This window comes from Neovison vison, chromosome 2 (assembly GCF_020171115.1).
Source record: "Neovison vison isolate M4711 chromosome 2, ASM_NN_V1, whole genome shotgun sequence".
Classification (NCBI taxonomy): domain Eukaryota; kingdom Metazoa; phylum Chordata; class Mammalia; order Carnivora; family Mustelidae; genus Neogale; species Neogale vison.
The window spans coordinates 101,264,411-101,552,768 of NC_058092.1; the positions used below are offsets into that span (position 1 = coordinate 101,264,411).

Consider the following 288,358-nt stretch of genomic DNA (forward strand, 5'->3'; position numbering starts at 1 on the left):
TCCTCCCCCCGAAAAACCACATTAAATTGAGATCAGTTGTAATGAATGACTATTTGTGTTTTTTTCCTAGAGTTTTTTGTTCTCAGCTTTTGGACAAGTTGGAATGAAAATAGAAAGGCTCTGGGCTATTCCGTGGTATTGTCATAGTAAACCTTGATATAGAAAGTGCTTGGCAAGCAATTCTCCATCTTGGAGAGGCTTTATTTCAGAGTCCTCACATTCTTAAATTACCAACCTTGATATGGCATTTGTTTTCATTTCTGCACTTAATAGAGCATAACATCACATTCATTCTTTTCTCTCCTGGGGTGTTTGCTTTTTAGGTAGGTAGTGAATGTTTGCTTTTTAATTCAATTCAATAAACATTTATTGAGCACCTGCTATGTGCCAGGCTTCTGGGGGGATACCAAGATGAGCAACCTTCAGTTTCATATACAAGGCGCTTTTAGTCTCATGACAAATGAAGGAAGACACTTACATAAGCAAATACATGGCAGAATTTTGCTGATCTGGCTTTCCATGGGTTTCAGCCATTTGGTTTCGATGATTAAAATCCAATACATCTCACCAAAGGAAATTGGATTCAGAGTTTTCATTTTTATTACCATTCCTATGTTAGTTATCCTCCCTTCTGTCGGGATGAATTCCTCTCTCCCTTTGGAAAATGACTTGTTTTCTCTAGTTGCAAACATATCATGGCCTATTCACTAAATAGTTTATTTCGTCGGTAGGAACCCATCCTTTTAAGTAGCCTAATTGTTCGGTTTCTGCTGCTATTCCTAAGCGAGTAGCAGGCAACATCAGGCTGATGAAAGAACCGATAAATAAATAGAAACCCAGGCTTGGAGACTGAGAAAACCTGAGTTTTAAGTTCATCTCTTCTATAGCCCGTAGAAGAAATTCCTTTCTCCAAAGTCCTTTCCCAGGGTCCCAGCCCACACTGTCTAAATTCACACGGCAGGCTGAAAGAGTGGAGAACGAACGATGCCAGCCACATTCAGGCAAACCTGGGTGAGAATGTATCCTGAAGGACAGAGAGAGGTATGTATGTTCAAGGCCTTAATGAGAGGCAGCTGGAGCCGATTGATTGAGGATGGGGCTCTGAAGCCAGGCTGCTCAGCTGAGAATCTTGGCTCTTTCCTGATCAGCCATGTGACCTTGCGCAAGTAAGGTGACTTGGTTTCCTCATCTGTAAAATGAAGGTAATCATAGCGCCTGCTTTCCAAGCTTGTGGTGGGGAATAAAAGTGAGTTCGTATTTGCGTGCAGGTGGACCGGTGTCAGGTACATCTGGTGAAAGCCCGTCACATATGTGGAACCCAGCAGGACGGATGAAAGTGGAGCCCCCCAAGGTCATGGCGAGGGCAGAGTGAGGTGGAATGGAGTGAAATAAAAGAATGGGCACAATGAAGGGAAAACCATAAGGTGGAAAAGAATATGAGGAAACGCCTGGCTCAGAGTGAGGCTGTGACTCCATGGCAGAGGGGGGAGCGACAGAACTGAAGCCCAGTGATGTGGCTCTGTGTGGCCTGTGTGGCTCCCTCGACCTCTCTGCACCTTGGGACCCCTTCCCTGCAGAACAGACCAGAGGCGGTCAAGCACAGTGATTAAATTCCAGCATCACCGCTGACCAGTGACGTGACTCTGGGCAAGTCACTTAACCTCTCTGGGACTTAGTTTGAAAGTCTCCATGGGAATGTTGGTAGTTTCTACCTTATCGGTACTGTGGGGTCGGGGAGCGCGAGCACAACACACGAGGTCTCAGAAGACCAGTTTGCATATATGAACTTTTCCCAAACTTCCAAGGGACCCACCCCCATAACCATTAGGGGTTATTATGGCCTTCAAACTGACATGCTGTTTGTCATTTAGACAGTGACATGGCCTAAACATTTTCTTTCTCTCCTCATCCCACTGATCTTGGAAACTAATTGAGAATCTTGGTCAGTAGAGACATTTCAGATCTTCTCTCTCTCCTCTCTGTGGGCTGACTTCCTAGCGATTTCTCTCCCTCTGGATAGCTATAAAAGCAAGAAGTCCTGCCAGGACAGCTCTTATCAAAATATTTTAGCACTTCTGCATCTGGTCCTGGCCATAAAATAGAAGTGAAGAAACACTTATGTAAAGCTTTCAGAGCTGTGAAGGAAAAAGAGAGCTCTTATTTTATTGGCTCTGGTTCATCTATCTCCAGGACAGGAAGGAAAAAAATAACTTAAAGATTTAAACCAAAAAGGCATCCAGTGAAAGAAACTGAAAGATATGACATGAGCACCCAGCAACTAAGATAAACAAGAAAGGAAGAAAGAGCGAATGTTGTGGAGTCGACTATCTTTCCCCTGGGCTCTGTTCAGCTCCGGGTACCAAGTAAACGAAGAGCTGGGCCAGCGCTTTCCTTGTAATCCTTCCCGAGCCCTTGCCCGACGGCTGTGCTGGTGGCCTACATCCAGACCAGCGAAGCTCCAGTATCCCCAAACCTCTCCCGTTTCCTTCTCCAGCCCAATCTTTTCTGTCCCAGCCTTTCTTGTGACCCAATAGGAAGTGGGTAAGAAAGACAGCATTCATTTCCTGCAGACAGGGCATCTCCCAGGTCCTGGGCATGGGGCTAGGATCTGGGGTAGGAAGATGAGGAGGACCAAAGCTCTGCCCTCAAGGAGCTCTGTGAGTGATGGGTGAGAAACAACAGTGGGGATGTGCTGGGGGTGCAGGTGGGGGGCAGGGCAGTCACTCCCCCTGAGGGCGGTGAGCAAGACAAAAGCTTTATCTTGGCATTTCTTAGTTCAGTTGTGTCATTTAGTCCTCATGATCTCCCTTATGAGGGAGGCACTGTTGTTGCTGGCATGATTTTTTTTTTTTAATCACTTTATAGATTAGGATACAGAGGTCCAATGTAATTATGTAACTTACTCAATGCCACAAATCTAAATCTGTCTCGAAAGCCTCTGTTCTTTCTAGTAACCCTGTGCTGCTGGTATCAGATAGATGGAAAATGTCTGTGAGATTCAGAGGTCCGTAGGAAATCTTGAGTGTAACTGGGTCAACGCGTGGCAGAGAGGGAAGGTGACTGGGACAAGCAGGGAGGAGTGAGGAAGACAAAGACAGGGAACCGGTGGTATGTTGAAGGCTACGCTAACCCTCTCATATTCAGGAATTTTGCTCCCTGGTTATCAAGCTGCAGGTCACTCCATCTGCCGGGGAAGAATCTGTAGGACAGACATTGCCAAGTGTTACAAAGCAGCATCTCTCCCCTACCCCACGCCCCCTTCGAGAATCCAGTTTCCCAGCGCACCACCACTTGAGGGAAGGCAAGGGAGCGAGTGTGGGCGGTCATGGAAACATTTACAAAATAGTAAGTTTCTTCCTGGTCGGGGAGAGGGCGGATGTCTCCAGTTGCCCACATACCTCCATTTCTAGTGATGGGAAGAGATCTGCAGGGAGCCCTGGGCGTGTCAGAGTTAACCCAGGGTGTGTCTGTGTTATCTGAGTCGCCTTTTCCCTCTTCAACCTGCTGTCATTGTCAGAATTCTTTTTTTTTTCCCCTAAAGATTTTATTTATTTATTTGACAGAAAGAGATCACAAGCAGGCAGAGAGGCAGGCAGGGAGGGAGTTGGGGGTAGCAAGCCCCACACCAAGCAGAGAGCCTGACGTGGAGCCGGATCCAAGGACTCTGGGATCATGACCCAAGCCGAAGGCAGAGGCTTTAACCCACTGAGCCACCCAGGCGCCCCAATGGTCAGAATTCTTAGGGCAAGAGACCGAAAGTGGAGTCAAACGACCTTGAGGGGCACTGTAACCAGGAAGACCAGGAAGGAGTTGGCCCCAGATTCCCGAGAGTCAGAAAGAGCTGTCAGGTGCCTGCACGACATCTTTATTTCCCTTTTTGTCCATCAGCTTTCTTCGGGGTATTTGCCTTTTTGTTTCCAGTTGCAGAGGAGGTGGGAGCAAGGGAATCTAGAATGGGAAAGGGAGACATGCCAGAGCACGTCACGCTTGTGTCATCCCAGCGCAGTGACCTCAGAAGGAAGAGACCACTTCTCCCTCCCGGCAGCCAACTCTCCAGTTGCTGTTTTCTCTGCCAGAAATGCGCCTCCCCCAGATATTTCCATGCCTGACTGATAAGCTGAAATGCAGAATTTAATTATTAGAGATGATCAGTAAATCTTTACATCCACTAATGGGATAAAATATAAATTACACAGTCAGCACAATTGAGGGCTTACGAGCGACGAGGATAATACAAAACAGCAGCCAAGTTAATTGACCATTTCCATTTCTATTAATTGGAGAACTATATGGCAATCACTTAAATTCAAAAGAACTGTATTTTGTGGATAATACAGTAACCATTCCAGACACTTTCTTCAGTAAGGCGTTTTCATCCTGTTATCCGATTATTTTTTTTCTTCCTTCCTCTCTTTCTTTCCTTCTTTTCTATTTTGAAACGTTTTTTAACTTTACTTACTATATGTGTGATTTTTAATATTAAAAGCCCAAGCAGTATGCGATACCTCTAGGCTTCATTTTCTTGTCTATAAAATAAGGGTGTTGGGACACCAGTTGTAATACTTGATTCTATAGTACCGGGGCTCCAAGAGCTCATAAACATCTTTTCCCATTTCATGGAACCTGGTGTTGACATAGACTGTGATTACCATCCATGTCCTTGGAGGTCCAGTTCCTCTCAGACAGCCTTCAGGGCCTTCTTGATAAGCTTTACAACAAGCAAACATTATACATTGGAACTTATAAACTCAATTTATGTTTTATGATTGTCTCAACATGGTTTCACTTCCTGGAAAGAATGCCATAGAAGATTTTGTTGGGGGAAACATGGCTTTTCTGTTGAAACCATGACAACATTTCGAAAATTATTGAGCTACAACGGAGGCTTCCGTGTTGTGCTCAGCAGTCAGACTCAGATTATATACAAGCAGCGTTTCCATACTCATAAGTTCCAAGAAGGCTTGCTCTAACCTTGCTCATCGCTTTGAACAAATACCCTTGAAGAACCAGCACCCATTCCCTACATTATTTTTTGCTTTTGGAAAATCACTCAAATTATCTAACAGTCTCTTTGCACTTTTAAAACTGTCACATGAGGGAAGAAGTTCATGCTATATTATTAAATGAAAAAAGTAAGCTACAAAGAAGTGTGAATATTTCCTCCCTGTCTTATAAAAATATATAGTTGAATCTAGGTAGTCAGATGTTAGATATAGATGTTACTCTTTAAGATCTTATCAGGCACCATTAATATTCTGAACACTTTGTGTATATTACTCATGTTAGGCCCTCATTCACTCCCTGGGGTAGATAATATTATTATTTTTATCTTATAGATAAGAAAACCGACACACAGCCGTTGATTATATAGCTTACCTTGAGGTTATACAAATATGTAGAAAGAAATTTCTGGAAGTGTTTGTTCTAAAAGTTGTAAGACTATTGTGGGTGATGTTTGCTCTTTTGCCTGCATATCACTTCTAAAAATGAATATCTATGACTTACATAACAAAATGTAAAGGGAGTCTGTCAGAATTTTATGTTCATCTCTCCTGGTGATGCTCTCATTTGGAGTCTGAATGCTGGAGGTCTTGGGATCATACACTCTGCTCTATTTGGGAATGGGGCAATGATCTGTTAGGATTTGCAGATGGTTCTGAGCATAATATGGGATGGTAGTAATTTTAAATCGGTTGGTGGGAAGAAGTGGTTACAATAAAATGTCCTTTGAAAGAACCTTTGCCCTTATGGGCTATCTCCCTCTTAGTAAGGGTGGGTCTGCCAACTGCCCAACTTGAATAGGTTAATTCTGTTGGGGTCCAGAACTAGATAAGACAGGCTTGCAGGAATTTCATCTTCATCCACTCGGATCCATGAGAATTGGGGGATCTGGCACTTTTTTCTTGCACCAGTATTGTGTTGAACTGCTATTTTTGATTTGTGTTACTTATCTGCTTTAAGTCTCTGTGTTTCATTTCCCCAGTGAGATTGTAAACTCCTGGACATCTCTGATGGCCTGGGAAGTATGTCCTTGCATATTTCTTTATGCACAGCAAGTGTGTGCTGAAGGGTAATTGAATGGAATGGAATCCATCATATATGTAATGGTTTGGCAAAAACTGGAATTTATTTTCTGTTGTAGCCAATGGGCAGTGGGCTGTACCATGGGCACTATATTGATAATTTAATCCATCACTTTAAGGTAGTGTCCCATTCAAAATAGATCACTTGGATCTTTCTAAAAACAACAACAAAAAGCCATGTTTGGAGTGTCTTGGTTATGCCGGGTCACACTATGATGTTGCAAGGTATAGTTTTTTTGTATGGGACTTAAAGTACCAAGGTGAACCCCACTGATACATACTTAATAAATAAAGAACAAAAGGTCTTCTCCTCTTCCTTTCCTTTCCTCTTCCTCTTCTCTTTCCCCTTCTGAACAATGCAGTCCTAAAGCCTTTATATGACACAAAGCATTATTCAGATGGGTGGTCTGGTGTGGGGTGTCAGAGCCCGAGTAGGTCAAGAAGGACTCTATTCAGGGAAAGGGGCAGCCAGCACACGGAGAGTTGAATGAATAAATATGTTAAAAATAATGGCAGCCAGGTTTCTTACTGTTGTATAAGAGAATTAGAAATAAGGAATGGGAAGAATGAACCCTGTGGTATTGAATTGATATTAGAGGTGGCAGTATAAGTCAGAGATTAATAAATATACAGAGAGATGGAAATAAATGTAGACGTAAATTTGTTTATGTCTATCCAAGTCTACATACATGTACATATACTTGTGTGTGTATATACTTAGATACAAACATACTCCTCACTTAAAAAAATTTTCCAACTGTTTTATATTTTCAACTCAACATTTGTGTCATTGGGGTTTATTTCTGTGTACTCTGTGAGATGGGGTGCCATGTTTTTTTCTGACTGAATAGCCAGCCAATTTCACCAACCCTATTTATTAAATAATTCATCTTTCCCCATCAGACATGCTTCTATTTCCATATATTATGTTGGCTGGAAACATCTTAGGAAATCAACCTTGATCATCTCATTAACGAGTAAGCATTATTGACACATCTCCATTTCTTCCGCTCTGATATCTTTTGGGATGTCAATCGCTTTTTTTCTGGCAAAGCGTCCAAAAGACATCCTTAAGCTCAACATTTCTGAGACTAAACTGATCCTGTCTTCCTCATGTATTTTTTTTTTAAGATTATTTATTTATTTATTTGACAGTGAGAGGTCACAAGTAGGCAGAGAGGCAGGCAGAGACAGGAGGGGAAACAGGCTCCCTGCTGAGTAGAGAGCCTGAAGCAGGACTTGATCCCAGGACCCTGAGACACCATGACCTGAGCCGAAGGCAGAGGCTTTAACCCACTGATCCACCAAGCACCCTTCTTTTTTTTTATATAAAGATTTTATTTACTTATTTGAGAGAGATAGAGATAGAGATAGCGATGCAGAGCACGAGCAGAGAGGAGAGGGAAAAGCAGGCTCTGGCTGAATGGGGATCCAGATGCGGGGCTTGAGCCCAGGACCCTGGGATCATGACCCGAGCCGAAGGCAGACACCCAACCAACTGAGCCACCCAGGTGCCCCTTCCTCATGTATTCCTGACACCAGGAAACAGCATCACAATCAGCATAGTGGCCCAGCAGACTCTCAGCTGTGTAAGATCCTGACTCCCCTCGCACGATCATCTCTCCTTCTTTCCCTCTCCTCCGCAACTCCTTACTTTATACTGTCATGACTTTTCCCCTGAGCTGTTACAACAGTGTTTAAATGCCTCTCCCCTTCTAATTTGTTCTTCATACTGATTTCTGCATAATGAATACAGATAAGTAATACATAATATTAATAATAATCTGAGCCCGTCTCTACAATTCTGCAACTCAAAAACCTTCCAGTTTATGTGCTGTCTTAAACACCACTGCAGAACGTTCCAGATCGTGGTAATTTACCTTCCAGCTATTCTTTCTCCTACCAGACTTGTGCTCTTGTCGCTTATTCTAAGCTCTGGTCCAGAAATATGCCAAATAATTTCCAAATTTTTGTCTTTTTTGCCCAATCTGGAAAATCTATTCTAAGAAAATCTATTCTCTTTTAAGGTCCAGCTTGAACATAACCCTTTTCTATGGAGAGTTTTTACTTCTTCTGTTGGGATTTTCTACTTCCCAGTTGTCTTCAAAGCCCTTTGTGCTTGCATTAAACCACATGTTTCATTATACCTCATATGTAAGTGTCCTTAGTCCTTAGTTTTCAGATCTAGATTGTATGTCCTGGAGGCAGGACGATGTCTGCTTCCTCTGCCTTACGCCTCTAGTTAACTTGGCACCTTGCAAAATGCCGTAGATTTTTCCTTACTTCATTCATTCAATAGTGATTTACCAAGGGCCACCTGCACACTAGGCACTGTTCTAGCACTGGAGATCTTGTGATTCACAGGACAGATTTCTCACACTCATCCAGTTCGCTTTCCAGAAGGATTCTTATTTATCCTATCAAGACCCTATGGCATAGGAGCTATTCTCTCTTTTTAAATTATTCCTCAAGAATGGCCACGTATTTGGTAAGTGGCAGAACTAGAATTCAAACACAAATTTGCATGGCACCCCTTGTCCCTAGCATCCTGCCTCGCTAAGATAGTTGTGGAACTGAAAAGGAGAAGTTTGGTACCTCAAGAAGATTAAATAGGGTACCTCTCCAGATCCTGGCCAGAGAGAAAAAAATTATGGTTACTGTTGAATTAGGCATGGCCCCCTTTGCTATTCCTATACACTCAGGAAATAAGTGTAGAAACCTAGGGTTATGCCCAAGTTGGATCTTTATTCTAACTGAGGGTCCATGTTGCTTTATTACAGAAAATTAAACAGAAAGAAACTCATATTTATGGAGGTAGATATATCTACACACTTCACTTTAAAAAAAAAGATTTTTTAAATTAATTAATTTATTTAGAGATATTGTACTTGATAGTGTACTTGTATTTAGTGCAAGCGTACTCGAGCACATGCTTTTGGGGGTGGGGTGGGGCAAAGGGAGAGGGAGAAAGAATCTCAAGCAGATACCATGCTGAGCACAGAGCCTGATACAAGCTGGATCTCACCACCCTGAGATCATGACCTGAGCTGAAATCAAGAGTCAAATGCCCATATTTTACTTTAAAAAATCTTCACAAGAACACTGCAATTAGATACTGTTGTCTTCATTTTTATGAATGGAGAAACAGACCTGGGGAGCAGGGTTTAAACAAGTGTCCACAATCACACAGCTACTTCTGGTATTATTATTTTTTAAAAGATTTTATTTATTTATTTGACAGATAGAGATCACAAGTAGGCAGAGAGGCAGGCAGAGAGAGAAAAGAGGAAGCAGACTCCCTGCTGAGCAGAGAGCCCGATGTGGGGCTTGATCCCAGGACCCTGAGATCATGACCCGCGCCAAAGGCAGAGGCTTAACCCACTGAGCCACCCAGGCACCCCTGGTATTATGTTTTAAATTTAACTTTCATGAGTGTATATAGAGATTTTGTATGAATTGAATCATATTTAAAATGTATATGGAGAAGTTGCTTTTTATGGGGCTCCTTTAAAAGGTAGATTATTCAATAAATGGTAATTGGATTTACTGATTTGCCATTTGTGGAGAAAAAGGCAAATAAAACTGGATCCTTATCTCACTTCTTATACCAAAATAAGTTCCAGATGGATCAAAGATTTACATGTAAAACATGAAATCACAGACATCCTAGAACACATGGATGCATATTTTTATAATCCCAGAATGGGCAAGACTTTTTAAAATATAATGCAAAATCCAGAAGTTATAAAGGAAAAGATTGATAATTTTGAGTACACCCAAATTAGAGTTTCATATAACAGACTTTATTCCCTTAAGAAGAAGGCAAAAAGGGGGATCTGGATGGCTCATTTGGTTGAGCATCTGCCTGCCTTCAGCTCAGGTTGTGATCCCAGGCTCCTGGGTTCGATCCGTGAGATGGGTCCCATGCTCCGCTGGGGGCCTGCTTCTCCCTCTGCCTCTGCCTGCTGTTACCCTGCTTGTGCTCACACACTCTCTCTCTCTGTCAAATAAATAAATAAATAAAATCTTAAAAAAGGGAAGGAAGAAACAAAGAAAGAAAAGAAAGAAAGAAAGAAAGAAAGAAAAACAAGCAAGCAGGCAAAAGGTGCATCTCACCAAAGGACTGCATTAAGGTTTGGAGCCAAATCCCTGCTGGCAATACAGAACTGCATAGCCTGGCATGTCCTCTGTGTATCAGTCTTGCCTGACAACCTCAAGTGAGAGATGACAGCCAATCAACAACCAGGATTAGCTTCAGTAAACTGCATCCTGGACTATCTGCTTCTTCCCAATCTTTACTAAAGAGTAATTCACAGATTATCACCTGGGGACCTTAATGTAGGGAAACGTGAGGTCTGAGGCTTCAAAGACCGGTAGAATGGACACGAAAGTGCACCCTGTGACCTGTTTGACACAGGACTCAGCTGACGGCTTTGAGCCACCCAATCCCTAGAGCTCCCGGTCATTCCTTCGTAGAGGTGGGTCTCAGGCACAGAAGAGGGAAGAAAAGCCAACATGAGAAGGCAGGTGAAATCTATTTGATTTCTGGTGAAACTGGATTTTCTGTGCAAGGTACGGCTTTGCTATTTTTAAGAGATGTTTAGTTGAAGGGAAGCTGTGACTGAATTTATATGACTTCCCTTCGCAGAATTATGGAGTGTATCCATTTAGGAAACGTTAGGAACTGGGTTAGAAGTCTACAGGGGAATTTCTCTGTGTGTTACATTTATATTTGCAAAGTGTGTGTCCTCTGATAAGCTACTTTTTAAGCATGACAAAACTGAGCTCATTGGCAATGGCAACAGACTTTTTTTTAAATATGGCTGTGCTTTTTATTCTCCATAGTCATTTTGTTCTTTTTTTTTTTTTTAAATATTTATTTATTTATTTGAGAGAGAGAGAGAGAGAGAGAGAGAGCAGGGATGGGGCGGGGCAGAGAGAGAAAGTCTTAAGCAGACTCTGTACTGAGTGCGGAGCCTGACTCGGGACTCGATCTTACAACACTTAGATCATGACCTGAGTTGAAACCAGTCGGACTGCACCAACCAACTGCACCACCCAGGAGCCCATTTGGTCATTTGGTCATTTTCTACTGAGACGTTTTGAATCATGCTGTGGTTTACAGTAGGAAGACATGTATTCAGGAAGGTCGCTGACCCATCCTAGTCTAGGCATTCTGCTTTGTGAGGGAACCTCAGTGTGTGTGTGTGTGTGTGTGTGTGTGTGTTGAAAGAGCAGCACAATCAAAGAACTGTAACACTTTGGGGCCCAGACAGCTTTGTCATGGAACATTCTTAACTGAACACAACCCTGGGAAGATGGCTGAAGCAATCTTCTTCCTGCTTCCAGAAAGATCCCTGTCCTACCCTGACAATGACACATGATGAGATGAGGAGGAGACAATGAGGAAAAGGTGATCATTACACCTGGAACCTTGAAGAAGGCAAGGGAGAGAGAGACTCAAGCATGCACTATCAAGGTGGGCAGTTTCCAAGGGCCTGTTTCATTAGCAAGCCAGAGAGGAAGTGTGCAGACACTCACAGGAATTCATGGAAACGGTTAAAGAGTGGAATCCAGGAGAGATTGGACTAATGGCAAATCAGGCAGGAGAGGGGGTAATGGCAAGAAGAGTGTGCTCAGAGCCATTGCAATTTGGGTATAAATACATGAGGCCATGCTGGTCAGCAAAGTCTGAATACTGTTACCTTCCTGGCTTCCTTCCAGGATTTTCATGAGTCCCAATGCCGTACACATATGTACCAAGGACCTTGAAAAGTTTTAGTTCACTGGTATTTGGAAATGGCAATGATATTGTAGGAGGCTAACATGTGAATATAGGTGTGGCTTCTCATTTTGTTTGTGAATGCCAGTGAGCGGTGAGGAATCTGAAATTAAAAACACCAGTCAGGCTTCTTGAAGGACCCTGGAAAGGGATAAAGTACTTGGCAAGTTTTTCAGGAAGGAAGAGAAAGCCAATGCTGCCTTCCTAGAGCTTAATTATTTTGCATTCACTGGGGAGGTAAGTATCTGGAAAGTAGGTTTTCAGCCCTGTCCTCTCTACCTTGAATACTGAACTTCTGTAGAGACTGATCTAAGTCAAGACAGGCCACGAAAGTCAGATGGGACTAGAGCCTTGGGTAAAAGGTCACCCAGTGGGCTTAACCCTCAGCAGGCTGCCTGCTATAAATCCATAAGCTCCTGGTGGAAACAAACCAGGGTGGGGGTGGGGGTGGGGGTGGGGGTGGGGGGGAAGGTGGGGTCAGGGGCAAGAAGTGGAATGTTCCTCAAGGGTATTACCACAACACAAGAGGAACAAACATTTAAGCCCTGGCGAGGAAATTCACTTGGGACGGCAAACATGACAGGTGCCAGAAGTGAGGTAATAACATCAAACACAACCAGGACGATGGGTCCCATTTCCTGATTGCTTACTAGGTGTCATACGTTGTGCAAAGCACTTTACAAACATTACGAGAGATTGAAGGAGGTTAATGGAGAGCCTAGAGCCTCGACAATTGAGGTCTCACATCTATCTTCAGGCATGTGGTACTTTGGCAAGAGTGGCTAAGTGTTTGAGAACACTTGAGCAGGTATTTGGGGATTTTATCAACTAAAGTGCTCCACGGTGAAATTGCTAAATCACCAGGGAGCCAAACAAGAAAAAAAAAAAAAAAAAAAAAAAGCTTACTTATAAAATTGGAGGACCCTGTGAGGGAAAATGGTAGGGAAGAAGGAACAGATTGGGCTCACCTCCAACAAGCAATTATTGGGGCTGCCTAGATCAGAATATTTCCACCCAAACTGCCAGTTGAAGAGTAGGCTCCGACTTCCCTCCGGCTGCTGAGACTAGAGACAGGAAGCAAGGAGTCATCCAGATTAACTGGAACAGCTGCTGAACTGCCAGGAAGGCAGGGGCTTCATCTCAGACCCAGATCCAGAGAAGACCTATGGGTGGCCTCTTGCCAGTCACAAGGCTGCGCCGTCTTCCAAGAAAAAATGCAGGAAGCGGTGCCCAGGAAAGTACAAAGTGAACCGGCCCTTCGATGAGCTATCAGTGTGGGTAGCAAGGGTATATGCAAAAAGGCTGTGATCAAAAAAGGACATCAGTCTCAGGGGCGCCTTGGTGGCTCTGACAGTTAAAGTGTCCGACGCTTGGTTTCAGCTCAGGTCATGATCTGAGGGTCTCAGGGTCGTGGGATCAGGTCTGGTGTAGAGCCCCGCGTCAGCCTCTGCACTCAGCATGGAGTCTGCTTGACATTCTTTCCCCCTTCTTCTCCCTCCCTGTCTGCTCCTCTCCCCGCTGACGCTTTCTTTCTGTCTTTAAAAAAAAAAAAAAAGAAAGAAAAAGAAAAGAACACTAATCTCTAGTATTCCCAAGGTAAAGAATACCCCAGAGAGTCAGACATGGCCAAGCAGCCCTGGGCAGGAACTGGTCCCCGGGCAGGAACTGGCCCTGTCCCCACAACAGCAGTCACTAGGCAGGCAGGGATTTCAGGACATCAGGGGTGGAGGAGAAATGTACAGGAAGGATTTGGTGTTCAGGTGGTACAAAACAGTGGGTCGCAGTCATGACTTCTCAATCACTCCATGCCCTACACCCGATCCACTTCCTATGACAAGAATTGGAGAGATTATGCTTGTTGGCTTAGCCTCCCTAGATCCCTACTCACCTTGCAAGTGTGAGCACAAGGTTTGAGTTTTTCTGAAGAAAAGGAAGGGGTAGACGTGGGTGCCAGTGGGTGTGTGTCTGAGATGAGAAGGCAGAACCGGGGAGAAGCTGCTTGGGTAAGAACCTGCTCCAGTTAATCAAAGCGCTTGCCCCACGTTGTGGGCAGCTGGCTGGAACAGAGCAGACGTTCTCCCCTGCAGCCTGGCAGACTGAAGCTTCCGAGCTTGGGAAGGAGCCAAAGGGCCCTGCTCTAGATGATGTGCCGACTGGGACCCCAAGAGTAAACTGAGAAATCTTAGAGCATGCCACGCTGGGTGACAGGAGAAGTTGAGGAAATGTTTTTCCCTGAGACCCAATTTTCCCTTTCTGTGAATGGGTGTGAGGGGTCTTCAGGGAAAACAGCATGAGAGAGAGCTGCAGGACCCTTTTCCTTTTTGAGAGCGTTGGCAAAAATTGCATTCCTTGGGACTAATGAGACCACCTTGAATAATTCTTCATTAACACAGGCCCAAGTCTTAAAGTCCCATGGCCTATCTCTCTCTTCATGGCAGCGGGGTGGGGGCTGGGGGGAAAGGGTCAACAAAATTGGTGTAGACTTTAGCACTCTTAATAGATTAATTGATTCAGCCCACTATACGTAATACTTTCCCCAGACTGCCGGCTGGAACATCAGTGATTTTCAGCATCTATTTGAGGACAAGCTTATGAAAACCCTCTGACTAAAGGGAATTAAAAGACACTGTGAAATCATCTGTGTATAATTTTAGTCAGAGATATTGGGAAGTAGGTTGACTTGTGTGTAGGCCTAGACATTGTTAACAAACATGCTTTGAAAACTAACATATAGGGGCACCTGGGTGGCTCAGCCAGTTAAGCATCTGCCTTTGGCTTGGGTCATGATCTCAGCGTCTGGGGTTGAGCCCCATATGGGAGCCTGCTTCTTTCTTCCTCTGGCTGCTGCTCCCCCTGCCTGTGCTCTCTTTCTGTCTCTCTAAGTCAAAAAAATAAATAAATAAAATCTTTTTTTAAAAACCCCATATAAAACAGTAAGAAAATAAGAAAAGTTGATGGAGTTGTTCTAGGCTCCCAAACTTCGGTCATTCCCGGGCCAGCATTCTCAACATTTTTGCCATTTACTTAAACTTACTTCACGTAATGTTTTCCTTTAAACTGATGTGTACCTTAAACTTACCTAAGGGTTTTTACAGAAGAAACTTTATATTAGGACTATAAAAAGAAAACCAGGATCACTTGCCATAAATAGGAGGCAAAAATAAAAACAAGTCTTTATGTAATAAAAACCAAAGTAATGCTATAAAACTGTAGCTAGATTCAATTACACACCAAAGGCTCTCAGCTAAGGCCTGCTCTCTCTCTTTTCAAAAGGGACATTAGTGAGTGATGGACATATAAGGACCAAATGGAAACTCTTCCCTTGAAAGAATCAAGAAGACTGAGAGAGAATTGCAAAGGGAATGACTCTTCTGCTCTGTGACTCAGTGTTATTTCATGTTGGGGTCTGGGTAGCAGTGCTAATTGTCCCCAGGGCCACGTGAGCCCAGATCACAGTTCCCGTGCTGGACACTTTAGGAAACATCGTTCTTGACCCTCCCAAGATGATAGAAACCCTATCTGCCCCAAATGGAGTAGAAGTAAGATAGGGAATCAGAGGAAGAAGGTCGGAAAAAGGTCTACAGAGGGGATTATAAAAATGATGAAGGGGAAGCAAAGCCAAAAGGATGAACGTGGGCTTCAATGTCAGCAAAGACAACTAACGAAAGAAGCCAAGCTCTTTAAAGACTGAAAGTGGCTATGAGATGATAAAATGGCGTCCCATCCAGTCGCCATGAGCACGAGCAGAAATGCAGCAAGTTACCCAAATAAGCCTGTGTGCCAACTCCGTGGGCTGTGCCAGCTGCTCCTCATTGACCTCTGGTCTTGCGGGAAAGTGGAGGGGGTGTGGGAGCCACGGCCAACAGAGGCCTCTCATCCTTCATGGTTAGATCACCATCTGATTGAACGAGCCGGCTGGGGGAACAGAACCAACTGGCAAGTCAGGAATTTCAGATACTTGAAAACAAACATGTTCTTCATCCCGCCTCCCCATCCCCCAGAAAATAAAAGAGGGGAATTTGTCCAGCCAGAGTTTTACTTCTCAGAGAGCTGTTTTGCATGTGGAGTGTGAATTGCCCATCACTTAATTTGTTTTTTCTAGAAGGTAATAAAATATAATTTATAACTGGTAGGTTCAGTGGCCAGAGAGAGTGATAAAATTCGAAACCCAAAGCATTGATATTCAGTACCTTTTGCTTTTCCGCTGCATAATCTAGTTTAGAGCAAAGCAAAGATGGGTCACTTGGGGCTTCTATAGTTACCATTTATGCCTCAGAAAATAATTTCTAATGATTGGAGCAGGGTAAATAAATAGAAGAGCAATAAAGCTCAAGGTAACTCCAATGTTTAGATCACATCAGAAGCTACACATATGCTAACTAACATAACACTGTGTTTTGTTGCTTTAAAAAATTCTACCACCTGCATCGTAACAGTGACTCAACATAATAAACATAAACATGTAATAATATACTTAGTATATGCATAATGAGAAAATAGGTCAATATATAAAAAATATTCTGAATTCTCGAAGTCCCTTCCAAGTGTGGTCTGTTCTCACATTCATTGACAGAACGAAGCAGATGATAAGGCTCCCTAGATTTTCATGTAACATTTCAAAAAATAATAGTTTACATTTATATAGTGCATTGCGGTCTATAGCTTATTTTCCCACACGTAACTTATGCCCCCCTGGTCTTCACCATGTCCCTTCAAGACAGGTAGACTTTATGGAGGCGTTAACTGGCTCAACAGGATGAAATGACCTGCCCAAGCACGCAGAGCGGGTAAATGAAGTCGACATCCAAAATGGCGGTGAGTTGAAAGCCCGTATGGTATCAGGGGAGGTGAGACTGGCTGTCTCCTCAGAGACCTTATTGCACTAAGTTGTCAGGTTGCAAGATCTGTCCTTAGCTTGTCAAAGCCCCAGAATTTTGCCCTCAAAGTCAACGGAAGCCCCAGAACCAAACCTGTAAAGGACTGAAGTCTCCACCAGCAGGCTGGTAAATTTGTTGTGAGAAACATTACTGCTAGGTGAACCAGACAGAATGCAGTTGCTGGCGTACCAGCGTGCTCTCTTCTGGTGGGCAGGATAACATGGGGAGACAAACACAGTTGTGAGTTGAATGCTGGGCATGAAGGGAGGGGGGCCAATGGTGAGGACTGGGCAAGGAGGAAAATGACATGTATTGACACTTACAGTGGGCCTATTGGTATTATTAGCAATTCCATTATCACCAATATTTATTACCATCATCTGGCCTGTTCTAGAAGGAGGAAGTTTAGTTACAAAGGGATGAATTAATTCACCCAAAGTTGTGCAACTAGTATGAGAGATGGGTTTCCAATCCAGGTCTATCTACTTTCAAGGTTCTTAGACCTTCTCGGAGGGAGCATGGTAGCCATTATATGGGATGATGGGGATGTGGGAAAGTGGGGAGAGGAAAAAGAAGGTGAGGGGAGGAGAGGGGAGAAGGAGGAGAGGTAGGATGGAGCAAAGGAGGAGAAAGAGAAGGAGGGGATGGTGGAAGGAGGAAAGGGGAAGGGAAGACACAGAGGGGAAGGAAAGGGATGGCCAGGACACAGACTCTAATTAAGGAGGATCTCAACACTTTCAGGGGTACCTCATATAATTCAAGGTGAGAAATTTCCAGGGCAGGATTGAGGCTCTACTGCCCTGCTTGGTCTGTGTTACCCTGTGGAGTAGGGCTGTTCTTCTGGGGGAAGAGGTGGGAGGAGTGGGGCAGCGGAGAGAGCCAGGCATCCCAGCAGCTTCCCATGTGTGATTGAGCTAAATCTGCCACTTGGGGATTTGCAGACCAACTGATGACAAGCAGTGAAATCTAGCCTATATCACTCAGAAGTGCCTACTGACTGTATCACAGTGAGGATCCTGGCCTCTCTGTTTATTTTCTAAGTTCAACACATTATCACTTACCTTCTCCGAACCTCAGTTTCCTCATCTGTAAAATGCAACTGAAACTACTTTTCTACTTTCCTTATAATATCTCATATTTCTTTTTATTTGAATATTTATGAAATTTTATTTATTTTGGTGCAAGCAAAAATTTTCAAAATAATACATCCCTACATTTTAGAATTTTTGAAATCTTACCACATCGCCTTAAAACTAATTATTTGAATATAAATTTAGAGAAATTAATTTAACTATTTGCTCTTAAAATTGAAAGTTCAGATTTAATAACATTAAATATGGTTTTATCTTAAAATATATTTACTACTATGAAAAATTGTTTATACTTTTTCAAATATAAAGTTAAATAAAACAAAAACTCCAAAACTCAAAAATAGTAAGTAGGACTCAAATGATTTCTCTATGATTTTACTTTTTAAAAATATAAATATGTGGAGTATAAAGATTAGACGTGAATGTATCTGTTTGCTTTATCTCTCATATTTCTTTTTTTAATCAAGTATCATTAACATACAGTATTATAACAAATGTCTTTCTTCCATTTTTTTTGTTTTTACTTTCAAGTGTACAATATAATGATTCAACAGTTCTATACATTTTTCAGTGCTCATCAGGATGTTTGCTCTTAACCCCCTCTATCCATTTCACCACCCCCCCACCTCCCCTCTGACACTCACCAGTTTGTTCTCTGTATTTAGGAGCCTCTTTTGTTTGTTTGTTTGTTTGTTTGTTTGTTAAAGCAGGCTCCAACATGGAGCCCAACATAGGGTCTGAATTCACAACCCCCAGATCAGGACCTGAGCTGAGATGAAGAGTCGGTGGTTCAACTCACTGAGCCCCCCAGATACCCCCAGGAGTCTGTTTTTCATTTGTCTCTTTTCTTTTTGTTTCTTAAATTTCACATATGAATGAAATCATATGGTATTTTTCTTTCTTTGACTTATTGGTGCTTATCATAATACGCTTTAGGCCCATCCATTGGGCAAATTGTTGCAAATGGCACGATGTCATTCTTTTTTATGGCTGAATAAATATCCCATTGTTATATATATATATATTTTTTACTTATTATATTAATATATTATAATATATTATTATGCATAATAATATATTATTTTTATATATATACCACATCCTCTTTATCCATTCATTTATCAGTGGACACACAACCTACTTCCATATCTTGGCTAGAATAAATCATGCTGCAATAAACATAGGGGTGCACTTATCTTTTTGAATTAATGTTTTCATTTTCCTTGGGTAAATACCCAGGAGTGGAATTACTGGATCATATGGTAGTTCTATTTTTAATTTTTTGAGGAACATCCATACTGTTCTCCACAGTGGGTAAACCAATTTACATTCCCACCATGGACGAGTGTTCCTTTTTCTTTACATCCTCACCAACACTTGTTAGTTCTTGTGTCTCTGATTTTAGCCATCCTAGTAGATATGGGGTGATACCTCATTAAGGTTTTGATTTGCATTTCCCTGATGATTAGTGATGTTGAGTATCTTTTCATGTGCTTGTTGGCCGTCTGTATGTCTTCTTTGGAAAAATGTCTATTCAGTTCCTTTGCCCATTTTTTAATTGAATTACTTGGGGTCCTTTTTTTTTGTTTTTTTGTTTGTTTGTTTATTTGGTGTTCACTTACATAAGTTTTTTGTTTTTTTTTTTAATTTTTTAAAATAATAATATTTATTGAATGAGACAAAATTAGCATTATTTCTGGTACAATAATTTTCTTGCAGAAATAGCAGGGAGGGTTAACTGAAAAACTATTAAAACTAATGAGAATTCAGTGAACAGCTTGGAAATGCACATACCCATATATGATATGTCATATATGTCTGAATATGCATAAGTTTTTAAATCTATTTCAGATATTGGCCCCTTATTGGATATATCATTTGCAAATATCTTCTCCCATTCAGTAGGTCGTGTTTTTGTCTTGTTGATGGTCTCCTTTGCTGTGCAGAAGCTTTTTGTTTAATTTTGCTTTTGTTTCCCTTGCCATGGGAGACATAGCTAGAAAAATTTTGTTTTAGCTGAAGTCAAACAAATTACTGCCCATTTTTATGGTTTCAGATCTCACGTTTAAGTCCTTAATCCATCCTGAGTTTATTATTGTGTATGGTGTAAGAAAGTGGTTCAATAAGAAACACCATTTGTTGAAGAAACTGTCTTTTTCCCATTGCATATTCTTGCCTCCTTTGTTGAAGGTTAATTAACCACATAATTGTGAGTTCACTTCTGGGTTTTATATTCTCTTCCATTGATCTATGTGTCTGTTTTTGTGCCAGTAACATGCCATTTTGATTACCACAGCTTTGTGGTATATCTTGAAATCTGGAATTTTGAAATCTATGGCTTTGTTCTTCTTGATTTCAAGATTGCTTTGGCTATTTGGGTTCTTTTGTGGTTCTTTCAAAATATTAGGATTCTTTGTTCTAGCTCTGTGAAAAATGTTGTTGGTATTATGATAGGGATTACATTAAATCTGTGAGATTGCTTTGAGTAGTATGGGCATTTTAACAATATTGGTTCTCCCAATTCATGATTAGAGAATATCTTTACATGCTTGTGTCATCTTCAATTTCTTTCAGTGTGTTATAGTTTTTGGAGTATAGGTCTTTTATACCCTTGGTTTATTTGTAGGTATTTCATTATTTTTGAGGCAATTGTGCATAAAATTATTTTCTTAAATTCTCTTTCTGCTACTTCATTGTTAGTGTATAGAAATGCAGCAGATTTCTGTATGTTCATTTTGTATACTGTGGCTTTACTGACTTCATTTATCAATTCTAGTACTATTACTGGAGACTTTAGGGCTTTCTGCAGATAGCGTCATGTCATCTGCAAACAACGAAAGTTTTACTTCTTCCTGGCCACTTTGGATGACTCTTATTTCCTTTTCTTGTCTGATTACTATGTCTAGGACTTCCTGTAGTATGTTGAATAAAAGTAGTGAGAGTGGATATCCTAGTTTTGTTCCTGGTCTTAGAGGAGAAGCTCTCATTTTTTCACCATTAGGTATGATATCAGTTGTGGATTTTTCATATACAGCCTTTACAATGTTGAGGTATGTTCTCTCTAAAACTACGTTGTTGAAAGTTTTTATCATGAATCGTCGCTATACTTTGTCAAATACTCTTTCTGCATCTATTGAAAGGCTCATGTGGTTTTTAACATTTCTCTGTTAATGTGATGTATCAGTTGATTGATTTGTGAATATTGAACCGCTCTTGGACTCCATATCCGGAATAAATCCCATTCAATCACAGTGAATGATTTTCCTAATGTATTGTTGGATTTGATTTGCTAATAGTTTGTTAATGATTTTTGCATCTGTGTTCATCAGAGATATTGGCCTTTAGTTCTCTTTTTTCCTAGTTCTTTTTCTGGTTTGAATACCACATAGTTCTTAAGTGCTTACCAGGTGCTAGGACTATGCTTACTGTTATTTTTACAGGCACCATTGTTTGTAATACTTAATAATGATCATATGATTCATAAAATAAATTATGATTATGCTTGTTTCATAAATGATTAAAATGAGGCTTAGCAAGGCTAAGTATCTTGCCCAATGAGGTGCTTTTGTTATAGTTTTGTTATTGGGGTACTTCTGTTATAAAAAGCTGAAAGATTTAGCTTAAGAGTCTTTTAGCTCAAAGAGTAACTTAAAAAAAAGGATCCTAGCCCGTGGGAACACTGGACCCTCACGACAAGTAAATCATTTGTTTGATTTCATCTAGGTACCGCCTTTTCAGCTGGTGCAAAAAAATGTACATTGAAGTCTAGGTTGGTTCCTTTAGAGTATGGGTTTCCTAGCAGAGTCAGTGAGTTTATGTAGGTATTTGAATGATACTCTCTGAAGTGTTGCCCTCTCTAGAGGTGACCCGCTGGTGTGGAGTGGGTCTGCCAGACAAGGAGAGCTTCAGGACTTGGATTTAAAGCTCTAAGAAAACTTTCGGAAATTCTTTTTTTAAGTGTGACATAAATACCCTTTTACTAATGTATAAATTGATGAGCAGTCATAGGGGCCCGGATCCCTTCTCCTTTTGTAATTTTACAGCTTCCACATTATGTTTTAGAGGTTTAAATATATCATCTCTTCAGGACCCTGTAGATTTTAATTACCAAAGCAGCGACATCGGTTTTTACCAAAAGCAGAGTGACCTTATTTTATAGCTGAAACAAAGCCCAAAGCTGGGTCCCCACAGCAGGCAGTTAATAGGTCATTCCATAAAGATTTATATCTACTTTGTGGACAGAGAAGAATTACAAATAGGGGAAGTCAAACTATAGACTCACTTATCTTTAATCACTTTAGGCAAGTTAAGATTTACTTCAATTAGGGGCTGTCTTCTGGCTGAATGAGGTTTGTTTTTATGAAGACTCCAAAAAGCACTGCCATTAAACAATTTAGAGAATAGGAAATTCAGTAACTAATGTAACTACACCTGCAGGGGAAAGCAAACAACCACGTTTCCTTTTGTTTTAGGAGAAAGTAGCTTCGCTGTGAGACTAGGGAAACAAGCAGTGTTTCATAATTGCATTTATGCACCTGACGGAAGAAAATATTCCTCCAAAGTGAAAGCAAAAATCTCGGGCAGAAATAGCTGGGTGTTGGAGGTGGGTATGCGCGTAGGAGAGGGGGAGGGGCGCTCTTCCATTATCTCTTGGATTTAGCAGCAGCAACATCAACCTATCTTTCAGCCCACTTTGCTGTTGTGCAACTCTGAAGAGAGGGGAAAAAAAATCTGTTATTAAAATCCTCAATCTCTGCGTCCCTATTCCCACACTCCATACCCTCTTCCCTTAAAAAAAAAAAAAAAAATCTGTTGTCGGTGCCTTTGCTGTGATCCTTCCTTATGTGGGTTTCCTCTCTGGAATAACAGCTAAATCAGGAAAAGGTCTTGGGCCACAGCTCACTGCTTCTGCGACTACCTCGAGGCCAGCTGGGGACCGACAGTCTCAGCCACAGGCCAATTGCTACAGACGCAATTGCTTTGAAAAGCAGGTTCCCGTCACCGCTAACCTCATGCAGAAAAAATGAAAATGGGAAACGCAGTGATATTTTATTCAGTTTCCTCCTGCTCGTCCTAGGAAATAGAACCGAGGCAACCTATGATTGGAATGAAATGAGGTTTTTCTTAGCAAATAAACATTCCACATGCAGAATCAGTACACACCTTGGCTTACAGAGTGTTCTTAAAACATTAAATGGCCATTCTTGTCTTCCCATCAGGGAGGGTCTGGGGAAGGGTGGGGAGTGTAAATGGTTGATATTTAGAGAACTGGCCTTCTTATTCTTGTTTTTGAAAATAGCCTTCAAATTTGTAGAAGCTTTACAAATTTATAATTTTGTCAGGACAGACAGAAGTATCATTTAAGCGTGTTGTGGACGAGATAGAAGAAAATGGGGTTGTTCCAATGTTTTGAGAGCTCTTAATTAAGTTTCCTGGAATTTCTGCAAAATAAGGTTCATCTGCAGTGTGAAATCCAGAGCACCCTTCCTCTTAGGGAGGGAGATCAGGAGTGATTGGGCCTTTAAGTAGGGAAGACCCCATGCCCAAGTAGAATGAAGTGGCAGCTTAATACCAAATACAACCCACATCTTGTAGCCGGATGCAGTGAATACAGGTCCCTAATAGCCTGCCTTATTCCTGGCGCCCGCTCTCTCCCCCAGAGCTCATGCTGTCTGTTAATAGACTCTCGCATCTGCCTGAGTGGCTGACTCCACTCCGTGGGGGAGCTCGCTGGGGCCTGCATGCCTAAAGGAGTAGAGAGAGGAGTTACCCCATTGTAATCTTGCCACGAAATCACAGCACTCTCTTCCCTGCGGGAAGGGCAAGGGCCAGGATCCCTACAATTCAGATGCTGCGCGGACAGCAGTAAATATCACCCCGATTCATCAGACGAAGAGAGATGCTGCTTAGCTCAGGGACTAGAAGAGTTACGCCTCAGGAAACCAGAATGAGATGAGAAGTCAGGATGGGGCCAGACCTGCCAGGCCATGGGAGGGAAGGCTGGCGTCTCCGGCTGCAGGTCCGTGGCATCATGTGCTGGCTGTGAGCTCAGACAGCCTGGTTCCTGCTCACCCCTTGATCCTGGGCACTTTTCTAAACCTCTGCCATTTCAACGGCAGACTCGAGTTTCCTTATCTCCAAAGTGGAAATGACTGTGTTCTGACAATTACAAGAGATAACGTGTACGAATTGTCTGGCAGGCAGTAGGCGCTCAATAGGTGTTAGCTATTACTGTCATCAAAAGCAAAACAGATCCATGATATATGCAGGCCAAACCATCACGTTGTACACCTTAAAATTATACAGTGATATGTGTCAATTATATCTCAATAAAACTGGAGAAAATGGAATGGATAAACTTGAAAAATAAGAACACATTAGTATTATTCTTTTTTAAAAATCCAAATACAGATTTTTCAAATGTCATCTGAGATGGAACTGATGATTCTTTTGTTCCCGAGTCCAGGTCCCTGGGTGGGGTGGGCCAAGGAGAGAGGCCCATGTAGCTGGAATTTCTGACTTTTGCTTCAGCTCTGCAAATGTTTGATTTTTGTGTTGGGTTAATTTCTGTGTGGAGGACTGGTGTGGAGGTAGGCTGAGCTCTCAGCTGACCATTTTCTCTTTATGCTCTACCCGGTCTGTATAAGTTGTCTAATGAATATTAATGATTCCGTGTTAATAAATGTCTGCCTGAGAGAATTGCGGAGTGGTACCCTCTGACCTTTCATCCCGTCTCCCCTGTTTTCTGGGGGTTTGATAGTGACACTTATGGTTGTAGCATTTATTTTTATTGAATAAGGAAAGAGACAAAATTAGGAAAATGAAAGGCTTGGGTGCACTTGGATGTGGTTCTTTTTTATTTTTATTTTTTTTATTTTTTAAAATTTTATTTATTTATTTGACAGACAGAGATCACAGGCAGGCAGAAAGGCAGGCAGAGAGAGTGGAAGGGAATCAGGTTCCCCGCTGAGCAGAGAGCCCAATGCGGGGCTCTATCCCAGGACCCTGGGATCATGACCTGAGCCGAAGGCAGAGGCTTTAACCCACTGAGGGATGTGGTTCTTTTTTAAACAGTATTAACTATTAGCATCAGCTCTGCTCTGAGCACGGTGCCAGCTACTTTCCTTGGGCTCCATCCTTTAGTCGCTGCAAGAACCTTTGAGGAAGTAATGCTTGCGCTAAGGATCAGAGACGTCAAGTAGCCTGCCCCAAGTTGCATAGCTGCAAGTGGTCAAGTCCTGTTCCATCAATCGTGAGATCTCACTGTTCACTCCTTGCATGTTTGTGGAGTGCCTGTTCCATGTCCTCACAGCACCCAGTGCCAAGACATAATGGTCAGCCAGGAAGACTCAGTCCTGATCCTCACAGAGCTTCCAGCCTTGAGGAGAAAGGCTGACAAATAAAAAGGCCATTTCAAGTCCATATAGAAAAACACAGGGTGTGGGGCACCTGGGTGGCTCAGTCCCTTAAGCATCTGCCTTAGGCTCAGGGCGTGATCCTGGGGTCCTGGATCCAGCCCCGCCTAAGGCTCCTTGCTTGGTGGGGAGTCTGCTTCTCCCTCTGCCCCTCCCTCCTGCTTGTACAAACTCTCTCTCTCACTCTCAAATAAATAAATAAGTAAATAAAATCTTAGAAACAAAACCACAGTCTGTGGGTTGGCAAGGTCCTCTGCTAAGCTCTGGGGCTGAAAAGAGCAAGGCATATTGGGGGAGCTCTAAGGAATTTACTGAATGTTAAGGGTTATATAATAAATAAACGCACAGGCAAAGGTTTCTTGGGGAAAGGGCCCACTAGAGGTAGACTGAGTTTGAGTTGATTTGACAAATTATGTTGTCAGACTCTGGCGATTCCCAAGGCAGTAATAATAGGGCTCTCAGGATGATAATGTTTCTTTTCTCTATTAGAATTTTCCAAGAAAGGGTAGGACTCAAGGTTTCTCCAGGGTTGGTCCCTGTTCTTATGGCTCAATATAAGCTGAGGGGCAGCGCTGCCTTGGGTCACAGCACATAAAATTCACTAAAGAAATGATCAAAACAAAACAGAGCGTGTGTCTGTGGCTCAGTGCAAAGTCCTGACATCTCAGCCAGTTTCAGGGGTGGTGGGGAGTAGGCAAAACATCTTCCCTGAGTAAACCCCCTTGACCCTGTACACCTAACACTTTGTACCAGGCTGTGTTCTTGAGCCGCACAGGTACCGACTTACTGAGTCTTTGAAATGACCCCGTGAGGTAGGAACTATTACACTAAGGCTTCAGATGGGGTAACTGAGGCACAGAGCACTTAAATAAGGAAGATACCCAGGCTCATACAACGAGTAGGTAAATCTGGGGCGGCATGACCCTAGGGTCTGTGCTCTTACTCCCAGTCTTTACACCCTCCTCCCTCCAACTGTTGGAATTGTATTAGACTTGCCAAAAATTCATGAAATCATCTATGCAAATTATGGAAGACAAGCCATGGTTCCTTTCTTTGGCAGTACATGAATTGAAACCATTTATGGGCAATCTCATGGATGAATCTTAGCACTGCCCACACCCGCCCCCAGTGCTTTTGACTCATCACCTCTATACCTTCACCAAACAACCAAATGTCGTAAAGCTCGTTACCTTCAGTGGAGCCATGAGCAAAGACATCTTGCTGGAACCCTGTAGGTGTTTTTTTCTTTACCTAAGCCTGAACCATGGATCCTCCTCAGAGCTCCAGAAAGATTGAGCCTAAGGTAGATAGCCGGGATGCTGTAGCAGGCTTTTGTTCCCAGCTTAGCTCTTTAGGGTTCATTACATGATCACATCTTACCCCAGGAGACTTTAATTTAGTGGCCCAGGGAAGGGGCTGGGGCACACAGATTAAAAACAACATTTCATGGGTGATTATGATATACGGCTAGAACTGAGAACCACTGGAATGGGTCAGTCAAATGTGGGGCATTAATCTGGTTAACAGAGAAAGGTGGAGAATGTCTGACATCAGTGATGATGATGACAATAATAAATTAGATTAGTTGAATGAATGAATGAATGAATGAATGATGAACGATGATTCCACAAAGTCTTGAGATGTGCCTCTAGACTCTTTGGCTATTTCCTTAGAAATAATATAGTTCCTTGCCTTTGCAAGCCATGGTCTCTTCAAGACACCCATCTCTATTACAGAAAGTTACAACCCAGAACCTCTGTGTCCCTTACTCATAATCGACTTCATGTTCTATCTTCCCTCTAGATTGTATTCAGATTGCTCCCCAGTGTTCTTTTTTCTATATTTATGCAGTACTTAGTTTGATGGCTTACCTTGGGCTAAGAGGTAACTCCCTAGCCCTGTTTTCACCTAGATGAGGAATTTCTGCTTCTCCTGTTATATCAGCCTAAGGGAACCAATGGCCCCAGAGATGCTATAGCTTTCATGTTCCCCACTGCCTACAGAAATCACTGTTAGAGAAGTTAAGGCAGGAGAGAAGTTTAGTTTAGATGCAGAGAATGACTTTGTATGAAATACCAAAATAGACATTTGAGAAATCTTCATTTTCCCCTAAATCATAAAATAAGATAGTGTCTTGTGGGGACACTATGGGTATTTTGCTTAAAAAATGAGAGAAAACCTTTCCAAGTTCCTTGCTGTTATGTTATTATAATGATTAACATTACTGCTGTGGAAATGATACAATTACTTTTTTTTCCTGTTAGGTGTTGATTCTATCTTCAGATCTTGATGAATCTTTCTTTCTGTGCAGTGTGTAATTTTTGAGCATTATTCACATCTTGGTACATTAGTTCTTCCACTTCCCTCTCTTCCTTGGTCTATTCCCTCCCTCCCTCCCCTCCTTCCTTCCTTCCTTCCTTCCTTCCTTCCTTCCTTCCTTCCTTCCTTCCTTTCTTCCTTCCTTCTTCCTTCTTTCCTTCCATATATGTTTCTAGGAAGTACAAGGATTTGAAAAAAAGGATTACTACCAACATGAAAGCAAGAAAAAAAAAAAAACCTTCATCTTTAACATATCTGGCTCAGCTGGAAACACAAACTATAATTTTATTTCCATGTCCTAATTATTTCCGTGCTGTTTAAAACTAACAAGTAGTTATAACTTTGCAAAATATCAGAAAAGCATCATGCATCAGTTCTTTCAGCTTCCATGATAGGGAAGAAGACTCCTCCAGCAGCATGATAGCAGGACCTCTGAGTTTTTAGCATTTCTCCATGAAGGGGAGAGGTGTCCAAATAGCATAACGGTAACCAAATCATGCTGGAAGTTGAGTGGTATACCAGTTGCCCTTAAAGGAGAAGAGCCCACTTCACTGTTTTGCTTGCTCTGCCCCTGAATGCAGAGGTTTGCATTTGAAGAAGTAATATTGTCTGAAGTGAAATTATCCAATAATGGCTTGTAATAAAGAGCAGACTCCATGTGTGAAATTTAATGTAATTTTTGCCCTCAAATAAATAAAGTGTTCGCTTTAAAAATCAGACACAAGAAAAGGTTTTGTCTTTTCAAAACACATCCTTGCCATCGTTTAAGAGGCAATGCTAGAGTCACACAGCTCCTTATGGCTCTATTACAACCAGGCAGATTCCCTGTAGGACTCCAAAAGGTTTCTTGGCTGTTGGAGCAACCCTGTGGTGGATGACAGGCTCAGACTTAACTCTGTTTGTTAGGATGTTAGCCTGAAATCGCACAACCTGTTTGTAACTTTAAAATTAAATCTCATTTTCCTTTCACAATGGCTGTAAAGTAAATACAAAACCCTAAAATTCATAATTGGAAATCTGTAAGTCCTTTAAACCTTTTTCATGCTTGAAGCTACTAAATTGCCTTTGCAATAATAGCTCTTTAATTTTCAGCATTTATAAGGAACTTCAGTTTGATTGCATAATATATACACCCGTCCCAACTTCTGTCAATGCAAAAATCATTGCTCTCTGAAGGATAGACACACATTGTAAACTGAAACATTAGTTTAAGGTAATTAACGACAACGAGGGAAAGGAAAGGAGTTATGTGCCTTGAAACCTCTAACTCCGTGTAAATATTCACAGGTCAACATATCGGATTTACTTGTTTTAATACCTTCTGTACACTAAGGAAAGCCATGACTGCTTTACCACTTCAGTAGTTAGGCATATAGGTGTGTTTGAAAACTATTATGTATAGAAAAGTAAGAAAATCTTAAAATATAAATAAAAATATAAATAATCCTAAAGGACTATTATCATGTGGAAAATGATTATTTAGAATATATACACATTTTTCTGGCATTGTGAAAGTGTTGTTTTCCCCCCCAGATTATTGAAACATTCCCTAAGCACCAGCAGTTAAAAGCAGAATACTTTTTGATAGATGTTATTTAAAATTGATTTGTGTATTCCTTGTAGAATGAATCTAATCTAATTTTTTTTTTTTTTAAGTAATGTAAGGCTTGAATCCATGACCCTGAGATCAAGACCCAAGCTCGGATCAAGAGTTGGGTGCCCAACTGACTGAGCCACCCAGGCACCTCAAATATAATTTAACTTTTTAATGAACCATTTTGAGTGTCTACATTGATGGGCTGAATGTTAAGTGGTATAATCAGAAAGAAGGAAATACTATCTCCCCCCCTACCAAAAAACCTCTTCCTCTTTTTCAGTTTCATGCATCAAGTTTTCTAGGGCAGTTGTACAGACGCCATCTTTCATCTCTCTCCTGCCACCCAATCAACTATGCTATCTGAATGCTTCTTGTAATGCTTCCTCTTGTTCGTCACCAATAGCACTATGTAGTTCAGGCCATTAATATCTCTTGGCTAGATGGTAGAGAGAGTTTTCTAAAAGGTCTTCCTGCCTTTATGTAGTCTGACCACTCTGAAGTCCATTCTTGATTTTATAGCCAGAGCAATCCTTCTAAAAATGCACATCTGATCTAATCATTCCCCTGCTTAAAACCCTTTAATGGCTTCCTATTGCTCTCAAAATAAAACCCAACTCCTTAATGTGGTCTCCTAAGAGGCCCTTCATGATACGATCTCTATTACCTCTGTTTTTTGTCTGCTTGATGTAGCCGTGTCTGATAGATCGTTAAAATCTCCTACTCAGACACGGGGCTTGTCAACTTCTCTTTGTAATTCTGGTGGTTTTGCTTTCTGTAATTGAAAGCTAAGTTATTAGGCACATTCAACTTCTTGGTAGTGACCCTCTGTATTTCATTTGGCTTAAAAGACTTATTTGTCTGATATTAATAATGCTTCATCAGCTTTCTTTTTGATAGCATTTTGATAATTTATCTTTTTTAACCTTTTATGTCCAGTATTTCTGTGGTTAGGTTAGTGTGTCATTTGCTAGCATTACATACCTGAATGTTATTTTATTTAATTTTTAAAAAAGATTTTATTTATTTAGTTGACAGAGAGACAGAGAGAAAGCACAAGTAGGCAGAGCGGCAGGCAGAGGGAGAGGGAGAAGCAGGCTCCCCGCTGAGCAGGGAGCCCAACATGGGACTGGATCCCAGGACGCTGGGATCATGACCTGAGCCAAAGGCAGCTGCTTAACTGATTGAGCCACCCAGTGCCCCCTGAATGTTATTTTAAACCAACTTGATAATCTGTCTTTTGATAATTAATTTAAATCTGTTTAGTTACTGTACTTGCTGATATATTTATGCTTAATTTTACTATGCTGTGTGTGCCTTTTCTCCCCGCTCCTTCTCCTTCTATTCAATGATCAGCTTTCTATATTGAATTTCCTCAACCTTTGGCCAATCTTTTCTCTCTGCAGGTTTAGAAACTCTAGATCAGCTTTTTATTAGTATAAAATATCCTATAGACAAAGCATTCAAAGTCATTATTTCTATACATCTCCCAAGGGACTTAGCACACTTTAGTCATCCATTGTACATTTCCTTTCTTCTTGTCATTTTTTTTTAACACTAAAGTAGTTATTTTTAATTTTATCATCATATTTTATTAATTCCCTCCTTCACCAGTGTCTCGTATCCTGTGCTTTCCCTCCCGGCTTATTTTTCTTATTGGGAAAGGATGTTCTTCGTAGTTCTTTGGATGTAGGTCGGAGGGTGATAAATGCTATTAGTCTTTTAGGTTGGAAATGTCTTCATCTTGACCTCTCCCTTAAATGGAAATCAAATTCTTGCTTGATGGTGTTCCATTCAACTTTTAAGATATTCAACTGTCTTCTCGTTTCTATTGTTGCCTTTGAGAACTCTAGTTACAGTACCTTTGTGGATAACCAATGTTTTCCCTTTGGTAACTTGTAGATAACGAATGTTTCCCCTTGGTAACGTGAGAGATTTTATCATCATTCTTACAGCCCTGTAGTTTCTCTATAATGCCACAAAAGTGTGAGTTACTTTTATTTATTTTTAAAGATTTTTTTTTTTTTTTTTATTTGACAGAGAGAAATCACAAGTAGGCAGAGAGGCAGGCAGAGAGAGAGAGAGGGAAGCAGGCTCCCCGCTGAGCAGAGAGCCCGACGCGGGACTCGATCCCAGGACCCTGAGATCATGACCTGAGCCGAAGGCAGCGGCCCAACCCACTGAGCCACCCAGGCGCCCCCATACTTGATTGCTACACAAGGTGTTCTGATGTTTTGGTTAGAAAACCTTCAGTCATTTCTCATTTCTTTTAAGTAGAGTTTCTCCATGCTGCCCTTCAGTTTTTCCTTCTGGAACTCCTATTAGACATATGTTGGAGCCACTCCAAGAATTCCCATGAATCTAAACATTTTTGCTCCCATTTTATAATCTCTATTTATTTTTCTATACTGTGTTCTGGGTGAATTATTCAGTACCTCCCCTTAATTCATTACTTCTCTTCAACTTTGGCCAGCACCAGACTTAATGACATCTATTATTGATTTTCTCATTTTAATGACCATATTTTTGTTTTTAAGATTTCTATTAGTTCTTTTTCACATTCATCTATTATTTACTCAGCTTGTATTTGTTCCCTAATTTTTTGTCCATTTAAAAAGTCCCTAATTCCTTGTCATTTATCATCTTGAGAATGCAAAAATATTAATTTAAAAATCTCAGTCCGTTCCATAGAGTTAATTTTATCTGGCGTAAATCCATGTTCTGCGTGTTCATTCTGTTGATCATCTATCTCTCTTAGTATTAGATATCAATATGTGTTTGGAACTTGGTGGTCAGGCTCATTTTGAGTAGAAAGTTTTCACTTGCTATTTTCTGTTTTGTTTGAGTTTAGTGCTGGTTTTTCTGCGCGTTGTTGTTTTGTTTTGTTTTTCCCTCTCACGCACTCTGTGCTCACCCCTCCATGGTCAGTGATTTTCATCTCCACCTGCCTTGCAGAATCTCCATTCGAGAATCGGGTCTCATGTTGGCATTTTGAGGATTCGACCCCACAGTATATTGGAGATAATGCAGAAAACTGTCACTTGGCCAGCTGTTTGGCTTGGATGGCAGTAGTTTATTTTCAGCCTCCTTCCGGGAGCTCCTGATTTCAAGAACCAAGCCTGGTTCCTGACTTCCACCTTATCTGGAGTATCTTTAGTTCCTGTCACCTTGCAGGAGACACAAATCGGCTTTCAAACCTGAGACCTCAGCAGGCCTGTGGCTTCAGACTGCTTAAGGCTTTACCTTCCATTTCTGATCTATGAGAAGGCCGATTTGTTGCTGAGCCTGGTTGTGTCTTTTTTGTTTTCTCTTTCCATATGTTAATGGAAAGTATTACTAGTTAATCATTACGAGTTGTGTGGAGTAAAGGGAATGGAGCAAATCGTGACCTTACTGTGCCAACCACTTGAGCAGAAATCCTTCCATGTTTACCTCTCTGGTTTTATCTTTTACCATCCTTCCCTCTACCATCTTTGTTCTGGCCATAATTAATTACTCTAGAGGAGCAATAAATTGCATGCTCTTTCTCCCCATCCCATCCCTGAGTTTTGGATGAAATAAGACACAGAGGACAGTCAAGTGGAGATTTTTAAAAATGTCATCTTTAGTACAGATAAGCTAATAAAGAACAGGGTTCTGGATCTGTAACCCAGAAGGGCTTGCTGATTTTCTCTGCCAGCTCCTAATTCCTGCAGAATGTAGCCTCAGAACAGCCAACCACAGGGGACATTTGATCTGCAAAGCAGACTTGTTTACCCAAGATCATTGTCTGCACTGTTCTGGGGCAGAAAAGGAACAAGAGGATGAATCCTCACTAACTAACTAGGGCCTTTTAATAGATTAGCTCCATCCAGTTAAGAACTATGAGCCAATGGATGTAATGGTATTCACCAATCAAGAAACTCACCCTTGAGTGTGAAGGATAGTGGTGTAAGGAGATGGAACACCCTCCTACCCATGTCCTGGATAAATGGGGCCAGAGGAAAGGAGGTTCCCCTAACACACACCATGTTCTTTGTTATTCTTCCAAGTCTTTCTTTCACCTGCCAACACCTTCTCATCCCAATGCCTATAATAAAAACTGTAGTTAATATTTACTGAATCCCCAAAATGAGGAAGTACAACCTATGAGGTATGTACTTTTATTTTAATCTTGTGGATGAAGAAACTAAACATAAGGAAGGACTCCAATGTTTCCAAGTTTACACAGGTAAATGGCAGAGGCAGGATTAAGCCCAAGATTCTTAGTTCCGGATCCTATATACTTTTCATTATATGCAGCTGGCCCCCCCCCATATTTTATTCCCCATTAGATTATTTAGAACATGCCATAGCATCAGTAGAGAGTGGATGCTCAATAGTATTTAATGAATGAACAAAAAAAATCAATGAAACATATTCTAAGTCAGCTGCCTTGAGTAGATTAAAAACTACTTTAATATGAGTATTTATAAAGAATGCTTAGCTTCCTTTAGCATCGGGCTGCTTTTTTATAAAGGTGGATGTGAGCATCCATTGGAAGGTCTCTGTAGGGGGCTGCTAAGGTCTGCTGTCACTCATGTCCAGCCCTTTTAATTTTAGGTCTCCTCCTCCTCCAGTTGCTCAAGAAGACAGTTGTTCTCCCTTAATTCTATACTGGCCCAAACCTGTTGGCCACCCGAAGAGTGGTCCTTTACATTGGTAAGACTACTGATGCTTCTTTGCATACTACAGGCAGGCAGAGCACCTCCATGCAGACATGCTGTGTATCAGACAACACTCTTAACACTGAAACCTGCAGAAACTGATTCTGATGAAAAAAGAAATTTATAGGCTCGTGTAACGGAGAAGTTCAAAGGATGAACAATCCTTGGACATGGCTGGATTCAGAGCAGAAGTAATTTATATGAGCCCAATGAAGTTTAAGCTTCTGGGTTCCTCCTTGCTTGGCCCCGTCTCGGGCTCTGGGAGAGGCCCTAGCAATTTATGTAAGAACAGGTTTTTCTAAATTTTAGAAAATTTCGACTTTTCAGTTGGAGAGTATTGGGGGTTAGGGCCAGGCAGCTATTTTTTGGAAGAGCAAGCAGGGAAGGGTTCTAGATAAGTGGCAGGAAAAAGCAGCAAGGGGTTCCTGTGCATAATCTGCTCCCTAGGTTGGGGCACCCTCCATCTCTCCTCCTGGTTAATTAAAGGCTCAGTTTCAGGTGGCACTTGATTCAGGAACCTTCCCCTATACACTCTCAATCTCCTTCTCCTTACTCTGGTGCCCTTTCCGTGTTCCCAGGAAACCCCGGGGCTTTATTCTGACATTACCCCCCCCCCATTTGTAATTGTCTGTGTTCAGCTCTCTCTCCACACTAGACCATGAGCTGGTTGAAATAGGGATTCTGACTTTTTTCCAAATCTCTAGCACCTCGTAGGGTGTGTCACATACTAGTCTTTCAACAAACCTGTCTTTTATGGGCCAAAGAACCTCAAAGACTTTGGTTCAGTGAGACACCTAAAGCTTTTATGGCTTTGCTGATTTTCATGGAGCTAAGTTGAGAGTTTCATAACATTGAACTTCAGTTTATTCCTGCCCTCTGAGGAAGAAGGCTTCAAAGAATAATGTGAAAACAGAAAGAACAGGGCCAAAGCCTGATTCTCTATGCATTCAGTGGTCATGTCTGGTAATTTCTCCTCTAACATCTTTCTTGGATATTGGGGAACCAGTTGAAAATAAGAAGGAATAGATTATGTAAGTAAAACAAAAGATTTTTTGGCATATCAGGTGTATACCTTTTTTCTAGCTTATAACTTCAATTTTACCGTAAACAGAGGTAGATGATATGTTTGTGTGTGTGTGTAATAGATCTTAAAATTGTTTTGGTAATGGAAAAGTTAACATATGATTGAACACAAATAACCTTTACATTGTAATATATAAATGGATCTAAGTAATGGTCCTATAAATCCAAAATATGTAGAGGTAAATTTTGTTTTGTTAGTAATTTAGTAAGTCATATTTACTAAAATATCAATTAATGTATATGGATTTATAAACGAGAAATCAACATTTTATCTGCCACTTTGGAATCTTACTAGCATAACTACTATTATGATTAAATATAATCATATTGATTAAAGCATAACTACTCTTTAGAAATGAGATATTCTCTTTGCACTCTCTAGAATGAGATCCTTCCCTGTTTTATATATACTCTCTGCTTTCTGTTGATTGACCCCAGATGTGTTTTCACCTTGGTACAACTGAATCCACCTATACGAAATATGACCTCAACTTTCTCAGGAACCAGTTTCTTTAATATTATTTACTTATTTAATTAATAATAAAAGGAACACAAACAGAACACATGGGGAAAATCAAATGTAATACCAGCCTCTTAACAACAGCCATACTTCTTTTTTCAAATCTTCCCCATTAATCTTTTAAATGTATATTTTTATATACTTGTAATCATATATATGAATATACTTGCAACTTGCTTTAAAGAAACCCAACAAAACAATGCTGATTCTTTTACAACTTATTTGAAAGTGACCTAGTCTCTAGAAGAGACTATATGCACACACTACATGCTACTTTGTGATGCTTGTGTAAGATTATAATAAAATAACTGATAGCATCAATAGCTTTAGAATTGCATTTAGACTGCATTTAAACATCTACAATAATCCAAATTTAAATAATGAGGTTTTTACTCTTGTGAAGGAAAAATGAATTTTGCAGAAAGGGAAGAGCGAGAAAGAAGGATCACGTATAAGCCTTTTCCAGAAGCTATGAGGTTGAGCTTGCCAAAGTCACACTAGGTTGTGGCAGGTTTCCTATGATTGATCTCTCTGTGGTTAATGATTTGGTGTCAACTTAGATATTTACTTTTCAAGAATCACATAACTTGTTATGTCATTCACAGCTCAGTATTTATTTTCCCTCATCTTTTTATGGGAAATAATGACCTCACCAGCAGGAAACCCATGTTTCTTCTCCTTTGGCTTTTGGGGAGGCTCAGGATTAGAAACTTATTCATAAAATTGGCACATTTTATGAAGACACTTCTGGAAGGCAGGGCCTTTCTTATACACATCTTTCACAAGTGTCCAACACAAACCTCATTTTGGATTGAGCACACTTTACTGCCAGCATGAGGGTGTGAACTCGTGAGAGGGGGCCCTCCCTTAACATTTTTCTGTTTGATTTGGTGAAGCATGGTCAACGACAATGACTTCTTTTGTCATATGGTAGGTAGTTAGATATGCAGAGCTTCTGAAAATAGTGCATACTGGAATGTACTTTGAGTTGTGCCAGTGAGCATGAGGATTTTTTTTTTTTTTTTGCTTGATTTTTGAGCTAAGACTGTCTTTTTCTTCCCTGACATTTAAGAGCCTCCTCTCCAATCCCCAGCCATCAGTAAGGATGCATAGAGGGAGTAAGAATTTACCTTAATATTAGAATAAAACTCAATGTGAGAGTAAGTTGCAAGCGACAATACATAGATAGAACATTTTTTTCAGACTTAATCACAACATGGTTCTCAATATTATGGATGAAGGAATCGACTATTTAGATTGTTTTTAAGCCCACTTCAACAATATTGCTCTTCTGGGTTTTAGCACCTCCTTGATCATACTTATCTTTTTTTTACAAGAGTGGTGGTGGTGAGGAGTGGGATGACTGGAAAACGTATTGCGGTATTTGAATCACGAGAAGGCTGCTTTCATACAGGGTCATATGGGCTGGTGTCACCCATTCCTCAGGAAAGAAACCTAATGGAAAGGCCAGGTCGCCATTTTTTAACACAGAGCCTGGCACATGGTTGATGCTCTGTATTGATGATCGAGTCTCGGGTGCCCAGCAACGTGCCCGTGGGCTCCAGGGAAGAAGTCTGAGATCCCGCCGTTGGGCCCTAGGGGTCGACGGTCTATACCAGAAGCCAAGACTCCCACGGAGCCCATTAATTCCGCTAAGCCTTAACTGCGGCGAAACCTTCGCGACCCGAGCCCTCCCCCCGCTCCCCAAGGCTGGGTCAATGCCAGCAACTGGCGATGGCAAGGCGCCTGGCAGCGGCAAACTTGGCAGCCGGGAGCAGGGGGCGACCCGCGCCCACCCCGCGCCCAGACAGCGGCTGCAGGACGCTTCCGGGGGGCGCGCGGGGGGCGCGCGGGCGCCGGAGCCCGCAGCCGCGCGAGGCCGGAGCGCGGGCCGGGCGGGGCGGGGCCGGGAGCGTGCGCGCGCACCCCACACTCCGGCGCCCGGGGACGCCCAGTCGCGAGTCGGGGCGGTAGGCCGGCCCGCGCCATCCACCCCCGTTCCCCAGTCCCTTGCAGGCGTGTGTTCAACGGGCGTCGGCCTTCTGCTGTTTGCGCTCTCCGGGCCTAGGAGGCAGGGGCTGAGGACCGGGCCGCAGCCCCGCACCGCGTGGACGCGTCGCCTCTCCCGCACCCGCCGCCGCCAGAGCAAGCCGCTGCGAGCGACCGGAGGCGGCGCCGAGGAGGCCCGCACGGCGGCCCGCGGCCGGCGAGGACGCAGACGGAGCCGACCTCTGCCCGCCCGAGGCGCAGCCGCTCCTGCGCGCCCGGGGCCGCCGCCTCCCCAGCGCCGAGCGAGGAATGAGCAGGCGCCTGTCCCGGGCTCTCCGACTGAGGGGCCGCGGCTCGTCTTCTCCCCACGCTGCGGAGCCGCGGGGGCTCGGTCACCGCGGCCGGGCGCGGCGGGGTCACCGGCGGCCTCGTCCGGACAGCAGGCGCCGGGGTTAACTGCGACGGCGGCGGCGAGCGGGAGGAGGAGCCGGGCGGGGGTGGCCGCCGCGCCTCCCCTCCCCCCCGCACACGCCGGGGCTTCTCAGTGGCCGCCGGAGGAGGAAGTTCCGCTCCCCGCCAGACCCGTGCGCTAGCAACAGCGGCGGCGGCGGCTGCGAGGGCGCAGGCATTTGGGGCGCGAATGCCCTTCGCGCCGGCCGTCGAGGGGGCAGCGGCGGAGCTCTCCCCGGAGCCAGGAGCTGGGGGCGGCGTCGGGAGGCGCGGACGTGCGAGACCCCCTTCCCGCGACTTCGCCGGGCGCCGCCGCTTCGCTTTCTCGGCGAGGCGGGAGACCGCCCTCCTTCCCTGTTGGCAGACTTCCGAGGAGCCCCTTATTTTTCCACCACCGAGGTGAAGAGGTCCTGGAAGTGGAGCACCAGAGGTGGTTAAGTGAGCCTTCTGCAACTCCTCGGATCTGGGCAGGCTCCCTTTTGGGGGCGGGAGACCACCTTGGAGCATCTCGTTGGGGTGCAGGAATGGAAGACCCCACCTTGCATCGTTTCTGCAGTGTTGCTTGCCTCATCCACGCTTAGGAATGAAGAGGAGACTTGTGATAACCCGATGAGGTGCTGAAAACCAAATGGCAGAGAAAATATCACAGAACACAAACTAGTGATCGTGTGGGGGCCACACGTTTCTGAATGTAATTGGACGAGCGTGAAAGAGGTGCCCTATTAAAAAGCACAACAGTCCTTTAAGAGGAGCAAAATTGAGGTTTTTTTTTTTTTTTTTTTTGGCCAAGATTTTGGAGACTGTTCAATGTATTGTACATTTGATATAAGATGAGAACTTTATAATATATTCTGTCCAAGAGCGTAAACGATGACTACCCCGGCCCTGCTGCCCTTATCTGGACGAAGGATACCACCTCTGAACCTGGGGCCGCCTTCTTTCCCACATCACAGGGCTACCTTGAGACTTTCCGAGAAGTTTATCCTCCTCCTTATTCTAAGTGCCTTCATCACCCTGTGTTTTGGGGCATTTTTCTTCCTTCCAGACTCTTCAAAACACAAACGTTTTGATCTGGGTTTAGAAGATGTGTTAATTCCTCATGTAGATGCCAGCAAAGGGGCTAAAAACCCTGGAGTCTTCCTGATCCATGGACCTGATGAACATAGACACAGGTTTGTTTATATCAGAAGTTTTATTGTTAACATTTGGCAGAGCAAGGTGTGGTTTATTGCACCAAATGTATCTTACATTTTTCTTTTTTCAGTAAGGTGTAGTTTTCCCTAAGTCGTTAGAGTTACGGTTATTTCAAAATTGATAGAATTTGAACCATGGACTGGAAGGGCTCCTCGAGCCCAGTCTAAAGTGCAACTCCTTTGTTTTATGTAGGAGAAACATTTGTGCTCAGAGATGTTAGGTCTGATGTGAGCAGTTGGGAGGTAGGAAAATTTGATCTAAAGTAATGATCACATAAGCTGCTTTTTCATTTATTAGAATTTATTGCATTCAGTCTTAGTGCCACCCTGTGAAATAGACCCATTGAATCCTGACAGCTTCTATGAGTTTTTTCTCTCCCAAAGGGCTTTTATTCTCTAGCTCGTAGTTAAAGATTAGTAATGAATCTTAGATTTTTAGGAAGACCAACGATGGGCAGAATGTACCTGTCCTTTCTTAGCATACAAAAATACCTTGATTTCTGTTATTTTCAGGGGATCTGTTTTGGTGCTCCATATGGAAATCAGTTATGTTAAATATATCATTGAATCTTACAGGCATTTCACTTTGTAGATTTGGTTATGTTTTTAAATTTCTTTTTTTTTAAATATGTGGGTCGGAGTGTGTCAACTAACTTTTGCAATTTGATTGATGAAAGGGTTCACATTCTTTCAAATCACCAAATTTGAGGAGAGATTGGGTGAGTCTTGCTGAATTAGGATAAAATAGGAGCTCTAGTAACTATCTCTTTAAATCATTTATGCAATTTGTGTCAAAAGAAGAGTTTGGGAAAGTATTTTACTTTTCTCAAACCTACATTTTTTTTTTCCACCTGTTAAATCCCCTCCTTTTCCTGTTTCTTAAAATAATTTTTGAGTATGTGGAAAAAAACCCCATATACTTGAATTCTGTTTTTAGCTGATATTAGTTTTCACTTTTTAAATTAAGCACAAGGTGTTTGAAGAAGCTTAGGTTCAGGTGTGAGCCTAAGTTAAATACTTGGGGTAAGGTGGTGTTGTAATGACAGCTGGTTTTTCCTTTTTCTCAATCTTGTTAATTCATTATTTGCTTCCTTATTCTTTGACTTTTGGCTGGACTTTATGGAGTAGTTCTAAAATTGTTTCAAGCCATTATTTTGTAACTAAATTTGGACTTTTTGCCATCATTTTCAACTTCAGTACTCTTTCGCATCAGTTTCTTTTATTTTTGCCCTTTGCTCTTTGTGACTTTGAGAAAATTCTGATGTGATCTGTGAAATATGTTGCTGAAAAATTAACACTGCAAGTACTGTTTTCCTGGAGAACCTTATTTCCCATGATTTTTATACAAGCTATGATAAAGATTTGAAAATAAAGGGTGGTAATACTGGCTTCAGATTTCTTTGAGAGCCACACCTTATTTAACTATTATTACACTAATCTGTCACATTCTAAACAGTTTATATTTTAAGTGTGGTCTAAAGGTTAAAAAATATACAATATATAGCAACATTCTAGTTTAAAAACGTACATTAGAAGAATTCTCAGTTAAGTGTAGTTAAAATGTAAGATTTGGAAAAAATAAGATTTGAATGAGAATATAGGTATGTCCATCTTACTTACATTTTAAAAAAGCCTATTTAGATCTCTTAAACAAGAATTCTTAAATTGAATGCATATGCTTCATGTATTGTTACCCAAAACTATTGGGTTCCTGAGTTGGGAGCTTTGGCTGGTTTTGAGTTCTAATACTAAGGGATTGTGAGCCAGATCCTGAGTTTTAGAGTAAGAGCCTGGGTAGCAAATGATACATGTGAGAATTTATTTGAATCTACTTAGTTCCCGAATTTTAGAAAGCAAGGATTCAAATAGTGAGGGTCTAGGTGAAGAGGGATCCCTGTGTTACCTCTGTACATAATTTCTGTGGCTATATCAGTTTACTGTATTTGCTTGGTATGTTATGTGTTGTTGCTTATCATATCTGAAGGCACAGTCTGCAGCAATTTCTAATGTGGGCGATGAAATACATTTCAAAATAGAGATCATTCAGATAATAAGTTTAAAATATGAGACGTTAAACATCAAGCTAATGTAGGCACATTAACTCATTTAAAAATCATTCAAAAAGATAATATTTCAACAGAACTGGTTGGTGCTAGAATCATACCTATTTTGGGTGTGGTTCAAAAAAATCTTAATTTGAAAAATACAAATTCGTAATTTATTTTGTGTGTATGTAGAAGGGAGCAGGGTAGAGGGGTGAGGAACCTTTAATGGATACGTAATGGAAAATGAATCATGGCCATTATTTCTTATTCATAGTATTTAAGGGGTACTTGTTGAATTGACTTTTCTTCATTAATGTGTTAATTTAGTATTATAGTTAGGTGCTTAAGTTCTGGAGTCTTGACTGCATGGATTTATGGCCTAGTTTGTCACTCATTAGATGTATGATCTTAAAATTTTTAAACTCTGTGCCTAAGCTGCTTGCCCTGGATGACATTGGCATCAACTTGACAGATTGTTGTAGTGAATGAGATGGTACAGGCAAGTGCTCAGAATATTTCCTGGTGTTTAGTAAGTGCTCAGTAAAGATGAGCAGTTATTGCTATTGGTGATTGTAGTTTTAATGGAATTTCGAGGCTACTTTATGTATTGTACATGTTTCTGAAAAGTTAGGTACAAAGTAATATATATACATATATATTTTTAAAGATTTTATTTATTTATTTGACAGAGAGAGAGCACAAGTAGGCAGAGCAGCAGGCAGAGAGAGAGGGGGAAGCAGACTCCCTGCTGAGCAGAGAGCAGACGTAGGGCTCCATCCCAGGACCCTGAGATCATGACCTGAGCCGAAGGCAGAGGCTTTAAACCACTGAGCCACCCAGGTGCCCCCAGATGAGTATTTTAAAAGCATACCCGAACCTTGTTGTCTAAGGGAACATTTTATAACCAAAGTAGTTAGCAACAAATGTGTATTGCATGTCCACTGGGTGTCAGTCCCTGCTTTAATAGAGCTTCTCATCTAGGGGGATGATGGGCATTAAATACATACCTTTATTTTTGAAGAGTGATAAGTCTTATGAAAGTGTACTCAGTGCTGTCAGAACACATTATGGTGTGATTTATCCTGTGGATTGAGGTTGGGGGGAGGTGGTTGGCAGGCTGTGGGAGTAGGGAAGGCTTCATTGAGGAAGCAATGAATGAGTCAGAGATTTAGAACAAGTAGATTGCTGAGTGAAGTAGAGATGCGGGGAAAAAAAGTAGTCAAAGCCGAGGACACCCTGTGTGTGAGAACCCTAAGAAAAAAGCCTGGCATCATGGAGGAGCTGACAAATGTCCAGTATGGCTGGTGTAGATTCAGCAGTGTGGGGCTAGGCAAAGAGACTACACAAAAGGTCAGATTTGGCTTCCGTTGTTCAGAAAGTATGAGTTAGTTGCTAACCTTCAAATGTCAGGAGATTTCACGTGAAAGTCTGGACTTCTGATTTCTCTTGAAAATATCGAAGGACCTGGCAACACCCAAATCTGTATTTTCCAATGGCAGCCCTGAGCTAGATCTGGGCAGGAGCTGCTCCCTCTAGAGGGGCATGTGTTCTTCATTTTATGCCACTCCACTAAGCTGCGAGTTAAGGAAATCTAATGAATCAGCATTTCACCTGGTTGTTGTTGAGTTGGGAATCCCTAGGCATGATCCTGGAGAGTCCGTAGTCAAATATTTTGGTCTTTATCCTGAGTACTATGGAAAGTCAGTGAAGGTTTCACTAAAGCAAGGCAGTGACATAATCATTTTAAAAAAATTTAAATAAAAATTTAAATAATCACTATGGTTGCATTGTAAACATTGGATTGGAGAGGAGCAGGAGGATATGCGAAATTAGGAGAGTCTAGGTCACAGAAGAGACTGATTTAGATCACGGTGGTGATAATGGAGAAGGAGAGAAGTTAGTGGAGAAGAGGGGTTGATTGAAGAGATGTTAGTCAGTGTGTTGTTTCACAGAAATTGATAGTTCATTGAATATGGGGCTAAGGTAGGAGGAAGAGGGAGTCCAGGATAACTCCCAGTTTCTGGGTGACATGGCTATGGGTTACTAAGAAATACATACCCTATGGAATTAATACTTTATATAATTGACATTACATGAGTTTAAGATAAAGCATTTTAATGAGAAAACCTGTGTGTTCCCTTCAGTTAAATGGTTCACAAATAATTGGTAGTTTTCAAATGATAATAATGTAAAATGCATGGTTTGATGTTGATGACAGTCATTTTTAACATCTATGATCTCAAGGTAACCAAAACAGGTATTGGTCATAAAACACATGGATGTTGTTATAAATATACGCCGATATACATCAAAGTATCATGTTCATAATTTGTGTACACGTAATAGATCTATTCCACTGAAATTTTACTTACTAATTTCTTTCATTTTTAAAACTGACATTTGTTTTATATACTAGCATTATAAAAGTGGGCTTCATTTTTTTTGTGGTTTTTTTTTTTTTGATACTTAATTGAATTGCCAGTAAGTTTCATCTTCTAGTCAGGATTTTGTTGGTATAACTTGAATATTTGAAGATATGTTAACTTCTGGTAGTTTCCTCAAACAGAGAGAACAGGCTTTGGAGTTAGAAGGACCTAAAGTTGCGTCTTGGTTTTACTAAATAGCTGTGAGGCATTGTACTAGACATAATCACTCTAAACCTGTGCTGGCCAGTGTGTTTAGTCACTAATGACACTTCACTTTTGAACTTGAAATGTGTCTAGTCCAGATTGCATTAGTGAGAGTTTTTCAAGATTTTCAGGTCATGATTTGCATTTTTTGCTTGATCCAGTTTTGCTTTTTATTGCAGGAGTAGAAATTTTAAATCTCACTATCATTTTAATTTTAATATCCTTTCTTTTCTCATCCCTCTTCCATGCCTTTTCCCCCCCCTTATCCTGTTAGGGCATTCTGCTCCTGTTTGGGGAGGTCACATCATTTTATCCTCTTAAGTTGGCTGGGCTTCCATTGTAATGTATTTACCCTCTTTGGCCCTTGGTTGTTTTTCCCACTTCCCTTTACTCAGATATGAATAAAGAAATGTCTGTTTAACAGTCTCATATAGATGCCTTGATCGTATGGGTATATATGTATATAGACTTTGTTTGCTTTTATTGAGTGAAAACCGTTCGTTTCCATAGTTGGAGAACAAGTTGATCTTTACCTCTCAGTGTAATTTCCTCTACTCCGCTGTGATACTAGCATCTTTAGTCCTCTCAACTGTTTTGGTGCTAGAGTACATTTTTGTGTGATTGCTAAATTCAGTGTACAGTTGGCTGCATGGACAGCTACTGAGATTGTTGTCTTGTCCATTACCACTTCGAAAGCAGTTTTTCATTGTTTCCCATGCACTTCCCCCATCCTCCAGGAATTGCGCTCTCACTGAACCTGAGTAGTTAGATAATAAGGTAAGAATTGGGATGAAATGGTGGGGAAAGGCTCTGACTTTATGGAGGTCTCTGTCCCATTTTCCTATTGGGACAGACCCTTGTTCTCTGCGATCAGTTACAATTGGGGTAGAGGTAAGGCTTGGTTCTCTACAATCGTAAGTATAGTTATCAGTTAGTAAAGTATAGTTACCAGTTAGTAAAGATTTCTTCCAAATTCTGAAGTAATAGCTTTTTTTTTTTTTTTTAGGATTTTATTTATTTATTTGACAGACAGAGATCACAAGTAGGCAGAGAGGCAGGCAGAGAGAGAGAGGGAGGCAGGCTCCCCACCGAGCAGAGAGCCTGACTCGGGGCTCGATCCCAGGACCCGGGGATCATGACCTGAGCTGAAGGCAAAGGGGTTTAACCCACTGAGCTGCCCAGGTGCCCCATAGCTCTTATTTCTTTGATAGTCTGAGTTTTCATCATTTTCTGCTTCTTTTTAAAGTACTGATACTGATTTAGAAGAGTGCAAAATCATTGCACTGCTAACCAGATGACATTTGGTATATTCTTATTTAGAGTCAAATTTTGTTCCTAGACGAAGTGATGGTGACCTTGCTTTTATTGGTTCAGCATTATCAAATCACTATGTCAGTATATTTTTAATTCTTCTCAGAGATGAATAAAGTATTAGAATGGTATGGCTAAAATGCAGAATATCAAGGCATAAATTCTCATTTTCAGCTTGGTCAGTCAATGTTGGGAATTCCAGGAGATGGTGCTCCAAAAACTGAATATTAATATATTAAACAGCATTTATAGGATAAAGTTAAATGTTTTTAGGAAATCAAATTTGTTCAAGCATTAGTTTGTTTATTTGCTTTAAGAGCTATTGTAGCCTTTCCAAAATTTCTCTTGGGTTTTATAAGAAGTGTTCTAGGGCTATGAAATGTTTCTGTGATATTTTTGGATTTTCTTATTTTAAAGGCTCAAACGATCTAAGAATATTTCTTCTAAATTATTAACATTGTCTTATGTAGGTATGTAGTCTCTGTAACATGGAATTTGAAATTAGATTTTATTTTTTATCAGCATCATTTATTGTAATTCCATGCTTCAATTACTTTGAGTGATTTGCATTTAATCTTATTTCCTGATAGTGTTTTCTGATCTTCAGGGTTCTTGTTAATATTAATTTACCCATTACAGCTGAGATTGCCCGAATCCATTTATGGGTTTATTCCCTTACCTCCACTGTCTGTAGGTAGTGTTTTTTCCCTTGTACTTTATCTTTCTCATGTATGTCTGTGACTGTATATTTACAGTCTATTTGCTTACTTCTCTTTCTCTCCTAAAAGAGCATGGGCTCCTTGAGGGCAAATAACTGTCTTTAATTTATCTTTTATGTCCAATGCTTGAAGTACATTTGGCCCTTAATAAAAGTATATACCTGTTGAATAAATGATGTCCATGGCACGGTAGCCAATTCCCTGAGAGAAGGTATAAACAAAACATAAGAATTGAGAGGTAAGATGCAGAAGTAGGAGGAATGATATCTTACAGTGAGAAGCATAGTCTTTAATAAAGGCCCTTTATAAAAAACAATTTAAAAAAATTAGGGAAAAATTCCTGCTGGCCTTATCTACAACATACTTACTTCTATAAATATATCTAAGTTATTTTGCATGCCCCCACATTGAATTTCTCCTTTAGAAAAAAAGGAAGAAAACAATAGCCTGTGAAAAATGTTTTCACACATTTAACCTTTAGTCTTTATGTCACACCTGTAAGTTAGGTTTTACTAACATAATTTTTAAAAAATATAGCTATAAAATTAGATCATGCTGAAAGTTGGCACCTGAGAAACTAACATCTCCAGTAGTCCCCCCACATCGGCAGTTTCACTTTCCTGGTTCAGTTACCTGCGGTCAGCCAGTGATGCTCCTGCTGATGCGTGAGGTCAGTAGCAGCCTCCTGCTAGGTCGCAACACTTCCATTCATCTCATCATGTAGGCATTTTATCATCACGCAGCATCATCATAAGAAGGGGGAGTGCAGTACAACAAGGTATTTCGAGAGAGGGAGGGCAACCACATTTATGGATATTGTTATTCTAATTTATTATGAGATGTTGTTTATCTCTTACTATTTCTCATTTATATATTAAACTTTATCATAGGTATGTATAGGAAAAAATGGTGTGTGTATATAGGGTTTGTTATTGTCTGTGGACAGTAGGGGTCTTGGAACTTATACCCCACAGAGAAGGAGGACTTTTTTTGAAATCAGTAGTTCATGATAAACATTAGCTAACTGGGCAAATGTTTTGTTTGCTGTTGTTTGAAAATTATTTAAAAAATTAGAATATGGTTTGGGCTGACGCTACATATTGATTGGCCAGGACAGTCATTTGCTGTTCTTATTTTCCATAATTGTGCAAATTCTGTCGGAAAGGTTTATTTTGATTGGCATTGAACCTTTGCTGGAACTTTTTCTTGTTAGAACATGGCTGTAATGAAGAATGCACTGGAGATTTACATACAGATTGGTTTTAGGATTTATTTTAAGAAAAATCTCCTTCAAATGGGCATTTATTTCAATGGTCTATCTTGGAATTTTATGTAGTCCAGAAGGAAGACATCATTGTATATTTAAAAGAACCTTGGGCTCAGTGTTGAGAGATAGGGGCTCTAGTTTCAGCGTTGTCCTTACTTGCTGGAGTATATTTAGATAAGCTGTTTAACTTTCCTGTGCCTTATTTATGAAATGAGGGAATTGATTGAATCTTTAAAGATTCCTTCCAGCTCACACATATGAAATACTAATAATTTCATGAAGTAGGGAACTGAAAAATGTGCAGTAATTTACTTCAAGATATTATAAATACTGTGAAAACAAAATGTGTTCTAAATAGGAATTAGCAGTGTCATTTTTATATATAAAAATGAAGGTTAAAAACCATTCTATGTGTGGCTATAATTCACTTATATAATATTATGATTATGTAATGAAATCTGTACCAATTTAAAAAGTGTAAATGAATAAAATACTGTTATATATTCTTGATTCTCTTAAGTTTGAAAGTATAATTTATTGAACATTTTATGTGCTGGCCTGAATGAAGGTAATAGATATATTTACGAAAGTATTTCCAGGTGTCATTTTTGAGCCCAGTTAATAATTCCATCTCTTAATTTGCTGTCTAAGTCTTTAGTATAGATGCTGAGGGTAACAGGAGTCCCTGAGTAATTGAGGCCTCAGATCTGTGAAGGCTTTTACTACTCTTGATGCAAAATATTCTTTGATTTCCTAACCATAATATTGAGAGATGCCATTGAAAGTGTCTGTTCTCTTTTATTCTCCATATCTTTTTTTTGTTTTTCTAAGATTTTATTTATTTATTTGACAGAGACCACAGGTAGGCAGAGAGGCAGGCAGAGAGAGGAAGGAGAGCAGGCTCCCCGCCGAGCAGAGAGCCCGATGCGGGGCTCGATCCCAGGACCTCGGGATTATGACCTGAGCTGAAGGCAGAGGCTTTAACCCACTGAGTCACCCAGGTGGCCCTTATTCTCCATATTTTAACAAGAACTTTAGGGACGAGTTATATAATGAGTTAAACAAAAGGATATGAAGTAATCTGGAGACCACAAAGAACAATGTCTTTATTGTTTTTCCACTTTTGTCGATTTTTGACATTTACATATTTATAAAATCAACTTCTATCACTTATGCAGATCTCTTGGCCTCTTTGTGGTAATAATTACTATTAAAGAATATTGGTCCATTTGTTAATTCAGCAGGTGTTTTTGAATATTATGTGCTAAGCATTATACTAACTATTGGGGATTATAGAAGATTAATTTTGACTTGGACACTACTGAAAAATTTAAATCTTAGATTCAGATCTTAACATCATTCTTAAAGTATATATTATCATCTTTGGAGTCAGAGTCTATGGGTCTTAGACCTCACCTAGATGAGGCTTGGTGTATGTATTTAGGTCACTGGCATTTTTTTGAGAACGACAGGGTTTGTAAAGTTGAGTTTGTAAAGTTGACTCAAATTTTTTTTGCTAAATTGTCTGTAGAGTGGTTGTACCAATTTGCACTCCTACCTACATCTTCATAAACCATGATGGTGTTAGACTTTAAACATCTTTACTAATCTGATGTCAATTTTAGTTTTTATTTCTCTGTTTACTAGTGAGGTAGAACTTTCTTTTCTTTTTTTTTTTTTTAACATTAGTTGTTTGGATTTCCAAGTTTTTGAGTTGCTTGTTCACATTTTTTTGGTCAGTTTTTCTTTTGGGTTTTTCTTCTTTTTCTTTTCTTTTTTTCTTCTTCTTCTTCTTTTTTTTTTTTTTTAAGATTTTATTTATTTATTTGACAGAGATCACAAGTAGGCAGAGAGGCAGGCAGAGAGAGAGCTCCCTGCTGAGCAGAGAGCCCAATGTGGAGCTCCATCCCAGGACCCTGGGATCATGACCTGAGCTGAAGGCAGAGGCTTTAACCCACTGAGCCACCCAGGCACCCTCTTCTTTTTCTTATTTGTATGAATTATTTCTACATTCTGACTGAATTCTTTGTTATATGCATTACACATATATTCTTGAAATGGATGCCTTATTTTTAAACTTTGTTTATGGTTTCTTTAATGTTTGAGAGGTTTAAAATGTTAATGTAATAGAAATTGTTAATATTTTTCTTCACGGCGTTGCTTTTTGAATTTTGCTTGGGGGAATGCTTTAAACCCTGAAGTTATAGTGACCTATATTTTTAGTTCTGGCAGTTATAAGGTTTTGTTTTTCACATCTAGGGATTTAATCTACTACTTAGTTTTGATTTTTTTCTGTGATGAGGTAGGGATTGAGTTTATGTTTTTTTTGTACAGGTGTCCAGTTTTCCCTGTGCTTCTTATTGAAGAATCTGTCTTTTCCCATAGATTTGTAATGCTGTTTCTTCCATAAAACAATTTTTCATAGGTTTTTTTTTTCTGGGCTCTGTGTTCTTCTGTGTATTTATTTTGGATTAGCATGGTGTGCTATTTTAGTAAGTGTAATAACGAGTGTAGCTTTACATAACTCTTGATATCAGGTAATGCAATGGACTGAATGAGTGCTCGTGTCCTCCCAAAATTCACATGTTGAGATCTGATTTTCAGTGTGCTGGTATGAGGAGGGTAGAGCCTTTGGAAGGTAATTAGGTTATGAGTGTGAAACCTTCCTGAATGGGATTAGTGCCCTTGTAAAAACATGTGAGAGAGCTTGCTTGCATTCTTTCTCTAACATTCCACCATGTGAGGAGTCAGCAGTCTGCAACCTAGAAGAGGGTTCTCACCAGAACCTGACATACTGGCATCCTGATCATGGGTTTCCAGCCTCTGGAACTATGAGAAATACATTTTTGTTGTTTAAAAGCCATTCACTGTATGGTACTTTATTACAGCCACACAGAGACAGTTTGTTTATTCAAATTGTGCTTGCCCTTCTTGAATCTAAGCTCTTCCGTAAGTATTTATTTCTTCAATCAAGGTAAATTTTGCATGACGTAAAATCAGTCATCTTAAAGTGTACAATTTAGTGGCATTTTAATACATTTAATACATTCCTAGTGTTGTGCCTCTGTCTAATTCCAAAACATTTTCATACGCTAAAAGGAAACTCCATACCCATTAGGCAGTTACTTCCCCAGCCCCTGGCAAACTGTCTGCTTTCTGTCTCTAAGGATTTACCTGTTCTGGTAAATGTTATGACCCATGTGGTATGTTTTTAACATGAAGGGAATCATGCTATGTAAGACTTCTTGTGTCTGGCTTTCACTTGCCATAATGTTTATGAGACTAATCCACATTGTAGCATGTGTCAGTACTTCATTCCTTTTTTATGGCTGAGTTGTACTCCATTGTTTGTATAAACAATTTACAGTTTGTTTATGCATTCCTCTGGTGACAGACAGTTGGACTGTTTCCACCTTTTATTCTACCACTATTCACTATTCAGCTGTGAACATGTGTGTATTTATTTGAGTACCTGTTTTTAACTCTCTTGGGTATAAACCAAGGAGTGGAATTTCTGGGTCATATGGTAATTCTGTGTTTAACTTTTTGAGGAACTGCCAAACTCTTTTCCATGGCCGCCGAATCATTGTACATTCCCATTAGTAACTTCTGAAGGTTCCAGTTTCTCCACATCCATGTCAACATTTAAAAAAAATGATACCCATCCTAGTGTGTGTGAAGTGGTATCTCATTGTAGTTTTCATTTGGATTTCCCTCAGGACTACTGATACTGAATGTCTCATTATGTGCTTATTGGCCATTTTAGAGAAATGTCCACCCAAGTACTTTGTCCCTTTAAAAAAAATTGGATGGTTTGGCCTTTTGTTACTGAGTAATGTTAAGACATAATCTTCTCGATACTAGATCCTTATCAGATTGATGGCTTTTGAGTATTTTTGCCCTTCTTATAGATTATCTTTCACTTTTTTCTTTTTTTTATCTTCACTTTCTTGAGAGTGTTCTTTCCTGTAAATGGTTTTTAATTTTGATAAAACCCAATTTATTTTCTTTTTGTTGCTTATGCTTTTGGTGTTATTTATGAATTTATTACCAAGCCAAGATCATGAATATTTACTCTTGTTTTCTTAAGACTTTTATGATCTTAACTTTTATATTTAGGTTGTGGATCCATTTTGACTTTTGGTGTATGGTGTGAGAAAGGGGTCCAACTTTGTTATTTTGTGTGTGGCTCTTCATTTGTTCATGCACCATTTGTTGAAGAAACTTTTTTTCCCAAGTATTGACACCCTTTTTGAAAATCAGTTCTCTGTACTAGTATGCCTCTTTTTCTGTACACTCAGTTCTGTTCCTTTCGTCTATATATGTTTGTATGTTTGTCCTTATGCCGTTACCACACTTTTTTCTTTCTTTCTTTATTATTATTATTATTTTTTTTAAGGATTTTTAAAATTTATTTTACAGACAGAGATCCCAAGTAGGCAGAGAGACAGGCAGAGAGAGAGTAAGAAGCAGACTCCCCACTGAGCAGAGAGCCTGATGTGGGGCTCAATCCCAGGACCCTGAGATCATGATCTGAGCTGAACGCAGAGGCATTAACCCACTGAGCCATCCAGGCACCCCCTTTTTAAAAAAAAATTACATAGCTTATACCCATTTAGTTCCACATTATCATAAAAAGAAAATCATTACTTAATATACAAAAAATTGGACCTTCTGTTGGCATCAGTCATAGGTATAAAAGGACTTAAAAGCTTAATAGGACTTAAAGTATTCAAAAAATGTACATACATTTTAGAATGGGGATAAGGGAAAAAAAAGAGGAAGAGCAATCAGAAAATATCAAAGAGATGCAGACAGAGGGAGAGACATTATTTTAAGTAGGTATCTCATGAGTCTGAACCACTGGGTTGCACACACCTCACATGGAAGAGAATAGAATAGAACATAATCTCGAAAATGCATTCACAGATAGGAATTTATGACCTAGAATAGTACCACACTGTTTTGGTTACTGAACCTCTGTAGCAAGCTTTAGAAATTGAGAATGTGAGTGCTCCAAACATTATTCTTCTTCAGGATTGTTTTAACTATTTGGGACCACTTGCAATTCCTTATGTATTTGAGGATCAGCTTTTCAATTTCTGTGAAAACAGCTGTTGGAATTTTGATAGTGATTTTGTTGAATCTGTAGATTGTTTTGGGTAGTCTTATCTTTTTAACATTAAGTCTTCTAATCTGGCTATACTATTTTTCCATCATTTATGTCTTCCTCAGTTTCTCTCAGTAATATTTGTAGTTTTTAGTACACAAGTATTTCACCTTTTTAGTTAAATTTATCCCTAAGTATTTAATTCTTTTGTATGCTATTATGAGTGGAATTGTTTCCTTAATTTCCTTTTTTGGGTTTTTCATTTGTGATACGTAGAAACGTAACTGATTTTTATGTGTTGAGCTTGTGCTCTCAGTTTTACCAAGTTCATTTGTTGTCTCCAGTAATTTTGTGAATTCTTGGGGATTTTCTGTATATATAGGAACGTGTCATCTGTGATTAGAGATAGTTTTACTTCTGCCTATCCAATTTGGATGTTTTTTTTTTTCCTTGCCTAATTGCTTTGGCTAGAACTTTATAGTATAATATTGAATAGCAGTGGTGAAAGTGGGCATCTTTGCCTTATTCCTGATCTTAGGGGGAGAGGTTTTAGTCTTTCACCACTGAGTATGATGTTAGTTGTGAAGTTTTCATAAGTGCCCTTTGTCATGTTGAGGGAAGTTTCTTTGTATTCCTAGTTTGCTGTGTGTTTATCATGAAAGGGTGTTGGATTTTGTCAGATGCTTTTTCAGCATCATTTGAGATGATCATGTATTTTACTCCCTTTGTTCCATTAATGTGGTATATTATTTTTCATGATTTTCTTGTGTTGAACCATGTTTGCATTTCTGGGATAAAATCTGCCTGCTCATGGTATATATAGTCCTTTTAATATGCTGTTGGGATTAGTTTGCTAGCATTTTGTTGAGGATATTTGCATCTATATTTCTAAAGGGTACCTAGTGTTCTTGTGGTATCTTTGGCTTTGATATCAGGGTCATGCTGGCTTTATGGAATGAGTTAAGTGTTCTTGCCTCTTTTGGTTTTTTTTTTGGAAGAGTTTGAGGAAGATTGGTGTTAATTCTTTAAACATGGTAGAATTTACCTGTGAAACCATCTGGTCCTGGGCCTTTCTTTGTTGAGAGGTTTTGGTTCTTGATTTAAGATCTTTACCTGTTACAGGTCTATTTAGATTTTCTGTGTTTGCTCGAGTTACTTTTTGTAGTTAGTGTGTTTCTAGGAATGCGTCCAGTTCATCTAGGTTTTCTAATTCGGTTGTGTACACTTGTTTATAATACTGTCTTTAAATCTTTTTTTATTTCTGTAAGGTCGGCAATAATGTCTCCATTTTTATTTCTGATTTTATTTATTTACATTATCTCTGTTTTAGCCATTATTGGAAGTGGAGTATGGAAGTCTCCAGCTATTATTGTAAAATTGCCTGTTTCTTTCTTCAGTTCTGTAGGTGCTTGCTTCATATATTTTGGGGTTCTGTTGTTTGTTGTTTATAGTTACTACATGTATGTTTATAATTGCTACATCTTCTTGATGAATTGACATCAATAATTATTTTAGAATTAGGTTACCAAGATCCCATCCTCTTGCTTTCCAGTCTCCCTTTAGTACCGCTTATTGGTTGAACCTAGTAGGAAGCCAGTTGATAAAAGAGAGAGGTAATTTGCAGAGGCTAAGCCCTAGTATCATGAAGGAAAGTACAGAAGAGTAGATTTGAAAATTGAAGATTTGTGTTTACCCACTGGTGCTGTCTGGCTTCCATGTATGGACTTTTAAAAAATTTTGATTTTTGATTTTTTCAAAGAGTTTATTATTAGAGAGAGAGAGAGAGCGCATGAGTAGGGAGAGGGAGAAACAGGTTCCCCAGTGAGCAGGGAACCCAGTGCAGGGCTTGATCCCAGGACCCTGAGATCAGGGTCTGAGCTGAGGGCAGACAGTTTACTGACTGAGCTCCCAGGCGCCCCCTTAAGTGTGTGAACTGTAATTAGGGCCAGATGAGCAGTCAGTGGAGCATCTGTAAGGGGCCTCTTTTTTGTAGACTTGGAGTTGAATAGCCAGTAGTTCACCTGAGGCAGAATGGATCCCTTTTGGGATGGGCCTTTTCTCTGGAGAGCCTTGTAGTCTGATGGTTTTGAACTGGGCAGATGATCAGGACGACCTCTTCACAGAAGTGACTGAGGCAGGCCCTTTTAGCCTATGCTGGAAGTTATAGCAGTCGGCAACGCAGGATTGTGGATAGCTTTGCAGGAGAGCAGGCTATATAGGTTAGTGCTCTGCCGCCAAGTCCCAGGTCTCTTCCCAGATTCCTGAAAGTACTTTCTATATCCGTGGGTAATAGTAACTAGGAATTATGGGTTAGTTGACTGCCTTCTTAATCTCCAACTTGTTCTCATTTATGCCATATTCAGAATAACTTGGAGTTTTAAGCATTAGGTGGAACTCCTCTGTTTTCCAGTGGTGGTGGTTGGTCAGAATTTTTCATTCTGCATTGGTTGGAATTGCCTTAGCAACATTTGAGAGTGATTGAGTCAAAGGCATGAACTTAGGTCATAGTACCAGAATACCTCTTCTGTCTGCATTAAAAAACAAACAGAGAAACCAAGTGTAATGCATGTTTAAAAAGGTATTTATTGGAAGGATAATGGTTGGCTTTCAAGGCTAGAGAACTAGGTTTGGAAAACAGGCATTAGAGGAAGCTGAGTATGTAAGAGCCATGGTGAGAGTTAAGAAATAGTGTACCACGTCACTGCTGCTGGTCACTGAGCTCTGGTTATGGCTTTACTACCTTTTGACACTGGATCTGCTTCCTGAGTTATTTCCAAAATTGAGTCCTGTTTCTCTGTGTCACTTATTTCAGCTCTGTAGTCCCAGCCAGAGCATCTGATTGCCTAAGTGTGGGTCACAGCCTCTTGTCTTGTTAAATGATAGACAAACTATCTTGAACCTTTTGGCTTCTATGGGAAGAGAATGGATTCTGCTTTCAGTATAATGGTGGATTCCTCAACTTAGATAAGGGATTACATATTAACATAATAAGAAACATAAAGTAAATTGAAAAGAGCTGTAAGTTTTATTACACTGACTTGTATTGTAGTTGGGGATGAAATTTTTACTTGTGCTGTGCTATTTGGAAATGTAGATATAAACAGTCTTTCTAGACTCTACCCTTTCTGTACTTTCTGTGCAGTGGTTTAAAACAGGGGGCAGTATTTTTCCCTTAGAGGGTTGTTGGAAACATGGGGGCATTTTCTGCTTGTCACACTGATGGAAAGGATAGCATTATTGACATTTAGTGGATGGGGAACAGGAATCCTAACCACTGCAGTGCCCTGGTATCCTGCACAACAAAGAATTGAATTATCTTGCCCTAAATGCCCCTAATGCATTTGAGAAACACTGGATTATATGGATTAGTTTAATGAAGGGCTGCAAATTTTTACTGGCCTCTTTTACTTCACTGTCTGCACCCTCTAGTTTGAGTTTTATTTCTTACTTCCTTGCTTTGCTTCTTGGTACTTTTCTTTAGTTCAGGGATTTTATTCCTTTTCAAGCCAAAAAAATAAAAAATAAAATCTTCAATACCACGTATAAAGATGAATCAAAATGGATCAAAGACTTAATATAAGAGCTAAAATTATGAAATTCTGAGAAGACGACTTAGCGGAAAATCTTCATGATGTAGGATTTTGCAATGATTTCTTGGGTAGGACACCAAAAATAAAGGCAACAGAAGAAGGAAATAGGTAAGTTGGACTCATTAAAATTAAAAACTTTTGGGGGTGCCTGGCTGGCTCAGTTGGTGGAGCTGAGGGAAATCTTGGGGTTGTGAATTCAATCCTTACAATGGGTGTAGAGATTACTTAATGAAATCTTAAAAAATTAAAAACATTTGAGATATCATTAGGTCTTGGAGGTGAGGACAGGGTATGTCTGTATTTGTGGGCTGACACAGCAAAATGCTCAAGTGGATGGCTTAGATAACAAATCTATTTCTCACGGTTTTAGAAGCTAGAAGTCCAAGATCAAGGTCCAGCAGGGTTTGGTTTCAGGTGTAGACTCTTTCCCTGGCTTGCAGGTGGCTGCCTTCTTGCTGTGTCCTCACATGGCCTTTCTTTTGTGCTTAGGGTAAGGGTAGGGTAGGAAGGGTTGGTAGAGGAGAAAAGAGATTTCTCTCTCTCCTTATAAGGCCTCTAATCCCATCATGAGAGCCTTACCCTTATGCAGTCTAAACCCTCATTCCTTCCCAAAGTCTCCATCTCCAAATACTGTTATGTTCAGGGTTAGTTTCAATGTACAAGTTTTTAGTGTTACAAACATTCAGTCTATGTGAATTTTTAGGGACACATTCATTTCTAGGATGTAGTGTCTTTGGGAAAAACCAAATAAATTTAGACCACAGAAGCAAGTTGTCAGTTTGAAGAGGCTAGGTGGAGAAGGAGTATATGAGCCAAAAGAAGTAGAGAAGGAAGGTTCAAAAACTAAAAAAATGGAAAGGAGAGCTACCAGGAACGAAGAGAGGTGGCTACAGCACTTGTTTCTGAATCTTGTATTTTAGGTGTAGGCAGGGAGTATTTAGCAAAAATGCTTGTTGTGAAAATAGCAGCTTTGGGCCAGGAACTGCACTAGAATCTGAATGGATAATGTTTCACTCCACAGGAAAGTAATGAGTAATTTAACAAAACCTTTTAAAAAAGAACATTTAGAGTAAACTCTCTTTATGTTTTCACAGATGACCTATAGTGACCTATAGTTTTGTTTTGGACACATGATTTCTCTCTCTCTCTTTTTTTAAGTATGATTGATGCACAGTGTTACATTAGTTTCAGGTGTCCAACATAGTGATTATGTGCTGGCCATAAGTGGAGCTGCCATCTGTCACCATACAATGCTATTACAGTACTATTGACTGTATTTCTTGTGTTGTACCTTTCATCCCGGTGACTTACTCCTTCCATGACTGGAACCTGTACTTGCCACTCTGCTTCATTCTGTCTATTCCCCACCCTGCTCCTCTCTGGCAGTCACCAGTTCTCTGTATTTATGAGTCTGTTTCTGCTTCTTGTGTTTGTTCATTTGTTTTCTTTTTAGGTTACACATATGAGGGAAATCATATATTATTTGACTTTCTCTGTCCGACATATTTCACTGAGCATAATACCTGATAATCTAGGCCCATTCATGTTGTTGCAAATCGCAGGATCTCTCTTTTGTGTGTGTGTGTGTGGCTGATTAATATTCCATTGTATATTTATACTACATTTACACATTTATTTATTGATGGATACTTAGGTTGCTTTCATATCTTGGATTTGGAAATAATGTTGCAGTAAACATAGGGGCACGTATATGATTTGATGATTTCTTATAATCAGTCTATCATATTAGTGTTGTCTCCAGCTTCTCTCCATTTAATGGTTACTTTTTGATGATAACGATTTTTTGTGGAGAGGATCTTTATAATAGTCAGAAAACCATCAACTTTTATTCTTTATACTTTTTCAGCCAGTTAAAAGGACTACTTAAAATACTAAGTCACCTTCTAAGACGAAAGTACATTATGAAATAAAAAGTCTTATAAAATATTGAAGCTGAAAGAAAGAAGAGGCTGTGACTTACTATGTACATAATAGTTTCTTCTTTTTCTTTTGAGTTATATACCTGCTTTCGGTTTCTGATTCATTGCAGAATCAATGATTCTGCAATGATTTCGGTTTCTGATTCAATATGACCAGGCTTTGTCGAATTTAGAATCTTTATTCTGGGATAGAGATTTTACTATTTCTTTGTTATGTACTTTTAAATGATAAGAAAACACTTTGAATTTCTTGTAAGGTTTGTTTTGTAGTGGATTTTTGCATGTGTGATGTGGTTGTCTATGTGTCCACACTGTCTGTGCCTAGATTGTAATCAGTATAGCAAAACTTCGATGGAGAGGTTTGTAAATTGACAAAATGTGGGGTTTTTTGGCCTTCAGAATAAATCGTGAAAATTGGTTGGGTTAAAAACAAGATACATGAGAGAGAGATGGTAATCAGAATGATCACATGAAGGAAACAGACTTACACAGCACTATATTGTTGAGGGATGAAATCGTATGATCAACATAGATGACCAGCAGGAAACAACAGGGTCTGAGAAACATGGAGATTACGGTGGCTTTCAATGTGATCATTCATTCATTCATTTATTCGTCAAATATTTATTGAATAGTGTGTTTCAAAGAGTGGGAATATAACATAGAGTAAGATAATGCTGTAGACTTAAAAAGTTTGGCAAACTTAGAGAAAAATGATAAATATGAAAATAAGATTTATAAATAAAGGGCTATGGGAAGAGTGATGTTAGCATCATGGCTACAGAAGATGTCCCTCATTTTTGTCCTCCACCACCATCAGCATTTATCCATGAACAGAAGTGCCTTTGTGGGGGCTTTGCAGTTAGCACTATACACCCAAGGAACCAGGAGGAGTCTTTCCCACCCGTGCATCAGATAATAGGTAAAGAGACCTCTGTCCTGTCTGTGGACCCTCTCAACTGGCCTGTGACCTGGCTCTAGCCTTCCTCAGCTGCAGGCTAAAGCCCCTGGAGAACACTGAGACAGTCGCCCATGGACAAGAGAGGCTTGGTGGGCATCCAGGTTTCTAGAAGAGAAGTTCCAGCGCTCTGTGGGAGCAAAAAAATGGAGGAATTTGGACTTACTGGAGTGGGTAAAAGGAACAGCTTGGCCTTACCTGAATCAGCCCTCCTGCAAAGTAGCACAGCTTTGGACCAGAGCCCATCTCAGCCCAGGATTTTTCCACGGGGGAGAGGAGGAATGGGTAAGTGAACATCCAGCTTTCCCAGCCATGCTGGATGCTGCTCAAGAGGTGCATTTCTCTCTCGTCCCATCTAGAGTGCTAAATTGGGAGCTCCCTGGCTGAGATGTGACAGAGGACTGGGATAGTGGCAGATAGGACTCTTGGACGTTCAAGGGATGTAGATTCTCTTAACTGCCTCACGGACTCCCATCAAGAACTTCCCCCTGAGTTGCTGGAAAAGCCTTGCCTGTAGATTCCCTCAGCTGTCCCATGGGAGGCCCTTAACATCCCCTGTGCCTTATACTTCCTCCCACTGTGCAGCCAGGTCTTTGAGCTCCTGAAGGCAGCCTAAACCTGTGGCTCAGGGAGAGAGCACACACTTGTGCTGTAGCGCCACCATTGGAAAAACGAAAGAGGCAGTCAGTACTCCGCCTGGTGCATTGTAGGTTTGAGAAAAGGCATACAAAATGAGAATTCTGCCACAGATGGAAACAAGAAGTATGAAACAGGTATATCTATAGAAAGTCTGAGAAAGCCTCAGAATTTCCAACAGGGCTGATGAAAGATATATTTCTTCTCCCCAGAAGGCAGCTGGTACAGACTAGAAGAGGTGCTGATACTTAAGCTGCAAAGAGAGCAATGCAGAAACTCCCAAAGAACATGAAGAACCAGGGAAACACGACACCACCAAGTGATCACTATAGACTTCCAGTAACTAAACCCAAAGACATGGAGATCTATGAATAACCGATAAAAAATTCTTTAAAAAAGCTGTTTTAAGAAAAGTGAGTGAGCTATGAGAAAACAGAATGAAATTGGACAAAATCAATACATGAGCAAAATGAGAAATTTAACAAAGAGATAGAAATCATAAGGAAGAACCAAATCTGGAGCTTAAGACTTTAATGAAAGAAAGGAAGAATGTAGTAGAGAGAATCAGTATCAGAATGGACCAAGCAAAAGAATGATTCTTTTAGAAGACAGAAGCTTTGCAATTATACAGGTGAAATAGAATAAAGAAGAAAGATGAGAAAGTGAAGTAAACCTGTCTAATCTTTGGGATACTATCAGAAGAACCAATTTGCAAATTATTGGTGTTACAAAAGAAGAGAGGGAGGAGGGGCAGAATACCTATCCATCTCAAGTGTACATAGAACATTTTCCAGCATAGATCATATGGTAAGTCACAAAACAAGTCTTAATAAGTTTAAGAATATTGAAATCATACCAGGTATCTTTTTTCAATGACAGTGGTCTGAAACTAGAAATCAGTTACAGAACAAAAGCCGGAAAATTCATAAATATGTTGAAATTCAGCAACACTTGGTCAGTGGATTAAAGATGTCCAAAGGGAAATCCAAAAATACCTTGAAACATATGAAAATGGAAATACCACATACCAAAAACTTACGGGATGCTGCAAAAGCAGTTTTGAGAGGGACATTTATAGTGATAAGCCCCTACATATTAAGGGAAAAAAAGATTTTTAAATAAATAGTCTAACTTTACATTTCAAGGAACTAAAACAAACAAACAATACAGTGAAGCCTAAAGCTAGCAGGAGAAGAAATAAAAAAGATGAGAGCAAAAGGAACTGAAATGGAGACCAGAAAACCAATAGAAAGGATCAGCCAAACTAAGAGCTGTGTTTTTGGAAAGATAAAACGGACAAGTGTTCAGCTCTACTGCTAAGCACAAAAGAGAAGGCACAAATAAAATCAGAAATTAAAGAGGACACAACTGATACTGCAGATATACAAAGGATAAGAGAGTACTAAGAAATAAATGCCATCACACTGGATAATGGAGAAGAAATTGATATATCCTGGAAACATACAATCTATCAAATCTGAATCATGAAGAAAGAGGAAATTTGAATCAGTAATAATAAAACAAGGAAAAACCCAGAACCAGAGAGTTTCATGGGTGAACTCTACCAGACATTTAAGGAAAGATTAAGGTGAGCAGTTCTTCTCAAACTCTTCAGAATATTGAAGAGGAGGGAATACTCCCAGACTTATTTAATAAGAGGAGCATTATCCTGATTTCAAAGCCAGACAGGGGGCACTCCAAGTGAAGAAAACTGCAGGCCAATATCCCTGATGAAAAAAACTGCAGAAATCTCAATAAAGTATTAGCAAACCGAATTCAGTCTCACATTAAAAGTATCATACACCATGATCAGATGGGATTTGTTCCTGGATGCAGAGGTGGCCCCCACAATGCGAATCAATACATGCGATACACTGCATTAATAGAACGAAAGATAAGCCATATGATCATCTCAATAGATGCAGAAAAAGCACTTGACAAAATACAGCATCCTTTCATGATAAAAACTCGCAGTAAATTGGATATAGAAGGAACATGCCTCAGCATAATAAAAGCCATATATTATAGGCATACAGCTATCAATTCAACAGTGGAAGATTGAAAGCTTTTCCTCTAAGATCAGGAATAAGGCAAGACTCCTTACTCATCACTCCTATTCAACATAGTACTGGAAATTGTAGCCAGGGCAAGCAGGCAAACTAAATAAAAGGCATCCAGATTGGGAAGGAAGAAATACAATTGTCTTTTCAGATGATACCATCTTATGTATTAGAAAATCTCTAAAGACTCCACCATAAAAAAGTTAGAAATAATCAGCGAATTCAGGAAAATTGCAGGTTATAAAATAAACATGTAGAAATCAGTTATGTTTCTATACACAATCTGAAAAAGAAGTAAAACAGACCCATTCACAATAGCATCAAAAAGAATAAAATACTGAGGAATAAATTTAACCAAAGAGGTGAAAAATCTGTCAATGGAAACTACAGGACTTTGATAAAAGAGATTGGAGAGATAGGCCTGCTCATAGAGTGAAAGAATTAATATTGTTAAAATGTCTGTACCACCTTAAGCCATCTATAGAGTCAGTGCAATCCCTATCAGAATTCTACTGGCATTTTTTCACAGACTTAGAGAAAACAATTCTAAAATTCATATGGAACCACAAAAGACCCTGAATAGCCAAAGCAATCAAAAGAAAGAAGAAAGCTGGAGATAATCACACTTATTAACTTTAAACTATACTACAGAGCTATAGTAATCAATCAAAACAGTATGGTCCTGGCATAAAAATGGACACATAGACAAATGGAGCAGAATCAAGAGAAGTAAACCCTTACAATATTTTACAAGAGAGTCAAGAATATTCAGTGGGAAAGGATAGTCTCTTCAGTAACTGGTGCTGGGAAAACTTGATAACCACATATACCACTTATAAAAATGGACTTACACCACTCATAAAAATTAGGTCAAAGTGGACTGTAGACTTAAACATAAGACCTGAAACGATCAAACTTGTAGAAGAAAACAGGAAAAGATCCTTGACATTTTTGTCATTGACAGTGATTTTTTTGGGAAATGACTAAAAGCACAAGCAACAAAAGCAAACATTAATACCTGGATTATATCAAACTGAAAAGCTGGACAGCAAAAGAAACATTAATCCAAAATGAAAAGGTGACCTAAGAAATGGGCAAAAATACTTGGAAATTTTATTGCTGATAAAGGAATAGCCAAACTATATAAAGAACTCCTGCAACTCAGTAGCAGAAAAGCAAACAATGCAACTAAAAAATGGGCAGGGGAAAGGAATAGACTTTTTTTTCCCCAGAGAAGACCTATAAGTGGCCAAAAGATATGTGAAAAATGCTTAATATCACTAATTGTTAGGGAAATGCAAATCAAAAGCATAATGAAATATCACTTCAGGTGCTAGAGGTTTTTATCAAAAAGACAAGATAACAAGTGTTGGTGAGGATAGTGGGAAAAGGGATGCCTTGTACACTGTTGTTGGGAATACAAATTGGTATGACCACTATGGGAAACGTTATGGAGGTTCCTCAGAAAAGCAAAATCACCTACCATAAGAAGATCCAGCAGTTACACTTTTGGGTGTACATTGACAGGAAATGGAAACAGGATCGTAAGATATTGGCATTCCCTAAAAGAAAGAACAAGAACCATATGATACTCTTAATAGATGCTGAAAAAAGCATTTGACAAAGTACAGCATCCTTTCTTGATCAAAACTCTTCAAAAGAAGGGCCATCTATACCCCAATGTTTATAGCAGCAATGGCCACAGTCGCCAAACTATGGAAAGAACCAAGATGCCCTTCAACGGACGAATGGATAAGGAAGATGTGATCCTATACACTATGGAGTATTGTGCCTCCATCAGAAAGGACGAATACCCAACTTTTGTAGCAACATGGACGGGACTGGAATAAGTCAAGCAGAGAGAGTCAATTATCATATGGTCTCACTTATTTGTGGAGCATAACAAATAGCATGGAGGACAGGGGGTGTTAGAGAGGAGAATGGAGTTGGGAGAAATTGGAAGGGGAGGTGAACCATGAGAGATTATGGACTCCGAAAAACAATCTGAGGGGTTTGAAGTGGCGGCGGGGGTGGGAGGTTGGGGTACTGGGTGGTGGGTATTATGGAGGGCACGGATTGCATGGAGCACTGGGTGTGGTGAAAAAATAATGAATACTGTTTTTCTGAAAATAAATAAATTAATATAAAAATAATCAATTAAAAAACAATAAAATAAAACAAACAAACAAACAAAAAAAACTCTTCACAGGGGCGCCTGGGTGGCTCAGTGGGTTAAGCCGCTGCCTTTGGCTCAGGTCATGATCTCAGGGTCCTGGGATCGAGTCCCGCATCGGGCTCTCTGCTCAGCAGGGAGCCTGCTTCCCTCTCTCTCTCTGCCTGCCTCTTTGTCTACTTGTGATTTATCTCTGTCAAATAAATAAATAAAATCTTTAAAAAAAAACAAAATAAAACCTCTTCACAGTGTAGGGATAGAGGGTACATACCTCAGTATCACCAAAGCCATCTATGAAAAACCCACAGTGAATATCATTCTCAGTGGAGAAAAACTGAGAGCTTTTCCGCTAAGGTCAGGAACAAGGCAGGGATGTCCATTATCACCTATTCTAGTACTATTCAACATAGTGCTAGAAGTCCTAGTCTCAGCAATCAGACAACAAAAAGAAATTAAAGGCAACCAAAAGGGCAAAGAAGTCAAACTATTACACTTTGCAGATGATATGATACTATATGTGGGAAACCTAAAAGACTCCACTCCAAATCTGCTAGAACTTGTACAGGGATTCATTAAAGTGTAAGGATATAAAATCAATGCACAGAAGTCAGTTGCATTTCTTTACACCAACAACAAGACAAAAGAAAGAAAAATTAAGGAGTCAATCCCGTTTACAATTGCACCCCAAACCGTAAGATACCTAGGAATAAACCTAACCAAAGAGGCAAAGAATCTGTACTCAGAAAACTATAAAGTACTCATGAAAGAAATTGAGGAAGACACAAAGAAATGGAAAAATGTTTCGTGCTCATGGATTGGAAGAAATATTGTGAAAATGTCTATGCTACCTAAAGCAATCTACACATTTAATGCAATCGCTATCAAAATCCCATCCATTTTTTTCAAAGAAATGGATGGAACAAATAATCCTAAATTGTATATGGAACCAGAAAAGACCTCAGATAGCCAGAGGAATATTGAAAAAGAAAGCCAAAGTTGGTGGCATCACAATTCCAGACTTCAGGCTCTATTAAAAGCTGTCATCATCAAGGCAGTGTGGTACTGGCACAAAAACAGACACATAGATCAATGGAACAGAATAGAGAGCCCAGAAATAGACCTTCAACTCTATGGTCAACTAATCTTCAACAAAGCAGGAAAGAATATCCAAAGGAAAAAAGACAGCCTCTTCAACAAATGGTGTTGGGAAAATTGGAGAACCACATGCAGAAAAATGAAATTGGACCATTCCCTCACACCACACACGAAAATAGACTCAAAATGGATGAAGGACTTCAATGTGAGAAAGGAATCCATCAAAATCCTTGAGGAGAACACAGGCAGCAACCTCTTTGACCTCAGCTGCAGCAACTTCTTCCTAGGAACATTTCCAGAGGCAAGGGAAACAAGGGCAAAAATGAACTATTGGGACTTCATCAAGATCAAAAGCTTTTGCACAGCAAAGGAAACAGTTAACAAAACCAAAAGACAACTGACAGAATGGGAGAAGATATTTGCAAAGGGCATAGCAGATAAAGGGCTAGTATCCAAAATCTATAAAGAACTTATCAAACTCAACACCCAAAGAACAAATAATCCAATCAAGAAATGGGCAGAGGACATGAACAGATATTTCTTCAAAGAAGACATCCAGATAGCCAACAGACACATGAAAAAGTGCTCCACATCACTCAGCATAAAGGAAATACAAATCAAAACCACAATGAGATACCACCTCACACCAGTCAGAATGGCTAAAATTAACTAGTCAGGAAATGACAGGTATTGGTGAATATGTGGAGAGAGGGGACCCTCCTACACTGTTGGTGGGAATGCAAGCTGGTGCAGCCACTCTGGAAAACAGCATGGAGGTTCCTCAAAAAGTTGAAAATAGAATTGCCTTACGACCCAGCAATCGCACTACTGGGTATTTACCCTAAAGATACAAACGTAGTGATCTGAAGGGGCATGTGCACCCGAATGTTTATAGCAGCAATGTCCACTATAGCCAAACTATAGAAAGAACCTAGATGTCCATCAACAGATGAATGGATAAAGAAGATGTATATATATATATACAATGGAATACTGTGCAGCCATCAAAAGAAATGAAATCTTGCCATTTGCGACAACGTGGAAAGAACTAGAGGGTATTATGCTTAGCGAAATAAGTCAATCGAAGAAATACAGTTATCATATGATCTCCCTGATATTTGGAAGTTGAGAGGCAATGTGGGAGTTTTGGGGGGTAGGAAAAGAATAAATGAAACAAGATGGAATCAGGAGGGAGACAAACCATAAGAGACTCTTAATCTCACAAAACAAACTGAGGGTTGCCAGGTAGGGAGAGGGTGGTGGTGTTACGGACATTGGGGAAGATGTGTGCTATGGTGAGTGTTGTGAAGTGTGTAAACCTGGCGATTCACAGACCTGTACCGCTGGGGCTAATGATACATTATATGTTAATTAAAAAAAGTATATTAAAAACAAGATATTGGCATTCCCATGTTCACTGTAGTGTTACTCACCATAACCAAGATATGGTAGCAACGTAAGTGCTTGTCAGTTTGGGTATATGGGTGAAGAAGATATATGTATACACACAGTGGAATGTTATTATCCCATGTGAAAGGACATACTTTCATTCAAAGGACATACTGCCATATGCTTAGTGAGGTAAGTCAGAGAGAAAGCAAATATATCACTTATAAGTAGAATATAAAAAGTCCAAAATCATGGAAACAGAAACTTAAAATTGTGGTTGTTGGGGGCTGGAGTGGGGGAAATGGGGAGATGTTGGTTAAAGAGTACAAACTTAAAATTATAAGATGAACACATTCTGGGGATCTAATATATAGTATGGTGATTATATTTACCAGTATTACATACTTGAAAGTTGTTAAGAGAGTAGATTTTAAATGTTCTTATCACAAATAAGAAATGATAATGTATGACATGATGGAGATGTTAGCTGATGTTGGGTGGTTATCATTTTGCCATATATAGTTCTATCAAATCAGCATGTTAATACACTTGAAATTTATACAGTGTTCTGTGTCAGTTGTTGTGGGGAGTACAGAGAATGCTGGATATTGATAGTGGGATTTTTACAAGTGCATATGAGCTCATCAGGGCAGAACAGGGAATATTCCAGAGGAGGGGTAGTTAGCATGTGCATAGTCTGAAAGGTGCAAAATGATTAGAGTTAAAGAGTTATAGTTTCTCCAGTCCTGTCCGTGAATAAATGCAGTTTTACTTCCTTCTCTGTGAACTGGTTGCTTATTTTTTCTTGCCCTTTTGCACTGGCTGGAGTCTCTAATGCATTTTTGAATTAAAGTAGTGAGAGTGGGCATGCTTCCCTTGTTCCTTATCTTCAGGAGGAGGCATTCTGCCTTTCACCACTAACGATGATGTTAGCTGGGGCACCTGGGTGGCTCAGTGGGTTAAGCCTCTGCCTTCAGCTCAGGTCATGATCTCAAGGTCCTGGGATCGAGCCCCACATCGGGCTCTGCTCGGTAGGGAGCTTTCTTCCCCCACTCTCTCTGCCTGCCTCTCTGCCTACTTGTGATCTCTCTCTCTCTCTGTGTCAAATAAATAAGTAAAATCTTAAAAAAAAAGTTTATTTTTTTTTTTAAAAAAAGGATGATGTTAGCCGTAGGTTTTTCATAGATGCCCTTTATTGGATTAGGATGTTGCATTACATTCTTAGTTTGCTTGGGGTTTTATTTTTTAATCAGGAACAAGAATTGGATTTTGCCAAATTCTTATCTACTGAGATGATCATATAGTCATTTCTCAAAAGTCTGTTAATATGGTGACTTGCATCACTTGATTTTTGAATTTTAACTCCAGTTATTACTATTTTTTTAAATCATGGAAGTGCTTTTCTGTGTTCACGAGGAGTGGTTATTTATTATTTTTATCTGGTTTGGTATCAGAATAATACCCTCATGAAATGAGTAGAGAAGTATACCCTCTTCAGTTTCCTGAGTTTCTGAGGAACTGATACTGATTCTTCCCTGCTTGGTGGAGTTCACCAGTGAAATCATGTAAACTGTGGAGTTTTCTGGAAAGTTTTATGTATATATTCAGTTTCTTTAATAGATATTGGCTATTCAGGTAGTAGTCTAGGTCCTCTTGAGTCCACTGGAGTATTTTTTTTTTTAAGCAAGGAATGTAAATTACAGAGGTTTTGGTGTAACCTTGTGAAAAATAGTCCCTTACTATAATTTTAATATTTGTAGTATTATAGTTATGCTGCTGCTTCTGTTCCAGTTATTATAATTTGTGGCTTTCTTTTTCCCTCTTATCAGTGTTGTCAGAAATTTACTTGTTTTTAAAAATCTTAGAGTAAAACTCTTTTATTGGTTTTGCTCAATCTTCAGTTTTCTCTTCTATTTCTTTTCACTTTTGTTATTTCCTTTCATCTGCTAACTTTTTTTCTATTAAGTTTGAACCTGAGGTCCTTCATATGAGATCTTTCTAATTTGGATTGGTTATGCTAGAACTATTCCTGTAACCTTTCTTCTTTTCTTCATGCTGGCATTTAGTTCTGTGAATTTACTATAAGGATTCCTTGAGTTTCGCCTACAAATTTTGCTATTAGCATTTTCTTTTAGTTCAAGCCACTTTCTTTCTTTCTTTTTTTTTTTTGTTGTTGTTTAAATTAATCACATTTTAATGATTTCCATATTTTTTAAAAAATTTATTTATTTTCAGAAAAACATTACTCATTATTTTTTTTTCACCACACCCAGTGCTCCATGCAAGCCGTGCCCTCTATAATACCCACCACCTGGTACCCCAACCTCCCACCCCCCCCGCCACTTCAAACCCCTCAGATTGTTTTTCAGAGTCCATAGTCTCTCATGGTTCACCTCCCCTTCCAATTTACCCAAATTCCCTACTCCTGTCTAACGCCCCTTGTCCTCCATGCTATTTGTTATGCTCCACAAATAAGTGAAACCATATGATAATTGACCCTCTCTGCTTGACTTATTTCACTCAGCATAATCTCTTCCAGTCCCGTCCATGTTGCTACAAAAGTTGGGTATTCATCCTTTCTGATGGAGGCATAATACTCCATAGTGTATATGGACCACATCTTCCTTATCCATTTATCCGTTGAAGGGCATCTTGGTTCTTTCCATAGTTTGGCGACTGTGGCCATTGCTGCTATAAACATTGGGGTACAGATGGCCCTTCTTTTCACGACATCTGTGTCTTTGGGGTAAATACCCAGGAGTGCAATTGCAGGGTCATAGGGAAGCTCTATTTTTAATTTCTTGAGGAATCTCCACACTGTTCTCCAAAGAGGCTGCACCAATTTGCATTCCCACCAACAGTGTAAGAGGGTTCCCGTTTCTCCACATCCTCTCCAACACATGTTGTTTCCTGTTTTGTTAATTTTGGCCATTCTAACTGGTGTAAGGTGATATCTCAATGTGGTTTTAATTTGAATCTCCCTGAGGGCTAATGATGATGAACATTTTTTCATGTGTCTGATAGCCATTTGTATGTCTTGATTGGAGAAGTGTCTGTTCATATCTTCTGCCCATTTTTTGATGTGTTTGCCTGTTTCGTGTGTGTTGAGTTTGAGGAGTTCATTATAGATCCTGGATATCAACCTTTGGTCTGTACTGTCATTTGCAAATATCTTCTCCCATTCTGTGGCTTGCCTCTTTGTTTTGTTGACTGTTTCCTTTGCTGTGCAGAAGCTTTTGATTTTGATGAAGTCCCAAAAGTTTATTTTCGCTTTTGTTTTCTTTGCCTTTGGAGACGTATCTTGAAAGAAGTTGCTGTGGCTGATATCGAAGAGATTACTGCCTATGTTCTCCTCTAGGATTCTGATGGATTCCTGTCTCATGTTGAGGTCTTTTATCCATTTTGAGTTTATCTTTGTGTACGGTGTAAGAGAATGGTCGAGTTTCATTTTTCTACATATAGCTGTCCAGTTTTCCCAGCACCATTTATTGAAGAGACTGTCTTTTTTCCACTCTATATTTTTTCCTGTTTTGTCGAAGATTAATTGACCATAGAGTAGAGGGTCCATATCTGGTCTCTCTACTCTGTTCCACTGGCCTAGAGCAATCTATACTTTTAATGCCATTCCGATCAAAATTCCACCGGGCATTCTTCAAAGAGCTGGAGCAAATAATCCTAAAATTTGTATGGAATCAGAAGAGACCCCGAATCGCTAAGGAAATGTTGAAAAACAAAAATAAAGCTGGCGGCATCACGTTACCTGATTTCAAGCTTTATTACAAAGCTGTGATCACCAAGACAGCATGGTACTCAAGCCACTTTCTAATTTAATTTTTTAAAATATAGCTTTATTGAGATCGAATTCACACACCATACAACTCAGCCATTTGAGTATACATTCAGTAGTGTTTAATTTATACACACTTATATGCAGCCACCACTGTAGTCATCTAGTGTCACTTTTGATTTCATTTTGATCCTTAATTATTGAGAGATGTATTATTCAGCTTTCAAATATTTGGAGACTATCTGGATCCCTTCATGATATTGATGGCCACTTTAATCCTTGTATAGCAAAAAACATACTCTGTATGGTTTAAATCCTCTTCAATTTATTAAGGCTTGTTTTACAGCTCAGAAAATGGTCTGTGTTGGTGAATGTTCTGTTTGTATTTGAACAGAATGTGCGTTTTGCTGTTGTTGGGTAGTGTGTTTTTATAAATGTTATTTAGGTCAGGTTGGTTGAAGCTGTATTGTGTGTCTTTTATGTCCTTACTGATTTTCCTTCTTCTTTTATGAGTTATTGAGTGAATGGTGTTGGATTTGCCTAATATGCTGTGGATTTGTCTGTTTTTCCTTTTTTTTCTGTCAGTTTTGCTTCATATATTTTGAAACCCTCCGATGTGTGATGTTTACATTCTTTTATATTCTCTTGATGTATTGACCCTGTTACTATAATAAAACCCTCTTTATCCCTGCTCTGCAGACTGCTGTCTGATATCTGCATAACTGCTCCTGCTTTTTAATAAACATCTTTATGACGTTTACTTTCCATACCATAAAATTCACCCATATAAGTGGACAGTTAGGTGGGAGCCGGCTCCTCCTATAGGCTATGATTTTCTGAATGCATGTCGAAAGCCCTGGAGATCTTTTTTTTTTAAAGATTTTATTTATTTATTTGACAGACAGAGATCACAAGTAGGCAGAGAGGCAGGCAGAGAGAGAGGAGGAAGCAGGCTCCCTGCTGAGCAGAGAGCCCGATGCGGGACTCGATCCCAGGACCCTGAGATCATGACCTGAGCTGAAGGCAGTGGCTTAACCCACTGAGCCACTGAGGCGCCCCAGCCCTGGAGATCTTAATCTGCTTGCTTTGTTGGCTTTTTTTTTTTTTTTAAAAGATTTTATTTATTTATTTGACAGACAGAGGTCGTAAGCAGGCAGGGAGGCAGGCAGAGAGGTGGAAGCAGGCTCCCTGCTGAGCAGAGAGCCCTATGTAGGGCTCAATCCCAGGACCCTGAGATCATGACCTGAGCCAAAGACAGATGCTTAACCCACTGAGCCACCCAGGCACCCCTGCTTTGTTGGCTTTTTGAACACAGCGTGTGTAAAACCATACTTACTAATTTCTATCTCACTTTTTCCTTTACTCCAGGTCAACTTTTTCTCTAGTTTCTGTTAACGCTTACCCCTTTTTATCCAGTCAGTAGAGTGAAAAACCTGTCCTATAACTCCCTTTTCCCATTCATGTTTAATCACTTACTTAACTTTATTATTGGTCCTGCCTTTCTAAGGTCTCTGATATTTGGTCCCGCTTCTCCATATCTACTTTATTTATTTATTTTTTAAAGATTTTATTTATTTGACAGAGATCACAAGTAGGCAGAGAGGAAGGGAAGCATGCTCCTTGCTGAGCAGAGAGCCTGATGCGGGGCTCGATCCTAGGATCCTGGGATCATTACCTGAGCTGAAGGCAGCGGCTTTAACCCACTGAGCCACCCAGGCGCCCCTCCTTATCTACTTTAGATGGATTTTTATTAGGTCCTTATCATTTTTTGCTTGGGTGACCTCCTAACTCCCATTTCCTGTTTCATCTTCCTTCCTAACTCCCTTTCCCTCGCATTAGTCCTCCAGAGGCATTGTTTTTTTGTTTTTAAAATTTAAGTTAGGGAGGAGTCAAGATGGTGGAGAATTAGCAGGCTGAGACTACTTCAGCTAGCAGGAGATCAGCTAGATAGCTTATCTAAAGATTGCAAATACCTGCAAATCCATCGGCAGATCGAAGAAAGAAGTATAGCAATTCTAGAAACAGAAAAACAACCACTTTCTGAAAGGTAGGGCTGGTGGAGAAGTGAATCCAAATGACTGAAAGCTAGACCCCGGGGGGAGGGGCAGGCTCCCGGCAAGCGGCGGAGCAACGGAGCACAAAATCAGGACTTTTAAAAGTCTGTTCTGCTGAGGGTCATCGCTCCGGAGGCTAAACCGGGGTGAAGCCCACGTGGGGTCAGTGTGGCCTCAGGTCCCGCAGGGTCACAGAAGGATCGGGGGTGTCTGAGTGTCGCAGAGCTTGCGGGTATTAGAATGGGGAAGCTGGCTACAGAGACAGAGCCGACAGTGAGCTCACAGCTTGGGGGGTACCTTGAACCGGTCGCAGGCTTGGTGAGCTCGGAGCGCGGTGGGAGGTCAGGCAGACTGGAGTTACTGGGCGCTGTTCTCTGAGGGTGCACTGAGGAGTGGGGATCCGGGCTCTCGGCTCCTCTGGGCCAGAGACCAGGAGGCCGCCATTTGTATTCCCGTCCTCCGGAACTCTACGGAAAGCGCTCAGGGAACAAAAGCTCCTGAAAGCAAACCCGAGCGGAGTACTCAGCCCGGCCCCTGGTAAGGGCGGTGAAATTCTGCCTGGGGCAAAGACACTTGAGAATCACTACACCAGGCCCCTCCTCCAGAAGATCAACAAGAAATCCAGCCACTACCAAGTTCACCTACCAAGGAGTGCAGTTTTAATACCAAGGAGAGCAGCAGAATTCCAGAGGATGAGAAAGCAAAGCACGGAACTCATGGCTTTCTCCCTATGATTCTTTAGTCTTGCAGTTAATTTAATTTTTTTTTCCTTTTTCATTTTTTTTCTCTTCTTCTGCTAAAAATTTTTTTAACTTTTACCCTTTTCTTTTTTAATGTTTTTTAACTAGTTTATCTAATATATATGTATATTTCTTTTTTATATTTTTCTTTATTCGTTTTCTTTTTTTAATTCTTTTCTTTCTTTCCTTTTTTTTTTTTTTTTGTTTCTTCTTTCTTTCTTTCTGAACCTCTTTTTATCCCCTTTCTCCCCCCTCACGATTTGGGATCTCTTCTGATTTGGTTAAAGCATATTTTCCTGGGGTTGTTGCCACCCTTTTAGTATTTTACTTGCTCCTTCATATACTCTTATCTGGACAAAATGACAAGGCGGAAAAATTCACCACAAAAAAAAGAACCTAATCAATACAGACATTGATAATATGTCAGATCTAGAGTTCAGAATGATAATTCTCAAGGTTCTAGCCGGGCTCGAAAAAGGCATGGAAGATATTAGAGAAAGCCTCTCAGGAGATAGAAAAGCCCTTTCTGGAGAAATAAAAGAAATAAAATCTAACCAAGTTGAAATAAAAAAAGCTATTAATGAGGTACAATAAAAAATGGAGGCTCTCACTGCTTGGATAAATGAGGCAGAAGAAAGAATTAGCGATATAGAAGACCAAATGACAGAGAATAAAGAAGTTGAGCAAAAGAGGGACAAACAGCTACTGGACCACGAGGGGAGAATACGAGAGATAAGTGACACCATAAGACGAAACAACATTAGAATAATTGGGATTCCAGAAAAGGAAGAAAGAGAGAGGGGAGCAGAAGGTATACTGGAGAGAATTATCGGGGAGAATTTCCCCAATATGGCAAAGGGAACGAGCATCAAAGTCCAGGAAGTTCAGAGAACGCCCCTCAAAATCAATAAGAATAGGCCCACACCCCGTCACCTAATAATAAAATTTACAAGCCTTAGTGACAAAGAGAAAATCCTGAAAGCAGCCCGGGAAAAGAAGTCTGTAACATACAATGGTAAAAATATTAGATTGGCAGCAGACTTATCCACAGAGACCTGGCAGGCCAGAAAGATCTGGCATGATATATTCAGAGCACTAAATGAGAAAAATGTGCAGCCAAGAATACTATATCCAGCTAGGCTATCATTGAAAATAGAAGGAGAGATTAAAAGCTTCCAGGACAAACAAAAACTGAAAGAATTTGCAAACACCAAACCAGCTCTACAGGAAATATTGAAAGGGGTCCTCTAAGCAAAGCGAGAGCCTGTAAGTGGTAGATCAGAAAGGAACAGAGACAATATACAGTAACAGTCACCTTACAGGCAATACAGTGGCACTAAATTCATATCTCTCAATAGTTACCCTGAATGTTAATGGGCTCAATGCCCCAATCAAAAGACACAGGGTATCAGAATGGATAAAAAAACAAAACCATCTATATGTTGCCTACAAGAAACACATTTTAAGCCCGAAGACACCTCCAGATTTAAAGTGAGGGGGTGGAAAATGATTTACCATGCTAATGGACATCAGAAGATAGCAAGAGTGGCAATCCTTATATCAGATCAATTAGATTTTAAGCCAAAGACTATAATAAGAGATGAGGAAGGACACTATATCATACTCAAAGGGTCTGTCCAACAAGAAGATCTAACAATTTTACATGTCTATGCCCCCAACGTGGGAGCAGCCGACTATATAAACCAATTAATAACAAAATCAAAGAAACACATCAACAATAATACAATAATAGTAGGGGACTTTAACACTCCCCTCACTGAAATGGACAGATCATCCAAGCAAAAGATAAACAAGGAAATAAAGGCTGTAAATGACACACTGGACCAGATGGACATCACAGATCTATTCAGAACATTTCATCCCAAAGCAACAGAATACACATTCTTCTCTAGTGCACATGGAACATTCTCCAGAATAGATCACATCCTCGGTCCTAAATCAGGACTCAACCAGTATCAAAAGATTGGGATCATTCCCTGCATATTTTCAGACCACAATGCTCTGAAGCTAGAACTCAACCACAAGAGGAAGTTTGGAAAGAATCCAAATACATGGAGACTAAACAGCATTCTTCTAAAGAATGAATGGGTCAACCGGGAAATTAAAGAAGAATTGAAAAAAATCTTGGAAACAAATGATAATGAAAACACAACGGTTCAAAATCTGTGGGACACAACAAAGGCAGTCCTGAGAGGAAAATATATAGTGGTACAAGCCTTTCTCAAGAAACAAGAAAGGTCTCAGGTACACAACCTAACCCTACACCTAAAGGAGCTGGAGAAAGAACAAGAAAGAAACCCTAAACCCAGCAGGAGAAGAAAAATCATAAAGATCAGAGCAGAAATCAATGAAATAGAAAACAAAAAAACAATAGAACAAATCAACAAAACTAGGAGCTGGTTCTTTGAAAGAATTAATAAAATTGATAATCCCCTGGCCAGACTTATCAAGAAGAAAAGAGAAAGGATCCAAATAAATAAAATCATGAATGAAAGAGGAGAGATCACAACTAACACCAAAGAAAATACAAACAATTATAAGAACATACTATGAGCAACTCTACGCCAACAAATTTGACAATCTGGAAGAAATGGATGCATTCCTAGAAACATACAAACTACCACAACTGAACCAGGAAGAAACAGAAAGCCTGAACAGACCCATAACCAGTAAGGAGATTGAAACAGTCATTAAAAATCTCCAAACAAACAAAAGCTCAGGGGCAGACGGTTTCCCGGGGGAATTCTACCAAACATTTAAGGAAGAACTGATTCCTCTTCTCCTGAAACTGTTCCAAAAAATAGAAATGGAAGGAAAACTTCCAAACTCATTTTATGAGGCCAGCATCACCTTGATCCCAAAACCAGACAAGGATCCAATCAAAAAAGAGAGCTATAGACCAATATCCTTGATGAACACAGATGCGAAAATTCTCATCAAAATACTAGCCAATAGGATTCAAAAGTACATTATAAGGATTATTCACCACGACCAAGTGGGATTTATTCCATGGCTGTAAGGTTGGTTCAACATCCGCAAATCAATCAATGTGATACAACACATCAATAAAAGAAAGAACAAGAACCATATGATACTCTCAATAGATGCTGAAAAAGAATTTGACAAAGTGCATCATCCCTTCCTGATCAAAACTCTTCAAAGTGTAGGGATAGAGGGCACATACCTCAATATTATCAAAGCCATTTATGAAAAACCCACTGCAAATATCATTCTCAATGGAGAAAAACTGAAAGCTTTTCCACTAAGGCCAGGAACACGGCAGGGATGTCCATTATCACCACTGCTATTCAACATAGTACTAGAAGTCCTAGCCTCAGCAATCAGACAACAAAAGGAAATTAAAGGCATCCAAATTGGCAAAGAAGAAGTCAAACTATCACTCTTCGCAGATGATATGATACTATATGTGGAAAACCCAAAAGACTCCATTTTAAAACTGCTAGAACTTGTACAGAAATTCAGTAAAGTGTCAGGATATAAAATCAATGCACAGAAATCAGTTGCATTTCTCTACACCAACAACAAGACAGAAGAAAGAGAAATTAAGGAGTCAATCCCATTTACAATTGCACCCAAAACCATAAGATACCTAGGAATAAACCTAACCAAAGAGGCTAAGAATCTATACTCAGAAAACTATAAAGTACTCATGAAAGAAATTGAGGAAGACACAAAGAAATGGAAAAATGTTCCATGCTCCTGGATTGGAAGAATAAATATTGTGAAAATGTCTATGCTACCTGAAGCAATCTACACATTTAATGCAATTCCTATCAAAGTACCATCCATCTTTTTCAAAGAAATGGAACAAATAATCCTAAAATTTATATGGAACCAGAAAAGACCTGGAATAGCCAAAGGAATATTGAAAAAGAAAGCCAAAGTTGGTGGCATCACAATTCCGGACTTCAAGCTCTATTACAAAGCTGTCATCATCAAGACAGCATGGTACTGGCACAAAAACAGACACATAGATCAATGGAACAGAATAGAAAGCCCAGAAATAGACCCTCAACTCTATGGTCAACTAATCTTTGACAAAGCAGGAAAGAATGTCCAATGGAAAAAACACAGCCTCTTCAATAAATGGTATTGGGAAAATTGGACAGCCACATGCAGAAAAATGAAATTGGACCACTTCCTTACACCACACGAAAATAGACTCAAAATGGATGAAGGACCTCAATGTGAGAAAGGACTCCATCAAAATCCTTGAGGAGAACACAGGCAGCAACCTCTTCGACCTCAACTGCAGCAACGTCTTCCTAGGAACATCGCCAAAGGCAAGGGAAGCAAGGGCAAAAATGACCTATTGGGATTTTATCAAGATCAAAAGCTTTTGCACAGCAAAGGAAACAGTTAACAAAACCAAAAGACAACTGACAGAATGGGAGAAGATATTTGCAAGCGACATAGCAGATAAAGGGCTAGTGTCCAAAATCTATAAAGAATTTAGCAAACTCAACACCCAAAGAACAAATAATCCAATCAAGAAATGGGCAGAGGACATGAACAGACATTTCTGCAAAGAAGACATCCAGATGGCCAACAGACATATGAAAAAGTGCTCCATATCACTCGGCATCAGGGACATACAAATCAAAACCACAATGAGATATCACTTCACACTGGTCAGAATGGCTAAAATTAATGTCAGGAAATGACAGATGCTGGCGAGGATGCGGAGAAAGGGGAACCCTCCTACACTGTTGGTGGGAATGCAAGCTGGTGCAACCTCTCTGGAAAACAGCTTGGAGGTTCCTCAAAATGTTGAAAATAGAACTGCCCTATGACCCAGCAATAGCACTACTGGGTATTTACCCTAAAGATACAAACGTAGTGATCCGAAGGGGCACGTGCACCCGAATGTTTATAGCAGCAATGTCCACAATAGCCAAACTATGGAAAGGGCCTAGATGTCCATCAACAGATGAATGGATCAAGAAGATGTGGTATATATACTCAATGGAATACTATGCAGCCATCAAAAGAAATGAAATCTTGCCATTTGCGACAACGTGGATGGAACTAGAGCGTATCATGCTTAGCGAAATAAGTCAAGCGGAGAAAGACAACTATCATATGATCTCCCTGATATGAGGGAGTGGTGATGCAACATGGGGGCTTAAGGGGGTAGGAGAAGAATAAATGAAACAAGATGGGATTGGGAGGGAGACAAACCATAAGTGACTCTTGATCTCACAAAACAAACTGAGGGTTGCTGGGGGGAGGGAGGTTGGGAGAAGGGGGGTGGGGTTATGGACATGGGGGAGAGTATATGCTTTGGTGAGTGCTGTGAAGTGTGTAAACCTGGCGATTCACATACCTGTACCCCTGGGGATAAAAATATATGTTTATAAAAATAAAAAATTAAAAAATTAAAAAAAATTAAGTTAGAGGTATGCCATTTTCAAGTAGATGTCGTTCAGTGGCTTCCTTTTGTCATCAGGACGCAATGCAAACTCTATTCATGATTAAGATTTTGTCCTCTCCAGCTTCCTTGTTATGTCCAGTCTGTTTTTCTCTACTGTACCATACCACCTCCCACCACACACACTATCATTTAGTGGATACAGCAGGTTATTTGCTAACTGGGATGTTGGGTCACTTCTTCCATATCTTTACATACTATCCCTTCTATGCCTAGCATGCCCTTATTTTCTTGATCTGCCTGGCAAACTCATGTTTTTCATTTTAATTTGGATTTGGAGATCTTGCATTTCTTTCTTTTTTTTTTTTTTTTTACTCCCAATATTTATTTTTATTTATTTTAGAGAGGAACAGGGAGGGGCAGAGGGAGAAGGGAGAGAGAATCCAAGCAGAGTCACCTCTGAGCGCAGAGCCTAATGCGGGTCTCAGGCCCAATCCCTAGACCCAGAGATGGTGATCTGAACCAAAACCGAGTCAGGACTCTTAACCAACTGAGCCACCCAGGTACCCTGAGGATCATGCATTTCTAAGCTATTTTCCTATGTAAATCTTCTCAAGGCATACGTGTGCTTAGAGAGTACCTTTTCTGTGAATATCTTACTATTTCAGTCTAACCTACAGTCCCTGGTATACCACCTGTAGTTATTTACGTTTTTGTGATCCACTCATTTTATATTTACTTGGTTTGCATTTTTATTGGATTGTTAACTCCTGTGGGCAAATAATATTTTATTTTTCTTTGTATTCCCTACACCTAGCTAAGTGCCCCTCACATTTGGTAAACGTTTTTTATTATTGAGTTAAGCTGAAATTAATTCAGTGACTGATAACTAGTGATTTAATCTGAAATTACAATTAACTCAAACTAAAATTCCCTAAAATGTAGTCAGATTGATCTATAACAGTTCTCTGTTGTAAATTTTTTTTTTGATGACCATATGGATGACCTATATCTGCCAAATTTAAGATAGAGACAGTGAGTTGTGTTGATGGTTCATGAGCTGCATTATTAAAATGGGAACATGAAAGAACTTGGTATTATATAGGGTGCACATGATCAGAGTAAGTGGATGTGGTATGGAGATTTGAGGGTCATTGGATTTCTCAGGGAATTTTGTTTCACTTTGAATCTCTTTCAGTTTTTTTCAGGTGACTGACCAGTTGTACTGATGAACAGTTGGGCTTTCCTTTTAATGTGTTTTCTTAAGAATGGATTCACTCTTGTGGAATAGGGAACCTAAATGTGATAGAATTCATGCTTTTTGGTTGTTAACTACAAATCAGTACACCAGAAGGTACACGGTTTAGCTTAAAAGAGTAACATTCAGAAAGTTCTTTGTCATTTGTATGGTCGTGTGTTCTGTGCATGTAGAATGCATTCATTTGCTGTGAAGAATTATCCTACACCATATTTGTGAATAACCCTTGGAAAATAATTAGCATGGTTTTATCTCTTAGTTAGCTTGAGTTTTAGGAGTTCAACCTTTATGACCTTGAAGCAGTGGCATTTCTTTTTGGAAGGTCTTAAATTCTTCTAGGCACTTGTCACTAAGCCCTATAGGATATTCTTACTCTAGTATATTTTGTATCTCTTGCTGACTATCTTGTGGTTGTTTCCTAAAACCGTTCTTGGCCTATGATTGTGCACAAATAGCTATTTACATAATTACCTCACAGATTTTTGTTGTACTTTCTTGGATCCTGAAGTTTCTTTACAGTGTTTTTAAAATAAAGGATATTTGAAAGGTTAATATTTTATAATTAAGAACAAAGCCATCATGGGATACATGGGTGGCTCAGTTGGTTGGGTGGCTGCCGTGGCCCAGGTCATGATCTCAGGGTCCTGGAATTCAGGGTCCTGTGACTGAGCCCTGTATTAGGCTCCCTGCTTAATGGGCAATCTGCTTTTCCCTCTCTCTCTGCACCTCATCTTCCCCCTCCTCCCACTTGTGCTCTGTCTCTCTCTCAAATAAATAAAATCTTAAAATTTTTTTTTTTTAAAAGGCCATCATATAGGACCTATCATATAGGTCATATAAGGACCTATGATATAGGTCATTGTCATTTATCTTTTGGAATATAGCATTATGTTTTTGATTCATTCAGCATGTTTTTTAGTCAGCTCATAGGGTTATTAAAATTTGGAGATTAGTAAGAGTCACTGTGATAAAATTCCTCACTTTTAATGCTTTAGAAAAGTTATCTGACAAAGTCTTTAAGGGCTTTTATGCTTCTTAAATCTAAATTGGAAGACAGGGCCTGGAAGTTTTAGCGGTGAAATAATGGGTGTGAATGAAAGCTGATGTAAACAGTGGCTTTACTTTAAGAGAAAAGAATGTATCAGTGGAAGTTTGAATGCTTGGAGTCTAGAAAGGTGAGACCCAAAAAGGGTAGGAAGGAAAGGCAGTGATGTTTATTGGGTGTCTGCTTTCTGTTCATTTTCTTCCCTTCCTTGCTGCACTCTTATTTCTGATAATTTGTAGGTTCTTTGGGTTTCCTATGTATAAATCATATTATCTATGACAGAAGACTTTGAACTTTTTCTTAACATTTTCATCTTTTACTTTGCTGGCTAAGACATCTAGTACAATCAAATAAAGTTTGGATGGTGAGCTTTCTTACGTATTTTCCTCATTTTGAAGGGACTGCTTCTAAGGTTTTACTGTTTAGATTGCTATTTGCTCTAGGTTTTGGATTAGGTTGAAAAAGGTCTCTTTTTCTCCTTTGCTCTAAGGTTTTATTTTTTTAAAGATTTTATTTTTTAAATAATCTCCTCTGCCCAAGGTGGGATTTGAGTTACAACACTAAGAACAAGAGTTGCAGGCCTTACTGACTGAGCCAACCAGGCGCCCCTTGCTCTAAGGTTTTAAAATCAGGAATGGATGTTGAATTTTATCACTTTACTTTTCTGTTTCTACTGAGTGATTTACATAATTTTATTCTTTAATAATAGGTAAATTAATGGATGGAATTTTCTAATGTTAAGCTATTGTTTCTGGAGTAAGTTATGATTATAACTGATCATAATTAGTTATGATGAATTATTTTTCCATGTGTTATTATTGTTGTTAACTTTGCTGATATTTTTAAAACAAAAAAAAAATCTGTGTTTGTGAATGAACTTAGCCTGTGATTGTCCCTTTTCCATATTAATCATTCAGTTCTGTTTTGGACATGTCGAACTGGCAAAGAGTTGATGGCAATGTCTTAACATATTGTTAGAATTTGGATTTGGAGTACTTAGTAACCTGGGAAAGGTTGACTGTGTGTGTGTGTGTGTGTGTGTGTGTGTGTATATATGTATGTATATGTATGTATATATACACACACACAGTCAGCCTTCCCCAGGTTATATGTGCGTGTGTGTATACACACATATGTGGACATACATACATATATGTATGTATGTATACATGTGTGTATATATATAACATGGACAACGTGGACACTGACACACACGTACGTGTGTGTGTGTGTGTATATACTTATACACACAGACATATATATAACCTGGGAAAGGCTGACTATGTGTGTGTGTGTATACACATATACATACACACATGTATATATACATATACATATATATGTGTATATATACACATACACACATGTATATATAATAGTTGAGAAAATACAGTTGGTTGATGCTGACTAGGAAGAGTACATAGAGTACTCTTTAACAGAAGTGGAGATGGAATACGACATTTTTGGGGCCAACTGGTTGTGGTAAAACCAGTGATTAGTTTGTTGGAAAGGCAAGTGTGAGGAAGAGGTGGTTTCAAAGAATGGATAAACTTGGTTATCAGTTTTTAACTGTGATGGATAGAAGTGTGATGTGAGGTTAAGGAAAGCAGAAATGGCAAGTGTAGTGCTTTTGAAAAAGTATAGTGATAGAAGGAAGGGGGCACTGGTAAAGGTGGACACAGGCAGTTTTGAGGGAAGTTTTTATTGATTTAGTTTTAAGGATGGATGAGACTTCATGTTCCTTAGGTGAAGCATAGAGAGGGAGAGAGTATTTGTATATCCCCCTCAATGTTTGCCAAATAAGACTTCAATGTAATTTTATGTATCCTTATGTAATTGAGGATTTATTTGCCCTTCAGAATGTTTCCAAATATGACTTATTTTAGTACTCTAATTGGAGAGGGAAATTTATCACCTGGTTAGTTTCTTTCTGGCATATCAGCCCTCAGATACTAATGAAAGCCTCAGGGAAAGAGAACATTTAGGTTGGAGAGTGAGTAGTTCAGTTAATATTAGGTCATTTTACCAAGCATAAAAGTCACAAAACAACAGTGGCTTAAGCAAGATAAAAGCTTATTTGTGATCACACAAATTCTATAGGGCAGTTTCAGTAAGGGAGCCTGAGAAATAGATTTTATTTTTAGCAGGAGCATGTGTTTAGCTAAAAAGTGAGGTCTATAGGATGAAAGAAAAAGGGAGGAAAGATTGAGAAATTGTGTTTGTATCTACACAGTAAGAGACAAAGTCTTAAATACAATTCATCTCTTACATGAAAGGTGCTATTTGCATAAATGTTTAAGAAGTCAAAATGCATATGCTTGCGTCTAGGCTCTCTACTTACTAGTTCTATGACCCTGAACAAATTACTAAATTTTTCTCTTTGTGCCATAGTATTTTTCTAATAAGATGGAGAACAGTGCTTAATAGAGGGTACCTCATAAATTGGTGTGAGAATTAAATAAGATAATCTAAGTCATTGACTAAACCAGTCTTACATGATATAAGCCACAACAGCTGTTGTCATTTGCCTTTGCTTTTCAAGGACCAAGGGTACATGGAAGGACAAAACAAAAACAAAACGACAACAAATCCTTACATTATGTATAGGGTATCAAAAAGTGAGTTAAATATTACACATTAAGATGTAATTGGTAGAAAGCAATTTCAGATTTCATGAGAACCAGTATATGTAAGACTGGATTTTATTGGAAGCCTTGGAAGGTGTCCAGAGTTAGCCCAGCTTCAAAGTTTAAGTCCCATCTCTGCACAAGACAACATCACTTCTGACACCACCCGCAATTTCAGGATCTCCCACAACCACCCTCAGGTTTGGTAATTTGCTAGCAGTCATAGAGCTTAACTGAAAGCTGTTAAACTTACAGAAGGATTGTAGATTATAGGGAGAGGATAGAGTTTACAGTCAGCCAAAGGAGGAAGCACACTGGGTAAAGTCCAGGAAGATTCCAGATGTGGAGCTTCCACAAAGTGTGCCAGTATGTATTGCTAACCAGGTATTCAGAGTTTTTATTGAGGCTTTGTTAAATAGGTGCAATTAATTGGTTGCCCACATGATTGAACTCATTCTCAGTGAAACTGTTTTACCCAGAACCCTCACCCAAAGTCATAGAGTTGGTGTTTCTAGTGTGGCCTGCCCTAACTCTAGGACTCTCAGATGTGGCCAGCCCCACCCTAAGGTTGGGTATGGCCAGCTCACCATGAAGAAGAATGCTTTAGTTAGATATGAAAGATAACCTCCCAGAAGTTGAGGTATCACAAAGGCCAGACTTCTCTTTGGATGGGGCCAGATTGTTTACTGCACAGAAAGATATAAGGCACTGATGGAAAGGTAGCGGAAACATATACAGGTTCAACGTTGATAACTGTTGAAGATATCAAAGTTACAAAAAATCTTCAAAATACATAAGTAAAAGATGAACTAAGTGAAAATAAACATCCAAAAGAGTTGATTTAGCTGGTGTAATGGCAAATCTGGAAATTTGGCCACTAAAAATTTGAGGAACCCCTTGAAAGGAGACCAAAATGAAAATAAAAATTTGATATGTGTATGTAGAGAGAAGAGAACTATCAGAGAGATTAGGGTGTTTGATATAATTAATGGTTACATTTTATGAAGTGCTTCTACTTACCTTGGATACCAGTAGCCAAGTGGTGTAGTTGGGGTAGTATTAATCTGTGTTTACCCAGCGAGTACTGATCTTGTGGGTTTTTAATGATTTGTGTCAGACTGCAGAGTAAGTTGGGGCAGAGCTGGAAAGGAATTGTCTCCTGGCCTTTGGATTTAGTACTTTTACCTTAGGTGCTTTTTGTCCTCAACTATAAAATGACTCTTCTTGGCACCCAGTTAATGGGAGATTCAGCTCAGTTCCTTGGGACTCCGGAGTTCCTGATAAGGACTAGACTGGTCTTTCTTTGAACTCCAGGTGATGGTGGTTATTCCATGCTGACTGTATTCACTAAACTGCTCAACAAAAAATTATTTTGAGGGACAGATGCAAATTTACAGATCTTTAGGTTTTCAAAGTATTTCTGAATGAGACCACACAAGTATTGCAACAGTATAGGTTCTGCTGAACAACGTTTGGATGCCATAACAATAACAAAAGTGGGGTAAAGTGACTGGGGGCTTTCTTATGGAGTACTAAAATTTAGATGGTTCAGTTTTTTTAATTTTTAAAAATAACTGTGTAATTTGAAGATTGTTTACATATACATGTTTCTCTCAAATATACTTCTTTGCTTTTAGAGAAATCATTGGTATTAGTATTTAATTAGTAAAAATAGTAAATGAAAATGGGCTTCCCAGTACTCATGCTCATTATGCCTTTTATTTCTAAGGTGACCTTGAAGGCCCCAGCTGCTGTTACGGGCATATGGGCAAAGGAGTCAGGAATGGAAAAGAGAGGGCATAGTTCTCTGCTAGTTCTGCAGGAGGTGAGCCACATTTTAAGAGCATTTGGTGCCCTCTAAATCCTTGTAGGTTTGCCCATAAGTGTTATGTCATTCAGTGCAGGGATGCTGAAAAGTTGCAAGGTGTCCCTGGGTATTGGTCCCTGGTGTCTGAGGACACTGATGTTATCCCTGATCATTAAATGGCTGTGTGTGTGTGTGTGTGTGTGTGTGTGGTGAGGAAGAGGATAGGTGGTAAGGGAAGGAAGGAAACTTGTGTTGATAAGGACTTCTCTGTACTCTTAGACTCCTTTGTCATCTCATCCATTCCTCATAACAGTCTTGCAAGGTTGGTGGGGATACTCTTCACAGATGGGAAAAGGAGCTTCAGAGAGGTGATACACATCTAATGTCACACAGCGAAAAAGTGGCAAGTTCTACCAAAGCCTTAGTTGGTTGATAGCATAGTTTGAGAACATTCATCTGTGACAGTGTTTCATGGCATGCTAAAAGGGGTGTGCTAGAAGGGGGATTGTGACTAAAAAAGGTTGGGCAGTATTATGCTAGGCACCTTTATTGCAGAACTTCGCGGAGCCTTTAAAATACCCATGTGCATTGTGAAGCTTTGGAGAGGGACATCGAATGTATTGTGGCCCTTAGGGTGGGCTCGAGAAGGCGGCATGTAATCCCCAGCTGTTGGTGGAGGTTTGCTGGTGCATGAGGGTGCTTCTAACGTGATGCCCAGGTGAGCCATTGCAAACATGGTGGGGGCTTCCATGTGCCTTTCAGTGGTAACATGGTGCTTGGAGCTAGAAAGAGGAAGCATTGTTCCTGACGGAGTCTCTCCCACTCATCAGGACAGAAACTGCCTTTGAAAGAACCAGTCCTTCCTGTTTGATGGTACTCTTCTTTGGGACTTAGTCCCAGGCCTACTGCTTTCCTCACTCTGTGTGCATTGTTTGCTCACCGAGTGAGGGAGTTGGGAACATTCTCAGGTGGAAGTGACAGAACACCTAACTGGTTCAGCTTCACAGAGCCCGAAATCTGGAGACTGGCAGTTGAAGGCCCTGGTAGCAACCTAATGATATCAGCAGCACTTTACATCTTTCTTTTCTTTTCCTGAACCATGTTGTTCATTTATCCCTAAGACTTTTGTCTGCAAAATGGCTGTCACAGTTTTAGGCATCACAACCACAGCTGAAGACAGGAGTAGGTATTTTGATAGGTTTGGTCTTAGTAGCTAACAGGCCCTTTTCTCAAATGGTTCTGTCCATTTTTTAATTCCAAAAGGAAATTATTTCCTAGTAGTCCTCCTTTGCCTCTGTGGTTGGAATAGGGTTGTGTGATCTCCCCTAGCTGCAGGGGCATTTGAGAGAGACTTGGTTGACGTAGACGCATTATTTGTGGGCTGGGCACAGTGTTTCTCTGTTGGTAAGGAGAGGGGCGTGGTTTGGAAGGCAGACGATGCCCTTTTTTGCCCGCGTCTCCTGAACGGAGCAGCCCAGAATTGCTCATGAATTCACCACGGGCCAGCTTTGGCTTATCCTTGCTACAGTCTTCCCCCCCTCCACTCTGTCTGGAGGCCCCGTGGATTCTTTCTCCCTGCCTTCAGGTGCCTCTTGGTTTGCCCTGTCTCTGGTGTTCTCTCCTGTTTCCCTCATCAGCCCCTCTTTACTGCTAGCAATCCAGTTTTTTCTCTAAACATTTAACATTTTATTTTTAATATTAGGCTGTAAACTGGTAATTTTCTCTGGATGTTCTGTGATTTTTAAACACATATATGTATTCCCATAATCACAATAATTGGGTTACATAACAATGCTTTCATGCCCCAAAACTCTCTTATGTGTTATTCCTTTAAAGGTAATTCTCTCCCATCCATACTTCCTGGCAACCACTGACCTACTCACCATCCTTAAATTTTTGTCTTTTTGAGAATGTCATGTAAAAGGAATAAAGTGGAATGTAGTGTTTTGAGATGGGCTTCTTTCATTCACGGAGTAATACCTTTGAAATTCATTCAAGTGTGTATGAATAGTTTCTTTTTATTTTGAGTAGTATTCCATAGTGTGGCTAGACCACAGTATAAACAGTGGTTTGTTTATTTACTTGGTGAAGGATACCTCAGTGGTTTTCAGTTTTTGCCTATTATGGGTGAAGTCATTATAAACATTTCTGTATAGGATTTTCCCTCCAGTTTTTTTTAGAAATTGTGGTAGGATACACATAACACTTAATACTTTAGCTAATTTTAAGTGTACAGTGCGTTGGTATTAAATGCATTCGTATTGTTTTGTGACCATCTTCAGAACTCTTGATCTTGCAAAACTGAAGCTCTACCCCTTAAAACAGTGACTTCCCATTTCCCTTTCTCCCCCCATCCTATGGCAACCACCATTCTACTCCGTAGGATTTTGTTTATCCTAAATATCTCACATAAGTGGAGTCATATAGTACTTGTCCTTTTGTGATGGGCTTATGAATAGGTTTTTTATGAACATACACCTTCACTTTGCTGGGATAAATTTCCAGTGCAGTTGCTGAATTTTGTGGTAATTACATATTGAATTTCTTAAGAAACTGGCTGTTCCATTTTCTGTTTCCAACAGCAATGTCATAGGTCTGGCAGAGTTTGAATTGAATGTCTAGAGAGTTGACTCTGGTGACTACTGAGATATTTACCCTTAGAGCAGTCATCATTGGCTGATATCGAAAACAGTAACTACCACTCCTGTATTCATTCATGTGGATGGGGGTAGAAGTGGAGAGAAGATTAAGCGCTCACAAAAGTAGGCCAGGGTAGAAAACCCTGTAGGTGTCCACTGCGGTTGTGGTGTCCAAACCTGTGTGCATACCAGAATTCATCAGAGGAGCTCTTCGTAAAACACAGTCATGGGTTTCATAAAGACCTACTGAATTGGAATCTGTTCTCTCTTAATTCTCACAACACTTGGGAATTGTGTTAAGATCTGTAGGATTTTCAAAATATTAAAGTTTTAGAAGCATATCATGTACTAATAATAATAAATGAAAAGTTTCCCTAGATCTTCTCTTTTCCACTTATCACTTTCCTTGACCCTGTATTTATATTTTTGTCCCTTCCCCATACTTAGTTCTGTTTTTATTTTCTCTCCCCTGTCTTGTTTTTACTCTGTTTTTTTTTTTTCCCTCTTTCCCCCTCCCTTTTCTTTCTTCATGTCTTCTGATAAGTTACTGATTGTTCTTTGCTCTGTTCTCACTGCTCCTGCAATTGTAACTTTCTTTCTATGTTCCCTCTTCTTCCACCTTGTAAAGTGTTTGGTCTTCAGCATCCAGGGCTCATAACAAGTTATATTTATCCTATTTGGGCAGATATATCTGAGTCTCTTTCACAGATCATCCTTACCTTTTAATGGCTGGAGTAGGAAACTTCTAACAGGGTTTGGCTCAGGAAACTTTAAATTTTAGGTTCAAAGATTGACGTTCTTAAGGATCATTCTTACCAGACCTTTTTTAATTCTCTTATAGGGAAGAAGAGGAACGTTTGAGAAATAAAATTCGAGCAGATCACGAGAAGGCCTTGGAAGAAGCAAAAGAAAAATTAAAAAAGTCGAGAGAGGAAATTCGAGCAGAAATTCAGACAGAGAAAAATAAGGTAGTCCAAGAGATGAAGGCAAAAGAGAAGAAGCCACTGCCACCAGTCCCTATACCAAATCTAATAGGAATAAATGGTGGAGACCCAGAAGATAATGACATAAGAAAGAAAAGGGAAAAAATTAAAGAGGTAATAAAACAAGATTTATGATGTGGAGAGGGTATGGTATTTGACTAGATTTAAATGTATATGCCTTTGTATCATCTATGGTGTCATACTTTGTTCTTGTTTGTTTTGGGGTCATGCTCATAGTTCAGATTCCAAGTTGGCAATAATCTTTCTTAATAGGGATTATAAGATAATTATTGGGCACTTGAAATTTTGATATAATGTTGTTTGGATCATTATACCACTCTCTGTTGAGGGAGCTTTTGATATTCAACATTTTATAAATAATGTAGAATAGATCTGTAAATCATTTATCATTGAATAAGAAATTTCTGAAGTGTTTAGTTACAAGGGATTCTGCTAGATACTGTGCAAATCTCATAAACACGCCTCTGAAAAATTACCATTTTATCTGCCATCTTTTAAAGAATAGGTCATCAAACCCTTCTGCCCATACTGCAGATATCTTCCAAAGAGTCTCAAAAGATTAAAGAATGGGGACCGATTGACTTCAGGATTCTTTAAATGTTTAATCTCAGAAGTCTTTCAAATTGTTATTCTAGGAATTATTTGGAGATAAAGAGAATGCCATAGTGTGTGTGTGTGTGTGTGTGTGTGTAGGGAGGGGGCAGAATTTAGTGAATACTACAGTTAAGTTTTGTTAACTAGAACTCCTGCTGATTCTTGGTAAAGTACTGCCTGTGAAGAAACAGGTTTTGTCAGGTTGTAACAGCATCAGCAATATTTCAAAGGGATTATTTATCATAAAAGAAGATGGTTAAGTTTAGTTCAAATAGTTAAATATCTATTTGGAAATATTCGAGTAATGATTATGAAAGACTTAGCAGGTACTTAAAGCTTGGTCTTATGAATTATTATAAAACCTTGACCTTAATGGAATCAAACTAGAGCTGTACTCTGATGTTACCTCAGCTCTGGAGACTGTCTTAATGTGCTGGCTGCTATAGGCACTTTCTTTGGACTGTATTGAGAAACATTGATAGATTTTTTTTTTTTTTTTCCTGAGATGACTGACCTGCTATTTTTTAGATGTAATTAGAATTCATTGAAACACTTTCCTATGTACATAATAATTCAAATAACAGTGTGTGTTTAGGGGACTCCCAAGACCACCACAGCCTCAGTGATTTACTGGAAGTATTCCCAGAACTCAACAAAGCAGTTGTATTCATGGTTTGGGTTTATTGCAACAGTAGCATGCAGATTAAAATTAGTAGTAGGAAAGGCCCATATGAGAGAGTCCAGGAGATACCAGATGCAAGTTTCTAGCTGTCCCCTTTCAGTGGAGTGGTATGGGCAGTGTTTAACTGTCCCAGCAATGATGTATGGTAAGGAAGTATCGTCAACCAGGGAAGTCCACCTGAGCCTTGCTGTCCAGGGCTCTTATTTGAGGTTCATTATGTAGGCGTGACTGACCTTAGTTCTCTAACACCTCCAAGAGGTCAGGCTGATATCATGTAACCCAAGGCCCCCACCATAAATCACACTGTAAGCAGAAACTGTTCACATGGCCCAAGGCTACACTTAGTATATGTGCTGCTGAAGCGAGCACCCAAGGCTACACTTAAACGAAGATACTCTAAAAGGCAGGGTAATAAGATTTAGTGGTTATTTTCTAGGAGTCTGGCACAGGGCAAATCTTTCTTTGGGATGTACAGGGTTTGGACAGCCTAGACCTGGTGAGTTAACCCTTTAATATCCATATATCCAGTGTTCTTACAAGTCAACATGAAACATATTAAGACCTCCTATACAGGTAGGCTCCTGTTAAACATTATGGTCACTGGCTTAGCAGGCAGAGAAAGTTGAACCTTAAGCTTATAGGGGAAGAAACTAACAAGAGACAAGATGATGTGAACTGAAGAATACCTGAAAGTTTCAAGGATTAGAGACATTGGTTACTTCTGAAGGAAGAGGTATAAAATGACATTAGAAAGGGATTATTTGAACATTTTAAAAAGTGCTCATAACTCTTAGATCTCCAGTTCTCCAGCTTAGGCATCCTAGCTGCTGCCTTCCCTTCCCCAACAGAAGACTAGAGTATGCTATACCTTTTTGAGGGATAAATTAGAAGAGGTCTGGATTTGGGGAATACCAGTTATGGCTGAGGGAAAACACAAAAAAGGTGGTCAGGGTGGAAGGAATAAGTGAAAAGTGTTCTGAATATTGAGACCACTTTCTCCTGCTCAACTCTCTGAATTCTGGCAGCCAGGTTTTCATATTCAATAAGCAGAAGACGGGCAGACTTCTTTGGGGAGACTGGCCCAAGAGAAAAGATCTACGGTGTTCCTCAGTGAAAACCCCTGGGTTTCACCTGTGGTCCCTAAGATGAGGCTCAGCTCAAGTTTGGCTCATTCACTGACAGCATTTAATTATCTTATAAGTGCCTCCCTCTGATGTGAAGAACAAACCAAAGATCACCAGGCATTTCAGGAAAGTTTCTTACATTAGAAAACAAAACAGATGGAAGAATTCAGGAATTCAGAGAATATAGAAACAATATGGGGAGGACCAAAAAAGAAGAAAAAAATTGTCATTGGCATGACAAAAAAATGGAACTCATGAGAACAGGAGGTTATGAAAAGAAACATTTATAGAATATGAAGGAGCTCTTAGAAATTAAAAAATATAATTTTAAAATTCAGTAGAAGAGTTGGAAGATAAAATTGAGCCTATCTCTCAGTAGAACAAAGAAAGAGATTGAGGAAACAAGAAGGTAAGATTAGTCAGGAACATTTAACAAGTGATTAGATGAGGAAAATAGATGAGAAGAAGTCAATTTAAAAAAACTGGCTGAAACTAAAGAATGTGGGTCTTAGGGATTGAAAGGACCTACCAGACATGGAACAACAATGAGCAAAAAAATAGAAAAAAAAAAAAAAGATTCCTACTGAAATTTTAGAAAAATAAGCATTCAAAAACAGATCCTAAAAATTTACAGAGGAAAAAAAAAGATGGGATTGTATATAATGGCACCTCAGATTCCTTAACCATAATATTGGAAACTGGAAGAGAGTGGAACAGTAGCTTAGAAAATTATATATTCAGCCAAATTGTGAATCAAATCTGAGGGTAAATTTAGTCATTTTCTCAGATTGCTACTGAAAAATATGCTTCAGCACAAAAATAGGAAGAGAAGAGATTTTGGCAACAAGGGATCTGTCACTAGAGAGAGAAAGGAAGGGCATTCTCAGGATTCTGAATAAGGGACTCAGCAGGGTGACTGCTGTGCTTCAGGCTGAGAGAACAGAAGGTCAGAACAGGATGGATAGAGAGCTTCAGGAAGGATATATCAGAATAAAATGGAATGATAGTTTATCTGATGTGTTGGATTATATACTGAGACAGGTTTTGGAGCTCATCTATAATTTGGAAGTAAATTCAGAATTACTACATTAAAAACTTAAGTAAACAAACAAAGAAAACCCCAAGCCCTCAGATAACTAATTAAAAGCGGGGCAAACAAAAGTTGCATAAGGTAATATAATAATTACAAGAAAAACATGTTAATTATATTGGGAGGATGTGGGTCAGAGAAATAGAAGTGGGGAAGTATATGCTGAGGTAGTGGCATAAAAGAGCTAAATTATTGCTAACTGTAGGGGAATACGGTACATACCTAAACCTTTTTTAGAAATTAAGAACTAGCCCTATAGACTGTATTTCAAAATACAGTGATAAATGGAAAAAATTGGTGAAGGGCGCCTGGGTGGCTTAGCTGGTTAAACAGTTGCCTTTAGCTCAGGTCATGTCATGATCCCAGTCCCATGCTGGGCTCTCTGCTCAGGAGGGAGCCTGCTTCTCCCTCTCCCTCTGCCTGCTGCTTCCTCTGCCTGCTGCTGCTTCTGTGTGCGCTCTTTCTCTCTCTGCCAAATAGATAAAATTTTTAAAAAATTGAGCTTTTTGAGACATGATTTTGTAAAAAATAAAATGTACCTATTTTAAGAGTATTGCTTGTTGATGGGTTTTGACAGCTGTATATACCTGTATAACAACTATTATCAAGATATTTATAATCTCAGAACGTTTTTCTTGTGCCTCTCTCTGGTCAGTCCACCCGATTCCTTGGTCACAGGCAAACACTGATCTACTTTTAATTATTATAGGTTGTTTGTCTTTTATAGAGTTTGAGTCAAATGGAATCATAAAGTACGAAAGTATGTGATATTTTGTTTCTGGGCTCTTGCGTGGCATAATTTTTTTGAGATTAACCTATGTAGATTGCACATGAAGGTCATTTTTTCCTTAGTAGTATTCCATTATATGGGTATACCATAACTTGTTTTATTTACTCACCTGTTGAACATTTGTCAACAGTTGTTCCAGGTTTTGACTGTTATGGTTAAAGTTGCTGTGAACATTTGTGTACAAGTATTTGTATGGGCACATATTTTAGTTTTAATTTTAACCTTTTTGTCTGTGATCTGTTGCTGGTTAATTTTTTTGTTTATTGTCTGAAGTAAGGGCCGTGCTTCAGTTTTTGCCCATAGGGCATTCTAGTTGTTTCAGCATCATTTGTTGAAAAGATTTTCCTTTTCCTATTGAATTATGTTGGCACTTTTGTTCAAGATCCAATGATAAAATCAGTAGGTGTTGAGCCCCTTTCTGGACTCATACCTATTCCATAACCCTTAATGCCAGTAGGACCCTATATTGAATTCTGAAACTTATAGTAAGCTTTGATGTCAGGTTAAATCCTCCAACTTTGTTCTTTTTAAAAATTACTTTGGCATTTCTGGGTCCTTTGCCTTTCTAGAATTAGCTTCTTTATGAAAATAGAAGGTTGCTGGATTTTGATTGGGATTTTATTGAATCTGTAGATGTATTAGGAAGAATTATTAACAGTATCCAGTGTTACATGAACATGTTACATGTTTCCACTTATTTAGGTTTTCTTTGGTTTCTCAGCAGTGTTTTATAGTTCTCAGTTTATAATTCTTGTACATATTGTTACATTTGTTCTGAAATATTTCATGTTTTTGATGCTAATATAAATGGAGTTGCTTATTACTAGCATATAGAAATATATTTGATTTTAGCTTTCTGAACTTGTTTCCCTATTACTTTATTGAAGTCATTTATTCTTGTGGACTTTTCTTCTATAGGATTCTCCTTATACATAGTAATGTCCTCTGTGAGTAGAGGTGCTTTTCCATTTTCCTTTTTGATTTTTATGCTTTTTATTTCTTTTTCTTGTATTGTTACATTGGTTAGGACTTCCAGTACATTGTTGAAAATAAATGGTGAGAATGGACATACTTGATCTCAACGTTAGGGGTTAAGCATTTAGTCTTTTACCATTAAGTATGATGTTAGCTATAAGTTTTTGAATATCCCCTTTTTTTAGGTTGTAGACATTTCCTTGTAGGTTACTGAGAGTTTTTAAAATCATGAATGGGTGTTGAATCTTGTCAGGTGCTTTGTCTACTGGTATAAAAATGATTGTTTGATGTTTTTCCTTTTATATTATTCTGAATTACATTAATTGATGTTTGAATGTTAAATCAGTCTTCAATTTGTAGGTTCAACTGTTCTTGATCATTACGCAGTATCCTCTCTCTATTGCTGATTTTCGTTAAGGAATTTTGTGTTTTGTTTTGTTTTTTTAAAGATTTTATTTATTTATTTGCCAGGGAGAGAGAGAGAGAGAGAGAGAGAGCGAGAGCAGATGCAAGAACACACAAGCAGGGGAACAGCCTGCAGAGAGAAAAGCAGGCTGTCTGCTGAGCAAAGAGCCTGATGGGGGAGTTGATCACAGGACTCTAGGATCATGACCTGAGCTGAAGGGAGACCCTTCACCGATTGAGTCACTCAGGCATCCCTCATTAGGAAATTTTGAATCTGTGTTTTTGAGAGATACTGGTTTTCAGTTTCCTTGTAATGTCTTTGTCTGGTTTTGGTTTCTGAATAATGCAAGCTGCAAAAAACCAAGTTGAGGAATATTTTAATGAATAGTATACTGATAATTGAACAGATTTTTGATATACCACAGTCCACTGTTAAAAACTGTTATAAATTAAATACTCTGCTGTTGCATAGCTTGGAGCTCCTTGGGTTGTGAGAAGTGCAGTTCAAGCTAGTTGATAAAAAAAATTTATTAGCTTAGTGGCTCTAAATGAGGGCTTCAAGCTTGGCTTGACTAAGTTCACATCTTAGATGTCATTGTTAATAATATACATCTCTGTCCTTTTGTTTTTTAGTTTCTCCATGTTGGGTGAATGTTAGCCTCCATCAGCTCTACGATGATATATTATGTACACCTTGAGATTACAAATCGAGAGAGTCCCTTCCTTTATGCATAAAGGGACTTGATTGCTGCTACTTGAATCACACCTGGTCACTTTGTTTTAGGTCAGGGGTTGGCAAAATACAGCCTGCAGGCCAAGTTTTTTTTTTTTTTTCCTGTTGTGTAGACTGAGGTTAAGCATGGTTATGTGTGTTGTCACAGTGGTACAAATGGTAATAGAATAATATTCTAATGTAGGAGATACAGGATAATAGGTAAGACTGTAGTGATAGATGATCTAGATAGATGAAATAACAGTCTGTGAGTAATGTAAATTGCTTGGTTATAATTTTTCCTTTCTCAGATGATGAAACATGCCTGGGATAATTATAGGATATATGGATGGGGGCATAATGAACTCAGACCTATTGCACGGAAAGGACACTCCACTAATATATTTGGTAAGTTTACTTCTTTTAATTATACATCCACTACTATATCCATTTTCTGTCTCCATCTTTAAAATAGAATCTAACTTTTTAAGTACTTTATAAATCCCAAGTATTTCTATGTAACAATAATTTGAATTATAATAAGTACATAACATGTACTTTTTTTTTTTTGTAAGTTTCAGTGAAGATTTAGGGATAGTTACTTTGGAATATACAGATGATGTGGTAGATTTTATATATATATGTATAAATCTATAGATAGATCTATATATAGATAGATTTATACATATATGTGTGTATATATATACATATATATAGATATATAGAATCTATATATATATAGATAGATAGTATATATATATGCCATTCATTTATTTGAGTATTTTGCTGCTTTTTCTGCCATTTCTTTTTTTAGTATCAGGGAAGTTTGGTACCCATTTGTAATTTTTCTTCAACACAGTTCTGATACTCCTCATATTATAGAGGAGCAGGGGATGCAAAAGAAAGCAGCAGTCTTCATTGCTTTGTGGATGCCCCATTGTGAGATATTAGTGCAGGAAAAGACATTATATGTAATGGTTAATTAAAATTAGATCCTCTCTTCAAGTAATTATTTCCTTATATTAAATTCAGAGGTAAACTGTGAGTCCTTTTAAAGGATTGGAGTATAAATGTGTACTGAAAATAAAGGTTGGGTGTTAATTTTCTACTCATTTTCTTAAACCTTATTTCTCAGAAATCTACTATATTAAAAATTATCAAAGAGATATGGGTTCTAGATGATAAATTATTTAAAAAGATCAATGAAACCAAGCTTCTAGCAGGGCTGACAAAGAAAAAGAATAAACATGATTTACTACTATTAGGAATTAAAAGGGATTATCACTACAGCTGCCACCAAACAATAAACAGCTGCCTTTAGCTCAGGTTGTGTCATGATCCCAGGGTCCTGGGATCAAGTCCCATTATAGGGCTCCCTGCTCATTCCCTGGGGTTGTTGATGCCCTTTAGAATTTTATTCTCTTATTTATCTGTTCCTCTCTGGACAGATGACAAAATGGAAAAACTCACCTCAAAAAAAATGAGTAAGTGGCAGTGCTACTGACTGCCAGGGAGCTAATCAGCATGGATATAAGTAAGATCCTCCCCTGCTCGTGTTCCATCTCTCATTATATCTCTCTCAAATAAATAAAATCTTAAAAAAAGAAAAAAAAACTCCTTGATAGAGAACAATCTGAGGGTTGATGAAAGGAAGTGCATGGAGCTAGATGGATGATGGGTATTTAAGGACGGCACTTGTGATGAGCTGTGGGTGTTTATTTAGGTGATTAATCACTGGATTCTACTCATGAGACTAATATTGCACTGTATGTTAGCTAACCAAATTTTAAATAAAATTTTTAGAAAGAGGACAACACCTCAACATAATAATGAAACTTGCAAATCTCAGAGACAAAATCCTGAGCAGCTCGAGATAAGAGGTCCATACCTTACCAGGGTAGACACATTAGACTGGTAGCAGACCTGTCACAGAGATCAGGTAGGCCAGAAAGGACTGGCATGATATATTCAGGGTGCTAAATGAGAAAAAATATGCAACCAAGAATATTTAATAGGATGTCATTCAAAATACAATGAGTGATAAAAAGCTTCCAGGACAAACTAAAAGAATTTAAAGAAACTAAAAGAATTTGTGGTCACTAAACCAGCCCCAAAAGAAATATCAAAGGGGATCCTTTAAGCAAAGAGAGAGCCCAAAAGTAACATAGACCAGAAAGGAACAGACATAATCTACAGAAACAATGACTTTATAGGTAATACAGTGGCACTAGTTTACTCTGGATGTAAATGGGCTAAATGCTCCAATCAAAAGACACAGGGTATCTGATTGAATAAAAAAGGAAAACCATCGATACGCTATCTGCAAGAGACTCATTTTAGACCCAGAGACACCTCCAGATTGAAAGTGAGGGGGTGGAAAACCATTTATCATCCTAATCGACATCAAAAGAAAGCTGGGGTAGCAATCCATATATCAGACAAATTAGATTTTAAGCCAAAGACTAATAAAAGATGAGGAAGGACAGACACTATATCATAATTGAAGGATCTGTCCAACAAGAGGATATAACAGTTACAAATATTTATGCCCCAACATGGGAGCAGCCAATTATATAAGCCAATTAATAATAAAAGTAAACTCATTGATAGTAACAAAATAATAGTAGAGGACTTTAACACCTCCCTCACTGCAGTGGATAGATCATGTAAGCAGAAGATCAACAAGGAAATAAGGGCCTGTTTTATATATATTATATATAACAGTTATATCTATATAACAGATATGTTACACACTTAAATATAACAGATATATTCAGAGCATTCTGTCCCAAAGCAACAAAATACATATTCTTCTCGAGTGCTCATGGAACATGGTCCAGAATAGACAGAATTGTCCAGAATAAACTACCTGGGTCAACAAATCAGGTCTCAGCTGGTACTAAAAGATTGGGATCATTCCTTGCATATTTTCAGATCACTGTGCTTTGAAACTTGAACTCAGTCACGAGGAAATTTGGAAAGAACTCAAATACTTGGAGGCTAAAGAGCATCCTACTAAGGAATGAATGGGTCAACCAGGAAATAAAAGAAGAATTTAAAAATTCATGGAAACAAATGAAAATGTAAACACAAAAGTTCAGAATCTTTGGGATGCAGCAAAGGTGGTCCTAAGTGGGAAGTATATAGCACTACAAGTCTTTCTCAGGAAACAAGAAAGGTCTCAAATACACAAGCTAACCTTTCACCTAAAGGAGCTGGGGATGAGGAAGCCTAAACCCAGCAGGAGAAGATAATTACTAAGATTAGAACAGAAATCAATGAAATAGAAACCAAAAGAACAGTAGAACAGATCAACAAAACTAGGAGCTTGTTCTTTGAAAGAATTAGTAAGATTGATAAGTGCCTGGCTAGACTTATCAAAAAGAAAAGAGAAAGGACCCCAATTAATAAAATTATGAATGAGATGAGAGATCATAACCAACACTGAAGAAATACAATTATAAGAACATATTATGAACAAATATATGCCAGCAGATTAAGTAATCTGGAAGAAATGGATGCGTTCCTGGAGATGTATAAACTACCGAAACTGAAATAGGAAGAAATAGAAAACCTGAACAGGCCCACAACTAGCAAGGAAATTGAAGCAGTAATCAAAAAAAATCTAACAAACAAGAATCCAGGGTTGGATGGCTTCCCAGGGGAATTCTACCAAACATTTCATTAATAAATTCTTCTGAAGCTCTTTCAAAAACTAGAAATGGATGGAAATCATCCAAATTCATTTTCTGAGGCCAGCATTACTTTGATCTCATAAGAAGACAAAGATCCTACCAAAAAAGAGAATTATAGATCAATATCCCTGATGAACATGAATGCAAAAATTCTCACCAAGACACTACCCAGTAGGATCCAACAGTACATTAAAAGGATTACTCACCACGACCAAGTGGGATTTATTCCTGGGCTGCAAGGGTGGTTCAACATCTGCAAATCAATCACTGTGATACACTACATACATAAAAGAAAGGGCAGGAACCATATGATCTTCTCAATAGATGCAGAAAAAGCATTTGACAAAGTACAACATCTGTTCTTGGTGAAAACTTTTCACAGTGTAGAGATAGAGGGAACATAACAATATCATAAAAGCCATCTATGAAAAGTCCACAGTGAATATCATTCTCAATGGGGAAAAACTGAGAGCTTTTCCCTAAGGTTAGGAACACAGCAGGGATGTCCACTGTCACCTCTTTTGTTCAATAATAGTACTAGAGGTCCTAGCCTCTGCAGTCAGACAAGAAAAAGAAATAAAAGGCATCCAAATCAGCAACGAAGCCACAGTCTCACTCTTTGCAGATGGCTTGATACTCTTTTTTTTTTTGTGGAAAACCCAAAAGGCTCCACCCCAAAATTGCTAGAACTCACACAGGAATTCAGCAAATGACAGGATATAAAATCAATGCACAGAAATCCATTGCATTTCTATATGCCAACAATGAGAAGAAATGGAAATTAAGGAACTGATCCCATTTATAATTGCACCCAAAAGCATAAGGTACCTAGGAATAAACATAACCAAAGAGGCAAAGGATCTGTACTCAGAAAACTATAGAAATCTCATGAAAAAAATTGAGGAAGACACAGAGTGATAGAAAAACGTTCCATGCTTATGGATTTCAAGAACAAATATTGTTAAAATGTCTGTGCTATGCAAAACAATCTATACATTCAGTGCAATCCCTACCAAACTACCATTAACTTTTTTTCACAGAGTTGGAACAAATAATCCTAAAATTGTATGGAATCAAAAAAGACCCTGAAGACCGAATGACATACTGGACGAGATGGACTTAACAGATAGATCTATTGAATGTTGAAAAAGAAAACTGAAGCTCGTGGCATCACAGTGCTGGACTTCAAGCTCTATTACAAAACTGTAATCATCAAGACAGTATGGTACTGGTACAAAAACAGACACATAGATCAGTGGAACAATATAGAGTACCAAGAAAAAGACCCTCAGCTTTATGACCAACTAATCTTTGACAAAACAGGGTGGAATATCCAGTGGAAAAAAGAATCTCTTCAACAAATGATGGGAAAATTGGACACCCACATGCAGAAGAATGAAACTGGATCATTGTCTGACACCATACAAAAAGATAAACTCAAAGTGGAAGAAAGACCTAAATGTGAGACAGGAATCCGTCAAAATCCTAGCGTAGAACACAGGCAGCAACCTCTTTGATCTTGGCCACGGCAACCTCTTGCTAGAAACTTCTCCAAAGGCAGGGGAAACAAAAGCAAAAAATGAACTATTGGAACTTCATCAAGATCAAGCAAAGCAAAGAGTCAAGGATACTTAAAGGCAACCTGTGGAATGGGAGAAGATATTTGCAGATGACATATCAGATAAAGGACTAGTATCCAAAATCTATGAAGAACTTACCAGACTCAGCACTCAAAGAACAAATAATCCAATCAAGAAATGGTCAGAAGACTTCAAGAGACATTTCTCCAAAGAAGATATCCAAATCGCCAACAGACACATGAAAAAAGACTCAATATCACTTGGCATTAGAGAAATACAGGTCAAAAACCACAATGAGATACCGCCTCATGCCAGTCAGAATGGCTAAAATTAACAAGTCAAGAGATGGCAGATGTTGGTGAGGATGTGGAGAAAGGGGAACCCTGATACACTGTTGTTGTGAATGCAAGCTGGTGTAGCCACTCTGGAAAACAGTATGGTGGTTCCTCAAAAAGTTGAAAATAGAGCTACCCTATGACCTGGCCATCATACTACTGGGTATTTACCCCAAAGATACAAATGTAGTCATCTGAGGCACCTGCACCCCAGTGTTTATAGCAGCAGTGTCCACAATAGCCCAACTGTGGAAAGAGCCCAGATGTCCATCAACAGAATAGTACACAGCCATCAAAAAATGAAATCTTATCATTTGTAATGACATGAATGGAGCTAGAGGGTATTATGCTAGGTGAAATAAGTCAATCAGAGAAAGACAATTCTCCTATGATCTTCTGGAATTTAAGAAACAAAACAGGATCATAGAGGAAGAGAAGGAAAAATAAAAGAAGACAAGATCAGAGAGGGAGACAAACTGTAAGATACTCTTTCTTTTTAAAAGATACTATTTATTTATTTTACAGACAGAGCCACAGCGAGGGAGGGAACACAAGCAGGGGTTTCAGAGGTGCTCAGGTAATTCAGTGGCTAAAAAGATAGTTTGTCCAGTAAATTGTGCTGGATCAGGTGCATATTTGTATAGAAAATTAACAAAACTCGACTTTTCGTTGTACATAAAAATTAACTTGAAATGGATCATGGGTCTAAACCTGGGAGCAAATAATGTTTTAATGTTCCTACCAAAAAACATTTTGGTAGGAAGCTTTGGAGAAAATCTTTGTGACTTTGAGGTAAGAAAAGAGTTTTTAGGGCACCTGGGTGGCTCAGTCATTGGGCATCTGCCTCCGGCTCAGGTCATGATCCCAGGATCCTGGGATTGAGTTCTAAACTTCGGGCTCCCTGCTTGCTGGGAAGCCTGCTTCTCCCTCTCCCACTCTCCCTACTTGTGTTGCCTCTCTGCCTCTGCCCCTACTGTCTCTCTCTCTGTCAAATAAATAAATAAATAAATAAATAAATAAAAATCTTAAAAAAGTTTTTAGAATACAAAAAGCATAAACCTTTTATAAAAGGGGAAAAAATGGATAAATCGGACTTCATAAAAATTAACAATTACTGCTTTCCAAAAGATATTAAAGTGAAAAGTAGAGAATGTTTGTGGTATACACACATGAATATATTTAGAATATATGTGATTTATATACCGAAGATTTATGAATAGCCAATTAGCATGTCCATTGCCAGAGAAATTAAAATTCAACCCATAATGCGATATCATACATGCTTATTAGAATGTCTAAAATTAAAAATGGCAGCAATATTAAATGTTGACAAGGATGGTAGAGCAACCAGAACTTTCCTGCATTGTTGCTGGGTGTATAAAATGGTATACTCTGGAGAGCTGTTTGTCATTCTCTTGTAAGTTAAAAGTAACCTTACCATACAGCTCAGCAATTTCACTCTTAAATATTTCCATGATGCTCAAAAATGAGATCAGAGAGTAGTTTTATTTTTCTTACTGGGATTTTTACATCACTGCCATGCAGAATCTGTAAATTGAATTTACAATTTACAATTTAGATCTCTTCCTATGTTCTATAAAAAATTATGTAGGAGTTATTGTTCTTAAAATTAAAGTAGAATCTATTCTGTGGAACTTCCAGAGTCTACTTTTATGGTTGGTAGTTCTTTGAGAATTTCTCAATTTCTTCTGTTTTTTGGTCTTTTTTGTTATCTAGATTTTATGTTTCTATGTCAAAGTTTCTAAGTCAGAGTTTCTTTTCTATGTCAAAGTTTTCTTTCAAACTTAGAAAAGTTTGTTTTCTAAGTCAAAGTTCATTACATATAAAAATAAGTAATATTTTTATTTTATGTGATACTATATATAGTATTGAATATATGATATATATTCATAGAAAATCATCAGTTGCACTCATTTTTTCAAATTTATTGATATGGTATGACTAAAATGGGCTTTTTATAGTTTTCTTAGTTTCCTCTCCGTTGATGTAGTCATTTCTTATTTTGTGTTTTTGCATTTCCTGGGTACTTTTTAAACTTTGGTGAGTGGTAGATTAATTATGTAGTTCTTCTAATAGAACTGTCTCTTGAATTTATATTTTTGATAGTATCTTAAATTTGTAATTATTTTTTGCCTTTAAATTTTCTGATTCTTTGAACTTTTTGCTCAGGTTTATCATTCTTTTTTTCCCCCTTGGTAGAATGTTGTGAAATCAGTTATTTTCTTTTGTTCTCATTAAATAACATTTTTAAGTTATGAGTTTCTGAGAACTGCATTAGTTGAATACTGCATTCTCATAAAATTTTATTAATATTTTATAGATTCTTTAGTATTGTGTTTAACTTCTTTGACCCAAGGGCAGATTGACTGAGGATTTTTTTTATTTATTAGAGAGAGAGAGAGAGAGAGCATGAGCAGGGAGAGGGAGTGGTAGAAACAGACTCATGTGCTGAGAAGGGAACCCAATGTGGAGCTCAGTCCCAGGACCCTGGGATCATGACTTGAGCTGAAGGCACTCACTTAACCCACTGACCCACCCAGGTGTGTTGTCCCAAGGGTAGTTTTAGATCTTTTAACTTTTTCCATTTGAAATCTTGAGTTGTCTAGGTAAACAATCATAGGGATAGCCAGGAACATCAGTTTTGCTTTCCTCTTCTTTGGTCTGTTTGCCCATGGCATAAACCTTCTTGTGAAACTAATCGGAATTAGTACAGAGCAGGTGGGTCAGGCCTTTTTCCGTTACAGAGTTGTCTGCACCTTAGAGGAATATGCATTCCCAGGACTCCATAAATAACTAGAGAACTGAAGCATAACTACCTATAAAAATTGAAATAAGAACAGAAATAGGTACTCTTAAGGATTTAAAATAAGCATGATAAATATTTTGGATGGAATATATAAAAAGATACATATTTAAGTTATTATGGGAGCGAGAGGGATATATGGGTGATTAAAGGCTTGATAAAGTATTTATCATCTTAATAAAAAGCTGAGGAACAAAGAAAAGTAAAAGGAAAGTATGTCTTTAATAACCCAGAACAAATATTCTAGTTAATATCTAGGGAACTTAAGTGGGGAGAAGACCCAGGAGCTTATCAGAGTGTGATGGAGTGCTTGTCTTTGTAGTGGAAAGATAATACTTATTGATAAGTTGAAAAATTTATTAGAATCATGTGAAGAAGAAAATGTGATGTAAGTTAAAGACATTTTAAGAATGAATTTATATAGCTTTAAAGTGTCAGAAGAAAGCACTGTTTACTCAGTGGGAAAAGGGATGGAAGAGAAAAGAAAGAAAAGTAACTAAGCAGTGTCAAATGTGACTTGCTGATAAGGCAAAGCTGAGTTTAATGCTTTACTGTGGTACAGTAGATCACTACCTCACCAGAGCCTTAGTAGCCTGTCAGATAGAGAAGGACACAGTTGGGTTAAGATGGGCCTTTCAGTTGGGGGAGGGGTACTTGGTCATGGTTGGGTAAGGACCATAATATAACACTTTAGGACTGGTAAGCAGAGAATTTGGAGGTATTTAGTTCAGAGTTTTAATAGGTCTTTCAGGAAGTTCCTGGAATGAAAAGTAAAGTTAATTTACAACTTTTATCCTTCTGGGCCAGGATAACAGTAAACTCATGTTGATGAAGACAGTAATAAAGCCCTTTCAATATAGATGATAACAACTGTGGATAATTTTCATTCTCAGAAGGTGGAAATAATTGTGTTCCTGGGGCTGGGGACGACTCATCTGCTCCATGTTACTTACTCTTCTTCATGCTATTAGATTTGTTTTAGATTGTATTCAGGATTTTGTAATTCTTTTCATTAGTAAGATTGACCCGTTTTCTTGTCATGTGTTTAGAGTGTCTAGCTTTGCTATCAACTAGTTTTGTTGAATTAAATTTTTCCCTACCAAAATTGTTTCCTTTAACATCAGAATTCTCTTTCTTGAAGATGGGTGTAAATCTTATTATTTTGATTTTTTCTACTCATATTTTGTTTCATACTTACTTTCTTTTTCAGTATGGTTAACCTGCTTTTGATTGGTAAGGTTTTTATAGTTTGTTTTACTGTGATCATCTAGGCTTATTGCACTTTTACTATTATTTCTTAAGTATATTTTTTGCCCTTTTTATGTATTTATACCAGAATAGCACAGTTGTTCTACGACTTGGTTTGACATCTTGAACCACCCTCCCCATTTCTTGAATTAATTCCCCCTCCCTTTTTTTTGGACTTAGTTAAACAGATAGATATCTCATACTGTGATCAGGAAGAAAATGAAAGAATTACTATTTTAGTTTTCCTTTACCTTCCTTTTAGTTGTCAACATGTCATCTTTAGGAAAATATGTTGAACAGTGTTTATTATTGTTATTAAGGAAGAGTGAACCATGTTGGGGATTATTTTTGGTCCTTGTATTTCTACTTTGATTTTTTATATATTAAAAAGTTAAAACAGACCTTATATGAAGGGCGTGTTATTAATGAGTTTTCTTTCTACCCCAAATACAGGAAGTTCGCAAATGGGTGCTACCATAGTAGATGCTTTGGATACCCTTTATATCATGGGACTTCATGATGAGTTCCGAGATGGGCAAAAATGGATTGAAGACAACCTTGATTTCAGTGTGGTGAGTATACAATTGATGACTTCTTTGATTGATCTTGAAAAGACAGTGTCTAACTGTAGTAATTTTGAGCGTTACACTGCCAGTTTAAGGAAATCCTAAATTCCCTCTATTCTTTCGGAATTAGGATTGTCATTTTAACTTTTGCGTAAAATACATCCCTTTCTCACCATCTTCCTTTCACTCTTTTTTTTTTTTTTTTTTTTTGAGGCAGTGTGTTCAGTGTGTTAAGGCATACTTAAAGAAAAAAACACAGGGGGGTAGAAATACCAGGAAAACATGAACTAGTTTATAAATAATAAGTGTTTTATTATTTTTTAAAGATTCAGTTATCTGGTATAGCTTTGATGAACCTTCCCAACTAGGCCAGTGCCCCTTCTTCCAGCATTCTGGTGTAGTTGTTAAGTTGTGTGGCTAAAGTTTGAAGCCCAGCACAGCTACATTCTCACTGTGGGACTTGGGAAAGTTCTTTATTTTTTCTAAACCTGTCATAAAATTACTATCGCACTGCAGTATTGTAAGGATTATTTGACATAATGTGGTACACATTAAGTGCTTGTAAATGGTAAGAATTATTTTCATTATTACCAGTATTCACCCACAAGTTGTATGGGCTATTTTGTCATATTCATTATCATCTCTGATGATATCTGTGCTTGCTGTTCTTTCTTACTGTGGTCAGAAGTCGCTCTTTCCTTGTGTGTTTTTCTCTTTGGCAGACTGCATCACTCACGTTGTGATTTAAATCCATAATTATTTCTTCTCTCATGCTTTCCTGATGCTACCCACATGAAAATGGATTATTTATATTATTCTAGCGTTTTGGACATATATCATTTAGAATAATTTTTATTATCAGTTAGATTTAGGTTTTTCTGTGAGTGGCAGAAAATCTAATATAAAATAGCTTAAACAAGATACATGTTTATTTCCCTTTCGTGTAAACTAAGTGCAGAGATGAGCAGTTTAGGATTGGCTTGGGTAGCTCCTTGTTCCTCAAGGGTCTGGGATCCTTCGTCTTGTTGCTCTGCCAACTTCAGTGTATAGCTCCAGCCTCACGGTCCAAGATGGTTCCTTAATATAAGGCGGATAAACCTTCCAGTTTCAGAAAAGGGAAAGATACATGACTCTCCTATATTACTTTACAGGTATCGGTTACCCCAGTTTTGCTTGTGTACTGTTGAGTGGCTCAGAGTCATACAGCTCAGCCTTAGTGTAAAGGATGGCTGAGAAATAGTTGTTTTCTCCCCCACCCCCCCCGCCTTTGGCTATGTGGTCCTTATAGGATGTGCTTTGATTTTAAGAAATCCCTACTCTTATTGAAGATACAGTCCTATATTTCATTCTGAGTGTTTTAAAGCTTGGCTTTTGCATTTAGGACTTTAATCCATGTGAAATTGATTTAGGGTGAGATAGACAAGTATTAGTTGATCCTAGCCGTTTATTTCCCTGCTATTTGTACACGCCACATTAGTCATTTGCGCTCATTCTTTTCTGTTCACTTTTTTCCTTCATGCTTACATCAATACTAAATTGTCTTAACTACAATATTTTTATAGGAAGCTTGATATCCAATTTTGTTCTACTAGGAAATTATCTTAGCAGTTCACAACTCTTTGTTCCTGTAAGCTCTGGAGTACTGTTGACATTTTGATGAGGATCGCGTTCAATTTACAGATTAATTTGCAGAGAATTGGCGTCTGTAGAGTCTCAAATACTCCTGTCCATTAACATGTCAGCTTTATTAGGCCTAATAATCCATCCGCTGATATATCATTGTATCAGTTCACTCAATCAGGAACCAGAACTGTACGTGCCATTTATTTTAATTAGAGGATTTAATGTTTAGAATTGTTAACCAAATAACAGGGAACTGAAAAGGCAGAAAGAGAACATTGTGGTATTACAAGAGGGAGTAACTATAGTAAATATCTACCTCCCTGGGACTGTCAGAACAGTGGGAAGAAGTGGGGATTACAAAAATTTAGTAATTTGGAACTCTGCTGCTAGTATGTAGGAGCTCTTAAAAGGGCTTTTTTAGAGCTGGGACTCAGACCTCTGAGGAGAGGGTCCCTAGCTGGTGGGCCACAGTGAGGCTGATTTGGAGAATGTGTGTGTGTGGCAGGGGAATTGTAATGTGGAACCAACTGCCACTGCCAGGGCAAAGAACCATGCCTGGTTTGACACTGTCAGAAACCAGAAGTAAATTGGAAGGAATAAGTCCTTTCTCCTTCCTCCAGCCTTGTATTATCTTTGTAAAACCTCCTGTTGGCATGGCCCATAAGGGAGCCAGCTGGCTAATGAGACACACATTTGTAGAGTCCAGTTCCAGTTTACCAAGTAGACTATAGAAGGATAGATTTGAAAATCTGAGGAAAAAAGAGCTTAATAATCAGGACAATCATTTACCATCCCTTTACTTTTAGCCTTTCTGTGTCATATATTTTAGCTGTATATTTTGCATATAATATATTTCTGGATTTTGTTATTGTTATCCAGTTTTGGAGTCTTTTAACTGTCAAGTTTGGAATGTTTACATTTGTTGTGGTAACATATATTTGGAGCTGGGCCTTCCATCTTTGTTTTTCAACCTATGTTATTACAGTACTTTCATTGTTTTTATTTTCTGCTTCCTTTGTTTTATTTTTTTTATTTTTTATTTTTTTTAAAGATTTTATTTATTTATTTGACAGAGAGATCACAAGTAGGCAGAGAGGCAGGCAGAGAGAGAGAGGAGGAAGCAGGCTCCCCACTGAGCAGAGAGCCCGATGCGGGGCTCGATCCCAGGACTCTGAGATCATGACCTGAGCTGAAGGCAGAGGCTTTAACTCACTGAGCCACCCAGGTGCCCCTCTGCTTCCTTTATTTAGATGAAGTTATTTTGTGTCTTGTTTGCCCTCTTTTACATTGACTTTTATACTTGTCATTTTCATTCATTCTGGGGTTATCCTTAAAATTTTATATTTATACTGTTTAAGTTTAAAATTAATCAGTTTCTGAAGAACATAAGTCTCTTAGAATGCTTTAGTTTAGCTCATCTCCCTCTTGTCTTATGTGTAATTGTTGTCTAGCTGGTTCCACCTTGTATTTGAAACTTCCAGATTAATGAATGAATGGATGACTGAATGAAGGAATAAATAAGTAAATTTATTGAATGCCTCCTCTGGGAAAGGCACTGTTCTGGCTTTTGTGGATACAGTAATGAGCAAAACAGTCTTATTTCTCCTTGAGTTTTTACTCTAATTTTGGGAGGAAAACAGTAAATAAATCTTCAACTCATATATAGTTTAGGTGGTGATGAATGCTGTGGAGAACTGTAAAGAAGAGCAGGTAGGATTGGAGCAAGTGGTTGCCATTTTACATGGGGTGGCTAGTGAAGGACTCTCTGCTACGGTGACGTCTCTGAGAAGAGACCCAGTGGAAGCCATGTGGATATAAGGCTCTCTCATACTGGATATTATAGTTGAGTATAGGATTGGAGGTTGGTTATTTTCTCTTAAGCTTTGAAAGGTACAGTTCCACTGTCTTCCTTTTCCTGTTAGACTATTGGGTATCATGCTGTCAGTCTAATTTTTCACAAGTAATCTATCTTGTTTTCCCCTTGTTTTAATCTATCCCCCACCCCCCATCAGTTTTGGAAGATTCACCATCACTATTCCTTTGAATAATGCCTGTCTTCTGTTTTGTCCCTTCTCTCCCTCTAGAACTCTTATATTACCTCTCTTGTGAGGGACGTTCTGAATTTTACAAATAAAGAATTATGTGTAATTAAATGGTGGTAAGTGTTAATTGGGGAAATAATGCAGGTTAAGAGAGATTAGTGATGAGGACTGACTTCATTATTTTGTATGGTGTGTTTGGAAAAGCTTCCTATTCAGAGATCTGTAGGTTAAGGGTAAGACTGACATTCAGGAATGAGTTCAGTAATTCTAGAACAGCAAGTAGACCCATTTGGTGATAATAAAGTAAGTTGAGAGGACTCCTCTTGGTAGGAGATGATGTCAGGTAGTGGGGAATCTGATTACGTTGGATCTTACAGTTATTTTGTTCTGAGTGTAACCAGAAATCATTGTAAAAGTTTACACACAACAGTAACCTAACCTGACTTAAAATGTAAGAGGTTCACTCTGCCTACAGGGTGCTGCATAAATGGAGTGTAAGGAGGAGAGTAAGGCTGAAATCAGGGACACTGATTAGAGGGTTATTTAGGTGAGTGATAGAGGCCTGCTCTCTCTCCCTCTTCCGTGGCCTCTCTGTATTTAGTGAATGTCTGTTCTGTGCCCTGCAATATACTATATGTTGGGAATATATGAAGTGATATAAAGCATTTTGCTGTCGTGGATGGGGTGAGATGATAGATGTGTTACTAAAAAATTCCGGGAAGTAATCAGAGAGGGAGGTAAACCATGAAAAACTCTTTTAACTATAGGAAACAAACAGAGTTGCTGGAGGGGAGGCAGGTAGGGTGATGGGGTAACTGGGTGATGGGCAGAAGAAGGGCATGTGATGTGATGAGCACTGGGTGTTATACATAGCTGATAAAGTATTGAGCACTATCTGAAACTAGTGATGTACTATATGTTGGCTGGTTGAATTTAAATAAAAAAATTCCATTGTGAAAATTCTATATCAGATACACACTTTTGGGTTAGCAAATTATGTGTTCTGCCTGTGAATGTTAGAAAGACTTCTGGATAATATATATTTCCTTTTAAATTTTGTTAAAAAATTAGTTATGAGTGTTACCTTTATACTAGTCAGTTGTATATATCTTGTGGATTCTTTTGGTCATGTTCTTTGCCACTTCTACTTTTCTTTCCATGTATTAGAATTTTTCTCAGCATTATCTGTATCTTTATCTAAATACAAGCATATAAACTTTATATGCTAAGGTTATTAGTACTGCTATATTTGTGCCAAATTTCCCTTTTTTTTTTGTTTGCCTTTTAATTTTGTTCATTATTGTTTTTCCTTATAGGTATACTCATTTTGGGGAAATTCAAGTCTTTCATCATTTGTTGTCAGTATACTTGATTTAATGATTATAAAGTACCTGTTTTGTCAAGGAAATTTATATATGTTGTCTACATTTTCTTCTACTTTTTTATAGTAATTTTCTCTGCATTTCTTTCTTTTTTTTTTTTTTTAAAGATTTTATTTATTCATTTGACAGAGATCACAAGTAGGCAGAGAGGCAGGCAAAGAGAGAGAAGGGGAAGCAGGCTCCCTGCTGAGCAGAGAGCCCGATGTGGGGCTCGATCCCAGGACCCTGAGATCATGACCTGAGCCGAAGGCAGTGGCTTAACCCACTGAGCCACCCAGGCGCATTTATTTCTAAATTATTTGGACTTCATTTTGAGAGAAAGAGCTATCTGAAATGAGTATCCAAATTTATTTCTAACCTAAGAGTCCATTTTCTCAACATTATTAATTGAGTAATCTATCATCCTATCATTTTTGATCCCTCTTTAACATTTATTAAATTTTTATATACACGAGGAAAAATTTTTTAGATTCATGAGAAATATAAGTAAAAATGGGACGGTATGCTATAGTAACTAGAACAGAAGAAAAAGGACCCAACAGAGACACTTGCTGTTCCAGAATTCAAGAAGTGGAGGGTTTCATAAAGAGAAAATAGTCAAGAGCATCAAATATATTGACAATTTCACAATGATAGGTAATATACATAAAAATGATTTTAGTTAGTAGGAAACTGTGGTGGCATAATAGGAGTTTCAGTAACATTAATAAATGGTGAATGAGATTGCAATTGTATGAGAAATGAAGGTGTGGAAAATGGAGAAAAACATTCTCTGCAGGGTGTTTGTGAGAAATGTGGGAAGTATTGAAAATATTTGGAAAATTCGGAAGTTTTATGTATATGTGAATATTTTCAACATGTCTTCACAGAATTCAGAGGTGTCTGTGTTTGAAGTCAACATTCGATTTATTGGAGGCCTGCTTGCCGCTTATTACCTTTCAGGAGAAGAGGTGAGCCACTCAAGTGAAACACTTTGTTTGGGGGGGAAGGGGCTCTGAATGGACTTTAATAAAATGAAAGATTTCCTTAACAGCATATTGTTTTTCTTAATTTTTTAATAATTGAACTCTTATAAAGATTTGCTGAGAGAACTGGATGCTTCAGGTAGAACTGTCCTTGGGAATAATGATTTTTCCATTTTGAGAATTTTAATAAAACATAAATTCATCACAGATTCTATCTGTGTATACACCACTTCTCCTTTGCGGGAGCTGTCCTCCAGGATTTGGCCGCTGCAATTAATTACACAGTTGAAACAAGGTGGGGGGGCAATTAATAAAATCAGAATTAGGAATGAATCAGGAAGAATTAATATGGATCCTCCTAAGACCAAAAATTAATTATGAAAACTGCCTGTTTGGAAATCAGATGAGATTTTTTGCTATAAATTAAAAAAACAAAAAGAACACAGCAACAACTCTGAATTCTCCTTTCTGGAAGTCTTAGTGTATGTAATACAATTGATTGATTTGAGACTTGCTGTGATGGGGAAGTGGGTTTGGGAAATCCCTTTTTACTGCTTAGGTGGGTTTAAAGGATGGATTTGGAGAGTGGGAGAAAGAGAAACTAAAGGAAGAGGCTATAAGTAATTTCTGTTTGTTTCCTGAGGAATTTCTATATTTGACTGGTTTGTTGGTCTAAATGATTGTAAGAGCTCTTTGTAAATTTACGAAACTAATCTTTTGTTTTATGTGTTGTAAAGATGGATTTCTTTGTTGTTAGTATTTAGGAAATGTTTGCCTAATCAAGGTCACAAAAATGTTCTTTTATGTTTTCTTCTAAAATATTAAGGTTTACTTTTACTTTAAGTCTGTAATTCATTTTGAGTTGTATTCTGTATATGCTGTGAGGTATAGGGTAAGCTTGTTCTCTTTCCTTCTGGATATTAAAAAATTCTAACATTTGTTGAAAAGCCTCTCCTTTTCTCTGTTTAATTGACTGCACTTTTGTTGAAATCACTTGACCATATATGTGTTAGTCGACCTCTAACCTTGCTGTTTATGTCTGTCCTTTTGCCACACTGTGTGAGTGAACTATACTCTGTAAACAGAGTGAACTACACGCTCTGTTCATTATTGTGGCTTTATGGAAAGTCTTGAAATCAGGTTGTACAAGTCTTCTAACTTTGTTCCTTTTCAAAATTGTCTTGGCTATTCCATTTACTTTATTTTCTATTTTAGAATCAGTTTGTTGATCTCTAACAGAATATTCTACTGGGATTTTTATTGGGATTACCTTGGATCCATAGATGACTTTAGAGAAAATTGGTTTCTTAACAAATATGGACCCTTCCAAACCATGAACATGACATACCTACCCATTTACTTAGTTCTTTAATTTTCTCTCTTGGTGTTTCTAGTTTTAGCATATAGATATTTTACATATTTTGGTAGATTTATGCATATTTCATACTTTCTGGTCCTATTATAAGTTGTATTTTTTATTTCAATTTCTAATTGTTTATTGCTGGTATATATAAATACAGTTGATTTAAAAGAAAGTTTAAGTAAGACTTAAATTTTCAGCTGGCTTAGTACATCTTGTTTATCACTGAATAACTTCCTGATGCTATCATTTTAAAAAATATTATAAAATGTACATAACAAAGTTTTTCATTTACCATTACATTTCAGTGATATTAAGAGCAGCGTTCACATTATGCAATATACGGTTGATTTTTATATTGACCTGTACTCTGAGATTTTTCTAAATTCACTAATTCTAGTTGCTTTTATTTTTTAAAATTTTATTTATTTATTTGACACAGAGAGAGAAATCACAAGTAGGCACAGAGCCAGGCAGAGAGAGAGGGGGAACAGGCTCCCTGCTGAGGAGAGACTGATGCGAGGCTCGATCCCAGGACCCTGAGATCATGACCTGGGCCTAAGGCAGAGGCTTAACCCACTAGCCACCCAGGCGCCCCTCTAGTTGCTTTTAAATAGGTTTTAATAGATTCTTTGAGATTTTCTTTTGTAAATGATCATGTCATCAGTGAATAGTTTCATTTCTCTGTATGGAGAACAATTTTATTTATGTAGGTTTTTTGTTTTGTTTTTTTTTTTCGGTTAAAGGTTTTATTTGTTTGATAGAGAGGGACCGAGAGAGAGGGGAATACAAGCAGAGGGAGTGGGAGAGGGAGAAGCAGGATTCTCACTGAGCAGGGAGGCCCGATGCGGCTGGATCCCAGGAGTCTGGGATCATGACCTGAGCTGAAGGCAGATGCTTAACGAATGAGCCACCTTCTATGCCCCCTATGTGTAGTTATTTTATTACTTTGTCTTGCCTTACATCCTTATATGTTTCCTGATCTTATAGGAAAACATTTAGTCTTTCACTGTTACATGTAAGTGTTAGTCATAGGCTTTTTTGTTCTTTTTTTTTTTTTTCCTTTTAGACAGAACATGCCTGCACATGTGTGCACAGGATAGGTAGGAGTTGGGTGGTGAGGGAAAGGGAGAGAGAATCTTAAGGAGGCTCTATGCCAGCATGAGGCTGATGCAGGACTCAGTCTCATCACCCTAAGATCATGACCTGAGCTGAAATCAAGAGTCTGAAGCTAACCCACTGACCCACCGGGCTCCCTGTTAAGCCATAGGTTTTTTGTAGATGCCCTTTATCCTCTTGAAGAAGTCCCTTTCCATTCCTAGTTTGCTGAGATTTTTTTTATTTATTGTGGATGGATGTTGAATGTTGTCAGATGTTTTTGTTGTATTTAATAAGATTATATATGATGTTTTTTCTTTCTCTGTTGATTTGCAGATTATATTGGTTGATTTTTGAATGTCAAACCAACCTTGCATTTTCAGGAAGAAACCTGACTCCCACTTAATCATGGGGTATTATCCTTTTTATATTGCTGCTAGGATTGATTTGATAATACATTGTTGAGATTTTTTTTGCATTTATATTCATGTGGCATATAGGTCTATATGTAGTTTTTTTTTTTTTTTTTTTTTTTGGTAAAGATTGTATTTATTTATTTGATAGAGAGAGAGAAAGATCACAAGTAGGCAGAGAGGCAGGCATAGAGAGAGGAAGGGAAGCAGGCTCCCTGCTGAGCAGAGAGCCCAATGTGGGGCTGGATCCCAGGACCCTGGGATCATGACCTTAGCTGAAGGCAGAGGCTTTAACCCACTGAGCCACCCAGGTGCCCCAGGTCTATATGTAGTTTTAATATCTTCACCTGTGTTTTATAAGAGTAATGCTGACTTCATGAGTTGGAAGTGTTTCTTCTTCTTCTTTTTTTTTTTTTTTTCCTTTTACTAGAGAAGTTTTTGTATAATTGGTATTATTTCTTCTTTAATTGTTTGGTAGAATACCCTTCGAGGTCATGTGGTTGTGGAGCTTTTTGTTTCTGTTTTTTCAACTGAGTTTTAAAGCTGTTTAATTTCTTTGGTAGATATAGTACTTTTCAGTTTATGTTTTCTTGAGTGGATTTTGTAGTTTTTGTAGCTTGTGTATTTCTAGGGATTTGCCTGTTTTTTTCTAGGTTGTGTAAACTGTTGGCATAAAGGTTTTGTAATATTCCCTTATTGTTTTCATACATGTAGGATCGTTTGTAATGTGCCCTATTTCATTTTCTCTTTTTGTCAGTCTGGATATAGGTATATTGGTATTTTTTTTTTCCAGATAATTTGTTTTTGGTTTTATTGATTTCTTTCTATTTTTGTGCATTCAGTTTCATTTCTCCTTTTATACTTATTTACTTCCTTCCGTTTGTTTCTTTTTTTCTATTCTAGTTTCTTAGGTTTGGAGCTTAGATCATCAGTATGACACCTTTTAAAAAAGAATAGTGTTAGAAAGTTGCTTCTTGGCTCTTCTTTTGCTACATCCTATGAATTTTGGTATATTTTCATTTTCCTTTAGTTCAAAATATTTTTTTATTTTTTTTCTTTCTCTTTGATTCCTGAGTTATTTTGAAGTATATGTATTATATATATATATTTTTAAGTAGCCTTCACACCCAGTATGGGACTTGAACTCACAATCCTGAGATTAAGACCTGAGATGAAATCAGGAGTTGGATGTTTAACCAACTTGAGCCACCCAGGTATCCCAGAAATACATTTTTAAATTTTCAAATATTTCACAGATTTTTCTGTTATTTTTAGTTTTAAGTTTTTGGTAGGCAGTGATTAGAGAACAGTTCTACTGAACTATTGAGGTTTGTTTTATGATCTATTTTAAAAAGAATGTGTGCTTGAAAAGAGTGTGTATTCTGCTGTGGTTTTGTTAAAATATCAATTAAGTCAAAGTAGATAATAGTGTTTGCTCAGATCTTCTGTAATTTTACTAATTTTGTGTCTATTTGGTCTGTCAAATACTAGGTGAGGAGTCTGTATGTATTTTGGAGGCCTATTCTTAGATATGTGTACACTTAGGATTGTTAGGTCTTCTTGGCTGATCCTTTTATTGTTTTACAGTTTTTCTCTATCCTTGGTCACATTCTCTGTTCTTCTTCTTCTTCTTTTTATTTATTTTTTTTAATGAGTTTTTCTTTTAAATTTGAGAGAGAGAGAGACGGAGACAGAGTAAGCATGCATGCCTGCACAAGCGCACAAGAGGGGAGCGGCAGAGGGGGTGGGAGAAGCTGACTCCCCTCCCTGCTGAGCAGAGAGCTGGACACAGGGCTCAATCCCATGACCCTGAGATCATGACCTGAGCCAAAGGCAGATGCTTAACTGAAGTCAGACACTTAACCAACTGAGCCACCCAGGTGCCCTCACATTCTCTGTTCTTAAATCTAGTTTGTGTGATACTGCCATAATCACTCTGGCTTTCTTTTATGTAGTGTTTGCCTGGTTTATCTTTTAACCTATATGTTTTCATATTTAAAGTTGGATTTCCTGAAGAAAGCTTGATAATCTTTTTAATTTGTGTGTTTAGACCCTTTACATTCAGTAAAGCTACTGATAGAGTTGCTTTAAATCTATCTCTACTGATAGAGTTGCATTAAATCTGCCACATTGTCAGCTGTTTTCTATTTGTCCCATCTGTTCCTCATTCCTCTTTTTTTCCTGCCTAATTTTATATTATTTTTGTGATTGTTTTATCTCCATGACAGACTTATTATTTATTCTCAATATTTTTTTTTCCAGTGGTTGCTCTTTTTGTTTACTGTGTATCTTAATTCATCCTGGTTCTACCATGAGTCAGTATTATGCTGCTTTGCTTGTACTGTGAAAACTTTACAACTGTATATTCTTAATTCTTATCAGTCTTCTTTTGTGCTGTTTTTTGTTACTGTACATTTCTTACATTACAGGTCCATAGGGCATTGCTATTAGCTATTTTTGCTTTAGGTGGTCAGTTATTATTTAGAGCTATTCAAAATAAGAAAAAATACGCCTTTTTATCTTTCAGTCATTTTTGTTGGTCTTCATTTTTCTGTTGATTTAAGCCTCTGTCTGGTATGTATTCCTTTTGTGTGAAGAGCTCCCTTTAACTTTTTCTATACTGCAGGTCTCTTGGTTGTAGATTCTCTAAGTTCTGTTGGTCTGAAACTTCCTTCTTCAGTTTTGAAAGATAATTTCTTTGTATTTTTCCTTTTAATACTCTATTTTAATTTTTTAAAACATTATTTATTTGTCAGTTAGAGAGAGCGAGCGAGCGAGCACATAAGCAGGCAGAGTGGCAGGCAGAGGCAGAGAGAGAAGCAGGCTCCTTGCGAGGCAAGGAGCCGTCATGTGGGACTCGATCCCAGGACCCTGGGATCATGGCCTGAGTCAAAGGCAGCGGATTAACCGACTGAACCACCCAGACATCCCCCTTTTAACACTTTAAAGAGGTTACTGCATTAGCTTAAGGTTTGCATAGTTTGAGAAGTGTGCATTAATTCTTCGTTCCTCTATATGTAATGTGTCTTTCCCCGCTCCTTTGGCTGTCTTTAAGATAATTGGTTCATATTTTATTTCATGTGAGGAATCTCAGTGGTTTTGCTTTTTTGTGTTTGGAGGGGCAAGTAGGACTTAATTATCTTGCGTGAGGTTCTCTGAGCTTCTTAGGTGTATGGTTTGGTAGCTTTATATTTGAAAAGTTGTTACTATCTTTTAACATATTTTTTCTGCCTTTTCTTCTGGAATTCCAATCTCACATACATCAGATTGTTGGAAATTGTCTCTTAGCTCTTAAATTCACTATTCTTTTTTATACCACCCACACTTTTTATTCCTGGTGTTTCAATTTGGATAATTTTTATAGACCTGTCTTTGAGTTCACTGATTTATTTTTTTTGTTAGTTCCATTGAATCTACTTTTAATTAAGCCAGTTGAAGACTTTTTCTCTCTCAGTTTCTTTGATTTCTGAAAAATTATTTCTAGTATTCATTTGACTTTTTTTTTTAAACATTTTTTTTTTAAAAAAGATTTTATTTATTTATTTGACAGAAAGAGACCACAGTAAACAGAGAGGCAGGCAGAGAGAGAGAGAGGGAAGCAGGTTCCGTGCTGAGCAGAGAGCCCGATGCGGGACTCGATCCCAGGACCCTGAGATCATGACCTGAGCTGAAGGCAGCGGCTTAACCCACTGAGCCACCCAGGCTCCCCTTCATTTGACTTTTAATAATTCCTATTTCTTTGCTACAATTTTTCATTGTCTTCATGTTTTCCACTTTATCCACTAATGAGGTCTTTTACCATGTTAATCAAAATCATTTTAAATTCTCAGATTGTTTTAATCTCACCGAGCTTGGTTTGCCACTTGCTTTTTCTCTAGAAAGTGGTTTTTTGTTTTTGTTTTTTTCTTTTTGCTTAGGTATTTCATAATTTTTGACTGAATGCCAAATATCAAGTATAGGACAGTAAAGACTGAGGTTGATACTGCTTATGCCTGTGCTGTTAGTGTTGGTGGTTCAGTCAGTTTAGTCTGGAGTTGAACCAGGTTTGGTTTTTTACTATTGAGATTACCCGCAATGTACCACTAGTTTCAAATTCCTCTAACATCACCTTGTAATTAGAGTGCACCTGGCAGGCAAGGTTTTGTTGACATTCTGTCTCTTCCCTCCACTTCAGGCATTTCCTGTGTTCCTGTTCCTCAGGAAGGGTCTTTTCCCACTTTGCCTCCCCCCAGGCATGGACTGTTGTTACTCCATGCTTCTTAACCTTTATGTCCATACTCTTTTCTAATTTATCTCTAAATATCAGCAGCCATGAGTTCACACTAATAGCTCTGAGTTCAGCCCAACACCATAAGGTTTATTCTGGCTTTCTGCCTTTTCATATTTCTCTTTTGTGGCAGTGTGAAATCTGCTCACTACTATTCCTTCTACTCTATGAAACCACTTTCCTGCCCTCACCAGGGTGCAGCCTTGGTCAGTGCATCTTCCTCACATGGACCTCTCTGGGGTTTTAGTCCCCTTTGTCCGGCTGGCTTCACCTTCCTCGTGTTGGTCTTAGGCCCTCTCCAGACAGTCTTATGCCCTCTCTACGCATACTCTCTGGGCACAGACCCCTGACTTTCGGAGCTTCTGGATTGAAATATTAAATAGTGAAAGGAGGAAGGAAATAGAACTATTTTGATGTCTTCAGTTTCAGATTTATTTCTAGATTAGACATTACAAGTTGTCCTTGAGAAAGGAAAGCATTCTTTTTTTCCTACTTTCATGCCTGTCTGGCTATGTTGAGGAAGTACTAAATTTTTTGGGTGTAGTTGACAAACTTGATTAGTTTTCATACCAAAAGGCACATGATTCAGTTAATTATGAACAGCTTATGAAAGAGATGTGTGGCCTTGGCTGTTTCACATTAGACTCCCTATCTGAAGTTGGAAACAAAATGTTGAAATTTTGGTTTTTTGAAATTTTGAAATTACTGTCTTAGGAAAACATTAAAATGCTGAAAAAGTATATAATGTCACCAGTATTTCCATTTTTGCTGTTCTTATGCATCATACTTCAAGAATAAACATTTTGAAGTGGAGGGAAGCACATATGTCTCCTTTTCATAATGGTATTTGGCAAGCTATATATCTCTAAGTTTCTCTCACTTGAGAGTTGTAAGGATCAAGTTATGTAAAAGTGGCTAACACAGTACCTGACTCAACAGATACTACTTTACCTTTCTTCCTCTCTTGACTTTTTCCAATATGGTAAATACTCAGTGTTTCAAATGGGTGAATCCTTTATTTATTTATTTTCAAATTTAAATTCAATTAATTAACATATAATATATTACTTGTTTCAGGGGTACAGATGTGATTCCTCAGTCTCACATAAAACCCAATGCTCATTACAAGGCATACCTTCCCCGATGTCCATCACCCAGTACCCCATTCCTTCATCCTCTTCCCTCCAGCAACCCTCAGTTTGTTTCCTCTGATTAAGAATCTCTTATGGTTTGTCTCCCTCTCTGGTTTCATCATTTCATTTTCCTTTAACTTATTTAAAAATAGACATCATAAATTAATTTCTTAGAATTTAGTCTACTCAGGTAAGAAGTATAAAGAGAACATCTTTTACTTTTCTTTCTCATACAGTAGAATTTTGCTGACCTTTTTTACTTTTCTTTTTTATCATTTTATGTTGAAATATGTGATCCATATCTATTCTGGGAAGCCAATAATAAATCTCAGATCTGCTAAAAATAAATTAAACATGGAAAAATAATTTGAATATGACATTATTATAATAGAGGATATACAATAAATTTCTACATCTCAGCATAAGCCAGGAAATTAACTCTAATTTATAACTTGGCAGATTGCCTTTTTTATATTAAGGTAGTATGTAGATAGAATAAAGAACATTTTACATGCATTCTGTTTTCTGGTACAGGAAACCAGATGAGGGTTACATGCCATCCTAACAAAATGTTCCTCTCGCCTGTTGATTTATTAATATAATAAATGTGAAACTTTATCATTTTATTTGCTCAGAACAAGGCTATTTATATTAAATATTTACAAGTTAAAAATATCCTGATGATTTATTATGTTTACTTGATGTTAATCTCTAATATATGACATTTCTGTTACAGGATTGTCTAGTTTTTTAAATGGTTATCAAAGTGATAACCCTTCCTTAGTAAGATAATAACATAATTTGTGTGGATAACTGCATCTGAAATCTGTCAGATAAAATAGAGAAATGGTTATGTGGCATTTAATACATCTTTTACAGATAATAAAAAAAAGTAAAAGCAACAACAACAAAATCTTTCTTTACTAAACATAAATGTACTCTGTTGCTTGTAGTGTAAGATTGTTTCTGAATAAGTTCAGGTATATTTTCTAAGACAAATAGAATAGTCTTTTAGACCCAGATATTTCCTGGTTTAAATATCAGTTATTAATGCCCTTACTGCACTAATTTTCAGTTTATTTTTGGAAAACCTGATACTGCTCCAAAAATTGTGCTGTTTCCATTGACGGTTCGACCTCTTCATTCTCTAGAGGTGTGCTGGTAATTGGGCAGAAGAAGCTTTACTGCTTTACTGACTTCAGATAACATTTTTATTTATACACACACACACACCAATTTATATACATATTTGTTTATGATTTTATTAATTTGACAGAGAGACACAGCGTGAGAGGGAACACAAGCACAGGAAGTGGGCAGGGGAGATGCAGTCTCCCTGCTAAGCAGGGAGCCTGAAGGTGGGACTCTATCCCAGGACCCCAGAATCCTGACCTGAGCTGCAGGCAGACACTTAATGACTGAGCCACCCAGGTACCCCTCAGATAACATTTTTAAATGCACTCCAACATTTTCCTATTAAATGTGTGAGTTCATCGCTACATCTGTACACATTCTTACATGTTTAAAGTTATAACCAGTACCAGTCATAGTTGTTGTTTATAGTTATGATTGTTGGTTTTTCAGATCAGAAGACAGAGTTTGGAGCTAACACAGAAGCTAGAAATTAGAAGTGAAATCCAGTATAGGAGGGATCCACAGAGGAGAAGCTCAAAATTCTGCATACATGAAACTGTATTTAGACCACATTGTTTTATTTCCTGCATGTTTATAGACCTCTACCATAATTTTCTGCCTAAAATAGACCCTTCCACATTCTCTGTCTGATTAAGAACTTCAAGCCCCAGCTCAAAGGTTATTTTAAGCAACTCTGCTTAGGCTAATTTACATACAATAAAGTGCATTCACTTTAAATAGGATATAATTAAATGTGTAGTTTAAATTTTAACAAATGTGTGATAAGCTGTTGGAGGGGATACAAATGAGACAACCTTTTGGAAAATAATTTGGTGGTGTCAAGAAAACATTTAATATGTAAAATTCTCTTTGACCCGGTAACCTGCCTCTAGGGATGTATTATCTAAAAGTAACAACATGGATACTTAAGAAATATTTAGAAAGATATTTTTTTGCAATAGTGTTTTTAGTAGCCAATATTTGAGAAGACCTGAATATTCATCTAGAGTGGAATGTTTGTATAAATTAATTCATTTCTCACTTATACAACCGTGAACCTAAGTTTGATATATTTTATCTAGGAAAAATATGCTTGATATATTCAATGACAAAAGCAAATTATAGACCTATAGTTGTAGTGTGGAGGGTGTGTGTGCCTGCTTGCGTGCGTGTGTGTATATATTCTGTTCATCTAGTTAGTTAGCCATTGCAGTATTTGGGGCAAGAAAAATGGCAGCTTGGATGCAGATGATTGTAGAAATGAGAGATTAAAGGATTTCAGGAGATTTGGGAGGTAAATTCCAAAGGATTGGGTGATACTTTGTAAGGGGTTATGAGTCAGAAGGAGGACTTGGTTCCATCTCCAGTTTAAGGGTTTTGGTACTGATGGCAGGACAATATTAGAAATTGAGCACTTTAAGAACATTGAATTGGGAGTGGAAGATCATCAATTCATTATAAGTATTTTGAGTTTGAGGGGATTTTGCTATATTTATGTGGAAGTAGGTAGTAAACAGATGTAATGGAGCTGGTGCTTATTGGAGAAGTCTTGATGTGAAATATAAATGTGGGGGTCAGCTGCTGTGTACCTGATAGTTGAAAGCAAGCACATGTGAAGTTGCTCAGGGAGACAATTTAGGATAGGAAACTAGGAAGAGGTTGGAATCAAGCCTGGAGGAACACAGCATTGAAGGTCAGATATAAGGAGGATGAGTCAGTAAGGAGGTAGGGAGATTGTGGGGTTACTGAACACAAGGGAGGGAAATATTTTAAGAAGGAACTGGTCAGTAATTGTTATACCCGAGTTTTTGCGTCCGAGGGACCACCAAGGAGCCAACACCAATGCAGTCACACGAGGGTTTATTTGACAAGCTTAAACTTGGGCCCAAGTATACCTGACAGAGTGGAATAGAGACTTGGACCCCGAACCAGATTATAGTCAGAGTTTTTAAAGGCAGGATAGGGGTGGACTGGGCAGTAGGTGAGGACAAAGGGGGTGTTCAGAAGGACTGTCAGGGTAAAGAAGACTATAAGGATATTGGAGGCCTGGTTATCGTTAAGCCAAGGCCGTTCTTCCCTCTGATGAGGCACCAACATGGAGACAATTGGGAGTTTCCTGGTAGAATGTTACATTTCTTCTATCAAGCATCCTTGTTGGTGAGATTTAGGTTTAACTTTATTTCCATTTTCTTCCGCCTCAGCCTCCTTCAGTTTTATGGAGGGGAGGGTGATGGTAGGGCTTGAGGAACTGAGTTTCTTGTCTCTGGAAGTTGGGCTATTGATAAGATAGCTTCTTTTTTGTAAATCAGTAGGACATTTGTAAACCAAGGGAGACTCCTGTCTTGCAGGATTGTGATCTCTGCAAGTTAACCATTTGTTTTTCTTTTAGGGCAGCCAGGGGTGTCTGAGGAATGTCACACATATTACCGAGAGGAGCCGGTGGAGAAGGGGTGCAAGATGCCAGCTTTTGCTTTGTCCTCCTTTGCCAGCCTTCTGCTCCCTCATCATAATGATCTGTGCTCAAGTGTGTGACTAATCATTAGCAAGATGCAGTTCAATGAAATGAGGGATACAGAAGCCATGTTGGAATAGGATGAGGAATGAGTGGGAGGAGAGGAAATGGATACAATAAATTGGATAGTTTTGTGAAAATTGCAAAGATACTTATTATGTTAGTAGCAGGAAAAGACAGAATAAAAATCTACTTAGCAATTGTATGTTCTTAGAGTAAGAAGGATGGAAATATATCATAATATTATTTGGTTCAGAATATAGGAGCTGTGTATGATTTTAAAAATTTTCATTTTCCTTCTTTTTAAATATATAACAAAATATGGATGATTTTTTTTTTCCATCAGGATCCAGTTAAGAGACAAACCATACCAATATTTGAACAGAGAGAATTTAATATACAGATTATTAACTAGGCACAAAGTCACCTAGGTAAGTGCTAGATTAAAAAGAATATTCTGAAGTATCATGGAGGTGCCTCCTACAGGGAGCAACCAGGGTTGAGGGAACATGGGGATGAGTTTTTAGTGACTAAATGTTAGAAACTGTAAGAGGAAGGGCCAAGCAGTGCTGAAATTCAGACCTCTGATGAAAGTGTGCTGGCAGGTTGGTGCTCTTGCTGCTGTCTTTCCAATGAGGGCAAGGTCATGAAGCTGGTTCTGCTAGCATCAGAAAAAAGTGGATTGCTGCTACAGGAAGACAGAGCTGCTGCTGATCTGAAGGGTTAGGAAAGCAAAGCACCATAGTGCCTGTGTCCCTGCACACTTCTGCCAGGAATACCAGGGGTACAAGGCCTTGACTGCTCTTTACTTAGGTCTTTAGGGTTATACTTGCAGGGATGAATTAAGGTCCTCAAATGGGCTTGCTTTCACTTACTGTAAAAGAGATTCTCTAAGCTCAGTGTTCTTTTTCTGCAACACAACCCATCATGTGTACAGGAATCCACCACAGACTCTTCGAATCTTCTCTCCTGAGATTTAGGTGGGGGTGCAGGTGGGGCAAGTACAGGCAGTGTAGATTAACTCAAATCTTTGGCTAATACTTTGCCATGAATAAAAGAGTCCTCTGGTCTCTGACCCACTAGTCAGAGATACTTATGACTCTATGGGTATTCATGAATAAATCTTACATTTCATTATGAGTTTAGATACTGTTTGCAGGCTCATTTTGAGGCAGAGGTGTGTACGAATATGTTAACCTGCAGTTTTGTAGTAACCTTCCCTTGATCCCTAAACACCTGTTTAGCCTTTAAGGATGTTCATGGTGATGATGAAAATTCATCCAGAATGCAATGTAGAGAGTCAAAAAGAGAAATTAAGAAAAAGGGTTGAGAGATATAAAATAATGAGAGGTTTCAAAGAATGTTTAGAAGTGTTAGACAGGTTTAATGGAATAAAGGATAGAGAATCAATATTTGAAAAGATATCAAGAATAAGGAGGAAATATTAAGGCTTCTAAAGAGAAAGGGCTGATTGCTTACAGAAGGAGGACAGCTGACAGCAGAGTGTCCAGTAGCAGTAGACACCTGAAGATGCTGGAGTGATATCTTTAGATCGCTAAGATAAAATAACTGCCAACTCAGATTGTTATATTAATCAAACTATCATTCAGAAGGGGTGGATGTAAGATACAGGACAAAGAGATGTGCAATGAATTAGTCAAATACTTGAGGAATTTAATTGTTGACTACAAAAAGTAAGATTAAATAATGAGAGGTGTAGAAATGTCTTTGTTTACATTTGTGTCTATATCAAGATGTCAGTAATCTCTGTCTTTATCTAATTAGTGAAATTGTCAAGCAAGAACATGGACTCTGGAGCTAGACTGTCTAGGATTAAATTCAGGCTTACCATTGACTGGTTATGTGACCTTGGGCAAATTAACTTACTTGTGTTAAACCTCAGTTTCCTACTCTGTAAAATGGAAGTAATGGTATATGTCTCATTGGGTTGTTGTGAGACAGTTAACAACAACGGTTAATATATATGTGTGTCATTATCATCATTGTTATCATCCCAACCTTTCTGTAGAATATCTTAAAAGTCTTAAAACGTTTGCATGTTAATGTCAGGTATTTTGGGGATATGAAGTTGGTATGGAAGAGAAAGAAGATAGTTACTTGTTTATTACAAATCTCAGGCATTCAACAGGCAATGAACAGAGTATATATGTAAGAGCCCACATACACGCACATGCGCTGTTACTGAGAATCGGTAAGGAGAGGAATAGAGCGTGGAAGGGGATCAGGAGGTTTTAATTTCAAATAAGATGGTCAGCGGGTATGTGCAAGGTTTACATTTGTATAGGGACCTGAAGGAGGTAGGAGAGGGCCATGAGCATGGCTTCTCCTGAAGGAGAAGAGAGAGCCTTTTTCTAAGAGCATTTTGTTGAAAGGAGCAGCAGATGAAAAGCCACTGAAGCAAAGCGCAAAAGCATAACGGACATTGTTAGAAAACAACTAAAACAATTAGTAGGGCTAAGTAGTTGTTGGAAGGGAAAGAAAGGAGAGAGTGAGGCATAGAAGTCTTAGAGGTTCATCGCTTGTAAAGATTTATAGCCTCTTAAAGGACTTCTCCTCCGAGTGAGATGGGGAGTCATTTGGGCATTCTGAACTCTTCACTTCTACATTCTCTGCTAGGTTGAAAACAGGCTGTGGGAGTATTACATTAGTAATTTAATTCAATAAAGAAACCAAAAGCATCCATGTTTCTTTTTTAAAATAATTTAAATTCACTTAATTAACATAAACTGTATTACTGGTTTCAGAGATTGAGGTCAGTGATTTATTAGTCTAGTATAATATGCAGTGCTCATTACATCATATGCCCTCCTTAATGCCCATCACCCAGTTGCCCCATCCCCCCACTACCTTCCCCTCAAGCAACCCTCAGTTTGTTTCCTGTGATTAAGAATCTCTTATGGTTTGTCTCCCTCCCTTATTTTATCATGTTTTATTTTCCTCTCTTCCCTAATGATCCTCTGTTTTGTTTCTTAAATTCCACTAGAGTGAGATCATGTGATAATTGTCTTATCTCTGATTGACTTATTTGGCTTAGTATAATACTCATTCTATCCACATCACTGCAAATGGCAAGATTCCCCTTGTTGATGGCTGTGTAATATTCCATCCCCCCATCTTCTTTATCCATTCATCTGTTGATGAACATCTGGGCTCTTTTTCCATAGTTTGGTTATTGGATATTGCTGCTATAAACACTGGGGTGCAGGTACCCCATCAGATCACTGCATTTTTATCTTTGGGTAAATACCCAGTACTGCAATTGCTGGGTTGCAGGGTAGGTCTATTTTCAACTTCTTGAGGTACTTCTGTGCTGTTTTCCAGAGTGGCTGCTCCAGCCTGCATTCCCACCAACAGTGTAGGTGGGTTCCCCTTTCTCTGAATCCTCACCAACATCTGTCGTTTCCTGACTGGTTGATTTTAGCCATTCTAACTGGTATGAGGTGGTATCTCACTGTGGTTTTGATTGCATTTCCCTGATGTTGAGTGAAGTTGAGCATCTTTTCCTGTGTCTGTTGGTCATTTGGATATCTTTGGAGAAAGGTCTGTTCATGTCTTCTGCCCATTTCTTGATTGGATTATTCTTTGGGTGTTGAGTTTGATAAATTCTTCATAGATTTTGGATACTAGCCCTTTATCTGATATGTCATTTGCAAATACCTCCTCCTATTCTGTCAGTTGTCTTTTGGTTTTGTTGACTGTTACTTTGCTGGCACCCATGGATTCTAATATCACTTCCCTCCTCAAGAATCTACAGTGGTTCTCTGTGTTTTCGGTTATGTTACTTTAAGTTTCATCAGTTTTATTTTTAAAGCTCTTTGTAATTTTGCCACATTGTATCTGTTTAACCCTATTTCTTCTGATTCTTCCACACCTAGGAATAGTTCTTCCAGTATTAATTCTTCTAAACCTAGAACTAGTTTTAGTTTCATTGCCTACCATTATTTTCTGGTAAAAATAACTGGGAGATTTTACGTAATGTACACATTGAACATTTATATAATGTACACATAATTGAACACACAAATGTTTTTTCTATGAATAAGTGAAATGTTGTAGAGTCTTAATAAAATTGAGCCTCTTAAACATGAATAATTGAATTGCTCTCATTATCTTATCCATTAGGAATTACAGTAAAGTAGGCAGGATCTGTTTTACCTAGTGGTTTATTACAGGGTTCTGATAGTTAACTGAATCTTGGGGCAGGCCATGGACATGAAACACTTTTTTGTTATATACCTTAGAACCATACAGTCAGGAGAAATGCCCAAGCGTGCCCTACCTTGTATCTCATCCATTGCCTTTATTACCTGCATGGTCTCTATGAAGATGGGGTCCAGTCAAGAGAACTTCAGTTAGAGCCATCACAGGAGATCAGATACCTTAACCATGATGCTTGTAAGGCCACTGCCTCAGATCACTTACTTTCTCCTTCCAAATGCTGCATATTTAAGTATGCTCGGCAGAGGCTTTGCCATATGTTGAACTGTAGGTGGAGTGGACTCCGGGAAATGTTATGTAGTTTTCCATCCTCTGCAGTGTTTGAAGGTGTGCTTGAAAAGAGATTTGAATGAGTGTTGAGTTATCTACTGCATTTATAATAAAGGAAATGAAAATAAAAATGACACCAGAATCTTCTTTTTCAAGTACAGATCTTCCTTGATTTACAATAGGGTTACATCCTGATAAACCCATCGAAATTTGAAAATATTGTAAATTGAAAATGCACTTAATACACTTAATCTAGCAGTGTAGCTTAGCCTAGTCTACCTGAAATGTGATCAGAACACTTCCATTAGCCTACAGTTGTGCAAAATCATAACACAAAGCCTACTTAATAATAAAGTGCTGAATATCTGCTGTAGTTTATTGAATGCTATACTGAAAGTGAAAGGATGGCTGTCTGGTACAGAATGGTTGGAAGTATATTGGTTGTTTACTTTCGTGATTCCATGGCTGGCCGGGACCTGTGATTCACTGCCTATGCCCAGTATCATGAGGGAGTATCCACCACATTTCTCTAGCCTGGGAAAAGATAAAAATTTGTAGTTGGTTTCTACTGAATGCATATCACTTTCACACCATTGTAAAGCCGAAAAATTGTAAGGTGTCCATCATTTGGTTGGGCCATTGTAAATTGGGGACTTTATGAGATAGGTGGCAATTAAAATTGCTAACTTTTGTGTTAACAAGAACACAGGGAAATGGCTACTCATACTTCCAGGTAAGAATATAAATTAGTAAAACGCACGGAAGGCAAATTGGCACTAACTGTCGAAATTACAGATGAATACACCCATTGATACTTCATTTCCCATTTTGGAATTTATCTTATATAGTCACATAGTTTGGAGACATATATCTGTCACATAGGGGACTGACTAAATAAATTCCAGTATATCCATACAAGGAGAAATTCTGCAGCCACTAAAGAAAAGGTCGTTACTTTAGTGGACAGATTTGGAAAGATCTCCAAGGTACCATGAAGTGGAAGAAGCAAGTTCAGAATAGAGCATGTAGTAGTCCATGTTTGAGAAAGACAAAGACAAAAACTGTGTGTGTGCGCGCGTGCCCGTAACAGGATTTCTACTTCTGGGAGGGTCAGAAAATGAGGATTTAATGTGACAAGGCTAGGGGCCATGCACATTGTGGAACTGATTGAGCACAAAATATTTACTAGATATTTAAGAACCTGAAGCTGTTTGTGTTGTTGAAGGAACTGGGTGGTTGAGAAATAGGACTGGAAAAGAGACTTATTTTCTTACTTCGATACATTTTGAATTTTGCATGCCAAAAAATAATGTGTTTTAATGTGTTTTAAATATTGCTGTTGCCTCCAAAATATGTTTCTGAAAATAGGGTATGTAGGGCAATGATTTATCTAACATTGAAGAGTTTGTATATTTGTGAAGAAATTAAGACAAGTACACTATATAAGGAAATTGTTCTCGGTGATATAAATATTAGGGATTGAGGGTGTTGTGTATTATAACTGGTTACTATATGTGTTATCTGTTACTAATAGTGTAAAGAAGGTGAAAATTAGAAACTGTCTTTGGGAAATTTACTCCTAGAAGTGAAATGAGAATGCTTTCTACTTAGAAAATGTTTATATTTGTAAGTCATTTTACCATTTTGACTATCAGTTTTTATATGTAGAAAAGATATAATATAAAAATATGTGATTAATAAATCCATAATATTAATATTAGGTAAGACCTTAGTCCTTTTCATCTTCATGGTAAACATAAGCAGTACTGCTGTTCACTATATAATGCAACTTGACTTTTGTATTATATAAATGTTAATATAAAGAGAACAGTTTATATTTGCTTTTCTGAATTAATGAGATGAATATGAGAAAATTATTAAAACTTTAACCTTAAATTGTTACATTTTTCATTGAGACTTTTGTGCCAAAATAGGTATTCAAGGAAATGGTAAATTGTTGATGTATGAGAATATCTAATTAAAAGTTGTGCAAAGAGGTTTTGCATCATTTAAGAAACCTTGCAAAACATCTTAATGTCATATTTCTTTGTCAGCTTGCACATATTTCTAATACCTTCAACCCCCAATAATGTTGGGGTGCTTTGTTCAATGTAACCTCAGTGTAGAACTTTGATCCATTCCAGACCGTCAACTACTTACTTATTTGAAGGATCTAATATATTATCAAAAACATTTGACTGCAGTGAAGAGATGGGAGCTTAAGTATCTGATCAGTTTGGAATCAACTGGAGAAAAGATAGGCTTGAAGCATATAGGAGAACATATTCCTTATAATTGGATATTATGACCCAGTCTCAGTTTGGAGCCTCTATGTCAAAGGTCTCCAAAGTGATCTCTCTGGGTATTCCAAGAATATTAGAAATTTTACTATATATATTTTGGTGGTAGTACATGATTTTAAAAGTTTGGAAATCACTGATATTAAGGCAATTTATTGTTTTGGTACCCAGAATCACAGTAATTAGGACTGAGGGGTGAAGCATTTATTACTCTCCAAGTAAATTTGGAATGCGAACTGAAACCTTTTCTTTCTTTCTTCCTTTTTTTAAGATTTTATTTAACAGAGAGAGATTGAGATCACAAGTAGGCAGAGAGGCAGACAGAGAGGAGGAAGCAGGCTTCCTGCTGAGCGGAGAGCCCAGTGTGGCGCTCCATCCCAGAACCCTGGGATCATGACCTGAGCCAAAGGCAGAGGCTTTAACCCACTGAGCCACCCAGGCTACCTGAAACCTTTTCTTTTTAATAATGTGGACAAACCTTTACAGAAAATGTTGAGATGTAACATGTTTTTAGTATCTCAAGAACACTTATCCAAATTGGTTGCATCTTTTTGTTTTAATATTTGTACTAAGCTTAAATACCATTGTATGGATATTTCATAACCTGACGTTTTCTCTAAGACTTTTGCCATCTGAAAATACAGGTAATATTAACACCAAAACCATATCCTTCCCTTTCAGTAATTATAATTTCAGGATATTACACACTGGTAGTTTTCCTCAGTATCTAGTTTATAAACATCTTCTCTGATTGCTGTATCCTCCATGGTATGAAAGAGATGCCATTATTCCCCCTTGGACTTCTTCCCCAAGATCAGCAGATGATAATGGCTATAATTTATGAATGGGTGGCTCTAAATTTTTTTTATAAAAAATGTTTTTATGTTTTCATCTCAGATATTCAAGATTAAAGCAGTTCAACTGGCTGAGAAACTCCTTCCTGCCTTCAACACGCCTACTGGGATTCCTTGGGCAATGGTGAATCTGAAAAGGTAAATTTTTTATTCCTATTCTGAAAGAATTAGATTAACTTAATGTTAGAAATTTCTAACAATCTTCTAACAATCTTCTGCCACCATACTTTCTAAGACTTAAGTTGTTTTTCTCTCACTATATATGCAGAAATATATTTCTTTAAAGCATTCTTTTTTTTTTTTGAGTGCTTTACTTTTTCACAGTTCACTTGCCATAACTCTATTCCAGTTTCTCCAAGGCTATTTCTTTTCCTCACCTGTTTGTTTCTTTAATTTGCTTATTCATTTCCATTTTGTGCTATAATGGATTCAGAGTGCTTTCCCTCTCTAATTTTTTGTACACTATCTGTTGATCTTCTTCTAAGTCAAAATGGAACTCAAATATGCGTTAAAATCTGGGCTTCCTATTGCTGAATGATAAAGACAGAACTAACTCATGATGTTGACTAAAGGGTCCCTATTATTGTATTTGTACTATTGATGTTCAAAGTGAACTCAGCATTCTTTGCACTTTGTTTCATTCTGATAGAAAACACTGTTCACTTAAATGAAATTTAAGGTTAATTTTAGGTTAACTTTTTAAATCATGCAAAGGTATATAATTAATATTTAAAAAATTGAATAATGTCAACATATTTAACTTGCATTGAAATAATTTATGCTGACAGAAATTTTTGCCACTTTGGTTTTTCTCCAAATGAAATTTATTATTGCTCTTAATGTTAGAGCTTGGGAATTACATGAAAATTTGACTCTTGTTCTCCTTACCTGCAGGCCCTTTAGAATAAAAGTTAGGAGAATTTATTTTTCTGGAGTTGTGATTCTATGCCAGCCATATCTGAAAAACCAATCTATTTTAGTCACTTCTTTGTAATGGAGAGTTATAGAGTTTAGATTTCCACTGAGAAATTTTTTTCCACTGAAAAAAATACTGAGAAATTAGTATTTAATACTGAACATTAAATTTAACTTTACTCTTCTCCAGTTTCATGCACTATATATAATATAAATTACCTTCTTGCGAGGGGAATAAGTTGACTGGAGTTCCAGAGCAACCTGCACAAAAGGAAATGGCCAAATGATGTAAATGCACCTATTCTCATTCTTAGTTTTATGGCAGATTTTCTGATGTTTCCTTCAGCACCATTGCCAGAATCCTATAACTTTCTTACATAAGAAATTTAATTTAGGGGCATCTGGGTGGTTCAGTGGGTTAAAGCTTCTGCCTTCGGCTCAGGTCATGATCCCAGGGTCCTGGGATCGAGCCCGGCATCAGGCTCTCGGCTCAGCAGGGAGCCTGCTTCCCTTCCTCTCTCTCTGCCTGCCTCTCTGCCTACTTGCGATCTCTGTCTTTCAAATAAATAAATAAAATCTTTTAAAAAATTTTAATTTAAAATTTAATTCTGAGATGAAGAAAGGATGCAGGACTTCTTTTTGTCTCTGTGGAAGAAAAAAATCTAGCTTACATCACAAAACTTCAAACCCAGATTGAGATGAAAGTAGAAAGGTATTCAACAGTCATGTCTTGAACATTTTTATAAATTTAATTTTCATTTAGCTTCTTCATATGTATTCATACAAATACATATCTTATTTAGTTTCTAGATCATAAATGTAATTATTTACCTATTTTTTCAGAGTTTTTTTTTTTTCTTCTTTCTCTTTTGTTGAGGTCTGCCGGTGTCTTACACATAGACTTTTCTCTCCTCTCTTGCTGCCTGAAAGCCAACCCATGTTAACAACCAGGCATATTTATCTTCTATAATATGATACAGCATACAGAAACACAAGCATGTTCTGGTGCAGCTTTTTAAAATTTTGTATGGGTTTTTTGGATGGTTGTTTTTGTGCCTCTTATTTTTCTTAAGTTATTTCTCATTAGTGTTTCTTGGAAGTACTCTTCCAGATCATCTGATACAGATCTGAATCAGTCTTTGCAATGACTACGTAGTGAAACATACTGTAATACATTGGTTATAATGTTATACCGTAATTTATTCCATCATTTCCGTATCAGTGATGTTTGTTTGTTATTTTGCTACCATAAACTTTGTTACAACAGTATCCTATTAAATAGGTCCTTGTATAATGGGGATTTTTTCTCTGAAAGTGATTCTCAAGAATATGATTGCTGTATCAGAGACTGGGTGTGTCTTTTTATTCTCAGGTGTGGGATTGCTGGATCAAAGGGTATATGCATTTTATGTTTAGTAGTATTCCCAAAATGTTGTCCAAAAAGACTTTATTTCATCATATTTCTACCTATAATGTGTAAGATACCTAAATGTCTTTAGGTGTTTAAGTTCTTTTTAATTTTTGATAGATTGATAACTCTGAAGTGCTACTCATTGTTATCTTCATTTGTATTTTCTGGTTAGTGAATTTGAACATCCTTTTCATAAATATATTGGACATTTAAATGTACTTTTTTGCTTTATTTATAATTTTTTATTCATACGTTTTAAATTTTTATATATTCAAATAAATCTTTTTAAACTTTTGGGTTTATAATTTTTGTTAAGGTTGTCTCCATCTGTATTTTATAAGTCTTCTGGATTTCTGTTAAAGGTTTCTATAATATGCTTTTTTTAAAAAAATTTATTTTTTATTTATTTTCAGCATAACAGTATTCATTATTTTTGCACCACATCCAGTGTTCCATGCAATCCATGCCCTTTACAGAAAATTTCATCAAGTATGTAGATGTTTCATCAGTTGCCTTTGCCAGGTTCAGGATGTTCGGCTCTCTCCCTATTTCACTTAAATTTTTGTCATGAATGTGTGTTGAATGTTGCCACATACTCTTTTTCTTCATCTGTGAGATGATAACATTTTTCACCTTTGTTCTGTTAATGTGGTAAATTATCTGTGGATTTTCAAATGTTAAACCAACTTTGAATTCCTGGGATAATCCTTCGCCATAATGTATTATCCTCTTTATATTTAGCTGTATTTGGTATTAGAGTTATCTGCCTTCATAAAATGAAGTGGAAAATAATCTTCCTTTATTTTCTGAAAGCATTTGTGTTGTATTAGTGTTACTTTTTAAATGTTTGATAGATTTACCTAAGCAACTACCTGGGCTGAAAATTTGATTTGTGGGAAGGTTTTTAATAGCAAATTCAACTTTCATATATATACATATAATATATATATATGGGTATTCACATTTTGTATCAATTTTAGTTGATAGTATTCTTAAGGAATTTCTCCATTTCATGGAAGTTATAAAACTTCTCAGTGTGCAATTATACATATTACTTTCTTATGCCTCTCATTTTCTAGGCTTTGTAGTGATAATCCCTCTTTCATTCCTGATACTGGTAATTTGTTTTCTCTTTTTATCAATCTAGGTAGGCATTTATTAATTTTGTTAATCTTTTCAAAGAACTAATGTTTGTCTTTAACTGCATTTAGTAACGTTAACTCTGTTAGTTTTCTGTTTCATTATTTTTACTTTTTCCTTCCTTAGAGTTATTTAGCTCTTTTTAAAAAGCTTTTTTTTTTTTTTTTTAAAGATTTTATTATTTATTTGACAGAGAGAGATCACAAATAGGCAGAGAGGCAGGCAGAGAGAGAGAGAGAGGAGGAAGCAGGCTCCCTGCTGAGCAGAGAGCCCGATGCGGGACTCGATCCCAGGACCCTGAGATCATGACCTGAGCCGAAGGCAGCGGCTTAACCCACTGAGCCACCCAGGCGCCCTAAAAAGCTTTTTACATTGGAATTCTAGGTATTTGATTTTTATATTTTTCTTTTTTTTCCTAATAAGCTTTTTTTCTATAAGAATTTTACTTATTTGTTTATCTGTTGCTTTCTTTTCCTATAAGAATTTTAAACTGTAAATTTCCCTTTAATGACCGAGGTATTTTAATTTTTTTTTTTCATTATTACTCAGTTAAAAAATTTTATAATTTTCCTTAGGATATCTTCTATAAAAGTCACTTATTTCTAATGGTGTTGTTTAGTTTGCCAAATTTTAGAAACAGGAAGATAGCTTAGCTATCTTTTTTTTTAAAGATTTTATTTATATGAGAGAGAGTATGTATGCCTGTGTATAAGGGCAGGGGCAGAAGGAATGTGGAGAAGCATACTCCCTGCTGGGCAGGGAACCCAACATGGGGCTCATTCCCAGGACCCTGAGATCCTGACCTGAGCTTAAAGGCAGGTGCTTAACCAACTGAGCCACCCAGGCATTCCTTATATATCTTATTGTTTTGATTTCTAATTTAATTGTGATCATAAAGGATACTCTGTATAATTTAAATCAATTTAAACCTCTTGTGCTTGTTTATGACTCAGCTTGTGGTCTTTTTTGGCAAATACACTTGAATCTGTATTTTGCAGTTGGTGGGGTAATGTTTTATAAATATTAGGTTAAGCTAGTTGATGATGGTGTTTAGCTATCTGTCTTTCCTGATTTTTAATTACTTTAATTAACTTAATGAAGTTAATGATATACTTTTTTATTTCTGTCAGGTTTTTGCTTCCTGTATTTTGAGGCTTTACTTTTTGGTACTTACATATTTATGATACATCTTTCTGATGACTTCACCCTTTTATCATTATGATGTGCCCCTCTTCATCTCTGGTAATATTTTTACTTCGGAGTTTGTTTGATCGATGCTAATATAGCTGCTCCCCCATTCTTATGGTTACTGCTTTTTTGGTGTATCCTTTTAATTTTCAACCTAACTGTATCATAGTTTTAGTCCTTTTGGAGACAGCATGAGTTGGATTTTGCCAGTATGAAAATACTAGACCATTAACATGTAGTTATTGATGCAATCTGATTTAAATTCTCTGTTTACCCTTCCTTCATTTCTTCTGTCCTAATTTTTGAATTGGTAAATGTTTTAGAATTCTCTTTTGGTTTATTTATTAGTGTTCTTATTTAATACATTTTTGGAGTGGTTGCTATCGAAATCACACCGTACATAATTAATTTTCCATTTAACAGTTAATATTGTACTACTTATGTGCAGTTACTTTTTTTTTTTTTTTAAAGATTTTATTTATTTATTTGACAGAGAGAAATCACAAGTAGGCAGAGAGGCAGGCAGAGAGAGAGAGGGAAGCAGGCTCCCTGCTGAGCAGAGAGCCCGATGCGGGACTCGATCCCAGGACTCCGAGATCATGACCTGAGCCGAAGGCAGCGGCTTAACCCACTGAGCCACCCAGGCGCCCCGTGCAGTTACTTTTTAAATGCCTCTTTTTAAATGTGCAGTATTATTTCTGCTTTATCTGTCCATTTTTATCCTGTCTTCCATCCTTTATATGCCATAGTTGTGAAGTGAATTGCATTTAATACACTCTAAATCTCAAAATACATTGTTAAAATATTAAATAGATCTATTTACTTTATAGAATGGAGGGGATTAGCCAGTGCTCTTCATTTCTCTTTGTAGATCTGATCTTTAATCTGATACCACTTCATTTCAGCCTAAAGAACTTTAGTTAGCATTTCTTTGTAGTGTTCATCTCTAGGGGTGAATTCTCACTGTATTCTTTGAGAAGTTTTTACTTTGCATTTATTCTCAAAGAATTTTTTTTTTTTTTTTTTTTTTTAGTGAATGTTAAACTTGTGATTGGTGAATTTTTCTTTCTACACCTTAAAAACATTGTTTTTCTCTCATCTGTTTTCCATTGTTTCTGATAAGTCAGAATTTAAATGATTTTTGTCCTCTGTGTGTGTGTGTATACATACTGTCTTTTTTTCCCTTCTGAATACTTTTAAGGTTTTTTTTTTTCTTTATTCTTGGTTTTCAGTGTTTTGACTAAAATATGCCTCTTAGTGTTTCCTCTAAAAGGAAAGTTCCTTTTTGTTGTTGTTTCTTCTGTATCCTCCTTAGGCTTTGCTGATGAACATGTTGAATCTGAATGTTTGGGTCTTTCATTACATACATATAAGTGGTAAAATTTTGGCCACTAATTCTTCAAATGTTTTTTCCTGCCCTATTCTTTTTGTTTTGTTTTGTTTTGTTTTATTTTGTTTTTTTAAAGAGATTTTATTTATTTATTTGACAGAGAGAGATCCCAAGTAGGCAGAACTGCAGGCAGAGAGAGAGGAAGGGAAGCAGGCTCCCTGCTGAGCAGAGAGCCCAGTGCGGGACTCGATCCCAGGACCCTGAGATCATGATCTGAGCCGAAGGCAGTGGCTTAACCCACTGAACCACCCAGGCGCCCTCCTGCCCTATTCTTTATCTCCATCTCCTTCTGAATTTCATTTACTTGTATTTCAGAATTTGTATTTCTGTCTCAGAGGTACCTGAAGCCTTTGTTTATATTTTTCAGTCTTTTTTTTTTTCCTGTTTTCTTCAGACTGAGTAATTTCCATTAATCTATCTTCATGTTCACTGACTCTTATGTTGCTCTAATCTGCTCTTAAGCCCATCTAGCAGAATCTTTAGAATTTTGATCTGATGCTCTCTCATTCTGAGATAGAGATTTTGTCTTTTCATTCACTGTGAACACATTTTCTCTATTTCATGAAGTTGCATTAGAATATCTGACTTAAAGTCTTAGTATTCTAATACCTGGGTAATCTTGGAATTGGTCTTGGTTGGTTATCTTTTCACTTGAGGCTAGGTAACATTTTGATTAATCCTGGATATTCTGAAAGTTCTGTTGTGGAAATTCTGGATTCTGTTATAATTTTCACAGGGGTTGTGTGTGTTTGTGTGTATGTGTGTGTGTGTGAGAGAGAGAGAAAGAGAGAGATTGAGATTAAGTAATTGTTTTACTTCTTAGTTGGATTCAAACATCAAACAGTGTCTCAGTTCATTCATTTCTTTATCTTTAACTGGTTTGCTTTGAGTCTGTTTGCAAGCATTAATGATTCACTTGGCAACCAGAGACAAAGACTTCATATTACAGAACTAGAGGCTTCCTTTCTCTTGTTCTCTCTCTTCCCCAGGACTTTTTCTTCCTTCTTTTTTTAGTAGCTGTAATTACTCAAAAATTGGTGTCTGATTCTTTTTTTTTTTTAAAGATTTTATTTATTTATTTGACAGAGAGAAATCACAAGTAGACGGAGAGGCAGGCAGAGAGAGAGAGAGAGAGGGAAGCAGTCTCCCTGCTGAGCAGAGAGCCCGATTCGGGACTCAATCCCAGGACCCTGAGATCATGACCTGAGCCGAAGGCAGCGGCCCAACCCACTGAGCCACCCAGGCGCCCCTGGTATCTGATTCTTTAAGACACCAGTTTTCTTTCTTTTTTTTTTTTTTTAAAGATTTTATTTATTTATTTGAGAGAGAGAGACAGTGAGAGAGAGCACGAGCGAGGAGAAGGTCAGAGAGCGAAGCAGACTCCCCATGGAGCTGGGAGCCTGATGCGGGACTCGATCCCGGGACTCCAGGATCACGCCCTGAGCCGAAGGCAGTCGTCCAGCCAACTGAGCCACTCAGGTGTCCCAAGACACCAGTTTTCTATCAGATTTTCACTCTTCTGCCTATATGGGCTTTAGATTTTGGGATAAGAGCTATGAGAAAGTATGAAACTTAATCTCATGCTAGCCTGTTTTTGCTAGTTTCCACTGTCCTTGGAATCTGACCACTTTTGTTTATTATTCAGGGACTTTAGGCCATTGTCATTTTGTATTTTGTTCAGAGGTTATAACTTTTTTCTGCAGGAGAGACTAGTTCAGTCATTAGTAGATTTCAGGGGTCACAATGAGAGCAGAAATTAGAAAAATTTTGTTAGGTTTTATGCATAGATTCTTTGTTATTAAAAGTGCTGGAGGGGCATCTGGGTGGCTCAGTCAGTTAAGTGTCCAGCTGTTGATATCAGCTCAGGTCATGATCTAATGGTCCTGAGAGCAAACTCCATATGAGGCTCCATTCTCAGAGTGGAGTCTGGTTGAGATTCTCTCTCTCCCTCTGCCCCTCCCCCCTGCTTGTTCTTGCTTTCTCTCAAATAAAATCTTTTAAAAAAATGCTATAAAATGGTATTTATAAGTTTTTATTCTTTACTGCTAGAATATAGAATATAGCTGTTTTGTAAACTTATTCTGAATTCAGGGGCACCTGGGTGGCTCAGTGGGTTAAAGCCTCTGCCTTCGGCTCTGGTCGTGATCCTGGGTCCTGGGATCGAGCCCCACATTGGGCTCTCTGCTCAGCAGGGAGCCTGCTCCTGCCTCCACCCCCGTCTGCCTCTCTGCCTACTTGTGATCCCTGTTCATCAAATAAATTAATAAAATCTTAAACTTATTCTGAATTCAGCAATCTTGCTGAATTTGAATTCTCTCCTTAACATCAGTAATTTATCTGAGATTATTTTGTATTTTTTTCATATAAAATCATCTGATCTGTGAATAAGGATGGTTTCAGTTTTATCAATTCTGCCTCCCACCCCCTTATCGTACTGGCTAGAACTTAGCACAGTATTGAAAAGAAGTGGTAACCAAAGATACTCTTGTCTTAGTGGAAAGTGAGTTTTTAACCATTAAATATGATGTTACTTATAAGACATTTCTGTATGTCTAATGTTTTAAGAGGTCTGTTTTAAAATGTTATATTGTTGAACTTCTTTCCAAGCAATTTTTCTGTAGTTATTAAAATGTTTATAAGAATTTTGTTCCTAGATCTTTTTATTGCATGCATTTATGTTATTTGTTTTCCAGAAGCCATTATTGTATTCAAGGAATAAATACAGTTTGACCATGTTATACTATTCTTTTTATATATTGTTGGATTTTGTTTGCTGATTTTGGGGGGATCATAGTATCTTTTTTATACATGAGATTTGTATGAACTTTTTAATAACCTTGCTAGGTCTTTTTCAGCCTCTTTAAACCTTTAAACTTCTTTAAACCTTAAACCTTTAAACCTCTAGCTCGGTTGTTCTCCTTTAACAAAACATGTTGGATAGTGATTCTTCTTTTTCTCTCAAAGAGTTTGTAAAGGTTTTTGTTTGTTTTTTTTTTCTTTCCTTTCTCCCCCGAGATGCTTGATAGAAGCTTCTGGTAGTTACTTGGGTCTACAATTTCATTTTGAATAAGTATTTATACTTTTAATTTAATATCTTTTAGCACTTAAATAAGCTATGTTAGATAATTTGTTTACTGTTTAAGTAAGTTTTAATAATTTATGCATTTGTAGGGCTCTGTCCATCAGGCACAATAAAAATATCCTTGTGTCACTTGTTTACTCTCTGTTTTATCTGTTATGTGTCTTTTATACTGGTATCATATATTCAGTAAAGGATAGCATTTAAATTTTTAAATTTTTGCTGTACACTCCTAAGTAACATACTATAGAAATTTTGGGTGAATAACACATAGTTTTTAACTTCTTCTTCTTTTTTTTTTTTTAAGTAGGAAGCACAAAAAATTATTTAGCACCAGCTACATTTATAAACATGATCTTATTCTAACAATATCCGTATGAAATAGAATGAAGGAAATGTTATCTTTGTTTTATAGATAAGGAAATTGAACATCAAAAGGTCATACCTGGGTCTATCTCCTGACAATGGATCAGTCTGCTTCTGTCATTTACGTTTTTATTTATTAAATTCCAGTTAGTTAGCATGCAGTGTAATATTAGTTTCATGTGTACCATATACTGATTTCATAGAACATCATCTGATATTCATCACAACACATCCTTAATTCCTGTTGCCTATTTTAACCCATCCCCCTACTTACCTCCCCTCTGGTAACCATCAGTTTTGTTGTTTCTGTAGTTGAGAGTCTGTTTCTTGGTTTTCCTCTCTCTCTTTCCCCCCCACTTTGCTTGTTGGTTTTGTTTCTTAGATTCCACATATTAATAGAATCGCATCATATTTGGTTTTCTCTGACTTACTTTGCGAGCATAATGCTCTCTGGTTCCATCCATGTTGTGTGAATGGTAAGGTTTCATTCTTTTTTTAATAGCTGAGTAATATTCCATTGTGTGTGTGTGGCGGGGGGGCTGTTTCCATAATTTGACTATTGTAGATAATGCTGCTGTAGTAATTAGTAATTTTGATTTAGTAATTTGTAGTAATTAGTAATTTTGATTTAGTAATTTGAATTAGTAGTTTTGTGCTTTTTGGGTAAATACCCAGTAGTGCAGTTGCTAGATCATAAGATAGTTCTGTTTTTAACTTTTTGAGGAATTTCCATACTGTTTTCTAGAGTGGCTGCACCAGTTTGCATTCCCACCAATAGTGTGTGAGGGTTTCCCCTTTCTCTACATTCTCGTCTACACCTTTTGTTTCTTGTGGTGTTGATTTTAGCCATTCTGACAGGTGTGAGGTAACATCTCATTTTAGTTTTGATTTGCATTTCCCTGATGCTAAGTGATATCGAGCATCTTTTCATCTGTATGTCTTCTTTGGAAAAAGGTCTATTCATGTCTTCTGCCCATTTTTTAATAGGATTGCTCATTTTTTGGATGTCAGGTTTTAAAAGTTCTTTATATATTGGATGCTAAACCTTTATCACTAAACCTTTTCCCATTCCATAGGTTGCTTTTTATTTTTGTTGATTATTTCCTTTGCTGTGCAGAAGCTTTTTATCTTGGTGATGTGCCAATTGTTTAATTTTGCTTTTGTTTCCCTTGAGTTGGGAGATGTATCTAGAAAGAAGTTGTGTCAAAGAAGTTACTGCCTGTGCTCTCTTCTAGGATTTTTATGGTTTCAGGTCTCACATTTAAGTCTTTAACATGTTGAGCACAGATTGCATGGAGCACTGGGTGTTATACATAAACAATGAAATCAAAACTACATCAAAACTAATTAAAAATTAATGATGTACTGTATGGTGACTAACATAATAAATGAATTCAATTTTGTATATGGTATAAGAAAGTGGCCCTGTTTCTTTTTTCTGCATGAGCTGTCCAGTTTTCCCAACACCATTTATTGAAGAATCTTTTTTCCACTGGATATTCTTTTCTTCTTTGTGGAAGATTAATTGGCCATATAGTTGTGGGTACATTTCTGGGTTTTCTTTGCTGTTCTGTTGATGTGTGTGTCTGTTTTTATGCCAGTACCATACTGTTTTGATTACTACAGCTTTGTAATATAACTTGAAGTCTGGAATTGTGGTGCTTCCAGCTTTGCCTCTCTTTTTCATCATTGCTTAGGCTATTCAAGGTCTTTCGTGGTTTCATACAAATTTTAGGAGTGATTGTCCTAGCTTTGTGAAAAATGCTGTTGGATTTTGATAGGGATTGCATTGAATGTGTAGATTGCTTTGGGTAGTACAGACATTTTAACAGTATTTTTTCTTCCAGTCCATGAGGATGGAATGTTATTCCATTTCTTGGGTCATCTTCAATTTCTTTCATCAGTGTTTTATAGTTTTAAAAGTATAGGTCTTTGATCTTACTGATTAGGTTTATTCCTAGGTATCTTATTATTTTTGGTGCAATTATAAATGGGATTGATTCCTTAATTTCTCTTTCTGCTGCTTCATTATTAGTATTTAGAAATGCAACAGATTTCACTCACTTTCTACTTTCAGAGGACAAGCCAGGGCTGAATTGTGATATTCAGTGGAATGACACATGGCAGTTACCCAAATATTATGTTATAAAGTAGAAGGCATTAGTGTGCATCCAAAATTGATATGAGATCGTCAGAGAAAAGGAAGTTTCTGTTTATTTAGAAAGATCAGGGAGTTTTCATGGAGTTCTTTGAATTGAATTGCTATTATAAAGGAGTAAGATACTAAGAGGTGATACAGATGGGTAGGTCATTTTGAATGGAGGAAATAGTTTAACCAAAAAGAGATGTGGAGATGAGAAACTGTAGGGGGGAAGATTGAACTTTTAGAGGAAGAGCTGGTGATGAAATATGGGGAACCAGTATATATGAACCTCCAAATGCCTCAGCTAATCCTGTAAGTAAGAAGATTTATGAAAGGGCAGAAGTGCCATTTTGTAAAGAGGCTTAACCTTTAATTGGAAAGCTTGCCTTGGAGTTACAGAGATAAATCTTATTATCAGGAGATTGAAGGAAGATCTTGAGAGTGTATTTGAAATTCTTTGCTCTTCTCTGAAAAAGTAGCAAGACATCCATAGGGCATGAGTAAAGGCGGTTACTTTATTTCTGGGGCTTAACTTGTGGAACAGATTGGAAGCAATTTCTTGGGAGTTTTTTGCCCTCCTGAAGGCAACAACATTCAAAGGCAATGTTGCTTAACCCCTACATTAGATTGAATTGTCTTGCTGTGTATATCCGTCCCACAGAACCATGCTTGTTTTGTTCACCACCATATTCTTAACACTGAACGTGGTGACTGCTTTCAAATAACACCTATCCCAGACAGAAGTCTCATAAGCAATGGTATGATTCTTTTATTTTTATTTTTTATTTTTTACAATTTATTTATTTTCAGAAAAACATTATTCATTATTTTTTCACCACACCCAGTGCTCCATGCAAGCCGTGCCCTCTATAATACCCACCACCTGGTACCCCAACCTCCCACCCCCCCGCCACTTCAAACCCCTCAGACTGTTTTTCAGAGTCCATAGTCTCTCATGGTTCACCTCTTAATGAAGCTAAACCGAATATGCAGAATAAAAGCTGAGCCCAGCAGAAAACCATACATGGAAGACTCCATTAAAAAGAGAGCAGAAGGAACCACCCAGAGATGAAGTTTCCTGGCCAACAGTTTTAGTATCCTCCACATAACCCTCAAATCGCTATGTCTTGTTATCACCCAGGGTTCAGTAAAGAGTTTCTAAGAGGAATTGTCTACTGTGATTTTGGATAAATTCTTAGCTTGGATTGCTCTCTCATTATTGAGGAAGGAGTAAGTAGTTAAAAATTAGGACCATTAAAACACAAAGAAAGAATGAATAAGAAAAACACAAAAAACAGACTCTTAACTAGAGAACAAGCTGGTTATCAGAGGAGAGGTGGGTGGGCGGTGGGAGAATTAGGTGAGGGGGATTAAGAATACACTTATGATGATGGACAACTGAGTAATATGTAGAATTGTTGAATCACTATATTGTATACCCAAAACAAAGATAACACTGTACACTAACTGTACTGGAATTTTAAAACAAAAGATTGCATACCTTAAAATTTGCAGAGCTCTGTCAAAGAGGCAGAGAAAACAAGCATTTAACAAAACTTTTTACTTCAGGAAATATTTAAATTTAAAGCATATGCTTGCTTCTCTTGAAATTTTCAATCATGTTGAACTTAAAGCTATTATAAAAATACACCATGAATAAAATTTAAGGGAAATAACAAACTAGAACAATGTTAACAGTACTGGTATTGATAGCATATGCGTGTCATTCTTTATATATAAATAGCTTTTACTGACTTAAAATTATTTGTCAGTAAATTATTTAAAAAGCTACTAAATACATGAATGGGTAATTAAAAACCATAAAAAATCTTCAGCCACTTTAGTAATCAGAAACATTTATATTTGAATAAGACTGTATGTTTTTACCTAGAAATTGATAAAAAGAGAGTGGTTTTATTTAGGACTGACAAAGTGAAGAAATAAGAACTACACAGAGTTGTTGGAATTGGAAATTTGAGTAACTTGGAAAACAGCTTGGCCGTAGGTTTCAGAAACTTTGAAATATACCTGCCTTTTGACCTTGTAATTTTACTTCTAGAAATTTATCTTAATACAAAGTAATTGTAAGTGTTTACAGAGCATTAATTGTAAGGATGCTCATGGCAGTGAAGTTTATACTAATGAGTATAGAATGTAATTAAATTCAGAGGAGTGGCATGTTTATAGAGTGAAATGTGACACAGACATTTGAAATGATGTTCTGGGAAGTGAATTTTTGAAGAAAGATAATACTTGTGTGATCTGTTAGGTGAAAAAGTAGTATATACAAGAATGTGACCCTATTTTTGTTAAACCACTGTATCACTTCTAAGTAGGAATCAGAATTCACTTTCTTACTGTATCTTTTTTACTTCCTTCTCCTAAGACTACAAAAGCAACAGTAAAATAGATTCTTTCTTCCTTTTTCTCTCTCCCTTCCCACTTCCTCCCTCTCTCTCTCCCCTTTTATTCCCCCCACCCTTACTTTCTTGTCTCTTTATTTAGCTAGATATTTTAAGAAAAAGAACTACTTATATTGGGTAAATATACATGTATTGAAGTAGCATATACTCAGCTGTAAAGTAAACCTTCAGTTCCAAACCCCTTGTTCTTTAGGGAAGCCATTATTACAAATTAAGATCTTGAGTATCCTTCCAGACATGTTAAGTATTTATAGATGCATTCATACTCTTGCATACATGTATTGTTTTCTTATCATTTTCACTTATCAATAGGTCTTGAAAATTACTCCATATCAACTCTTAGGGTTATTTACCTCATTCTTTTTTTGTTTGTTTGTTTTTTTAATTTGACAGGGAGAGAGAGAGATCACAAGTAGGCAGAGAAGCAGGCGGTGGGAGGGGGGAAGCAGGCTCCCTGCTGAGCAGAGAACCCAATGCAGGCCTTGATCCCAGGACCCTGGGATCATGACCTGAGAGGAATGCAGAGGCTTAACCCACTGAGCCATCCAGGCGCCCTACTTCATTCTTTTTAAGAACTTTATAATAATGATTATGAAGGCACCATAGTTCATTTAAAATAGATCTGATATTAATGAACTGTTAGATTATTTCCCAATTTTTGCTATTAAAAAATGCTAGAAGAAAGGTCCTGCATATGTTGGGAATCGTGTGTGTGTGTACATATGTGTACATGTATATGTGTTGGTAGGTCTTTGGTAGAAATGCTGAGTCAAAGAATTACCTAACATTTTGCAAGTACTGTTTATTATTATTTATCAGGTATAAAATGAAACATTATTTTAATTTTCATTTCACTGGTTTTTGAGTGAAGTTGGGTGTATTTTATTCAGTGCAAAGCTTTTTTATATCCTTTCCTGTTTTCCAGTGGATATTAAAAAATGAATCCTTAAGATCTTTTTGTATATTAGCTGAATCAGTACTTTGTTATGTATGTTGCAAATACTTTTTGCTGTTGCTATTATTTATGGGAGATTTTCCTTCAAAGATTTATATATTTTCTAGTACAATAATGGTTTAATTTTTCTTTTATACCTTTGATCCGTTTGGCATTTATTGTGGTATAGGAAGAAAGATAAAAATCAAGCTTTATTTTTTTGAGATACTTAGGTAGTGCTCTGACATTACCTACTGAGTAACTTTTCAATGCCTACTGAAGTCATAATTTTATGATAAATATAATGAAATATAAAAAGTATTTCCAAATATATGGGACTATTTTTTAGACTTTCTTCTGTTGCATTAATTAGTATGTTTATTTTAACTCTGCATTGATTTAATTGCTTATAATTTCTTTATTGTGTGGTTGGACTGGTCCCTTTAGTATTCTGCTTCTCAGTTTCAGCTGTTCTCACATATTCATTTTCTTTATAAGAAATTTTGAATTATGTGTCTAGTTTATTTCTTCATATTTTATAGTTTAGTTGGGTTTGCATTAAATTTAGAAATTAATTTAGGGAACATCTTCATATGAAATCTTCCTTTCCTATAATTTATGTCTTTTCATTTATTTAAATTTTATTCTCTGTCAAGTGAGTAGAGGTATGCAGCTTCTTTTATATGGATTCTGAAGTTCATGTAAAAAGTTTTTAAGTTCACTTAAAAATGCTTAACCTTTTACATTTTTATTCATACTTTTTTGGGGGTGTAAGTACTAGAAGAAAACAGAGAGAATGGTTTTATTTATATCATCTAGGTACCAAAAGATGCCTGACGTGAAAAAAAGTGTGGAAGTTGTACATCTTTAATTAAACAAAAGAATTAGTGAAATGTTGAAGACATCACATTAAAATTAAAAGCAAGAAAGTATTTCACATTTTTCTGGAGGTTTTAACGAGTGTAACCAAATAAGAAAAAGAATAAAGTGGATATATGGATTGGAGACAAAATTATAATTAATAACAGATCATATGATTGCTTTCCTGGAAGAAAAAAAGTGATCAATTGAATAACAATCTGAATAATAAAGGAGTTGAATACATTGGCTAGTTAAAAATTAAAACACTTCTTTGAATACTAGGGATATTAGGTTGAAAGTACAGAAAGGTCTTGCCTTATTAGTAAAGAACTGAACTAACCACAGAGTAAAGTCAAATGTAGATCTGTCCTAGCAAAGCCTGAAAACAGCCTTTGCTAGAGCTAAGCTGTCCACACGTTATATAACTGTCAAAAGAAAACTGAAAATGCTTTAAATGAAGAAAATAAAATTCAGAGATTCAGGAAAATGTAACCTAAAATCAGGAGGAAAAAAATTATCAGTAGAAACATACACGAATAACCAGTGATGGAGATTGCAGTAAAGGATTTTAAAATAGCTATCATAAAAGTATTGCTCAGTATTTAAAGGGAAATATGAACATAATCAGAAGAGAGGTTTTATAAAGGAGTAAATGGAACTTCTAGTGCTGAGAAATACATGAAATAAAAAATTCACTTGATCAGCTTAACAGCACATTCTTCATTGCAGCAGACAAAATCCATGAACTTGAAGACATAGCAGTAGAAACCACCCAAACTGAAGCACAAAGAAAAATGGAAGGAGCAAAGCCCATGACCCATGGGACGATATTAAATGTTTAGCGTTCGTATAAGGGAATGGTTGGGGGTGGGGAGCAGGAGGAGTGGTAGACAAACTGTTTATAACGGGAATGGCCCCAGATTTTCCAAGCTGATGAACAGCCATAATCCCACAGATTTCAGACACTTGAAGAAACCCAAACAGGGTAAAATAAAGAAACATAATAAATGGTTAAAAATCAGTGAAAAAAAAATTCTTTAACACCAGAGGAAAAGACATTACATACAGGGAACAAGGATAGAAGTACCATTTGCTTCTTGTCTGAAGTGGTACAAGCCAGAAGACAATGGAATGCATCTTGAAAGTGCTGAAAGAGAAAAGTCGATCTAGAATTCTCTAATCACTAAAAATATTTTTAAAATCTGTGGGTGAAATTAAGACATTTTTAGACAAACAAAAGCTTAGAGAATTTATTGCTAGCAGGCCTCTATTACCAGAAATGTTATAGGAACTTTTAATGACATTACATAAAGAAATGTAAAGCAGGTAGAAGAGTAAATATATGAATATGTATCAAAGGCATATATTTTTTTTTTTGGTCTTAGAGTTTTCATTAAAAGATAATTGGCTGTTTAAAGCAAATGTGGTGAGTTTACATTGGAGGTCTGTAATATATGTAGAAGAGAAGTGTGCAGCCACACTAGCATCAAGGATGGTATGGGGATATGAAAGTATACTGAAGGGGCGTGTTACTTGAAGGTATACTGCGATATGTTAGTTGTACATACTCTAATCCGTAAAGTGGTCACACAGACAAAAATCAGTGGAAATACTAAAGAATACTCGATCCAAATGAAGGTGGGAAAGAGGACTAAAGAACTAATCAGAAAAAGTAGGTGGTAAAAAAAAAAATCAAGATACTAGACCTATGTAGTGGACAGCCATTTTGGAGAACAGTTTTTACAGTTAAAATAGAGTTATTACAGAACCCAGAAATTATATTTCCAAAGTATTCACATGCCCAAGAGAAATGAAGCCTATGTCTGAACAGGGGTTGTTCAGAACAGCCTTATTCATAATAGCACCAAACTGTAATCAGCCCTAGTGTTTATCTAACTAGGTGCATAACTAACTAGTTGCTGTATTCACACAATGGACCACCACTTTGTAATAAAAAGAACTGAGCTACTGAGATGGCAATATGCATGAATCCCAGGGATTAGGGTGCATGAAAGACTCAAATGCAAAAGAGTATATATTGTGTGATTATGTTCACATGAAATTCTAGAACATACAAAACTAGTAATAGAGAAAGATTGAGACTGGTTGGGGAAGTATGATTTGACTGCAAAAGTGCATGAGGACAGGTTTTGGAGAGATTGGCTTAATTCTTATATCAGTACATTCATTTCTCAAAACCCTTGAAACTGTGTGCTTGAATTGATGCATTTTTGTATTAAATTATACCTCAGTGTGTTTCTTTGAAAAGGAAAATAAACGAGATCCTAGGGTTGGCTGAGGGGCTATGTTTTTTTTTGTTTTTTGTTTTTTTTTAAAAAAACAACATCAACATGGACGGGACTGGAGGAGATTATGCTAATATTTTGACTGGGTATTTTCACAAATGCCATTCTCTTGCTTTCATTCAGAGTACATTCTACATAAAATTCCTGGGTTTTTTCCACTCAAATATAATGAGCATACATTGTTAGTTTCAGGTATAATGATTCAGCAGTTCTATATATTTCTTTTTGCTCATCAACCCATCTGCCCACCCACCTCTCCTCTGGCAGCTATCAGTTTGTTTATTTAAGAGTTTTTGTTTTTTGTCTTATCTTTTCTTTGTTCATTTGTTTTGTTTCCTAAATTCCACATATGAGTGAAATCATGTGGTGTTTGTTTTTCTCTGACTGACATAACTTCGCTTAGGATAATACATGCTAGCTCCATCTATGTTGTTGCAAATGGCAAGATTTCATTCTTTTTGATGGCTGAGTAATATTCCATTGTATGTATACACCACATCTTGTTTATACATTCATCTATCAACGGACAGTTGGGTTGCTTCCCTATATTAGCTATTTCAAATAATGCTGCAATAGGCATAGGAGATGCACATATCTTTTTGAATTAATGTTTCTATTTTTGGGGTGAATATCTGGTAGTAGAAATACCGGATCACAGGTTAGCTCTATTTTTAACTTTTTGAGGAGCCTTCATACTGTTTCCACAGTGGCTGCACCAGTTTGCATTCTCACCAGTGGTGCACAAGGGTTCCTCTTGTTTCACATCCTTGTCAAAACTTGTTATATCTTGTGTCTTTGGTTTTAGCCATTCTGACAGGTGTGAGGTGATACCTTATTGTGGTTTTGATTTTCATGATGATCAGTGATGCTGAGCATCTTTCATGTTGTTATCATTATATTTCCTTTGGAACAGTGTCTCTTCAGGTCCTCTGCTCATTTTTTTTAATTGAATTATTTGGAGTTCTTTTTTGGTGTGAAACTTCTATTTTTTTTAAAAAGTTGTTTTTTTGTTTTGTTTTGTTTTGTTTTTTTTTTAATATGAGAGAGTGAGAGAACATGAGTTTTGGGGGACAGGCAGAAGGAGAGGGAGAAGCAGGCTCCGCGCTGAGCAGAGAGCCCTGTGGGTCTCAGTCCTAGGACCCCGGGACTGTGACCTGGGCAGAAGGCAGACACTTAACTACTGAGCCCCCCAGGTGCCTCTCAAACTTCTATTTTTAATTTACTTCAGTATTTCTTCCAATTGAGTTGATGCAAAATCATAGATGGCCTCAATTTTTTCCCACTGAAGTATATATCTAATTAAAAATAGGAGCTCTGTCAAGAGTCTTCCTCTAAGTCAAGCTATTCCCATTTAAGAATTAAAATCGTTGGAAATTTTGTCATTTAGTTTATTTCCCCCTTTGCTTTTTCTGAGATAAACATCAGTGTCAGCCTTTTCGTGTGCTTTGTTTTTAATAACTGCAGTATACTGAAAACTTTATTTCTTGAATTCATCCATTAGAGATTTTCAAAAGACTTTGAGGAAAATAAAAACAATGTATAGATAACTCATTATAAAAAAAAAATACAGTGTAGGACACTTAGGTTGATTTGTCTTGTAAATCACCAGGAGTTTTTCAAACATTTCTAAAATCCACTTGCTGGTGGTCAGTCAAGAGAGATCATGGTTGTATATGTGTACATTTTAATATCTATACCTTTTATTTTTGATCAGTTAAAAATTACACCATTTGCATGGAATTATGATCTGGTTGTTTTTGTCACCTCATCACCTTTGTATAGTTGGAGCTGTTCTGTTCTCATCAGTATTACATCTTCTTCTAAGGGATTTTTTTTTATTTTTCAGAGTTGAAATGTAGACAGGTATCAAATTTAACATTTTAGATTGTTTCTGTGAGTTGTGTCTGAAGTACATGAAAAATCTTGTTTAGCATTTAGTGTTTTGAAAACTGTTTAAAGGTACTTTGAATGAAACTTTCCTTTGGGACCTTTGGACAGGAAGTTTTTATAGGGAAGGGTAAGCTGTTGGACTTCCTAGGGACTTCGTGTTTATACTTGACCACTCTGTAATCCATTCATCATGCCGATGCCTGGGTAATCTTTCTAAATAAGCTTTCGGGCGCCTGGGTGGCTCAGTGGGTTAAAGCCACTGCCTTCGGCTCAGGTCATGATCTCAGGGTCCTGGGATAGAGTCCCGCATCGGGCTCTCTGCTCCGCAGGGAGCCTGCTTCCTCCTCTCTCTCTCTCTCTCTCTCTCTCTCTCTCTCTCTGCCTACTTGTGATCTCTCTCTGTCAAATAAATAAATAAAATCTTTTAAAAAAATAAATAGTGACTCTTAATCTCACAAAACAAACAGAGGGTTGTTGGGGGGAGGGGAGTTGAGAGAAGGGGGGTGGGGTTATGGACATTGGGGAGGGTATGTGCTTTGGTGAGCACTGTGAAGTGTGTAAACCTGGCGATTCACAGACCTGTACCCCTGGGGATAAAAATGTATGTTTATAAAAAATAAAAAAAATAGTATGCTTTCTTCCTTAAATATGTTGTTACATTTCTTAAAATCCCCCGTGACTTTCCATCACATTTAGAATAAAAATGGTTTAAATTTAGCATGGCCTTAAAAAATTCTTGTGTAGTTTAGATTATACCTAGCTCTCTAACCTCATCCTCTGTCATTCACTTCCCCTTCCTGCTCTGTAGCCACACCGACCACCTTCCTTTTCCTCAGGGTCATTGCATTTGTTGTTTCCTCTACTGGAAATGCTCTTCTTCCAGAGCTATTCATCACTGGCTCCTTCTCTTAATGTAGATTTCAGTGCAAATTGTGTCATTTCAGAAGCAATTTCTCTGTTATACATAAAGAGCCTTGCTTTTAACTTCTGTCACTAGTGCTTAATGTTCTATTTCTCTAGTCAGTTTTCTTCATAACAATTATCACTATTTCAAATGGTTTTATTTAGTTTAGGAGTAGGAATGTTCTAGGTCAGGTTCACTACTGTATCTCCCAAAGCAAGATAGGCTCTTGATTTTTAATATTTATTTATTTATTTATTTATTTGACAGAGAGCGAGCGAGAGAGAGAGAGACAGAGAGAGAGAGATGACAAGTAGGCAGAGAGGCAGGCAGAGGGAGGGGGGAAGCAGGCTCCCCGCCGAGCAGAGAGCCCGATGCGGGCCTCAATCCCAGGACCCCGAGACCATGACCCGAGTCGAAGGCAGAGGCTTAACCTGCTGAGCCACCCAGGTGCCCCTAGGCTCTTAATATTTGGAAATGAATGACTGTATAGTTACTGTATCCATATTTCTTCCTTGATTCTGACTTCTAGCTACAAAAGAATCTGTGTGTGGTATTTGTCTTCCTATCATATTTTCAAAGACAGTGTAAAATTAGCACCAACCAATTAAAGAACTTTAAGCAAGGTAGCAGTATCTTAACATCTATTTTAATGTTTTCTCAAGACAAATAAATAATAATGGTGTATTGAATTGGCAGTATACAAGTGGATTTAAAATAAGAGAAAGACTTATATTTTTACTTCCTCCTAAAAGTAGGAAAGACCCTGAAGAATTGTTTAGAGCTCTCATAGGAATAACCCATGAACAATGCTACTTGAAAAATTAATCTAGACTTCCAGTTCCGACCATGGAATACCTTGTATCAGATCGATCCTCCCACCAAAACCAATCATAGAAGCTAGATAAAATGGTTCAGTGGTCTTGGAGAGCAACTAACTCAGATGGGACTTCCTAGGAGAACATTGTCTCCATATAAACATTGGCCTTTTCCCTGAGAGCATGTTCCAAATCATGATTCAGGCATAAAGGCCAAGCCTGAAGTGGTGGTTATTTGGGTCAGAGGGCACTATGGTCAGGTCTTAGAGTTGCCAGAGTGGCTGAGGCATGAGGGACAAAAATCTCAAGGCAGGAGGAAATTGCAGAGGAGAAAAGCCCGGTGGTTTATGTACAAATTTCCCTCAAGTTGTTGACTGTTTCTACAGTTTTACATGCATAGGGCAAGAGTCAAGGAAAAAAAAATTAACAGCCACATGGTACGGGGGAGGCAGAAGTTAGTGTTTAAGGCTGCAAAGGTGAAGGGCCCTTGGGAACACCTCAGGCTTCCAGCTGAGATCCCTAAAAGTAGCAGGTAAAATGGAAGTAGACTACCCTTAGCAAAGCCTGACACCTGAGTAGTCTGCCTGTACTCACCCTGTGTACTCGCGCTGTGTTTCAGAAGAAACTTAATTAATGCTCAAAGGGTCTATGCTTTTTCACTTATATTGTATAGCTTCCAATAAATTATGAGGCAGGCTGAAAAAGGCAGGAAAATACCCTAGAGATATATCTACACAAAAGAAATGTACATAAAATTATTCACTATGGAAGTTGTTATTAATAGCAGAATATTAGGAAAATGCGAAAGGACCACCAGCAGAGGATTGATAATTATGTTGGTTCATAATTTACTTAATTTTTTACACAGGTCCTATCAGCACGTGGGGCAGGACAGTTCTTTATTGTGTGACACTGTGCTGATCATTGTTGGACATGTTACATCTTTGGCCCTAGCACAATAAATACTAATTGCACCTTCAAGGTTTGATACAACTTGGAATGCTCTCACACACACATTTTCATATGCCCCTGGGGTGGGGCATTCCAGTTGAAAATCATTAATATCATGGAATTCTGTACCGCTGTAAAAAAGAAAATCATTTATGAACTGATACGGAAAGTCTGCTGCAGTGCATCTTAAAAGTAAAAGGCAGGATAACGAGCTGTATGTGTACTTTGCCGTATTCTGTTTAATAAAGGAAAAAATATTTGGATTGCTTATGTGTGCATAAAATTTCTGTAGTAATACATAAGAAACTAATGAAAGTGATTATCTGTGGGGCCTGGTGGGATGAGGAGAGATGAGATTTCTGGGGTAAAATTTATTTACTATATGTACTTTTCTATATTGTTTTGATATTTAAAACATTACCTATTCAAAAAATTTTTAAGTAATAAAATAAGCCATTAGCTAAAATAAGCTGTTGTGTTAAGTATAATTAAGAGAATGAAAGTTTATGTATTCATTAAAAAAATGTTTGGTCTTTTTCCTATTCTGTCTCCTTTCATTCAGTGGAGTAGGGCGAAACTGGGGCTGGGCGTCTGCGGGAAGCAGCATTCTTGCTGAATTTGGTACACTGCACATGGAGTTTGTCCACCTCAGCTACTTGACGGGGGACCCAGTTTACTACAAAAAGGTTGGTCTTCTTGCCTTCTTTTCTGTGTTTGTTATAAAAGAGTTTTTTAAGATTTGCCAAGAGACTTGATTAATGCTCAGAAAATTTTACCTTTCTAGAAATGTCTTTATCAGGACTTTGGCTCCCCGTTTTTTTCTTTTTAAATTATCTAAAGAAATGTCCTTTCTATTTAAAATATTTATTGTTGTCTGGGAATCGTTAATGGGTTTTCAAAAATTCCATTCTGTTCAGCATTGTGCTGCCGTGTTCCTAGCCCGCATGGTAAGACAAGAAAAACAAAACGAGCAAGAAGTTAAAGAATTGAATTGGATTGAAAAGGAAGAAAGGAAAGAGTAATTATGCATAGATTACATGATTATTTATATAAAATATTAAGATAATCTGTATTAAATTATTAGAAATAAGAACATATATGTGGTTCTGAATAAAAGACTAATGTAGATATGAAACATCAACAGCATTTCTCTGCACCAGCTACAACCAGCAAGAAAGTATCACTTTACAAAAACATGTGGTTGAAACAAGAGTTTATGTTTCCTACAAATAAACTTAACAAAAGATGAATGAAGTTCAAAACAATTAAATGACACTGAAAAGGACCTAAGTAAGCAGAGAGGTATGTTATGTTCATGTAGAGCTAAGGAATATCATAAAAATTTTAGTTTTATCCAGATAGATCTATGGCATCAATTCAATGGCAGTCAAAACTCCAGTGGCTTCTTTTATAAAAATGAAACTTAACAAGACTGTTGTAGACTTTATATAGAAGAGAAAAATTTCAAGGCACTCCTGAAGAAAAACATGTGGAGTAGGTTTGTATTACCCAGTTTCCAACACTCACAGTGAATTATTGTTGCATAAGACAGACAGACTGATGAACAGAATAGACATTCCGTAAGTAGATCTTATGTGCAACCATTATGACAAGGGTAGCATTGTGGATTCTAACAATTTTCAGAGCATTAAAGGCCTATATTTAAAAGACAAATGTAGTACAGTTTAAAATACATATACCCTATGGCCCAGCAGTTCTACTCTTTGATGTGTGCATTTATATTATATACATAGAAGCATTGTTTGTATTAGCATTTTATATAATAAAATTCAATACAGCAGTTAAATAAAGGAATCATAGTTACATTTATCAGTTAAAATAATATACTGGGTGCCTGGGTGCCTCAGTCAGTTGAGCGTCCGACTCTTGATTTCAGCCCACATCATGATCTCAGGAGATTGAGCCCTGAATTGGGCTCTGCACTGGACATGGGAGTCTGCTTAAGGTTATCTCTCTGTCTCTCTCTCTAGCCCTCCCCTGCACATCTCTCTCTCCTTCTTAAACAAAGGAAAAAAAAATAGGATACAACTTTTAAAAAAAATTCAACACAAGCAGAACTGAATAATATGCTTTGTTTAGGAATTCAGAAGTGACTTCAGTAGAGTTAAGACAATGGTGGACATAAAATTGAGGACTGTGAATATAGCCAAGACAAAGACAGTGATGTGTGAATGTATAAGCAGAGCAGCAAAGGTATTTGTAGTGTTGTATTTCTTTAAATGGGATGTGAGTAGAATCTATATATAGTCCTTTCTATGTATGAACTATTTCTTCCGTTGAGAAGAATTTTCAGGTAAAGACAGCAGTGGAGCCTGACCACAGAGTTTTTCCTTCCCTGATGAGATGAACAGTAACAACAAAAACAGTAAATAAAAACCAGCAAAAATTTATCAACAGCACTGAAAGGAGGAAAGGCTGTAGTCTCATGTCACTAGTATGTGACCGCCCCCCCCCCACCAAAAAAAAAGAAAGTAAAAAAATTTCTGGTATGGTACTTAAGTCAGTTTCTCACTGAATCCTTACTGGGCCCAGAAAGCAAGTCAACAAATTCTTGGTACTCCCCATTAATCTCACAGAGGAGATCAGTGCCGGGGTTTGTTGAGTACGCGACTGTTCACAGCTTGGGTTGGGGTGGGGGGGGTGCTTCTTACCTCTATCCTTCTTGAACACTAGTACTCCAAATCTCAAATTTTGTCCAGCGGGAGAGGAATACCTCTCTCTCCCCAGATAAACGTAGGAAGGAATTCAGGGACAGTTCAGTACAGCTGTGCCATATCAAATCAAAGTCTAGGTCAGAACCGACCCTGTTCATTGTGAGCAGGATGAAAAGGACACAAACAGTACTGCAACTTGGAGGTAACAAAAGCATGGTGATAAGTAGCATGTAAAAGAATCCCATTTCAAATTATATAAGTCACCATGAGTAATTTATACAATAATAGCAGTTGAACTCAGTAAAATTAGAGCTCAAAATAAATCATAAAATGATACAAACATATTGTGGAACTGAAGAAAGAAATTGAGACCTTAAACGTTGTGTTTCTGTAACGAATACATAAATGGAAAACGGCAAAAGTGACTATACGTGATTGAGAACCAATTTACTGACATGGAATAAAAGCAAGAGACAGTCATGGTGGAGACAAAGAAGAGCATAAAGAGTTTGAAAGGGCGATACATTTGCAAAGTGAAGATGATCTAGCACAGTATTTCTCAAGTGGAGTACCGGACACATAGGAATCCCCTGAAAGTGACGGAAGGAGAAACAGAACTGCAGACTCTATTTTTAACAAAATTAAGGGATACTTGGTCTATCACATCACAAAATAGCAAGAAGGGTTGGCACAAGCCAGCAAGCCATCAATGGCATAACCCATCAATAGCGAGGTTTGGGAAATAAGAGAGGTTATTTGTGGCTATAGATTTCAAAAGTAAAAAGAGAGTATAGTTCTCTGAAATCAGTGATATGTCTTGAGGTACAAAATCATAGTCCTCATGAGCAACATTGCGAGTAGGGTCGTGGACTGATGATGGTGCTTTTTTGGACCTCACTAAACTTGTGGTATGTTGAGAAGCTGGGATAAAAGAATTTTGAGGAAATTTTGGTGAGGGAAGAGAATAAGTGACAGATTTTCTTTTATGAGCAGTGCTGCATGGCTAGTGTCAGTTATCTGGGGAGACGCAAGGCATCTTGACTCTCGGGTTTTTATGTCAAAACTCTTGTGTGACTAGCTGGTTCAGGGAAAATAGTAGTGAGTAATTCATCAAAAAAGAACAAGCGTACAATTTATACAAAGATATCAGAAAAAAAGAGGGAAGGAACATGATATGTAAGTAATAACAAAAAAAAAATACCTCTCAGTTAAATCCTGACCAAACATCACCATGAGGGGGAAGATAATAGAGCCCTCCTCTCTGTAAATCAAGTATATGAGCAGAAATACAAGTGCTCAGAGACAGTAAGATGTGCTATCAGTAAAAAATTACAAGAAAAAGTTATCACCAAAAGTGAAGGCCAAATTGCAAGCAATACAAAGGAGGTGTTGAAAATATAGCGATGGACTTAGAAGACCAAATCAAGACAAGCTAGTAGAGGTATAGACATTAAGAAAGAGATGGATAGAAAGATTCTGAGAAGAAATGATAGATGTGGAAGAGGTATGGAGGATACAACGTGTAGATAATTTTTAGAAGACAAAACAGTGCAATTTTTTGTTTTTCTTAGCAGCGTCAGTTCAAACTGACTAACCTTGGTTCATGGAATTACTCAGATTGATACTGTTGTATATAGAGCTGGTCTCAGTCTTGAAAGAACAGGGGGGACACAGCATCCCTGAGCCCGTTCCTAAAACCACCTCATTTCAAAGTCCAGCCAAAGGAGAAATGACTGGGACATTGTTCGTCAAAGGATGCTTGCTGTGTTCCAGCCCCCAAAATAGTGAAGTAGATTATTTCCCCAAGACATGGATACCAAGTGGGTTATCTTTCAGATGTAAAGAGAACATTCTCAAATAAGAATACCAGGAATAGAATACATTTGTGCCTTTTTTGGTAAGCACTGACAAAATCCATCCAATCTATAGATGAATGAAGATAAAATCCTTGGAAAAGTTTCCATCTTTTTAGTATATTTTATGATTTTTTTCCCCTTTCTAATATTAAGGATATCTTTTAGGGATCAGAATATTGGGGATTTTAGGAATTCAGAGATAGCTATTGTGGAGTCAATATTTAGAGTTCAACAATTTAGTTGAAATTAGTCATTTTATGTCTCCATTTCTATGAAATTATTTCTGTTCTTATATTTAGATATGTACATAGTGAATATGTCTGGAATGACGTTTATCACTGATGTTTCTGATGGCTATTTCTGGATGGTAAAATGTTGGCATTTAAATTGGTTTTTCCCATACTTTTTTCTTCATGTTTTTAATTGTTGCTTGATCTTTAATTAATGGTTATTTTTAATCTTATAAAAATAATGAATCAGTTATAAAGTAGAAGCCTTTCCTGACCACACACAGAAAAAAGCAGGGGGGAGATGGTGTAGGTGCTGAGTGAGGAAAACCCACAAAGCTTAGGTTAATATAAAGCCTTGATGACATTTTATTAATTGCATTCTTTATTTGTGTTAAGGTAATGCACATTCGGAAACTACTTCAGAAGATGGATCGTCCAAATGGTCTTTATCCAAATTATTTGAACCCAAGAACAGGTCGCTGGGGTCAGTGTAAGTATTTCTTGTACAGCTGATGCTATGTTAAAAGATTATTCATCTGAAAACTTGCTTGATGTGGTGAAAAGTACACTACACGAAGGGCTAAAAACCCTCCGCATCAAACCCTGTGGTCTGCTAGTGCTGTTACCTTTGACAAATTTCTCATCTTTCTGTAGCTTCAGTTTTTCTACCTGTAAATGCAAACAGGAATAACCTGTGTCACAAGTGGTATTTTATTTCATGTATGTATAAGTACTTTGTTAAAATATAGTGCAGTCTTTGCAGAGGGTTGCCCCTATTTATAAAGCATATCTTCATGTAAATAAGAGCATGCTTGGGGTAGGTATTATTAAAGTAATCTGAAGAACAAATGAGAATCTTGAATGATTAAAAGGGAGGGCAGTTGCTCTTGGCAAGCTTTGTTCCGTCATTTTAACAGAGGATATCAGGGTCTTTTATTTATCAGGCTCTGTGCTGTTTTTGGATGAAAGTGGAGATCGGGAAAGACCATATAGAACTTGGGATTTCAGGGAGCTCACAGGCTAGAAGGGTAAGCAGATACAGTTAAATGTAGTTGGAATAAGATGTGGTAAATGTTGTGGTAGAGGCATGTGCCAGTTGTGATGTGAGACTGACAGAAGCGACTTTCCTCTGTGAGGAGCAAGTGTTTTGTTTGGGGAGAGGGTGATCTTCTTATTAGAGCTTTAGAATTGATCTTTAAAGGAATAGATTTTTAAACAATGAATATTTATTAAGAAATATGGAATGTAAAGAATTGAAATAAAATAGGGGTTTATGAGTACTATTCTCTTAAAAGAAAGGAGAACTGGAAGAAATACTAGAAGGTGTAACATGTTTCAGTTATTTATTCAGTTATAATGAAATAGTAAAAAAGTGGTAAAAATAACAGTCAGTTAATCTGTCAGTGAGAAATTCTGCTGATGTTTGCTACTAAGAGGAGAAAAACATTTATCATGGAATTAGGGGCTCCTCTCAAGGAAGTTGTCCTTTATTTTGTGAAGGAAAGCAGTTTGGGCAATATAGTCATGTCTTTCATGGACCTGGGAATAGATCTCAATCTTTGGCTCCTCTTAAATACTTTTTTGAAATTCTTTACATACAGCTTATTTTTTTCTCTTTATTTTGAGGAAAATCTAAGAGCTGTGCCTAACTGGGTGAAAATGATACTTGGAAAAAAACCAAAGCCTGAGGGCAGCATTTCTAAAATATAAAAATATACTTTTCTTATTCCAGATAAGGATGACTAGTTTGGATGTCTGCTTAGTAGTTTGGGTGAATTTTATTGTATACTTCACCCCCTAAAATTTTATTAAGATTTGGGAATATTCTAATAGGAAAAAATTATATTTGATCTTTATGTCATATGCCAGTGAATATACTATGAGGTAAAACTTAAAAAAAAAAAACTTTAAAAGTTTAACTGTAAAAAAAGGTATGAAAATACTTAAAAAGTGTTTTTTTTTAATAATCAGGAAAGCCCTCTCCATAAGAAAAAAATTATCTGTTTTTACTATATATAAACATTTACCTCTTAAATTTCATAACAAAGGCAAATAACTAGCTAAGGAAATACATTTGAATGTATTTGAAAAACAGAGTTTTCATATCCTCTTTCAAGAACTCTTATAAGATCATAAGAAAAAAGATTATCATCTCAGTAGAGCAATATACTGAGAAAAGTTGGTTCATGGAAAAAAACAGACATAAATGTAAGAAAGCATATGTTCATTTTTACCCCTGAAAGTGGTATTACTGAAGATAAACAGTACATGGAGGCAGTGGAATGTGGTACCACCCACTTTCTGTACAAACCGGTGCTATGCCACTGTAGTAGCATGTGCAAACACTGCCATCTTTGGTATCCTTTTGGTACCGTCTCCATAGACTGGTCATCGGAGATCTTGCCCCTCTCTTGTCCCACTTCACCACCACCCTAATCAAATCAGTGCAGCTTTTATTTGATTTATTTTATAGAGGTGTAGTTGACATACAGCACAATAGTATAATACAGTTGACCTTTGAACAATGTGGGGGGGGTGAGGCACTGACCACCTGCATAGTAGAAAATCTGCATATAACTTTTGACTCCCCACCCAAAAACTTAACTCTGAAGAGCCTACTGTTGACTGAAAACCTTACTCATAACATAAGCAGTTGATTAACACATATTTTGTGTTATTCTTATACCAAAAAAGTAACTAGACAATATATTAAGAAAATCATGAGGTGGGGCACCTGGGTGGCTCAGTGGGTTGAAGCCTCTGCCTTCGGCCCAGGTCATGATCTCAGGGTCCTGGGATCGAGCCCTGCATTGGGCTCTCTGCTCAGCAGGGAGTCTTCTTCCTCCTCTCTCTCTGCCTGCCTCTCTAAATAAATAAAATAAATTAAATAAAATCTTAAAAAAAAATCATGAGGAATAGAAAATACATTTATAGTATTAGACCTTGTTGAAAAAAAATCTGCGTGTGAGGGGACGATTCAGTTCAAACCCATGTTGTTCAAAGATCAACTGTATTAGTTTCAGGTTTAAAACATAATGATTCTCAATGCAGCTTTTAAACAGAAGACCCTACTCTTTATCTATTAAATTAGTAAGGGATTGGACACATCCCTGTATCTGGAGCTTCAAAGGGGGTGAAAATTTATATGCCATTTGAACCTGGGACTCATTTCTAGGTATTTACTCCAAAGGAATTTGCACACCTGTATGTATAAAAAGTTTATGTACTGTACCTTTGAAGTTTTTTATAACAGGAATACTTTGGAAACATTCTAAAGCAGCCTTGTCCAATAGAACTTTCTGTGATGAGGAAAATGTTCTGTATCTGTGCTGTCAGTACAAGCATCACTAACCACATATGGTGTTGAGCATTGGAAATGTTGTTGGTGCAGTTGTAGAACTTCATGTTAAATTTTATTTACTTTTAATTAATAACTGCTTGTGCCTAGTGCCTACTGCCTGGACACTGTACCTATGAAAGAGATTTGGTTAAATAAATTATTGCACCTTCAGTGGCAGTATACTGTGCAGCCATTAAAAATTATGTTACAGGGGCACCTGGATGGCTCAGTGGGTTAAGCCTCTCTGCCTTTGGCTCAGGTCATGATCTCAGGGTCCTGGGATTGAGTCCTGAATCGGGCTCTCTGCTCAGCAGGCTCTCTCTGCCTGCCTCTCTGCCTACTTGTGATCTCTCTCTGTCAAATAAATAAAATCTTAAAAAAAAAAAATGATGTTACAGAATATTTGACATAGATAAATATATGTTGTGTTTTTTCCTTAATGTTTGTTTTTATTTTCTCCTATTTGTTTTCCTTTATTAATCTAAATTTGATAATGAATATCTATCACTTTTGTAGTAAGAATAAAAACATTCTTTTAAAGCAGTTTTATTGAGATATAACCCCTATACCATATATTTGATCCAGAGTATGCAATTGAATGGTTTTTAGTCTATCCACAGTGTTTTGTAACAATCACCAACACCAATTTTAGAAGATTTTCATTTACCACCCCCCAAAGAAATACTGTGCCATTTAGCTATCACCTACCTATTTGCTGGTTCTCCCACCCCCTGCAGCCTTAAACAACCACTAATCTATACTGCATCTCTATAGATTTGCTTGTTCTGAACTTTTCATAAAATCACATATTACATGGTCTTTGTGATTGGTTTCTTTCATTTAGCAAAATGTTTTAAAGCTTCTTCCATATTATAGTATGTATCAGTATTTGGATATATTATATGCCTGAATAATATTTCATTTTTTGAATCTACCACTGTTGTTTATCCATTCATCAGTTGATGACTTTGGCGTTGTTTCTGTGGGTTTTGTTTTTTTCACTATTACTCCTTTTTTAAAAATTGACTTGTAATTGACATTCAATATTATATTAGCTTCAGGTATATAACATAGTGATTTTTTCTGTATTTTATATCACCTTGGGTAGGTCTGGTTACCATCTGTCACTTATTATTACAATATTATTGACTATATTCCCTTGCTGTGCATCACATCCCCATGACTTGTTTGTTATATAATTGGCTGTTTGTACCGCTTGATCCCCTTCACCAATTTCTCCCATTGCCCCAACTCCTTCCCTTCTGGCAACCACTAGTGTGTTCTCTATTTTTATGAGTCACTTTTTATTTGTTTAGTTTGTTTTGTTATTTAAATTCCACATATGAGTGGAATTATATAGCATTTGACTCACTTGACTTAGCATAATATCCTCCGGGTCCACCTGTGTGGTCGCAAATGGCAAAATTTTATTTTTTATGGCCGAGTAATAGTCCATTGTTTCTATGTGCACCTCATCTTCTTTATTTATCTGTCGATAGACACTTAGGTTGCTTCCGTATCTTGGTGATTGTAAATAATGCTGCAGTGAACATAGGGGTACATACATTTTTTTTGAATTAGTGTTTTTGTTTTCTTTGGATAGGATTGCATTTTTTGAGAAATCTCCATACTGTTTTCTATAGTGTTGTACCAATTTACATTCCCACCAGTAATGCACAATGGCTCTGTTTTCTCCAAATCCTTGCCCACACTTGTTATTTCTTATCTTTTTGAGACTAGTCATTCTGACAGGTGTAAGATTATGGTTTTGATTTTCATTAAATTTCATTATGGTTTTGATTTGTATTTCCTTGCTGATTAGTGATATTGAGCATCTTTTCATGTGTCTGTTGGCCATATGTCTTCTCTGGAAAAATGTCTGTACAGATCCTTTGTATATTTTTTAATTGTGTTACTTGTTGTTTGTTTTTTTTTTAATTTTTTTTTTACTGAGTTGTATCAGTTCTTTTATGTGTTTTACATATGAAACCCTCATCAAGTATATCACTTGGAAATATTTTCTCCCATTCAGTAGGTTACCTTTTCATTTTGTTAATGGTTTCCTTCCCTGTGCCCAAGTGTTTTTAAATAAAAAGAGGATGTCATCTCCCACATCAAAATCTTAGAATACCTAAAAAAATGAGTCAGGGTTTGTGAATTGCTAGCTTTTGAAATGAACATAGAGCACTGATAGATCTTAATTATTAACAATGTAACTTTTTCTCATTAAATAAACATTATGAAAACTGGATAGCTACATGAAAAAGAATGAAATTGGGCCCTTATATCATATATAAAGCTTAACTAAAAAATGCATCAAGCCCTCTAAATCTAAGAACAAAAATTTAAAAACCCTTAGGAGAAGAGAGGGAAAAATCTTCATGACCTTGTGTTTGGCAATGGTTTCTTCAGAAACAGAGGAAACGAAAAAAAAAAAAAAAGATGAATTAGATTTTATTAAAATGAAAAACTTGTGTGTCAAAGGACTATCATGACAGAGGAAGACAAGCCACAGAATGAGAGAAAATATTTGCAGATCACATGTGTGGTAAGGGTTTAATATCCGGAATTTACAAAGAACTTCTACAACTCAACAACAAAAAGTTGGTTAAAAAATGGGCAAAGAACTTGAATAGATATTTCTCCAAAGAAGATATTCAAATGGAAAGTAAAACACGTGAAAAAGAAGCTCATCATCATTAGTTACGAGGGAAATCCAAGTCAAAAGCCCATTGAGATTCCATTTCACACCTACTAGGACAGCTGTAATCAAAAGACATCATTTTCTGGAACCCTTGTACATTGCTGTTGGGAATACAAAACAGTGCACCACTATAAAAAATCCGTTTGGTAGTTCCCCAAAAAGTTAAATGTAGAATTTCATACAGTCCGGTATTTAACTCCTGAGTATGTACCCCAAAGATTTGAAAAGGTAGGGACTCAAGCAGATACTTGTATGCTAATGTTCACACAACGTTATTTGTAGTAGCCTAAAGGTAGAAACAACCAAAGTGTCTGATGATGAATGGATGAACAAAATGTGGTCTGTCCATACGATGGAATATTACTTTGCTGTGAAAGGAATGAAGTTTCTGACACATGCTGCAACACAGGTGAACCCTGAAACCATCATGATAAATGAGAAAAGCCAGTTACAAAAAAGGACAAATACTGTATGATTCCACTTTACCCAATCTGAAGTAGTCCAGACACAGAGTGGTTTAGAGGTTGAGACTTAAGTGAAAGGGGAATGGAGACTTACTGCTACTCCATAGTCTAGGGATGATGAAAAAGTTTCAGAAATAGTAACAGTTGTACAACCCTGTGAATGTAATTAATGCCATTGAATGGTACATTGAAAAATGATTAAAGTGGCAACTTTAATGTTACATATATTTCAGCACAATTAAAAAATTACAAAAAATAGTACCTTCTTCCTTGTTTTTCTTCTCACAATAAATTTAAACTATTTTTTCAGAATATATTCGCTCTTAGACTGCTAAGACTTAGACTTAATTTTGAGAATGTTACAGAAAGAGCAGCAGTTGTTAATTTTGAGAATGTTACAGAAAGAGCTCTTCACTGGTTATCTTGGCAAGGGACTTTAAAATCCTAGGGAAGTCATCCTGATATTCTTTCAGCAGCTGTAGTCTTGACTAAATTGTCCAATTTGTTTCTTTTAATGTTTTTGTATATTTTATATCAGCTTCTGAAAAGTATATCAGATCCATTATTATCTTTGAGTGCTATACATCTGTCATATCTATAAATAGTCTGCAAAACAAACAGTGAATTGAACTGAAATTTAACAATCCAGCTTTGGCTAACTGTATTGTAATTAGAATAATGGTAATGTCTGTGACATGCACATAGCGATCACAGAGAATAATTATTGGTAATTGCCTTCAGGAAAAGTACTTGGCAACAGATATAAGAGAATATAGAAAAGAACCTAGATTTAAAGGCACATTATTAATATTTTCTCTCTTTTTTTCCTTTGTTTTTTCATTAGTTTTCTAAGCACAGTGCTTAGCCTTGCTATTTAATGACTAAAGTGAAGAAAACATAGGAAATTGGTCATTACTGATTCATTATGTTTTATACCACTAAATTAAAAGATTTTAGAAAAAACGAGGATGGGTATAATATTGGATTAAAAGACTAACCCTGGATTTCCTGCTTAATAATTTAACATAATAACATAGGTGAGTTACTTAACTTCTCCGTGCCTTTGTTTCTTTATGTGTTTTCATTGACCTATTTAAGAGGATGATCATGTAGATCAATTTTATGACATACTATATTTGAAAATGTTTCATAAACCATGACATGATATAAATAGTAGCTTTTATTCTAGAATTTCCTATAAGAATGCTTCAAGAAATAGCTTCTGTTAGAAACCAGCCATTAACTTTATAACATGCTGAGATAGATCATATGAATCATTGCTGTTTAGAAGTGCTTTATAATATGTTATCCATTTCTGCATCTCTGAAGGACCTTGGAGTGACATGGTTCATCAGATTTGACACTGGGCAGGCATGATTCAGTGGTTAAAGTAAGGAAGTCAGACTACTGGGTGATAAATTCCATAGTTACCATGGATCTTGGGCCTCTGCTGCTTATTTATTAAGCATATAATCTTCTACTAGAGCAATAGTCTAGAAGATCTGGAAAGAGAACTTATTGTCTTAGTACTCAGGTAACTTACAACTAAATCTATAAACCCTGGCAATAATTCACAGACCTAAACATTTCCCCTAAGCCATGATGACAAAGACTTTTGACTTTCCCTGATACTTAACCTGTTACTTCACCTCTTTTAATTCTGTTATGTCTTCGTTATCTTGTTTTCATTCCTGTTCATTTGTTAATCCCTTTCCGCAGGTCTGTACCATGCCCAGAAATATGTGTGAGGCCATAGTAGATAAAGCAGAATAGAAAATAACCTGTGTGTTATTTTAATGACTCTTTCTTCTATAAATGTCATGTTCCAAAGTACCATTTGTATTCTTTAATCATTCCATGAAAATGCTCATGGCTCAAATCCATTTTATATATCGTTAATTCCAAAGTGTATACCCCCAGTCCCTGGATTTCCACATGTCTGATTGCTTGTTTGTCATATCCATTTAGATGGCCATCTGGCACCTCCAGTTCGACATGCCCCCAATTCAGACTCCTACTTTAAACCATTTCCTCCTCCAGGATTACCAGTTTCCGTGAAGAGCACCGTTCATTGGTTCCCCATTTGCCCAGCCAGAAGTCTAGACAACATCTGTGATTCTCTTTCTTCACTTACTTCATTACACACTTGATAGGTATCAAACCGAAAGAGTATATAGTTTGTTAAGAAAGATTATTTAAGATGTTAGTTCACTCTCCTTAGGAATGTTAGCAAAAGATTCCCAACTATAAAGTCTGTTTTATCAGTCTCTTCTTTTCTGAATTATTCCTTCATATCTTATCTAAGAAAGCTTTGCCCAAGCCAGAGTCACAAAGATTTCTTCCTATGTTTTAGAGATTCAGGTGTGTTTTGTTTTGTTTTGTTTTAAGATTATTTATTTATTTATTTGACAGAGAAGGAGAGATCACAAGTACGCAGTGAGGCAGAGAGAAGGGGAGCAGGTTTCCTGCTGAGCAGAGAGCCTGATGCGGGGCTTGATCCCAGGACCCTGGACCTGAGCAAAGGCAGAGGCTTAACCCACTAAGCCACCCAGGCACCCAGAGATTTAGGTTTTATATTTAGGTCTGTGATCTTCTCTGAGTTGATTTTTATATAGGTATCACAGTTCTTTCCTCCCTCCATCCCTCTCTCCCTCCTTCACTTCTTGCCTCCCTCCCTCCCTGGGTATCGATTATTCCAGCACCCAGAATAATTGTTGAAAAGATTGTCTTTTCTCCACTGCATTGTTTTTGCACCTTTGTCAGAAATCAGTTGTACATAAAGATACAAGTTTTTGAATTCTATTGTGATCTAATGATCTATTTATCTGTTATTATGCCAGGACCATGCTGTTTTAGTTATTGTAGCTTGAAACCAAGTAGTGTTAGCTCTAAATTTTTTCTCTACACTGTTTTGGTTATCTAGGTTCTTTGCATTTCCGTATTAATTTTAGAGTCACTCTGTCATTTTCTACAGAAAAGCCTGCAGGTATTTTGGTTGGGAAGTATATAGATCATTTGGGGGAATTTGACATCTTAACACTATTTGACAGTTGATATCTTCCAGTCCTTGAACAGGTTCTATTTATGTCTACATTTATTTAGGTATTATTTATAATTTCTCTCAAAAATATTTTGTAGCTTGCTGTGTATAGGTCTCACACATGTTTCATCAGATTTATCTGTAGGTATTTCTTACTGTTGATGCTGTTAAAATGATTTTTTAAATTTCAATTATATTTTGTTGCTAATATATAGAAATAAAATTGATTTAGTTTATTAAGCTTGTATCTGCAACTTTCTATACTTTATAGTTCTAGTAGTTTTTTTTGGTAGATTCCATTGAATTTTCTTTATAGACAATCATTATATCTAAGTAAACATAGCTTCCTTCTTTATTTCCAGCATGAATGCCATTTATTTAAATTTAATTCATTTCTTTTTTGACCTCATTGCACTTGCTAGGAACTATGGTGCAGTGTTGAAGAAAAGTGATGAAAATGAACAGCCTTGTCTTGTTTCTGATCTTTGGGAGAAAGCATTTAGTCTTACTAAGCATGCTGCTAGCTGTTGATTTCCTTGTAGATGCCCTTTGTGTATTTTTCCTGGTTTGCTGAGAGTTTTTATCAGGAATGGATGTCAAATTTGTGTGTGTGTGTGTCTATTTTCTTCTTCTTTGTTTTATTGAATATAGTGAATTACACTAGTTTTAAATGTTAAACCTGCTCTGCATTTCTGGAATAAGTCATACTTATTCATGATGTGTATTAGCCTTTCAGTATGTTCTTGTAATTGATTTTTCTTTTTTAAGATTTTATTTATGTATTTGACAGCCAGAGGTCACAAGTAGGCAGAGAGAGAGAGAGAGAGGAGGAAGCAGGCTCCCTGCTGAGCAGAGAGCCCGATGTGATGACCTGAACTGAACTGAAAGCAGAGACTTTAACCCACTGAGCCACCCAGGTGCCCTGTAAATGATTTGTTAAATGAGAAATACTGCTCTGTAGCTTTCTTTTTTGTCTTTGTCTTGTTTTGGTATTGTTACGGTGGTGGCCTCAGAATGGGTTGTGAAATATTCCCTCCTTCTCGTTTTTTTTTTTCTTTTAATAAAAGTTTGTGCAGAATTGATAATTGTTTCTTCCTTAAATGTGTGATAGAATTTGCCAACATAACCATCTGGGCCTGGAGTTTTCTTTTGGGAAGGTTTTTTTAAGTATAATTTCCATTTCTTTGACAGATGATTGTTTAGATTATCAGTTTCTTGAGAGTATTGGTAATTTCTGTCTTTCAAAGTATTTGTCCATTTCATATAGTTTTTCTAATTTGTTGGCATAAAGTTGTTCATAATAATGCTCTTATTGTCCTTTTAATATCTGTAGATTTGGTTTCATTGGTTTTTGCCTTAATGTTAATTATTTGCTTTCTTTTACCTAGTTTGTGTTTAATTTGCTTTCCTTTTTCTAGCTTCTAAGGTAGAAGCTGAAGTCATTGATATGAAACCTTTTTCTTTTTTCTAAAAAGGTTTCATGTTGTTAATTTACCCTTAAGTACTGCCTTAGGGCTATGTTTCTGGCATCTTATGTTTTCATTTTTATGTGGGTTTATAGTTATTTATCAAATTGGAGGGTTTTTTTAAGCTCTTATCCCTTCAAAGAATATATACACATAGATGTAGCATCAACTAATTCAGATTCTTTTGAAAATTTGACCTGAAGCCAATTAGAGTTTAATTCATATGAAAGAAAAGGCCTGCTAAGAATATTTATGTTATATTCAAACATAATTGTAGACAAATGTTTAACCTAATTAATAATAAAACTCAACTATTTTAGCTTAATATTAGTTGCAACTAGAGTGTTAATGAAAAAAATTATTTTTCATAATGGCCCTTTCCATGAAATTACTTGATTATTTATTACTTTAAATGACTGGGGTTTTTCTGTAATGGATAATCTAGGCTTATTTTATAATAGTTTAAAATTTTAATTTCCCCTGTTAGTTCAACTTAATAAAATACAGAAAATTTGGAAATTGTATTTGCGGATTCTATTGAACAGATGATTTAGATGAGATTTTCTCCTGGAAAAAGTAATAGCCAAGTAGTCTTCTATTTTATTTTTCAGATTTCCAAGGTATAAAAGTGTCTAGTATATAAATATTTTCTTAGTATTCATGGAATGAATTTCTGCAATCATGTACAAGCTTGTAATAATTTTAAATTACAAATCCATGGATTTGATATGATTCCATCAGCATACCATATTTTTGTAAAGTAAAACTTATTACTGAAGTAAATGAGGAGTGGAATAATGGAATAATTGAACTTGGAAATGCACCCATACAGTTATTGAAGAAGTTTTTAGCTCTGTGACTGATCAAGTGGCTTTTATCCCATAACAAATTGAATAGAAATATTTCCTATCCCATAACATTATTATAAAATTTTTAAAATTAAGAAACCTATTGGGTACTTAGTGAAAGCAAGGAAAAAACTGTTCTCTATCATGCAACATACATTTGCTTATAAAACTCAAAATTAGTGTATTAATACATTGTAATTAGAATATTTGTATTCTATCTTATACAGCACTATAGGCAAGCTAGTATTAGTGGAGAAGAATTAATAATGTATACCTCACATTAGATATATCCAGTTGAAATATTAAAACAAAAATAGTTTATATAAATCACACTATTGCAAAAATAATAATATTAAAATTAAAACCCTTATCTCTTCAAATAATTTTTCAGTCATGTCTCTCCAGAAATTCCAGTTATCTATATAATAGGCCACTTAGTTTGCTGATACTTTTTTTTCTTTCTGGTTTTTTTCCCCCCTCTCTGTTTCATCTTGAATAATTTCTGTTGCAGTGCCTTCAAAGTTACTAATCTTTTCTTATGTATTGTCCGATCTGCTGTTAATCCCTTCCACTGTATTTGTTTGTATCTAATATAGTAGTTTTCATCTTTTGAAGTTCAGTTTGGATCCTTTTATATCTTCCTTGTCTCTGCTTACCTGTTTGAACATAGGTAACACAGTTACAGTAACTTATAATATTCTTCTCTGGTGATTCTACCATTTGTGTCAATTCTGGATCAGGTTGGACTGGTTCCTTGTTTTCGTCATTGTGAGTTGTTTCTTTCCTGCCTCTTCGCATGCCTGGTAATCTTGGACTAGATGTCAGACATTGTCAGTTTTATCTTGTTTGAGTGCCAGATATTTTTGTTTTCCTAGAAATCTTGAAGTTTTTTTCAGGGATACAGTTAAGTAACTTGGAAACTCTTAGACCTTTACCTGTCTTAATTTTATGATTTATTAGGGGCATCTGATACATTGCTGAGTCTAAGGCTAATTATCTTCTGCATATTCTACTCTGATTGCCCTTGAAGTATGAATTTTTCTCGTCTGGTTCATGGGAAGAAGCATTATTACCAGTAGGGTCTTTGTGAGCCCTAGGCAGTGTCCCCTGCAGACCTTTCATGTGGTTCTTTTCCCAGTCTCAGGTAGTTTCCCACACATGTGTGCTGCTCAGTACCCCACTGGATACTCAAGGGAATCCTTTACGGATATCTGATTTCTCTTTCTGTGCAGGTCTCTTTTCTCTGGTATCCTGTCTGGGAATCCTAGCTGCCTTGGACTTTCTGAGCTGTGCCTTATTTTTTCCTCCCTGTGCCTCTGCCTAGAAACTTTCTGGGGGTAGTCCTAGAAGGCCCCTTGTTTATTTTCCATATCTCAGAGATCACTGTCCTTTATTACCTGATGCTCAGTGTCATAAAACCATCATTTCATGTATATTGTTCAGGTTTTTCTTTGTTTGTTTGGCTTTTTGTTTTTTGTTTTTGTTTTTTGGCTATTTTAGGTTACAGGGTAAACTATTACTTCATCCTGGTTTAAAACCCAAGTCTTTTTCTAAGTCTATTTCTTTTATTTTATTTGTTTTTTTTTCCCTTTTTATTATTATGCATTCTTAAAATATCCTTCCCTTGTTGCCTTATGTCTTTTGTTTCATATTCTTTCTCTACTTGTTTAAAAATTGATATATATATATTTTCATCTTTTCTAACAGTTGCCCTTGAATTTTAACTTATGCCCTGATTATTTATATTTTTCTAATGACATTTAGAATTAATCATTACTGGATCTTCCTTTTGAGCAAGATGAGAACTCTAGCATACTTATATTGCTCCATTGCTTAACCTCATCATAACCTTGTGGTTCAAAGTGTTAATTTCTTTGTTCACTATTGCTTCTTGTATGACCCATTTTGTGCTCCTAGTTTTAAAAAATTATTATTATTCACAGACTGCCTCTTTCGTAGTTTTTAAAAAGTTGGTCACCATACCCCTTCACCTCACTGCTACCTAGACGACCTTACTTCCTAAGTAAGAGTGAAAGTGAAGATCCTTATTTAGGAGATCTTTCTACCTGTAAGTTCATTTACTGAGTCACTGGACTTTATTTCTATTTTCCAGTCTCAGATCCTGTCCAGTATTTTTTCTTTGACCTGGGTCTTGTATTCTCTCCTCTTTGAACTCCTGAAGTTTTTCTTTTTTGGTATTCCCCTTGTGATTATACCATGTGTTAAACCTTCTGGTTCCTTTCTCATTGCCAAAAAACCCTTCTATTTCACTCTGCTGTTCCTCATTGCCATAGCCCCTTGTAGCAGACGCTCCAGCTTTCTTCTTCCTAACATAATAAAGTCTTTTGAAGAAATGTTTATATTTGTTGGTTTTTCTTATTTGCCTTCTGTTCACCCCATTTATTTATTTATTTAGAAAGATTTTAGTTACTAAATTTGACAGAGAGAGAAAGACAATACAAGCAGGCAGAGCAGCAGACAGAGGGAGAAGGAGAAGCAGACTCCCCATGGAGCAGGAAGCCCAATGCACGTAATTAACTGAGCTAAAGGCAGCTGCTTAACTGACTGAGCCACCCAGGCACCCCAGTTCACTTCTTTTAATGCATTGCCTTCTGGGCTCTGCTTTCTACCACTCCACTAAAAGTAATTTTTTATGTGGCCCAGCGACTGTCCTATAGACTGATCCAAAAAAGAACAGTGTGTTAGTTAGTTATTTCTGTATAACAAACCACTGTAAAATTTAGTGACTTAAAAGAATGTATTATTTCTTTAAAATCTACGGGTTGACTGAGAGGTTCTGCTGGTCTTGTCTGGACTTACTCCTGTGTCCAAGTGAGCTGGCAGGTTGTCTGGACACTGGCTAATCTAGCACGGCCCCAGTTGGGAAAATTCAGCCCTACTTCCGGTCTCTCACCATTTATCAGGCTATACACCTTGCTTATTTCCATGGCAGTAATAAGGTCCCATAAAAAGAAGTGAAGCACATAAGTCCTCTTGAGGATCAGGCTTGAAACTGGCACGATGTTACTTTTTACCACATTCGGTTAGATAAAACAAGTACAGTACCAGTCTGCTTTTAAAAGGGATGGGAAATGGTTTCATATTCTTCTTCGCTTAGTTTCTTAAATGTTCATATTCCTAGGAATTCTTATTTTTTCCACTTTTGCCTCACATACCTCCTCTCTTTTTAACAGGACAAACTGTGTCCTATATATCTGTAAAATACGAATCAGCAGCTGGCCAACTAGGCTAGTCTCTGGCCTGCATTTATATGGCCTACCAGTTAAAAATTTTTTTTTACATTTTTGAAGGGCTTAAACAATCCTTATCAACAACAAAACAGGAGCAGGCAACAAAGGTTATATATTATCTGTCCCTTTATAGAAAAAATTGCACTTCCACTCCATACTGATGTAAATCAGTATTTCATTACTAATTTTGCTTGGGTTTTGAACTTATATCCCCCCTCCCCACATACAGGATATTTGTCTCCTGGTTATTTGTAGGTATCTGAAACTCAGTAGGTACAAAATTGAGCTTATGATCTCTTCTTTAAAATTTATTCTTAATTGTGATTCCTTATTTCATCTGTATTTTACATAATCTGGCCTGTGCCAGAAACGTCACAGTCTGGCCAGATTCCTGTCCTGTTGTTTTTACCTTCTTAGTAACTCCAAAATCTGTTCCTTCATTTCTTATTCCCTTTGGTTAATTTGGGCCTTCCGTTCTCTCCCTCAGTTTAGTATCACCCTTACTGCCTCACCCTTCGCAATGCTGTTTTATGGTCTAATCATCTCTTGCACGTACTCTTTATTCAATGTATTGGGCTTGTAGAAGGCCATTTTGGTTTGGCTATGTGCTGTAGGCCAAAGCCAGAATATAGGGGAACAAGAAGCAAGTAGGTGAGGAGGAAAGAAGCAAGAGTAAATTTAAACTCTTTTAAGAGAAAAGAGAAACAGGGTTTAGGTATTTGGTTATTTTTAGAAAGTACATTCTTGGTTTGTCTCCCTCTCTGATTTCTTTCCTGTTTGCCCTACCTTCCCCTGTGTTCCTCTGCTTTATTCCTTATGTTCCACATATGAATGAAACCATATGATAATTGTCTTTCTCTGCTTGACTTCACTCAGCATAATACCCCTCCAGTTCCATCCATGTTAATGCACATGAGAGACTCTGGACTCCGGGGCCAGTAAACTGAGGGTTATAGAAGGGAAGGGGGTAGGAGATAAGGTGACCAGATGATGGGTATTAAGGAGGACATGTGTTGGAATGGGCACTGAGGGTTATTTGCAACTAATGAATTGTTGGCCACTACAGCAAAAACTTAGGATGGTACCATATGCTGGCTAACTGAACATAATAAAAAAAAAAGAGAGAAAGAAAATACATTCTTACTACAGTCCCCTGAGTAGTTGAAATACTATATCTGGATGCTGAGCTATAAGAAAATTAAATATTAAGGAAAACCTTAATATCAAGACTTTTGTGTGTATTTCTGATAATTCACATGAATGAAGTTTTGTAAGGCTTTTAAAATAGTATTTCAGTGGATAGTTCATATAAGCAATTGAATATACTACAATTATAGACATCATAGTATTGGAATTAGGAAAGTTTAAAAATGTACACGTGTAAATTTTATTGAAACTTGAAATAATGAGTACTTAAGGTAGTTAATGCATTCATTCTATAAACTTTTTTGTTGGACTTGTAAACATTAAGTGTTAGGTATTATTATTATTAGTAGTTATTATTTATAACTATTTGTTGCCCTAAACTGAAAAAGAGTGAGAGATTTTGAAAACAGAATCATTTTTTTAAAAAATGTGATCTAATTCATTTTAAAAAAGAAAAAAATGCCCCTTTTTAAAAAAAGGTTTATTTGGGGCGCCTGGGTGGCTCAGTGGGTTAAGCCGCTGCCTTCGGCTCAGGTCATGATCTCAGGGTCCTGGGATCGAGTCCCGCGTCGGGCTCTCTGCTCAGCAGGGAGCCTGCTTCCCTTCCTCTCTCTCTCTCTGCCTGCCTCTCTGCCTACTTGTGATCTCTTTCTCTCTCTCTGTCAAATAAATAAATAAATAAAAATCTAAAAAAAAAAAAAACCTTTAAAAAAAGGTTTGTTTATTCATTTATCTATGGAGAGAGAGTGAATACGTACGTGCATCAGTGTGAGAGGGTGAGGGAGAATCTCCAGCAGACTCCCTGCTGAGCATGGAGCCTGACATGTAGCTTGATATCATGACCCCAGAGATCGTTATCTGAACCAAAACCAAGAGCTGGATGCTTACCTGACTGTGCCATCCAGGCACCTACCCAAAAAGAAAAAATTCAAGTTATTAATTGTGAAATGCTATTCACACTTGAAAATAGGAAGTCAGCCATTTAATAATTGCTTATTGAGCACTCTCTAAGTAAAAATTGTGCAAAGCATTGTAGGGTATTATATAAAGAAACAAGCCAATGAGTGTCTCTTAGTTTTGCAGAGTCTGCTTTCCTTTAAGGCAACTCAGACTTATCAGCATATTAAACAAGGCCGTTATCAGACTCATTGTCTAATTTTTTTTCTGATATATCAGTTTTCAAATAGTTGTTTTAAATTCTATGTTTGCCAACTTTTCAGTGCAAATTGATCAGTTTTGGCTTTATACACTTATTCTCTTGGCACTTTTTTTTTTTTTTTTAAGATTTTACTTATTTATTTGGCGGACAGAGATCACAAGTAGGCAGAGAGGCAGGAAGAGAGAGAGGGGGAGGCAGGTTCCCTGCTGAGCAAAGAGCCCAGTAGGGGGGCTGGATCCCAAGACCCTGGGATCATGACCTGAGCCCAAGGCAGAGGCTTTAACCCACTGAGCCACCCAGGCGCCCCCTCTTGGTACATTTTTTAAATACACTTATTTTAAACTTTTTTTCAGAAGGTAGCTGCACTATTTATTTATTTATTTGGTTTGAAGAATTCCAAGTTATTTTATTAAAAAATTTTTTAATTTACATTTTATTTTTTCTATTTTATTTATATTTTATTTTTTCAGTGTTCCAAGATTCATTGTTTTTGCACCACACCGAGTGTCCCATGCAATATGTGCCCTCCTTAATACCTACCATCAGGCTCACCCATCCCCCCACTCGCCTCCCCTCCAAAACCCTCAGTTGTTTCTCCTGGTTTACTCTCTCATGCTTTGTCTCCCCCTCTGATTTACCCCAATTCACTTTTCCTTTCTAATGTCCTTTCCTTTCTAATGTCCTCCATGTTATTTCTTATGCCCCACAACAAGTTAAACCATATGATAATTGACTCTCCCTACTTGACTTATTTTATTTTGCTCAGCATAATCTCCTCCAGTTCTATTTGTTGATACAAAAGTTGGGTATTCATCCTTTCTGATGGAGGCATAATACTTCATTATGTAAATGGACCACATCTTCTTTATCCATTTGTCTGTTGAAGGGCTTCTTGGCTCCACAGTTTGACGATTGTGACCATTGCTGCTATGAACATTGGGGTACAGATGGCCCTTCTTTTCACTACATCTGTATCTTTGGGGTAAACACCCAGTAGTCAGTTGCAGGGTCATAGGGCAGCTCTATCTTTAATTTTTTGAGGAATTTCCAACACTGTTTTCCAAAGTGGCTGCACCAACTTGCATTCATTATTTACTTTTTCATGGTGTAGTACATTCTCCCATTCGCATAGTTGAGTTCTTTACTGATGAGTTTTCCTTATGTGCATTGGAGTTTTCATTTGTAAGCTCAGTTTCAGTGAGAGCTTCATGACATGTACGTTTTTCTTTCCACTTTCACTACTTACTGCTCCATTCCTGGCAGTTTTATTAATGCTTCCATTGGCTCATCAGTTCAGAACTTGGGTCTTTTTTATACTGGAATGTCAGTTTTCCCAAGGATATAACACATCTGTTTGCTCAAATATGTAACAGTTTATGCTAGTCTCAGTCTTGCAGCAGTTTCTGCTTCCTTTTGTTAGTCTAGGAAACTAATTTCACACCCCGAGTTCCACCATGAGTGAGTGCTTTGTATCCCATTATGTTGGAGGAAGTAAACTTCTGGTTGTATTTATTTACTTACAAAAAATAGAAGCTCCTGCTTTTAACACTGAGTTTCTTTGTATTTCTTACCTACTACAATTTTTATTTTGTTTTCAAGTGTGGAATACCTTTTAAATAATTATTTCATCCTTTGTTGTTGATATGTGCTCTGGGGGGCAGGGTGTGATCTTGTATGAAGTTAAAAGATCATCTTGACAATAGCCATTGTATAACAACTATTTTTGCGGTGGGGAGGGGACGACGACAGAGAGAGTGGGAGAGAAACAATTCTAAGCAGGCTCCACACCCAGTGTAGAGCCTGATGAAGGGAGCTCAGCCTCACAATCCTGGGTTACGGCCTGAGCCAAAAGCAAGAGTTGGACACTTAATCAACTGAACCAGCAGGCACCCCATGACTATGACAATTTTTTAAAGGTTTTTCTATGTTCCCCCTAAAATCATCCTGAATTACAGAGCGGTAACAAGCTTACAAGTCCCACACCATCCAGAAATACTGGAGTAAACCAAGATGCCCTAAGTTCCTATCTTCTTTGATTTTTATTGAAGATAGGACAACCTGAGAGCAGATCAGGAGACAGGGAAGGAGAAGTCATACATATATAGCATTAACAAATTGCAGAGTTATCCAGAAAGAACTCAAATTGAGAAAGTTTTATTAGGACTTCTGCTTCATGGTGGAAGATTGAACTATAACTTCACTACTGTGGTCAACCAGCTTCCTAGAGACCACAGTGAAATGGAGGTACAGAAAAATGTAGAAAGCAGTTAACTCAATAGAGTGAGGAGATTTGGAGGTAAGTGGGAGATCATAATGGGCAAGATTATTTAAACAAATTTGCTTAAACAAATCAGTGTAATGCACTGTAGCTGGGAGTGTGAGTAGACCTGAGAATGGCGCAGCTAGAATGTAGTAAAAGAGCACTATAAAAGGGTGACTGAAGAAATTCCAGACTGATTCAGAGTTCATAAACAATAGGTACACATAATTGAATAAATAAGTGAGGAGTAGAGTTATTAGTAGGTATTTATTCAAAGTCATTATAGGGAACAAGTGCTCCACTTGAAGTTCTTATGCACCTGCTCATCCTGGAATTTTCTTGTAGACAAAACTCTTTAGCACTTCTTTTTAAAAAGTTGAGTGATTTCATTGAAGAGGAAGTTAAAATTTTCCATGTGAATGTTAGTACCCCAGAATAAAGCCTCCCTTTATTCTAAAATTCAAGCAGATCCAGTTTCACAACAAATACCCTGTTCATGACTCTAAAGTGAAACCTGGCAGTTGGCCCACCTTTCCTCAACTTTGCCTACACAGAAGGCATCCAGTCAGAATTCCCACTCAGGAGAGAGACCTAGTGATGTTCATTAGACCTAGTGTGTTCAGTGGAAGAGTATCCCCTGTTCTGTAGAGGAAACCCCCACTAACTACCCAGAATTTTAGTCTTAACACAGATAAATAAACAGTGGTTGGTTGATGCAGTGGGGTATCAAATAGCAGCGCATACATACAACAACGTGGTTGACTCTCACAGAGCATTGAGATACAGAAGATAGCCACAAGAAAATATATAACATTTATTAAATATACCAGTAGACAAAGTTAAACAGTAGTGGTTGGGAGAGGGTATCAGATGATAACCATATAAAAAAGTGATTACATTTTTTTTTAACCAAAAATTAAGATAATGGTTATTTTGGGGGATCTGGGAATAATAATTGAGAAAGGGTACATGAAAGGTTTTTGGGCACTAGCATTCTTCTGAGTAGAGATTATGCAAATACTCTGTACAATGAATTTTATATGCTTTTCCATGTGTATGTTAAATTTCACAGTGAAAAATATTTAAAGTCAAAAGGGGATCCTGGAAGAGACTGAAGCAATTCCATAAACAAGCATACCTAGTTTTTTAGAGAACTCTAAGAAGATGATGTATTCATAAAATAGGAATATAGTACTGTGAAAAAAGAAATAGAGAACAGAGAAGAGCTCACAGGTCAAAAGTATCATTGCTTACAGTAAAACCACAGTGAAAGGACTAAAATATAAACATTAAAAAAAAAAAATCACAGGGGTGCCTGGGTGGCTCAGTGCATTAAGCCTCTGCCTTCGGTTCAGGTCGTGGTCTCAGGGTCCTGGGATCGAGCCTCGCATTGGGCTCTCTGCTCAGTGAAAAGCCTGCTCCCCTCCCCCCCCCCCGCCTGTCTCTCTGTGTACTTGTGATCTCTCTCTCTGTCAAAAAATAAATAAAATCCTTAAAAATAAATAAATAATTCCAGAATATAGAGAAAGAAGACTAAGAGAGACTAAAATCTGAGAGTAAAGAATAATAGAAAATCAATCCAAGAGGTCCAGTTTCCAACTAGTAAGAGTTTCAGAAGAGAGAAATAAGCAGGTGAAGTGAGGAAAATAAATAATGGAAGAGAATTTTCTCAGAGTTGAAAGATGCAAATCTATTATTGGAATAGTGCCCAGCACAATGAATGTAAGAAAACATTTGAACAGTATCAAAATGCAGATGTAGAGCTTACAAAGGCCAGTTGAGTTTGAGGAAGGGGATTGGAGAAAAGAGGACACGTTGAGCCTATAAAATAGTATTGCTAATGTCTCTCACCCATGACACGATGTTACGGGACATTGGGGCAGTACTTTTGAGAACCTCTGTGGGAAGAGGATTTCCAACCTTGAATTTGATACCTTTACAATATAAAATTAGGAAGGGGAGCATAATAAAGTTATAGTTATAATCCACATAGTCCTTTCTGGGAAATTATATAAGAATATGACAGTAAAACAAGTGTAAACAAGATGACATGTTGAGGAAACCATGGTACAACTTGAGAAAGCAGGTACAGTACCCCTGAGAGAATAACCAGCTTGGGGAGGAAAGCCTCAAGGACAATGAAATGTTTATTTCATAGGAGGGACTCAGTGTACTTGGAAGTGACACACCTGAGGGGCTGGAAAGAAAAATGATGAAGGAAAAACAGGGGAGACCACAGACAGGCAAATAGGAGGACAACTGAAACAAGCACGTTTTTAAGCAGTTGATGAGAAGCCCAAGACAAGACTGGGCAGCTGGTAAGATAGTAATGACATCATTTACCAAGTGAGTCAAGACATCATGACATGACCACAACACTGAAGTAACAGTTTTGATGGGGATATTTTGTCATAGTTGTTTTATGAAGCTGTTTTAACATAGTTCCTCGCCAAATAAAAAATTACTGTCTTCTGGTTCTTTAGCAAATAATGGACCCAAAAGGCACCCCTCAACATTTCTGTTTTACATATATTCTCTGTCCCTAAATATAAGGGACTTTCCCTGTCTACTCAATTCCATATTGTTTTAATATTTTACAAATATGTGTTATCTTTTATGATTTCCAGTAACTTTAAAATATTTAAGTCTGTTGGAACTAATTTAGCATCTGAGTGTAACTTAGCCTTTAAACCCATTGTCCTATATTACCATCATTATAAAATTCTTAAATGTAAGTATGACAAGTATTGAAAGCTCTTAGAAATCTAATTGTGATCTTCTTCTGCAGTCTGAGAGAAAACTGTGTTTTTTTCCTCTGAGTGTCTTCCCTAATACCCAAGCACTTTAAATGTTAGAGACTCAGAAGCCTACATAAGGCAGGGGGCTTCTTCTAGGTATTTAAATGGAAAACAAAGGAGATCATTGAGCTCCCAAATCATTCTTGAAAGCCACTTCATATGAGTGGCTATTTTATGTGAACTTGACAGGTCATTTAGTGATAGAGGTCAGAAAAATAGATATCTTTGGAAGTTGGGGTATTGATTGGGAGGGCCACATGAGGGAGATTTTGGAATTTTGGAAATGCTCTATATTTTTATTTTGGCGGATTTGTGGGTGTATATATGTAAGAATTCATTCAAGTGTACACTTAGGTCTAAAGGAAAAAATGTGAGAAATAAGAGCATTTGAGATGCAGGCCGTTGAGGATACAAGCGAATTACTAAAGTATTAGCAGATCATGTTTAAAGTGAATGGCGGCACTTTCCCCTGTTTATTTCTATAACAGAAGATGATTTAACCACCTGAGTTACATGTATTCCAATAATGCATAAATATATACAGTAAAAATTGAAGGGCTACTTTCTTAGAGGTAATCACTGTGCACGGCTGTCTTTTCGGACCTTTTCTATGTTACAATAATATTCTTTAAACATACAAATTTTTAGTAGTATCAAACTGTGTTTTTCTGAAACTTGCCCTCCCTCTATTTAACAGCATATAATAGATGTATTCCCAGTAGCAGATGAAAGATTCACCTGATCCTCTTTAATGATTACGTGTTCTCTTACAGTCTGTTTATACTGTAATTTATGTAGCTATATCCCTAGACCTTTGAGGTTATCTGACGTTTTTATTAATGGATACAGGGCTCTGATGACCTTTTTTTTTTTTTTTTTTTAACATCTATACTTGTGTATTTGTGCAAGTGTTTGTTAGAGGATAATTCCAGAAGTAGAAAATGTAGTTACATTTTGATAGCTACTACAAAAATTGCCCTCTGTTCCCAGCACCTGTGAACCGTAACTTTATCTACATTGGATACTGTGAGTTTTTAAAAATGTTTGCCAATTAAATAGACAAAAATGGAACCTATTTTTTTAATTTGCTTTCCTCTGGTCACTAATGGAGTTGATCTTCCTTTCTTATTTTAATTATCAATTTGTGTTTCTTTTTTTAAGTAACTTGTGTGTGCTCTAAAGCAGTTTTCCTTATTTAGTTATCAGAGTTCTTTGTATAGGGTATTAATCTTTATTTCTGTTATATATACTGCAAATACCCTATTCGATTTCTTGTCTTATAAATTCATTTATGGTAGCTTGTACCAGATGATGCTATAAATCTTTTCTTTTGTGTTTTGCCTAAGAACATTATCTGCTTAGGAAGGGCAGACATCTTCTTGTATTTTTTTCTGGAATACTTAGTGTTTTGTGTTTTACTTTTAAATCACTGATCCACCACAAATTTATTTTTGTGAGCTTATGCGTGTTCCCCCAAACATATAGCCAGCTGTTTCATAAACCACCCAGTGGTCCATCGTTTGCTCACTAAAGTAGGAAACCAGTGCTAGTACTCTGTGAATGATTGACAAGTCATAAAAATGTGCTGTTTTTTTTGGGGGGGCAGGGCGGATGTGAGTTTTTAAGCAAAGTTTAAGAATGTAGAATGGGGCTCATGGAAAGGGATAGAAGAATAGTGTTGCCTTGGAGATTGTGCTGTTGCCTTGGATAGGATTAAAAGCATAGATGGGGTAGAATAAGAATACACATAGGGCAGACATATGAAGTAAGAGTTATATAAATAGCAACCAAGTGTATCCATTCAATAGCTTATTATAGTATGCAAAGTTTTACTACAAAGAAATTCTTGGGCTTTTTCTCCTTTTAGATTTATTTTACTTTACTGTCTATGGCACAGAAATCATCACTAACCATCCTAGAGAAAAATGAGCTCTTTTTAGTTAACATCAGATTCAAGTGTATCTCGTGTTTAATCTTATAGATTGTATAGTTAAAGTCATTAATATATGAAAGATAATTGTTTTCACTTTTGGAAAAGTATGATTGTGTGATGGTATACAAACTCTATGGCTGAAGAAAGACTCCTACGTATGTGAAATACCCCGTCCCCAGAAAGGGGTTTCTGGAAAGTTGGATATACATGCAGAGGGAAGTGATAAGGGCATATTTTTACTGGACTGAATTTGAAGTATGCTGCAAATAAGGCTGTCAATATAATTTTTAAATTACTGACCAGTAATAGTCATTATACTTGAAAAAGATTATTTCATTGTTTTCTGTCTTCTCTCTTCTCCACCTTCATCCTTCCCTTTTTCTTTTATTACAGATCACACATCAGTTGGTGGGCTGGGAGACAGTTTTTATGAATACCTACTAAAAGCATGGTTGATGTCAGATAAAACAGACCACGAGGCAAGAAAAATGTATGATGATGCTATTGAGGTAATTTTTGCCAGAACATTTACCTGCTTAACATTCTTTGAATATACAGTGTGTTTTGTAGTGACCAGTGACCACCTATGTGCATTTGATTCTTTGCCCTCACTGTAGAGTTTTAGTATTTTAATCTAAAAGTCTTGTATTGTTTTCCTTTATTGTGGCTTTTTTTTTTTTAAAGATTTTATTTATTTATTTGTCAGAGAGAATGAGCACAGGCAGACAGTGTCAGGCAGCGGCAGAGGGAGAAGCAGGCTCCCTGCTCAGCAAGGAGCCTGATGTGGAACTCAATCTCAGGATGCTGGGATCATGACCTGAGCCGAAGGCAGCTGCTTAACCAACTGAGCCACCCAGGCATCCCCCTTTATTGTGGCATTTTAAAGAAATTGTTGAAGAATAAATAAGTAATGGTTTATGTACGAACATTTATTATAATTACTTTTAGTTATTATCTACACAGACTGGAAAAACTTGTGACTTTACATATATTTTCATAAACATTTCATCTTTCAGCTGACATTGAACCTACTCATGGAGAGCCTTATGGACAATAATAAGGGCAAAACACTTACCTAATATTTTCCACACACCAGGAGCTGTTGTAATCCCTTTTACATGAAATGAAATCATTTCATCTTTACTACCATTTTATGCTTGAGAACCTCATGGCACAAAGAGGTTGAGTAACTTGCTCAAGTTCACAAAAGCTAGTAAGTGGTGGAGCCTAGAACTGAACAGTCTGGCTCCAGGGCCTGTGCTTTGAGCCACTTTACTGTATCATTTCATATTTATATAAAATAGATATAAATGTCTATCACCTCTTACAAGCTGTGACAGTTTAAAATGGGAAAAGGTTTCAGTCCTGGAAGCACTTATATGTGATATCTCCAAGCAAAAACTGTGAAATAGAGAAGTGTGTCACCCACTTATTAAGTTATTTGCTTTCCGATCCAGCACAAACCCATAGCCCTTTAGTGATTTTTTTTTTTTTAAAGATTTTATTTATTTATTTGACAGAGAGAGATTACAAGTAGGCAGAGAGGCAGGCAGAGAGAGAGAGGAGGAAGCAGGCTCCCTGCTGAGCAGAGAGCCCGATGCGGGACTCGATCCCAGGACCCTGAGATCATGACCTGAGCCGAAGGCAGCGGCTTAACCCACTGAGCCACCCAGGCGCCCCAGCCCTTTAGTGATTTTAATTGGTTTTTAAAGTTGTATTGGAGCGCCTGGGTGACTCAGTCAGCTAAGCATCTGACTCTTGGTTTTGGCTCCGGTCATGATCTCAGGGATGTGAGTTCAAGCTCCATGTTGGACTCAGCACTGGCTGTGGAGCCCGCTTAAGATTCTCTCTCCCTCTTCCTTTGTCCCCCTCCCCAAATAAATAAATAAAATATTTTTTAAAAATCAGTTTTTACATTCTTTCTCTCTCTCTCTCTCTCTTTCTCTCTCTCTCTCTCTCTATATATATATTCTTTAAATTTTATTATTTTCACTGAAGTATAGTTGACACATAATGTAGCATTGGTTTCAGGTGTGCAGTGTAGTGATTCAACAGGTCCTTACTGCTGTACTCACTGCAGGCGTAGCCACCACCTGTCACCATATAACACTATCACAGTACCACTGACTCTATTCCCTGTATCCCTATGACTGGCTCGTTCTATGACTAGGAGCCTGTATCCAACTACCCTTCACCCATTTTGCCCATTCTCCCACCCTCCTCTCCTGTTCTTGATATTCTTAAATTAAGTTTTCTCTACGTTTTTCTTCATCAGAGTTGTTTGGATTTTCAAAGAAACACATTTAGACTTTGTTGACTTTGTATAATTTTGTATATAACAACACCATTCTGACTGTGATTGATGATCAATATTCAGAGTTCTAGCTATTGTGTTTTTAAATTAAAGCAAGAATCTTATTCTTTTTATAGCCTTACTTTTGGGGGAACTAATTCCCTCTAGTTTACAGAATGCACAGATGGTAGACTGATAATTTGGTATATGGTGTTTAGTCCATTGTAGGCATTCAGTAAATGTTTCTTGGATAGGCATCTATTGAATGCCTTTCCTGTGGAAAACATAGCAGATGCCATGAGGCCCACAAAGATGAAAAATACTGTCCTTGTATTCAAAAAACTAATCTTTCCATTTGTGGAGTTAAAACAACAATCAAAACTTAGAAATCAGTGGTAGTCTCTTCTTTTCCTTACGACCCAATTCCTAATTCCCCTGACAGCCCAAATACAAGTATTTACCATTTATTTATAAAATGACTTCTTAGCTGAACATTTATTGACTGCATACTACACTCATAGGCCTTATGGAGTATAAGATGATGAATGAGGCATAGTCCTTAAAATTCTGTAAAACAGACATTATCATTGTAAGGAACACACAATAAATTTTTCCAAAGCTGGTTGTTACCAAACTTGTCAGAGAACAACACACAAAAATATGGGTTAAGTCTTATTCTTTTTTATTGTCCCAAAAGTGTAGTCTCTAATTGTATATAATCCTTTTCACCAAAGATAACTAGATTAATGGTATTTCTTAGGCTTTTCCATAGAATTATCTCTAAAGGCAGAGAACTAATTTATAGCCCCTCCTAGCAAAGTCTGAGAACATAGTCCAAAGGAACAGAGCTCCTAAAAAATCTAATTTTTATGAAGTTAAATGTACTTGTTGGAGACTATCTTGTGTTACATTCAAGTTGAATGTAAAATATTTCTCTTACCATCCCCACATCTTTTGAGTAAAGTTGGCATTCCAGGAAGATGGACTCTGTTTTCACATGGCCTCTCATTGCCATGACACAGCACCCAAAACAGATACCTGGGTTTGCAAAGTAAGGGGCTGAGGGGTGACATTTAAACTTCTAACTGGTTTTGAAAGCTTTATAACATACAAGCTGCCTCACCTAATAGTGCCTTTTTAAAGCATTTTGACAAGAGCTGTGGTTACGAGGAAAAGGAGAGACCATTTTTACTAAATACCAAAATCATATTTTTCTGATTAACCTAGGTATCCTCCTCTTCAGCTTTACTGTATGAAATAGAAAATAGATTGATGGAACCTTTTGGGTTATAACTTGTCATCATGATCTCAACTGACTGATTCTTATGAATTCCATTTAGCACTAGAAGAAGAACACCTGTAATGCAGGTCATGTTGTGTCTTTAGGTCAGTCTTCTGTCTCCCACCTTGTCTTTATCCTGGTAGTGATGCGGTATTCAAGATTCTGTGCGACTTGTTTGCTCTCCAAAACTTACTTTTTATAAATTAACTCTTCCAGTTAGGGAAAGTTACTGATTTGTATTATATCCTATTACCTATTAAGGTTTTATGATAACTGGAAGAATGTAGTAGGTTTGAATACTAACACTTTGCTTCTAAAATTTTGAATTTCTACTCTTTCTTACAGGCTATAGAGAAACATCTTATTAAGAAGTCCCGAGGAGGTCTCACCTTTATTGGAGAATGGAAAAACGGGCACTTGGAAAAGAAGATGGGGCATTTGGCCTGTTTTGCTGGGGGAATGTTTGCACTGGGAGCAGATGGTTCCAGAACGGATAAAGCTGGTCATTATTTAGAGCTAGGGGCAGAAATTGCACGTACATGTCATGAGTCATATGACAGAACTGGTAAGAGTATTAATAACACTAACCACTTAGACTAACAACCTCTAAGTTAAAAATATATCCAGGAATTAGAAGGAAAATATATAGGCATTTGTCACTTTAAAATAGTTATTCTAATGCAGTTAATCATTTTTTTAAGAATTTTAATTTTAATTCTGGAGATGTGTTCGTTTTTAAAAATTATTCTGAATTCTACTGATTTTATTAATAAAGATTTTTAAGAAATTGTTTTAAGCATGTCAGGTGGGGCATTTGAGGATGTGTGGAATGACATTATTTATTTTAATATAGTAAGAATCCATTTTAGCCATTCATTTCAGCTTCTGTAAAACTAGTTACTTAAAAGAACACAGAATTGGCTGATTGGGGTTACTTACCTTGCATATCCTCTTATGAAAATAAGAATGACCAAAAAATAATAGTAGTTATATTGAATGTATAATTGGTATCTGGGTCTTTTAGTAGTCTCTTAGTCAATTCACCGATAATTTTGGGATTGATTGTGCCTTAGACAAAAAGGATCCTCTGTTGCTTTAGGCAAATATGTAATGTTATGTAATATTTCTGGGTTGCAGTGTCCTTACTTGGAAAATGAGATGGTTCTCAGTGGTGAAAAGGATTGTTCTTGGGAGGTGGGGAAAAAATATTTTTATTTATTTTATTTTTAAATATATAAAGACTAGATATATATACAGTCATGGATAGATAAACATATTTGATCAAATGCTGTCCTTGTTGATGAACAGGATAGAAGTTCTCTAACAAAATATATTGATGAGCTGTTAGTTAATCAAAATTTCATAGAGAGAGAAGGCAATCAGGATTTTTTTTTTTTTAAGATTGATTTATTTATTTAACAGAGAGAGATCACAAGTAGGCAGAGAGGCAGGCAGAGAGAGAGGGGGAAGCAGGCTCTCCGCTGAGCAGAGAGCCCGATGCAGGTTTCAATCCCAGGACCCTGAGATCATGACCTGAGCCGAAGGCAGAGGCTTTAACCACACTGAGCCACCTAGGCGCCCCGGCAATCAGGTTTTTTAACAGACTTCCAAAAGGATTGAGAAATACTAAAGTAGGCCTTCCAAGATTTTTTTTTCTGGTTTTAAAAAAGTGTTTCTATATGAAATAATGGAAAATGAGTTTACAAAAAGACTAAAAACTAGTAATTTCTGTTTGTGATTTAAGAAGTTGAGTTGTTGCTTTTATGAAATAACTGAATTTCCATTTTAGGATTTATATAATAAGGAATTGAACTTATGGTGAAATTGACCTTTTAGTTCCCTCAGTAACTCAGGGATTCCATTTCTTGACAAAAACAACTAAGTCAAAAGGACTTTGAAGTGGATGTTATTTTGGAGTGGATTAGTGTTTGTATGTAGTACTTAAAAAGTTGGTGATCTAATTATAAATAGAAGCTAAGTTATATTAACATGTTGACCATATGGAGTATCAAGTGTATATTTAAAATACAGCTAAAATCAGTAAAACACTGAGGATCACAATGGATATTTGGTTTGCTTATTATGATAATGAGACTTGTTGTGCAGGTTTTGACCACAAATGAAATAAAAGATATAAAATTGTAGGGTTTTACAGAGCAGACATATTAAAAATATGATATACTATTGTTATCATTAATTATTCACTCCATTAAAAGTGAACACCTCTGATGTGCCAAGCCTTACACCGGATGCTTGCAGATGAAAGTGTGAATAAGACCTATCTCCTACCTTTGAGGAATTATAGAATACCAGAGTTAGGAGAGGATTCCCTGACTGTCCCATTTCATAGACATTGATGATGCTGATAGGAAGTACTGTGATACTGTAGAAAGGAATGTGCCGAGGATTGAAAAACCCCATGTTCCACTATTTATTATCTCCGAGCCTTAGACAACTCGTTTAACCTGCCTAAGACTCAGGTGCTCCATCTGCAAAAAACTGGAACAATAAACCTACCCTGTCTTCCTCAGTGTGTTGGTTCTCATGGTCACTATTACATGGCAAGTCAGTGACCTTGTGACCTTCTTTGCCAGGGTATGCCCCAAAAGATAGCTGTTTGATTTGTGTCCTGTATTTTCAAGTCTTTCACTGTTTTTACGTATCTTTAATCTTGACTTAAATCCTTTAATTAAACGGTATAGTCCTAGTGTTGCTTCTTCCCACTTGGTAATTACATCTCCTGTGTTTTGGTATAGCTGTACTAGAATTTTTTGGCCGGCTTATTTAAAAATATCCACTCGCTTTTTAGTAGTGATTCTAGCTGAATTCATACCATAAAGACTTTGGAATTTCACTTTCATTTGTTATTGGAATTAGAATTAACACTAATGCAAAATTTGGTAGTCCTCATATTTCATCTTCTTGATGAGCATAGTCTTCTGCTAAATAACTAGGTTTGTAGGAAACATTGCTGAATCTGTTCATGAAACCAAGTAGTAACTTAGTGTAGTTTCAGACCTATTGTATCTATATGGGAAGCTAGATGGATACATTATTTCAGTTTATTCTGAGATACAAGGCAGAATTGGTGCCAAATGAGGTCTTAGACTTTCAAAATAGAGTACTGTCCCCTACCCCGGTTTCTAGATTTAAAACAAAACAAACAAAAAACCCCCAAACTCCTGAACATGAATAAAATAATGACTTAATTAATTTAATTTACTTCTTGCTGAAGTTGGCTAAGGTCTTCCCTAGACCATGTGCAATATATTACATTTGGGGAGAAATTTTAATGTTTACATACATATAACATATTCAGTGGACAAGAGAGCCATTGGACATGGAGTTTTGGACATAACTCTTTTCTTCCTTAAAGGAAGTTAATAGGGAAATAGTTTAAGTTCTTCCTTTACTGTTAGCCTTCTGAAACTGAAGTCCAACCATCTATCCCAGTATATGCCTCATGCTTTTTTATCTTTTGTTGGATTTCTTTTCCTGACCTAAGATGCTTATTTTTCCCATCTCTACAGACTCTACCTATCTGGAAGAGCCCTGTGCCTTACAAACTTATCTATGCCACCTTTAAATGTATCTTTCACTGTCTTACTATTGACCTTTGTCACATTTGATATTTTATTCTGATTTTTTTTTATTTGTGCATGTCTCTTAAGTTTGCTTACATTATATGATTTTTGCATCTTCTTAGAGTTCTTTTTACCCAGGTACTAAATTATTTATGGTTTCAACTCATTTTTACTTGCTGGATTAGTTAGTTTCCTTCTGGAAGTGAAGTACAAGTATAAATGGGAAATTTAAACTAGAAAATAGAAATGAAGTGCAAGATTATTAGGAAATTATTTTTTATCATTCTTAAACAAAGGAACACCTAAGAAATAATGCCCTCAGAAACACAAAACTAGTGATTTGACCAGCCTAATGGATATAATTGGTACATAATTTAGGCTTGTGCATTCTTATTTACCAACTTCTCACAAAGCAGATATGTTCTCTTTCTGGTATGTCTTTTTTGTGAAGTTGTGAATGGCCAATCAGAGAGAGAGAATTTTTAGTGAGAAGTTTAAAATATTAGTATCATGCAGCCAATTTCTACTTCCAGTTCAGGCAATATTATCATTACAGAAGTTACTGTCTTCATTTAACATTAGCCTTAAGATTAACATTTGAAAACTCCATATGATCACCTCTTAGCATTCATTCTTTGAGAAAGGAAAAACATAAGAAATTCAGATAAAATGACTTACTCTACTCTATTGGATTGCCGTCATCTCATTGCTTATGGTGTTTAACTTTTATCATCATTTTAAAAACATTTATTAAATGCCAAATCATATTTGATCATATCCTGACCAGGATAGAAGTTCTTTAACAAAAAATATTGATGAGTTGTTGGTTAATCCTAACCTCAAATCCCGTTGAAGAACTAGCTGGTAAAAGCTTTATGTGCACACAGAGTTATGCATATGGTTTCACAGGCTTCTTGGCAGAACACTCTCTTCTTCCGGAGCCTGTCACAGAGTTCATGACCCTCAGGTTGAAAATCTCTTGCTTGAGTTCTGCTTTAGTTCTCTTAGACTTAGCGGTAAATTCTTCTGGATCACATATTTTACTTTCAGTAGAACAATCAACCATTGGTACAAGGCTTTTGGTTTTGTGTTTTTTCTTGGAGGTGATGGTTGGTGAGAAAGACTTGATTTTCACATTTGTATGGGATTACTTAGAGCTTATAGTGTCTCCCTTGTAGTGCTGAAATTTGCTACAGCAACCCATGTCATGCCAGCAACTGTGGCATGGTTCTGTTTGTGGTCTCCCAGCATTATAGTTCTTGTTTTACCTTTTCTTTTCTGAGAAAACATAAAAATGTCTAGCATTTTTGGAAGAGATGAGAGACCTTGAAACTACCCCTAAAAGGAAAGAAAAATGGCAGCTGAGAATGGTAATTATGTGTGAGCCCAACATCCCAGTGGAAGATGACTTCACATTGATCAGATTTAAGGTGCTCGGTGTGATTAGAAAGAGGTTATTGAAAAGACTTTAATGTAGTGCCGTATTCTAGCCTGAATGGAAATCATGTCATTCAAAAAATAGAATGTACTGTTGAAATATATGTGTAATGGCCCTGTTTTATTCAAATTGATAAATGGGCAATACTGATGAAATTCTTGGTGATTGACAGTTTGAATCTCTTCCTTACTATATATACAGGGGCCATAGAAGAGAAGAGTTTATCTTTAACACTGCTTTAAGTTTGAAAATGCATTGCTTTTTATATACTGTAGGATGCTGAAAAAGTGTATCATCTACACCTTAATCTAATTCAAGATCTGAGCTCTAAAATGTTTTCTTACATATGTGTGTTCTATTTAAAAGGACTTTAAAATTGTTCTGACTTAAAAAAAATTATTCTTCACAGTACAATTATCTGCCTCATTTTATTTTTGAACAGAACAGAATATATAATGTGCTTATGTCTAGCTTTGCATTTGTTGCCAGAGGATTACTAGACTCTTGTCAGTATAGTTGAATTTAGCGATATGTTGATGTGCATTATGTATGAGAAATATTTCATGTCAGGATAATAATATCTATAAGGCTAGTATAGGAAAACCAAATGTGGATCTTTTAAAGTCACTGATTTTGCAAAACAGCCACAATAAAAATAATACAAAATGAACATAACTTTACGTTATACCCCATTCTTTCAGGGGAAAAAGAAGCTCTGGCGAACAAACACAAATGGTTTATTGTGCTCATTTGTTTCTTTTGTCATTTACAGCATTAAAGCTGGGTCCTGAATCATTCAAGTTTGACGGTGCAGTAGAGGCTGTGGCAGTCCGGCAGGCTGAAAAGTATTACATCCTCCGTCCAGAAGTAATTGAAACCTATTGGTACCTATGGCGATTCACTCACGATCCAAGATATAGGCAGTGGGGCTGGGAAGCAGCACTGGTAAATAAGCCAATATTTCATTTTATGTGCAAGAGCATTAAATCAAGCCTGCCCACAGAGCCACATGTCCTCATCCATGTTCCCTCATGTTCAGTAATTGTAGTGAGGCTTTATTTATCTGATGCAAAAACTCTTGTTACTCAATTTAAGTTGCAAGTTTCTTTCTTTTCTTTTTCCTCTTTTCTTTCTTTCTTTCTGTCTTTCTTTCAAGGTTTTATTTGTTTGAGAGAGAGGGAGAGCACCAGCAGGGGAGGGAGGGGCAGAGGGAGATGCAGAATTTTAAGTAGACTCCCCACTGAGCACAGAGCCCGTCCCTGTTAGTAGGGCTTGATCCCAGGACCCTGAGATCATGACCTGAGCTGAAGTCATGATTTTGCTCAACCGAGTCACCCGGGGGCCCCTTAATTTAAGTTACTTAAGTGGTAGAAGTAAACCTTAAAGTCCAGGTTAGTTCTTGATGAAAACTATTTTCCTCCTGATGTTCACTCATTATTCTTCTTGAATAATGAAAAATCATTTAAAAGACATGATGGGTTTAAGTATGATAACACAGTTTCTTTACTTGCCAGTTAAGGCTTAACCTCTAGGAAAAAAAAAATCCTGAAACTGCCCAGACTCACAGCTGGGGTAGATTACCCACTATTCACTTCAGTTTGTGTTCCAAGTAATTTCTTAGTGGACCATCATAAGAAGAATCAGTGAATTGTTAAAATTTTTCTAGATTGAAAGACTGTTTATTTACTGATCTATTTATGAGACATTTTTACTGGCTAGTAAGTAAAGAAGTCAAGTGGTTTTTTCTTAAAATCCTAGCCTTTCAGAGAACCCCATGGCTGTCACTACCTAGAGAGGAAGAAAAATATTAGTCTTCTCATGAAAGTATAGCATATTCCTGGGAGTGAGGGAGTGTTTTATTCTTCGAGATACACTAATTATGACAAATAACAGTAATTATTATGAATATTCGTATACCAGTTGTTTAACTTAAGGTTGCAGCCTAGACAGAATTATGACATTGTAGGGGAGGTAAATAATGTTAGTAAATATCTTTGGTAAGAATGTACAAGATATGTTTTAGGGCAGAATGTAGACCAATTTATGTAAAAAGAAGGTTTCACAACCAGAGTATAAAGAACGTGAACTGAAATAATTACGCTTTAAATTCAAGTTTCAGAAGATGCCATGATGAGGAAAGGCAGAGATGGAGATAAAAGACGAAGATTTGTATCTTAATTCACATTTTAAATAGAAGTTTCTTTTTTGTCCATCACTGGACATACCCGTGACAGATATGAAGAAGGTAAAGGGAAGACAGAGACAGAAGAATAGTATCTTGTATGTCTTCTGTAGCTTTAGCTATTCCATTCACATCTTCAGACTTCCAAATTTGAGTATATTTGCATGAAAACTTGCCTTCAAGAAATTACTGTAATGACTTAAAGATTTAGTCATGCCTCCCTGCTACTTTCACAGTATCCTTAAACTGCTCTTGATAGTTTTCTGGTGGTGAAGACACATGATCATTGTACAGAACATGGCATTTAAAAACTCTTGAATTCAAAATATGTTTAAAATATTTAGATAAGAGGGGACCCTGGGTGGCTCAGTTGGTTGAACAGCTGACTCTTGATTTCAGCTCAGGTCATGGTTTCAGGGTCCTGGGATCAAGCCCTGTGGTGGTCTCCATGTTCGGTAGGGAGTCTGCTTGAAAACTCTTTCTTCCTCTTTCTCTCTCTGCTCCTCCCTCTGCACATGCACTTTCTCCCCTCTCTTTTTTTCTCTCTTTCTCTTAAATAAGTCTTTAAAAAAAAATATTTAGATAGAGTAAAGTACCAAACTCTCTGGTAAGAAGACTTTTAAAACCCAGCTGTAGTAAAAATGGAACTATATAAAAATGAACAGCTTGATTAAATAAACACTTTCAGTGTTAATTAGCTTTTCATTAGAAAAGAGGAAAACCAGAAGAGTAAGAAAGGTAACAAGATTAGGAAAAAGAAGCCATGGCGGTAATGATTAAATAATTGTACCTTTATATGACAGTGTCTCAGGGTTATGTAGAGCAGAGAAAGAAAAGAACCACATGTGATTCAACTTCTCGTGAATGGCTTATTTTTATAGTGATAGACCTGCATAAGCAGGATATTTGCTTCCTTTGAATTAAAAACAGGTTTGAGTGGGTGCCATTTGATTCCATGTATTTTATTTAGACATGTTCAGAGATGCAAGAAGAGATCTAAATTAAGAATTTTAGCTCACAGTTGGGCAGTAGAGCACAGTAGTTAATAATGTGGAGCAAATTACTATTCTTTGCCTTAGTTTTCCTGTCTGAAGTAGAGCCTATTGAGACACTTCATGGGTTGTTAGAGATTTTAATGTTAATACATATGAAGCCCTTACAAGACCCTCCAGCATGTAGCAAAAACTTCATAATGGTTAGCTTTTAATATTGTAATTATTGTAACAGCTATGTGGGTGGGTACATCCTGCCAGTTGGTACCACCTGTAATGCCTAACTTGTAGGATTGTAATATAATGTCTGTCATATAGTACGCTTGCAGTAAATATTATCTCATTGCTATTACTAGGGAGAGCTCCTAGGTAATAACTTTTTTCAAAGCATTTTTTGGATTGTTTATTCTTAGAAGTGAAAAAAAAGTCTTTAAAATATAATTCAAACTAACCTCCCCTGGTTTGTCAAAATTAATGAGGGTTTATTGTGCTAGACAGGTCTCTAATTCAGTGTGAATAGTCCAAACTTGACTTTCCCAAGTGAGGAAAATGTAAGATGTTTTTAAAAGATTAAAGAGTTTTGGAGAGGGAAAAGTTCCACAGGAAACAGGATACCTTGGTTAATTTTTCCAGTGCAAGAATATTTCCATTTGATAATAAATCTTATTCTTAACCTGTCAAATTCTTACATAGATCTTTGTGAACTTTTGACTCCGGTTCCTTAATTTGTCCTTCAAAACTTGATACTCTGTGGAATTGATTGTTTTGTCTGATTGCTTTCACAGGCTATTGAAAAGTATTGCCGAGTCAGCGGTGGTTTTTCTGGGGTGAAGGATGTGTATTCTTCTACTCCCACACATGATGATGTACAGCAGAGTTTCTTTCTTGCTGAGACATTAAAGTAAGTAGATGCCTTTAAAAAAAAGTTTTTCTTGTGGGCTGGTTTTGCTGTATGATCACTACATGATGAATTATGACTTTGTGGTATGTTATACTAGGTTTTATTACAAATATCTTTTTATGTAATTGGGTCTTAAATTTTTAGCTGCATCTCAAGAAGAGTGACATATTAACTATGAGGTAGATATTTTGTCAAATAAGAGTTTAGTACCTTCATTTTGTCCTTGGCTCTGTGGTGTGCATTGGAATCCCCTGGAAGACTCCTGAAAACATGCATCACTTGGGCCATACCCAGAGAGTTTCTGATTTGGTAGGTCTTAAGGCCGAACCTAAGAATCTGCATTTCTGATGGATTCTCAGCTGATACTCATGATGCTGGTCCTGGGACCACACCTGAACTCCCTACTCTGGCTAATGAAATCAGTTCAGAATAATCATGGAGTTTTAAAGGTCCTAGAAGATATATGATCATAGTCATGCATCCTCCATATGAGGTTTCCTCTAAAGATATACATAAAAGGAAGGGTGGGGGGAAGACAGCTATTACTTGAGTTTATTCAGAACTCCAGGCAGAGCTCTATAAATTGACCTGGAAGAAGGTGGAGACTTGAAATATGTCCGCTTCCCTAAGGACCTACAAAGTAAATATCTTTTGATACCCTCTCTTAAATTTCATAAATTTCCTGTCTGCCTATTCCTGAATGCTTCATAAACTGTCATTTCATTTGTTCAAAAAAAATTATTTTCAACTGTTTATTTTTAACTTCAATCTCAAATCCAGAAGGATCATTTGTCGCATTTGGTTGTCATGTTTCTCTGGTTTTCTTTAACCTAGAGCAGTGTTCCATTTTGCTTCTGTCTTCTGTGACCTTGACATAAGTGTTCAGGCTAGTTGCTCTGGAGAATGTCCTTTAGTTTAGATATTTGTGCTTTGTTTCTTTGTGATCGGATTTAGGTTAAATGTTTTGGGCATGATATTGTATAGATGATGAGTCCTCATTCATCCTCTAAAGAGGCACATGATAAAAGGTTAACCCATTACTGGTGACTCCAAGTTTGATCATAAGGTTAGATTCGATTAACGTAAAGAATCTTACTTGTTGGGGCGCCTGGGTGGCTCAGTGGGTTAAAGCCTCTGCGTTCGGCTCAGGTCATGATCTCAGGGTCCTGGGATGGAGCCCCATATTGGGCTCTCTGCTCAGTGGGGAGCCTGCTTCCCCCCCCCACCTGCCTCTCTAGCCTACTTGTGATCTCTCTCTCTGTCAAATAAATAAATAAAACCTTCAGAAGAAGAAGAAGAAGAAGAAGAATCTTTCTTGTTTTTTGTGAGTGATAAGTGATCTGTGGAGTGGTAACTCCCTGACTGGGTAAATATCCTTTTTCCAATAGTCTTTCACCCAGTGTTACTAGCATCTTACTCAATAAACTATTACTATAGTAGTGGTCAAATGCTGATTTTGAGGCTTCTAGTCTTAAAAAGAAATTACTTGATTTTCAACATTCGTATACCATTTTCTTCACATCACTCTTCTGCTTAAAAAGCTCATCTCTAGCATCATTTCTCATTTCTTTTACTATAGATTCTATCCTTAAATCAAGCTATAGTCAAATATATATATATATATGAATATACATATGGAATATATATATTCCTTTGCATTTCATTGCCTGTTTCATATTTCATTGGCTCTGGCAGGAATACCTTTACGATTTCTATCAATTCCCCTCTCTTATTTCTAAATTCATATCTCACCTGTTACAGATTGGCTTTCATAATTCTAATTCCTCATCAATATAGACCTTGAGTACTTTAGTACATGGGATAGGGCTGCAAATTTGTGCCATGCTGCCTTTCCCTTTCCAGTATTTGTGTGGAATATCTCCAGATCACCAGATGACCACCTTGGTACTTTCACTGCGGAGTTCAGAAAGAATCCATTTGAACACAGCACTCTAGGTAACCAGTTTGTTTATTTATAAATAAATATGTGTGTGTGTGTGTGTCTGTGTGTGTGTGTATATATATATATATACAGAGAGAGAGAGACACACACACACACACAACAGTACTAACTACAATACTAACTATAATACTCAACTTCTAGAAAAACACATATATATGTTTGGATCAATAAAAATGAAAAAAATCAAACAAGAACAATCAATCCTACAGGTAACTATAACAACATCTAGACTGAAGAAATTATCACAGTTGAGTACTACATTCAGCACCAAGCTTCTTGGTAGTTAAAGCAAAAAGAAAGCATTTTGTTCAGTGTCATTCTCATCTTTGTGAGTTGGGAGAATGTATTACTGTAACAAATGAGACTGAATTTTTTTTTTAACCACTGAATTTTAAGATGACTTAATTTGATAGCTCATTATTAAAGACTGAACTACTAGATGAAGCATATAAAAGTGCCCTTATTATAGGTCAAAAAGAGTTGAATACTGGGAATTTTACTTGGTTCAACATAGTTCAACCTAGTACAAAATGTTATAGAAGATGTCAGACTCTTAATGTGACTTATTCTTTATAAAAACTTGTGGCATTTGAATCAAGACATTTCTGTGAAGATTAATACAGGTTTATGTTTTCTTACTATTAAGACAGAGCTTAAAACTCTATAGAGCCATGAAGACTAGTATGATTTCCTAGATTTTTCTCAAATACCAACAAAACAGGAGTGGTTCAGATTTATTTTTAATTCATTACAGGGCAATGATCCATTAGTTGTAGCTACCAGAGATGGCAGCTGATTAGCTTGGCAGTGGCAAAGTTAAGTGTAAAAGCCTGTGGTCTTCACCTAATTGAGAGCCATTTAACCTGGGATGATATACTATATCTAGATGGACTATAGCTGTAGGTAGACATTTTCCTCCAGAAAATAAGATGCTGTGTCCTCTTTCCTTGCTTCCCTTAGTAGTTGCTAATTTGTTTATTCCTAAAGCATATATACTGATGGCACAATAAAAACTATGTAATCAGTAAGGTCAGAGATAGATTCCTTCAAAGCCTCTTTCCTTAAAACCCTTACATTCTATTAGAGGAAGTAAAACACGTGCAGATTTGTAAAAAAAAAAAAAAAATGTTAAAAATAGTAAGTGCATAAGAGAAATGTTAATAAAGTGAGCAAGTTTTCTTGAGGAGGAAGAGTTTACTTAACCTAGAAAGCATAAAGAAAGACTTCCTGAAAGTGGTGGCATTTAAACCAGACCTGAAAGCAAGATGAATAGAGTAGGAGGAGTTCATATTTGGGGAGTAGCTATAAGGCAGACAGTGAAATATTAAGGATGATATATAAGCACTCTTTAGTGTAACTGACGGTTGCTAGTTTCTTTTAAAGATTTTATTTATTTATTTATTTGACAGAAATCACAAGTAGACGGAGAGGCAGATAGAGAGAGAGGGAAGCAGGCTCCCGGTTGCTAGTTTCTTATGAGATACAGAGATTTGGAAAGAAGGAAGAGTAGGAGATAACATTAAAGTTTTCAGTGTGGGTAACTATAAGGATTATGACACCAAGTTGCAAGAATAAATAGATTTCCAGAAAAGATAATGGGTTACTTTTGACATGTGTTCCCAGGAGACATTAGAAAATACAGGTCTGGAGCTAAAAATACAAGTTCAGGAAGATTTTTAAGGATGTAGAGAAAAGAAAGCATCCTTTGAAGATGTCTATGTGTAACAAAGGAGGTGTTCCAGGTTACCCTGGTAGAGTGCATTTATCCTCCACTCTCTCTTGAAAGCCATTAGAATGATTATAGAGGGCTAAGAAGGTGTAAAGAACAAGCACAAAAGGAACGAGAAAGAAATCAACAGCAGACAAGAGATGTCTGCTTTTAGAAGATGGAAAACAGGAAGCTACAGTGCCTGCATGAGGAGATGTTTATGAAAACAAACTGGTGAGTGATTCAGAACCTTGGAAAGACCAGAGACTGTAGGGTGCGTGGTAGGGTTGACAACTGTAGAATTTTTAAGTAAATTTATGTAAGGAGTAGCTAGACCCAGGTTCACCCCTGCTTCATCTCTACCATGAAGGAAACTAGAGATTTTTTGTCTGAAGAGGTCGAATCATAGAGGCTATGGACTTAGTGATGTCAGGCACAGCTGAAAACAGACAGGAGATTGGAGGGTTCTTTCTAGGAAATGAAATAGCCTACAGGAAGAAAAACTAGAGCTGCTGCTACATGAGGTTCTGACAGAAAAATGGCCACGTTCTCCTCTGTTCCCCAGTGGTGCAGCCACCAGTAAATGCCAACATGCCTGTGGTTTCTAATCCACATTAGGGGCCTGACTTTTAAATACTAATGCACACATTGACTTAGAAATATTATCAAGCCTGATGTTTATGAATATATACTTAGAGTTTTTAAAGTTTATTTAAAAAACAAAATATGACTACAACAAGGTGATTTGAGAAAATATCCCAGGAGTGAAGGACTTGAGTTTCCAGTTTGAAAGCAGCCATCAGGATTCCAGAACAGTGGATATAAACAGACTCACACCAAGACACAATGCTGTATTCAGACCCCTTGGGGTAAAGGAAAGATCTAATGGCCTCCAAAGAGAGGGAGAATAAAAGTCTTGGAAAAAGGATCTGCCATCAGGATGGCTTCAGACTTCTCAAGAACAGTTGTGAAAGCTAGAAGCGGTGGATCGGTTCATTCAAAATTACGAGAGAAAGTTAATTCCAACTTCGAATACCAAGTTTTAAGTCATGCAAAGTCTCAAAGGTCTACTATCTAAGTTAATGCCTTGGAGGATATATGCTATCAAAACTGAGTGTAAACCAAAACAGAAGACAAGGTATGTAGGGAACAAGTGAAAGGAAGATCAAGAGGGTTATTGGTCTAGACTGAATGTGACAGAAGACTCCGGAGGGATTTTCTCCAGATTAAATTTATAGGATGTTTCTATCTGAATATTTTAAAAGTAGATTTAGACTATTGAAGATTTTGGTGTATTATTAGTAATAAATACAAGGCAGTCTGCTTTTTAGGTGAGGGGAGGAAGTATGTAAGAAAGGAAAAGCCGTGAATAGCTTTCAGCTAATGGGAAATTGCTAAACTTGAAGCCTTTTGTTTGGAGTCTGGATTGTTTTACAAAAATAGGTAAATAATACCACTGCTGCATTTGTCTGGTTGCAAGAAGAGAAATATATTCTTTGATAATGGGCTTGTTTTCTCCAAGAATTGTCTTTTCATTGGTTTTTGGTGTAATAGGAGCTGATCCAAAGTCCCTTATTCTACAAGAATCCAAGAGATGTATCTCTACCTCAGTATCTACATCCATTAACCTAATCTTGGCTTGGTTCTGTTCTCTCACCGAATCTTGGCTTGTTCTGTTGCATCTGTATTGGAAGGTCTCAGAAATTGAGAAAAGTGTACCTGTTGAAGATAACATTTCTGTTTTTCTGAGTTCGGATTTATTGACATTAATTAAATGGTTATGAGAAATCACAGGTTAGGTGGAATCCTAGTCCTCTTAATAAGTTGTTATTGATAGAGAAATACCATAAAGACCAAGTTTACTACTACAGTTTGTCTGCTTCCACTGGCAGAATATCTGGGGCAGAAACAATGTTTTGTGTGCCTTTCTGTGACTCTGGCTTGTGCACTCCTCCCTTCCTATCTCTTAAATTCAAACTTTGCATATAATAGCGAAATTCTGGAAAACTATATAATATGTCAATCTTGGTCAAAGCTATGGAAAAAAATTAATGTAAAAGGGTGTTTATTACTGTTCTAAAAATAGTTATTACATGTTCAGTAGTAGTTGGACAGTTAAGTAAATTATGGCACGTCCACATGGATATTAGGGAGCCAGTTATGAACTCCTCATAATAGAATATTAAGTAGGCTATTAAGGCTATTAATATTAAGTAGGCTATTATGTGCACATATACGTAGGTATAAATAAAATGTGTAGATAAATAACTCCATGTTTATTTTAACATCAAAAACATTGTTTTTATTTTTGTAATCAGAAAAACAGTCTTTTAAATAAATTAAACTGCAGCCATGTTTTCCTGCATCAGATTTAGTGGCTGTTTTTGTGTCTAGAATCAAAAGGAAAGTTTTTTGAGCTACAAGAAAATTTAGAGGTCATTCAGTCCAACAAAAACCACCACAATCCATTTCTTCCTCCCACACACATTCCCAATGCTAAGTCTCTTTACAACAGAGTATTTTGTCATAAAGTCTTTTCTGTTTTGTCAGTTGATGGGCAGATTGCTGCCTCAAAAGGCCAACCCATGCCACTGTTCAAAAGCTTTTTTTATTAGAAAAAATCTTTGTTATTTTCAGTTAAAATCTGCTTCACCATGAGTTCCATTCAGTGATCCATGTTTTGCCCTTTGGAAATTTACAATCTTCCTTATAAATGTTCACTAAAAATACTTGTATTTGCCAGGCTAAACATTGTAAGTTTGTGTCCTGTTCTTTCTATGACAGCGTTCTCCTTCCCTTCTCTGGAGATGAGTGCTTGGTTTTCTAGACTGAACACTGTATTTAAGATGTTGTTAAACCGGGGTGGGTTACCAGTCCCTGCTGTGGTCATTATACTCCCATTAGTGCAAGATAATCCTGTTTTCTATTTTCTGCTAACTCTGTCTATGTAGTTTGAAATTTTATGGTAGGTCTTTTGGGAGCGGGGTTGGAGGGAGGGAATGCATGAACTAAGATAATTATTTTCTGTCTTATTTTTGGAATGGTTAATTTTTCTGAAATTTATTTTATCCTTATTAACTTTATTTTGTTAGGTTTAACAAACTCTAATTTGTTGAAATTTTGAACTCTTGAATTTTTCATTTAATGTTTTAGCTATTCTAGCTTTGTGTCACTCAGGGATTTAATAAATATGTCTTCTCTACATATACCCAGTTAATTATATGATACAAACATCTAACCATGTATTCTTATCCATACATATTTATCTGTTTCATTCCAGCTTTTCCCCTTAGTAGCTGTGTGACTTTGGACAAGTTACTGAATTTTCTGCCTCAGTTTTATTATATGTAAAAAGAGAATTAGTAATAGTGTCACCTGAAAGAGTTGTTATGGAGGGGAAGATAGCGAAGCATTTAGAATTATACCCGGCACAAAATACAGCATAGCAGGTGGAAAGTCGCTGGAGGACAGGAGGGCTGGCAGCCAGGGAAAAAAGCTAGATGTGAAGCAAAGGAGAACAAGGACAAACTGGAACTCGCAAGGACAAAAGATCCCGTATCTGTGTCTCACGGCCTCCAGTTTTGATAAGCAGCTAATTTGCAGAAGAAGCTGGTACCTTTTGCCAGAGGGCTATCCAAGCCTGGCTTAGGAATCGGAAATATTGCCGAGGAGCTCCACTAGGAGCTGCCGGTGCTGCTGGTGGGGCCACTGCCCCGCCCTCCAAGGTGAGCCAGGCCATCCCCGGCACGTGCACAGTGTTGTCAGCACACGGCTGGGCTGCACTCCCCGGAAGGCCGAGTGCGGCTGCTCTTACTGCAGCCTGCACATCGCGTGCGTGCACAAGCCGCTGTAGCCAGCCCTAACTTAGAACCACACCAAGAAGGTGGTTCTGACAAATGTAGCTCCAGCTTAGCTGTGTTTGGCCAAGCCCGCAGTCACCGCAGGAGACAAGCCCTTCCAAACAGTGAAAGAAATTAGAAGCTACTTTTATATCCTATAGTATGCAATGTCTGTATATAAAAGACCATTGAAAAACTGTTTTAAAACTATACTAACTATGAGTAGTGGTACAAGAATAAATGGAACAATAGAACAGAATAGAGTTCAGAAATATATTCCCCTTATATGTGGGAATTTCATCTTTGAAGAAAAGCAGTGCAGATCATTGAAGGAAAGTCAGATTAGTTAATAGGTGATGTTAGGAAAACTGTTCATTAGGAAAGAGTCCTGGGAGTTCAGCTGGATCCCTGGTAAATAACAAAACTGATCTTAATATAGATCATGCTTTAAATATAAAAAATGAAATAAAATCATGGGAAAAAAATGGAAGTTTTTTTCCCCAACTCTGGGAGTGAAGATGGCATGGCACAAAACCCAGAAACCATAGAAGAAAAGATAAAGTATTTTAGCCACTTGAAGTGGAAAACATCTACCAGGGGGGAAAAAAATCAGTAAAGTATGTAAAGTAAAGTAAAGTAAATCAGTAAAGTATGTCTGGGAAGACATACTTGCAAAACATTTGATAGTCAATGGGTAAACTTAAAATCTGAAATTAAGGGGAAAATGCTAAGTTAAAATAAGTAAAGGCATTTCACTGAAAATATAGATGGAAAATAGCATGAACAATTGAAAAATAAATGTTTGACCCACTCAGAGAAATGATGTAAACTTAATAATCAGATGCCGTGTTTTACTCTCCACTTCAGATTTTAAAAATTTGTGTTCTAGTGTTGGCAAGGATGTAAAGATCTAGTCACTTACCCAGGAGATGAGAGTGTGTGTTGTTTGATGTGAGTGACAGAATCTTTGGGGAAGAACCTATTGAAATATTAAGTTCACATAAATTTTGCTCCAGGAGTCCTGCTCCTGTTGTAGTACTGTCCTGCAGGTGTACTCCCCCAGATGAGGAAGGCTGATGAAAAAGGTGCTCTTTGCTTCCACATCGTTGACATTCTTTGCTTCTGTACTGAATAATTAAGTGCCAAATGTACCTTTTCGGCCACATCTCCTGTTAGACCACTTTCCCCAGGCATTTGATCTGTATCCTCCTGTTAGGCCTTTTCACTTCCATGTCCTTAATCTTGCTGTCCCTTCTGTGTACAGTGCTCATTCCTTTTTTTTTTTTTTAAATCCCTAACAGAATCCCATTACTTTCTCGAGGCCTTGTTCAAAAGCCCTGTCTTTGAGGCCTCTCTAACACTAAGGCAGAATTAGTTCATCCTTAGGTATACTCACAATACTTCCCTTGCCCTGAGAGTCTACAGGAAACATTAATACCTTCAGGGCTTGGTTTTATGTTTGGGTTGAGTATACACTCAACAAATGTTTGTTGAACCATACAGAATTAACAGCTAATTCTTACCATATTATATAATTGGTTGTGTAAACATCTGTCTCCTCTATATTGTGCAGCTCCTCAAAAATCAAGACTACTGTTGTTTTTAATATAGTTTATCTTTTTATTATAAAAATAATATGTGGATATGGCAAGGTGAATTAAATATTAATGTGGAACATAAAAAATGAAAAAGGAAAGTTTCTCTGTATTTCCACCTCCAGTTTCACTTCCCAGAGATAATTATTATTAAACTGTTCTTGTTGTATCCCTTTTAGGAGTTTTCCGGGTATAACCAAATATATAAAAATTTATAATGTATATCTTTTTAATAGCCTTTCTCCCCCTACCGAGGCATAGTATACTTACTGTTCTGAGACTTGCTATTTTCTTCTTACTCTTTATTTAGAGAAGGTTTCCATATGGACACAAATCCAATGAGGATTGTCATTTATTTAATCAGTAATTTATTGTTATATAAAATATAACATTTTTATACATAGAAGCTGGTTCTATTCTAGTTTTTTGCTGTTAAAAACATTTAAATGAACACCCTTTTACATATAATTCTGCTGTTTGTATGAATGTAAATATTGGCTAGATTTCTAGCAGAAAGATGGCTGCGTCAAGGGGCATGTGCATTTGAGTTATGATCATTTTAGAGCGCTAACTTCACAAAATTTCTCATAGATAGCTTTGGAAGTTCAGGGAGGAAAATGTTTTAGAAAATTAGCTGATCAGAAACGTTAGAATCAAGAGAATATTCTGAGAAGTAACAAAACATTTAGATAGTACTTGATAGGTGAAGTAAGCTTTGAGCAGGCTTTTTAAAAATCAGTCTTAAATTATTTTGAATTTTTAAATGATTCTTAATAAATTCAGACAAGAGAATAAGTCACTTAAATATTTTTCTATAGGTTAAGAACACAGATAAATCAAACAGGTTCTTAGGATATTAATGGGGATACAAGTTTCAGCATTTCTCACTCTTTCAAGCTGTCATTTCCTGGGATCCTTAATTCCACCTCTTTGCTCTAGGTGTGTCTGAGCTCTTTGTCCTTATTTACTAAGTAAATGGTGACCAGAATATACAAATGATACAATGTCCTATGAAGTAATTCATCTAACAGATACTAAAGTGCCTCATATGTGCCTTTGCTACTTTATCTGCTGGGGATGCATCTGTGAATATAGGAGAGAACAATCTTGACGTCACGGAACTTAGAAGTTTTTTTGAGTGCCTGCCCATAAAAATAGGCCCTTTGTGTGTATATCATCTGTACTTTCCATTATGCTCTCCCCTTGCCCTGCTCTGTTTTTTTTCAGCACTGTTACCACCTGATACGTATGTTTGTTTTTTTATCTGTCTCTCCCATTAAGTAGAATGTAAGCGTATAACTGCAGGAACTTTTGCTTTTAACCACTCTCACCTCCGAGCACCCAGCACACAGTGTATGAGGCACTCAATAAATAGGTGTTACGTAAGGAAAAAGTTGGCTGTTTGCCTCTGTATGCTGACGCTCTTAAGTAGTAGTTTGTTTTTCAGCTTTATTGCGATCTAATTGACGTAAGATGTTGTGTAAGTGTAAGGTGTTCAGGGTGGTTATTTAATACATTTATGTATTGCAGTGTGATTACCATCTGCAATGTCAGCTGACATCTTCTTTGTTGTGAGAGCCTGTAGGAGCTTTCTTAGCAGCTTTCAGGTATATCATACATTATCGTTAACTGCCATCACAGTGCTGTACATCAGATCCCCAGAACTTACCTTCAAACTTTATCCCCTGTGACTAACATCTGTGCAGTCCCCTGGCACACATAATCCCCATTCTGCTCTCTGTTTCTACACGAGTATGGCCTTTGAGCATTTCACATATGGATATCATATATCATATAGTCTTTGTCTTTTCTTTTCTGACTGATCTCACTCAGCATAATGCCGTCAGGGTCTACCCATGCTGGAAATGGCAGGATTTCCTTCTTTCTCATGGCTGAATAGTATTCTCTGTGTGTGTGTGTGTGCATGCGTGTGTGTTTGTACACACCGTATCTTCTTTATCCATTCATCTGTTGGTGGACACTTAGGTTACTTCTATATCTCAGCTGTTGTGTAGCTTAGTTAATGTTGCCGTAAACGTGGGGATGCATATATCTCTTAAGATCCTGCTCTCATTAACTGGGGATATATACCCAGAAGCAGGATTGCGGGATCGTGTGGCAGTTCTATTTTTAAATTTTTGAGGACCCTCCATACAATTTTCCATAGTGGCTGTACCAGTTCGCATTCCCTCCAACAGTGCACAGTGTTACCCTGTTCTCTGCATCTCTGCCATGGTTCTCTTTTCTCTTTGATGAAGCCATTTTAACAGGTATGAGTTGATACCATTGTGGTTTTGGTTTGCATTTTCCTGATAACTAGTGATGTTGAAATCTGCATGTGCCTGTATGTCTTTTTTTTTTTTAAATGTCTATTTAGTTCCTCTGCCCACTTTTTAATTGAACTGTCTCATTTTTGTTACTGAGTTGTATGAATTACTGAATATTTTCTATGTTAACCCCTTGTATATATGACTTGCAGATATTTCTCTGTAGGTTGTCTTCCATTTTTTATTGTTTTTATTGTTCTATTGTTTGTTCTGTTATGCAGAAGCCTTTTAGTTTGATGTAGTTCCATGTATTTATTTTTGCCTTTGTTGTGTTTGCTTTTGGTGTCATACCCAAAAATCATTGCTGAGACACATGTCAAGGAGCTCTTTGTCTTTGTTTTCTTCTAGGACTTTTGCAATTTCAGCTCTTAAGTAGTTTTTAATCATATTTTGTCACTTCTAATTGTATTTTTATTTATTTATTTGACAATCAGAGATCACAAGCAGGCAGAGAGGCAGGCAGGGGGAGGGGAGCAGGCTCCCTGCTGAGCAGAGAGCCCGAAGCGGGGCTCGATCCCAGAACCCTTAGATCATGACCTGAGCCGAAGTCAGAGGCTTAACCCAGTGAGCCACCCAGGTGCCCCTAATTGTATTTTTTTTAAAGTTTTTATTTAAGTAATCTCTACACCCCTTGTGGAGCTCGAACTCATGACCCCGAGATCAAGAGTCACATGCTTTTCCAACAGAGTCAGTGAGGTGCCCTTCTAACTGTATTTTTTAAAGCATTCCCTGCTTATCTTATATAAAATTTCAGATTGTTCCCCTTTCCCCCCCTCATTTCCCCTTTAACTTTTCTCCATAGCACCCAACTTCTAACATACTATATAATTTCCATAGGCGTTCCCCAACTTATATAAATTTCACGAGGGCAGTGTGTTTTGTATATTTTAGTTATTGTTGTATCTCCAGTATCTATGGAGGGAACACATATACTTGTTTCAGAATTAGGTATTTGTTGAATAAAGGATTGAATTATTTGATTCCAAGAGAGATAGCTGAAAAAAGCGTTTTATAAGATCTTGCAAAAATGGGAGCAGGAGGGCGAAGAGAATAATAGACCTATTTTTGGGGGTTGAGGCTCCGGGCTTGAACTCAAAAATTAAGTTTGTGCTAGAAGATTGCTATCAGTGAATAGGTGAGGAAATTGATGAAGCAAGACGAAAACGCCCAACGCAAGCTGAGAAGAGTGGGGGAGTCGGGACAGTGGGTTTGTTTTCAGTAGAATCAGAGGTTCAGATGCCCACATGAAGGAGAAAAGCAGAAGTAGTGCCAACTAGCTGGTGTTGGAAGATAGACAAAGTCGGTAAACCTAGAGCAGTGGTTCTTAAGCTTGAGCTTGTATCAGAATCACCTGGAGAGGCTGGTAAAGCACAAGATGGCTGGGCTCCATCACCCGAGATTCTGATTAGTACATCTTGAGTGGGGTCTAAGAATCTGCATTTGTAAATATTATGCTTCTGGTCGTTGAGGAACTGCTGACCCCTGTGAGTCAGTGCACCATTTATGGCAGAAGCTAGGGGTCAAGGAATCACCTATGCTGACAAGGGATAGCCAGTACTCCATGCGGTCAGGTGGGCAGATCATTGCTGTTAGCTGCGTTATGTTGTTCAGTCTCCTCAACTGCTGGTCCACTGGAGGACCAAAACCATGGTCCGCATGGTTTTTAATTCCTTTTAGGACTCACCACAGTGTCACAGTGCAATCCAAATATTAAATGGTAGGTACACCCACCTACACAGAGTGAATTTCACTGGCACTCTTTAATAGAAGCATTTTTTTTAGTTTCAAGCCTGTTCCTTTGAAATATCCTTGCCATCTTTTTTTTTTTTTTTTTTTTTGCTGCAGTAGAGGGAGCTACAATCCAGATGGTATTCATATAGCAATAACATATAATGGGGTTAATTTCCTTTCCCATCCTTTCCTTTTAGTCTTTTTTTAAAATTCACTTTAATGAAGTACTTTAAATGTGCAGTTTATTGTCTTTGGGCAGATATATATGCCTGGGTAACTAGCACCTCAATTACTCTGGAATACTTCAGTTCCTAGTCTTGCAGTGATTTCTGCCCCACCTCCAAATACACAGCTGCTTTTGGTCACTATAGTTTGCCTGCCTAGAATCTCATGTAATTGCAGTCATGCAGTATGTACTTACTTTTGTGCATAATGTTTTTTAGATTAGTCAGTGTTGTTGCATGTATTAGTAGTTCACTTTTTTCTGTTGGTAAGTAGTATCCTGTTGTAAGGGTATACCATGTTTTGTGTATGTGTTATTCTCTTTTTGATGGCATGTGCCCTATGCTTTTGAAAGGAATCGGGGTGAAAAAGGAATTATGTTTATTTACCATTTGACTACCTGTAAGTATTTTGCTCTTAATTTCTTCTTTCCAGGAAGTTTTTAATTCTTCCCTTAAAAGTAATGGTACCTCATTGGCTATTATCAAATAGTTACTGCCAAATAATTTGCTATTATTAAATAAAATTCTAATGTTTCTGATCTTCTTCTTAAAGTAGAGATGGCATAGATGAAACCATAGGAGCCAAAATTTGTAGCAACAGTCTTCCTCTCAAAACTTAAGTAAATATTGTTGCCTAAAGTTGTTATAAAAGTTCTGGTGATTCTTCCAGTTTTCCCTTTGCAAACCATTTTATTGACCAAGTTTTTCTTGATACTTAGCTAGGTTTGCTAATGAGCTGTTCTTTCTAGATGGAATATTTTAGTATGATAGAGAAAATTAGTAATAAAGGAAAAGGTAATAGTAATACAAGAAAAGTAAATAGGAAAGGGTAATAGACCTGTAATCAAGAACTATACCAAAATGCTAATTGTAGCGTCTAGGAGGTAAGCATGTATGGGTTTCACCGTAAAATTCTTTTGAAGTTTCTGAGGTGTGAAGGTTTTATAGTAAAATACTAAGGCAGGGGAAGAAGGGAAAGCTAGTAAATTGTTGCCCAGGACAGATATTGTTACTGATGTTGCTTTTCTGTCCTCCAGTAGTTCTGGTTCTCCTTTTTATAGCCCCTGTTATCTGCCTGTGCCTGTCAAGTTATTCTCAGCATAAGCAAATGAAAGCACAGTTAGCCAGCTATCAGACTATTAAAGCTAATCCCCAGTGAAGAAGGTTTTGAAGTAGGTTCAAAGACAGTTCTGATAATAGTTTTGTCAGTAAAGCATCAAGAGTAGCATGACTTCTAAGTTTGTAATCAAAAGTGTCCAAGTAATATATTTGGGAGAGAGGGAGGAATCAATGAGATTTTTGGAGTGAGGATTCTTAGCCAAGGAAAAAACAGTTCGGGAGGGAAGACTGGAAAAACCAAGGCACTATTCCCTTCCATTTATCTTTCATCTTTTATCTTGTCTGTAACTAGATCCTAAGATTAACCTCCTACCATGAGAAAATGACTATTTTTCCAGCTGGAAAAGTAGCATTAAATCTCCTGTTCTGTGCTGTTCTCTGCACCCTTACCCCTGACAGCTGATTTGCAAACTAAGTCAAATCCATAAGTATTTATTAAATAACTGCTCTCTTTTCAGAATTGTGCTATTTGGAAATTAAAGTGTATGAAACATAACGCTGTATGAGGAGCTTGCAGTCTAGTTAAGAAATCTCTTATTTCTGGCCCTGGGCAAATTCAGTAAAAGTACAAACTGTATAGTCAAGTGCTAAATAGAATATAAATGTTTTAGAGATTCAAAGAAGGGAACATTGGCATGGGCTGGAGTAGTCATGAAAAAAGTTTGAGATAATGCTACATGGTAATAGGTGAGGTAAAGCAGAAAGTCATTTCATGAAAAGGGATCCAGCTTGAGAAAACAAATGCTACTGTTCTTCAAAAAGACAGTAAAGAAACTGGACTTACTAAAGAATATTCATTAGAAGTAATGGGAGATAGGCTTCTGGAATCAAAATCAGGGAAGCAACAGTATGGATGAACATTGAGAACATTATGTTCAGTGAAACGAGCCAGTCACAAAAAGATTGTTATGATTCCACTCGTATAAAGTACCTCTAACCAAACTGATAGGAGCAGAAAGTAGAAGGTGGTTTATCAGGCACTGGGGGAAGGGAAAAGGGGAATTGTTGCTTGAAAGGGTGTAGAATTTCAGTTTTGCAAGATTAAAGAGTTCAGGAATCTGTTTCACAATTGTGTGAACAAACATAGCTCTACTGAACTTAAAAATAAGATGGTAAATTTCTTTGTTTTCTTTTTTAAACTATAGTTGACACACAGTGTTATTGTTAGTTTCAGGTATAGCACATACTGATACAATAACTCGGTCTATGTTATGCTCACCACAAGTCTAGCCACCATCTGTCACCGTCTGTCACCACAGTCCTATTACAATATCATTGTCCATGTTTCCTGTTCTGTACCTTTTATCCATGTGACTTACTCATTTCGTAACTGGAAGCCTATGTCTCCCTCTCCCCTTCACTCATTTTGCCCATCCCTCCACCCTTGGCAACCATGTTTGTTCTCTGTATTTATGGGTCTGATTCTGCTGTTTGTTTATTCATTTATTTTTTAGACTTGATATATGAGTGAAATCATACGGTATTTGTGTTTCTCTGATTTATTTCACTTAGCATAATAATCTGTAGGTCTATCTGTGTTATCACAAATAGCAAGATTAAGGGGATAAATTTTATATTATGTGGGTTTTTTTTTAACCACAATGAAAAATCGGAGAAGCAATGGCATTCCTCAAAAGGGAATCATAAGATAAAATGCAAAGCATCAACACTTTAACTCCCATCCCACCCACCTCCTCCAACCCCTATAACTTATACCTGGGGTGAAAGGAAACGAAAGAAAACTAAATGGAACTAAAGGAAACTAAAGGAATACAAGTATGGCTGAGAGAAAACTAGAGTCCCAAAGGAAGAAAAGTAACTTTATTATTTTAAATGATTGCCAGGATGCTAAGAAATTATATATCAAGATATCACTGTACATTTATCAAAATGTAATTTATCAAAATTTTGTAATTAATACTCTTTCAGGAATGATGCAGAGATAAAACAGAATAGGTAGCTAATTTTAAAGAAGGGAAAAGTTGGATTGAGAAAAATAAAAGTAGATGGATTTAATGTCCATTTTCACAAAGTTCTAGGAAGTCATAAGACTTGGATATGAAGATAGGAAGACTTTGGAGAAAAATTAGTGATCAAGAAGAGCCAGAAAGGCTTCCTCAGAACAAGTTCTTGCTGGACTAACTCTAATGTTCTTTTTGGATTGGTTTAATAGTAGAGGATTAATTGATTCCATGAAAATACATGGTGTTCAGCAAATTGTTTGACAAAGTATCTCAAAATGGAAGAACCAACTCTTCCTCCAAGATGAAGTAACAAGGCCCAGAATTTACCCTTCTACCCAAAGCAGACAGATGAAATATATAGGAAACAATGGTTTTCAAAACACTGGAGAGGAGGCAGTGAAGGAATGTGGTCTCTGGGAGATGGGAAACAAACCAGCAACCCTGGCTTTGCCGCAGCTTGCTGCCTTGGTAGAGCTTCCCCACAGCACAGGGAAGGGAACATGAGGCTGAATGCAGCAGGCTCCCTGAGGAGATTGGAGTTGTGAGTCCAAGGAAATGAAAATAGCTGGTGTTTACAGGAGAGTAGCGAGCTGCACCGGAAGAGAACCCCAGAGAATCCCTCTGGGAGTAGTTAGCAGAGGGAAGAAACTATACCTGAGTGGGGGAAAGAATCCTCTATGAGGAATTAAAGGGAACAGTTTATGGTGACCACACAGGGTCAGAAACAGTGCCTGTTCCCAGGAGCCTGACTGGAAAATCTTATAATTCACAGGGCATGGAGTAGAGTACTCAGGATAGTCCTTCCTCAGTGGTGAGGAATAATCTCTAGCTTTGGATCTGCATAGTCACAAAAGCAAGACTTGAAAGTATCGAATTGTTTTCAAGTAACTTAACTATATACCTGAACAAAACTCGGGATTTATAGGAATACAAAATTATGTAGCAACCACAGGTAAAACTCAATGTCTGGCATCCAGCCAAGGATGCCATGTATGGTATACCAGGCAGGAAGGGATGACCAGTAATGAAAATAATCAACTGAAACTGACTCAGAGCTCATATAACTGTTAGAAATAGCAAGGGACATTAAAACAGTTATTACAATTATATGCCATATATTAAAAAAAATTAAAGAGAGACATGGGAGATAATAAAATCCAAATCAAACTTCCAGAAATGGAAACTGCAAAGTCTGAATTGAAAAATACACCTTAAGAGGATTAATAGCAGATTAGAACTTGCAAAAGAAAAGATTTGTGAACTTGAAGACATTGCAGCTGAAAGCAAAATGAAAACAAGAGCCAAAAAAGAATCTTATTAAAATGCAAAGAGTATCGGTGAGCTATGCGACAACTGTAGGTTGCTTAAAATATGTGAAATTGAAGTCTGAAGTGGAGAGGACAGAAGAAAGGATTAAAAATATATTTATGTGGGCCAAAATCTTTCCAAACTTATACCCACTCGAAGGAACTGAACAAAGTCTAAGGACAAGAAACACGAAGAATACATCACCAAGGGCACATCATAATCACATTGCTTAAAACCGGTGGTAATGAAAAAGAGTCTGAAAAGCCATCTGAGGAGAAAAACGAGTTAGGTAGAAAGCAACACATACAAGAATGATGGCAGGGTTCTCACTGGAAACAAGACTAATATCCCTCATGAACAAATATGCATAAAGCAGCTAAACAAGATTTTAGCAAATTAAATCTAACAACCTATTCAATAGATAACACATCATGACCAAGTAGATTTACTCTGGGCATGGAGGTTCGACATTTGAAAATCAGTGAACTGAAAAAGAAAAACCATATGATCATATGGTTTTCAGTAGACACAGAAAAATTATTGGACAAAATCGAACATCCCTTCCTGATAAGACTCTTAGCAAACCAGGAATGGAAAGGAATTCTCTCAACCTGGTAAAGAGCATAAATGAAAAATCTACACCTAACCTCATACTGAAAAACTGAATGTGTTCCTCCTAAGATCAGGAATAAGACAAGGATTTCTGTCTGTTCTCTTCACTTCAGTTTAGCCTTGAACTGGAGGTTCTAGCTAGTATAGTCAGACAAGAAAAAGAAATAAAAGACATCCAGACTAGAAAAGAAGTAGTAAAAATAACTTTTTTTCATAAAAGTTGTGGTCATCAAAGTAGAAAATCCTGTGGAGTTACTGAAAAGTTACTAGAATTATTGAATATTTAGCACAGTTGCAGATGCAAGATTAGTATATCAGAATTAATTATGTATGTATTAAGCATGAACTGAAATTGAAGCTGAAGAACACAGTACCGCAACATTATGAAATACTTAGGGATAAATCTTGACAAAACACATGAAAGACCTGTACACTAGAAACTAAAAATCATTGCTGAAAGAAAAGACCTAATTAAATGGATTTACTTTGTTGATGGTTCTGAAAACTCAGTATTGTTCATTCTTTTCAGATTGATCTATAGATTCAGTTAAGTCCCAGTTGAAATCTTAAGAGACTTTTTTACAGAAGTTAGAAAGCTGTTTCTGAATTTCATGTGGAAATGTGAAGAACCTAGAAAAACCAAAACAAGTTTGAAAAAGAATAAAGTTCAAAGCGTAACACTGCCTGATTTCAAGACTTACTATAAAGCTTTGATAATCATTACATTGTGATAATGGTGTAATGCTAGGCAAATAAATTGATGGAATAGAATAGAGAGTCCAGAGAGGAAAAACCTGGTATATATTTGGACACCTGATTTTTGACAAAGGTACAGAGGCATTGCAATGAAAAAAGATAGGCTTTTTTGATAGAATAATTGAATTTCTATATGCATATACAAAAAATCAATTCAAAATGTATCATAGACCTAAGTTTAAAACCCACCAGGGGCACCTGGGTGGCTCACTCATTAAGCATCTGCCTTCGGCTCAGGTCATGATCCCAGGGTCCTGGGATAGAGCCCCACATCAAGCTCCCTGCACAGTAAGGAGCCTGTTCTGCCTCTCCCATTGCCCCTGCTTGTGTTCCCTCTCTCGTTGTGTCTCTCTCTGTTAAGTAAATAAATAAAATCTTAAAAAAACAAAACAAGACAAAAAAAAAAAGTAAAAGTACAGCTTGTAGTAGAGAACAGAGAAGAAGATCTTTGGGACCTTGGGCTAAGCAAAGATTTTTTAGATATACACCAAAGCATGATACATAAAAGAACAAGTTGATCAGTTGATCTAAAATTTTAAAAAATCTCTTTGAAAGACATTTGAAGAAGAATGAAAGAAAATGAAGGGATGAAAAGATAAGGCACAGACTAGGATAAAATTTTTGCAGACTATATAATTCTGGGTGATATGACAAATTCTAAAATCTAAATAGTAAGACAATATGCAACCCAATTTAAAACCTGGCAAAGAATTAAACAGATACTTCTTTTTTATATATATATAAGAATATATAAGGATGGCAGGTAAGCTCATGAAAAAAATGCCAAGCATGATTAGAACAAATTGCAACTACAATGAAATACTACTTACTACACATGTATTAGACTATCAGAATAGATCCACACCTGCAGAGAGCTCTCCCTTTACTTTTTGCTTTGGACTTGAGTGGAGATGTAAGGTATGGAGCATCTTCTAATTCTGAGAAGAAAGTCAAGAAAATCTTGAAGATCCTGATGACGGGGCGGGGCGGGGGGGTGGGATTGGAAACCAGATCTTCTGCCAACCCAGAAAATCCTCTCCACGAATATATCAGAGAAAGAAAACATTTTAAAAAACATTTTTATCATTGGATAAGCATGAAACCAGGCGGCAATTTGCATCACAGGCAGATTGCAAAGACAGAAAGAAATTTCACCTTCCCATATAACCAGGCAGATACAATTCCTTATATACGTGTTCCAAAGATAAATTGTAACTTGTCCATATGTAAGAATAGTTCCTGCACGGCACCATTTGCTATTATACATAGTTCATTCTAAATTCACGTTGGGGTGATTGGGGTGACCATCTGTGCTAATCAATTGTCTATTCAAAGGACAACTGACACTGCTGTCTCTGATAAGGGTTAGTTAGAGCTTTAGAGAGAAAGCCTCCTGAGCTAGAGTCCCACAGTGATAGGGACACTGGGGTTCATCTTCCTTGATGATTACATTGCAAAAGCAGGCCACTAGGAGAAACTAAATTGTACAGCTGGCAAGAAGTTTATTCAGCTTTTAAAAAGATTTATGTACATTTCAGAGGGACAGTTAGTTTTCTCAAGGCAGTGAGCTAAAAAGAGGGAAGGAAGGATAAGGTGTTTTGGCACCAGGAAAATTTTAGTATTTTATTAACCTTTATAAAACCCAGAGCTCTGATAGTGTTTTACTGCTAAATGAACCAGATTTTGTTATCATCTACCTCTGGGCTTTTGTTGTAGAAGCTAACACCCACTGTTCAGGTAGTTTAGGTATCTTTTATCCTGCAGGCAAAATCATCCTAACTTATTCAGCCCCTAAGGGCAGAGGAAAATGAATCCCTCCCAGTTCCCTTATATCACAAGACAAAGCCTAAACCATTGCAGTAATCAGAAATATCTGCTTTCTTCAGTTTATCTTTAAAAAAAAAAAATGCATGTATATTTTGTTTTGGATTTGTAATATACCCACATTAGTTTTAAGATTTCTTCTTTCCCCACCTCTTCCCCTAAACAAAATAAAACACAAAAAAACACTTTAAGATTTGAGAGGAGATGTGGGGAAAAGCAGAGAGGGGCCTGCCTTTTGGCGAGATTAAAAATTGTATGTTTTAATGCAATTTTTTTTTTTTTAAGATTTATTTATTTGGTGGGGAGAGGGAAGAGGGAGAGAATCTTCAAGCAGACTCTCCTCACTGAGTGGGGAGCCCGGGGAGCCAGTGCAAGCTCCATCATACAAGCCATGAGATCATGACCTGAGCCAAAACCAAGAGCTGGAAGTGTAACCACCTCAGCTACCACGTGTCCCAATGTGTCATCTTTTAGAATTTAATTTCCACTGAGTATGTTTCAATTTAATTTGATTTCTTACCAGTCTGTTCCAAAGACATTGTTTAAACATTAGAAGTATAAATGAAATGGAAGTTTTAAGTAAGTTATTTTTCAAACAATCTAAGGGTTATTTTTTTTTTATGAGTTACATATACATGTAAATACAAACCTTTTTAGAGTTGTAACATCTTTCCGTGATACACGGATCATTGCCATAGGTAGTTGTGAAGAAGAATAAATGAGTCACCAAGGCTTGTTTGATAAGTCAGCATAGAGGCCCAAGTACGTAAGTACATGTTAACTTGGCAGTTGGTTCTTTCAGCTTTACCATTTCTGTGTTGACACTTAAATTTTTCTCCTCAGATTTGGTTGACTTCTCTTGCTGAAAACTTGCCTGTTCAGTTACTACCAACACTTGTGTTGAGATGACTCCTGGCATCACCACCTTGAAATACCTTGACTTTAGATGAGAGAAAGCTAAGAGAGACATACATGAACAACATTTTTAAATAGCTCTAAAAAGTAAGCTACACATCTGTTCAGACTGAGGTCCTTAATAGCATCTTTTCATACGCCTATAGGCTTTTGTCAGCACCACTTGTCATCTATTAAAACCTTAGTTTTAAGAAAATTCATACTAAAGGAAAAATGAGTAGTGCGGTAGCTAATTTAGACTATAGACTTTTCTCAACTTTCACAGCACAGATCACACTTCTCCAGTTATACTTTTAAAATCCAGGTTAAAAGTCTTAAATCACTAATAGTATGCCATGTCCTCTACAGCTTTTTCTGAATGTGTAATCCAAAATTAAAAAGAGTTATTTAACTATATTACTTTAATTTCAAACATTGATTTTGTTACAAATTTGTGCGAATATGTATGTAGTATGTGTTTGTGTGAGTGTGTGTGTATCTGTGGAAATCTGTGACAGTGTATATGAGTGTGTGTTGTGTGTGTGGTCTGTGTGTGGTTATGGGAGTGTGTATGAGTATGTGGTCTTGTGTGTCTCTGGATATGTGTATGTGAGGGTGTGTGCGTGTGTCTGGGAATGTGTGCTCTGTGTGTGTGTGTGAGAGAGAGAGAGTGTGTGTGTGTGTGTGGTCTTTGTGTCTATGGGAGTGGGGGGGGGTCTGTGTGTTTCTGTGGGAGTGTGTGTGTGAGAAAGAGAGAGTGTGCATGGTGTGTGTGTGTCTGTGGGAATGTATGGTATGTGTGTGTCCCCATATGTCTAACCCCTGCTCTCTAGTCTTGCTCCAGGCCCCTTGGACCAAGCAGCAGTGCTTAAGGTCTAGAGGTATTCTGGAGGTCGGGGTGGAAGTTGTGTTAGTTCCTAGGGTTGCCTTAACAAATTACCAGAAACTTGATGGCTGACAGCAATTTCGTCTCCTGATTCTGGAGACCTGAAGTCTGAAGATCATTCCCTCTTGTGGCAGCATAGCTTTTATCTTTGTCTCTGGCTGCCCATGACCTTCCTCCCTGTGTGCCTTTGGGTCCACATCTCCCTCTCCTTTCTTCTGCAAATTTCAAGTTACTGGATTTCGGGGAAGCTCTAAATCCAGGATGATTTCATCTGAAGATCCATAATTGATGACATCCTCAAACACCCTGTCTCTAAATCAGGTCACATTCTGAGGCTCCAGATGGATGTGAATGGGCGAGGCGGGCACACTGTTCCACCCACTACAGTAGTATTCAATCAGGTTCCTTTTATTATTATTTTGGGGAGAGAGAGCAGAGGGAGAGGGACAGCAGACTGGGAGCTCAGAGCCCAACGTGGGGTCCAGTCCCTTGACCCGGACGAGATCACGACCCAAGGCAAAAACAAAGAGTCTGAGGATCAACCGACTGAGCCACCCAGGCACCCTTAATTAGGATCTTTTTTAAAAATGATGGCTTAAAACTAATATTCCTTAAAAAACTAAAAATAATGTTCCTTTGTTATCTAAAGCCTGCACATTCATTATTTTCTTGATTTTTATAATGTTCGTGTTTACATCCGGTACTTCCATAGCATCCCCCATGGAAAGGAATCATTTTGTGGGAGACTTTTGAATTTTCTCTCTTCTCTTTCAAGAAGTGATGAAATTAGAGCAAGCCTGACCCATCAGCCCATATTTAACCAAGAAACATGGGGTTGCACAGAACATAGCGCTTCCGGATATGTTTGTGCCCAGAACTCCAAGAGCTTGTGCTTCTGGCCTCCCTACAGTGGACCCAGCAGGCCCAGCAGTCTCTTGCTACCTCCAGCCAAGTCTTGTTTTTTTCAGTTCCAGCTTCTCTGCCCATGACGTGGTGAATGAATTCGAGTCAAGCAGGTCTCAAGGTCTAGGGTCAGGGAGGTTGGAAGCCCTGTTACTCTCCATTCCAGCTTTACCAGTTACAGTGTTGCCTCAGGGCTGTCTGTTTTTACTGGGTCATCTAGGAACTGTAATGGTAATCAGAAAAGATATTAATGTGCTATTTTTAAGGTAAAGGAATTTCAGCAAAATCATTGTAAAAGAGTTCTTCACCAAATCCTGATGAAGAGTTAGAACCCAGATTTCCTGACTCTCTGGAGTTGTTTTTTTTATGCTCACCTTAAAGACCCCTTTAATAGAATTTAGATTGGGATATGCCCAGCATTATAGGTAACAGTTATTGTTTGTGTCAGCTCTATCACCGTGGCTTGCAGTGCCCATGGGGAGGTTGGGAATCCTTGCCTTCGTATACACAATGCTATTACCTATGGAGAGCAAGCACGAAATTCTTATAATCCATAGTGTTTCTGAAACCTTCATTGAACAGTTTGTATTACCTACTGGAAAAAATACAAAAACTCCTAAAGTCTCAGTCTATAAAAATCCCTGCTAGGTCCAGATAATATGCTAGTTATTTCCTTCAGTGTCTGTTAATAAATGTGAATTAATCACCTTCTACTTGCACTATGAGCTTTGTAAGCTGCCAAAGTAGATGATTGATCTTATGTGTGACTTTTAAAAGAATGCCTGTGAAAAATCACAAAGTGGTTTGTTCGTTCACGATGGAGCCAACTTACAGCTTTGTTGTCCGATGTGCTTCCGACAGGTGTGTGGACTTTGTTAACTGTCTCACGTCGGCAGTCCACGGGTGCATCTTACTGGATTTTCATATGCACAGCACTATTCTAGAACATGTTGTTACTATGTTTTAGATCATGTGAGTGAGTGAGTTTCATTCTGTGATGTGTTTTTCTTCAGAGCTCTTCAGAATAGGCTTTTGGTTTCCTCTGCTGCTGTAACTAGCTCACTTGATCTTGTTGAACTCTAATTGAAGCTCATTTCTCTCCCTTTTATTTTCAGATACTTGTATCTGCTGTTCTCCAGTGATGACCTTTTACCTTTAGACCACTGGGTATTCAATACAGAGGCTCATCCTCTGCCTGTATTACATTTAGCCAACACCACACTTTCAGGAAATCCTGCTGTTCGATGAAAGCAGCTCCAGAAAGACCATTCTCACCTGTATTTTGTTTACATGGACCACTACCGAAATTAGTCTGGAGAGGCGGCTTTGGGAAACCTGGACCTCGTAAGTCACCATGGCAGGGTGAAACATGACTGTGCCCCACAGGACTTTTCAACTTGTAGATATCTCAACTTTGAAATGATTCCATTTTATACCTGACCAAAACATATTCTGGTATGTGTAAGACAAAGACCTGGTGTGCTTGGATTCGTAAAGAGATGGTCACAAGGGAAATTTTGCCTGTTACTACTATATTGTTTTTAGAGTCCTGGAGTCTGGAGTCTGGACTGCCTAAGAATAAGCCAAGAATGTGGAGCACCTTGTGGGAGTGAGAAATGGCCTTGGGAACCAATTCTATATGTTTTCCTTCCAAAGCGGAGCAGCTTTCAAATCAAATATTTACTTACCGGTTCTCCCCCTTTTCTCCATTTTTGATAATGGAAGGAACTAGAACAGACTAAGAACGGTGGAACTGCGTCAAGAGCAATGAAGACTGGAAAAAGAAACCCGAGTACCTGTCCCTGTTTCAATTTTCAAGTTCCCCATTGGACGACCAGACTGGCAACCATTTCAGATCCCAGTGTATCCCATTGAAATTTCTTGGTTAAATTTAATTTTCTCTGGGAGCACGATCTCACAAAGAATACTCTTCAAGTCTTTGTCTCCATATGGAATCATTGAAACTGGTATTTATCATAACCACTACTTATGAGCCTGGGTTTGGGATTTTGTGCATGTTGATCAGTCTAGTGTTGGTAGCATGACCAAAAGTGGGGGAATCGCTACAGTTTGTCGCCTTGAAACCTGTTCTAAGAGAAAGCCTTGGTTTTGTTGGGAGGAGACTTTTTTTTTTTTCCAAACCAGCAAATCTACCAAGTGAACTTGATCCACTTTAACCTTGTTATAAATTTAGTAAAATCCCTCAACTTAACAACTTTACGTGGCTTGGCAAAATTCACCATGCTATTACGCAGCTCTGAATTTACCCAAATTTCTTTTACAACCTATTAAATCAAAAAACAAAATACAATGAAACTTGCTTAAATGCTCTATCTGGAACAGGAACAGGGCATCCTTTATTTATTATCTCATCAGATGAGTGAGCTTTTCACAAATACTTTATGTAAAAAATAAAATTCAGCTTTTATTTTCTGTAAGGGTATTTATAGAAATCCAAAGAAGAGCTTCAAAGTAATTTTTAACAGAAAAAATGTGGTATAATTAATCATATTAACTAAATTTGGGATATATCTAAGGGAGTTTCTCTTACCATCAATAGATTTTGCAGTGATACTTATTTTTAAAGAAATTACTATTTCTTTATATTTGGGGGGGAAGAACTTAAATTTTTTCAAGAACTGTATTGTAAGATAAGTATGCTTATAAATTTTCTGTCCCTTGAGTTTATGTCACAGTGCAAGACACTTTTTCTTCTTTACATTTAATACAAACAGCTTCCATTGACAATAAAAGTTGGGAGCAGTGTAACTAGTCTAATATTTACTCTGAATTTGGAGATTTCATGAAACAGTGTTTAGGGAAGAAGCCCACCTTGGAATTCTGAAGGCATATTTTCTTATTTTGATAGCTTTTCTGTGTAACCTTTTAGCATGTAATAGATTTAAATTGGAGAAAAGATTTAATAAATTAGTATAATTATTTTCTAAGGGTGATCATCTTATGCCACCAAGAGTCAAACAATCGTCATGATTTAGGAGATGACCCGTAAGTGGTAAATGTCCCTTTTTCTCAGTATATTTATAAAATAAGGATGTGGAGTCAGTGCATTATTTACGTTTTTAAGAGAGTTAAATTTTAGTACACATTTTAAAATTATATCTTTTACTATTTGAAAGATTGAAATTTTTAAATGAGAAGGGTAGATGACTAACTTGAGAAAGGGAGAGTATTTTTTTCTCAAAATGTGTTGGCCTTCCTCCTAAAAATAGCACAAGTCCACTTATGAGTCCCTAAAAAGTGTCAACAACTTGAGGTAGCAAACAGCCACTGGGCGCCTGGCAGGGAACCCACCACACTTTGTTCAGAAGTGTGCAGAGTAAAGGGGCCTCGTTGGGCTCCCGGGAGCCTCTCAAGGAAGGAGAAGACAGAGCCGCCTCCCTGCCAGTGCTGGGTTTCTAGGTCTGGGCTGACTGGGGCTTAAGAGGGGGCGGAGAGGTGCTAGAGCATGGCCAGTCCTTGCCCAAACGAAAAATCTGAGAGGGGCAGGGGATGGGTGTTCTCCACCGCCAGCTCCCTTCCCTGTGATGAGAGAAGACTAGCTCTTCTCACAATGTTTCCATTGTTTCTTTCTCTGAATACCAAAGGCAATTAAAGTCAGCTACAAATGACTTGCCAGTGTCATGTTTTGTTTTTGTTTTGTTTTGTTTTGTTTTAACAGATTTTAAAAATTATTTCCTGCAGGATCAACCCTTATCCCATATTCCACTTAGTTTCCAAGAGTATATTTACTTTCTACAGTCCCTTACCTACTGTCCTTTGCATTTTGTAGACCTATTACTCAGGTTAAAATACTCGTTACATGTATAAGACCTTCACAAAGAGCCTACAGATGCTCCTTTCCAGGTGCCTCTTCAGAGAGCTGACATCTCACTTTGTGCCTTTGGCACAAATGTGCTAAGTACATAGATCAGTTGGTACATAAAAGAAAAGAAAAACAGAGGTGTTGAACACCCCCTCTACTTCCTGCATTTCTCTTTTACAGTTTTAGAGTCATACTTTTTTGTTAAAACTGGTCTGAAGTTGTTTAAGCCAAGCGAATGCAGCCCTAACCAAAAGTCATCTCTGCAGAAAAACCAGACCCCAGTCAGAGGGTTCTTGTTTTCTGGTGGGTTGCATGTATGTACTGTTTTGTGTCTGACACCCACTTAACACCGGTCTTTGAGCAGTTATTTGTATGTAAGAGTGAAGCCTGGGTATTGGAGGAATGTGTTCCTTTTGTGGAAATGTTGGCCCTCATTTCTTTGTGATGTCAGCTAAGGCACCCCTGGGCTGCCCTTGGTAGATCTTAACCAAGCAGTTTGGAACTGTGACCATCGGCTTCTCATCTCCACTCTCCTTTGCCAAAGTCTTTGTCCGAGCTACCGGTTTGTCAATAAGACTGCTTGCCATCCTCGCTACGCAGTTTTTCCTTCAGCCTGAATTTCTGTGAATGAATGCACGAGTGAATGAGAGAGTGAGTGAACAAACATGGAGTCCCTCGGCAGGTGCCGAGCATCGCGCCAGGCACTCTCAGGCATTAGAACGTTTTGTGATTCCGCTGGCATTTTCTGTGTAAGAGTAATTCATACCATTTTAAATGTTTTCCAGTATGAATTATGTCACAAAATCCTTAATTTTATATTTCATTTAAATTAAAGAGGAAAAAATGGTTTATAATATATTTTAAGCAATGTGTCACTATATAATACTAACAACTGTAATTGTGGTTAATAACTAAAATCTCTTGGAAAATGTCAAAGAAATACTTCTGATGCAACGTTGACTAAAATATTTACTTTAGAAATAAAAACATGCTTATTTTGCTATATCTCTTTAATTATATAATCAAAAATTAATGTTTTCTAGAAATGCTGGTTATTTTCTATTCAAAAAATTTTGTCACATAAGTCATGGGTAAAATCTGCAGTTGTAAATTGTTCTTGCTCTTCTGAGGGCCTTGGTCATGGTCCCGTGCTGTTTAATATAAAGAAAAATATACTAAAATACGTCTAAGTTCCAAATAACAAGTTTCTAGTAATCGTATTTTGAGTTTTTCTTTTTCATTAGGTCTCCTTTCCTTCAAATTCTCTAGCTCGTATCTTTTCCATTCTTTACATAGATATTGTGCATAAATACAGTTATACACAGATTTTTAATATTGTCTGTGTTTGTTAACAAACACTAACAAACACAGTTTGTTAACTAGTTAACTAGTTTTGGCTACACAGATTCTAAGCAGAATGGTTGAGTAGCCAAATATGATGTGGAAATATTTTAATGTACTTTTCTGGTTCAAGAACACAGGTGAAGATGATCTTCTGTTACTTCAGCTCATTCAGATCATGATGGAAACATTCTTTGATCTGTAAAGGGTCAGCGAGCTTTTCTGTAAAGGGCCAGATAATAAAGACTTTAGACTTTGTGCACCATACAGTGGCCTAGCTCTACTACTCAGTTCTGCTATTGGAACATGAAAGCTGGTATAGATGATACGTAAATGAAGGGGTGTAGCTGTGCTCCAATAAAACTTTATAAAAACATAGCTGGATTTGGCCCATGGGTTATAGTTGTTAACCTTTGATCCCAAGTATAATTTCTGTAAGATCCTTATGTAATCTTTGATCTGCATCTTTTCTCTGTTTGAGTTACATAATTCATTTTCAAAGGAAAAAGACTGTGTGTATGTATGATTGTATGGGTTTGTGTAACCTAAAGCTATGTATTTTGTTGTCTTGAAAGTAGATCTACTCTTGTGGCGTCTGTTCAGGTTTCAATCTGATACGACCATCATGAAAGAGGCTGTTGTTGTTGTTGTTGTTGTTGCTGGTGGTGGTGTTTGGGGGGTGTGCTGTCAGCCAGTTTCCTTGCCTTGTCATTTAATGCTATAGTTCCAGACCCCCCCATGTGATAAGGAGGGTCTCTGTGGTGTCAAAATATTATAGTTTCTCCAAGTTGGGCCTGCTCGTTAACTTTTGGACCAGGACTCTGGCTTGTTGGAGATGCAAGAGCTCCCCCCCACCCCTTGAGGACTCTCAGGTCCCTCCAAGGGGAATATGATAAAATCTCTGACCTTTGTGCTGCAAAAGCCAATCTCTTGAAAAATTTGAAGCAACAGAAAATGGGTTATGTGCCTCATTTGCCATTTGGCAAGCCACTCTTCCTTTTTCAGACTGCAGAACGGTGCTGCCTGTTCCCTCTAGAACGGCCTAAATCTGAGTGCAGAGGAGAGAGAAATCCAGAAGGAGAGTTCCCTTTTCTCTTACTGGATAACTTGCCTCAGATCCTTAACAAGTTCATTGCGTTATTTCAGAATGTCAGTATGCCTCATATCTAAATGAAAGAAAGCATCCCTCAGCGTCAGTCTATTTCCATGACCGAACAGCTCATCTCTTTTAAACTTTGCTTGAGCCCGGCAGCACTCATGAAATTACTCCAAGTTTCACGACACCATAGTACTAGTAGATACGTTGCAGTGCACCAGCCATCATGACAGAGAGATGTTTCACTCGTGGGTTTATCAAATAGGCATTTCACTCTTTGGAAATTCTAGAGGAGAAGAAGCCTATAGATGAGCTGCCTTTCTAGGTCCAGCCTGTGCAGAGTGCTTCAGTTCCGTGGGTGTGAGTGTGAGAGCACACACACACACACACACACACCCCGAAACCCACATCTATGCATGTTAATTAATATGCACAGGGTTTTTATCGCAAATGTCTTGCTGCTACCGAATTCTACAGAATTCTACGGCAAATTGCTTTGGGACACTCCATGGAGAGAAGTTCAGCTCACTCTTGGGAAAAATTATTTCTTAGAAAACAAATTAGTTTTTGTTGGATAAATTAAATAAAGTATCTCCCATTTTAATTACTGGATTTGGAAATTGAAATGCCATTCCTCAATCTCACTGGTCTCAAATTCACTGATAAAATTTTTCCCTTAATTAGTAAGCGGGGTGAGTATAACCCCCTAGATAGGTACCCACTGGCCGCTCTTGAACTGATTTCCAGTCATGTCCTCCTTATGTAATTTTTATAAATTAAAGGTAATATTGTATATTAAAGATCAAATAAAGATGTTCCTTAAGTGAAAGTCTGTTTACTCTTCATTCGTACCCACTGATGCCAACAGAGTTCAGTCTTCCTACTTGCATGACAACTTTGGCTTTTACAGTAACTGGCAGTCTCCAGTCTCCTAGCTTCAGAGAGCATTTCTTTTGGTTCAGCTAATCGTTAACATTTATTGGTTTATTGATTTTTTTTTTAAAAAAAAAGATTTACTTGTTTTGGAGAGAGAGTGTATGTGGAGGGGAGGGGCTGAAGGAAAGAGAGAAATAGAGAATCTCAAGCAGACTCCCCGTTTGGGAGCCAGCCCAATGCAGGGCTCAGTCCCAGGATCCTGAGATCATTACCTGAGCCCAAGCTGAGAGCTGGACACTCAACCGACTGAACCACCAACGTGCCCCTGTAAGGGGTAGTTTTTACTCCATCTGGTTTTGAGAACTGACAGTCTTCCAGTGTTACCGTGCCTGGTACCGCTAAGATCCAGTCCACCCTCTGAGGTCATCAAGTTTAAATGCTCCCTTAATCACTGGATCTCATTCCGTCACATTAAAATCTGACCTGACTTTTGAGCAAAGACGGGCTTTGGGGGGGCTTGAGGAATAGGAGCTGCTAGACTTTAGCGGCTTAATCTCTCGATACTGTAAAGACACAAGATAACTAAAACCCTGAGCCCATGTGGCATCAAAGAAAGTAGCAGTAAAACCTGAAACAACTCGTTTACAACCAGGGTCTCCTTCTTTCCAGCACAGTGGATTTCAGCTTGATCAAAATTTCAAACAAGGGACTATACATTGTGGCCATATCAAAATTCATTGCAGACTTACCTCTTCAAGAGCAGCTAAAACAGGACCAAGTAAAAGAAGAGAAGGTCTCTGGGTAACTGGGACTGATAAAATCTGGGCCTCTGCCAGATACCTGAAATTTCCATCACCATTTTATTAGGTTAGAAAAGACTGTCAACATGCAGATAACATTCATGTTAAGAGAATGGGTTTGTCATAGAAACATCATAGATGAGTGATTACTGGGGGTAAGGGTGGGGGAAATGAAAGTACTGGCCACAGGACACAGACGTCTGTAAGGTAAGTTCTGGGGATGTAATGTACAGTTGGTGATTACAGTTGACAGGTCTGTATTACATACTAGAAACTTGCTGAGAAATTCGATTTTAATGCTCTCATCTCACACAAAAAGTATGTAAGATGGTGGGTATGTTAACTAAGTTTATTGTGCTGGTCATTGCACAATACATACTGCATATCAAATCATAGGCAGCGTAAGTTTGTACCCACTTACGCCATTTCTATCTCAGTAAAGCTGTTTTTTCTTTCTTTCAGATTTTATTTATTCATTTGACGGAGACAGTGAGAGAGGTAACACAAGCAGGGGGAGCAGCAGAGGGAGAGGGAGAAGTAGGCTTCCTGCTGAGAAGGGAGCCCGATGTGGGGCTCGATCCCAGGACCCTTGGATCATGACCTGAGCCGAAGGCAGACGCTCAATAACTGAGCCACCCAGGTGCCCCAGTAAAGCTGTTTTTTAAAAAGCATGGAACCCATATGTTTTTTTTAAAAAAAGCTTTACTGAGATGGAATTGGCATAATGTGTAAGATGAGAGCATCTTGTTGGCCGACCTAACACAATTTTTTAAAATTTTGTGATAAAATATAACATAAAATGTGCAATTTTAACCAGTGTTAAGGGTACAGTGCCATGGCCTTAATAGTTCTATTAACGATGTTGTGTGAACATCACTATTTTCAAAACTTCCTCATCACTTCCAACACATCTCTGTAACCATTAAACCTGTTCTCCCTTCCCCCTCCAAAAATTTCAATTTCTTAACACCCAGAAAATCACAATTTTCTTGTTGGTAAAAAGAGTATAGTATAGGATTTTCAGGAGAATTTTCACTTGAGAAAAATCCATGTACCTGGTTGCCTGTGTGGCTCTGTTGATTAAGAGTCTGACCTTTTTTTTTTTTTTTTTTTTAACGATTTTATTTATTTATTTGACAGAGACATAGCAAGAGCAGAGGGAGTGGGAGAGGGAGAAGCAGGCTTCCCACTGATCAGGGAGCCTGATGCAGGGCTCCATCCCAGGACTCTGGGATCATGACCTGAGCTGAAGGCAGATGCTTAACTGAGCTACTCAGGCACCCCAAGTGTCTGATTCTTGATCTCAGCTCAGGTCTTGATCTCAGGGTCATGAGTTCAAGCCTCACGTTGTAGCATTGTACTCCACTCAGGGTGTGGAGCCTACTTAAAAAAAAAGAAAAAAAAAAAGGGAAGGGCAGTTAGGGCAGAAGAGACCCAAGAAAACCATCTAGTTCTACCTTCTTATTTTATACATAAGGAAATTAAAACCAAAAGGGGTAATATGAAGGCATTAGATAATCTTTTAAGATGGTTTTCCAGTTTTATCATTCAGGATTCTATGAAATAAGACTTGTGCAGTTTTGTCATAAAAAATTTAATGACAACCAAATATGTTCATGATATAGATGAACAAAGCAGTTTATTTATTTTAACCAAGCAGTTTAAAAACTATAGAAACAATTTTTTTTCTCTAAAACACAGCAAAAAATGTACACTGGGGGCACCTGGGTGGCTCAGTGGGTTAAAGCCTCTGCTTTCAGCTCGGGTCATGATCCCAGGGTCCTGGGATCGAGCCCCATATTGGGCTCTCTGCTAGGCAGGGAGCCTACTTCCCTTCCTCTCTCTGCCTCTCTCTGTCTACTTGTGATCTCTCTCTCTCTCTCTGTCAAATAAATAAATAAAATAAAAAATGTACGCTGAATGTGGCCATTATCTTTGTGAGGTAAGAGTATAAGAATTCATTTTTTGATATTTGCTTCTTTTAAAAAAATATCAGCGTTCTTGAGGTGCAATTTACATCAGGCTTTCCCACCACAAGTGGGAAGTAACAGGGGTATACAACACTCTCAGTCCATAAAGACCCAGCATGCCCGCTTACAGGCAGGCTTCATTCCTATCCTGGCTTCTGACACCCGGTGATCTATGTTTGTCTTTATAGATTTGCCTTTCCTGGCTATTTCATATGCATGGCATCATTCACGTGTGGTCTTTTGCACTTGGCTTCTTTAACCTAGCGTAACAAAGTTTTCAAGCCTGCTTGCTTGCTTGCTTGCTTGCTTGATTGATTTATACTTTATCAGTGTTCCTTTTGATTGCTGGAAATAACTTCATTGTATGGACATATCACTGTGTCTCCACTCACCAACAAATGAACACATGGATTGTCTCCCTTTTTTGGCTATTGTGAATAATGCTGTTATGAATATTTGCAGACAAGTCTTTGTGTGGACATAGTTTTTCATTTCTCTTGGATACGCACTTAGGAGTGGAACTGGTGGGTAAAGTTATGTATAACTCTAAGGAACTGCTAGATTGTCTTACACACTGTTTTTACATTCCCACCAGCTTCTCACAAGCTTCTCCAGATCCCCACCAACACTTGCTGTTCTCTCTCATTCCTTATAGCCATTTGAGTGAGTGTGAAGTTGTCTCTCAGTGTCGTTTTAATTTGTATTTCCCTAGTGATTCATGAGTAAATATCTATGCGATTAGCCATTCCTGTATCTTTTGTAAAACGTCCATTCAAATATTTTGCCCACTTAAAAACTAGGATTGTTTATCTTATTGCATTGTAAGAGCTCTTTATATATTCTGTATTTATTTTCTTTAAAATCGTGATTTGTCCTTTCATTTTTAAGGGTGTATTTTGAAATACAAAATATTTTGATTATGATAATGGGCAGTTTATCAAGATTTTCTTTTATGGATTGTCTTTTTGTTGCCTAATCCAAGGTTACAGAAACTTTAGACTTAACATTTTCTTTTAAAAGTTTTATAATTTTAGCTCTGACATTTAGGTCAAGGATGCATTTGGAGTTAATTTCTCATGTATGGTAAGGGTCTAAAGTCACTGTTGCATGTGAGTAATTATCCTAGTACTATTTATTGAAAAGACTGCTCTTTCCCTATTAAATTGCTTTGACACCTTTGTAAACTATCAATGGATCATAAATGTAAGATTTTATTACCGGATTCTTAATGTTGGTTCCACTGATCTATGTCTTTCCTTATGCCAGTACCACATTCTGTTGATTAGTATTGGTTTAGGGCAGTGGTTCTCACTCAGGCTGCTTTTGCCCTACTTCCCCCAGGAGACATTTGGCAATATTAGAAGGTGTTTTTGGTTGTCATGACTGTGGGGGAGAGGGAGTGCTGCTGGCATTAGTGGAGGGAATGTCAGGGGCAGAGGTAGTATTTATTGACTTCTTTCTCCCCGCCCCCCCCGCCCAATAATAGTTCACTCTTAAGTTTGTTTGTATATCTTATATTTTTTTATTGAAAAATGGACATTTTAAGGGTGCCTGGGTGGCTCGGTCAGCTAAGCACCCAACCCTTGATTTCAGCGCAGATGCGGATCTCAGGGTTATGGGATCGATCCCCGAATCAGGCTCTGCGCTCAGCCTGAAGTTGGCTTGTCCCTCCTGCTCTGCTCCTCTCTCCTACCTCTGTCCCCCCCCCCTCAAATGACTAAATAAAATCCTAGAATGAGAGAAAGAAAGAAAAAAATGGACATTTTAGGTAATATATTTTTGTAACAACTCTGGATTCTGCTCTGTTCTCTTCCCGAGGAGGAGGTGCTTGTTGCTACTGCTGTTTTTATTTGTTCAATGATTTCCTTGGACTAATTGTGTGGAGATGATCTTTCCTGGCCACTTATGTTTCTGCTCAGTTTTGTATTTTTAAATCTTGTTCATATATATTTTTTATTTAAACATTTTTTTTTTAAATTTATTGGAGAGGGAGAGGCAGGAGAAGCAGACTCCCTGCTGAGTAGAGAGCCTGACCAGGGCTGCATCCCAGGACCCTGGGGTCATAACCTGAGCCGAAGGCAGATGCTTTACCCACTGAGCCACCCAGCCCTCCTAAATCTTGTTTGTATTTTTAGATCTGGCTTCCTGGAGTCATCTCTGTGTCAGCATAGCTTTGGGGGGTGGGGGGTCAACAATTTGCATAACAAAAGTTGTCCTCAAATACCTTTAGCTGGTAAGAGTTTCTACCCTTTGCCACGGGATCTGTGTGGGGGTTGGGGAACACATTTAACATTCAGGCAGTTGACAAGTCTTCCCTAGCTTTTAACCCTGGGCCCTTGTATGTGTGTTTTGCCTGTGTCACTCAGCCATGAATGTCCAGGGCTCCCTCTGGTCTCCCCTGAATGTGTGCTCTGCCCGGCTTTTGTGTCGTCCCCCGCCCACTTCCCGCTCAGGATGTGTGTGTGGCAAGCTATAGTCTGCATTCCCTGGATCCATCTCCCTGGGACATTTCTGGCCAATGTGCCTGCCAACTTGTTTCTTGTCCCAACCAGAACCCAGACCTCAAGCTAGCAGGGTCACCTTTCCCATTCATTTGCCACTGAGGTGGCTTCTGTCTCTAACAGTGCCTAAGGGCATGTTTTCTGCACACCAAATCAAGTGTCCCCTGCCTCTGGTACAACTGCCGCCCGCAGAGCCGGAAGGGAGAAGGAGCAGGAGCAGGAAGCTGGACTAGAAAATTTGTGATGCATAAGATAATTGGGATGGTTATTATATTCCACACACATTTATTGAGCTTCTACCCACCGTTTCCAGAGCTCTAAAAAGCTTCAAAGATATATAAATCAAAATAAAGAAACAGGGATGCCTGGGTGGCTCAGTGGGTTAAGCCGCTGCCTTCGGCCCAGGTGATGGATCCCAGCGTCCTGGGATCAAGTTCCGCATCGGGCTCCTTGCTCGGCAGGGAGCCTGCTTCTCCCTCTGCCTCTGCCTGCTACTCTGTCTGCCTGTGCTCGCTTGCTCTCTCTCTCTCTCTGACAAATAAATAAAATCTTTTTTAAAAAATCAATCAATCAATCAATCACCCTCATCTAGGGAGGGACTAAAATCAATCACCCTCATCTCGGGAGGGACTTGGACTGCTTAATATTATGACAAATGCTCTAGTAGAGGAAGTCATTGTGTGTTCTGTGTGGTAGGAGGAGCGTGTAATCAAGCTTAGGACAGGCTTGGAGTGGGGAGGATGGTCAAGATCGTTTCTTCAGGTCACTGACATTTAAACTGAAGTGAAGCTAAGGGGAAAGGAGCTATCTGATTAGGCAAAGATAGCTGAAGAAGCCAGGGGGTATGATTTTCAAGAGTGGGAAGATTAGCCTCGAACTTGAGAAAAGACATCCATATCCCAGAGACCCATAAAACCCATAAAACCTTCCTGTCCTGCAGTCCTTTTCAGACCCCAAGACTGCTCTGCCCATGGCCCAGGCTAGGCCCATGGGGACCCCCCCACCAAAGGTCCTGGCAGTGGCTCTCCCTTCTGAAAGCCTGGGTGCAGCCATATGCAAGGAGAGAAAAAAAAAAAAAATGTATTTAGGAAGTGGTTAAAGGACTCCCCCGGAAATAGCTTTCAAAAATATTCATCAAAACTCTGGATGACTCCAAACTACAAGAGCGTGGGCAGGTTGTTTTGAAACAGTTCAGAGGTAGAAAGCCAGAAATGCACACCACTAGAGGGCGGTCATCTCAATTTCTTTTCTTTTTTACTCATTTGCTCTTCAGCCGGCTGGAGCTTGGGAGGCTTGGGCTGTGGTGAAACCTCTCGCTTATGCTTTTCAGTATACCCTAACGCTGGCTAACAGAGGATGCCACAGCTCCTGGCTGCGGGGCAAAGCGAGACTAAGGACTCGCTGGGACCTCCAGTGGCCCCGACACAGTCCCGCCAGCCCCACCGACACCAAGCTCACCACGGAATGTTTGCCAAACAGAAGACAGATGTCGCCTGAAAAACCCTCTAACATTTCCCGCCCCATGTGACCCCTCCCTTCCTTTAAGGCTTTGACCTACTAGGTACGAGTTATTGAAAGATGGGAAATATCTCCGATCAGAAGAGAGACCTAGAGAAATTCTAATTTGAACCCTACTAGTGATTTTAGCTCCCATGGGACACATTGCAGAATAGTATATGTAAATGATCTTCTGTAAGTCATATGATAATTGCTCACCATGTTTCGTATTTATACAACTCCACTTAACTCCTTTTGGAATTACTTTTCCCTGAAACATTTGAGCATCTGTGTGCCAAGAACGATGTCTGGCGCTGGAGATCCTGCACCAACTCTAACGCGGGTGGATCTGCTGGGTTAGAAGAAGGTGCGCCAGAAAGGCAAAAAGCATGCTTTCTAGCAAACCTGTGTACCGGCTGACACCAGAGCTTGGAAGAGAGCATTTCCGGGGGCGGGAGGTGGTTTGCGAAGGAGGGAAGGAGGCCTGTGAGCAAGGGAAGTGAATTTTCCTAAGTAAGGAGGAGGTCTGAGGGCAGGGATTGCACCCTTGGGAGTAGACAGGGCCGCAGGGAAGTGCAGAGGAACCCAAGCCACCCTAGTTCCCGCTCACAGAGAGGAAGCATTGGACTGAAGTTGGAAGAGGGAGAAGCTTGTTGGATGTGGTAGGTAGGAGTCCGGCTGCAGCAAACAGGGAAAGGCATTCTAGGGAAAGGGAAAGTCGTATTTCAGACAAGGTCATGTTTAAGGCAAGGACAAGAGTGCCTTTTCCAGCCACCAGACCTCCGAGGTGGGCCTGCCTGGCGGTCTGTGGCAGCGAGCATGGGGCTGACCCCACAGTTACCCTCCTGCCCATCACCTGAGACCTGCGATCTGCTGCAAAGAGCTGGGCTTTTCCTCCAAGCCAGATGGAGCCCTGGATGACTGAGCGAAGGAAACAGGATGGCTTTATAGTTTTGAAAGGTCAGCCTGGAGAACCCGTTGTTGGGGGCAGTTAAGAGTCTACTGAAATAATCGTGATGAGGAACTATGGTGACTCAGACCCACAGGGAGGGCCGTGATTTGGTCAGTCTTCTGCAGGTGAAGCCAACATGATTTGTTCACTCGCTGGTGATGATAGTGAATGGAAGAAGTCCAAGTCGGTTCATGTGACCCAAGCACCCAGCAGAATGGGGTTACCACTTACTGAATGGGATGGGCGCACTGAGGCCTCTGCTCTTGTGCACATGCAGTTCCTGCTGGACACGGAAGCGCGTGGGGAAGGGGGAATGTAAATGGTGGGCAGCGTGAGCCTGGGGCGGGTGGCGGGGCCGCGCGGGGAGTGCGGAACTTTGGCCCGCGGTGCGTGGGGCACACTGCGCCGGATAGACGCGCTGAGCTCACCAGGGGCTGTGTGGCTGAGATCTCACTGAGATCTCCAGGTCTGGGGTCCCTGGGAAGCCCCGGGAGAGCCGGAGAGCCTGAGAGCAAGAGAACACCGTCGGTGAGAGCCACCCCCAGGCGGCTCTAGGAAAACCAGGGCTGAGAACTGACCACGGGGCTCGGCAGCTGACCACGGAAATCACTGGCGACCTTGACAAAACCGCATCTGTGGGTGGGTGGGTGGGGGACAAAATCAGCTCGGGGTGGGGTCCAGACGAAGTGGGAGGGGAAGAGGAGGACACAGCGTCAACAACTTTTTAAAGGAGTTTTGCCGCAGTGAGGAGCCTAAAAGCAGGAGGTAGCCAGACACAAGAGGGACAGGATCAGGGACAGATTTTCTTTGAGAAGGAGATACTACGACTTGTTCGTGTTCCCACGGAAACATCCCCACAGAGGGAGACTCTGATGCAGCCAGGCTCTAGGTGGGCAACAGCTGTGCGGTCAGGGGCGCAGGACGAGGCCGCAGCCTCCCTCCCAGGAGAAGGTGGAGGCTGGTCCTTGCGTCGGGAGCGCGGCAGGGGTGTCGGGGCAATGTGGGCAGGAGAATGGGAGGCGAGGGCCAGTGGGGGCTGTCCTCCTCCTGCTTCTGTTCTCCCGGTAAGCTAGGACTGGAGGCCACTAGTCAGACTGGGGATGGGGAAGAAGGTGTGGAGATTTAAGGAGAAAGGAGACAAGAGAAAGCATAAGAAATCGTTTCACAGAGAAGGGGGAACATGGAAAGTTAGGGAAACCACCTCATTTTATCATCTATGGTAACAACTCCATCAACCGGCTTCCATCAACGCTCACACCTGCGGCCATTTAAAATGCTGAGTGGAATTTTAAAAAGGAAAGAAAAATCACTTTTAAGAGCATTTGGGAACTGGAAGCCAGCAGGAGATCATCAGACCCAAATCCCGGAGGCGTGAAAGCCTAAGAATCAGGCCCACACTCAAGGCTGCCTTTGACCGCAGGGCATTTGCTGATAGGGAAGAAACAGCTGGGACACTCCTCCGCTGTGCTGGAGGGGGCATCAAATTCAGCTGCCCACCTGCGTTCCCTGTCCTTCGGGCTCCCCCTCAGTCCTCCACGCATCTGTGGGACACTGTTGGGCGCTGCCCTGAGCACAGAAGAGGCAGGATGAAGGCAAAGTCTCTCCTTACAACCCCAGGCTGGGGAGGGGCAGCTCGGGCTGTCCTCTCTGAAGGTCCAGGAGAGAATACAACACGCAGGATGCTGGCTCATCCACTCCCTTCACAACCCCGCACCCCCTGGGGAAGCAGAAAGCCCTGGGGCATCCCAAGGAGGAGGGGGAAGAAAAGCACAGGCTCAGGTGGAAGCTGGAGCGGGGCCTTCCAGGGTTCTGCCTTGTTGACCTCTGGGATCCAGGAGCTGGCGGGGGCACCCCGGAGTCTCACATCTGACCTTGCATTTCGGAGGCTGTCTGTGCTCACAGGCCAGACTTCATCAGGGCACGCAAAGCCCCTCCATGCCCATGCCACGGCTGCTCATTTTTCTAGCCTCTCACTCGCCCTATCCTGCCTCACCCCTCCCACTTTTACTGGCCCCAGAATGGGCAGCTCAGTGGGCTGACAGGGAAGAGAAATAACCTGGGCCAGAGGAGCCAGAGGGCCTCGGAACGGACACAGGCAGTGTGTGCCCAGGGATGGAGGAGACGATGTGGGGAAGTGGGTACTGTGCGTGCGGAAGAGCATGAGGTATATATGGGTAAAGGGGGTTGTTGACGGTGGGGGGTGGGTGTCCAGGGCTGGCTCCTAACCTCCCGAACTGCCATGTCTCCTGACTGCAGCAAAGCTCAGGGTATGGGGCCTAACAAGAACGCCTTCACTCCAGCACCTAGTGAAGGGCACTTCCATCCCGAAAGGATGAGGTCAAAGGCCGCCAACAACACCCCTGTCCTGCACGGAGGGCCTGATGCAGCCCCTACTCCTTTTCCTTGTCAAGGTAGGTAGACGTCCTCGAAGAGCCACTTGATGTGGCTTTGGGCCTGTGTCTGTCAGTGTTCTTCCATGCAAGGACCACGAGCTGACTCTGGCCATGTAAATGAAAGGATATTTCTGACAAGGATACGCAGGGACTCAGGCCACCTGCAGGAAGCTGGAGGCACAGGCTAGGACAGTAGGTGGGAACCAGGCATTCAGGAAGCCAGGCTGCCGAAACCCCCCAACAGGAGCCCCCTGGCAGACACAGCCCACACTGTGGGGCCACCGTGACTCATTCTTTGTGACCCCTTGCTCTAGAACCCCATGCGGGGTTGGAAGTCTGTGTTTGGGGTAAATAGTGACAAGGGGTCAAGTGGCTCACTCTGACTAAGCAAGGAGAAGGAGCCTTGCCCACTGGGACTACATCTCAAGGGATTCCCTAAAACTTGGAAGGCCGTCTGGGTGTGGGGAGCAGCAACAGTAGGAAAGACCAATAAGCTTTTTTTTTTTTTTTAAAAGATTTTAATTTATTTATTTGACAGACAGAAATCACAAGTGGGCAGAGAGGCAGGCAGAGAGAGAGAGGAGAAAGCAGGCTTCCTGCTGAGCAGAAAGCCCGATGCGGGGCTAGATCCTAGGACCCTGGGATCATGGCCTGAGCCGAAGGCAGAGGTTTTAACCCACTGAGCACCCAGGCGCCCCAAGACCAATAAGCTTTTAAGTTGAGTTTCAAACCCCAGGTCCGGTACGCACTCACCATGTGACCACAGGCCCGTGATCTACCATCCCGAAGGCGGTATCTTCGCATGTGAGAAATGGGATAGTAACACACCTCCAAGAGGGTGGTCGTGGGGATCAAATAGCTTGTCCCACACGGCATCCCAAGGCCGGGCCGACGAGTCCCCGCCCCAGCCTTGCTCGACAGACTCCTCGCCTCCCGAAGCTTTCCCAGGCCAGGGCGGCCGCCTCCCTCCTGTGGGGACAAGGAATCGCTCTGTCACTCAGGCCCCTGTTATTCAGCTTGACAGTTATACCCTTGTATCCCATGGCCCTCTGAAATGAGGGGCACCCCGATAATCACATCACAGGCATCCTTTTTTGTGATCCTCACAACAAAGCACAAGGTAGGTGCTGGGGTCACTCCCGTGTTCAGATGAGGAAACTGAGACTCTGAGTGCCTTAGTAGCTTCCCCTTGGTCCTCTGAGATGAGAGCGTGTACTGCTAACCACTAGAGGGGACCACTCGACAGCGGCTGACAGAGCCTGCCTGTGGGCACGGCTCCAGCCACCTTAGGTAACAGCACGTAGCCAACCTGCCCCCAGAGCCAGTGCCCACTGGGAAGGTGACAGGGACCCTGCCATTTCCTTCAGGGCTGGGTGGGTCCCTTCTTCCCCATCCTGGTCCAAGTGTGTGGCCAGAGCTAGAGGAGTCCAGCTCGAGCTCCAGTCACCCCAGCCAAGAGCTCAGACACCCGGCTCAGACAGTCTCCTTGGGGGCCTGGAGGAAGGAGCAACTGAAAAGGAGCCTTCTAGAAGCTACCCTGAGCACGATGTGGTCCCCAGAGAGCTCTGGAATGAGCAGAGAACCAGAGGCTTCTCAGGCACGTCAAGGATAACCTCTTGACAAGGGCAGCACGTGACTCAAAGGCGTGCCATTTGCCCTGGGCGTTCAGGGCCCGGCACCCTGTGCCCAGGAAAGGCAGCCCTGGGCCTGCAGGATGGAGGGAAGCAGGTCACACCTGGCTCCTGCGGGCATGGTTTCATTTTCCTCCTCTAATGAAATGTTTCTAAGAAACATAAAATGAAACATTCTGAGGGTTGGGTATTTTTCCACTTGGCAAACACCTGTGATTTATATAGCACAGGCGACTCCTCCCTTGCTCTAGTCCTTTCCTTCTTCCTCCCCGTTGGCAGCCGAGTGCAGGTCAGGATCAGCTCAGCTCCCCTGTGTTGTGGGGCCCCAGGGAGAGTGTCTGGAGAAGTCCGCCACCAGCGCCCTCGAGAGCCCGCAGCAGGTGCTTGCTGCCCAACACAGTAGGCTGTAAAGTAAGATAGGGAGTCTTGTGTCTCTGTGGTCCCTCCAGGAGCCAGAAGAGGCCAAAAGAGATCTCCTGGTTCCCAGCTACATCAGGAGAGCAGAGGCTGCAAAGGGCAGAGTCCCCCAGCACCCTTTAGCCACAGGGCGACTGAAGCTTCCCTTAGCTCTCACCTTGGGCCTAAGAACCAACAGCCTCCACTTAAAAAGGAACTAGAATTTTTAAAAAATTTAACTTGAAGGGGTCCTGGAGTTTGTCATTGGAGACAATTTGCAAATAGGAAACAAACACACACAAAAATGAGAGAGGAGAGAGAGAGAGAGAGACAGGAGGCTTTTGTCAAATTCATTCATGCAACATTTGCTTATTTACAAAGCACACTGTGTCATTATTAATGCCGAGTTACTGGAGGATTTACAAAGATTGTTGTATTTAGTCCCTGGCCTCAAGGACCTATCACGATATTGCCATTTCTACTTTGCTCTCAGATGATCTGAATCAGGGAACTCACCCTTGAAAGGGCTTTATGCCATCTAGTCTTTTTGTCAATAAATTTTAGATCTGGCTTGCTTTGGCGCAGGTGCCTCGGCGAACAATTAGGTGAAAGCCAGGTTCAAGTAGACGTAGTGTAGCCAGTATAGGTTTCATCTGGCGCAGGAAGCACTGAACGAGCTTCTGTCCTATAGCACGGCTGGGCGCCAGGGGTGCGGAGAGGAACCAGGTCATTCCCTGTTCTCAAGAAGAGCCCAGTCAAAACACATCCAAAGGTAGAGTAAATGCCATAAAAAGACATGACGCTCTGGGGGCAGCGAGGGTCAGACCCCTCACCTGGGAGTCAGGAAGGCTTTCTGCAGGAGGTGGCCTTAGAGAGTTAAAACAACCCGTCCTCCCCCAACCCTGCACGCTCTTCTGTATCTCTGTCGTATCCCAAGCTCGTCTATTTATTCACTCTTAATCATCCATGCACACATTCAGCAAATATTTATTAAGCTCCATGGTGTCCATGGAGTCCAGGGGTGAGAGCGGCACAGACCAAGTCCCAAGTGCTTGTAGGCGTTCCACGGGGTGGGGATGGGCGAGAGACAGCAGCCAACGGAGGGATAAACATCTCACCGGGTCGGCCATGGTGAGTGTTCTAAATTAAAATAAGGTGCGGGGGACACATAGCTGAGTGCATACAGGGGAGGCCTGTGTGTCCCATTTCAAGTACAGCATTAAAGAAGTCCTCTCTGAGGTGGGGACGTTTGAGCAAAGACCTGAATAAAGCAGCAGAGTGAGCCTGGGAACTCTGGGGGGAAGAATATTCCCTGCAGAGAGAACCGGCAAGCACAAAGGCCCTGGGGTAGGAGCATGATGGATGGCCAGGTGGCAGGAGCCACCTGTGAATGAGGGGAATGGTGGGTGGAGAGGCCAGCAGGGGCCAGGTGAGGAGTCTGGGTTGCATTCTAAAGGTGATGGGAGGCCACGGGAGGATTTGAACAGGGACTCTGATCATCTGACTTTGTGTGTTGAAGAGATTATTGTGGCCGTAAAAGGTCAAGGAGGGAAGCAAGGAGGACTTAGGGAGTATTTTCAGTTTGAGGAACAAAAAATAGAGCTGACCTTTCCGATATAGGGAAATAGCAAGAGGAGTGAGGCTCGGGGCGGGGATGTCAGGGGCTCGGGTATGGGCGTACCAAATTTCAAGTGCCTGTTAGACAAACCCGAGTGGAGACACCGAGCAGGCCATTGGATCTGAACTTTAGGGACTAGTCAGAAACACCATGGCCAGGCAGAAGGCCAAGTGGATGAGCACTCCCAAGAGTTCATTCAGGTTTGGTCTGTAGGAAATTACTAGAACTTCCTTTGCTGGAGCAGTATCAGGAGCCTAATGAGGTAAAAACCAAATCATGGGTGTAAGACAGTGAGGATAGATCATGCTTCCAGAAGAACCAGCTTTGAGCCTTCCTCATTCCCTTTGAGTTCATTAGTTTTCACGCTTATCTCTATTTACCTCCTATGTCCTTCGGGGTTTCAGTTCTGCTATGGAGGGGAGTCTCACCTAAGTAATTCTCACCTTTTCCTCTTTTCTGAGGCAGGTGTTTCAGGTAGAAAAGTTTCCAAACATCCCACATGCGGCATTGCACAAGTTTTAAAATGTGGTGATTATACCGTCATTTCGTTCTGAGGATTTCTAAGTTTCCATTGTGCATGGAAATTCTTTGACCCCCTCTTCCTGTCTTATCCCCGGCAAGGATGCAGTTTACAAAGAGAAGTTTACTACAGAAGGGCCACAAAAATGACAGGCGTATCTGAAAAACAAAGACATGGAAATTATCGAAATAAAAAGTGTAACCACCGTAATGACAACCATATTCACTAAATTAAACAGAAGATGAGATGACACGTTGAAAGGGAATTTATTCAGAGCACAGCAAAGAAACACAAGAATATGGGAAAACGAAAGAGAAGTTAAAGGCATCAGAGATAGAATAAGGCCTGTTCTGCCTGACTGGAGTTCTGGAAGGAGAATCAAGATAAAATGGAGCAGAGGTGATCGCTACTGAGGAGATCCCAGAAATGATGCAAACTGAATGATCTGCGAACCCACAGATCCAGGACACATAACATATGGGAAGCAGGATAAACTAAAACTAAATCCATGCCTAGACACACTGCATTGAAAGGGCAAAACATCAAAGACAGAGAGAAGACCTTGAAAGTCAGCGGGGAGAAAACACAGATCCCCTGAAAAGGACGGTTGGAAGGAAGCCAACTTCTCAGCAGAACCATGGAAGCCAGGAGACTGACCATAACCCGTTGAGCGAAAAGAGCTGTCCACCTAGATCTGTGCCCTCTGCAAAAGGGTGGCTCAGTCTATTAAGTGTCTGCCTTCTGCGCAGGTCAAGACCCCTGCTCAGCGGGGAGCCTGCTTGTCCCTCCCCCTGCTTGTGCTCACTCTTTGGCTACCTCTCTTTCTCTCTCTCTGTCAAATAAATTAAAAAAAAAAAAAAAAATTTTTTTTTAAAGGGACTCTTCCAGAATAAGGGCCAAGTATCTACGGGATGCAAAACTGAGAGCATTTACACCACGAGAACCATTCCAAAGAATAAACTTCAAGGAAGAAAATGATGCCAACAGGATGGTATGATATGACCGGAAAAAACGGTAAGTGAGTAAGTGGTCACTCTATCCATAAACTCAAAACAGGTTTTCCCCCGGAGCTAACTATTCTGAACAGCAGTGTGAGAGTTCAGAGAGGGAGAAATAGGGTGGGTGGGGAGGAAGGTTGAGCCCCCCGTCGTAAGATTTTGGGTTAAATACGTGTAGTAAACTTTGAAGGGAACTACCAGAAGCATAGAAATAGCACGTGAGCATTCCAAATGTGGAAAGACAGAAAAATAGGAAATAAAGGGAACGGCTTGATTAATTCTTTTCTAAAGGCCGGAATGAGGAATGACAGGAATGGTCAGATTCAACTAAAACAGGGATGGGCTATTAACGCAAGGCGAGACTAAAGGCTAAGGCCTAAGTTAAGTACCCCCATGGAGGGGTTTACCGTGAGATAGTGGTGGGTCACACCAGAGCTTTGGGGAACGTGAGGTTGCCCAGCGTGGAGGCTGCACCCAGAAGGTTGGGGCAGGATGCTTCACCACGCTCTGGGCCTGAGCTGGGGCTGTGGCAGGGACCAGGGACCAGTGACGAGAGAGGAACAGGCCGGGGAGATGAAAACGTCTTCTCCATCATCCCGACAGAAAGCCAACAGTGCCCATGTCCTTTCAGTCAAAATGACAGCAACAGGCCTCTGATCTCAAACCAGGAAGTAGTGCTTGTGCCAAAACCAGGCCAGAACGCAGAGCTCCACATCGAGGCCTCTGGAACTGTGAGAGGCTGGGCTTTTTTACGTACAAGTGACATAATGAGTGCCTCAGGTAGTCTGGGCCTTCCGATCCTGCCATCAAGGGAGGGGGCTGTTCAGTCTTCCCCGCTGGAAACCAACCTCTTGGCAATTGTCATTTGAGGCTGTGCTCTCTCGGAATCTAAATGAACACCGGAGACTGAGACACACACACACACACACACACACACACACACACACACAGTGTTTTAAAAACAACCGACTCCACTGTTATTGTGATAAAAATTCCTCCCACATGAACCAAGATTGGCTGATTCCAAGTCCCTCCTCTGCAAAGTTCTTCACACCTCACCTGAAAATAATAGGAGGTCCTATTATTTCAGTAGGCTAGACGGGTATTATTTTTCACATTTCCTTTCACTGATGAGGAGACAGTGACCCAGAAACTGACGTGGCTCGCAGGAGATCACCCAAAGCTGAGGGCAAGGAAGCCGGCCCGTGGGGTGTGGGCCGGTTTCTCTTTCTGCGGGCAGGCGTGAGCTTGTCTGGGTGAAAAGAGGGAGTCAGTGGAGGAGAATGGGGCTGACTCCAGCCTCTGTTTCCATCGCCCCCCTCCCACTCGGTCTTGCTACTTCTTTTTGTAAAGGGTTTTCCCCGCCGCCAACAAATAAGGAACAGTTTGAGATAAACATAAAACCTTGCATTTGGATTTTCATGGATTTTCTCCAGTGTAGGGTCCCAGTGGGCAGTGTAGACCCAGTGGCCCCGGTTTTTTCCTGAGAAAAAAACCCAACATCCAAAAAACAGCAGTTCCTGAGAGAGAGAAAATAGAAGAGGAGGCTTTCAAAGAAATAAAGAGGATTTCCCCAACATAAAAAAACACGAACTCACACATTTGAGAGGATGGTCTTGGCGCCTGTCACAAAAATGAAAGACTACCTCTCTGAAACTGCGACGTTTCTGAACACTGTAAACAAACAAAAAAACCCGAAGAGCTTCTAAAGAGAGGCAGAGTACAAAAGTCATATTAAAAGGACCAGGAATGGGTTTAGATTTCCTGAACGTCACCCTAGAAGAGAGAACATATGGATCGTTGCTTTCCAGCGTATTCTGTGGGAAAGCGACGTCCAACCTAGAGTTTTATATTTGGCCACACTGTCAAGCATGAGGCTCAAATAAGGACATTTTCAGGACAAGCAAGGTCTTTAAAAATGTACCACTTGAGGAAATGACGCTTGTGAAATGGCGAAGCTAACATCAGCGTTTGGCCGAAGCCAAAAATCACCATCTGAGACACATGACTAAATCAGAAATTTTATTGGTCAAGTTTACATATTAATATAACTTTATGACAAAGAGCCTCAGAGGTCTTTAAAGTCTGGGATTATAATTCAGGGAGAAGGCTTTGTCAGCACTTCAAGCTGCTCAACTATTCCTGTGGTCATTATATCTGTCATACAAACAGATGCTCACTTTCAACTGAGTTTGGGTGGTGGAGAAAGCTTATTTTAGTGTCTCCTTGTCAGCCCGGGGTACCACTGATGGTGACATTGTTCTCCAATGATTAATCTTTTCTTTTCTCTATAGTAACTCAAATAATGCTTATCGCTTTTTCAACTCCTACTTGAAGATTGGGCTGCTGATGAAGATGCTATTTCTTGGAAGAAGTCCAAAAAAAAGGAAGTTTTGTACTGTCAGAATATATTCATAAAGAAAGCAAATTTTTGCTCTCACACAAATGTGTATTTTCTTCAAAACCTTGGATAAATAGGTATGGGAATGAAATAACAGAACTGGATTTCAGAATAACAAAGTTCATAAATTTTCACCTGGATCTAAGATTCTATTCTGCGTTGCGGCAATTTCAGCATCTTCCCTGGAGAAGAATGACAGGAGGAATTGAAACAGGCATTGCTTAAGAAAAAGTTGTTCTCTGGGGCACCTGAGTGGCTCAGTGACACACTCAGTGAAGTGTCCAACTCTGATTTCGGCTCAGGTCTTAATCTCAGGGTCGGGGGATGGAGCCCTCCTTTGGGCTCTGCGCTGAGTGTTGAGCTTGCTTGGGATTCTCTCCTTCTCCCTCTGCCCCACCCTGCAATTTTCATGGCATGCGTGAGCTCTCAAAGGAAGGAAGAAGGAAGGAAGGAAGGAAGGAAGGAAGGAAGGAAGTGGAAGGGAGGGAGGGAGGAAGGAAGAAAGAAAAGGGAAGGGAAGGGAGAAAGGAAGGGAAAAAGAAAGAAAGAAAGAAAAGGAAAAAGAAAAAGAAAAAGTTGTCCTCTCAAGGTCTTTCATTTCAGTTACTTCTCTAGCAGAGTCTAGCAAATGAATTAATTTCTCTGCAATCGACCAGTGGGTGTGAGCTGATCCCACTAGGTTGGTATTATTACCTGACACCTACAAGATTAAGTCATTTTTTTAAAAAATCAAGCCATCTTTTATCGGTAATAGCTGCTGTTCCATCTGTTTGACCATCTCCCGTAAGTACATGACAAAACGATTCCAGAGTCATGCAGTTTCTTTTCTGCTGAAGACTGATGAAAATGGCCCATTATCTTTTTGCTTCAGTCTATAATTCTGTTAAAATATAGTTATACTTACATTCTTAATATACAAACTTGAGAATGTGTACAAAATGTTTTTGCTTGTCATTCCTAAGTCACTTACTATCTTCGCTGTGATTTTTCTACTGTCAATCTAAAGATTGGTTTTCTATTCTATAAACTCATCTTCTATCAGTTTTGCCCCTCTCTTGGTAAGACGACCTCTCCCCACTCCCATGCCCCAGCCTTACTCCTTGACAAGCAACTTTAAGTAGTTTAATTCCTGAAAGTCCTCACTTTCCGAAAAGGAAAAACACAACCGTTGCTTCTACTGTTTCCTTTTTTTTTTTTTTTAAAGATTTTATTTATTTACTTGACAGAGAGAGATCACAAACAGGCAGAGAGGCAGGCAGAGAGAGAGGAAGGGAAGCAGGACCCCTGCCGAGCAGGGAGCCCAATGCGGGACTCGATCCCAAGACCCCGAGATCATGACCTGAGCCGAAGGCAATTTGCACCAATACTTCTGGTCACCCAACGTGTGGATTTTTTTCTCCCACCAACCAATTCTGCAACATCAGCTGCGTGTCTGTTGATTTCATCTAGTTCAGACACCATCTGCCTGAAGTCAGGCCTCACAGGTTAAGGGCTCAGCCGCACAACACTGTTCTCTTTTCACACACCAGGAGCAAGCATGAGACCTCAGGTCACCCACATTTCTGTCTGACGTGACTACAAATCAGGGATTCCTCAACCCCCTCCTCAGGTTTGATAATTTACTGTAATGGCTCACAGAACTCAGGAAAACACTTAAGTTTACTGCTTTATTACTTAATAAAGGATATAGATGAATAGCCAGATGAAGAGATACACAGGTCCAGAAATGGTCCTGAAAGCAAGAGCTTCTGGTCTCTGGAGTTGTGGTGCACGCCCCTCCCAGCACATGGTTGTATTCATCAACCTGGAAGCTCTCTGAACCCCCTAGCTCGGGGATTTTTATTAAGGCTTCATCACATAGACATGATTGATTAGTAACTCAATCTCCAGTCCTTCTTTCTTTGCTGGAGGATGAGGGTAGGGCTGAAAGTTCCAAGCGTTTTAGCTGGTCTTGCTGACCCTTTCCCACCCTGAAGCCCACCAAGAGTCACCTTACTAGAACAGCAGATGTTCCCATCACCCAGAAAATTCTAATGGGTATGGGAACTCTGTCAGGAACCAGAATCAAAAGACCGAATATTAGGACAGAAAGTGTTCCTAGCATCTTTATTGCTTAGGAGTTTACAAAGGGCTTTAGGAATGCTGATCAGGAGCTGAGGATAAAGGCCAAAATATTTATGTATTTTATTATATCATAATACTTACAATATCTTGAAGTAGTAGAAATACTAATTTATGGAAGACTTTAATAAGTCCAAGACTCCTATTGTAAATTCTAAGGGTATTTAAAAAAGAAAAAAAAGTCTTGTGGAAAAGAAAAAATGATAAATATATATATATATGTAAATATGTGTGTGTGTGTATATGTATATATGAATGACAGATTTAAATCCAAATATATCAACAGTTACATTAAATATAAATGAACTAAACATTGTAATTAAAAGCAAAGATTGTCAGTCAGGATTTTAAAAAACAAAAATATTAAGCTATATGATTCTGTCAGCAGAGTCTACTGGAATATAAGGATAAGAAATGTTAAAAGCAATAAAATGGATTAAGGTACATCATGGAAATACTAATCAAAAGAAATCTAGCATTATAATATTAATATCAGAAGGATTACCAATGTTGCCTTTTCTACATAGCAGGCACCGAGGGGTAAGTATTTTAGTATCCTAGTTCTTTTCATTCAACCTGGAATTCATTGCTTGAAGAAATCTCAAAAATATCTCATCTTTGATCATTGAAAATTGATGTCAGTCTATTTAGTTCTTTTAACAAGTATATTGTTTACATTTTTCTCCAAGGACTCAAAATATGAGAAATTATCTTAAAGCACTCTTACGATGTCTCCACTTTGAAATCTGATAAGTGAAAAGAAAATGTGTTTTGTTTACCTCATTTTTTTCTAAAAAAGTTTTTTACACATTATTTATATATTATGTCTAGATAAAAGACGGTTTATTGTGGATGGTGTTGTACATGGTTTGGCTTTTTTCCTTCCTATGAAATGTTGAAGGGACAGAATACTTCCTCAAAAGCCATAACAAGTATTCTTGAAATACCTTTGGCTTAAGTGGAATTAAATAACTGAAAGCTAAATATAGTTCTTAAAGTTTATTTTGTCAGTGTTATGAGTGCTAGTACATCAAGCTATTCTATAATAATCTGAATAATGCTCTATTATTCTTTCTTGTGGTGTTTAACTTTTTATTGACACTTTGGGTTCATACATTTCTTCTTACAGTTATCCTTCTACTGCATTCTAACTTAGTCTTCATATCAACTGACATTCTTTTTTCTACATATGTAGCTATTTGTTTTTAATAACTGTTTTTGTGTGTAAAATTACTCATTAATTCTTGTAGCATTTCAATTTTGTAATAATTGATATATATTTATATTTGACTTATTGTTTATATTATTTATAGAATTATAGAATTATATATAGAGAGAATTATATATAGAATAATTATAGGTTTATTTATAGAATTAAAAGGTACAAAGTACACAAAGAGATTTACACTCCAAAATACATCTAAAAGGATTACCCTCAAGGATGAATATTCTAATATTACAATAAACTGAGTGGCATAACTTATTCACATGACTGACATTTTTTCATGAATTGTATATGGTGGTAACTCTCAAGGTCACATGATTATTGATTGTTACAAACTCATGGATGCCAGATGTAATGCCGGAGCATGGATTTGACACTTTGGCCCTCTTAAGGCTGAGGCTTAATACCAACACTCAAATTGAACTAGTATATACCCTATGCATACTATTCTCCATTTCTGAGGAGGTCTTCTACTAAAAGAGAGCATGAACCAAGAGGAAGGAAAGGTGAGATTCAGGAAACAGAGTTCCATCTTTTTTTTTTTTTTTTAAAGATTTATTTATTTATTTTAAAGAGAGGGAGTGAGCTGGTGGGAAGGAGCAGAGGGAGAGGGAGAGAAGCACACTCCCAGCTGAGTGTGGAACCCTACCAAGATGCAGGGGCTGAATCTCATGACCCTGAGATCATGACCTGAGCTGATATCAAGAGTCGGGGGCTCAACCAAGCCACCCAGGCATCCCCGGTGCCCCCTCTATGGCAATGACAATGGAAGGAGATTTTTAGGCCAGCAGCTGTGTGTCAGTCCTGAGTGTGGCAGGTTATAAGCATTCAGAGGCAGATCTCCAGGCAGTTGGAACTAGTAGAGAACCTGATGTGTCTGAGTGATTGAGGGCAGTTTTAGACGGTTAGCTGAGAGCCTGGTGGCGTTAGTCATGCATACGGACAACCGTATCAGACAAGCACTGTGCGCCTCGGCACGCCATTCCTGCAGCCGGGCCAAGCAGCCAGTCTCCCAGGCTTTGTCTCCTCTGTCACTTCCAGGGTGGGATGAAACGCTACATCCCAGGGAGGGGGTTCTGGCACCCCAAGTTGGCAGCCCATGAGGGCACCGGATAATGCAACCTGGAAGTTCAAGGGGCTACATTCACAGGGGGCGAATTTTACCGGATGAGAGACGGGAGACAAGAAGAAGGCACGGAGTTCAATTCTTTCGTAGAGGACACGGGGGCACACTTTCACCTGTCCGCTCACCTGGGGAAATCACAGGTGCCGATGAACATGCCCGTGCAGCATACCTGCTCCGTCTGCTGGTGGTTCTCTGCGCTCTGGTGCGTGCTCACACATCACTTTGCCTTGCTTCCCCGCTCTCTTTCCTTCCTCCCTTTTCCCTCATCCTCACTTCCCTGGATTTACATCTCCCGAATAAAGTTGACACACTTTAGTCGGCCTTCGGACTCTACTTTTTAGAGGATCTGGGCTAAGCTGAAGAGAAATAACTAAACAATGAACTTCTATTTAAAAGCTCGAAGTAGTGTCAGAAATGACAAATAATAATAGTCGAGGGCATGGCTCAGCCCTTCATAGGGTGTGGTCATAACACTGTAAATACTAAATATCCAGCAAACAGAGAGTGAGAGCTGCCTTGGAAGAAGGGCTGGGGCAGAGATGATGGTATGAGCGGCAGTGCTGGTTAGCGAGACCTATGTTCTCATCTTCTATAGTGAGAAGTTAATTAGACTGAAAAATCTGAAAAACTGAATATTAAAAAGAACTAAAAGAAAAAAAAACGAATAAGTTTGAAGAATGATAGTCTTTGGGGACAGGAGAATAGGAAGTCAAAGACAATTCTTTTTCAAGTCTCCCTGAATTAACCAATTCAGCCACTTACCTTTGGGACTTCGGTCTTCAGAGATACATTTGAAAATGCATCTCAAACATGATGAAGGGCAACAGTGCGGCTTTATTGTTGTCTACTGCAGAATCAGATTAGGGCAAATGTATGTTTGCTTTTATTTTTTATTTATTTTTATTTTTTATTTATTTACTTGAGAGGCAGAGAGAATGAGCAGGGAGAGGGACAGAGGGAGTGTGACAGAAGGAGAGGGAGAAGCATGTTCCCTGGGGAGCCCTGACATGGGGCTTGATCCCAAGACCCTGGGATCATGATCTGGGCTAAAGGCAGTTGCTTAACCAACTGAGCCACCCAGGTGCCCCGTTTGTTTGCTTTTAAATAAACTTCCAGTTTTCTGAAATAACTACACCATTTTTTATTGGCTTCGGGACTTAGGACTTTCCCCCATGATGCCTCCTCAGAAGTATGGGCCACTTGGGCAGAGCTTCACGGCCAACAGCAATGGGTAGAAAGAGTCTGTGGGGCTCTGTGTCCCTCGGCAGTGATGTTTATAAGCCCGGTGTTGGTGGCCATGTGAGTCAGACCCGATCTGCACCCCTCGCCCTAAGGCCACTCAGACACCAGGAGCTGCCCCTGGAGGACAGCTGTGCCCCATACCCTGCAAGTACGGAGCTTCTTGCCAGCTCTGGCAGCCAAGCCAAATCAGAAGCCAAACAAAGGCAGGGGGCAGAGGAGCGTGAAAGCAGTCTTTATATAATGGGAGCGTCTCAAAAGCCAGTGAAGTAGCCTCACAGTGTCTCTGGACGTTATAGTTCAGTACCCAGGATGGCATTTCTCAGCGCATGCACCATGTGAGAGGGAGAGAATCCTGTTAGACTGGGAGGCACCATCCATGCAGGAGGAGAATGAACCCTTGGGAAAACCCCACTAAGTGCCAGGTGCCCCGCTGGCTGTTTTAAGCCCCACAACATCTTTGCAGGACAAACCTTGTCCCATCATGCGGACGGACCTGAGGCTCAGCGAGGTTAAGAAACTCCTATATGGAGAATCAAGGATCCATCTTCCTTCGGAGCCCAGTGTTTCTCCACTAACATTCACGGGATCCTTACAGAAAGAAGCCCATGGCGGGCGGCTGCCAGAGCTGGGGAACTAGCCCCCAGGGTGGAGGTTCCTAAGGAAAGCACTGCAGAATCTGCTGTCAGATGACTTGACAGTGGCCGACACCTAGGAATCTTTGGCAAATGGCTTTCACCATCCTCACTGTCATCCTCGGAGGGCATGGTGATGATGCGCGGCTTGACAGCTGATGGAAACCTGCACAGTCTATCTTTGATTTGCACTTAACGTTACCCTGAGAAGCAGATGTTATAAATCTGCCTGTTTTTGAGATGAACAAACACAGAGAGATCTTTTTTTCCAGGAACCTTCCTTTCCAGTGAGCTACCTTGGGAGCCCCAGGCTGTGGGGGCAGTGCCCTCTGAGGGCTGGCATGGGAGGGCACGGAGCAGGCTCCCTGGCCCGGGAAGCGGGGGGCCCTGCCAAACCTTTGTGGGTGTGAGTGAGGCAAGGGAGGAAGAAGCCAGGCTGAGTGGATTACTGAGCATTTGAACTCAGCCTCAGAACAGCAAATATTGATTCAAGAAGCTGCCCAAAGAAGCTGACATTTTTATAGTCAACAAATAAAACCGAGCCCCTCCCAGCGCCCCTTCATCAAAGGCTCTTTTTCTCTGCAGCTGCCAGGGGACATTTGTCATCTGCGCCTGGGAAGAGGAGGAAGAGCTGGTGGGAAATGTCCACAGGAGCCTGGCCGGTGTCAGCACTTCACCTTTAGAGAGACCCAAGAGCCCCCAGTCCCCAGGGGTGGGACCTTGGGGAGCCAGGCTGCCGGCCCAACAGGTGCCAGGGTCCCCTGGCGCAGAGTGGAGCCTGGCACCTGAGTCCCCAAAGACAACAGACACGCCTCCCACACAGCTTCCTCCTGCGGTGGCTCTTGGGCTGTTTACCACGGCCCAGTGCCCCTCATTCACGAACTAGGAACCTGAGGCCCAGGGAGATAAATGGCCCTCCAAGGTAAACAGCAAGAGAACAGTAAGGTCTGCCCAGCTCCTTGGTTTCAAGGCCTAGGTGAGGGTCAGCTCTCGCTAAGCTGAAAATTTGGCCACACCTGGCCAACAACTGTCCCTGCCACCCTCCCCGGGGCCCCCGGCTTTGCCTCTGTGACCCAAAGCCTGGCCTTTGTGCCCCAGCTTCCAGACTTCGCTCAGACAGCTCCCCTCTACCTGGAATCCCTCCCTCCCTGAAACGCTTATGGGACATGGCTCATCAATCACACCTTGTTCACTCGTTACCTTTGCAGGAAATCTTCCCAACGCCCTCCGCATGAACCCACCCTCCCCATGCCTGCGCCAGCACCTCTCAGCAGGCGGAGTCCCTACTTCTCTCAGCACTCCCGACGCGCAGGCTGCTTCCAGTCTGGTCCCCCTGTGGCTGTTTCACCTCGGGTGGGTCCTCCCTTGGGTGTTTGTCTCTCGGTCCTTCCAAGCCGGGCGCTCCCTTACGGGCAGGAGCTTTGTCTGATCCCCTCCCCTCTACACTCCTGAAGAGCTTCGAAACGTGCCTGGCATGGGACGGGTGCTCAATCAGCGCCCGCAGAATTGAATTAGAAGAGTCTAAGATGCGCAACAAAGGAACCAGAAAAGGGAATCCCATTGCCTCTGGGCCAGGGCAGGAAGGTAACTGCGCCCCAGGCAGGTCCACCTCAGGTGGGAGGCTTCTGCCCTTCATGGCTTTACTTGCCCATTCTCATCCTCCTCTCCATCACAAAGGCCTGAGCTGATTTTCCGGGTCAGGCCTCATTGACTGCTAGGAAGGCCAAGGCTGCAGAAGAGCATGCAACCTTGCGCTCTGTCTGCAGTTTCTGGAGCATTCCAGGGCGTGGGGCCAGGGGAACCCAAGAGGTCTTTCCATCTGCTCACCGGTCTGTAGGCAGCCTCTGTGAGCGGCGGCTCTAGGGTCTGTGGCTTTGGACTCAGTGCAGTCAAGGACAGTTTTTCGCAGGACCCGTCCCAGGCAGAGCTGCAGGGCAAGCTGTGGAGCTCCTCCCAGCTGCTCACCAAGGATTTCCGCCTTCTGGGCACATTCCTAGGAGTCCAGGCACCATCCTAGGCCTGAGATTGGGTGTGAGCCAGGAGCGAGTTCAGGGCAGAAGTGGCACAGACCCTTTCTGAGATGGATATGCAAGCGGTCTATTTCATACTTGCATGAGACCCAGGAGGACTCTCTTTTCTCCCAAGGGGGCAGTTCTGCGCCCCGAGGCCATCTGGGCACCAGTAGCAGGGTGGCTGTGCCTCCCTCCACACAAGGCTCCATACCTGGGTGTGTCCAAGGCAACTGCCCCACATGTCACCATCTCTTAAGCAGGGGGATGGGGAAGAGGGTATGCAGGCCTGCAGCTGGGCTTTAGGAAGGGACCCAGAGGTGCTTTCTTTCACATCGGTCAGCTTAAACTCGGCCATATGGCCATGCCTACTGCAAAGGGCCATGGGAAATGTAGTTTTGGGTGCAGCAGCCGTGGGCCCTGCTTAAATTCTGCAAAGTTCATTATTGAAGTGGAAAAGGTAATATGGACCCTGGGGAGCCTCACTCACCATCTGGCTCTACCAGTGCCTGGGGGATCCTGGACAGATCCTGACTGCCCACAGCCCGACCGCCAGCCGGCTGGACCTGGGGACCTTTCCTCTCCACTCACCACCTACCTTCCAGCTCGGAATGACCCTGGGCAAAACGTGTCTCTTCCCAGGGCATCCTTTTCTTCATCTGTAAAAGACGAGATTTAGACCAGTGATCACTGGGGTTCCTTCCAGCACTGACACTTGGCAGCTGTGGTTATGGGCAAGTTCATGAACCCCTTTGGGTTTCAATTTTCTCATCTAAAAAAGGGAGATAAATACAGTTCTCACCTCAGAGGGTTGTTGTGAAATCATCTAGGGTGATACCTGACATATAAGAAATAATCGATAAGCGTTTGCTCTCTGAGTTCTGTTTGTCAGTTCCTTAGGAAGAATCTGGTGAACCTATTCATGCAAGCACAAGTATTTGCCACAAGTCCTGTCATTGTCCTCTCTTTGTCTCTCTGAGGTTGAGGCTGCTGTCTGGAGCGCTGTATGTGTTTGAAAATGAATTCTAGATCCTGTGGCTGGCAAGCGGTGGGGATATTTGGGGACAGGCGGTGGGCTACACGGCTGCCTTACAGAAGACCCTGCTCCCTGCCTCTGTACGTTCCTGCTGGAGCTGTGGGCCAGGTCTCTCCAGCCAGACTTCTTCTGCAGCCTGCTTGGACACTTGGAGTGAGCTGGGGGCAGCCAGCGCACCTGGGGACTGAACTAGGCCAGCAAACCTGGAGGACGCCAAGTCAGTTCCGAGGGAGCTCCCCTCCCTGGGTTCCACAGGGGTCTGCCTGCACCTCGGGCTCCAGGCTGCAGGGCGACTCTTCCCACTTAGCAACTAATGGACCTGGGAGAGCTCAGGCACCTGCTTTCCACTCTTGCAGACCAGTGCCATGCATCACCTTGGTGACAGAAGGAGAAGGGGGGGGATGGGGAGGCCGGAGAGTGCCATCTGCCAGCTTAGCCCTGGGGGGGAGGCCCGCTGCTGGGACTCAGGCAGGCCTCGAAGTGGGGGCTGTGACCCCAGCTGTCCTCAGGAGTCCCTGTTGAGCTGTGTGTGACACTCCCACACAAGGCAGAGGCACGGTAGCTGGAGACCCGGATTTCTAGTGTCCTGGTTCCTGGGCATACGGTGTCATCTAATTCGGGAGCGTACAGTATGGTTACCGGACACGAGTCTGATGGGGAAGCAGTATGTAACCTGAAGGGGCGAGGAAGGCCTATACTTGCCACATATCTACCCTGTGCCCTGTCACAGGCCCTGAAACGCCAGAATCAAGATGAAACCAGTCACTTTACTAAGAATGCCCTTTGTCTCCCCAGTCTGTGATTGCAGCCATTTTATAGATGAGGATCCTGACTCTCTGGAAGGTGAAAGGACTTCCAGAGTTCACAGAACTTGGAAGTCAGGGCTCTGCCCTCCAGGCACTGGGTTTATCCCTCCACCCTGCAGGCCGGGCAGCGAAGGTCTGTTCCTCAAACCGGCCCTTGAGGCCACTGCCCAGGTGCCGACACAGCTCAGGGCAAGGGTCACTGAAGAATGATAACTACTAATTATTAAACATTTAACTTTTTCTGTCACTGATCTCAGGTGATCAAACAGCACCCCTGGGCCAGGGCCAGGTGCTGGGGGTTAAGATAGCGGCAAGCCAGGGACTCTGCCCTCCAGGACTCAAAAAACTGCTGTGTGATGGTGTCCACAGAGAGCCCCGTGACGAGCTGGTTGTGTCTTCACGGGCATCCTGGGGTAAACAGCAGTAATAATAATAGACCTATTCCATGGGAAGAAAACGTGTTGAGCTAAATCGGTGGCCTTTCCTTTCGCCCCTTCTGTGTCTGCTGCCAACCTCCAGCTTCAGCCCAGGGCCATCCGTTGCTTCTGGAAGGATTAGGATGGTCACCCCAGGAATACAAAGGGGAGAACATCCTTAAGAAGGCTTTCTTTTTTTTCTTTTTCTTTTTTTTTTAATCATATGGTACATTTTATTTGAAATATTTAGGGAAGGTAAGTCTATAGGGACAGAAAGCACATTGGTGGTTGCCAGGGGCTGGGGCAGGGGAGAATGAGGAGTGATGGCTCCATAGGTATGGGGTTTCCTTTTAGGATGGAGAATAGGTTTTGAAACTTGGTAGAGGTGGTAATCTACTAAAAGCCTCTGAATTGTACATCTTTAAGTGGCTAACTTTATGTTATATGAATGTCGCCTCAGTAAATAAATTAAAAAAAAAGAACATTATACAGGTTCTTCAAGGCCCTTTCAGAGGTAGAAGTTGTGAAAAGTCCTCGTATTCGTTCACAAAACCCAGGAGTCCTGAGAGGAAAAAAAGGTGTTTTTTTTTGTTTGTTTTTTTTTTTTTTTTTTTGCCTTTTTGCAAATCCGAGTTTGATCCCAAGCTCTTACTCAAGTATTTCCTGGGAAGCCATTTCACGCCACGCACACTGTTGTAGACACTGAGACAGCTGTCGACCATATCCGGAGGGAGTGGAGGGCTGGAGAAAGAATTAGTCAGGCCCCAGGAGGCGTTGGCATGACCTACCTCGTGGGTTAGGTGGCGAATAAGTCAGGTTGAGTGGGGGTGTGTGGAAGGTGGAGGCTGGGTCCAGTGGGGCCTCCGAGTTCAGGTCATGTGGGGAGTTGGCCCTGCCCGAGCACCTACAGGCTCCTTGGCTGGTGCTGCCCAGGGAGCAGGCCTGCACACTATCTGTGCCCGGAGCTGTGCAGGGCCCCCGGACGGTCTGCTGAATCCCGGACCATCATGTGAGAAGTACATGTCCTCAGCACTAGGCCTCAGAGCTTGCGTGGCAACCCCTTGTCTTGTGACCCAGGTCTCCTTAGCAAAGTGCTGATCTCCCCGAGCCCCAGCTTTCTCAGCTTGTGAAATGCAGTTAAGACCGTGCTTTGCCTGGAATGTCCTGTGTTCTCCTCTGTACTGACTCACAGGTTACTGGAAGGGCAAGTCTTGGGTCAAAGGGCTTCACTGTTAACACTGGCTCTACGTGTGGCCAGATGGTTTTGCGGAGAGGTTGTACTGATGGAAATGTCCTCCAGCAGTGGGCAAAAGCCCTCTTCAACATGGAGGGATGGCCTTTCCTGACGTTTCCCATTTGGTGGGTAAAAAAAATAAGCACCTCCCTAGGGAGATTAAGCATGGTGTGCTGGTTCAAGTACGGGAGTGGGGGGGTGGGGGGGTGGGAGCAGATTGCTGGGTGTGGTTATAGCCCTGCCCCCTACAGGCCCTGTGACCTTGGGCCTGCTCCTTGGCCTCAGCTTTCTTCATCTGTACAGCTGTAGGATGGGGAGACATCACGGAATTTTTGCAAGGCTTAAAAACGTTATCACGGGCTAGTCGAAACCCGGTACGTGTTTAATAAATGTATTCTTTCCATTTCTTTGGCTAATAGTAAAGTTGAAATATCTTTTGGATTTCTTGTCTTTCTTCTCCAACAAATAAGATGTTTGTCTTTTGCCCATTCTTCAGTCAAAACACCGGACCTCTTCTTACTCATCTTTGAGTAAGTCTTTATCTGTTCATTATATTAACACAGGATCTTCTAATTTTTAATACTAGGTCACATGGGAGTCACCAGGGAGCTTCTAAAACTTCAACCAACCTGTGAGTGAGGTCTGGGCTTCAGAACTGTGGGCAACCCCATCCTACTCTGTCTCCGGGGTTTGGACACAGTGGCCGATTTTAGTATCATTGCTTGCTTGATGGTTTTGTTTATGTGTGGCTTCAGGTTCTATAGTTTAAGTGTTTATGTGCATAGTTGCATTTATCTTTCTTTTCATTTATGATTTCATTGGTATCCTTTATGCTTAAGAAGCTCTTTCCCCCTCAACTAGTCACATATCTCTTCTGGTTTCCTGTGGTAGCCTCACCTCTCACTTCCTGTGTGGTCTCGGCAAGTCGCTGAATCCGTCTGGGCTTCCGGTTCCCCAAAATGAGGGGGTTGGGCTAAATCAGACTTTTCCAAAGTCTTCTGAGCTGCTTTGTGGAAATATGGCTTCCTGACCAAAGAAGGTTGGAAAACGCCCATTTTTTGTCAAATATTCTGAGAAACAGTACAGTAAAGCCAAGTGACTCAGCAGCTCCACTCCTGGGTCTAAGCCGGAGAGAACTGAAAACATACGTCCCCGCACAACGGGTCCCGGAGAGCTTGTGGCAGCATCGTTCCTGTCAGTCAAGAGGTGGGTCCATGAACCGATGAGCGGATAAACAAGGTATCCAGACATCCACACCAAGGAATGTTATTCTGTCGTAAAAAGGAATGACGTCCTGATTCGTGCTAAACACAAGCCTGAAGAACATCATGCTAAATGAAAGAAACTGGCCACGAAAGAGCACACACCATTATTCCATTGCACCCAATGCACAGATTGGGCAAATCTACGGAGACAGAGGGTGAATTAGAGGTTGCCCGGAGCATCGGGAGCCAGTGGGGAGTGAGGAATGGTGGCTGACGGGGACAGGGTTTGGATCTGGGGTAATAAGAATGTTCTAAAATTAGGTTGTCTTGATGGTGTACAACTTTGTGAATGCACTAAAGGCCACTGAACCGTACAGTTTAAAGGGGTAAACTTTATGGCATGGGAATTATATTTCATGAAGCTGTTTAAAGGAAGAAAAGAAAAGAAAGGTCAGGACTTTGGAAGAGCTGGGTTACCTCCCAGCTTCGTGCTCACCTAAGCCCTGGACCTGGAGCAAAGCTTGTAAAATTTTCGTCTTCGAGTCTTAGTTCTCTCATCTGCATGACACAGCCCATAGCATGACTGCACCGTCATGAAGGAGTGAAGGGTCACTTCCACGTCCGCTCCTTGCAGCCCATCCAAGAAGAGGCTAAGGTGACAGAAATGAAATAGGAGTCCTTCCAAGCGTGCTTGACTTGGTTCCCACCACGCCCAGCGGGGGTGTCTGAGCTCCTGGTCCAGCCAGGGTCATGGGCTGCTGAGACTTTTGGGTCAGGGTTGTCCAAGAGCATGCTTTGGGACTTGGAAGGGACTATGCCGATGTGAGCTGTCTGCTAGCTAGTGACCACGGCAGAGGGGTGGCCTGGGGGGAGTCACACCTACACCCACTTCCTCTGAGGCTAGACCAGCTTTTCTGTTTCAACCCATGACCCCTGGTCAGCCTCTGTACTGCTTCGAGCTCTGTGTTCCTTCTTATCTAAATGGAAGTCTGGTCCTTAGCTCAGGGAAGCAGGTGGCCACAGAGGACAATAGCAGCCCCTTTACCAAGTGTCTGCTAGATGGCCTGCACACCACAGGACTCCGAGCCTTGTTTAAAAGAGCCGTGAGTTAGGTGCGGTCCCTCCCCAGCCCAGAGGAGCCCGCAGAGGCTTACCAGCCGGTTTATGGCCTCCCTCTTTCCCATTTAACTTTATGCCTGTTGTTTAACAGTCTTTAAACAGGTTATCAAAGGCTATATAATATTCTGTCAGAGGCAGAAACTGTCTTTAACTATTCCCTAGTATTGGACATTTCTTCCTATCTTAGTTTAAGCACAAACAGAGCTGTGGTGAATAAACCTACACATAAAATTTATACACCTCTCTGCTTTATTTCCCTCAGGCAGGTTCCCTCAGGCAGCTTCCTAGGTGAAAGGGTGTGAACTCATTTACTGCTCCTCATATAGGCTGCCAAGCAGCTTTCCAGAAAAGAAAGGCCGAGATGTCTGCACCTGCATGGGCAGGGTTGGTGACGCCAGGAGAGGCAGGTGGCTAACCAGCCTGTGCCTCTGTTCTTTCTCTCATTCTTCTGGATGATCCCCAGAAAAAGGACCTTACCCAATTCCATGCTAGTTAAAAAGTATGCTAACTAGTAACTGGAAATAATCAGTTCCACGGGTCTCTTCCATGGGGCTGTAGAAATCCCCAGGGCACCTTCCCACAGAACACTAGTCGGGAAGGCAGACAATAAATTAAGAGCTGCTAATAGGCCTGCTCATGGTTGCAGGTGGTATTTGTCACACGAAAATGCCAGTCCTGGAAAGAAATACAGGGCTTTGACTCTGTCATTGCCAAAGCAGGCAACCAGAACAATTCCTAACATTTACTGAGTGCCTACTGAAGAAATTATGTGTATTAATTAATTTAAACCTGATGAGAATCCTCTGAGACAGACTTTATTATTATGCCCATTTAATTTTTTTTAATTTTTAAAAATTTTTTTCAATTTATTTATTTTCAGAAAAACAGTATTCATTATTTTTTCACCACACCCAGTGCTCCATGCAATCCATGCCCTCTATAATACCCATTACCTGGTACCCCAAACCCACACCCCCGCCACTTCAAACCCCTCAGATTGTTTTTCAGAGTCCATAGTCTCTCATGATTCACCTCCCCTTCCAATTTACCCCAACTCCCTTCTCCTCTCTAACACCCCTTGTCCTCCATGATATTTGTTATGCTCCACCAATAAGTGAAACCATATGATAATTGACTCTCTCTGCTTGACTTATTTCACTCACCATCATCTCTTCCAGCCCCTTCCATGTTGCTACAAAAGTTGGGTATTCATCCTTTCTGATGGAGGCATAATACTCCATAGTGTATATGGACCACATCTTCCTTATCCATTCGTCCATTGAAGGGCCTCTTGGTTCTTTCCATAGTTTGGCGACCGTGGCCATTGTTGCTATAAACATTGGGGTACAGATGGCCCTTCTTTTCACGACATCTGTATCCTTGGGGTAAATACCCAGGAGTGCAATTGCAGGGTCATAGGGAAGCTCTATTTTTAATTTCTTGAGGAATCTCCACACTGTTCTCCAAAGAGGCTGCACCAACTTGCATTCCCACCAACAGTGGAAGAGGGTTCCCCTTTCTCCACATCCTCTCCAACACATGTTGTTTCCTGTTTTGTTAATTTTGGCCATTCTAACTGGTGTAAGGCGATATCTCAATGTGGTTTTAATTTGAATCTCCCTGAGGGCTAATGATGATGAACATTTTTTCATGTGTCTGATAGTCATTTTTATGTCTTGATTGGAGAAGTGTCTGTTCATATCTTCTGCCCATTTTTTGATATGTTTGCCTGTTTCATGTGTGTTGAGTTTGAGGAGTTCATTATAGATCCTGGATATCAACCTTTTGTCTGTACTGTCATTTGCAAATATCTTCTCCCATTCTGTGGGTTGCCTTTTTGTTTTGTTGACTGTTTCCTTTGCTGTGCAGAAGCTTTTGATTTTGATGAAGTCCCAAAAGTTTATTTTCGCTTTTGTTTCCTTTGCCTTTGGAGACGTATCTTGAAAGATGTTGCTGTGGCTAATATCAAAGAGATTACTGCCTATGTTCTCCTCTAGGATTCTGATGGATTCCTGTCTCACGTTGAGGTCTTTTATCCATTTTGAGTTTATCTTTGTGTACGGTGTAAGAGAATGGTCGAGTTTCATTCTTCTACATATAGCTGTCCAGTTTTCCCAGCACCATTTATTGAAGAGACTGTCTTTTTTCCACTGTATATTTTTTCCTGTTTTGTCAAATATTAATTGACCATAGAGTTGAGGGTCCAAATCTGGGCTCTCTACTCTGTTCCACTGGTCTATGTGTCTGTTTTTATGCCAGTACCATGCTGTCTTGGTGATCACAGCTTTGTAATAAAGCTTGAAATCAGGTAACGTGATGCTCCCAGCTTTATTTTTGTTTTTCAACATTTCCTTAGCGATTCAGGGTCTCTTCTGATTCCATACAAATTTTAGGATTATTTGCTCCAGCTCTTTGAAGAATACCGGTGGAATTTTGATCGGAATGGCATTAAAAGTATATATGCTCTAGGCAGTATAGACATTTTAACAATGTTTATTCTTCCGATCCAAGAGCATGGAATGCTCTTCCATCTATTTGTGTCTTCTTCAATTTCTTTCATGAGTGTTCTGTAGTTCCTCGAGTACAGATCCTTTACCTCTTTGGTTAGGTTTATTCCCAGGTATCTTATGGTTCTTGGGTATTATGCCCATTTTAACAGCGGCATGAGGAAACGAAGGCACAGCAAGGTTGAGGAAATTGTCTGAGGCCACACAGTAAGCTGGTGGTGGATGAGGGATCTGATCTGATTCCAGATGGTCGGCCTCTATGGGCCATGCCCTCAACCCCCACATGGTGTGGCTATGCTATCTGCCCAAGGGGCAAACGGGTCCTGTAGGTCCACTGGTCTTGAATTTGCTGGAGGGTGCAGGGGCCTGAGACCCCTTGGTTGGGACCAGTTGCTGGTAAATTCTTTGGAGAGCAGCACATGCAGAAGATTCAGGAACACCTGAGGTCATCTACTGAGATGCTGGTGTCCTTCAGAGGCCTAGAGGTGTAACAGGTGGAATATGGTTCTAATGCATTTTCCTTCGTGTTCAGTGAAGGACACGTTCAGCTTCAGTGTAGCTCTTCCCTGTGCTGCCAAGAGTGGGCAGCAGTGGGAGTCCAGGTAGTCACCAAGATGTCCGTGTCCTTCCCAGCTGTGCCTGTCTATGCCCCCTCCAGCCTTGCCCCGGGTGCTGTGGAGCTTGCCTTCCCGCAGGGCTGGGGTAGCATGGGGCGGGGGTGGTGGGGAGGCAGCCCTGAGCTGGTCTGCTGCCCTATCAGGCTCCTGCTCAGAGAGCGGGCAAGAGGCCTGGAGTGGTGAGTGGCCTGATTCTCAGTGAAGGTCCTACCATGGTTTCTTCCCCGAGTCCCTGCAAGACTGTCAGCTCTGGGCGTCCACTGCCATGTCCCCAGGGCCCAACACCGTGGGGCGCTCGGGGGACAGTGACGTGTTGGGGGAGGTGGAGCTGGGAGATCGTCAAACAGTTGCACGAAGGATTTGGTTATTTTGGAGTTAGGAAAACGGATATATAGCCAGAGGAAGGGTGGTCAGATGTGGTGGAGACAGCAGTGGGAGGAAGTGAAGGGCACGGCTGATGCAGGGACAGAGTAACAACAAGAAGATAGCTAAAAGCCTTAATAGGTGAAGGAGCAGTAGGAGGGCAGGGGGCATGGGTGAGGGTGTGGGTTGGTGCAGAGGCAAGAGGTTGGCAGGGTGCACGGGGGAAACTTGCTGTCCGGGACACCACTGTGGGGTACATCACAGTCCCTGGAAGGGCTTATTAGAATGGGGTGTGGGGCCTGCTCCCAGAGTTCCTGACTCAGCAATTCTGGGGAGGGCCTGAGAATCGGCATTACTGGCCCTTCCTCCTGATGCCTGCACAGTTTTGGGCTTAGGCCCCCTGGCTGCCTATGGATACCCTGACCCTTTATCCCAGGCTGACCCCAGGGCTCAGGAGCATCACAGGCTGGGAGGGGGTAGTGGGGGGTTTGGAGGGTAGGTCGGGGGTGGGTGCGCCAGGGTGGGAGGCTTTACAACCAGAGACTCCTCCCATAAACACATTCCCTAGAGACGTTGGACACATTTCCTCACACATCCGCATGTTCTGGGATAAGAGAACCAAGTCAGAGCTGATCCCTGGAAGGGAACCCCTGAGGAAACTGCAGCACCCGCTGGCACTCGCCCCAGCTACGGGGTTTGGGAGCAGGCGTCCTCACACTAAAGACCTGAGAAATTGGGGCTGAGACCGGGAGAAGCAGTGCACCTATGGAATGAGTTCAAGTCCTGCCCCAACAGCCAGGATCCTGTGCGGGAGGCCTGGGGTTCTTGTTCCTCGAGGGCCCAACCCCTCCTGCCCAGCCTGCCCTTGACCCAGCCCTCCGCGGGTATGCTGGGGGGCGGGAGCAGAATCAGGGACACCGCGAGGCCAGAGGTCCTCAAACTCGAGAGTGCATCAGAATCACCTGGACGTTGTTACAACAGCCTGCTGGGCCCATACCCAGAGCTTCTGACTCAGTAGCTTTGGGGGAAGGCCGGCGCGGCTGCTCTTACCAGTTCCTGGGTGAGTCGCACTTTGAGAATCACTGTGTTAGGTTCGGCTCTGCCAGGCATTCTACCAATTCCACCCCGAATAGGGTGAAGGTCCAGCACTGTTTGGACCTCATGTCAACAGCGTGGGGCTCTGGGAGCCTCTGCTGGCTGGTGACAGTCATGGGGCTCCGTGCGCAGGCCCCGGACAGCTGGCATCACTGCCGTGGCTGGTTTCTGTCATGGTTCTCTCACATGGGCCTTCCCTTCTGCCCTTCCTCCTGGAACCGTCCCTGCTTCCTTAGCCCTCTGCTCCTGAGCAGATGCCCAAACCTGGACTGAGCTTCCGGGCTCCTGTGTCCCATGGAGAGAAAGAGCACACTCACTCTTTTCCCTTCCCTTTGCCTTTCGCTCAGGACTTAGCCCCATCAGCCTTTGGGTCTCTGTAGAGGTCCCGTCCCCAGGCCCCTTGCCACCCTCACTGCAGCATGCCACCCCTCCCCCCAGTGACACGAGCCACCCTCTTTTGTCTCTGAAGCTCTGCCCCCCCACACCCTCATTTCAACCGTCTGGCCTTGGGCTTTATCGTGCTTGGCTCTGTTTTGGCCAGGGCCCTTCACCAGAACTTTCCTCCAGCCCCACAAAGGGGGCAGTCAGGGAAGGGCTGAAGGCTCAGGAATGTGTTGCTCCTGGTGGGAAATGCTTGCCTCCTATAAAGTACATACGAAGAAATTATTTAACAAAGGGAAAGGTAATAAAGGAGCTCAATAAATATTTGTTGAATAAGGGAACACAAAAGCTACTTTCCATGATGCACAGTAAAAACCTCCTGTTATGAAAAAGTGCTTTGATTGCGAGAGCCTTGCAGGTGTGCATGCAAAGTGGGGAACGGGAGCCGTGTCGGTGGGCATTTCTTTGGCACTGTGATTTCCAGTGAGTTCCATGGCAGCGAGTGTCCATGCTCATAAGTGTTACACACCCAGAAGGGGCCCCAGAGACAATACATTTGGCAAGCACTCAAGTGAGTAACTATCGTCCGGTCCCTGTATTAGGGGGACTTCCCTGAGCCTGTCCTGGGAAGGGGGTTGTGTCAGGCCCTGAGGACAATCCCACTGGCCCTGGGGCGAGTGTCTGCTGGATATCTGTGTGGGAACATGGGGGACATTAAAAGTGAGGGCGGGAAAATAAATTAGTTAAAGTGAGGACAGAAGTGAATGTGGTTTTAGTTTCTCACAGAGCCCCTTCCAGCCCAGGGGTGCCAACATTTGTGCCCAAGAGGCAGAGGATTGCCTTTGAAGCTTCTACCCAGCAAGGTCAGAGAGAAACAGTTGCCTCCCCTGCCCCTTACCCTCAAGGGGGTAACTGCTGAGGACCATGACTAGCCTGATGACCTGGGGTCATCGGTCAGAAGTCTCTTCATGCACACACGCAAACACACATTTGTGCAAACACACACATGTATGCACACACACACACTGGGGTTGTGCATGGGGTAAGCCCTGCAGCTCTAAGTCATCCCATCTGGGACTCATGAGCCAGAGGAAGATTCTGGTAGGAATATGGGCAAATGGGTGGACAAGAGTTTGGAGGGACATTGCCAGCGCCCTGAGCTCATGCTTTTCTCCTGCCCTATCACTGGATCACCAAGGGAGGGGCACAGAACACGGAGGGGGTCACTAATCAGAGGGAGAGCTGGAGGCCAGAGACTTCGGGGACCCTGATCCTTCCCCTCCTGGGGATATCTGGCAGCCAGTTCCTTTTGTTCTGTTTGAGGATCTATGTCCCCCCAGGGGCTTGGTCGATGAGAAGGTGGGATGGCTCAGGAGGTCGACAGTGAGGGCTAGAGAAGGGGAGGGTGTCAGGTGGGGAGCTGGGTAGGGGTAGTGACTGTCCTAATGGTGCTGGAGATAAACTGGATAAGCGTAAGAACCCTTTCCCTTGGGGTCCCCTGAAGATCATGACGATGGCTCATGTGGGCCCAGAATCCCAAATGGCTGAGTCAGCAGTCATCTGACAGGGACTCACCAGACCTGAAATGGGCCCTTCCCCACGGTGGAAAGCGGGCATGGAGCCGTGAGGTCTCCCTTTGCTTTCCCCTTGGCCACCCTCCTCTGGGCACACTGTGGCCTGTCCATTACAGTGGCCCCCACCCCTCGACCCCTGCACAGCCCTGCCCCTCTTTGCGCCCACCCCAAGCCCAGCTTGCTCTCACATCCACTTGCCCGCACCTAGCCCCAGGCATCGCCTCCTCTCTCTGCCTCCTGTAGCCCCCTCCACTTCCCATCTCTGGTCCTCAACAGGCAGCCTCAAGCATCCAGAATGAAGGGGACGTTGAGTAGAGGTCGGGGCTGGCAGGGGTGAAGGGAATGGCTCCTCCCAGAGCCACTGGTTAGAGTTCCCAGGTCCTTGGGTGGACACAGACACCTCATCACACAGACCTGGCAGGTACCCTAGCTTGCCTTCACAGCGGGGCTGGCCGTGAGGACCATGTCTGTCCGACAGTAACCACACTTCCTGTTGCCCTGGCTGTCACCTCAGAAAGCCCTGACTTATCACCATTTCAGACCACCCTTCCACTCCTGGTGGCCCTCGTTGCTTTAGCTGTGGCCTCCCTGAGCAGACTGTCAGTGGTGAGATGTCCACACAACCTGGAGCCCACGAGAAGCATTGCTATGTGAGGAAGGAAACTGCTCCTGGGTCTTTCTCCAGTCAGAGAATCCTTCAGCTCCTGGCCTGTCTACAAGGCAGCTCTGGGGGCACAAGAACCTTCCTGGCTCCTGGGACACTCCGGTACTCCCTGGCCTGATGTCGGTCCTGGTTTCTAGGCTTCCATGAAGCTGTTCAGGCTGAGTTGTTGTGCAGAACTAAGGGGACCCAGCAACCTGGAAAATATCATTCTCCTGCTGGGAAACCGGGACGGTATTGAGAACCTCCCTCCTCCTCCCTGACAGGTCCCAAATGGCAGGATTGGCAAGGCCCAGGAAGGCCCTCTGAGATGGGAGGCCTTCAGACCGTAAAATCTGAGAGCCAAACCTTGGACAGTTGCATGGATTCCTGGCTCAGCCCAAGAACCAGGCCAGGACTGGGAGGGACACAGCAAGAGGGACAAGAAAGCACCTACACAAAGTTCCCCACATAGGACCGTACCCCAGTTTCCCGGTTCCTTGGGTTTGCTGGAGCCTCTGTGCACCGACACAGGAAAATCCCCAAGGTCCCCTGATACCATTCACCCAGAGTGACTACAGATGGACCACATGTGTGCCATGAGACCTCCCCAAGTCTGGGATGCAGAAGGATGTCCAGCTGTGTGTGAATTGGGGTTCTGAGTATTAGTGCCAGCTTCTTGGCAGTGGAACAGGGTGGCAGACTTTCAGCACAGAGACCCCCCAAGGGCAGGACCTCTTGGAAATATAAAGATGGGCTCCAGCCCTCTTGCTTGAACTTTCAGAAACATTCCTCCCTCCAATTCTGTCACTCAGCCCCTTGCTGTCCCCCGAGGCCCTGGGTTGGCCTCAGGCTCAGCCTCATCACAGTCCCTACTCCTTCCCTCTGCTCCAGCGACCCTCATGATCTGACATTCCTCTCAACAATCCTGCTGCTTTGTACTGCAGGGGCCTGTGTGGGGGCTGGTCCCTTTCTCTAGAATGATCTTCTTGCTCCTCTCTGCTTGTTACCACCCACTCTTTTCTCAGATCTCCCAGTCAGGTCAAACCCTCTTTTTATGAGCACCGTATCTTTATTCTCTGAAGCTTTTGCCATTGCTGTCACATGCGCTACCCAGTTGACAACTGCTTCCCTGACTAGGGCCGCAAAGCTTCCTGATGGCCTGGTTGTAGCCCCCGGCCCCAGGTGTCCCCAGTGCCAAGCACTGAGCAAGACTCTGTAAACATTTGTTGGATGGGTAGATGGTTTTCACTCTCCACATGTTGGTCAGCCCTAGTGCTGAAAGGGATGTCCCTTGGGGGTCCCCAAATAAGATGACCATGACCGAACTTAGGACCACTTGCTTTGGCCAACTCAGCTGTGAGCCCTGGGGACCACAGATGGGGAGGGCAGTGTCACTCCTCCCGAGTCTGAGATCTGGCATCCCTGGCCTGGTCTGACCCTCTGTCTTAGTCCATGTAGGCTGCTAGAACAAAAAAATAACAGACTGGGTAACTTAAACAACAAAACTTGATTTCTCATGGTTCTGGAGGATGGAAGGCGCCTGTAGATTCCATGCCTCTTGAGAGCCCCTTCCTAGTACACAGGCGGCTGTCTTCTCGGTGTGTCCACAGATGGCGGAAGGGGCGAGGGAGCTCTCTGTTACCAGAAGACACATTCCCTCCAGGAGGGCTCCACCCTCCCTACCCAATCTCCTCCCCAAAGGCCCCGCCTCTAGAAACAATCACATCAGGGATCAGGATTGAAATTGAGAACTTAAGGGAACACAAACATTCAGTAGGGCAACCCCACCTGGTAACTCACCCCTTCCCCAGGCACAGAGAGTTTGCAGAAGCAGGCACGGGGACAGACATGGCCCGTGGCTGGGCCTGCTCAAGCCCCGATTTGCCATGTACTTGCTGTGTGACCCTGGGCCCAACTCAAGTCTTCGAGCCTCCTTCCCCTCCTCTGCCCTGATGTCCAGCAAGGCCACTGGGGACGCAGACTGTGGTCATGTGCAGACACGGGAGGGCCTGTCGGAAGCAGCACACACCTTGTAGACATCAGAGCTCTTGCCACCGGTGAATTATAGTCATGGGGCTTGTGGTCCTCAAGCTGAAATTCAAGTCTCTCAGACACCTCCGCGTTTTGGGCTCCGTTTGCCCTCGGCTCAAACCCTCTTTTGGTGCCGCTGTCCTTTCCTTGGGCTGACCCTGCTTCTACCCCAAGCCCTGCCAGGCTTAGTTAGCCTAGGAAACATGGCTTCCCTGCCCTGAGCCCCAGGCCTGTCCCTGGCTTCTGGCCACCGTGGCCCCACGCACCCCATCCCTTCAGTGACAACTTTCCTCACAGTGTCCCCCTCTTTTCTTTGCTTCTGAGGAGGTACTGGCCCTGGAGCAGGCAGACACGACTTGAACCTTGGTTCTGCCACCCTAGCTGTAGGCAGTGAGTCAACGGCTCTGGGACTCAGCTCCTTGTCTGCGAAACTGCTATCCAGTCCCCCTGCGGGTTGCAGCGAAGATACAGTGAGGACACGGGTGCAGTGCTGGCTCAGTGCCTGCAAATGTGGGGTGTGCTCCTCTCTTAAAGCCTCCCTTCTCCTCACAGCTCTGTTCTCCAGGCTCCAGAGCTGGGCAACCTAAACCCCAGTGACGCACACAGATAAGGCCTGGACTCCGCCTGGCAACCTCATTTAATCTCCTTTGAGTCGCTCACTAGGCTTTTTCTGCCTTCCTTCCTTGCTCCCTAGGACAGAGGAGGCCGCTAGCTCAGGCTCCGCCTAGAGCCTCCAGGGTCAGGCGGAGGAGCAGGGAGCCTGGCATCTGCCAGGGTGTGGAAGGGCACACGCCTAGCGAGTCATCTGCAGCGGAATCTGACTTACACATCCCCTCCTCACACCCTGCCCTGCAACACGGGAGCCCCAGAGACAGGGCTGTCCCGGCCAAATCCTCAGTGTGCTTTGCTGGGCCCCAGTCCCGCAGCTTGAGGGACGCCACTGCCACAAACAGATTCAGATCCCTTCAACATGATTCAGCCGGAAACAACCACCATGGTCTTCTGGGTGCTAGCCACCGAGGGAGGGATGCCCTGAGGATGCAGAGATGGGGAAAGCACAGTCCCTGCCTCCAGGGGCTTCCAGCCCAGGTGGAGAGACCGCCGCCGACAAAGCACTGGCCACACCGGCGGTGCTCAGGCTAAAGACGTTTGGAAGAAGATCGATGCGGTCTCACCCACACCACCAAGCGCAGGCTCGTGCGCATGCGCGCACGCCCCTCGGCCCCCCCGCCCCCCCGCCCCCGTGCTTCAGCTCCGCCCTCTCCACTATGGCCAACTTGCAGCTCCTCCAACCCTGCCCAACCCCACCGGCCACACTCTTGCCACCGCATTTCTGTTGTCTGAGACACTCTGTTATTGACGTTAGGTTTATCGTGCTCTAATTTATTCATGTAAGATTCTCCAGGTTGAAGTGTACAGCTCAGCAGGTTTGGACAAATGCATACGATTGCATAATTCCGCTACGGTCAAGAGAGAACATTTCGCCGGGAAGTTCCCTCCGTTAACCACATGGCTGACTCCTCACCCCCTGGGGTCTTATGTCAGTCACCGCTTGGGGCACTTACTCCCTCTGTTCTGCTCATTCCTGACCGCAGCCCCCAGCACTAAACCTCATGCAGGATGGGAACAAAGCGATGTGTTTTGCTTGTTGTCCTATCCCTGGTGCTCAGTTATTGGAGCTCAGAATTCCGAGTCTGAGAGAAAGGTTCAGAGGTGTGGAGCTGGAGCTGTGGGAACACTGGGGGGCCCCTGCTGCAGTCATCGGGGACAGACGGGCATGGCAGAAGGTGGAGAAGGAAGGAAAGGGCATGGCCATCTGAGAACCAGAGTCCCTTTGGTGAGAGTGATGAGAAGTGGCTGGAGAGGCAAGTGAAGGGTGTCAGGTCTGCCAGGCTGGGAGTTCTCTGACATTCGACCCCTTGCCCCATTCCCTACAGTTACCTACTCCTGGGGAGGTGGGGGAGGTGATACAGGAGAGTTACATTTACACCTTAACAGGGGCTGTCTGGGTGTACCCTGGGGGAAGGTCTGGAAGAGCCACAGCCCCTGGAGGCTGGACATTGGTTACTAGGTGGGAGGCGACAGTGGCTGAGATGGAGCCTGGGGCAGTGAGTCAGAGAGGAGAGACTCAAGTGAGGGCTTGGTTTCTCCTTCAGGCAGCTCTTTTGGCTGCTTCTAGACCACAAGTGCCCACCTCTCAGTGCCAGCCACACTCTGCTTTCTCATTCTTCAGATCTCCACCTGCTGGGAGCTCGTTCTCATGGCAGGACACCAGTGGGGGACTCGGGAGTCCCTCTGGAAACTTCTTTCTTCCTGAAGATGGGCACGTCCTAAGGCTGTATGATGCTTGGGGTCTTATCTTGATATCCAACCCCATAGAGGTCTTGGGCTCGGAGTTTTGATTTGCTTTGCTGGGGGGGTGGGGTGTGAATAAGTAGCCAAAAAGATGTTGTTGTTGTTGCTTCCCATTTAAACACATTTTAGGTGAGCACTGAATGCCAAACTCTGTGATAGGAGCTGGGGATGTAGAGATGGATCAGACAGAGTTGGACGCAAAGTGCACTCACTGTGAGAGCCCACAGAGGGTGTGATTGACTATGGGAGGGAGTGTTCCGGGAAAGCCTCCTGGAGGAGGTAACATTCAAAATGGATTTTGAAGGATAAATAGGAGTTCCCTCACAGTACCTAGTAGGGAGGGTTGGCAGGGATTTTAGCAGAAAGAATAGCTCCACAGGGCCTGGGAGGGCTGAAGGTATGTGATGGGTACAGAGCTATGATCACTGATAAAGTCTTTTCTGGGTTGCTTGGGTGATGAAGAGTGACTCTTGGGAGGTGTTCTTCTTGGAGAACAGTGTGGACAATTCTTCACTGATTGCTTTGTAGCCTCATCCTAGTCTGACTGGCATTCTGTGTCACACCATCCTTTCCCCATGACCGCTTCTCTTTCCCTCTAACTCCCTTGCCTTGTTCCACATTTGCCCCTTCTAAGATGATCTGGTGCTGGGTGCAAGGCACTGCGGGACTTTCACAGCCACACTGTAGGCTGTAGAGCTGCTCCAGCAGCTCATGGAGAGGCAAGGAAGAGGGCAGGGACCTCAGGAGGCAGTCAATGCCCAGGGGACCCGTGGGGATATGTCTGTGGGTGGCAGGAAGCTAGGCATGGGAAGCCAGGCATGTGAAGCTAGGCATGGGGAAGGAAGGACAATCTCTCCCACTGCTCCCTAACCACCAAGTGGGGCTCAGAACAGGACTCCACTTCAGAGGACACCTGGGTTACCAGCAGGGTGGCTGGTCAGAGCCAGGGTAGAGAAGCTACAGCTATGTCCAGGGGGTGGCGCAGGGGCGCTGGTTAGGGGTGCCTGCCCAGGGCAGCAGCATAGGGGCTCAAAGTGGACAAGGAGGGAGGAAAACCAGCTGATCATCTCAGGAAGGGGGGGTGTGTCACACTGGAGTATTGACACCTGGCCCAGTGTGACAAGCCGCCTGTTTCATACCGATACTTCATCTTATTTGGGGCTTCCCATGGGCCAGGCCCTCCACTATAGGTTTTGAGAACATTGCATCACGTGATCTTCATACTGGCTCTGTGTGGGAGGTGCTGCTACCATCCCTTCTCCAAGATGAGAAGCCACAGCGCGGGACACTTAACCAACAGGGCACTCCCCACACCAACAAACGAGAAACCTTAAGAGGGGGCGTGGCTAGGAGCTGTGCTCCACCCCCCCCACCCCTGGCCACTGAGCCACTGTGCCACCTCATCCCCAGGCCTGCCGCCCCTCTCTCTGCTCCCCACTTTCCCTACAGCATTTGCTGTTGGGGGGTGGGCCGCCTCAGGGTAGTGGCTGGAAGAACAGGGCAGCTGAAAGCTAAGCCACCCTGGTCCGCCCTCTCCCCTCCCCCTAGCTAAACAGAGGCCAGGGCCTGGGCGTCTGCAAATTGGGTTGGCCCTCCTGGGGTTGCGAAGCCACCGGGAGCTGAGTCACAGAGATTTCCTTGGGATTAACGATCCTCCGATCCTCCGAGGTCCAGAGGTCCACGGTACCTGGTTGCGGTGGAAGCAGTTTGGCTCTTCCAGCCAGGCATTAATCCTAGTGAAATACTTGGTATTTCCAGTCATTCCGGCTGGAATTAAACTTAAATCAAGCCCCAAAAAAGCAGAGCCAGGAGAATGTGAGCAAACTCGCCAAAGAAACCAGACATCTATCCGGCCTGTTCTGATGCTGGTCTCAGTTCTCAGGAACTGTGGGCCATGCATGGCCTGTGCCTGGGAAGCAGGAGGGGAAGTGAACAGAGCACCCCACTGCCCTCCCAGCATCCTCCCCACCCTTGGGCACACGTTGTACACTGCCCAGCAGTTCAATAACAGGCATCTCGGCCGGGCAGCAGAGCCGGGCCACCTGAGTGAGATTCTGTTGTGGTTGCAGGTGCCTTTGCCCTGGGGCATGCAAATCTGGTTGGTGGCAGAGAGGCAGCCCAGCTTAGGGGCAGGAGCTTAGGGACTGGAGCCACTGGGCCCAAACCTGACTCCATCACCCACTGACAGATGACCCTCTGGGCCTCAGCTTCCCCATTTGGAAAAACAAGAGACTAGGAGGCTCCCCGGGAGACTGTGAATAGGAACTAGGCTAAAACACACGAAAAGCTTATGTTGTGAGTGTTGTGAGTGCCGTGTGTTAGCTACTATTACTCTAGGGGCCTGGCTTCCTCACCAGCAGGGTGGGGCTAGGGGAAGGCTTTGACCGCCAAGGGCCCTCTTCATGCCCACGTTCTGTGCCTGTGAAGAAGGACCTGCCTGTGGAAGGCACTCATCCTCCATGGGAGGAAGTGGGTGGTGGACAGAGGGCATTCCCTGCCCCACAAACCACACCCTATTCGATGGCCATGGTACGGAACATGCCTATGTGTGTGCATCGATGTACTTTTACTTGTGTATATGTGTGTATGTATGTGTTTGTGGGTGTGTGCGTGTACATACCCACATGGGTATATGTGTGTGGGTGTGTTTGTACATATGTGTGTTCATGTGTGTACACATGCATGTGTCTACATACGTGGCACGGGCTTTTGTGTGTCCATGTGGAGATGTGTATATATGCATGTGTGTCAATGTAAGCGTGTGTGTATGAGTGTATTTGTGCATGTGTGTACACATGTACATTTGTGCTATGTGTATAGATACATGCATGTGCACGGGTACCTGTGTGTGCATAAGCGTGTATATGGGTGTGTGTGTGTGTGTGTCCTTGTGTATATGTGTCCAGCTGGAGACGATGGAGAACCAGCCCATTTTGGTTCTTTGCTGAGGTGTGGATGGGAAGGTGCTCCCAGGTCATCTCACACTTCAGCATGAACCTCTCTGGGCACTGGCAGTAACCTAAACCCGGGAAGGAGGGCTGCGGAGGCGGGGATGGGGACCGAAGGACATGAATGCAGGTGCTTTTACCAAAAAGACGCACCGGGAAGCGGAGCAGAGTAGCTGGAGAGGGAAAGCAAGACGGTTTACTCAGTGGTAAGCATAGCCTCAAGTAAGCGCTCCTGCCACAGAGGGGAATGTGAACCCCTGATGGCCTTGGGGACCGAACCAGGACTCGAGTGGTTCCACTGATCCCCAGCCCTGGCTTCCTAGCTACTTGGGCCGCCCCTTGGGTAAAGGGAGACAGACTGGACAGGGACGGTCCCTGGGGCCTCAGTCCACCAGGCTCCAGTGTGGGGAGTGATTGGGGCTCCCAAGTGCTGGATCCCCATGCCCCAGGCCTGGCCTTGGGGCGGGACTGGTGAGGAGGGATTGCTGAGGAGGGCAAAAGGGCTGTGGAGCCCCCAGAAACCAGGGCAGGCCACTGGGCTCCTATATGGCATGAGGTGGTTAGAAAAGGGCCAGGCTAGGGTGCCTGAGTGGCTCAGATGGTTGAACATCTGCCTTCAGCTCAGGTCATGATCCCAGGGCCCGGGGATCGAGTCCTGCATTGGGTTCCCTGCTCGGCAGGGGGCCTGCTTCTCCCTCTCCCTCTGCTGCTCCCCCTGCTTGTGCTCTTTCATGTGTGTTCTTTCAAATAAATAAATAAAATCTTTTAAAAAGAAAGAAAAGGGCCAGGCTACTGGTATTTTAGTTCTCTTTATGAAACATGATCTCATGGGCAAATCAATTCACCTTCTTGAGCCGCTCTTGGTTCATCGGACACTTCTCCGCCCCCAGTCTCTGGGTAGAGCTGGAGGTAAAAGTACAGCCTTTAGTGCCCCCAAAGTGACTCCTGACCCTGACCCTTAGCCATTGTGTGACTTTGGGCAAGTCACCCTGTCTGCCAGTTGTCTTATATGTAAAATGGGGATAAGAGTGGTCTCCTAGGGTATTAACTTGAGTAATGCCTATAAAACACTTAGAACAATTCCTGGCCCAAAGACAGGGGTTAGGGAATATTTGTTACTGTTGCATTTGATATTATTTCATAAAATTGTTAGAACGAAGCAAGCTTGCTTGGAGGAGACTGCTGAGCTGTGGAGGCATCTGTTGGAAGACAGACAGTGTTATCGTTTGCACTATCCATGGCCTCTGTCCCTTTGAGACCAACATATATTTTTACCCTCCTGACTTTGCACTTGACCATGTGACATGATTGGGCCTGTGGAATATGAATGGATGTGATGGTGTGCTCTAGGTTTCAGCAGAAGCTTTAAAATGCACTGATGAGAGCTTCTACTGTCATATTTGCTGACCCAGATGGGACAGCTTGGGCCCTGGAATAGGAAGTCATGGGACAAAGCCACAGGAGTCACAGTTGGTGGTCACTCACATGTGATAGAAGAAAGAAATGTTTGTTGTCTTTGTGAACCCCTGGGATTTGGGGGTCGTGTGTTATCACAGCCAAACTGATACATACAGACAGTATTACAAAGAAGGGTCTCCCAGGAGGTATCCCATGACCTACTGGAGAGGACAAGAGCCAAGTCTTGGAAGTTGAAGTTGAGGAAGAGATTCAAGTAGACAAAACACATAAATGCACGTGCAGGCATGCATACATACACGTCAAACACAAGGAAAACCTCAATATTGTCTGCCCTTCATGCCCACAAGACATCGTGGTACTTAGCAGGTCCTTGGAGCGGGCCAGCTCTCTCCCACAGGGTCTTCTTGCCTTCCCACTCCTCCCTCACTCCTGGCCTTGATTTCTGGGTTGTTCTCATTGAGAGAGCCTAAGAAGCCCTTTGCATTGGCTTCTGTTTTGTTTGCTTTCACTTGTGCCATCCTGTTGTGGACAAGAAGGAAGCAAGCCAACATCAGCCCCTGCCACAGACCAAGGGAAACATTTTCTGGCCTCCGGTTGGATGTGGTTCCCTTCCCATGGGTCCTCCTTCCAGAGCCAGGTCTATAAACTTGGGGAGCAAATGCTTTGTTGCCACACTGTGTCTGGCCCAGAAAAGGTTTTTCCCACAGGGGACTGAAGTGGGAGGGGGCTGAGGTTGCCAGGCCTGTGGTCCCAGCAGTTCTCCCAGTTGGGTGCAGAGGGTCTGGCGGAGGCCGCCATCTTGCTTTTGGAAGAGGAGTTTCTTACAGATCTGACCTCACTGGTCCGGGAACGTTTTCCACTTGGAGTGCTTTCCATTCCAGGAGGCAAAGCAAACATCACACAGTTCCCTTTTCCCCTGCCAGCTACCCCACTTGGGGATTCTAGACATTTGTTCCATCGTTTCTTCGTTTTCTTTCCGTACCATCGAGCTGAGCTCTGGCTGTTTCTATCTTTCCTCTCATCCACGGAGCCATTCACAGTCTCTCTCCCCTGTGTCTGCTCCTGGCCCTGACGGAAATTTTCCTGTGGCTTTCTGTGGTCTCCAACCCTGTAATTTACCACACAGAGCTTACAGGCTCTCCCCACACTGAAGACTTTCCGAGCAGATCTAGGTCCAGTGTGGTGGCTCCGGGTGACTGTCACAGAAGACCTTGGAAAAGCCGCTACTGTGGCCCCAGCAGCACTCCAACCTTCCACCCAGAAAATGGCAGCTCATGGTAGCTCATGGTAGATCATGTTTGGTGTTTTGGAGGTGTGCAAGGACTAGAAGTCCCCTCAGGCAGACTCAGGTGTCACTGGTAGGATGTGTGGGACAGGACCTGTGGAGAATGGCATCTCAGCTCCTCACGGCTCAGCACAGCAGTCCATGGTCCCTCAGAGGCCACACCATCTTTTCCTGCTCCAGGGTCTTCATCATCCTTGCAAGTCAGCTTTCTCAGTCACTGCCTCCAGGCCTGCTGCCCCAATCTCTCCCCTTCCCATCTCATTTGCTCCTGCTTGGGCACCATGTCTGCTGCTTTGTGGCTTCGGCTTCTGACAACCCTCTGAGGGTCTCTCAGCAATGCTGCATCCTGCTGACTGGGGCTATCTCTGTGTGTCTGCTACCAGAGCCCCCGAGAGGATCTGGCTGGGACAGTTCTTTCTGTCTGGCATCTGGTCTTTGCTGGACAGAGTTCCATGCCAGGCCACCTCCCAGGTCTCTGGTGTCCTCATGACCAGGTTCTATGTGGCTCCTTTGGAGTCATGTGCCAAGCCTTGTGTCAACTGCTTATTTATGGCCAGAGCTGCACAGTCACAAGATCCACAGAATGGCAACGGGTGGGTAAGGAACTGTTCGAGGCCACTATATCAGCATGCAACGTGGGTGTCGTGGGCACTTGGGGACCTTGCAGCCACCCAACAGCACCCTCACTGCACCAGGCCTGGACCACAGTTCGAGAGCGCCACTGTCTGTCCTGCTGCACACTAGCCCACCTTTCTTCTCCTGCTGCTTGACACGCTACCCCTCCAAGAGGGCAGTTTATCTTGTATGTCCCCATGATCCCATCCAGAGTCCCCCTGCCAGCCATCCCCTACACAAGGGCCTGCTCAGCTGTTCCAGTTCCTGCTCGAAGTTTCCCCTCACACCTTCCAGGGTGTCTATGGGACCTGCCTTAAAGCCTGGCCCTCGCACTTGGTTTGTCTTGCCCTCTTTTCCATGCGGCATCACTACACTGTTCCTCAGTGGGGCTGATGCTTGTCAAGGGTCACTGTGGAGGTGTCAGTCACCCCCACCACGGGCGCCCCACAAACAGTTCCACTTTCCTCCTGTGGGTCAGCCTTGGCAGACAGAAGAAAGAGATAGGAGTGCTCCTGGTGGAGAGATCAGGCCGCAACCCCAGGTTGCTTCACCAACAACAGCAGGATTTGTGGAACTTGGTCATGCCACTTCCTTGCTCAAAACCCTCCAGCATTTTCTATTGGCACCAGGAGTCCCACAGAGCTTCTCTGTGGAGCCTGCGAGCACCCACGTGACCCACTCTCCGCTGAGTCCTCAGCTTTCTTTCAAGCCATGCTCCCCAACCTGCCTTGCCCCACCCTCGGTTTTCAGTTCCTCAAAGACACCAGTCTGTCTCCTTGGCTCAGGCATCAGCTCCATATGGCGGGGCGAGGCTTCTTCACCTCCATGGAGCCTGAGATGACGCATAGCCATGAAGGTGTTCAATAAATCTTTTACAGTGACTAAGCGAGCAATGTGTGCGTTGATGTGAATGGAGGGGAAACTCATGAAATACATCTGAGGAGCAAGGAGGAGGCGGGCCAGGCCAGACTAGAGAGGCAGCAGTGGGAGACAGGCTGAAGGGGGTTCGGGTCAAACTGTGAGGCTCTGGGTGCCAGGCCGGAATTCTGGCCTGTCCCCATTACCTGCAGCCAGCAGCTGGATGGTCCCCCTGGGGAATGAGGGTGAATGATTCTGAAGGAGGGCTTGGGCCTTCACTGGCAAAACAGCTTGAAGCCTGAGAAACCTGAAAGTCAAGGGATAGATAGGGAGCCTTTGGAAATACCCCAGGGTCGGCTAAGGATGCACACAGACTTGGGGGGCGGGGAGCAAGTGGCCTGAGGCCAGAGGGCTCTGGAGACCTGGGTAGGGGGAGGGGCAAGACAGGACAGATGTGCTTATGGAGTGGAGAAGGAGCCAAGTCCAGGAAGGTGGGGACTTGGAGTCTCCACATGGGCCACAGCCTGATTTCTAGGAGGGCAAAGGAATGGTAGAGGTGGAGCAGGGGGCAGGAGATCAGACCAAGAGCACAGGAGGGTGGCCACATCGGTGCGGCAGGGGCTCTGCCTGAAGTCCAGCAGCCCTCGTTCACTTCCCAGCTTGTCACTGGCTAGCTGGCTGAACTTGGCTAACCACTCGGTATCTCTGCCCCTCAGTTTCATTTTGTGCTCCGGGGTGGGGGCGGGGGGGCAGGTGCAGTCAATAATGTCCTAGTAGAGGTGACTCGCTGAGGTAATGCAGGCACAGGGCACAGCGCGGGGCTGACGTGCAGTCCGTCCTGGGTTAAACTGTAACAATTTTTTTGTAGCTAATATTATGAATACAGTAATATTAATTCCACAAACTGGTGTCCCTGGAAGGACTCATGCTTGAAGATGGAGGCACAGGAGCTCCGTTGCAGAATGGGGTTGGCAGGAGAGTAGAAGCCGGGCAGTGGGAACCCCTTGGCCTGCAGGTGTGTTCTCAGGGAGGTTTCTTAACCCCTCCGTGGGGACTGAAGCCCCGGGGAGGACAAACCTGCCCATCAGGGACTGGACTCAGCTGGGAGGAGCTGGGGGGGGGAAACAACAGGGGTGGGGGTGTTCCTGTTACAGGAGCCCACGTTCCCATCTGGCATCTGCCCTACTCCTTGGGAAGGCTTCCCACAGAAGGCATGACTGAGGCAGCTGCCAAAACGACTGTCCTCAGGTTTGGCTAAGGATTAGAGTCACCTGGTGCTTCCCTGTCTGCAGGCAGAGAGGTGGCACAGTCATGCCTAGCGACTGAAGCGGCAGCTCTCCGGGCAGGAGACGTGTGTCAGGCTCCCCTCTAAGCAGGGTAGCACTCATGCTTCTGCAGAGGGTCTTGGCTTCATCCCGCTTTCTGGACCTCCGGCACCAACTCACCCCTGATAGCACTTGTCCGACAGCAGCGCTTGGAAAGGGAGTCAACGGCTCTGACTCAGCCTGGGCCCTGCTCCTTCTCTACGGTGAGTTTCTTGGTCACTCCTGAACGGCTCTGAGCTCCCTTCAGCACTTCCAAAAGCTCAGAGATGATGCTCCTTGAGTCCTTAGTCTGAAATCTAGTTCTTAAAATTCATCACAAAGCTGTCATACCCGTGATCACGGTTCACTGTCACAATAAAGCGGGGGTGCAGGAAAGGCAGCTTTGGTTACCCTGCTTTACAGACCAGGCCCAGAGAGGTTACCTGGGTGGCTGAATTCCACATCAGCCCCAGTCTTTCCACCTTGAAGCTAGTGCTCTGTTCCCTCTGCATGGGGTTTCCAAAGAGCTCTCCTGGCTGCTTAAGATTCTGATTTAGAAGGCATGAGATGGTTCAAGCAATGATTTTTAACAACCCCCCCCACCCACCCAGGTGGCAATGTGGGGAACATGTCTTAAACTCTGAGCCAAGTTTGTTGGGCTCAAGACCTTCAGGGAAAAAGGAACATAATAGGTGTCCCTGGGCAAACAGTGGAAAGTTTCTGAAAGAGAATTCTGCCTCTCCTCAGGTCACAGCACCAAACTTCAAGAAAGCAGGTAGAAAGAGGGTGTCCCCAGAGCTGCCCAGGAGCCGGAAGGATGCCCCTTGCCCTCAAAAATCCTAGAAAGGCATGGCTCTTAAACAGTGGGCAGCTATGGAACAAGATGACGAGAACCCGGGTCCTTTCTCCCCAGCTTGCTAACCTCACAGCTAGACAAGTCCTTTAACCTCTCTTGCCTCAGTTATTTCCAAACAAAAGATCCTACGGAGGAAACAGCCCTTGGTACAGCTGCTAGCACATAGTGAAGACTTCATGGTCTGTCATGAGCTACTGCTCTGAGTCTTGTCATCACTGACTTTGGCAGGCTCTCCTCCTCTTGGCTGCTACTTCCCTGCAGCTACGGCCAGACCCAGCCAGGAAGAAAGAGGCACAAGGATAAGTGTGGAGATGAGGCCGACCCAACAGATGATCAGGTCAGCTTTGCTCCAAATCTCTGTAGTCCCTGCTCAGAGCCTTTTCTCACATCGGTGTGACTAGGAGCCCATGGAGTGCAGGTCAGGTGTGGCGACAAACCCCAGTCCTCTGGCTACCATTGCCCAAAGCCAAGTTTGAAATGACAGCCACTGTAAAGCTAGGCTTGCTCTTCGGGGCATGCACCACAGAGAAGGGGCCCAGCAGTTGGCATAGACGTGTGGTCTCTCAGCCACCCCTCAGCGCTGTGTCTCTTCTGCTCAAGACAAGTAGAGACTCTCATCAGTGTGGTGGCAAAAGGTACATGTCAGGCCAAAGAAGTGGGTGCCCAGAGGAGCTATCCACTCTTTCTTTGCCTGTCCTGCTGTTACAAAGACTTGCCTAATGTTCTTAGGGTTGAGAATTGCATCCTCATCTTGGGCTTTCTCCGTTACCCCCAACCCTGCTCTGCTCAGATGGCTGACCTAGAGAATTGGTTCAGTGCAGAACAAATAGAACTGTATTTTGTATTGGATCATTGGCAGCCAGGATGGGTTCTCACTGCCCTCGGGCCCGTGAAACCAGAAACAAAATCAGGCACATTCTACGGGAACGTGAAGGCCTGTTTCCTCATCCAGACATACAGACTACAGACTAGAAGGGCATGGGAACCCTTCCAACTCACTGTGTGTTTGGGAACCCCAAGGCTCAGAAGCAATCCTACCAACGTACCCCAGCTTATTTTGTGTGGAACAGACATCACTCTTGGATGTTCACCAGGGCTGTAAACTTCATGAGGTAGAAGCTGGTTTATCCTGAACTGTAATTATGAAAAAGGATGATTTTGAAGTCACCTTCTAAGCTTCAAAGATTGAATAATGCTTAGTGGTTTGGGGATTGCAAGGTGTTCTGTATGAAACTGCCATCCTCAAACATTAATGTGTATAAAACCAACCAAAGGACTTTAGGGGTGGTCCTTGGTCATTTGGGTTGGAATGATCAGGAGCACTTGTCAAAATCCAAGACCCCTGCCTCTCAGTGAGCCCAGATCTTTGGCCACATGGACTATCCTACTTATCTAATAGGTGGATACTAGTTCTTGGAATACTAATTGAAAAACCGGAAGTGTAAGATCTAAGAGTCCTTGTGGTGTCTGCGTGGGGTGTCTACACAGTTGTGATGTCAGTGAGGAAACACACTTCCTGCTGACAGGTGATCTGTTTGGGGTGCGGGGAGTGGATGGGTAACAGTGGAGCACCGAGGGCTTTCAGGCAGAGGCCCTGTCCAGTTGCAAGAGAAAGGAGGCGGGTGTGAGTGTGTTGGAATGGGGGCGTGCTAGGGTTGACTTGCTCATCAATGAAGATTCTGAAAGGAAAACCCTAAGCTGCATTAGAATTAATTAATTCGGGGCATTAGAATTAACATTTGTTCCGGTAAAAAGTGTCCCTTGAACAAATACAGGTCTGCAAGTGAGCTTCCGGTCAGACTCTGTCACTCTCTCCCACCTTCCCATGCATTGAGAGCAGCACCTCCTAACATTTCTTCTCCTCAGTGCCCTGATGACGTCAATATTCTCTGTTCCCATTTCTCAGAAGAGGAAATGTAGGCACAGAGAGGTGGAACAGCTTGCCAGGGGCCATACCGCCAGCAAGTGGCAGAGTAGGGCTACGAATCCAGGCCTGCCTGACAACAAAATCTTCCTCTTATCACCAGGTTTCTTTAGGTGTGGTGTTTGGTCATTTGGGCCAGAACTATCACGTGTACTTGTCAAAATCAAAGACCCCTGGAATGGAAGGCTCTGGGATTGCGACATGGGAATATACCCCAAGTACCCCCACGGGGTTCCAATGGTTTCGCTGTCTGAAGAACAAGGCCCAAAGCAACAGACCATGCCCACAGATGGAAACCCTCTCTTGGCACTTCCAGTCAGGACCCCAGGGCAGGGCTTCCATGCCAGAAGCTCAGCTGTCTCCAGTGTGACTGGCACACCTCTTCCCCCAGGGAACTAACACCAGGACAGATGGAACCCTGCGATGCACTCCTCCCCCACCTTATAGGGGGCCACCCTGAACCCCAGGTAGGTGCTCTGGGCTGACTCAGCACCATGGCAAGGCATCTTCTGGCCCTCAGTTACAGCAGGTTACTCCCTCTCCCTTTCTGCTGTGACTATTCATGCTGTCCCGGCCCCCACCTGCAGGATTGAGGGAGCTGTCTCACCTTGCCCAGATGTGAGCAAGATGGCTCCAAAACAAACCTCTAAGTGCCATAGCCATAGTAGGAAGTCTGCTCCCTGGGGGCTGGGTCATGACAGGCACCTCGCCCTCTGCTTTAGCTGATTTGTACAGATTGGGGCTCACGTGGTTACAAATTCTTCTCTGTACAGTCTGCAAGCACTAGGCCTGTGATTATTTGAGGCTCTTTCATACAAAAACAAGGACTTTGGGAGACAGACTATTACAGCTCCCAGGCTCTATTAGCACACTAACCCCTTTGCTTGGGGATGGCACCAGCTTGATGGGGAAGGGTCTTTGGCCCGGATGGGTGGGATGGGTGGGTCCAAAACAGAACAATGAGAAAGAGGGAGGAAAACGCCCATAACTGTATACTGCTGTGTCACACTGCTGCTTGTAGATAAGCCCACTGTCCCTGTAGCAGGTGGGCCCCCCTTTGCTGTTCCTGGAGAACCTGTAGCCTGGGATTGCACCATGTGGCCACAGCTGAGCACATCTGGTCCTGGGAGGCCAACCTCCCAGCCATCAGAGAGAAAACACATGCCAACATAGAGTTGCTGGTGCCTACCTGCCCCTCAGACTTCCTCTCTGGGAGTTTACATTTTAGATAGCAACTGAGTTGGGAATTTGTGGTAGGAGAAGACTCAAGAAAGAAAAGAGCGAAGTATTATTAATTATCAGAGATCAGTAATATCTGTTAAAAGGGCAGGGAGAAAAGTGAGCCTCTGGAACATTTTAGGTCCCCAGCCAGGTATTAGCCAGGTATCAGAGCTGTGAGGTCAGCTCTCCCCTGTCTGGGCTCCCTGGGAGCTTCCTGTCTGCTCAGTATCCCAGCAACGTTCAAATAAGCCTTGTTATCTACAGCCTCGGGAGAGAGTTTCTTTTGCTGTCACTGCAGGTGGAACTCCTTCCCACCACTCACTGCAGTGGTGGCCTGTGGCCCCAGAAGGAGGAAGGAAATGACTACTGACAAGGCACCGTGGTATGACAGGGGCTCTCTGACATTGAATGGGTTGTTTTATATAACCCTCACAGTTACTTGGAGAGATGGGGAGGAGGGGTTTGACCCTATTTATGGATGAGCATCCTGAGGGCCCAAGGGCAGGGTGACAGTATCGTAGACTCTTGAGCTCCATGTTCATGGCCCCCCTCTTCCTGTGCTGTATATGTGATGATCAGCAGGAACTGGCCCTGTGTTTCTCTGTTTCAGTTTCTATATTGAAAACAAAAACAACAATAAAAAACAAAACTGACATGGATGTCCTCTCTGAGAGCCCTGGAGACAGACAGCCCCTGCAGTGCTTCTGGGGACACTGTGTGTGAGTGAGTTCTGGGCACATCAATCTGGAAGGGACCCTGGAGACCCTCCAGAGGATTCCCTCCTTTGTCGGGAAAGCGCACAGAGTCCCAGAGACAGGAAGTCTCTCAGACTGTCTCTAGCTAACTTTTTTTTTTTTTTGAAAACTTCCCGTTTGCCATACACACTCATGAGTATACATGAATTAGCTCATTTAATCCTCACAACACCCCAATGAGAGAGGTTCTCTTATTATCACCATCACTTTTTTTTTTTAAAGATTTTATTTATTTACTTTTCAGAGACAGAGAGAGAAAGAGCAGAAGCAGGGGAGTGGCAGACAGAGGGAGAAGCTGAGGCAGGGAGCCTGCTGTGGGGCTCCATCCCAGGACTCCGGGACCATGACCTGAGCCAAAGGCAGACTCTTAACCAACTGAGCCAACCAGCCATCTCTATCACCATCTTATTATCTTGAGATAAGGACACTGAAGTTCAGCGAGGTCAGATAAACCCCCCAGAAAAGCAGGCGGAGCTGAGACTTGAACCCAGCCTGTCTGATCTGGGCGCCCCTGCTTCCAACTACCAGCTGAATTGTGTCCATCGCGCTGCTGTTTTGTCCTGCTACAGAGAACTGGCGCTCCAGTTGGCTTAACAAAGCATTATGATGCACACGGCACTGCCCTCCCAGCCTCTGTTTTCCTTGACCCTGGAGAAAATTTGGTTGTTGAGGCTAACATTTCTGATGCTTGGTCACTACACAATAAAACAGGGAAAGGAGAGTTTTATTTGTAAAGAAAAACAAAACTAGAGGAGGACAAACCAGTGTGTAAGGTAGAGCAGGAGGACTGTGGGGCATGAAGATGTCATTTGGAAGATCGGCTTGAGGACAGGTGATGTAAAATCAGAATTGTCCTTAAATTGTCAGAGTTGGCACTTTTTGTTGGGTCAACACGACAGACCTTTTCTCTGTCGCACAGCATTTGAATTGTAAAAAAAAGTTAATTATATCAGATCTGTTGGTTACTAAGTATCAGAAAATACAGTTAAATTAGCTAGAACACAGGGAGTTGTGGGCTCCTAAAGAGAGAAGTTGGATGGCAGTGTGGCTTTCTGACCTGGTTGTCTTGAGTTGTTGGTCCTGCCCTTGCTGGTGTGTGGGTATCATGACACATTGGCTTTTCTCAAGGCAGCAAAACAATGTTACCCATTCCAGGACTCACATCTCCCCATGATCTCACCAAGACAGAGATGACCATTCACCACTTCCCTTTCTCCAACCACTAAAGCAACATCCCATCCCTAAACGATCCCAGGGCAAGGGGGAGGAAGTACCCTGCTGGCTTGGGCCCATCATTTTGGGATGCTGGAGCCGTCCACATCAACTCTACCCAAGCATCGAGGCAGTTCCTCAGTCAGGGAAGAAGAAATGGATACTGGTCACCAGCCTAGAATTCCCAATACAGAAAATTTCCTATTTTCTTTCCACTTTTTAAAAAAGCTTATTAGTTTTTAAATTAAAATATAGTTGACACTCAATGCTACATTAGTTTCAGGTGTACAACACAGTGATTTGAAGAGTCCATACTTCATGCTGTGCTTACCACAAGTGTAGTTACCACTGTCACCATGCAGTGGTATTACAATACCATTGACTATATTCTCTGTGCTGTATCTTTTATTTCTGTGACTTATTCACTCCATAACTCGAAGTCTGTGTCTCCCACTCCCCTTTACCCATTTGACCGAATCCCCAACTTGTCCTCCTCTGGCAACCATTATATTCCATTATATTGTTCTCTGTATTTATGGCTCTGTTTCTCTTTTGTTTGTTTATTCATTTCTCTTGTTTTTTAGATTTACATATAAGTGAAATCACATGATATTTGTCTGTCTGACTTCTTTCACTTGACCTAATACCCTTTAACTTCATCCATGTTGGCAAGTGGCAAGATCTCACCCTTTTTTATGGCTGAATATTTTTTTTTCACTTTTAAGCAAGGAATATCAATTATTTTCTACCATCCCTAGAGTTAGGTTTTAATCTTTCCCCATGATTGGCTAAACTTCATTTGCTACAATTCCCAATGTCCGTTAATTAAAAAGTAATTACTATTACTTACTCCCTATTTCATAGACTGAAAAAACTAGGCCATATTGCAATCATTTAGTTATCTTGACAGATAATTAAAATTATACTATTCTACTGAAAATTGCAAAGCCTTAAATGTCCGCTCCCTCTCACAAATAACAATTACTAGGGCCAAACTGGGTATTCTCAAATCTCCTGGAGAATTTCAAGCCCTGACCTGGGGAGGACTTGGCTCAGGGGTTCTGGATAAGATTAACAGGGCCACCCTGGCCACAGGCAAGTCCATGAGGGGACCAGGGGTAGGGAAGCCCCCAGCCCATCTGAAGCCATCTCCCCCAAAGTCAAGAAAATGGGCCAGATGACTACTCTGGGTTCCTCTGCGCTCTATCATTCTCTAGTGTAGAATCTGCCTTACCTAGTCCTCTGATTTAGGAAAGGAAACTAGGGCTAATAAATCTGGTCCAGTAATCCAATGAGATCCCTCACTCTGACCATTCCCCCTCCCAGGTTAAGATTAACACAGTGCTTCTCAAACTTTTTGATCTCAAAACCCTTTTATAGGACCCCTTAGGACCCCCTTGAGAAACCAAAGAACTTTTGTTGAAGTGAGTTATTTCTGTGGTATTTACTGTATTAGAAATGCAAACTGAGGGAGTTTTAAAACACAAGAATATAGAGCATACATTCCATTAGCCTCAGACTGATGTCAAGACTGTCATGCAGCCTCTGGAAACGCCAGTGTCACTCCGGAAGGAACGAGAGTTCAAAAGGCAAAAAACACTTTAGAATAACATTGAAGTAGTTTGGATCCCAGACTCACGGTAGTAACACATAGATTTTTGAGAAAATAGGCCTTTGAGTCAGACTGTCTGGGTTTAAATTCTAGCTTCACTTAACGAAACTTCTTGTGCCCCAGTTTCTTCAGCTATAAAATGGGGACAATACAACTTACCCCATGCGGCTGTTGGAAGATTTAATAATACAGATACCTAAAAGGCACTTAGAACAGCGGCAGGATATAGTAAATACAATGCAATAATAAATAATAGTAATACTATTATTAATTAATATCAATTACTCTTGGCCTGAAATAGGAGCTTCTAAGTCACTAGCGTAAGTGCAGAACTTCCTCCTGGGGCTTGTCTCTGCCGGTTTATGGATGCTGATGTGGTGCCCCTCTGCCCCTAGGCTGTGAGCTCTAGGCACCAGTCCTCAGACTCCTCCATGGTGCCCAGTGCTGCGTCTGGTATCAGGGAAGAGGCCTTATTGACTGAATAACAGTAGAGCTGACTTTGTCTCTGATGAGCGAGTAGAGAAGCCAGAGCTAGCCCCCGAGGCTCTTAACTCACTGTGTTGAGGGCAACACCACAAAATAACAGCTCACCCACTCGCTGCGGTCAAGGAGAGAATTAACTTGAAACAGAACACTGCATTTTCTGGGTCTGGAATTCTAGAAATGGAAAACGAACTGTTGTATTCGTAAGTGCACATAGGAAAGCATGTTGGACGGCCTCCATTTGCCCATCCAGAGCCTCTCTCCTCCCGTCCAACTTCCCACTCTGATTCTGGAGGAGGCTGAGTTCAGGGGATGACGGCACCGACCTGCCTTCTGCTTGAGCTTGGCCACGGGGAGACACAAGCAGGAGATCAGCAGGCACAGGGAATAAGCAGCCTGGTCTTTTCCTCTGGCTCCTTCCCTGCTGACCGCAGATCACCGTTCATCTAGAAGCTACGGCTCCTCAGGTAGTCCTCTCCTAGAGGTCCAAATACGTGAATGTGAGAGTGTGTACACGCACGCTGGTGGGGAAGGATAAACACAGAGTGTTAACAGGATGATTGCTGTATGGTTAGTAATGATTTAGCTCTTCCTTCTGCTTCTCTATATTTTCTGATTTTTATACAGCATGCATTATTTCTGTTAAAAAAAAACTGTAAGAAATAAAAGATCACACATTTATGAAATTGAGTTGTTTCTACCTAAGAGGATTCGGGCTCAGGGGAGACTAGAAGCGCTTGGATCCAGATCCTTTGAGGGTAGATCTGGGCCCCGATCCACTTTGGTTGAAGGAAACTAAAGACACTGGTCATTACCCCCTAGATCAGATGTCATGAGGATTAATGAGATAAACATGTCTGCAGCTTGGAATTCTTAATGTGATTAAAAAGAAAATAAGAGGCCCATTATCATTCCTTGGCTTTGAGGTGGCCCTTTGACCTTGGCTGCCTCGGTCTCGCTGCCATCCTGACTGCGAGGGTCACACCAGGTGCACAGTAGAAGCAAGAGGACAAGTCTACGATGGGTCAGGAGCATGGCTCAGCCTGGTGGCCTTCCAGCTTCAGCATGCATAGAATCACTGGGAGGATTAGCTAAATGCAGATTCCCAGGAGGGCCACATGGGCCCCAGGAATCCCATCTCAGAGAAGCTGGCCCTCCTTCACTCCCACACACATACAATTACGATGAACGGAAGCGTCTTGCCCACTAAGTTTTGGGTAGAAGTCCTGCCTCCTTTGGGCTCTCATCCCGAAGACTCAGTGAGCAGAGGAAGGGAGGAGGACGAAGGCGGGGAGAGTTGCGTGGCTCAAGGGGCCAGTCAGCAGAGGCCCAAACCAACCTGGTCGTCACCAGGAGGAAACCCACAAGCGGGACATTGAATCCGCCTGGGCGATTAGGCTCCGGAAACCACGGGGACCCACTGGAGGCTTTGACTGATGCTGTGTTCTTTTCCATTTCTTCTCTGATTACATTGATCCTGTACTTTTGCTGATGTTGTGACAGTCTAATTATAGACTTCTAGGCTGCTGAGCAAACAGTCGTCCCCTCTCAGTAAATCTGCCTGTTACATAAGCGCCAGCCCTGGGACACTGTCATTATATGCAGCCAACCCCATGAAGTGCTGGGCAGTGTCGCCGCACACCCGTTACCTCTGTCATGCCACTGATGGAGCTATAGGCGCAACAGGTAAGCTAGGCCAGGTTCTTTTATTTATTTATTTTTAACAGGCAGGTAAACTGAGGCACAGAGCTGTGGCTAATACATCACCGAGTCAGGGATGAAAACTAAAACATGGGGGTGGGGACAGATGTTATCCAAGACCTCTTTCTTTCTTTCTTTTCTTTTTTCCTTTCTTTTCATTCTTCCACCAAACATCCACGCAGGGCCCATTGTAAGAATTCTGAAGAGGAAAAAGTGTCACCTGGCCAAGAGCAGAGAACACCGGCAGGGTTGTATGAATTGGATGGCCTCTGTCCTTGAAGATTCTCAAGAACCTACTTCCTGGTCCTCCGACTTGTAGGCTTCAGAAACTTGTCTGTGTCCCAGAGCTAGATGGATTAAAGGATGCTGATTTGTTCAAACACCACTCACAAGAGATGGGTGTGAAGGCTGCGAGGAAGGGGTACAAGTTCTGGCCAACCAGCATCTGAACATTCGTCCTCTGTTTGGAGAATCCCCTATGTTAAGAGGTAGATCCCACTCACCAGAATCAAAGCTGAGAAGATCCCATAATCTGTTTCTGAGCCATCTTTGCAACAAGGACTTGGACCCATGATTCCGGCTCTGCCAATCAGAGGTTGTTCCCACCAATATTTTGAATCAGAAGCTCATGGAGGGAAGAAGCAGAGATGTAAAGACTCCAGTTATCAATGAGTGACGGCCGTGGTGGTGGTAGCAATTTTATCCGGTTTCCAAAGGCAGTCATGGCCTATGATAACTTCATGGCATCTTCCCTGGACCAGATCTGCAGTATGGTCTTCAAGCTCTGTTCCTGGTAGCAGAGCCAAATGGCAAA

The 288,358-nt window shown here is 40.2% G+C and overlaps 1 protein-coding gene across 1 annotated transcript; it reads left to right on the forward strand.

Moving 5' to 3' along the window:
* Positions 1-38,207: 38,207 nt before the first annotated feature.
* On the forward strand, positions 38,208-225,890 carry MAN1A2 (mannosidase alpha class 1A member 2). Its single transcript, XM_044239005.1, has 13 exons — positions 38,208-39,060; positions 88,216-88,471; positions 95,062-95,158; positions 104,886-105,004; positions 110,915-110,995; positions 130,634-130,728; positions 153,869-153,992; positions 158,464-158,557; positions 182,870-182,985; positions 186,397-186,616; positions 191,846-192,018; positions 195,033-195,148; positions 219,917-225,890. The coding sequence occupies exons 1-13, from the start codon at positions 38,759-38,761 to the stop codon at positions 220,047-220,049; spliced, it is 1,926 nt and encodes a 641-aa protein (XP_044094940.1). The 5' UTR covers positions 38,208-38,758; the 3' UTR covers positions 220,050-225,890.
* Positions 225,891-288,358: the final 62,468 nt, after the last annotated feature.

Excerpts from the sequence above, each read along its gene's own strand:
- MAN1A2 (XM_044239005.1), top strand. The coding sequence starts at position 38,759 with ATGACTACCCCGGCCCTGCTGCCCTTATCTGGACGAAGGATACCACCT. Across the intron at positions 110,996-130,633 it reads ATTACCTTTCAGGAGAAGAG|ATATTCAAGATTAAAGCAGT; the intron begins GTGAGCCACTCA and ends TTTTCATCTCAG. Across the intron at positions 192,019-195,032 it reads GGGGCTGGGAAGCAGCACTG|GCTATTGAAAAGTATTGCCG; the intron begins GTAAATAAGCCA and ends TTGCTTTCACAG.